We start from the raw sequence: 288,358 nt of genomic DNA on the forward strand, positions 1-288,358 counted from the left end.
AAAGCAGCTAATGATTATGGATGCCTCACTTTTTGGGTTCCCAGTGCATGACTGTTAAAAGGGGCATGAATTTCAGAAAGTCATGTATTAGACTTCCCAGAGACTGCATAATTATACTGCCTTTCCCCTCATCCCTTCTGTCCCCTACCCCTTCCATTTGTTAGACTATAAGCTCTTTGTAATACAGATGTAGACAGATTCCTTGCCCCAAACTGTCTATATCTGTATTACATGTTAATGAGTAGGGCCCTACCAAATTCATGTCCACGAAAAATGCATCATGAACCATGAAATCTGGTCTCTCCAGTGAAATCTGGTCTTTTTTGTGCTTTTACCCTAATGGGAGTTAGGGTGACCAGACAGCAAATGTGAAAAATCAGAACAGGGGGTGGGGGGTAATAGGAGCCTATATAAGAAAACGACCCAAAAATCGGGACTGTCCCTATAAAATCGGGACATCTGATCACCCTAATGGGAGTTGGATTGAGCCCTAGATGCCTCGGAATTCTATACCTGCCTCAATCAGGTTTCTTTTCTATCATCTAAACATAACACTGTTTCTCCTAATGCTTGATCTCCATTATTTTTATTGCCCTCTTTGTGACCTTTCCCCTGTACTATGATCCACCAAAAATTGAGCGTAAGGCTCCAGGTGAGGTTCTGCGGGGCCATAATGATGATCATAATCTGATCTGAAGCTTCAGCCCAGGATTTTATTCCAGGTCACAAAAGCAAAGGAAACAATTCAGCTCTAGCTTTCCTTGCTTCCAATTTTTCTTCTTAGTCACTTTTTTTTTGCATTCAGTGTACACACTCAATAATGTATTCAAATGTAAATGAATAATCACCATTTTTACAGAAGTCATTAATCCCCGGTAAGTACACTCCTGCATGAATCTATTAATTCTCATTTCCCAAGTTTTCAGAGTTAAAATAAATGTTTGATGTAATATGTGCTACCTACTCCATTTTAATTAAACAACCTCCAACTGTCTAAGTTGGTGAAATATTTAATTAGCCAATAGCACATTCAGTCCTCAAGGAGAAAGCTTTTAGACTTGTCTGACACATGCTGAAACAGTGTGAATCATCATCTAAGGTTTTCAGCTGCCACTAAATGTCCCATTTGCAACACAACCAGCTTTTCCTTCTTCGCCGCAGAGTGTAATTCCACCACCACCAGTGAATGAAAGCACCTCCCTTCTGTTTGAAATCTATACACATACAATAAAAGGGAGACTGGATGATTCAGGGGATTTATATATACCCCCTCACAAGCACAAATTTGGTCTGGATCTAAAGTGAAAGAACATTGTTACGGCTGAGTGACAGGTGCTCAGTGGCTTATGTGGAATAGTCGATGACATGTCCACACCACAGAAACCACCACCGCAACTGGCGCTTTTGTTTGCAACTTCAGCAAACCACACAGAGAAGGGGAATGATTTCCCTTTTATCCCATGATTCCATAATTTTAACAGTGCTTATCATTTAAGACAGCTCATTAGAGGCAGAGTTCACATACAGAATCCCTGTGTGATTGGAATACTAGAGCCCAGACACAGAGCTATTGTATGAGTCTTGCACAGTTGGGACTGTATCCAAAAGCCAGCAAGAACCAAAGGAAATTGAAACCCAACAAATCGTGTTTTTGCCTGATCTGAGGCTTGTAGTCCAGAAGAGACTTACTATTCCTTAAAATATTGTTGCTAGCAGAAGGTTGGAGTCCTTTGCCCAGCACAAACGCACCTTGTATTATCTAAGGCCTGGCCTACACTATGGGGGGGGGGTCGAACTACCTTAGTTCGACTGACTTACCCATCCAGACGCGGCGGGGTCGAACTCCGCGGCTCCAAGGTCGACTCCGCCACCGCCGTTCACGGTGGTGGAGTTCCGGAGTCGACCGGAGCGCGCGGGGAGTTCGAACTATCGCGTCTTGATTAGACGCGATGGTTCAAACTCAGAGAAGTCGAACTCACCGCGTCGACCCGCGCGGTGAGTATGGACCTGCCCTAAGACTGAGTCTAGCAAGGCTGCTGGTGAAAATTATAAGTCAAAGAAAAACTTAGAACAAGAGAACTGAATGATTTAATAATTGAATGGTTCTGAAAAGGTCACAGGATTCCTGAATCAGAAAAAAATTGAAAGTTAAACAGCACACAAGCAGTTAATGTCAAAGTAACCATGAAATCGGCTTTAAGATGACCTTCTTCGCAGATTTGTGACCAAAGATCTGTGAATTTTATCATTCCATGAGAGTGTTGAAATACACTTGTGATAGAGTTTGGGAACTGCATATATGCAACTTTTCCAGCAGTTCAGAGGCTTACATTTCCTCTCCTTCCTCTGAAGCTAGGCCTCAAACTCCTAGAGTTAAGTGCCTGAACTTTTTCTGATGTCAAACAAAGGTCATGTGAACACTGAACTGTATTAGGGTCTGATCAAAAGCCCATTGAGGTCAGTGGGAATTTTTCTATTAATTACAGTGTGCTTTGGTTCAGGTCATTAGAAAAAATACAAAATAAATTGTTAATGCTTACTGTGTAATGACTTAAGACTCTTTGTAAAGGCTGTGATAAATTCAGCTCTCCATCCACATCTAAGCCTACTGTCCATTAAATACTGCAATATTAACAAAGTCCAATACAACTGTCAATTAAGGAATATAAACCCATAGTACTAGATGTGTAATACAGCAGTAAGTACAAAGTGGTAGTTACAAGTCTAGCAAGCACATCTTCAAAATATTAAGTAAACTCTTACATGCTAAACTGTATAATGTGTGATAGGAAATACAAAGCATAGTTACAAATGTAACAAACAGATTTATGGTTTAGGAGTTTAGTGTTTTCACTTGCATAATAGTAACAAAAACACATTGCCAGACTTGCACTGCACACATATTTGGAATATGGGTATGTACTAGATACATGCAAACATCTACTGTACATTGTTTACTAGGACAAGGCTTGAGGACAAGTCAGTTTCCTTGGTTTTCAGCTAGTGTGCTGGGGAGGGGAGGAGACATGATGGATTCCTCTGTGGCCCAGACAGGCAAAGTTCTGGGGCAACATTCTGAAAGGATACAGTATTTTCATTCAATGTTCCCATTTTCATTGAGCTCAGTTACATAGTTTGTTAGCCCAGTGAATGACTCTCTAATCATGTAAAACAAGATTGTTATTGCGTCACTTTTAAAAACTTGTTTAAACTTATTGACTTCAGCTGGAACAAACCAGAAGGGTGGGAGGGCATCTCCATTTTTCACTTCCATCCAGAGCAACAGAGTCTGTCACTAGTAAGGCTTCTTAGATGTTGGGAGGTAATGCAGGTTGAAATTTTTGGAAGCACCAGTCCTGATCCTCACTCTTTCCCCTTCCAAGAGTGTGTTACAAGGCTGGAGAGCAGTCACAAACCAGTTCCCCAGGGACAAAAGGCTAGCCAACGCCTCAACCAAGTGTCAACAAAATCAAATGGACCATCACCTGAGTAGGTGGCTATTCTTTGGCAGGAAAGAGGATGTGGGCAAAAATCTACATCTTGTTAAAGGAACAGCTGAGGGTTCCTGTCCACACAGACTTCCCATCTCCTGAAACTCAGTTGGAGATGATGCTCAAAGAAGAGAAAACGCTATAGATGGGGGAGCATACACTCTCTTTTTTTCTTCTCATGGCATTGACAATACTTGAAGAACAAAGAAAGCAGCATTGGAATGGGGGAGGGATCCCAACAAAGGAATTCAGCCAGTAAGACTGCTGTGTAACGTGGTGAGAGAGACCTTTGCTTTGAATTCACTTAGCTTGTTAAGTACTAGTTGCATTTTACTTTTTTTTCTTGTAACCAATTCTGACTTTTATGCCTCATTACTTGTAGTCACTTAAAATCTATCTTTTGTAGTTAATAAATTTGTTTTGTTGTTTTACTTAAACCAGTGTCTTTGAAGTGTTTGGGAAACTCCATTCAGGATAACAGGATTTGTGCATATAATCTTCTATTAATAAAATGACAGACTTCATATGAGCTTATACTGTCCAAGAGAGAGCTGGGCAGTACAAGACATACATTTCTGAGGGAATGTCTGGGACTGGGAATTTGCTGGTGTTGCAGAGTAATTCATGAGTGGCTGGCTACAGCACTCATATAATATAGATGGGAGTAATTTACATGCTGGAGGCTGTATGTGAGTGCACCAGGAGTGGTCATTCTCACAGCAGAGCAGTGTAAAGGCACCTAGTTGGAGAACTGAGGGGGACACAGCTTTTCATCAGTCCATATTGTACTCTGGGCAATGTCACACATACAGATGCTGGTACTGTAGTACATTATAAACTGAACTTTTGAAGATGAGCTGGCCAGCAAGGCCACTACACTGTCCTCATTCAAGTCCCTCCTTAACACACTTTTCTTCAACGAAGACTACAAGAAGTTAGTCAATTAAGCCATTTTTATATATATATATATATATATATATTTTAAAAAACCCTATCCCCTCAGAGAAATTCATCGAGCCTTCCACCATCACCTTCCAAATCCAACAGTCTATCCCCACGATTGGTTCTCCTGGACCCCACTGAGATTGTTCCAGGTAGATTCTTCATAGGCTATTCTTTAGACCAAAAATGGGGGTGATAGGCAGATTCTGCTCTGGCTGTAGAGTGGCTGTTGGGTAGCTCCTGGGTGGCCACTAGGGGTGAGCTGGATGGTCAGTTGGGGTGTGGATGGAAAAAACAGATGCTTTGGTGAGTGTGTGTTGGGGGCTGGCTGGGAAATCCTGTTTTCTGTGGAGATGGGAAGAGCTGATGTGTGGAAAGAAAGGTCCAAGTTCTTTCAAATTGCCAAACCCTTTAAACTTGGAGCTCAGGGTGGGGCATGGCATTCATCAGTGTTGAGAGATGAGCTGCAAGATTACTACTCAGTTCAACAGGACCTCTTTCCTGCTCCTCCATGCACTTCTGGAACAGCTAACAGGGAGCAATATGTAGGGGCTATATGATGCCCCCCAAATGTACTTCTGGTAGCGGAGTAATGTCTCTCTAGAGCAGCTACCATAGCACAGCCACTGTGGCCACAACTGCAACATGGCAGCTACCTGTGTGAGCGGCAGACAGTTCAGAGCTAGCTTCAGAGAGGGCAGGAAATTGCAATAAAGAAAGCCAGCTTTTGCGGTTTGGGGCAGATCTCTGAAAATTTTCAGATGTACATTGGTTCTGTCTACTGTGATTGCACTGTTGTGTGCAGGAGGGGGGCTAAGGATTCTGGGAAGGGTTAGAAAGCTCATTCGGAAATATATCAAAACTTAACTAAATCATTTAAATAAATAAAAAGTATCTGTGTACTGGGGACAGAAAGTCCTTAGGCGTCTCCAGCTTCCTGCTGCAGAAGTGGAGCCGAGCTGCTGCATGCACTTTTCAATTCTACTTCTCTGTATATATCCAGTTTGTGTCCCCACAGCTATCATTGCAAGGAAAAAGGCTAGACTTTTCCAAATGAAATGCACTATTCCCCTCCTTGGACCTCAGAGGCCAGCCCTGTTAACAATGGTTTTGTGCAGTCATTTTTTAACTCCCCTCTGGCTCATCAGCATGACCATAAGTATAACCACATTCAGCTGGGTTGGTACATTACTAAACAGCATATCTGTCACTATCATCCCTTCACTACATTTCATTTCAATGGCTTCTTGGTGGATTCTTTTGTCTGTTCTCCATCAATACTGTAGGGTATATAGTAATTATTTTGTACTCCTCTTTTTGGTTTGCATTGTTCTTTCCTTTTGTATGTGGGTTGATATATTTTTAATTACAGGGTTTTGTTTACAGTTTCAGCCTTCGGAATGGAGGTTTATTTTTTCTGCATTAACAGACACTATAATTATAATAATCCCAATGTACTGTCATTTTACAATACCACAATGGTTTTCAAGTTATTTATATACCAGTACAATGACTACACTTCGGTCAGGCTAACTTTGCATCAATTTGCTTCAAGCAAAACCATGCCGCTTCCTGAAACGGCTACTGCTGAACCCCAACTTTCATGGGGGCTGCTCTTCTGCTTTAGCTGGCTGCCTCCTCAGCAGAAGTTACCACTTGACAATTACAAAGAAAAACTCTCTCTCTCCAAACACATGCAGTCAATTTTCAAACATGGCTCCATTTTTGGGTGCCCAATCTGAGACAATTTGGGTCTGATATTCAGAAGTACTGAGCACCTGCAGTTCCCACTTCCAGCTTCAGTTGGCATTGTGGCTGCTTAGCTCTTCTGAAAATCAGCTCCAAGGTATCGGACATTGACACCCAAATATTGAGGCATCTAAATATTTCCAAAGAGATTACTTGGGTTATGAGAAGTGGGGGGTAGGGACAAAACAGACCTGATGTGTGATACGAGTGTGGATCAATGCTGCTTTCTTACTGTCACATCTGCTGGCTCAGTGCAGTTGCTCAGCTCTCCACTCCTCGCTTTACTTGGAGCAAAGCAGCAGAGTGCCAGGCACAGAAGCCATTCCGGTTCTGCACAATACACATCTGGAGGAGCAGAACATTGATCAAAGGCAGTGAAACAGTAGGGTAAGAATCTAAAGACCATAAGGTTGGAGATCGAAGAAGGGTCAAGATCAAAGGAGAAAGTAAAGGATTGGGTGGGTTTGAGAACCACAGAAGAGAAAAGGAAGAAGTGGGGGCAGGAGAAAAGAAGGTAAGGGACAAAATATAAATGAGAGAAGAGAGAGCAAAAAGGACAAGCAGCCATTAGGGGGGAGTGAAAAAGGACAGAGACACATGGTAAGGAATGGAGTATAGCAGGGGTCAGCAACCTCTGGCACACGGCTCGCCAGGGTAAGCCTTAGAGAAAGAATAGTAGATTTGCCTTAGAGAAAGAATAGTAGATTTCAGTCTCCAGTGCCATCAAATCTAGCACAAAGCATTAAATATGAAAATACGTTGAATGTCTGTGTGAGGTGTGCCCTTGTTTTTCTTCCTATGCTTTTAAATGTTTAAATATCTATATCTACATCTATAGACATAATTACACATTTTGGTTTTAGAAGTTTAGAGACTTCAGAAGTTGTTTTTGTTTTTTAATTGTTAAGGCTGAGGCGTGGTACATATGGCCACTATGGCCTGGTCTACACTGGGAGGGGAGAGGGGAGGAAATTGATCTAAGTTATGCAACTTCAGCTATGTGAATAACGTAGCTGAAATTTGATGTACTTAGATCATTTTACTGCAGTCTCTTCACTGCAGTGAGTCGACAGCTGCCACTTGCCCGTCGACTCTGCCTGCGCCTCTCTCTCGTGGAGTACAGGAATCGACGGGAGAGTGCTCGGGGGGACGATTTATCGCGTCTAGACTAGACGCCATAGCTGGATCATTGCTGCCTGCCGATCCGGGGGGTAGTATAGACATACCTTAGAAATCAGTACTTTCACCTCATCAGAAGTTACTCTACTTCCTGTGTGTTATTAAGAGGATGAACACTGGCTTCCCTACTCTTTTGGAGTTACATGGCTAACATTACTTAAAAAATTATTTGATTTAGTGGCTGGTACAGTTTGCCTTTCTTTGTACTAATGGGATGAACCATAAACATTCATTAGAACAGCAGCAAAGTACTTGTTCTTCCAATAGAGTAACAGAAACTGGAAAAAAACATCTTTGATTTGTATTTTTCAAAATATTGCTCATTAAAGTTGTGAAACTGTCTCAAATAAACTTATCTCCCATTGGGCCTGTATTCAATGAAACCTTCAGCTTTAGGCACACAAAATATCCCAGATTTTCCACAAAATATCAATACAGTTGTGCTAATTTGCAGGAAACTAGTATGCTTGACAGAGGGAGACGTGTGTAGGTGCATTTTGGGGGTGAGACTGAATATACAAATATGCACATTCATTCATGGACACTTAAAACCCAAGGTGCTGTTATAATATTGAAACAAATTTGAGAGGTTACCATGGACTAGATAATCAACATGGTCACAAGACTTGGGTTGGGATTATTAAGCCTAGACACTCTGGATGGTCAGAATCTTCTCCCATTACCACAATAGGATGCCCTAATTTCCATCAAAGGATTAACTAGATTTATAGTATCTGTGCTATACTGCATTAGGAATTTAAGTAAAAACTGGACCACAAATTTCCCTGAAACCGTTATGAATTCCACGGTACAAGGTTTTCAAGGACACATGCTGGAAAAAATTAGCAAGTCCAGCCTATGTTAGCTATTACTGGGAGAAGTGACTCAGTATCTTACCAACTCAAATTCACAGAGTAGCCCAACAGTGGGAATACTGGCACCAGATGCTGATCTAATGGGAACAAAGAGTTGAAAATAACTGATTAATGATCTTCCTACAGCACATAACATTTCTGCTGGAGGCTGATCCAGCAATTTCTATGAACTACTTCTGCCTCTGATGGAGCGAAGTGCTGTCAGCATCATCTTGGATATAAATAGGCTTGGAAGAATTTTATTTTAGTTTTTTTTATAATTTTGACTCATAATATAAATGCTTATTTTAAAACTTTTTTTCAATTTATCAATTTAAATGCTTACAGTTGCACAAAATTAAGGGTTTTAAGCTTTTAAATTGTTTTTATTGATTTTAATTTGCACAGTTGCGGGAAAATATGGGAGGCTCAGACAATGGGGGCAGTCAGACTACTTAATGAAAATGGACACTGAGATCCAGAAAGTTAAGGGTTTATAACTATTAAAACACAAATTGTCAACATCACATATCAAAATATATAAAGTAAATATCCTTAAGTCAAACGCTAATAACTTCTCAAGCAGCATTTTCTTACTTTGCCTAGCTGTATACTTTGATTATCATCGATGGAATTAGCCTTTGTCGGTTTGTGTGCGTATAGTGAAATTGATGTTTACCGACATTTACTGATACAAATCTAATCTTAAATAAATAACAGACAAACTACATTAAAAGAAATGTCAAGGGTGGGATAAAATAAAACAAAGAAACCCTCAGTTAAAGAGGGAAATTGGTAAATTAGTAAATTTAAAGAGGGTAACTTTTTCTGATTAGGTATTATAGAACATATGATAAAATTCCTATTTTAGAGAAAATTATCACTTTTATTCAGTTCACATTTGCTCCCTACTTTGTTGTCTTTGCTCAAGGTAGGGAGCAAATTCCTGTCCACATTAAGGAAATTCATACTACTGGAACTAGATGTGCTGTTGCAGCTCAAACTGGGGCTTACAACAGTGTAGCATCATCTGTTAACATCAAAGCAAACCCCACTTTGTGCTGGAGTGAAGCAGCTGTATTAAGGACTTACAGCAATATGACAACATTGATATTGCTAAAATAGTGTGACTTTTTTTAACATGGCCTGAATGTCTGCTTTCTCTCATGCAGCTCCTATGCGTAGAACCTATTTCTAAGCCCTCCTCTCTCACTTATGCAAGGTTTATAAACTACTTTCGTATATATTTAAATGAAAATAATCAAAACTCTTCTATGAAACCCACAGGATATTTACACCACTCTCCCGAGGGCCCACCTGCTCACATTGTCTTAACCTTTGTATCCCCAGTCCCAACCTACCAGTGTTGCTGTCTCCTATTTTCATCTCAGCTAAGACCCAAATACTGCAAGGATGTGAATAGTTCTCACTATGGGAGGAGGTTTTGAGGTCCTGAGGTCAGGAGAGCCAGACAGCAGGACCAAGGGAGGAGAAACTGAGGTTGGCCTGTAGTTTCTTTTCTCAAGTTGTGAGGTTTCCTGAGCTGATGGTGTCAAATTTGCAGATGAACTGCTTTGAGCAGTTTCTCTTGAAGTCTGTCTGGTCCTGAAGTTTTTTGCTGCAGGATCAGGTTTTTTCTATTGGCCTTTTGGCCAGAGGTTTTGACAGGTTTTTGTACAGTTTGCTTAGTTGCATTCTCTTTTGGCTGTTTTTGTCCATTTTTCCTTTGCTGGCAGTTTGTCCAGTTTTGGGCGTGGAGGTGAATGTGCATGGCATATACTGAGATATATTGGTTGGAATGAGTGGTGGTGGTGAAGTGGTGATGGTGTGGGTGAGTTGTTGTGTGTGGTGATGGTGTTGGTGGTGAGAGCATGTGGGCAGAGGTGCACGAGGGTGTCTGCATGGGGTGGTGCGAGAGTACATGGTGTGGGTGGGTGTGTGGTTGGTGGGGCTGGGATGCCATTGCTGGTGTGTTGTCTGTGGTGGCTGCAGGGTGTGCCTGCCACCCAAGGCCTGGTGGTGGGAGACTGTCTGTCCTGTTGTTGTAGATCCTGGATGTGGGTTTTAGGTGGGTTTTTTTGGACTGGCCAGTGGATGGCCAGTGGTTCCCTTCTCTTTTTCTTGTCTTTGTCTTGGAGTAGGGAGGCTTCTGGGTACACGCCTGGCCTGTTTGATCTGTCTTGGGTCTGGTACTGTGGTTGGTAGAGAATGCTTGAGTTTGGTGGAGAGGTTGTAGGTGTTGTCTGTGGTCTGTGGGTTAGAGCAGATCCGGGTTCTGGTTGCAGTGCTAGGCTGTATGTGGAAGGTGTGTGGGTGTGCCCGGGGGAAAATAGAGGCATTTAAGGGGGTAGGTGGGTCATATAGGTGGTGGTGGCGGATTGTCCAGACTGAGTTTTATTTGCCAGGAAAGTGGACCTCCTGTGGTAGAATGTGTTGGTCCAGGCTGATGTTGGTGGTGTGGATGGGTGATGGTGGATCGTACCTTTTTTCTCAGAGCTCCTTCCCATGGGTCCAGATGATGAAGATGTCATCAATGTAGCGAGGTAGAGAAGAAGGGGTGTGGTGGGAGGCGAGTGGAATGAAGGTCCCCCATAAAATGAAAAATATTTATTGCCAGCAAGTGCGGGGTGCGGTGTGCCTTACTGACCTGAGGATAATATATTGTCATCAAAAATGAAATTGTCTGAGGAGGAGGATACAGGCACAGAGCTCAGCAACCAGTTGTGCTGCATCATCAGGGGAGATACTGAGACACAGCAGCTTGTGTCAGCTCATGGTGATGCTGGTGTAGAGTAGAGCCTCACCCATTGGTGGCCAGATGGTTCTGGAAGGTCAGAAACAATGCATTGTTTCCTCTCAAATCAGTGGTGGTTTCAGGGAGGAGATAGTGCTGGTGGTGGCATAGGGTCTGAGAGAGTCCACATATCCAGACAGTCCTTCAGAGAGAGCCAATGCCATGGAGATGATGGCAGCCTCCAGGATGGCAGTGGTGGATTTTGTTTTATTTATAGTAGCAGTAGATAGAGTAGGCTCTAATGTTATGTTGATTTGTGTTAGTGTAGAGTATGTTGGAGTGTGTAGATGGTTCAGTTCCTTAGTGTATTCCTCAGTGGGATCTGGAGAGGGATCCTGTTTTGAGATTGGAGTGGAGAGTTGTCTGGCGGCCTCCTTGGTAGTCATCACCTGTTCATGATGACAACTCTTTCTCCTCCTTTATCAGCCTCTTATAAATGTCAGGATGGTTTCTGAGGATGTGGATGGCATTGGTGGTCTGCTTAGGCTATGAGGCAAGCGATGAGGTGTTTTGTGCCTTTGTGCCTGCATTCTGAAGTTTCCACAGAATTTCTGATAGCAGACTGTCCTGAGTCACATGTGAGGAGTCCATGGAGTTCTTCTTCTTTGCTGTTGGTGTTCTGGGTGAGGGTGACTTGTGGCTGCTGAGTGTTGTGTCCTGAAAGTATCTTGAAGTAGAGACGGGCGAAGTAGGCTTCAGATCTTGACCAGGAGGTATCATCATGTTGGGGGTGGCAGGCAAAAGAGAAGAGGTGAGATAGGGGGAGACAGAGGTGCAGCTGAGTGTGTGAGATGACAGGATAGATGGACGGATTGTTGGGGGTGGGTTGTGGGGGGTGGGGAGTTTGTTGGGGGTGGCAGGTAGCCTTTTTTACACAGTTTTTTCAGCTTTCCTTTTTGTAGAGGTGTGATGTAGATCTGTATTTGTATGTTGTCTGGTTGTGTTATAAGTTTCTTATTTTTAGTGAAGTCCAGTTTATGAGAGTTCTTTTGAGAGCTTTCTTGTTTGTTGTTTTCCGTTTGCTGTGTTGGGCTTGCTTTAGTTTTTTCAGGTTCTTTGCTTTGATAGAGTACTGCTCTCTAGTATGTGTCTGTGTAGTATGTTTGTAGATTTGGATTTTTTTCCTTTGATGTCCATCCGTGCATGTTGTCCATTGCTGTGTTGGAAAAAAGTTGATCAAGTTTCTTGATGGATGTGCATTGATGGATTTGCAAATTTTGTGAATCCTTGCCTGCAGCAAATGCAGGTGCATGGTGTTAGTGTGTGTCTAGGTGGATCTGTTAGTCTGGATCTGTATCTGTAAAAAAACAAAGAATCCTGTGGCAACTTATAGACTAACAGACGCATGTAGCTTGGGTGAATGAATGATGCTTTTGGAGAAATTTTTGGCAGCAGGTTATATATGCAAGCAGAAGTAAGCTAGAGATAAGTAAAGTTAGTTCAGAGGAGAGTGATGAGGCCAGAGGGAGCAGTTGAGTTGAGAAAACCAGGGAGGAGAAACTGTGTGAGAAACTGGTTCTGTAATTCAGTCTTTTTGTTTAATCCTGAGCTGATGGTGTCTGGTCTGCAGATTGCTGGAGCTCAGCAGTTTCTCAGCAAGTTCTTCTTTGAAGTTTTTTTGAAGTTTTTTTTTGTTTTTGAGAGCTGAATTTGTCTGCTTGTGTGGCCAGGGAGAGGTTGGTGTGTTCTTTTTGTTTTTTGTATATTGCCATTCTGGTTCTGGTTTGTTTGTCCATTTATCCTTTCCTTAGAGACTGTCCAGTTGGCCAATGTACATAGAGGAGGGGGCATTGCTGGGCATGATGGGCATATATATTATATTGGGCAGGTGGAATGAACCGTGATGGTGGTGTGGGGTGGTGTGTTGGGTCTCCTGTGGTGTGTGTGTGTGTGTGTAGATATGGTTGGCAGAGTTGGCATCGTTGTTTGTTGGGCATGGGTTTGAGAGTGAGTTAGGTGTGTGGTGTGCAGTGTGGTTACTGGTGAGAATATTCAGGTTGGGTTGGTGTGTGTGGTGGGACTGGCTCAAATCTCAAGGCCCTGTGAAAGTGTTCTCACTTTCACAGGCCTCACTATTCCACTCAAGGAGTTCTTCACAGCACTAATTACTACTGTGCTGAACTCAACGCTGGAAATTAAAATTTAAAATAAAATCTATTAGTGTGGTCCATTATTCTCCACTACACCTTCAATTACAGTGAGGAGACTTATTCCAGTGGGTGTTACATGAGGACTGGCTAATTTCTAAGAGGATGCTGATCTGATATGCTGTGAAGGAGGGAAAATTCTGGCTGTTCAGAAACAAAAGTGGGTTGCAACTGTTTCCTGGAGTGAGACCTAAATAGCCTATCTTCTCCCCTTCTGAGAACTATCACCATTCCTGTATCTTGACGTGAACACTGACATCACTTCTTCAGGCCTAGAACCCTCACATTCAGTGAATGGAGTTGGTGGTCACTGTCAGAATAGGGGACAAGGGAACAAGATCTACCTTGTAGACAGCAGAATAAATCACTTGAGAGGCAGATCTAATTCTCCACTAAGAGAAGAGTGCATAGGTAACAACCGGTTTAGAATTTGACATATTAATTTCCAGACCACATTGATATGGAAATATTACCACAATATCAGATGTCAAAGTCCACATACAAGACTTGTTCAAGCAAAGAGAAAAAAATATTTCTTACCTGTAGTTTTTTTCTCAGATAACAGAAGCATCCATTGATATGGACGGACATCCACTGCTGGGGGATAATCTGCCTGTCAATGTAAAAATCATACCTTTGTCTACCTTTTTAACCTCTTACTCTTATAGCTAACACTTAATATTATCATAACTGAAAAATTACAGGAACAAAAATCTATTTTTCCAATTTGTTATGAATCATTAATTTTCTGTGGTAAAATCAGCTTCCTCTTCTCTTTGTGTGGATATTTCACACAGCAACGGGAGAGAAAACCCATTTTAATATAAAGAAAAACAATTTTAAAATCACAAAAATTGTCAAGAGGTCTCCGGGGCAAGTGTGGTACCTGAAACTATTACTTAAACAGGAAAAAAAAGACTATATTTCATGTCCTGTCCCTTTCTGTCCACAAACTGCACTCTTTGTTGGATTTTAAATCAGATGTAGTTCTAGATCTGAATGTACACGCTACCTGGTTCTACTAATCAGCAGTGAGGGAATTAACCTACTGTTTTTGTAATATGCTCATTTCACAGGATTCTGCAAGTATCAGACATCATTACTGTACCATGTAGCTCACCTATTAAGTAAATATTGGATTGAGATTTGCTACACAGCAATATACATTTCTGAAGTTCTCAGTGCACAATTGTGTTGTTACCTAAAACACTCCTCTACAGAACAGTAACAAGCAATGAAGCTAGGGTAAACAATTCTGACTCTCCTCTCCCTCCAACAGAGCCTTTAGCCTTTTGTAATGGAACAGGTCAGCTGTAATAGTAATCAGGACTGTGCATGAAGAGGAAAAAAAATCTATTTATATGGAATTTTTCACTTAAGAGACACCAAATAATTTTTAAAGGTATATAAGAATTTACAGTTCCTGCTATAGTTTAAGAGCTTGAGTTACTTCTGCAAATCAATACACCTTTCAGTCATCTTAAATAGTTTTACCAACAATAGTAAGCACTGTGAAATGAGTAGTTTAATTATGAACAACAATTTAGTGTTCACCAGTAGGATCTATGCAGACCAATTAATATGCAACATATTAGTGCACTTTAAAAGTTAAGGAACGTAGGCCATATTTGGATTTACACCTGGGTAACTTTGGTAGGCCAAATGTTCACGTCAGCATTTCTAAAGAATGCTTGAAGAAACTTTTTGTATGTAGGCAAAAGACTATTAGGATAAGGCCACTGACTTGCCCTAAACACTATCCTCAATTCTTAAGACTACTTTGCAAGTGTCATAATTAATCGCCTGTCACAAGAATATGCTGAAATGAGTGAATGCTGACTAGCCATTAATTATTTCATCAATCAAGACATTATATCTAGAACCTAAGTAGAAGTTTGCCTATCAGCTCCTTATCATATGGCATCTTCTTGTGTCCTGTTTTCGGGAGATATCAGTTTGCAGTTAGCAACAAACAGGTTTGACACATACACGCTAGAATGGAATCTTCAATGCAACTCCAAGATTAAGGTGACAGGTCACTGGTCCACAAGGAGATATAACCAACATGCTGGAACTCCTAATTGGACAAGAGTGTCCGCTGGGATGGAGTAGAGGAATCAATGATCCCTACAAAAGATGCCAACTATGCAGACAGAAGGGGGGGCCTCTCTCCCATCAACACAACACCCAAAGTGGTGTCCTGCTCTCCTCTTCCTTGGAAGGGCCACACAAAGGAAGAGAGAACACTGGCTGAGATCAGCCTAAAGTGCAACTAAGAGAGAGGAAAGATCAAGCCCATCACATGTGAAAGCTTAAATGTCATCTTATAATTGATGAAGATAGCAGTAAATATTAACCTGTCCCAAGCTAAAACCAATCATGTGAGACTTTGAGAAAGTGTGAAAAATCTTTCTGTAGAGCAATTCGAGGATCTCAAATTGCTCTAACCCACTAGTGCATGGGTCTCTTTTTGTGTTACTGTTCCCCAAACTAGAGACTAAACCCATAAATCTGTTATTGAGACAGAAAGATCTCTGGATTAAACCAGTATCATTCTAAAACTGCTATAAATCTGGTAATTCAGAAATCACGGTGTCTGTGCCAGACTACCAGAAAGATGCAGGCATTGTGGGAGATAAATACATTAAACAAGACAAGCTTACTGTAATCTTTGTGAACAGTGAAGCTTAATGGGAGAAAAGTAGCCAAAAGGAAGCTATAAAGAAATTATTTTAAGAGTACTTCCCTAAAATCAAGGCAGGCAACAGTCCTTGTCTCTAGCAGACACTGAGATAAACTGCTCAAGCCAAAGGGAAGAACTTCTCCACTTAACCTTCCTATAAAATTTGAAGAGGATTGTTTTCCTCAAATTGCACATTGTAGTTTGATTTAATTGCTAACTGCAGTAATTGGCAAGCCAGATAAATTGAACCATTGACTACTTATTGATTAAATCTCAATTGTAACCTCAACTTGTACCTTTGTAAATTAAGTGAGCAAAACTATAAGCTAACTTAACTAGTAATATATTTCACTTAAATTTACATTTGTGTTATAACTGTTTGTTTAATTAACCCTTGTAGTAAATTTATAAAATATACACTGAATTGGCTTATTATGCAAAAATTCAACCTAAGTAACAAAGTAACCTACGTAGGAGAAAAAGGTAAAATAATTCCAAATAATTCCTGAGTCCATCCTATATTTTTATTACTTAAAACAATGTTCTGTTGTTTCTACAGAAATCATACCCCTGTAGTGTGCATTCCTCCACTGTGTAGACAAGCCCTAAATTTAATTATAAACTAAAATTTACAAACACTGACTTGTACACATTGACAAAGGGGTAAAAACTAGATGGACCAAGGATTGAAAATGACATAGAAATCCTTTCAACTTTAGGTTATTGGTCCAACCTAGACCAGTAGTGAACAGAAATCATAACCAGTAACTATCCAGTTGCTTTTGCCAAGCAAGTTGCTAGTCTAAATTCCAAAAAACCAGTTACTAGGATATCTATTTTTGGGTACACGGACTCATTTTTAGGAGCAGAAACCATTTTTTTCCAAAATTGTTTTTCCTATAATTATACAAAAAGTTAGCCCTTTTTAAAGCCTTTTTGGTACCAATGGAGACGAGTGGGAAGGCACCATTGGTAATTTGATGTAGACGGTGCCATTTTAGAGAAGTGTTTGGACTGCCCGGTCTTTCACAATCAGTACTGAGGGTCTGTTAGAGCTGTGTTTTTCTGACGTGCTCTTGGATCTCCCTGCTCCGACGACACCAGAGGCAGAGTCTTTCACCTCCATGATACTGTCAGGTCGAGGCCTCCCACACCATAGACTTAGGAGATTGGGACCTCTTAGAAACCAGTTCCTTCTTCTGAACCTTCCCTGGGTCCTCCGAGGCCATTCCCCTCTTAAGGGAGACCTTAGCTGAGGTTGAAGGGGCCTCAGATCTGTCCAGAGACAGATGTACTGGGGTGTAGGGAGTGCTCCATCACCAGCAGCTTCAATTTGGTCTCTCGATTCTTCCATGCTCTAGATTTGAGAGCCAGTCAAAAATTACACTTCTGGGAGATATGGGAGTCCCAAGCAGTGGATACACTTAGAGTGGCTGTCCGTGATTTGGATAGCCTCCCGGCAAGAGATGCACTGTTTGAAACCTGGCGAGCCAGGCATGCCCAGCCAGGCCAAATAAGCTCCCCAGAAAAAAAGGATAGGAAAAAAAAATCTCAAACCTCTTACTGCTATGTAATTAATTTTAGACTGACAACACTAAACTAAACTAAAGAAAAACACACCACAGCTCCATCTCAGGCTAATGTAGCAGAGAAAGAACTGAGGGTGGTTTTCCCTCACAGCCCTATATACCCTTGGAGTGAAGCACAAAATTGTATAGAGTGCATGCCTGGGCTGAATGGAGGCTGCTAACAAAAAATCTCCAATCAAGGCTCAAGGTACATGTGAAACTGAAGTAGAGCACCCACAGGGACACTACTTGAAGAATAGGCATTACTGAAACATTGTAGAATGCAAAAAATCAATAGCATATATTGCTATACCAAGTCATAAATTATACAAGATGAACAGCATAAGGCAAAGGGGTGGAGGTGTAGCACTAGATTTAAAAAATTCCACAGAAATTTGTGAAAGAAAATTTCTGAGTGGAAAAGACCATTCAACAGAATATAAAATTCTAAATCATAAGACTACAAATATGCCATACTAGATCATACTAGACCATTGACACTCAAATGTACAAAGGGCAGGATTTGACTATTTTTTATTGTGTTTGTAGAGCACTAGCACAATGGGGTCCTGGTCAATGACCAGGGCTCCCTAGGTGCTATGACAAAACAAATAAATAATAAAAGAAAAGAAGCAGCTAATCAAAAAGATCGTAGTGAGGAAATTAGAATCCTTTAACTATTGCTGCATGTTTAGATACAGCAGTGTATTTTAACGGATTCAGAGAAGATGTGCATATGACTAAATTAAAAAAAAGTGAAAGGCAAGAAAAACATTAAATGGCAGCACCAATAACATTGGCTGAAATAATTAAAAATAGAATAAATGCACTTAGAAAAATCTGATATTATTTGGAAAAGCCAGAATAATTATGTAAAGAAAAATCATGTCTTTCTAATCTACTAAAATTCTTTAAGCCCTGTTAATGAAAAAAAGGAGCTGAAGAACAAGTGGATTAATTTCTGTAATCTTAAAAAACAAAACAAAAACCCAATAACCTCTGACAAGAGGCTGTTATGGAAACTAAGCAGTCATGGAGTGACAGATAAAGGTTATGTCGGGAGTAGAAACTGGCTGAGAAACAGAAATAGTTTCCAATTATTCCTAAAATAGATATTCTAACAGTAGAATATCCCAGCAATCTTTATTAGTACCAGTATTGTTTAGTATAATCATTAAACAACTGTGAAAAAGTGGAATCAGTCAGGTGGAAAAGCTTGCAGAAGACACAAAATTATTTACATCAGTCCAGACTACGAGAGACTGAGGAACTGCAGAGGGACCCAACAAACCAGCATGATTAAATTCAGCACTGACAAAGGCAAGCTAAAACTCATTAGAAAGAATAATATGAATTACTCATATAACATTGCTGGCTTATAAATTAACTGTAACCACTCAGGAAAAAGACCCGTCCTCTCACTGTAGGCAGCTCAATGAACACCTCTGCTCAATACACAGCAGCAGTCAAAACCAAGCAAGGTTAGGATGTATAAAAATCGTGAGAGAAAACAACAACAAGATTGTGATGGCGTTATATAAACTTGTGGTATCCCCTCATTTAAAGTAAAGTATTCAGTTAGATCGCCATATAGAAGGAATCCAGAGAAGGGTGAAGAAAAAAACCTTAGTTTGGTATGGAAATTCCTATGTTCCTAATGTTTGGCCACTGCCTGGAGATGTCAGTACACAAATTAGGACTCTTTATGATAGCAAGGTGACTATACAGATCTGGGTCACTCTTAATCAGTGGTGCCACTACAGAGCTGTCCTATAGAAAGTCAAGCAGATGTCTGATTTTTACTAATAGATTCTATTGAAAAAATGAAGCAACCTAAAAGGGCAGAGAGGAAGGGAGAGAGAGCGTGCGATCGTGCACACACAGGCGTGATAAGAAAACAATAGGCTTGTAAAACTTCCAAAACAGTGTCTGCCCCTCAACATAAGAATGGCCATACTAGGTCAGACCAAAGGTCTATCCTTCCCAGTTTCCTGTCTTCTGACAGTGGCCAATGCCAGGTGCTTCAGAGGGAAAGAACAGAACTGGAAACCATCAAGTGATTCATCCCCTGCTGCTCATTCCCAGCTTCTGGGAAAGCTGCTAGGGACATCATACCTGCTCATCCTGGCTAACGGCCATTGATGGACCTATCCTCCATGAATTTATCTTGTTCTTTTTTTAACCCTCTTTAAAAGCCTTTCTTACACTGGGTTTTCAGTCACCTGTGCAAGTACATAGCAAAGATGATTTAAATAAAAGTAAATCATGCTGCACTGGTATAAATCCTGTTCACGTTACAGAGTCTCAGCCAGTGGCTGAACTCCCAGGGTAAACAAGGAATCATATTTCAATGACAGATAAACAACAAATAAAACAAAAGGTGAAGGCCTTAGGAAACGGCTTCCTTTTGCATTTTCATTAAAGCAATTTATGGTCTTCCTCATCATAGTAATCAATACTGAAAACCTTACAGAGTATATCTCATTACCTATGGTATGTTGCTATTTTTTTTCTTCTTAGATCAAATTCAAAATACACAAATTCCATATTTACACTATTTTACCTTACTAAACCAACACCATGACTACCACTCAAGGATAAATCCAGTACTCCATCTTGACATAATATCTTTTTTATTACAATATCCAAAAAACTGGGTATGCAAGAATTTGAGATCTCAAGATCCCTTCTTCAATCTCAGGAATGTGCCATCTCAAGACTGTATATTTAAACCATAAAGGAGTTTAAATGTAAAGAAAAGAGAAAATGCATTTTCTTCATAAACATTCTGTGTGTCTCCTACTACCAATCCCACCAATCTGTAAACCCTGAAGATTTTCTCTATAAAGCAAATATATATATATCTATATATAGAATAGTGTTGGTAGCCCGCCCACCCTACCCCAAGATCAGTTTTTATTAATCTTCTGTATTAGTGTCAACAATCAGCTACAGATACATATTACTTTGAGAATTAAATACATAATTGTTTAATTCAAACAAGCAGAAGGGCAAGAGGAAAAAGCATTATGTGGATGGCACATTTGGTTGTAGATTACCAAAACATTCAGCCTTTACAATTCAATGATTCTTTCTCTAGCAATCAATGTAAAAAAGAAAATTCCTCTCTGTTGCAATTACAGACCAAAATACACTAGATAGTTTTCTTTTACTACAATCTTACCATAGTAGATTAAGAAGTACTATTACAAAATGCTTTAATTAGTGTACTCTTTACAAAGAGTTAAAGAGGCAATGTAATAGCAGAGTACAGTGTAAAGAGTGCTTCTAGGAACTAGGAATTTTTGTAATATACTACTTGGTAAGCAAAATAGCTACAGAACTCACTGCCACAACTGTTATGTCTACTATATCTCACTTAATTAGCTGCAGCTTCAGTGCATTCAAACTGTGCCCGATGTCTCTCAAAAGAACAGTTCTGTCAGCATGAGCAATTTGAACAGATTAACACTGTTTTGAATTGAAAACACCCCTCGTTTATTGGAACTAACTATGTAAACGTACACAGAAGAGGGGAGTTTAGAACTCAGGCATGAGAGTGAGTGCTTACAACCCCATTTAAGTGAAATTTTCAACCTGAGGGGAGGTCATCTGAGATTAACAGAACCAAAAAGATAAACTAGGCAAACAAAACAAAACCAAACCAAAAAAGGACAATAACAACCAACAGAGCAAACACTTTGGAAAGAGCCCATTCTTTAAGCCTGCTTCAGGGAGTAGATTGCTCTTCTCTATAAAAGTGAATTAGGACCTAAGGCTTGAAAGTTATAAGAGGCCTAGGCGGCATAGTCTATCTTCAACGTCACTGAAGTGCTTTCACAAGATATAACTTTTCCCCGTGTTCACTGGTGAAGATGGGAGCTTTTTTGTAGTGTTCCACCAATTCATCCATTGAAGGAAATCGACGCTGGCCAATACAATAGACATTGTCCACGAGCTGCACCTTGAAATGTTTGTTCTTCCCTGATGCCTTTAGAGATACTGAGAAGTCACTGGGCTGTTGAAAGAGAGAGAGAAAAGAATTATTGCAAAGTGGTCAAAGAGAAAACACAAATTTGTGGTTTAAGGAGCAAACTGAGATATAAAGTAACTACAATATACTCTACTCTTTGTACAATAGTATGGTGCTTTAGCTACTTAAGAAATCCATTATTCAATAAATAAATTCCCCCCATTATTAATATGTGCAGTTAATGGAAAGCTCCCCAGCTACATAGTCTAAAGTAGCAAGTTACATGACTAAATTGCAAATAGTGCAAAACTTACTGGCTCAAACTAGCATCATAAGAATGACAAGACCAGAAAAAGACTTGTGTCATGTATGGTTTTTTCTACTGATAAACTCTCCCTAAAATCAATATTCTATTACAATATTGCTTGGCTGAGGTAAGGCACAGAAGGGAAAATTCCCATGACTTTTAAAAATCATGACCACAAGAGGGCCTTTCTTGCTCTGTGTTACAAATGAAAAAACTTTCCACTCTTAAACTTTGTTAAAAAAATATGAGGAACAGCTCTTGTTTATTTTCATTTTAAGAAAGTAGTATAGGACATAGAATACACATTTACAATACAAATCACCCAAATATAAGACTAACCACATACAGTGAAATGCAATTTTTTTAACAATTATTTGAAAGATAAAACAGAACTATTCCATTTACTATTTTTGACATCTAGCAACTTTTTCCATGTACCAGCACATTGATTGCTTTAGTACATAGCATTAAAGTGAACATAAATAAATGGCTGCAAATGTTCTCCATGTCTACAACATTTCCCCATGCTCACATGTGGCTTGGCCACTCCTTCATCCTACTGCCACTATATTTTAAAAAAGAGTGAACTTCCAATTTGTAGTTTTTATTTCATTGAACGTTCATTAAATTTAATACTAATTCTCACTTTAAATTCTTCCCAGTAGTTTTGGGCCCAACTGTTGAAGTTGGGCTCTTCTGTAGTATAAATATTTAATAATGATAGCAACATTTATATAAATCAAAAGTTACGCAGCGAATGTCCACTTGACTATACCTCTAAGATCTGATCTACGCTACAGAGTTAGGGTACGTCTACACTACGGGATTATTCCGATTTTACATAAACCGGTTTAGCAAAACAGATTGTATAAAATCGAGTGTGAGCGGCCACACTAAACACATTAAATCGGTGGTGTGCATCCACGGTCCGAGGCTAGCGTCGATTTCTGGAGCGTTGCACTGTGGGTAGCTATCCCGTAGCTATCCCATAGTTCCTGCAGCCTACCCCGCCCCTTGGAATTTCCGGGTTGAGATCCCAGTGCCTGATGGGGCAAAAATCATTGTCGCGGGTGGTTCTGGGTAAATGTCGTCAGTCACTCCTTCCTCTGGGAAAGCAACGGCAGACAAGCATTTCACGCCTTTTTTCCCTGGATTGCCCTGGCAGATGCCATAGCATGGCAATCATGGAGCCTGTTTTGCCTTTTGTGACTGTCACCGTATGTGTACTAGATGCCGCTCACAGAGGAGATTCAGCAGCGCTACACAACAGCATGCTTTTGCTTTTGCATGACAGCAGAGATGGTTACCAGCCATACTGTACCATCTACCATACCATAAATTGGTAATAAGATGATCATGGTTACCAGTCCTTTTGCACTGCACCATTTGCTGCTGTCGTAAGTGCCCCTGGCTGATCTCAGCCAGGGGCGCAAAAGCCAAAATTGGGAATGACTCCCTGAGTCATTCCCTCCTTTTTGGTATCTAAAAATAGAATCAGTCCTGCCTAGAATATGGGCAAGTGTACTAGAGAACCACTGTATCATAGAACCAGAGAGCACAGCTGCTCTGTGTCAGATCCTGCAGAAATTATGAGCTGTATGCTATTCACAGGGGGTGCTCCTGCAACAACCCCACCTGTTGATTCCGTTCTTCCCCCAGCCTTCCTGGGCTACCATAGCATTGTCCCCCCACTTGTGTGATGAAGTAATAAAGAATAAGGAAAAAGACATAGTGACTTGTTAGTGAGAAATGAGTGGAAGGCAGCCTCCCGCTGCTATGATAGTCCAGACAGGACATTAAGCAGTGTGGAGAAGAGGAGCCCAGCATCCCACTGCCAGTCCAGGGGCAATTGAATCTTTTCTTTACACATGAAGGGTGGGGGCTGATGGAGCTCAGCCCCCTGTTGCTATGATGAAGACGGTTACCAGCCATACTGCACCATCTACCAGGAAAAATTAGGAGCAGGTGCCCTTGATTGACCTAACTGACGCTAGTCGGCATGGTTACCAGTCCTTTTGCACTGCCCCATGTGCCAATAGGCTGATGATGACGATGGATATCAGTCATACTGCACCATCAGCCACCCATGGTGGGGGGGGGGGGAGCAAGGATGTTGGTGTTGAGTGCTGCAGCATCCCGTCTATCTGCAGCATTCAGTAAAGATAGGGTGACATGTAAAAGAGTCAAGAGAGGATTGTTTTCCCTTTCACTTCTGGGGGTGCGTGGGGGGGGGTGCGTAAATTGCCGAGCTATGCCCTGACCCACCGCGGACACTGTGTTTGACCCTAGAAGCATTTGGAGCTCAGCCAAGAATGCAAATGCTTTTCGGAGACTGCAGGAACTGTGGGATAGCTTGAGTCCTCCAGTCCATGAGCGTCCATTTGATTCTTTGGCTTTCCGTTACACTTGTCACGCAGCAGTGCGCTGAGTCCCTGCTATGGCGTCTGTCTGGAGATTTTTTTAAAATGATTTTGAATTTCGTCTTCTGTAATGGAGCGCTGATAGAACAGATTTGCCTGCCCTTACAGCAATCACATCCGCATGGTCCATGCTGGAGCTCTTTCTTTATTTTGATTTTTAACTGCATCGCCACACGTGCTGATCGGAGCTCCACGCTGGGCAAACAGGAAATATTCAAAAGTTCGCGGGGCTTTTCCTGTCTACTGGCCACTGCATCCGAGTTCAGATTGCTGTCCAGAGCGGTCAGTGGTGCACTGTGGGATACCACCCGGAGGCCAATACCGTCGATCTGCGGCCACACTAACCCTAATCCGATATGTTAATACCGATACTAGCGCTACTTTTCTCGTTAGGTAGGAGTACAGAAATCGATTTAAAGAGCCCTTTATATCGATATAAAGGGCCTCTCAGCGTGGACGGGTGTGGCATTAAATCGGTTTTACGCTCCTAAAACCGGTTTAAACGCTTAGTGTAGACCAGGCCTTAGATCGATGCAAGGCAGTTTACTTCAACATAATTATGGAAGAGTCTACATTTAAATTTTGCTCTCGCTTATGTAACTGCCCCTCTACGCCGACTTAACACCACTTTCATAAGCGGCATAGAGTTAAGGTTGAAGTAATTGGGTCAAAGCAGTATCAGCATAGACACTGCATTACTTACGTCGACTGTTACTGGCTTTCAGGAACTGTCCCACAATGCCCCACACTGACAGTACAATCAATAAAAGCGCTCCTGGTGAGGACATACACTGCTGACACAAGGAGCAAAGTGTGGAAAAGCACAAGAGGTGTAATTACTGCAGCAGCTCTATGCCAATGGAAGGTAGGTTGACTTAATTTTGTAGTGTAGACATGGCCTAAATTTACTTTTCTATCAATGTCTCTGGTACAGAATATAATCACAGCTCTTACGGTAAATCAAACAAACATCACTGTGAATGCATTCTATATTCTAAGTCCTGTGTACTTATTGACACAATTAGACCAGATTCACAACATGTGGCAACAACTCCTAATTTCTGTGGCAACAATCCCTAAATTCCACAATAACATTAATTTATTCCATTGTCACGAAACACCATTTATTCCCATTTACTCCCACACAAAAACAGAACTATGGCTATTTTAACTGAAAATTCGTATTGGCATAACGTTCATGAGAGATTATTTTTGACAGTGACTACTTTCGTGGATGAGTTTTCACTATGCTCTCCAGGCAGCCCAACTCCACTCCCTGGGACTTTGCTCCTGTGATGCTGTCCAAGCAGCCCGGTTCAGGCCATCCCTCTGTCTGCATGTGTCAAAGAAATTTGGAGGACAGGAGTGCAGAGCTTGTAGATGGTTTTACATCTCATTTCCCTGGATCCAAGGGCTTCAGCTACTGCACTATTCCCCAGCCAGCCTAACTTGCCAGTTGAGCTGTGCAGAGAATGGTAATTCAGTTTCATTGAGGATTTTGATATTTCACAATTTAGTTTTGTTCCAATTAGGAATGAAAACCAACATTTTCTAAATTCTCCACTAAAGAGTCCTCCAATGTGGTCTGCTGAGGAGCTGGGCAGGGAAGCTGGCAGGGTTCTGGCGGATCGCTGCCTGGGTTCAACTGGAACTTTGCTGAAACTGAACCATCTCAGTGAAACGTTTAGCTTTTAATGAATCCACAAATTCTGATGAACAATATTTCATTGGAATTTTGCCAACTAGCTCTATTTGCCAGCATAAATTCTTAGATTCCATTCCTCTTCTCTTCCTCCCCCAACCCCCTCCACCACTCCCTGGCTGTAAATTGTATGTTAGCTCTGTCTCTAACCCCCTCCTGCCTGAGCTCAAAGGAACAGTGCAGAGTTTTCACTGTAATCTGATTAACTCCCCCTAGTGAGGAAAACTGGAAGACAAGAGGCAGCTGCAGACCAGTCTTGACCAAAAAGGGAAACTGAATACAAAGTATCAGGAGCTTGCCTGCAAAAGCCAGATGCTGTGGATCTGCAGAGTCCATGGGCCCTAACTGAGATGAACAGGGAAGTACACAGTTTTCAGAGCTATTGTTGCAGGCTCTCTGCACTGCATTGGTTTCAAATCTGTTCATGATTTCAAAGATCATCTTCATAATCATAAGAACTAGAACCATTCACTTAAAAAAAAAGCTGAGACTGGAGCACAATTTTGCAGCAAGGGATGAATTCTGCAGAAAATTCTGTTACTGCCGAATCACAGAACTGTCAAAGGGCACTGGCAATGGATAGCATGCCACCAACTTTACTTTAAATACGAAAGCTAACAGCACAGGCCTGTAGGAAACAATTTAGTAGGGCTAGCATGGAAGGGAGTAATAGAACACCAGCTTGTGAGAGTCTGAGAAAGAAGACCAAACCTTAATATTAAAGTCCTTCTAATTCTTTCTTCTGTAGGGAACACCTAGGGAAAACTCATTTAAAAATACTACCTGAAAAAAATCACTATAATAACTGAAGACACAGGTATAAACAGAATGCCAGAATATGGAACTTGAAAAGCTACATCATGTCTGAAGCAAAACCAACAACTAAGCTAATCCTTTTGAGCCTTGTGGAGATTTAGTACCCTCCTATTGGGTGCAGTGTTGTTATCAGAGCCTCAAAGCTATGATCTCACGTATACATGTCAAAGCTCTTTACAAAGGTGGGTAAGTATTGTTATCTTTATAAAGATGAATAGAGAGGTTATGACAGTGAGTCAGTGGCAGAGCTCAGAACAGAACTTATGCCCTGTGATTGTCAGTCCTGCGCCCGAGCCACTGGCCCACACTTGCTACCATGTCATGTAGCCACACAAACTCCAGTATGTTATTGCACTGTTACCACATTGCTTTGCTTTTTCTGACACTTGAAATACAGTTCTGACTGAATATTCAATATTTCATTTTTTCTCCAGTCCCAAAGTTGCTAATTCGATTTTTGTATAATAGAAGAATTTAGCATTGCTTATTTTTCACCACAGCATGTTGTGAAGTTGCACCCTTTTGATGAACTCATAGTCTTAAAACTGTGGAACAGCCTGTATAACTCTCTTGTGAGAGCCATCATCCAGTACAAAGAGATGGAAGAGCTTGAACAGCTGTTGCAAAAAATTTGAAACCCCTTTATTGGCCTCAAATTAGAGAGTAACAAGAATACAAGAAGAATCTGTGAAAATAATTGGATTTGTATTTATTTTGGTTCCTTCTCACTGCAATATACAAGTTAAATATTCAGAGAACGTTTTAAAAAATACCTATGTAAACTATTGCTCTTTAAACTTAATCTTACCATGCTACAGTGTGGTGGTTGAATGCAGCCTGAACTGGTTCCTTGCTGTCCTTGGATTTGTTCCAAGTTTGTTTATTTTTAAAACTGTTTTTAGGCCATTCTCTTTCAGCTTCTGGCAGATTTTCTCTCTTCTCCCACTTGAATTAACTGCTACATTTAGATGGATTGCATGCAAACTTCTCTTGCATAAAAGCCTCAGAAGTTACATACACTCCCTAAAATCACATTACAAGTAAATCTGAGTCTCTAGAACCTAAAAGGCTGTCTGGTGATTCTGCAGCAGGATTATACAGCATTATATAGCATCATGGCAGGGATTTACCTGAATTTCCCCATCACCCCCACCCCCCACCCAGAGGTGGTCAACAGTACACACTTTAAAAGCATAAACAATAGATGATAAAACATTGGCACCGGAAAAAGCATAAGAGGTTTGAAAAGCATGAACAGAGACTAGCTTCCTCACATAGCTGTTGTTTTTTTATGAGAAGGTTGGTGCATTTGTTTTGGCGATGTTGGCCAACCTAATAATTTCAAATTATGATTTGAGCTCTCCCCTGACAGCTAATGATGAGCTCGAGGGTGGGGTTGCAGGAAGGCTTCAGGACCAGATTATATTTACATGAACACACCTACTCTGCCTAGGTATCTATCAGACAGAGAGCTATCTTGCCCAAATGATCGATTTTGCCTGGTGCCGGGTTACAAATCACTTTAGTATTGAATGTGGGGGTAATGGAATGTTATCCTTGTTATATGAGTAAAGGGCAGAAGGGCTGTATTTAGCCTGTCCTGAATGAGGGGGTCACCCACCTTCAACTGAACTGCACTTGCTAAGCAGTGGGTTTGGATGCCAGATCCCAGTGGGGAGAGAGAGAGAGAGAAGGGGTGGGGACAAGTAATTTACTTGGTGGCGTGGGCTCTGCCTAAGAATCATAAGTACCATTTGACCTATCCTTCTCCCCTGTTTGAAGATAGAGCTGATTAGGCTTGATAGAGAGTTTTTTTTTTTTTTAAAGTGAGCACTAGAGCTGAAATCACAGATAATCAGGTGTAAGTGCTTAGACCTGCTGGGGGACAGTGTTTCGGTGGAAGAGACAGCCCAGCCTCTAGCACTGAGGTTCTCCCACTGAGAGCTGTGTGGAACCTCAAGGGACCGACTTGCAGAGCTCACAGTGGCAGCAGAAGCTGATGGCACAGCACCACTGGTGACTGAGCTAGTGGCGAGTAGCTGGGGGAATGAGCAAAGTGCCTTTTCCCCCACCACTATCCAAGGTGGGAGGTGAAATCACACAAAAGAAGCTCTGAACTCTGGGTCTCCACTGACCAAGGATAATAACTATGAGTGGAATGCAGTGGAGGGAAAAGGGAGAGGCATGTTAAAGGAACATTTGTTTATTGGACTACGTTATCATGATTTTGCTCCAGAATGCCAGCATTGTGACTGGGAAACTTATATAAATATACATTTCCTAATAGGCCAAGATTTTTAAAATGCCTTCTCTTCACATTTTCCAATTCCAATACATCTTTTTTTGAGATGAGGTGACCAGAACTGCACCCAATATTCAAGATGTGGGGGTACCATGGATTTATATAGTAAAAGTGGAGGAGCTTGGTTTGCCAAACTGATCAGCAAAGCCAATGCTGGCAAACTAAGTGAAAAGGCTGCAAAATACCAAGCCTCTGGACTAAATTGACATACAGAAAAAGCCTTATAAGCCAGTCACTGTCAAAGTCAATTTTAGAAGTACTTAATGAGGCCGTTAAGAATGTTGGAGACCCAACACAGTTTATGCGAACAAACATGGTGGTCACATCATACTTTCTATTTAAGCAAGAGATATCACACACTACAAAATGGAGGCCAATGTTAAGTACATCGTCACTTGTTAATCCTGAAGTCGGACAATGGTTCCTAACAAAACTGGCAAATGCTCACCATTTTTCTGCAAGAAACTCAACTGACTGTTTAGAAGCATACTGTGCAACAGTGGAAGACTAAGCAGCTGAAAAAGTAAAGAACTCTCTCACCACATTAAAAAAATGTGCATACATGGCTGATGAACGCACCGATTCAAATAGGATTCATTTGTCCTTACTGAATTTCATCCTATTTACTTCAGAACATTTCTCCAGTTTGTCCAGATCATTTTGAATTTTAGCCCTATCCTATCCAAAGCACTTGAAATCCCTCCCAGCTTGGTATCATCCGCAAACTTTATAAGTGTATTCTCTGTGCCATTATCTAAATGAGTGGTTCTCAAACTTTTGTACTGGTGAACCCTTTCACATATCAAGCCTCTGAGTGCAAACCCCCTTATAAATTAAAAACACATTTTTCTATATTTAACACCATTATAAATGCTGGAGGCAAAGCAAGGTTTGGGGTGGAGGCTGACAGCTCGCAACCCCCATGTGGGATAAGTAATGAGAAACACTGAGGTTGTTTTGCTTCTGAGATAAATTAATTACGCTGGATCTGCGTGTAAAGACCTGGCTCTGGGTTTGTTTTCATTAGTTAATTAACTGTAATTAGGAGAAGGAGCTAGACAGGTGTGTCGGATGTTAATTATCCCAACTAGTTACAGTTGTTTCTGTTACCTTAATTAACCAATTGATCATTACCTGATTGCTGAATGAAACTATGTATAAAAGCATGCTGGGATAGAATAAAGGAGAGCTCTGCTTGTGATCAAACTGGTTGGTCAGACTTTGTTCCTGCTCCCGCGATGCAACAAATGGTGACCCCGATGTGATGATTGAAGATAGTGGTGGTGGCCTGAGTTGATAAAAAGAAAAAGAGGGACGCGCCTGAAGTTTCAGCGTCGGGCGTCCGAGAAGAAGAAGAAAAAAAAAAAGAAGAAAAAAAAAAGGCGGCAGGACGTCCGAAATAGAGAAGCGCGCCTGAGTGTCAAGCAGTGGCTGCAGGGCGTCCAAAGAAGAAGGACGCATCTGAACAGAGTTGTACGGCTGGGAACCATAAAGCGTCCAAACGGAGAGAAGCGCCTGAAGCCCAGTGCCGAGCGGTAAGCTGCAGGGCGTTTAAAAAAAAAAAAAAAAAAAAAAGGGGGAGACACACCTGAATCTAGAGGTGAGCACTAAAAATGGGAGCCGCTGCGTCTGCAGAGGAGAAAATGGTGCATGAAATTCTGACACGCATCACGGAGCGACGGGGAGAAAAGTTCCCCTCTGATGCATTATCCCGCTTACTACAGTGGGGACGTTCAAGGGGACTTTCTGTTTCACCCAATACAATATTTGATAAAACTGTGTGGGAGCGGATGGGCTGTGAACTTTGGAAATCAGTGGCTCAGGGTGACAAGGAAGCCTTCTCCCTGAGTCCAATATGGAAGAAGACAACAGAGATAGTGGAAGCCTTTGCAGCCGAGGCAGGAGTACAGGCGGCTCTCTCAGACCTTTGTCACCCAACGCCCGGAATACCCTCCGTTTTGCCGGTTGGAGCCAGGGATTTTTTTGGTGGTGAGGACACAGTAATACCCTTGGCTTCCGACCCCTTCCCTATGGACGATGTTGCCTCTGCTACGATGCCATTACCCTCCAACGTAGCTATTGGCCCTGATATAATTGATCCTGCTTCGGTCCCGCTACCGCCCGATACACCCGAGCCTATGGAGACAACTTTGCCATATGCACCCCTTTCAAAGCCGTGCCGTATCCACGGGGCCTGGGGGTGTCATGAATGCGGGGAAGTAGAGGAGGCTCGGGTGAAACATGTGCCATCACAACCATGTTCTGATTTTACTCAGTTTACCCGGTCTGATGCTCTTTATGAGGAACTGCAGCGCCAGGGTCGACAACTGCAGGCCATTTTTAACAAATTGGATCAAAAACAAGGTTTTCCAGCTGGATCATCACGGTCAAGTCTTCACGAGTGTTTCCGTCCGACTTGCCCTTCTGCCCCACCTGACCCCGGGGACCCTCCGGACCCAGTACAGCGTTGGCATGGGGTCATAAAGGAAGCCATCCTTGAAGGGCTGACACCTGAGGCCTTTCCAGTAATTACGCCAGACCCTCAACATCCTAATCACCGACAATGGGCCCCTTTGGATTGGAAATTGATCCGTGAGGCACAGAAATCAATTATGGCTTATGGACTAGATAATCTATATGTACAGTCTCTTATCGAACAGGTATTTACGGGCCAGGCGATGTGTCCATATGATGCAATTAAACTAGCTGATCTACTTCTTACACCCACGCAAAAACTGTTGTGGAAAGATGATTGGGCCAAGAGAATCGACTTGGCCCTTGTCCACAATCTGGATCTACCGGACGGTGATCCCCGGCACGTGGCCACTACTGAGATGCTTTTGGGAGCCGGTCGTTTTGCTGACCCACATCTGCAAGCCCGTCTGGACCCCCGAATCCTGCAGCAATCACAGGAACTAGCTTTGGCTGCCTTTAAGGCGGTGCCCCAGATGGGGAAGCCGAACCCGCCCTACGCTAAAATTACTCAAGGCCTATCAGAACCATATTCCACCTTTTTGGATCGTCTCCGAGAAGCTATTGATAGATCCCCTAATCTGACGCCAGAAGCCAGGACTGCAGTTGGCCTTGATCTCGCCACCCAGAATGCGAATCCCACTTGCCGCCGTATCTTAGCTACTTTGCCCAAAACTGCGTCCCTAATGGAAATGATTGAAGCATGTAATAAGGCCACTATGTTTGAGGAGACGGATAAGGCAGCAATTCATGCTGAGGCACAGGCCTCTGCACTAGCCGTGACGTTACGACCTCTGCTCGGGCGACGATGGGGGGCTAAAAGATCAACCCGGCCGGCTGGCCCTTGTTTTGGTTGTGGAAAACCCGGGCACCTCTGGCGGGATTGCCCAATGCAAAATGGGCAGCGAACCTCTGATATGTCATCTAGAGCTGCAACAGGCGCTTGTACACGACGTAATAGGTTTGGGCAGCGAACCTCTGATATGTCTTCTAACTCTGCAACTGGTGCTTGTGCACGATGTAATAAGTTCGGACATCATGCCAATGATTGCTGGGCGCGTTACAAGAAAGATGGAACACCGCTGCCGGGAAACGGATCACGGAGCGCCCCTCGGAGGAGCGCGACGATACAAGTACCTCCACCTACCAACCCGGCTGCCTGGAACACCTCACCGGAGCAACCCGTGGCAGTGCCGGAGTGGACCTGGCCACGGCATCAGATGTAATTCTAGAGACTGATAAAGTTCAAGTTCTTCCTTCTAACACTGATGGCCCATTAGGATTTGGACTAAGTGCTCTTTTGATTGGCCGTTCGTCTACATCAAAACAGGGTATTTTTGTTTTACCTGGCCTTATTGACGCTGATTATACCGGGAACATTGGGATAATGGTACGCGCCCTCTGCCCCCCTGTAACTATAATTGCTGGCACGCGCATTGCTCAACTAATACCCTTCAAGGGATGTGTACCCCGATCGACCCCGATTGATCGTGGGTCCCGAGGATTTGGATCCACTAGCCCTCCCCAAATTGCTTTTGTTATGGACATTACTTCGCGCAAGCCCACCCGTACTGTTCGGCTTCAAGGGTCCGATGGGCGGCAGATTATTCATGACGCCTTGCTGGATACAGGGGCCGATGTGACTATAGTTCCCGCTCGGTTTTGGCCGGAATCTTGGCCCTTGCGGGATGCCGCCACACCGGTGACCGGCATTGGTGGGACTCAATTGACTCGCATTAGTGTAAATTTTATTACCATTTCTGATGTGGAAGATCCGGCCACAAGCGCAAAAGTTCGCCCCTATGTAATGCCGGCTCCGATATGGCTTTTAGGTCGGGACTGTTTAAGTCAGTGGGGCATTGTGTTGCAAAATTCACCTTTTGCTTAGCGGCCACTGAGGGGCGACCGATCCTACAGCTGGAATGGACAACCACCACGCCGGTCTGGGTCGCTCAGTGGCCGCTGCCTAAAGATAAGCTCGCCCGGGTGCATGAACTTGTGCAGGAACAATTGGCTATGGGCCACCTTGAACCTTCTGTTAGCCCTTGGAATACCCCTATTTTTACCATTCCCAAAAAGTCTGGGCATTGGCGTTTGTTACAAGATCTACGCTGTCAATGCTGTTATGAAGGATATGGGTGCCCTCCAGCCTGGGCTGCCCACACCTACTATGCTTCCGCATGGATGGCCTCTGCTTGTTGTTGATTTAAAGGACTGCTTTTTTACCATTGCCTTGCATCCCGCGGACCGCGAGAAATTTGCCTTTTCTGTGCCTTCTATAAATAAGGCTGCACCTGCCCGGCGGTATCAATGGACTGTTCTACCACAAGGTATGAAAAATTCTCCTACCATTTGTCAATCTTATGTTGCTTGGGCTATAGCACCCCTGCGATTGGTGCACCCTGATTGGATTATTTATCATTATATGGATGATCTTTTGTTTACTGGCGCTCATTTTGCTGTGGATGCGGCGATTGCTGAAATTGACTCAGTTTTGCGAAAGGCTGGGCTGGTAATTGCTCCCGAAAAACTTCAGCGGCAAGCCCCATATCGGTATCTTGGTATGGAAATTACGGATTCAATTGTACGCCCGCAGAATTTGACCTTTCGGATGGACATTCATAATTTACATGATGTTCAGCGCTTGGTGGGCGATTTGCAGTGGGTTCGCGGTCTTTGTGGTATAACTAATGAGGATCTTGCACCCTTGGTTCAACTGCTTCAAGGTGGACGTGCTCCGGATGAACCTCGCTCTCTGCAGAATCAGCACCAGGTTGCCTTACGAAATATTGCAGATAAACTTGCAACACGTTATTCGGGGCGTATTTATCCGGACTTGCCCATTTTTTTGGCAATTTTTTCCAAAGATGCCTCTTTGGAAGCTTTACTTTTTCAATGGCATGAGGCCCTTTCCGATCCACTGGTGGGCATTGAATGGCTTTTTCCACCTTCGCACTATACCACAACTGTGACTACGCGGCTTGATGCGATTGCTCACCTCATTTCTATGGCCCGATGCGTTTGCTGGCCATTGCAGGTATTGACCCTCATACCATTTATTTGCCCTTTGATGATGTTACTGTGACTCAGTTGCTTGCTACTCACCTTTCTTTTGTACTTGCCACCATGGATTACGCCGGTTACTTTAGTAGCCATTTTCCCTCACATCGAATTTTTGCTACCACGCTTCCTCTGGAAAAAGCCCTAATGTTGCGATCTAGTCCAGTTGCTGGTCTCACCGTTTTCACCGATGCCAGCGGCAGTGCCCAGCGTGCAGGACTTCTTTGGTTTATTGACGGCCATTGGCATCATGAGTTTGTTCTTGCTGAAGGCTCCCTGCAGGTTCTAGAGCTTCGTGCTATTGTTCGCACTTTTGAAAAATGGCCCGATACCCCTTTGAATATTGTCAGTGACTCTCTGTATGCTGTAGGTGTGCTTCAGCGTTTAGAACGCTCCCTGTTGGGCCGTGTTACGAATTCTGTTTTATGGACTGCTCTTCTTCAGTTATGGCATCTCTTAAATGCTCGACGGTGCCCTTATTTTGTTATGCATATTAGGAGCCACTCTGGATTACAAGATGGTCTTGCCGAGGGCAATGCGCTGATTGATCAGTTAGTTGGCGTTGCCCATGTTCCGAATTCATTTGCCCAGGCACGGATTTCCCATGAATTTTTTCATCAGTCTGCCCGTGCTTTAGCACGTCAGTTTGCGATTTCTATTACTGACGCTCGTGCTATCGTGGCCTCCTGCCCTGATTGTCAACAGCATGTATTGCCCCTTGTATCTGGTGTTAATCCCCGTGGCCTATTGTCACTTCAAGTTTGGCAGTCTGATGTTACTACGTTTGCTGAGTTCGGCACCTTGCGCGATATTCATGTTACCATTGATACCTTTTCTGGCTTTATTTGGGCGACAGCTATGGCCTCTACTAGCTCTCGTGATGTGATTAAGCATTGGCAAGCATGCTTTGCCGTGATGGGGGTTCCTGCCCTCATTAAGACTGATAATGGCGGGGGTTATGTTTCTCATCGCACTGCCCAGTTTCTTTCCCACTGGGGTGTGCAGCATTCTACGGGTGTACCTGGCAATTCTACTGGGCAAGCTATTATTGAGCGTGCTCACGCCTCTTTGAAGGCGCTCCTCTTAAGACAAAAAGGGGGGATTCGTAGTGAACGGGCAGACGCTTTGGACAAGACGCCTGCCGCTCGCTTACTGAAAGCTCTTTATGTACTTAACTGGTTACATGTTGGTAAAAACAACCAGGTGCCCCCTGCAATTAAACATATCAGCGGGATGACTGGGGAAGAGCAGGGTATGGCCCCCCGACCCTTGGTCAAGTGGTTCGATTATCAGCAGCAAATATGGAAAGGACCAGTTGACTTGCTAACATGGGGCAGGGGTTATGCGTGTGTTGCCACTGATGCAGGTCCCAGGTGGATACCAGCGAAGTGGGTCCGGCCTTGGCTGCGTCCTCCGGAGCGACGGCAGGCAGATGCGGAGGAGCCTCACGAGACGCGCTCAGACGTCGCGGATCCAGAGCCCCCGGAGGAGAGCTGTTTGTTAGCTTTGCCAGGACTTTTTCAGTCTGATCCTCCGTGAATCAGTTACTCGCTTGGAATGATATTTGTGTCTGAAAGAAAATTTATGTGGCTATATAGGTATTTAGTGTACCATGATGTTTTGTGTTCTCTGTTATGTTTTGTGTTGTCTGTTTTCTGGCCAGAATCGTTGTCGTGTTGTCATGTGGTTTGATGTGTCTTTCTTAAAGACCCCCCACCCTCAGTGTCAGCTTGATCACCTGACAGCTGAGGGATATTTTCCAAAAAAAAAAAAAAAAAAAAAAAAAAAAAAATAAGAGGGGGGGTTTGCAGAATTTTTCTCATCTTCTGTTTATTGTGTCTTTGTTTTGTTCGTTTAATGTTTTTTGGAATTATGCCAAGGATTGTATGGTCATACAGGTTGATTTTATTAATCCTTAATTTTTTTGTGTGTGATAGGTTATAGCGTTATGTTATTATGAGTTGGGAATGTTTCCTCTCTTTTTTTTTTTTCTTTTTTGATTTTGAATATAGGGGGGAGATGTGGGATAAGTAATGAGAAACACTGAGGTTGTTTTGCTTCTGAGATAAATTAATTACGCTGGATCTGCGTGTAAAGACCTGGCTCTGGGTTTGTTTTCATTAGTTAATTAACTGTAATTAGGAGAAGGAGCTAGACAGGTGTGTCGGATGTTAATTATCCCAACTAGTTACAGTTGTTTCTGTTACCTTAATTAACCAATTGATCATTACCTGATTGCTGAATGAAACTATGTATAAAAGCATGCTGGGATAGAATAAAGGAGAGCTCTGCTTGTGATCAAACTGGTTGGTCAGACTTTGTTCCTGCTCCCGCGATGCAACACCCCCATATAATAACCTTGTGACCCCCTGAGGGAACCCGACCCGCAGTTTGAGAATCCCTGATCTAAATCATTGATGAAGATACTGAACAGAACCAGACCCAGAATGAATTCCTGTGGGACCCCACTCGTTATGCCCTTCCAGCATGACTGTGAACCACTGATAACTACTCTCTGGGAAAGGTTTTCCAACCAGTTTTGCACCCACCTTATAGTAGCTCCGTCTAGGTTGCATTTCCCTAGTTTGTTTATGAGGTCATGCAAGACACTATCAAAAGCTTTACTAAAGTCAAGATATGACTATGTCTACCACCTCCCCCCTATCCATAAGGCTTGTTACCTTGTTAAAGAAAGCTATCAGGTTGGTTTGACAAGATTTATTCTTGACAAATCCATGCTGACTGTTACCTATCACCTTCTTATCTTCTAGATGTTTGCAAATTGATTGCTTAATTTTTTGCTCCATTATCTTTCCGGGTACAGAAATTAAGCTGACTGGTCCATAATTCCCCGGGTTGTCCTTATTTCCATTTTTATAGATTGGCACTATATTTGACCTTTTCCAGTCTTCTGGAATCTCTCCCGTCTTCCATGACTTTTCAAAGATAATTGCTAATGGCTCAGATATCTCCTCAGTTAGCTCTTGAGTATTTTAGGATGCATTTCATCAGGCCCTCTGATTTGAAGACATCTAATTTGTCTAAGTAATTTTTAACTTATTCTTTCCCTATTTTAGCCTCTGATCCTACCTCATTTTCATTGGCATTCACTATGTTAGGGCATGTCATCACTAGCAACGTTAAAGTGCTGCTGTAGCAGTGCTGCAACGTGGCTGTGTAATTGCAGCATAGCACAGGGAGAGAGTTCTCCCAGGGCTATAAAACCCCCACCCCCATGAGGGGAGTAGTTACTGTCTACACTGGCGCTTTACGGTGATAAAACTTGCAGCGCTCAGGGGCGTGTTTTTTCACACACACACACACACACACACACACACCCCGCCGAGCGAGAAAGTTGCAAGACAAGCCCTTAGACATCCAATCGCCACCGAACTTCTTGGTGAAAACCGAAACAACGAAGTCATTAAGCACCTCTACCATTTCCACATTTTCTGTTATTGTTTTTTCCCTGTCATTGAGTAACGGGCCTACCCTGACCTTGGTCTTCCTCTTGCTTCTAATGTATTTGTAGAATGTTTTCTTGTTACCCTTTATCTCTCTAGCTAAATTTGATCTTGTTTTGCGCATTGGCCTTTCTAATTTTGTCCCTACATATCTGTGTTAATTGTTTATATTCATCCTTTGTAATTTGACCGAGTTTCCATTTTTTGTAGGACGCTTTTTTGATTTTTAGATCATTGAAGATATCCTGGTCAAGCCAGGGTGATCTCTTACCATACTTCCTATCTTTCCTATGCAGTGGGATAGTTTGCTCTTGTGCCCTTAATAATGTCTCTTTGAAAAACTGCCAACTGTCTTCAATTGTTTTTTCCCCTTAGACTTGCTTTCCATGGCATCTTACCTATCAACTCCCTGAGTTAGCTAAAGTCTGCCTTCTTGAAATCCATTGTCTTTATTGTTCTGTTCTCCCTCCTACCATTTCTTAGAATCACGAAATCTACCATTTCATGATCACTTTCACCCAAGCTGCCTTCCACTTTCAAATTTTCAACTACTTTCTCCCTATTTGTCAAAATCAAATCTAGAACGCCCTTTCCCCTAGTAGCTTTCTCCACCTTCTAAAATAAAAAATTGTCTCCAATATATTCCAAGAACTTGTTGGATAATTTGTGCCCTGCTGTGTTATTTTCTCAACAGATGTCTGAGTAGTTGAAGTCCTCCATCACCATCAAATCATGTGCTTTGAATGATTTTGTTAGTTGTTTAAAAAAAAAAAGCCAAATCCACCTCTTCTTCCTGGTTAGGTGGCCTGAAGTAGACCTCTACCATGACATAACTCTTGTTTTTTACCCCTATTATCTTCACCCGGAGACTTTTAACAAGTCTGTCTCCTATTTCCATCTCAACCTCAGTCCAATTTATAAAGCAATACCCTCTCCTTTTTCCCTGCCTGTCCTTCCTGAGCAAGCTGTACCCTTCTATACCAATATTCCAGTCATGTGTATTATCCCACCAAGACTCTGTGATGCCAGCTATGTTAGAGTTTATTTCCTAGCATTTTGAGTTCTTCTGGCTTATTCCCCATACTTCTCACATTAGTTGCCTTCTGCCTGATCATGAACATATCATGAAGGACTGGAACCATCGGACACATGAGAAGCCACCAAAGACGAACACTCTGCATTCGAGAAGTTCATTAACAGAGTTGTGGAAAATTACAACAAGAAACCAAGAAGGATGTTGATGTTGTGCTTCATAATAGGCCTGAGTAGCCAACTTTAATTTGTGATGATTTTAAAACATGAGTTAAATCTAATAAAATGGTCATGAAACATTTTTCGGTTTTTACTATGGTGCCATACAGCCCACTTTCACCCTCATGGTCTCACCTCTCTTTGGCCATCTCTCCCTTGTAAATTCGAACATCCTTCCTAATTTCAATTTCTGGGGAAAACACTGGCTCCAGTTATGATGGAAGAGAATTACAGAGTCTAACTGTAAATTACTAAAAGGGAAAATTGAAGATTAAAACCACACATTTATAGATTTTCAGTCCAAAATGCACTATTTCTTAAAACTGTGTTGGATTCCTGTGATTTCAATTGCTGTTTATCTATAGCAGTGCTTAAAGTGGGGAGAGGCGGATCATAACGGGTGGCAGACCCAGCAAAAAATTAAAATTTGAGCCAAGTCAGCAAAGGACGCTAGCACCCTTTCCAAAGCTGCTGCTTCCAACTTATGATAGACCTCCCACTCTTTTCAGACCACCTTTAAGTACTGATCTATGGGATGACAGAGAGGTGGCTGGTGCCCAAAGTAAGTGATGAGACTGAAGTTAGAAAGCTATTTCCCCCATCCCTATTTTTCTCCACTGCAGGTTGATCCTATTTTCAAACGTAAAAATCGGGGACTTTTTTCCAACCCAATGGAATACGATTGTATTTAATGTTAAAAAGCAACCATAGACCTGAGACTAAGGCTTATTCACCAAGATTCTTTTTGAAATATACTGGTCTCCACATAGGCTAATGGGCCTCATGAATGCTGATTACATTACCTTGTTGCTATATTAGCTCATATGTTTTGGGAGTGCTCCTATATCACAAATTTATGGTATGAGTTGGTTCACTGGCCCAATCTGACTCTAGATGCTAAGTTGGAGTTGCACCACCTTCAATTTTGTTCTTGGATATATTCCTGATACCTGAAGGTTACATGGTAACAAGATCGCATCATTCTAACATGCAGCTTTGGTCACTAAAAAATGAATCCTGCAGAAATGTTTGGAAGGCATCAAACACTGATGACTGGCTCACCTCGCAGATAACAAATGACTGGGATTCCGCAGAAGGGGAATGCCCAAAACATACTAAGGAGTTTGGGCTGACTTTTTAGGGGTCTATAATTAATGTAGACTCTGAAGATAGATATGCTGCTTCCCCCTCCCCTCCCTTTACCCTAACCCTCTTTACTTACTTTTTGTATTATAAAGAATATGGTATTTTGGTGGTGTTGGAAACATTCATAAATTATAAACATTAAAAAAAAGCTGGGACTTTTTTGTGGGGATTGCCACAGGAAGCATTTCAGTGGAGTATAAGGGAAGATGTTGGGGAAGTAGGAAGAAAAAGGGATCTCATCTTCCTATTCCCCCTTTCAGAATGAAAGGGAAATGATTACTAACTTTTACATAACTGTTGTTCTTTAAGATGTGTTGCACATGTCCATTCCACATTTGGTGACTCCCATGCAGTACCATAGGAGATGGGAATGAGAGTTCATGGACATGCTGACCACAACATGGCTCGACCAAACCTGGCATCATCTCTAGCTTGCTGGGTGATGGTGTAGTGGGAAGAAAATGTATGTACTGATGACCAAGTCACCTCTCTGCAGATGTTCTGGATCAGCACCTGGACCTCATAGAATGGGCCATCACTATAGCCAGTGGTGGGACCCCTGTCTGCTCGTAGCATGTGTGAATGCATTGTGTGATCCAGGATGAGATCTGCTCAGCCAAAATAGGAAGGCCTTTCATCTTGTCTTCTACTGCCACAAACAGCTACGTAGATCTATGGAACAGTTTTATCCTCTCAATGTATAGTATCAGGGTGCAGCTAACGTTCATTGTGTGGAGACGTTGCTCCTCCCTGTTTGTGGGCAGTTTCGGGGGTGGGGGGGAACGGCAAAAAAATAGCCTGATTACTAGGGCCCTACCTAATTCACAGTCCATTTTGGTCAATTTCACGGTCATAGGATTTTAAAAATAGTAAATTTCATGATTTCAGATATTAACATCTGAAATTTCACGGTGTTGTAACAGTAGGGGGTCCTGACCCATAAGAGGATTGTGGGGGACTCACAAAAGTTATTGTAGGATGGTTGCAGTATTGCCAGTATCGCTGCTGCTTACGGGAGCACTTCCTTCAGAGCTGGGCTGCCAGGGAGCAGGGGTTGCTGGCCAAGAGCCCAGCTTTGAAGGCAACGCCGCTGCCAGCAGCAGGGCAGAAGTAAGGGTGACATGGTATGGTATTGCCCCCTTTACTTTTGCGCTGCTGCCTTCAGAGCTGGGCCTTCAGTCAACAACTGCCGCGCTCTGGCTGCCCAGCTCTGAAAGCAGCAGTGTAGAAGTAAGGGTGGCAATATTGTGACCCCCCTAGAATAACCTTGCAATTCCCCGCCTCTCCTTTTTGGGTCAGGACCCCCAGTTTGGGAAACACTGATCTCCCATGTGAAATCTGTATAGTACAGGGTAAAAGCACACAAAAGACCAGATTTCACGGTCCATGACACGTTTTTCACAGCTGTGAATTTGGTAAGGCCCTACTAATTATTGTGAAACTGCAAAATCACCTATTTTGAGGAATGCAGGGTGCAACTTGTCCTTAAAGAAATCTGTGTACGGGGGTTCTGATGAAAGGGCCCTGATCTTTGAGACTCTCCTGGCCAAAGTGATCGCCATCAGATCCAGGCAAGGTACAACAGGGGGCATGTTGCCAGTGGCTCTAACGGGGGCCCCATGAGTTTTGACAAGACCCGGTTTAGGTCACATGGGCGAATGGGTTCCCGAATCTGAAGGCATAGTCTTTCTAGCCCCTTGAGAAAATGAACAGACATCTCATTTGAGAAAACCGATCAACCATTCGTGGAATACTGAAATCACTGCCAGGTGTACTTTAACTGATGAAATTGCCAGACCTTGCTGTTTCAGATGTAGCAAATAGTCCAAAACAGCTGGCAGAGATGACCGTGAGGGCAAGAGACCTTGCTGGGAAGACCAAATGGAAAAGTGCTACCACTTGGCAAGGTATGTAGAGCTTTGGAAGAGAGCTTCCTGATACCTTGCAGAACCTGGTGGACTTGTTCCGAACAGGCCAATTCTTCAGGATTTAGCCATGGAGCTTCCAAGCTGTCAGGTGGAGGGTGTTGAGGTTTGGGGAGTATTCGACCGTGGTCCTGCGATATCAGGTCCGGGAGGAGAGGTAGTGGCATCAGAGTTGATACTGAAAGCATGGGGAACTAGTGTTGGCGGGGCCAGCCTAGTGCTATGAGAATGACTTGTGTTCTGTCTCGCTTGATCTCCAGTTGGACCTTATGCACTAGAGCAGGGGTTCTCAAAGTGGGGGTCGGGACCCCTCAAGGGGTCATGAGGTTATATGGGGGTTGCAAGCTGTCAGCCTCACCCCAAACCCCGCTTTGCCTCCAGCATTTATAATTGTGTTAAATATATAAAAAGCGTTTTTAATTTATTAGGGGGGTCGCACTCAGAGGCTTGCTATGTGAAAGGGGTCACCAGTACAATAGTTTGAGAACCACTGCACTAGAAGAATGGAGGGGAAGGTGTAGAACAGGAGTCCAGTCCAACGGAGCAGGACAGCGTCTATGAGTAAGCCCGGGCTATGGCCTTCAGGGAGCAGAACTGGTGACATTTCCTGTTCTGCCTGGTGACAAACAGGTCTACCTGTGAAGTTCCCAACCACTGGAAACTGACCTTTACTACATCAGATTGAAGGGACCACTTGTGGGGACTTGTGCTGAGGTGATCTGCCAGCTCATTCCAGGCTCCCCAGAAGGTGAGAAGCTTCTAAGTGGAACGAGTGCAGAACTCCCATAGTGGATAGCTTCCTCACAGGGGGAACAGAGAGCTCCTCCCTGCCTGCTGGGTTAGAACATAACTTGTGACCACTAGAACATTCTTGTTCATGATGTGGGTCAAGAACACCTGACAGGTCAGGCGGACTTCACTTAGCTCCCTGACATTTATATGTAAGGAGAGCGCCTCCTGGGACCACAGGCCCTGCGTGCTGAGATGCTGTAGGTGAGCCCCCCGATCCTAGATCTGAAGCATTCAAACCTAGGGATAATGAGGTCTGGTGTTTTGTGAAAGGGACGCCTGAGCGGACTAAGAGAGGATCCCTCCACCAGTTGAGGGAAGCGAGGACTGGGGCAGAAACTGTGAGCACCGAGTACAGGTGATGGCGACTGGGTGAGTACACTGAGGTCAGCCAAGCTGAAAGAGATCTGAGGTATAGCCTCACATGCTGCACTACTTATGTGAATGCATCCATGTGGCCTAAAAGTCTAAGGTAAGAATGGATTGTTATGACCAGGTGGGCCTTGACTTGGGCTATTAATTACACCATTGTCTGGAAGCAGGCTTCTGGGAAGAAAGCCCTGCCTGTGAGGAATCAAGCACTGCTCCGATAAACTCTACCTTTTGTACAGGGACAAGGGTAGACTTCTGCTCATTTATAAGTGGGTCTAGCACCTGAAAGGTCGACTATATGGTGTTGGATAATGGCCTCCACCTGGGCCTGAGCCTGGACTTTGACCAGCCAGTCATCGAGGTATGGGTAGACTTGTACCCCTTTTTTCTCAGGAAGGCTGCCACTACTGCCATGCATTTTGTGAAAATGCTTGTGGCTGCTGCAAGGCCGAACCCTAAATTGATAGTGAATCTGATTTACAATGAACCTGAGAAACCTCCTGTGGCCTTGGAAAATTGCAATGTGGAAATAAGCATCTCTCAAGTCGAGGGTGGCATACCAGTCTCCTGAAACTAGGGAGGGGATGATGGAGGCCACGGAGACCATGCAGAAGTCAGCTTTTTGAGATAACCATCGAGATGGCGCAAGTCTAAAATGGGTCAGAGATCCAACTTGGCCTTTGGAATTAGGAAATACCGGGAGTAAAATCCCTTCTCCCTCTTAAATCCTGAGGAACCTCCTTCACAGCTCTCACTTGGAGGAGTTGCACCTCCTGCACCAGAAATTGCTCATGAGAAGGGTATCTGAAGAGGGATGGGGACAGAAGGAATGTGTGGGGAGTGGAAATAAACTAGAATGTATAACCCTTTTCTACAGTGTACAGTGCCCAGTACTCCATGGTGATAACAGACCATGTCATGCCAAAGTGGGACAGGCGGTTTGAAAACAAAAGGGGGACAGGATCCAGTGGCATGGGAACTGGTATAATGACCTCTGGCATCCCATCAAAAGTTCCGTTTGGCTGCCCCCATGTATCTGAGCAGGCCAGGTAGAGACACTGAGGTAGACGGAGGCAGCTGCCTGTGTACAAAATACCTGCTTTGTTTCTTTTGAAGGTCCTGACGAGGAAGTGGAGCTGAGAAAGGACTGGAGTGCTGAGGCCTGAAGTGCTTTGTTGAAGGCTTCAGGGTGTAAAGGCTCAGGATTTAAGAGTGGCTCTGGAGTCTTTCAGGCCATGGAGCTTCGCATCTGTTTGCTCTGAGAAGAGTGAAGCGTCTTCAAGTGGAAGGCCCTGAATCGACTGCTGGATCTCTGTTGGCAGTCATGAGGATTGGAATCGAAAGCACCTTGCATGACTACTGCAAAAGCTAGGCATCTAGCCACCGAGTCTGCTGTGTCCACAGCAGCCTGCAGGAAACCCTGGCTACAGACTTCCCCTCCTCTACCAGAGAAGAGAACTACTGCCTGAATTCCTGGGGAAGCGAGTCCTTGAATTTGAACATAATGTCCCACACAATGAAATCGTACCTCCCCAGCAAGGCGTGCTGGTTGCAGATGCTGAGCTGTAGAACCCCTGTAGAATAAATATTTCTACCAAAAAGGTCTAGTCTCTGCGTCTTTTGCCTTGGGGGGTTGCTGCTTGTTGCCCTTGTCTGTCCTTCTTGTTGGCCACTGAGACCACCAGGAACTCAGGAGGGAGAGGGAGTACAAGTACTCATACCCATGAGAGGGATCAAAATACTTCTTTTTTGGCTCTTTTTGAGGTGGAAGGCAAGGAAGATGGGGTTTTCCACAGACCTTTAACTGGCCCATGATGGCCTTATTGAGAGGGAGAGCCACCTTTGACAGGGTTGCTGCAGTCAAAATATTGACCAAGCAGTGGGAGGGCTCTTTAACTACCTCCATTTCCAGCAAGAGGTTTGAAGGCCACTCTTTTCAAGAGCTCCTGATGAGCTCTGAAGTCAGCATGGGGAGGTGACATACCCACCCCTGACACTGCCTCATCTGGAGAAGAGGATGAGGAGTTCTGCACTAGCAGGGGCGATCCGCCTCTTCTTCTGCTCTGATCCAATCCTGAGGATTGGTACCGGGTTTGGTACCGGAGTCCATATCCGATGCTGCTCGATAGGATGGAGGTGCTCTCCTCTCTGAGACCACCGAGTATTAGCGCCTGGAAGGGAGTCCTTGCACTGGGGGAAAAACCCAGAGTTTCCGAATGCCCACTGTGCCAAGCATTCCGGTGTATCCCTGCACATGGATCCACAACTGGATAAGTTGATGTGTGTGTGGGGGGGGTGTACTGAGAACATTCCTCGGCTGGGGATACGATTCCACTTCTGAGTCCGACAATGAGACTTCCTCCAGGGACCACTTGGTCCTGGGGAACGCTGAGAAGTTGGGAAGATCTGTGCTGAAGACAGCAGGGACGGTTTCCCCCTTAACAGTATCAAACGGGAGTTCAGGGCGACATGTTCCATTCTGCTCCCTGGCACCAACGTCGCTGACTCTTGTACCGCCATCGCCACCAGTACCAAAAGCACCCACAAGTCCCTGGCTGCAACAAACACCTCCGAGGTAGACAGCACTCCCCACACTTGACTTTCTTCAGAGTTGGGGAATACCCCTTCTCAGCCAACAGCTTCTTATATTTTTTCTTTGGCACCGATGACAGGTGAATGGTGCAGAGACTCTCATGGTGAGAGGAGCACTCTGCATCGACGCCATCATACTTGGTGCTGAGTCTGACCGAACTGGCTACGATGAGGCATAGGTTTACTGCAGGAGGCACATAGCTTGAAAGCTAGAGACCGAGGCATGTCCGGTACCAAGAGCAGATGAAGACTCCGCTAACATGGTGAAAACGCCAACTATGAACAACAAGTTCACAACTGTCCAAACTAGAAATAAAGAACTGGGACAAAAGAAACAAAGGGAAGGTAGTAAACTAAGACCACAGAGAAGAGTCTTCCACCGAGGAGAGCTTGCTGAAGGAAGAAGAGCAGTTCCAGCGACCATCATGCGCGGAAAAAAGAAACTGAGGTTTGGCTGGACCCCTTATGAGCACACGGCACCAGAGGGTACTAGGGCTGACCTGATGGGTACCACTGAGAGAAAAATTTCTGGTGACTGCTCAAAGTGAGCACACACCTAACGTGAATGGACACTGCAAGCACTCAAAGAAATAAGGTACACTCACTGTAAAGGGCAGGGTGGAAAAAAATTACATCTATATCTCTCTAACCCATTCTACTGGTCTTTCAAACTCCCAATTTCTCCCCATCTAGTCTAGGTCTTAGATCTCGATGGCCAAGACTGTAACAGGGTTCAAAAAAGAAGTAGATAAAATCATAGAGGATAGGTCCATCAATGGCTATTAGCCAGGATGGGCAGAAATGGTGTCCGTAGCCTCTGTTTGCTAGACGCTGGGAATGGACGACAGGGGATGGATCACTTGATGATACCTGTTCTGTTCATTCCCTCTGGGACACCTGGCATTAGCCACTGTCAGAAGACAGGATACTGGGCTAGATGGACCTTTGGTCTGACCCAGTATGGCCATTCTTATGTTCAATCTTCCTTCACTGTCTCATCCCACCCCTCCACTCTGACCTCTCATCCATAACTTCATTCATCAATTTATCTGCCCCATTGATGCACACATGAAACTCTCCATGCATTGAGGCTCCTGCCCCACATCCACGATCACCAGGATCAAAGGCCCCTCTTCCACAGCTCAAAACCCCTCATTACAATATTGCTTCTCCATGTGAAGCAGCAACAATGATAACAGGGAACTATTGTGGCAACAGGCAACATGTGCAAGGAACTGTATATTCTACCTCATTGGCTCTCAACCTTTCCAGACTACTGTATCCCTTTCAAGAGTATGATTTGTGTTCTGTACCTCCAAGTTTTACCCCACTTAAAAACTTACAAAATTTGACATAAAAATACAAAGTATCACAGCATACTATTACTGAAAAATTGCGTACTTTCTCATTTTTACCATATAATTATAAAATAAATCAATTGGAATATAAATATTGTACTTACATTTCAGTGCATAGAATATGGAGCAGTATGAACAGATCATTGTCTATGAAATTTTAGTTTGTATTGACTTCGCTAGTGCTTTTTATGTAGCCTATTGTAAAACTAGGCAAATATCTAGATGAGTTGATGTATCCCCGGAAGATCTCTGAGTACCCCCAGGGATACACATACCCATGGTTTAGAACCACTGTTCTACCTCAGCAGGGGTGGAATTAATCTGATTAGCTCTACAGATCCATATGGTTGCATATGATGGAATTTTTCCCCAATTTTCTTTTTAAAACCACTGACATGTATTTCACATAGTAGGGAAAGTCTGCTTAAAAACAAGTAGCTTGAAAGAGACACTTTACCCATTTCTCTGTCAACAACATTTATGCACCCTTGTTTACTATATGGTTTCTAGAATTTATTAACACAACAGCAGTAGTCAAGAATGTGTTAAAACATATATAAAATAATGATACGGGCAATAAGATGTAAAAAGATTTTTAAAATAATTTTATTATAATAAGATACGGGCAATAAGATAAAAAATTAAGGAAGGTCAAATTTGGAATGAAATAACTAAGGGCTTGTCTACATTGGCAAGTTTCTGCGCAGTAAAGAGCTTTTTGCGCTCAAACTGCAGATGCATACACACTACCAAGCCACTTTGTGCACAGAAACTCCTCAGTTGCAGCACTGCCAAAAAAAACCCCAAAAACCCCAACACACCAAAACACAACCCACCTCGATGAGAGTCGTAAGGCTATTTGCACAGAGTCTCCAGTGCTCTATTGCCAGTGTGAACACTTGATTGCTTTCTGTGCTGTAACTGGCCCCAGAGCTGTCCCATAATGCCTCAAGTGACCACTCTGATCATTGTTTTGAACTCGGCTGCCCTGGAGACATGAGCTCCTCCCCTTTCAAAGCACCATTACTGACAGCCCTTGTGTGCTGTGCTGATCTGCTCCAGGACACAAAGCAAACCATTAATGTGGAATGCTCGTGCTGTTGAACACAGAGGCTCACGCGCGTGTGTGTGTGTGTGTGTGTGTGTGAGAGAGAGAACGCGCTGTGCAGAGAGTCCAAGGAAGAAGGTGGGGGCTGATGTCAGGGTTTCCCCCTCCCCCTGCCTAAGGACTGGTTGTTTCCTGCTGTTGTCTGAACTTACAAGACAGCATGCTGACACACTCTGTCCCCCAAAACACACTGTCTCTCTCCCCCCATCCATACACACACACACACTCCCCCCTCCCCACTTCAGTTGAAAAGCAGCTGGCAACGTAGGATGCCCATGGAACAATGGGATTGGGAAACCTGCATCATGTAACATTGTGTCTGCCCCATGAGGCATTGCAAACCCTTCCCAAAGCACCCTGCGGCCAGTTGCACAGTGGGATAGCTACCACAATGCACTGCTGTCTTTGCTGTTGCAAGAGCTGCTAATGTGGATGTGCTCCAGCGTCACAAGAAGCACAGTGTGCACACACAACAGCTGTTTAATTCCAGCATTTTAATAGAAGTGGTATAACTTCTGGCACATAAACTTACCAGTGTAGACATACCCTAAACCTAATGCATAACAAAAACAATTCCTAAATGAAACTAAACCAAAGGCAGACACACACATCCCAACTACAAAAGTATAGTTTTCTGTTTAGAGAAATGTAGTATCTGCAAAATCAGACTGAAGCATTTTGATTAAAGAGACCAGGATTGAAGAGAGAATGGAAATGTCAGTTCAGAAGAAGCCTGAACCTAAACTTTCTGTGTAGCGTTGTAGCAATCGTGTTTTATTGAACATGTTAGTAAACGTTGCAAAAGTGTTTCTGTTTAGCAATATTTTCAAACTGTTGTAAAATCCATATGAACAGTCAGATCAGCCTGAAAACTAGTATGCTGGTTCAGGGCCTGGGATAGAATTTGTGGTGCACAGTTGGGGCTGGATATTCCCAATATACAGCCCCCAACCCAATTTACATCTTTTTTTAAAAAATTACTTTTCTATAATACTTTGTTGTGTAGAGATAATTTTTACCTTATGGGCAGAATCCACATAAAATAGATAAAGACCTACAAAATATTCATCACCCTAGAGTATTGATCACTGAGGACTGGGAGCCAGAATACTATGAGCCTCAAGTTCTCTTCTTTCAATGACTGCTGTTAATATTTCTGCGCACTTCATAGCTTTTATTAACTAAGGGCTTGGCTACACTTGAGAGTAGCAGCGCTGGGAGTTACAGCGCTGGTCATACAGCTGTGTAGGGAAAGTGCTGGTGTGTGGCCACACTCACAGCTACCAGCGCTGCAGTGTGGCCACATTTGCAGCATTTGCAGCGCTGTTGGGAGTGATGCATTATGGACTGCTATCCCAGCATTCAAGTGGCAGCAATGTGCTTTTCAAAAGAGGGGGGTGGGGTGTAGTGTGACAGGGAGCGGGGGGGAGAGTGTGGATTTTTGGAGCCGACACTGTATCAGCTCCCTGCCTTGCAAAATCAGAAAATTTTCCCGACCCCTTACTCTTAACTGCAAACAGCCTGCAGACCAGATAAGCAGCTGCTCCAACAGACTCCCTTTCTCCCCCCTGCCCCCACTGTTTCTATCCTCAAGCAAACACTCATCCCCCTGCCTGCCTCATTCACAGCAAGGTAGTGGGTTATCTCAGTTGATTGTTCAGTCAGTTACAGATTGATCACAGCAAACAGGAGCTGTGTTTGTTTTTTAGATAAGCAGCTCCCGGAGCCCCGAGTTCACAACAAAACAAAGAGAGGCTGCATAACAAAACAAAGTTAAAAGCATTCTGGGATATCTCCTAATACCCTGGAGGCCAATAACAGCGCTGGTGTGTGGCCACACCTGACGAGCAGCGCTGCAGCACCAGCACTGCACTAGTTATACCCCAAGCAGACCAGGTGTTCAGCCAGCGCTGCAGCCAGGGAGTTGCAGCGCTGGATGTGCCTTGCAGGTGTGGACAGTTACTAAGTTGCAGCGCTGGAAAGCCTCCACCAGCGCTGCAACTCTCAAGTGTAGCCAAGCCCTAAGGCCTCATATCCCCACAACAGCAACAGGCAACTATTATTCCCCCCATTTTGCAAATAAGTTAACGGAGAGGCTGCACAAAGTCATGTCTAGAAAATCTGGGAAAAGAAACAAATGAACAGTCCCAGAGAGGTAGAGTTAAGTTGTGAAGCAGCACATTTCGATGGGTTTCCCCTAGAGAAGGAACTAAAACTCAGTAATCTACCAGGGGAAAACCGTAGGTTGCGAGGCCTGAAACCTACACAGATAATCATTCTGCAAGACATCATCAGTATGTCATTAATATTATTGTTTATGAAATGAGAATTATAGGGCGTGGAAATACATGTCAGTCCCCACTTTTTCTAACCTCAGTAAGAATAAAGCAGCAAGTGTGTTTCAGAAAATAAAACAATATTTTGTGAGAGTTTAATCAAAAAACGAAAGGAAAAAGTTGAAGCAATTTTTAAAAACTATTTTCTTGCCTTTAAATTGTTATTCCCTTGACACCAACAATCTTACTGGCAGAAACAAGGTATGTTAGCAAATCTCAACTTAAAGCACACCACTGAGTTAAAAAAAACAAACTCCAGTAAACTCGAGAATAAATTTATACTTACTATAGGGTATTTCTGCTAATCCTGGAAACACTCCCTCAAAAAAGAACTGAATAACAAGAGCTGTGTTCAGAAGTGACTATGATTACAATCTGGCCATTCTGCATCAACTTTTTTTTTTTGGGGGGGGTGGGAGGCAGACTTTTGACTCCTTTTTAAGAGCTGGATTTAAATTGACCTTTACCTGGCCAGCACTAATTATTGCATGTGAAATACAAAATGTACTTCAACAGAAGCATGAAGAACTAAAATATTCTCAATTTCTACAAGCTACCGAAAAACTTGTTTATAAGCCCAATTTTTTTTAGTAAAAAAGGGAAGCACCAGAGATGGGGGTCGGCTTATGAACGGGTACAGAGTAGGAGAGGTGGGACACAGCCCCTCCCCCCAACAGAGGCAGCAAGGAGAGGCAGCACAGCCAGAAGGAAAGAGGCAAGGCCAGAGTCTCTCCGCTTCTGGCCATGCTACTCTCCCCCAAGCCTCCAAAGTAGCTGTAGCTCTGGGGCTGGCAGGCTGCAGCCGTGCCGCTCAGCCCCGCCCCCCAGAACCAGGCTGTGGCCATGCCACCAGCCCAGCCTGCCGGAACATGCTGCGTCTGCACTACCCGGTCTGGGCCACTGGAGCAGGCTGTGGCCGCGCTGCCCTGCCTGCCGGAGCAGCTCCAGCCAGGTCAGAGACATCCTCCCCTGGCCCTCCTCAGATAAGGTGGGAAGGGATGGGATGGAGAGAGTGTGGGGGTCCCGGGCTAGGGGTGGGGTCATGTGGGTGGTGGTCACAGGGGTTACTCCCCTGACTCCCAGCTTCTCCCCCCTGCCAAAAAAATTTCCCCAACAGTTGCTATCCTGGCCTGTCAGGGTAAGCAGCTGGCGCGCTGGGACACTTTGTTTACTTAGGTTTACTTCTGTGCCTGCCGACGCTCGAGGTAAACAAACCATCTCGGATCACCAGCGGCTTATCCTGAGGGCCCGGGAGCCAAAGTTTGCTGACCCCTGAATTATAGGGTTGGCTTCTGAACAGGTTATAAAATTTTTATCCATCTGAGGGGGCGGGGGGCGTCAGCTTATAAACGAACTAGCTTATGATCGAGTATATACGGTAATTTTAGATTTTTTAATAGTAACTAATGAAAAGCCACAATTTGTCAACTAGTACGTACACTAACATTAGGGTGACCAGATGTCCCGATTGTATAGGGACAGTCCAGATTTTTGGGTCTTTTTCTTATATAGGCTCCTATTACCCTCTACCCCCATCCCAATTTTTCACATTTGCTGTCTGGTCACCCTAACATGTACTATTGTTCTGTGAAGTCATTTTACAGAACCTAAACAACACAGAAACAGTTATCAGATTAACAGGTAATATGAAAAATAATCTTAGTCAGAAATTCTATGTAGAAATGATTACTACAATTGATCTAATGCTCTAATAGCTGGGCCTATTTAAGGTATATATTCTCAGACAAAAAACTATACTAAGCTCTGGCCTCTACACAGTTTTTTATATTGCTTTAACTTTATTACTTTGAAATCAGTATAGTTAAATCAGTATAACTCATAGTGTGGATGCAGTTATACTGGCATAAAGGTGCTTTAATACTGGCACCCTAAATTTATGGGAATATAAGTACTTTTAGAGTGCTATACTGTATCCACCTTGTGGGATTGTATTTATGCTGGTTTCAGATTGATACAGTTACGGCATACATAAATAGTACGTATATAAACCCTAAGACCGAGTTAGGCTGATGCCATGCAATAACCATATGATAATGATTAAGGCTTTTTAGTATTAGTAGTCCCAGATTAGATAACATTTATTTTTAAAAGACACACTAAGGGATTTTAACTACATTTTTTTCTTGTCATGAAGTCACTATAAGGCAGAGTTCATGTTGTTTGAGTGATTTAACTATGTATTTCTATACCTTAGCATATTTGGAACACATTTAAGTGTAACCTTTTTCTGAATTTCCTGCATTTGTAATGCTTAGTTTGACATAATTACAACATCCCGCTGATGTCACTGTGGCTCAACTTAAGAGTTACTTGACTCTGTCTGCAGCTTATTATAATCCTAAAAATTAGATAAAATCTTTAATTACAACCTAATTTCTTTTATTACAACCTAATTTCTTCAAATATAACCTATACATAAGATTTCAAGAAATTTTAACTATATGGAAGGTTTGAAGATGATATTTCATTATTAAGATCACTCAAGACAAAGAAAAGCCTGCTACAGATGCTACATTTATTAAAGGACCCATTTTAAATTAATTTTTATACAGGAACTCCTCACTTAACGTTGTAGTTATGTGCCTGAAAAATGCGACTTTAAGCGAAACAATGTTAAGCAAATCCAATTTCCCCATAAGAATTAATGTAAATGAGGGGGCTAGGTTCCAGGGAATTTTTTTCACCAGACAAAAGATATATATATATATATATATATATACACACATATATATATACACACACATACACACACACACACACGCAGTATAAGTTTTAAACAAACAATTTACAAACAAACTGGTACACAGTGATGATGACTGTGAAGCTTGGTGGAGGTGGAGGAGTCAGAGGGTGGAATATTTCCCAGGGAATGCCTTACTGCTAAATGAACTAGCAATTGACTGAGCCCTCAAGAGTTAACTCTCACAGCACTCTACAAGGCAGCAGGAAAGGAGGGAGGGCAGACAGAGACACACAACCTGTGTGTGAGAGGAAAAAATGCGCATTTCCCCTTTAAGTAGCTGACTCCAGGCTTAAGTACACTGCCTTGTTAATGAAATCAGCTTGCTGAGACCTGCAATCCGCAGCTACTGCCTAGAAGCTCCCTCTGTCATGTGTCCCCCCTGCTCTATGGAAGATGGGGTAAGCGGGATGCAAGAGCAGGGGGGGGAGACACCCTGACATTAGCCCCCCTCTTCCCCCCTCCCCACATACAGCACGCAGGAGTCTCTGGGAGTAGCTCCAAGGCAGAGAGCAGGAGCAGCACATGGCAGTGGGAGGAAGGGACAGCTGCTGCACAGGGAACTTAGGGGAGGGGGGAGCTGATAAGGGGGCTGCTGGTCCACCTGGTTCCAAGCCCCCACCAGCTAACTGCAACGAGCTGCTCTTCCTGCAAGCAGTGGACAAAACAGGCAACGTTAGAAGGGAGCATTTCACAACTTTAAACGAGCATGTTCCCTAATTGATCAGCAACTTAACATCGAAACAACGTTAACCAGGACAACTTTAAGTGAGAAGTTCCTGTACTCAGAGTAAGTGTGGTAAATATATGCTGTATTTTTCATACCTAACAAGAGAATCCCTGCTTTAAGTTCAAAATGGAATTCAATCTTTACTAGGGAATTATGACTCGTGACTCCACAATAGTACACAAACTAGTTCACAACTGTTGTGTTTCATTCCAAAGATGGTTGCACCTCAGTAGTGAATGAAGTGACCCCAGTGTATAGCAAAAATATCACTTTGTAAATTGCTTACTGCTTTTGGATAGACACTCACTGTACTAATGTAAGGTAATTATTCATTACCATCATTGCTACTTCAAACACCATACACCATGTAGCAGTTTTTTTAAATATATAAAGCACATAATAAAAATTAAAGTGTTGACTGTCACTTACCGAAGATTCACTATCTCTAACAAGGAAGTCCCCTTCCACTCCCCTCTCATTTAGGGCACATTCTGCTTGATGCCGGGTAACATTCCCATAATACCACTCTCTTCCAGCAAACCGTCCTGTAGAAGATGGCCCTGTATAGCTTATCGGAGGTGGATGGGAAGTGTTAATGGTAGGACCATCACTTAAGATTACTACATAGTTTTTAGGAACAAGACCAATTTGCCCTCGGGAATTTTTACATTTCCACCATTCTGGGTCATTTTCTGGTTTTTCAATGACTTCCATTGTTTCCCCCTTTTCAAAATTGAGCTCTTCTTCTGTGACGGAGCTGAATGGATACAGTGTCTGAACAACATGAAGTAGTTTCAAGCTCTGGCCATTACTCATGGATGCACCTTTCCTTAAACTTAGAAAACTTGGGGAATCTGCAGTTGCTTCCTCAACTTCCTCCACCACATAGTTCGAAGGAAACCAGCCAATCTGTCCATTGTAGCTACCTCTCCACCAGCCATCACTGCACTTTTCCATAACAATGACTCGGGATCCTTTAACAAGGGATAGCTCATCCTCCCTCTCTGCCACATAGGCAAATTTAACGTAGGCTGGGATGTTAAGGTCATAAATCCGATCTGCACTGCTACCGTTGGATGGATATTCTGCATCTGTACTAGGAGTAGGTGAGGCATCTCGTGCACTTGTCTTCCTTTTTGTTTTACCCAAACCTGTTAAATAAAAAGAGAAATTTCTAGTAGGCATTTAGGATATAAATAGAAAAAATAAAAAAATAAAAAATTTAGTCTCTATAATGCATAACTATGAAATTAGCCAAGTGCTTTCCCGTCATTAACAAAAATGTTAGACGTACAGGTCATAACTATAACATTGGAAACAGACTGTCGGGAAATATCAATGTCTTAATATTTTAAGAAACCGCTGTTTGTCTATTGGTTCAGCTTCTAAATATAAGCTTTAATTTGTCCTTTAATGTGTCTCTCTACAAAGTCACTTAATGGTAAGTGAGAAACAGAGAGTGATGAAAGACACATCATTTACAGAAGCAATTAGTCCTCCAGGGATGTTATGTTTTCTAAAATCCAATCAGTCAATCATATCTTTTAATTATAACTACACCTCTACCTTGATATAACGCGACCCGATATAACACGAATTCGAATATAATGTGGTAAAGCAGTTCTCCGGGGGTGCAGGGCTGTGCACTCAGGTGGATTAAAGCAAGTTCGATATAACGCGCTTTCACCTATAACACGGTAAGATTTTTTGGCTCCCAAGGACAGCATTATATCGAGGTAGAGGTGTATAAGCACTTAAACTGGTCTGGAAAAAAGTAAAAATAAAAAAAAACAAGTTAGCACAGTGAAAAGGATCCTCTGAACAAACTACATTCTGCCCTACTTCATTCTTCAGTCTCCAACAAACTTCAGCTGAAACTATCTAACTGACAAGTTTCCTGTTGAATTGTGCACCTAGAATGTTCCAGATATGAGACTATATAGGTGGAATGACTTCAAGTAACCTTCAGGTTCTATAATTTTCAAGAAATCTACATTTTGAATTACCTTCAATGATATCAGGAAATGGAAAATATTTTTAAAAAGGAATGAAGTTGTGTGTGTATGTTTAACGGGAGATTTTTGGCATTTGTGTGGCTTCTCAGAATGTCAATCAGAAAATTCCAGTTCTGCAGACATTATCATTTTCAAACACCTGTACCAAACACTGCCTAAGTATATATAAACAGACTAGTACAGAAGAGTAGTAGCTTGCTCTTCTGAATTTCAAATGATTAATTAAATTCTGATGTTATTTGTTAAGATGGAACCCCAATACAGCACAAGCCAGCCAGCATTCAGAAATCAAACACAATGGACAGAAAACAAAGGTGATGCAAAATCTAACAATTTTGTACTTTTCTCTATGCTCCAGGATCCTATAATGAACATTATTCAACTAGCAGGGAGCAATTTATCTAAGAGGATATGAATATAAACTATGAAACACGCAATGAAAATCAAAAGTGTGGCAGTATTTAAAAAAAGAAATTGTCTCATCAGATGTAGCCATATATGTAATTTAATTGTGATTACAATACCAATTTTGCTTGACATCATTGCTTAACTGCAAACAGAGCAATTCAGCAAAAGTGCTTGTCTAGTGCAAATGAACCCACCTGGTATATTCTTACAGTTTATTCTTTTGAGCAACATACATAAACGTCTGCTAGACTGTAAGTATATTTAGGCAGCCTCAAAAAGAGAAAGAAATTAACTGGTTAAGCTGATCTAACTAAGATCAAGAACTATAACTTTTGACTGAAGAAAGTTCCAAGGATTTCAAAAGGCTTCTCTGACCTGTTCCAAGTGGTTACCCATTCCCTGATAGAGCCTGCTCATCCAGCTTTCCCATCCTGCTAATCCTTCTGTAACCATATCACTTCAGCTGGAAATGAGTGGCTGTGCTCCTTGGCAAGATGACAGCAGAGAGACCAGTTTATTGCCCTGTGGGATACAACAGGATAACAGCACTTCTACTCTTTGAGCAAACTCCAGTAGGAAGTTGGCTAAGGTCCAATCTCTGATGAAAAATTCCAATCTCAGCTATTTAGCAGTGACTGTCAACCAAAAGAATACAAGAACTAAGTGAAGTTAATTAGGGAGGTTATGTGCAAACAAAACATTTGTTACTATGTAGAAAAGATGGACAAAAATGCAAGTCTGAAGTTAATGACCTCATTACTTCTTCATGCACAAATGTAATGACTGAGATGTGATTAACCCCCCCGCACACCCCCACAAAAACAATCCACACTAGTAGTTGAGATTTCAAAATATTTATCTCTATTAGTTCCAGGAAACCTCAATTTCTGGTACTAATGTATAGGAAAACTTATCTAAAATTTTCCTTTCTTGAATAATAAGGTCCACAGATCCAGGAAAGTGGGAATTCTGCTCTATGCACAGCCTTGGAGGCAGACCAAATCTGTCAATAAGAGGCATTGTGGCTCAACCGCTAGTTGAGACACTTCCATAAGCCTAGGAAAAACTAAGCACTCTAAGGAAAATTAAGCACTTAGACTAAATAGAACAGTCCTTCTGTACAGCAAAGAACTCAGGGAATAGCAAACTGAGTACTAATTAAAAATTCAATATCTTTTTCCAATTAACAACCCAGTCAAAAATAGGTTTGTGAACCTCATTACTCTAAGAAAGGAAAATTTCAGGTAAGACACGGATAAATTTTCCTATTTATATTTGTAATGAGATCCACAGATTCATGACATTGAGATTTTTACAGCAGTATAAACTCATCGGGGAACTATATACAGACGTGTGTAGAGATGCAAATAGGGATAATTCTTTCTAACAGTCACTGGGATGCTACAGGGAGAAGCACCAGTCTATTGATGGCAGCATTGGATGATGAGAACGTCCAACTTATAGAATTCTGAAGGTCATATGAACAGATAACCAGATGGGTGTTTACAGTTTTATTCTATAAGGGAATATCATTTTTTTTATTCTATAAGGGAAAAATCATGTGATTTTTTCCCCATGAAGCTTCCACAGCTTTGACGGAGTGAGCAACAGAATAAAGTAAGATCCCAGAAAAGAACTTCTCATGCACATCAGCAGGATGTAGAAGAGATGTGATTTCTTGTAAGAGCAATGCAAGACAATGCAATTGGATAAAATGAAATTCTCAGTCTTGTCTACTGCACAGAGGATGCTAGACAAAGCAATAACTTGACCTATGAAAGTCGGAACTCACAGGCCTAACCCAAATCCATTTTGAAGAAATTTGAGAATCTGTGGTACCATGAAGATGATTCGGGGGGGGGGGGGGCGGGAGAGAAAGATATACCAGAATTACCAGTGCTGCTTCTGATCATCATCTGCAGCATTCTGCAGAGGAGAGAAAAAGGAAAAAGAAGGCATATAAGAGTCCCCTTTGGCTATCTTTGCAACAAAGCATCTGTTGCCTTGGCTCTGTGATCTCAACTGGTAAGAGAAAAAACACTGAAACTTCATGATTCAGGTGGAAGTTAAACAGACCTGTTGCTGAGACACTAAATTTCTTTACCAGGAGATGTATACCTCTAGGAGTGTAGTTCCCATTCTGGATGATCTGACTTTTGTGTGTTGAGCCAGTCAGCCGTAATATTCAATTTTGCTTTGGCTGGGAAGGGAGTAAAGTGACTGGACATTTTCCTTTTCCCAAGTCATCAGGAGGTGAGCTTCTCTTTGAAGGACTGTAGACTTTGTTTCCTTTGTCAGTTGACATATGACATGGCTGAGGTATTAACTCAAGTGCTGATCATGACAGACAAGTCCAGATATGGGAGCAAAGCCTTGAGACCATATTGGATTGTTCTGAGCTCTCGCCAGTTTATGCTGTGCTTACTCTCATTTGAACATGATTCCTTGAATGGTCATTGACCCCCTGTGAATGACCCAAGAATCCTCCTAGCGTGGGTTGATGGGTGGATAAGGAAGTTTAGGGAGGGATAAGACAAAGCTCTGTGGTGGCCTCATGTGAGCACTGGCCCACTAAGAATATCCACATGGGAGATCAATGATCCCAGAAGAGACAGAAGCATATGAATGGGTACTCTCCTTGACAGGTTGATTGTTTAGTTAAGATTTCTCCGCTTCTGCTTTTTCTGTAACAAACAAATTCGTAGAGGACAGTAACCATTCCCACTCACAGATTGGGAGTAAGATGAGACTGTTAACTGAGACTTTCACAAAATTGTGGCTTTGGAGCATCCTGTTTTGGTAGTATAGTCTATGACTGATTCTGGATGAGGCTTGGATAAGGTCACCCAGGAAGGGGTAGATAATATCACATCAGAAAGGAAGTGGTCTCTAACAGTACCAGCACTTTTCTAAACACAGCAGTGCTGCTGCTAAATCAAAGAGCAAGGGCCCATACTGGTAATGTTGTGCTTCAAGAGCAAAGTTTAAGAAGCATCTGTGAGATTGCTAAATTGAGATATGTAGACTGGCATTGTTCCCATGTATAGATGTCATACAGTCCCCTTGGTCAATGACAGATGGTATGGATTTTAAGGTCTCCATATTGAATTTTGATTTTTTTTAAATGATTTGTTGAGACACTTGATGTTGAGAAGTGCTCTGTAACCTTCTAACTTTGTTTTTTAAAGCTACAAATAATATGGAATAGGGCCTTTTCTCCTCTGAAGAGCAGGGACAGGTTCAATTGCCCCCATTCACAGGAAATCTAGGATAGCTGTCTGCACACCCTGACTCCTTCTCAGGCAAAAGCTCTTAGGCTGTGAGATTTATTTAACAGTCTGAGAGAGACCATACCTGCTATACTGTCCACCCATATTAGCATTGCTTCTGAAAGCACGCAGGAGCACTTAGGGTGTCATATGACCTTAGTTGGGTTTGGTCCTGCTTTGAGCAGGGGGTTGGACTAGATGACCTCCTGAGGTCCCTTCCAACCCTGAGATTCTATGATTCTTTGGTTTATTTACTTATCCTTGTTGGCCTGCTGTCCGAAGGAGAGGGCTGAGATTATGCATGCCTGGACTTAGCTGCCTGTGAAGGACCTATATAGTAAGGAGGTCACTCTTTCAGATAATTTTTTTTCCCCCACTTAGAAATGATGAGCCCTTGACCACAGGGGGAAATGGCACACTTATCTATGGTAATGACACCGGGATAAATTTTGACTGTGAACACCAAGAAACCTTCTAGCCTTGTAAAATGGAGGTCAGGGGACATGTTGGGTAGAAGAAAGTAATGGTGAGCCAAAGGCCCCTCACAGTCTGCTGCTTCTTCCACATCTACACTGCTGTCCCTTTTATCACTCCATAGCCACGTGCTGTAGACAGAGGTGGAGGTGATAGTGAAGACTGGCAACCTGCAATAGAAGCTGAGAGAAATAACCAGGACATTAGGGCCTGGTGACCCACAGCAATGACTGAGAATGAAAGTCTAATAGTTAAGACATGGCAACCTGCAAGACAACAGCCCCGTTGTTGTCCCAGTCTTTAACCATGGCAGGACATCCCCATTTCACTATTACATGCTCACAGGGTATATGAGGAGGGATATCTAGCTAAAGTTTATCTAAGGTATCTCAGAACTGTAGTTCACAATACTCAGTACACTTTTCCTGAAAGTCTATTCTCGGTCCATGTATGTGGTAGGGAGGGGTGTATTTATTTTATTATGTGAGTCTTTAGCTCTGAGTCGGAGTGTTGGGCTTCTTCTCCTAGCAGGGAGACTTTCCCATGTGGGGGTTGTATGTATGTGTGCCTAGAGGAAACAGCACTTCTGTGGCCTGGTCTTTTCTGCATTGATTTGCCATGCTGCACTCTGAGGCCTGATCTATACTGCAGCAGGATGGAGGAGAGGCTCCGCAGTGAGCAGACGCAGCTGTGAACGTGGATTCCAAAGGCTGGGTGGGAAGATTCCCTGGATCTCTGATACTTTGCTTCAACCTACACTCTCCCCGGACTGATAGAAAAGAGGGAGTTGCTGCTTGCTGGTCCTGGACCTGGAGCTGCTGCTGTTGTCTGCACCAGACCTAGTGCATTTTGCTCCTGATGTGTTGCCATTGCTTCCAGGGAAGGAGGCTGCTGGAAATCCTGCCTGTCTGAGCACTTGAGAAAGGCCTAGATCTTTACAGAAAAGGCACAGATAGCCATGCAGGAATTTAATCAGCAGAGAAATGGAGGAGACACATCATCTGGTTTCCCACTCACCATTCTCTGCCATGCTGCTCTCTGAGTGGGTGGGGGGCATGGAGAATTCCAACCATTGAGGAGAAAGGAAATAATCTTTGCCTATAAAGGCAGATTCTGACAGCCTGGAGATTTAAAGCCTTTCCCCCCCCTTACTTTCCCTTCTTCTTTAAATTTGCTCTGCAGCAGAAGGAGCTGGTCTGTCTGCCTGCAATTGGAGAGGCAGACAGAATCTGGCAGCTTCTCTGAGATGGAGCCATAGTTCCCCTGCTTCTGAATGAGAGGTTTGGTCTGCATCCAAAGGCTGCATAGAACAAGCAGAGTGCCCAATGTCATGGGCCTGTGGACCTCATTGTGAATAAGGGCATGTCTACACTACAGAATTAAATCGACCTAAGTTATGTTGACATACAGCCACTGCAGTAATTGAATCAGTTTTACATGTCCACTCTAAGCTCCTTTTGTTCGTGATGCGCATCCTCAACAGGAACGCTTGCACCGATTTAACTGCCAGTGTGGGGCATTGTGGAATGGTTTCTGGAAGGCAGCAACAGTCAGTGTAAGGAAAGCAGTGTCTACACTGACTCTGCGTCAACCTAAGTACATAAACTTAAGTGCTACGCCTCTCGCAGAGGTGGAGTTATTAAGTCAGTATAGTAGGTGAGTTACTTTGGTAGGAGCTACATTTTAGTGTAGATGTTTACAGAGTTAGGCCGATGTAAGCTGACTTACATTGACCTAACTCTGTAGTGTAGACCAGGCCTAAGAATTCACTAATGCCACACTGCTGTAGTGGAATCAACACAAAAAGACAATATGGAGATGTAGACCACTGGAAGGTCAACTATAATTAACCCTGCAGAGTTAAGAGTATGAATTTTAGATACAATTCATAAATAGGAGAAGTAACATGGTTTCTTAGAATCTCTGCACTATGGTAACTAGGGTGATCAGACAGCAAGTGTGAAAAATTGGGACAGAGGGTGGGGGGTAATAGGCGCCTATATAAGAAAAAGCCCCAAATATCGGGACTGTCCCTATAAATCAGGACATCTGGTCACCCTAATAACAACAGAATATGAAAAGCAAACATATCCTCTTTATGCACTAAACTGCAAGAGCCGATTAAATATCAAAAGTTCACAGAAGTTCATGGCTATAACAACACCTAGAAGAAAGTGATCAGGCCTGGATAAAATAATTCATGAAACAAAAAGATCTAGCAGCTAGAGAGCCAGAAGACAATTGTTTCAAAACCAGAGTGAAGAGCTAATTAGAAGGGGTGGAGCTGAACTGAGAGAACAGTTCTGTAAACTGAACTGTGGATAGGTATATCTGTTGTAACAATGTGCGTTAAGAAGAAGCTTGGATTCTGAAGTGTAAAAAAACCCCAACAATCACTTTAAAGTCTTATTAGATATTTTAAAAGATGATCTGAAAGCTTTTTTGCTTGGAAAACAAATTCAGGCTGGAAATCTCACAAGCTATTTTTTTCACAAGATTTCCAGAACTTTCTGGTTAGGCTGGGCTAGAAATACAACAAAAAACAACCTCTTGCATTGTATTTCAGTACTTTTTTTTTTCTGGCTCATGCCACAAACCACAGCAAGGTAGAAAAACTAAAAGAAAACAACAAACAAGTGAAGTCTTTCAAAGCTCAAAGAAAGACTGTTTTACTTTTTGTTTGAACTTATGCACCTATTGATAATCAGCATCTGTGAGCAAGCCAGTCAGTCACTGATTGGTACTTAGATACAGTACCACAGTACAGAAGTTAGATATCACTGCAAGGCAATTTTTTTTTTTTTTTAAACTTGGACGTTACCAGTGGTAGAACTGAACTAACTGTTAAGTCACCTACTGGCAGCAAGCAGAGTGGGAGGGATTAATAACATCTCTAACTTTCATTTGTTTATTATGTGCAACTCTATTGGACAAATGATTCTGTAACTGAAAAAGGGAATTTAGCAGAATGGCCATAATAATGTAAAAGCAAAGTTAAGACAGTACCAGAATTTATGCGTACCTATGATAACGAAGATGTAATCATAGCTCTCTAAAAAAAAATCTATGTATACTCTGTATCGCCAAAACATTAATAGATGCATTTGTATGAAAAAAGCAACTGTGTTTTGGAGATCCCCATTACTTTTGTTTCTTACACCTCACTTGAAGTCATAATCATTGTAACAACAATTAGTTGCTGCGAAGGCAAATATAAAAATCACAAAGGATTAGGTTTCAAGTGAAGAAAAAGCAGCGGAAGCAGATGAATTCCAAAGTAGCAAAGATCCTGTTTTATGTAAATATGTCTAATAACGAAAGTTGTATATAGATCGTTTAATTTGAGAGGCACCATTCAACTAGCTAATTTTCCTCCCTTTAAATTTTCCCCTTAAAGGGTTGGCAGCTCTAGTTTACAGGGACAAATAGGGTTGAGACAAAACATAGGTGGCTGGCACCATTAGAGGAGGAGCTTCAACAGAAAGGCCAGGAGCAGATTCTTGTCTGCTCCAAGACCCTCACAGCACCAAACTAGGCTCTGGAGTTTCTCAGAACCATGGCCACCACAGTACTGAGATACTCTCTTGCACCTGAGGGGACAGCTACTCCAAAGAAAACTTCAACATAATTGAGATCATCAAGCCCACAAAGGAATAATCTCAGTGTCTAGCACTGACAACATTGCTGAATTCTCAGAGCCCCTTTATTAACGCTCTTAATGGGAAACTGTTGGTAATCCAGGGAAAGGGTGGATCAATCCTACAATCCAATGGGCACTTCAGAACAGAGGAGAAAACCAAATGGCCTGGATGCAAGGAGGCCCTTTCTTTGTCAAAAATGGTATGTTCTGAGGAGGCAAACCACAACAAGCCCCAGCAAGTGATTTTTTCCTTGTTACTTCTTTAGACCCACTGGAAGTCAGACCAGAATGTTCCAAAGCTCAAAGGGGTCTGGATCTTGGAGTCTGCAGTATCTTATGAAGTGATCTTTACAGACCACCTTCTTTTGAGATGGACCCCTAGTCTGCCTGCAGAGACTCAGTAGGCTTTGGCACCAAGGTGGGTTTCATAGCCACAACACTTTGTGTTCAGAAACCCTTTTTTAACAAAGGCCTCTAAGGCTGCACTCTTAATGGACCCCAAAGGAGAAGATTTTGGACTCCTGTTTGGTGGCCTTTTGTCTCTTTCAAAAAAGGACTTGGAGAACATGACCATCTGAAGCAGGCTTTCTGACATGGCAAGATATGCATATCTTAAACCTTTGGTTTTTTGTTGAATCTGCCTTAATGGTTAGATTGATAAAGTTGTTCGGTTTATACAAAAAAACTTGAAGTTACTACTAAATGAACCTACAAGAACTATATAGAAATTAGAATTAACAGCTTTCCTCACTACTGCACAACACAACACAAGGGAAACAGAGGTACCTGGCAGACAGAGAGGAGCTGGGGGACCATTAGGATGGGCTATTTCAGGGGTCAGCAACCTTTCAGAAGTGCTGTGCCAAGTCTTCATTTATTCACTCTAATTTAAGGTTTCGCGTGCCAGTAATACATTTTAACGTTTTTAGAAGGTCTCTTTTTATAAGTCTATAATATATAACTAAACTATTGTTGTATATAAAGTAAATAAGGTTTCTAAAATGTTTAAGAAGCTTCATTTAAAATTAAATTAAAATGCAGAGCCCCCAGACCGGTGGCCAGGACCCGGGCAGTGTGAGTGCCACTGAAAATCAGCTCGTGTGCTGCCTTCGGCACACGTGCCATAGGTTGCCTACCCCTGGGCTATTTATATGCTTGAGTTCAGAGTGGGGGTAGCATGTCCTTGATCCCAAGGAAGGTAGAGCTTGATGAACATCACATTCATCAAATGTAACTTCAAAAGAGATTCTATGATTAGGCCTGCAGTATCTGCAGTTGGCCTCTGTGGAGGTAATATCAGGAAGGAGAACCTGTGATTTTCATCACGTATCTGGCAATTCTGTTCTAGCAGCAGAGAAACACATCCTTTTCTTTAGATTTATGTTCCATTTTCTAATTATAGTTTATACTATGTAATATTTTTGCTAGACAAAAGCACATTTACAAACAACCAGCCAGCGCAGGCGCTTAGGCGGGGGCGGGGGGCGGCGGCGGGCTCGGTGGGCGCGCCGCCCGCGCGGCCATGCCTCGGCACGGTCCGGAGCGCGGGATGGCGGACCTGCGATCACTCACGGGCGGCGGGTTCCCGCGCGGCTCGCTTGGTTGAGCTCCGCGCTGAGGCACTCGCGGCAGTCGCCTCGTCCCGGCTCGGTGGACCTGCCGCTGGGCATGCCGCGAGCCGGGCGGCGGGAGGAAGAGAAGACGACCGGGGGGAGAGAAGAGAAGCAGCAGCGCGCGCGCTGGGGGGGCAGCCCGATTTCTAGAGCCGCCCCTGTTTACAAAGCAAGTCTATATTTACTAAGTCTTCTCATACTCCTGAATATTTGTGTTCTTGGTTGTTACTGACGATGAGTTATCACATTTTTGCACTTTGACTATTTCTACTCATTCAGATAAATATAAGAGTAGAAACACTGAAGTGACTACGCAACATATCTCCCTTGTCCTAATCAATACCCCAAATTTGTTTAACCTATAATCTTATTTTCTATTTCAAGTTGAGCTACTTAACATGCATCATAGAAACCAGAGATTGAAGAGACCTTTAGTCATCTTGTCTAAAACCTGAAAACCACAAAATTATTTCCTAAATTATATTCATGAATACTCTGAGAAGTTTAGTTTCAAACATTAAAGTTTCTTTTTCCTCCATAAGCATCCCCATTTTCTGTTTACTGTTGACAAAACTATGCTTCCCACACCACTCATGCTCCCCACACATCCGAAGCTATCATTAAATGCTGAATCCTCTTCTTACTCAAGACACTGAAAATACTATAAACCTTCTTTCCTGTCCTAATTATAAGTGATTTGTCTATGCTCTGGTCAACTCCTAAGTAGTTCAAACTATTTTCTTCAGTGTGAATTACCTGGCATTTGTGAATTTCATCCGCATCTTACAGTCCATTCATCTCACTCTGTTAGATCCCTCTGGAGTGCCTCAGTTTTCTCAGGCCATGACTAATTAAATATTTTTGTGTCTTCTGGAATATTTTAAATAAACCATTACTTTTGTCCAAACATACTAACTTTCACCATACAAAAGTCACAATTCTACATCAAGACACATCAAAAGAAAAAAATTGAATAATGTATAGCTACGGCAAGAAACTTCATTGTTCACCTGCAACCTAAACTCATAGACTGCAATATGCCTGTGCAAAATATGACATGTTTAACGTGTGGAAATCACGTACAAACAGAGTGGGTGAATGATTCAGTTTCTATAGTTCATTTGTGTATCAAATCAATTCCAGGAAAAAGAATAAACCTAAACCAGGACCTCTGGCTGGTGGGAAGGCTGTGGGAGACACGTTTGGTATCTGCAGAAACCAAAAATATAAAAGGGTGGGGTAAAGGAGAGGGGAAAACATAGCTTAGATGATATCCTGAAATGCTAGCCAAAATACTTCCAAAATGTTAATTTCAAAACAGACACTGAACTTGCTTAAAAATGTGTCCATTTAAAAATCACAGTTAGGTCTGAACATTTAAAAAAAACGATTACTGTTACAAGTACTAGAGAGATTAGATATAAAACTATTTTTTTGCATTTGACAGCAATTAATTTCTCTAGTTGTCTGTGTGGCTCTTTCAAAAACAGCAGGAGATAAAAATTTCAATAGTAAACTTTTAAAATAGGAACTCAGGAGTAGCTCTTTTACCTGAAACTACTTTTAACTCTTTGTTTAAAAATTACTAGATTTCAATTTTGTGGTGTCCCTTTCTTTCCCATATCCTATAAAATCAGTTTATCTAAAAGTAATATAATGTGTGCAATGCATATCTGCAAATTTGGTAGCAAAAGATGTTGAGCAAATGCAACCCGTTTCCCCCCCCCCAAGACAAGTTTTTGACAATACTTTGCTATGATTTATGTTTCTTATACATGAATAAGTTCATCTTTCATAGTAGTACAGAGCTAGTTATTCAATTAATAACAGCATTACAGTTTTATCCATTTTCTTGTGAAGGTATTGTACTGTCAAGCATATGATCTTGTACAGTTGTAAACCAACTAAAATTAACCTATGTCTGATAAAGATAATCAAATAGACACCCGTGGCTAAAACAAACATCAAACCAGGGGTAGGCAACCTATGGCACGCGTGCTAAAGGTGGCACGCAAGCTGATTTTCAGTGGCACTCACACTGTCTGGGTCCTGGCCACCGGTCCAGGGGGGCTCTGCATTTTAATTTTATTTTAAATGAAGCTTCTTAAACATTTTAAAAACCTTATTTACTTTACATACAACAATAGTTTAGTTATCATTTATAGAAAGAGACCTTCTAAAAACGTGAAAATGTTTTACTGGCACACAAAACCTTAAATTAGAGTGAATAAATGAAGACTCGGCACATCACTTCTGAAAGATTGCCGACCCTTGCATCAAACAGTAACTACTACTTTGTTTTACATCTGTTCTCTATATTTACATATACTAAAAGTTTTCCCTTACTTCAGAAAATGGACTGCTCCGCATTACTCAGCCTATTCAGGAATTCATATTGTCTGGACTTCTGAATAAGAATACAACTTTCTTTTCACAGTCATAAGTAGAGCTGCACAGAGAATGGCAATTCCGCTTCACAGAGTCTTTTGAGATTTAGAAATTTGGTTTGTTCTGATTTGGAAAGAAAATAAAAAAAATCTATTTTTTCTGAAAAATAGAATTACTGTTCTCTGATTGTCTTTCCTGGGAGCCAAGGACCCTGGGAGCCCAGATTGCCAAAGAGCTGGAAGCCCAAGCTCTCTGGCAAGTCACCAAGCAGGCTGCCAAGGAGCCAGGTAGGCAAACTAGCAGGAAACCAGGCAGGTTTCACTAGGAAATTTGTTTGGCTGGCAGGTTTCCATCAGAAACCTATATGGTTTCTGGCAAATTTAGATGAAATCAACATGGTTATGCAGGATAATTAGATTTTGATGAATCAACAAATTCAGACAAAACACATTTCAATTGAAATTTTTCTAGTCTAGTCATAAGGATTCAATATGAGGGCCTGCATAATTGTATCTTATGTAGTTTAAATTATTTCCTAATTTGGACCCTGCAAGAAGGCCTCCAGAGAAGAGGTTTAACTTCAGCTATTATTCAATATCAGGTAATCTAGACAGATAGACAAGGATTTCTGAAAAGAAAAATGGCTTTACTGAAGGCCCTGAGTAAAACCACAGTCTTCCTATTGTTTAGGCCTGAGATATGACTTCCCACCATGGCCCTGATGTGGGGTAATAAACTACTTAACAAATATAAGAGATTGGCAGGAGATTAACATAGCCATTAGGCAGCACTTAGATGTCTTAAATTTAAATGCAGTATTTCTTGTGGCTTCTAATAGGGAAGGAGACAAGAGAAATGAATAGTAGATGAACATCCTAAAGCCAAATAACTCAATTTCTAGTCAGAAACCAACATTCTCCTTTAAATGAAACAGATATTTTAGCTATTTGGAATATTTTTCATTCATCACCCCTCCCCCACCCCCCTTTGGTGCCCTTCTCTTAGGGACCTTATAGACTAAGGTGCCACAGGACCGTTTGTCACTTTTTACAGATCCAGATTAACATGGCTACCCCTCTGATATTTCTTTTAAGGAAACTCATCTCAATGACACTTTCTGCTTAAAAACTGCTTCAACTGTCAATCACAAGTGGATGTCTAAAAGTTTTTGTTGGTTATAGTTTGGAGACCACATTTTCACTGAAAAAAGTGGTCGGCATTAATAAAAGCAATTAGAATTGATCAGAAAGTGAACAAATGTGAAGGATAGCAGTTATTACACTCATAGAACCCTTTCACATGGGGGGGAGAGGGAGAGAGAGAGTGGAACATATTTTAGCATATCCTCAGGCTGGGAAAAACCCAACAGTTTCCTAATGAGTTTTCAAAGGCTAAATATCTACATACTGTGTTCAATATTTTGACAGTTTACTCTCTCTCACCCCCAAAAACAGCATTCTGTTTGAAGTATGCTGCGGTAAATTCCAGAAATTGCCAACTCTATTTATGATACAGAAATGGAGGCTTACAGTCCTAATAAAGATAATTGTGTATATTCTTCAGGAAGCTCACTGTCAGGTACAGACATGCCATATCAATCAGAAAGCTAGAAGACCTTGTTGAAACCTCAATGTGAAATTATTCAGACATTTCTACAATCAGACTGGTTTAAGTCATGTCACAATCCTACTAAAATATGGCAAGGAATATTGTTTAAAAGATTCCTATGGATCAAACACCACTATAACTAAGTTCTCTAGATGAATTCCACTCAATGAACTTAATAAAAATACTGTGCGAAACCTTGTAACAAACTATGCTGTGCATCCAGATATTATAGTGAAAGATGGCATTTAAATACTTGCAGTCAGTACAAAATAATAATAAACATTCCATCACATTCCACTAAAGATGTTTTAATGCAACATCACCAAAATACAATAAAGGCATAATTTAAATGAAAGCAATGTGGGTCAGGGAATGTGCCTTCTTTTGTAATCTATACAGTGTCTAGCATGCTGTGGGCATGCCAGAAACAGCCAACCAATAAAAATACATGTAGTATCAATGCTTTCAATCGTAAGATTATAAATTAAATGCATATAAAATTAATTTGGGGATAAGATGTTAACTGTTTGAAAGATACAATCAAAATAAACTATTCTCCAAAATAACAAAACAGTACCTCATGACTTTTTCCATTCACCACTATACTCAGGAATTAAACACATAGATACCCCTTTCTCCAGATCATTTATGAATAAATTGAACAGGATTGGTCCTAGGACTGACCCTTGGGGAACACCACTAGTTACCCCTCTCCATTCTGAGAATTTACCATTAATTCTTACCCTTTGTTCCCTGTCTTTTAACCAGTTCTCAGTCCATGAAAGGACCTTCCCTTTTATCACATGACAGCTTGATTTACATAACAGCCTTTGGTGAGGGACCTTGTCAAAGGCTTTCTGGAAATCTATGTCCACATCCAAGGATCCCCCTTGTCTACATGTTTGTTGACCCCTTCAAAGAACTCTAATAGATTAGTAAGACACGATTTCCCTTTACAGAAACCATGTTGACTATTGCTCAAAAGTTTGTGTTTTTCTATGTGTCTGACAATTTTATTCTTAACTATTGTTTCGACTAATTTGCCCAGTACTGACGTTAGACTTACTGGTCTGTAATTGCCGGGATCACCTCTAGGGCACTTTTTAAATATTGGTGTTACATTAGCTAACTTCCAGTCATTGGGTACCGAAGCCGATTTAAAGGACAGGTTACAAACCTTAGTTAACAGTTCTGCAACTTCACATTTGAGTTCTTTCAGAACACTTGGGTGAATGCCATCTGGTCCCGGTGACTTGTTAATGTTGAGTTTATCAATTAATTCCAAAACCTCCTCTAGTGACGCTTCAATCTGTGACAGTTCCTCAGATTTGTCACCTACAAAAACCAGCTCAGGTTTGGGAATCTCCCTAACATCCTCAGCCGTGAAGACTGAAGCAAAGAATCCATTTAGTTTCTCTGCAATGACTATCGTCTTTAAGCGCTCCTTTTGTATCTCCATCACCAAGGGACCCCACTGGTTGTTTAGCAGGCTTCCTGCTTCTGATGTACTTAAAAAACATTTTATTACCACCTTTGGAGTTTTTGGCTAGCCATTCTTCAAACTCCTCTTTGGCTTTTCTTATTACACTCTTGCACTTAATTTGGCAGTGTTTATGCTCCGTTCTATTTGCCTCACTAGGATTTGACTTCCACTTTTTAGAGGAAGTCTTTTTATCTCTCACTGCTTCTTTTACATGGTTGTTAAGCCACGGTGGCTCTTTTTTAGTTCTTTTACTGTGTTTCTTAATTTGGGGTATACACTGAAGTTGGGCCTCTATTATGGTGTCTTTAAAAAGCGCCCATGCAGCTTGCAGGGATTTCACTTTAGACTAATTAAAGATCTACAAGTCTGAGTCTAGCCAACTAATTAGATAATACATGAATTATACAATTACTCAATTCAGTATCAATATTTTTACTTGAAAGACAAGGTCCATAAACGTTGACTAAAAAAGAGGATTTTCTTAGGACCAAAACATACATTTAAAAAACGGATAAGACAGCTGTTCTGTCAAGAGACCAGGTGTGAATCAAGTCTTCAGATATAAAAGACCTCATGCCATACAGTTCGTATCACAACCTGGAGTCACGAGGACTGAAAACTGTGATTTAAAACCCTAGCAATTTCACAGGAAGAGATGTCAGACACCCTAGAGCAGCGGTGGGCAACCTGTGGCCCATCAGGGTAATCCGCTGGCAGGCCACCAGACAGTTTGTTTACGTTTACAAGGCTGCCCGCAGCTCCCATTGGCCAGGAACAGCGAACCGTGGCCACTGGGAATTGCGGGCGGCCGTGCAAATGTAAACAAACTGTCTGGCAGTCTGCCAGCGGATTACCCTGATGGGCTGCAAGCAGCCCACGGCCGCAGGTTGCCCACCACTGCCCTAGAGCCACAAAGCTTTACTACAACTACAACTATTAATCCTCAATACTTTAAAACTGTACATTTTGGAACCACAGCATGCTAACAAAAAAAATCCAGACTATTTAGTTTAGTTATATGGCACTCATCACTATACCATCTGAGCACCACATACATTAATTATTCTCAAAGTCCCCAGGAAGTAGGGAAAATATAAGAAAATTTATCTTGATTTACCAAAAATTTCCTCTTTGAGTTACAAGGTCCATAGATCTGTTAACGAAGACTCAGACTATACACCACTACATGGGCCGAACCAGACGTGTTTGTCACTGACAGGGAAGGACACAACCAGCCACACTCAAGAATCCATCAATTAAAGCAGCTTCTACAGCAAAGAAAATTTCTCCTGGGGATGATGATCCTTATAAATAGTTATAAACTTAATTATTTTCTCTGGTAAGAACAATGAATGAATTTCAAGTGTAAATATATCTCACCAACATATGATATACTCCAATTAGGAAGGCTCAGATCTGTAGACCCCATAACTCAGAGAATGGAAATTTTCAGTTAGGCAATATAAATTTTCCTATTCCCTTTCATTTACAAAGTCCACAGATCCAGCAACTATTGGGATTTTCATAGCAAAATTCCTCGAGTCAAATCAAAATATATATGGTCCTAAACTACTACTCTGCTTCTTGAAAGCTACAGCATAGCCTTCCTACCTACAGAGGCCCATAATGTCTGAATATCCAGCTTATAATATTTTAGGAAAGCATGAATGGACAAAGTGGCTGCCCTTCAGATCTCCTCATATGAAACACAAGTCCTCCTGGACAAGGAGGCTGGTGCTTCTCTGAGTGAGTAAGCTTGATGTTTGTTGTTGGAGAGACTCCTTAACTTGTAGGCCTCATGTAGATGCATCATCTCAGTCATCTGGAAACAGCAGATTTAGATACTTTCTCTCTCTCAGATGCCAGATGGAAGAGAATGGCTAGAGTATTGGATTTAGGGTTAGCTAGGGATGTACATAGATCTTGAATGCTCCATATATATCCAAAGTATGCCAGAGTTTCTCTGTTGAACGAGATACATTTAGGCAAAAGGGGAACACTATCACTTGGACTCCGATGATATGGGAATATTTTTATGAGGACTCTATGTCTCAGTTTCCCCTATGTGCTTCATTGTTACCCAGTGAGTGGAAGGGGACCGTTTGCTTTCAAGTCAGGTGAAGAGACATAGGTGTGGGTATCGCTTAGGAGTCTACGCATTAGTCTCCATATTAATGGAGCACCTGAGAAAACGATGGTGAACCCATTCGCCAGGATGCTGGCACCTGGCACCTAACAGCCAACAACCCAGAGGGACTTCCCTAACTCTTCTTAGGGAAGCTGAACAACAATCCCCCAGTTCGAAATCAAAGGACTGGAGAGGTATGAGGTGAGGGTTAAGATTTGGCTGCTGAAAGGAGCCAGGGCTCTTACCTTGATTCTGACAAAGGAGGTCAGATGGATAGACACCTTGGCTGGGCTCTCAGCTAACCAGAATGGACTATACTTTATCCTTCATTTCTCTATTCTACCCTAAAGACTTCATATACTGTGTTCCAGTTAACGAATAAACACTACTGTTCTGACAATGCTGTGTGAGTGTTGCTGCAAATGCTTGGTGAAGTGCATTAATCCCTGAAGAGTGTACAAGTCTCCATCAGGAGTCTGTCTCAGTTGGACTCGCTAAACAGAGCTCATGGTGTGAAGCAGGAGTGTGGAAGGCCCAGAGATCTGGCATACTGAAGGGGTTCCTCATAGAGACTGTTACAGAGCTGCGGGTGTAGCACCAATTCTGTCAATCTGTGACAGGCTCTCTCTGTGAAACACTGAGTTAATTTTTGGTGTGAAGGCTGGGTCTGTTCAAAGAACCACTTTATCACTGTGCAGTAATGTTCTTCAGTAGAAAAGGCACCAAACTCTGATACCATCTGGGAGGAACAGATGGTGACCAGACAGGCCAAATTAATAACAATGAAATGAATAGTTACCTTCTTGAGGGGCTCACAGGAATGTGACATGTCAGGGCATAAAAGAACCAAGTTAAGGTCCCATGGAAAAGCTCAATTAATCTTATAAGGATGATTTAAGGATGCAGTTCTGAGGAAATGTTTTATATCTGCACGAACAGAAATCCTTTTCCTGCCTACAGAGGTAACAATGCTAGAGAGTGCAGACACTTGATATTTTAAAGTTGAAATTGTGATGTTCTTGTTCAAAAATCCTGGAAGAACTCCAAGATCTACAATATAGAAGACACAGAAAGAGACCACATTTCCTGCACCACTGCTTGAAATTTCAGCCAAGTTCTAAAACAAGACAAATTAGTGGAAGCCTTCCTAAATGCACACAAGTGGAGATGATGCCTTCAGAATAGTGGTGTCCTTCATGTGAGACCACCCAAAAACTAGCCAATTAGCATGACCTGGTCTTTCTTATAAGTTTCCTCTAGAGGCAGATCTAGAATCTAAACCAGTGGTAGGCAATCTGCTGCCCATCAGGATAATCCGCTGGCAGGCTGCCAGTTTGTTTACATTTGCCCAGCCACCCGCAGCTCCTAGGGGCTGCGGTTTACCATTCCCGGCCAATGGGAGCTGCGGGAAGTGGAGCAGGCTGCAGGGATGTGCTGGCCGCCACTTCCATTGGCTGGGAACAGTGAACTGTGGCCACTGGAAGCTGCGGGTGGCCATGCCTGCGGACGGTCAATGTAAACAAACTGTCTCGTGGCCCACCATCGGATTACCCTGACGGACCACGTGCAGCCCACAGGCTGCAGGGTGCCCACCACTGATCCAAACTGATCTAGAATTAAAACTGCTTTCTTAAGAAATCACAGAATTCTCACTGAAAAGGCTTTTCCACCTCCTGGTTCTTGTTTAGACTGAAAATTCTCCGTCTTACCAGGTGGCTACCCAAGGGCTCCTGTGTCTGCAAGAACTTTCTCTTCTCTTAAACCCTCTTAGGACAATGAGTATTGATATACTCTGGACAAAAATGCTGGTGAAGGACTCCTGCGTCAGCACCTTGATCTAGGGGAGGGCACCTTGAGGACCTCTGGCACAAGCTAATTATTCGAAGTTTCTCCTCATTGCTGTAAATGCAGAGACCATCCGGGTACTTTACCAGTGGGGTGGAGCAAGAACACATCTTTTTACCTTCATGTCTTTCTCCTCCTTGTTGCACTCCATAGAGGTAGGCCAGGAGCACCAATGGAGTCCCAGCAGTGGAGAGGAACTGACCCCTTAGATCTCCAGCAAAAGGGAGGGAGAAGTGAAGCTCAGAGGCACAACTGGGTACTACTGAATAAAAATCTATACCTAAGCAAGCTCTTTTTTCGTTTCTTTGGAGGGTGGGTGTGTGTGTGATGTTTCTTCTCTGCAGCAGAAGGTCTGCTTAACGCTTTCTTGCAGCTACAGAAGCAGAATGAAACACTGACAGGATCTTCAGTGTGGCTAGCCATGCCCTCTCTGCCAGTGGCTCAATGGTCTGGTTCTGCCTACATAGGCCGTATGTTGTTCGGGAGACACTGATTAATGGAACTGTGGATGTTGTGGACAAAATGGTCTTAAAAATAATTGAGAAAATTCCACAGAACTTCAGAAAACCTTCACTAAATCAGTCAGCAACAGCTGCATCTAAGGACACGGGGGGAAGTGAGGGATTTCCTGTCCCCACTGTTACACTCACCAAATTGATAGGAATCTACATGGGGGCACTAGGTCCAACAGGCACCCCTCTCCAATAGCTTGGTGGAACCTTCACATCCGGCTCACATAATCACTCAACTTAGAAAGATTGATTTCCCATTCTTCCACTGATTGCTGGTCATCCTTCATTCTGCCAATAATCACAACTCTCCAGCTGTCAATTGTTATTCTCTCTACCTCTGTCTCCCTCAGTTTCTCACCCACTCCAACTTCAAGTGTCCCACCCCAATATGACCCTAAAACTAAGTAATCATAGAATAACACAAATATTTTAAAAAATACATGCCTTCACCCTGATCAGTTTGCTCATGCCATCCCACTGTCTGCTTACATGTTTGCACGTGATACAACAGGGCCCTGATCTTGATTGAGGCCTTTTGCGCTACCTAAATCTATCCTTCTTTTACAGATGAGGAACTGAATTGCAGAGAGATTAAATGTCATGCCGAAGGTGCTAAATAAAATCTCCAAGTGAATTATGATACTAGAAGAAACATGGAAACAGCAATAATAGAAAGATGTTTCTGCATTTTTAGTTCTACTGTCATTACACCAAAGAGGCATGACAGTGCCATCAGCTAATCTTGTCAAAACCTATTTAGGTTATCCTGAATAAGGAGATAATTTATTTAATTTCAAAGGTTGACCAGATCTGAGGTGTACCTGTACACACATTGTAATAAAATTTGAGTCTTCATAGGTACCATGGTGTAGCTTCAGAAACTGAAACAAATGTGAGGAAAAGAAAGAAAGCAATATTTCAAAAAGGGAACTTTTAAAAAGGATTCCTCTACTAAAGGTAATAGATATTTTACTAATTCAAAATACACAGAAAATTCAATTGTCCAATGATGAGTTATTGTTCTAAATTTGAAGACTAAATTCAATCATTAAATTATAAAACAAAAGGATTTATTTCAGCTTTAAGTGCAAATCTCAAAGCAATTTTAACTATGAAGTTGTAACAGAAGTCTTCACAAGAAATCACTAAGAAACGATAAACTGGTCTGTTCCCTGGCCTGGGCAAGTGTCCTTAATCCTAAAAAACAGATCTACACACAGTTTATCTGAGAAAGAGGCATTTCATCTCTGTGGTAGATTTATAGCAACTAACTGTTCCTAAAACCTTGCAGTACAAAGATATTTATATTAAATTAATAGAATTAATATGATTTATTTAGATAACTCTGATCTGGAACTACTTCTCATACATTGTACAGGACCTAGCACATTTTGGTGCTACTGTAACAACAAAAACAGAATTAATTCAGTAGTGTTCTTCCTAAAAACATGGATCAAACAACTTGGACTTCAGTTTATTCAATTTTACAGTATTTTACTGTAATTCTATGTATTCTACAGAAGTCTTTAAAAACGTATAGTAAATTATGATTTATAACAAATTGTTCTGCTCAGACTTACAGTGGCAAATCCTTTAAGTGGTAGGGTATAAGTTAGATTTCACGTATTAATAAGATATACTTCACATAAGGACTAAAATACACTACATGTAATTATAAATTGATAAATGTGAATACATTTTGTTCCATTTGCCACCTAGCACTGAAGTTCACTGGCATGGCACTATACAGCAATTTTGCTTTCAGTACTGCTTTTAACATTTAATATATGATCAGATCAAGGGACTATCATCTGCATCTGGCAAAGCAAGGTAAAGGGAAGGTGTCTCTATGAAGCATTTTAAAAACAAAGATTATTTTTCTCCTCAAATTCCTGAAAATAATTACTAATCTGGAACCTCTTTCTCACCCTTCAACAGCACCCCTACAATGGGAGTTGTGCTAGTACCCACCACAATGCTTTATTATACATTTCTCTACCTTCAAGTTTCCTGCTTCAGGCAATAAATGAGTACCATGATATTTCTTTTTTCATTAACTTGCTCACCACAGTTTCAGAATATTTTCCTTGGCTTTTTGTAGAAACTTTTCTTTAGAAATTGTAATGTCTTCATTTTCTTTGTCAGAAAACGTTCCTTAGCCCAAGGGTTTCATTTCTCAGTAACCTACTATTTTATTGAACACATTTTATTTTTATGAAAATGCAGTTAACTTTATAGGCTTGGATTAGGCCCATAATGCTAGGTTTGTGACTATTTTACAGCCTCAAATATTTCATCTGCTCATATATAAGGCATAAATGAAATGTACTCAATGAAAATAAAACAAGATGTATACACTGAGTTCCCTTTCAAGTTCTTTTATTTTGGATATGGGAGTCAATACCCATACTAAGTAAACAGCAGTTTACCACAAAATCTTGATGACCTGCTTTACGTAGTTGGAGTAACACTACAATAGCACCAATCACGCCTCTCTAATAGAGCTCATAGAGTGGCAACAGCCAGCTGTTGTTCTTCCCCCAAATCCTTCATCTGAGGAGTAAAACAGGGATCAATCCCATCTAGTCTCCTCTTCAGTATATGAGATCACATGGAGAGGTAACAAGACATTGTGGGCTGTCTTTCAACATTATGTCAATGATATCCTGCTGTATTTTCTATAGATACAGCCAATGCTATCAAGATGGCTACAGTCTGCAAGAGAACAACACTTGGAAAAAGAATAGCTAGCTGGAAATAAATCTAGGCAAGACTGATGTGATGTTGATCATGAGGGAGAAAAGTTTCAATGACTGGTGAGGACACTTAAATCCTATCATTGAAGAAATCTGCCCCTATTCAAAGTGGTACACACCCGGGACTCATCCCTAATGCTGCATGGCTGGGCTGTAGTAGTAGTGATAAGAAATGCCTTCTTCCAGCTTTAAATTGCTAGAACACGCGTAGTCAAAGCCCCAGCCCAGCGCTGGGGCGCTGCTGCCAGCGGCTCCCATTCCCCACAGGGATTCCCACAGGAGGTGGGAGACGGCTGGAGGATTTTTTCCCAGCGCTGGGCCTGCTCTACATAGCGCAGCGCTGCTGCGCGCAGCGCTGAAAGTTAAGTGTAGCCATAGCCTAGGAGACTTCACCCCTTCTCTTTGAATTAGAATCTGATGACGATGATCCACTTTCATCACCACCAGACTGGACTATTTTAACTTTTTGTGTTTAGAGCTGAAAGTGGAAGCAATGTAGAGGTTCCAGTTTTTGTAGAATGTAGATGTCTCTTCAGCAGAAAGAGTCAACATGAGCGCATTATCCCTGCTCTCCAATTCCTAAATTGGTTCTCTATCTACTTGTGTTGACAATACAAGGTCTTGAGCCTTGAGTCTGATGATCCCAGATACATTTATGACTGGGACTCTACCAATGAACCACCAAGACAACCATACGTCTTTTGGTTAATGCAGCTACAAAAATCAGGATGAAATGCAAGAGCCAGAGAAAAGTATTCTGGGGGGGGCTGGCTGCAGAATCAGCTACTAAGTAACATTTGACTAGCCTACAGTCTGGTCAATTTTAGTGATAAAAGATGCTCATTTTACTGCTCTCACCACAGCTGTTAACAAAATATGATGGTACGATCTTACATATCTTGGTGGATCAGGGATACAGGTGTGGTTACTGATGCATCTGGAAGTTGACCCACTGACAACATACACACTCTGAGAAAGACAACATATACATATATACCCACCTACATAAAAATCACGCACAGCAAGCAAACTCTCCATAGAATCTGGTAAGGACAAAATCCAGAATACCCGTGACTTCAGTATAACCTTTACTGGATTGATTGGATTTATAGTTTACTTCATTTCCAGTTGTTAATGAGTGAGGGGGTTTTAGTCCATACTATAAAGGAGGTCCAAACTATATAATTGTAATGGTTCACTGTGGCCTTAAAATCTATGCCAAAAATTAATAAAAGCATCATTTCCTTCAGTGATCCTTGGAGGAACATTTAATCTTATTCATAGTTCATCTGAGAAAGAGGCATTTAATCTGTGGGGTAGATTTATAGCAACAAACTGAAACATGAAAAATTGTGTTCTTATGGGGCAGTTCAGTTTGGGCGACATGCTGGAGATCTCATGCAGCTAGTGGTAAAACATCATTAAAGTTTCTGAAAATGATAGATAATTTTATAACACAAAAGATATTGCCCCCAACATGAGGCAAGTCTATTTTCAAATTCATTATAATGGATAAAGATTAATCAATCACTGGAATGGAAGTTGGTGGTTGCCTAGTGACCAGTGATCATGACCTAATTACATTCAATATGGGCAAACAGTAATCTATATAGTTGGTGCTTCAAAAGGGCCAATTTCCCCAAACCAAAGAAAATTATTAGAAAAATTAATTGAGAGGAAAAATGTAGGCAGAAAAATGTGAATGAAAATTAGGAGTTCTTTAACAGCAGTTATTAGATGGCTAAAAAGCCATGCTTCTATAATTCAGAAAGGGGACAACTTTAGCTAAAAGACCATCCTGGTTCAGTGGTGAAGTGCAGGGTGCAATTAGAAATAAAACAGTAATGTATAACATGAAAAATATGTTAATATAAATCAGACATCATGAAGTGCAGAAAATTGATAAGGGAAGCTAAAGACATCAGGGGAACTCCATCAACAATGGAAAATCTGAGAAATTAATAATGAAGAATTACAGGATAGACATGTAATTAATATTAATCAACATGATTTTATGGAAAATAGGTTTTTGTCAAACAAACATGATTTCATTCTTTCATGAGATTATAAATTTGGTTGACAAAGATAACTGCATAGATTTAATATACTGCAGAACTTCACAGTTAAGAACACCAGAGTTATGAACTGACCAGTCAACCACACACCTCATTTGGAACTGGAAGGATACAGTCAGGCAGTAGCAGAGCAACAACAACAGCAACAACAAAGGCAAATACAGTACAGTGTTAAATGTAAACTACTAAAAAAATAAAGGGAAAGCAGCATTTTTCTTCTTCATAGTAAAGTTTCAAAGCTGTATTAAGTCAATGTTCAGTTGTAAACTTTTGAAAGAACAACCCTAATGTTTTGTTCAGAGTTACGAACATTTCAGAGTTATGAACAACCTCCATTCCTGAGGTGTTCGTAACTCTGAAGTTCTACTGTACAGAGACTTCTGTAAGGTATTTAATTTAATACTGCATAACATTCTGACTAAAGTTAGCACTACACAATATCAATAGAGCACACTTTAAATGGATTAAGAACTGGCTAACTGATGGACCTCAAAAAGTAGTCATCAATGGGGAATCCTGGGGGCCTTCCTAGTGGGATTCTGCAGGGACTGGTACGAGGGCTTGACATTACTCAATATTTTAATATATGATCTAGAACAGGGGCTCTCAAACTTCATTGCATCGCGACCCCTTCTGACAACAAAAATTACTACACGACCCCAGGAGAGGGGGACAGAAGCCTGAGTCAACCCAAGCCCCAGTGCCCTCGGGAGGAGGGCAAAGCCCGAGCCCCACTGCTCCAGGCAGAGTGGGGCCAAAGTTGAAGCCCAAGAGCTTCAGCCCCAGGCAGGGGGACTGTAACGTGAGCCCTGCCACCCAGGACTAAAGCCCTTGGGCTTTGGCCCCAGGTGGTGGGGCTTGGGCTTCAGCCCTGGGCCCCAGCAAGTCTAAGCCAGCCCTGGCCACTCCATTAAAATGGGGTCATGACCCACTTTCAGGTCCCGACCCACAGTTTGAGAACCGCGGATCTAGAAGTAAATATTAAAACACTGGTGACAACATTTGCAGATGATACAGAATGCTAGAATGGTAAATGATGAGGACAAGGCAGTCATAAAGAGTAACCTGGATCACTTGGTAGCCTGAGCCCATTAAAACAAAATATGTTTTAATATAGCTGAAAGCAAAGTTATACATCTAGGACCAACAAGTGCAAGCCATAGCTACAGAACTGAACTGTATCCTAGAAAGCAGTGACTTTGAAAAGGATTTGAGGATCATATGAGACGAGCAAAAGGGCTAATGTGAGCCTTGGATGTATAAACAGAATTGTGAAGAGGAAAGAGATAATTTTAGCTCTGATACTGGAAAATTGTGTTCAGTTCTGGCATCCATATTTTAAAGAGGATATTGAAAAATTGGAGAGGATGTGGAAAAGAGAAACAAAAATGTTTGGAGAGCTAGAGACAATGCTTTACAGTGAAACTTAAGGAGCTCAATTTGTTTTGCTTATCAAAAAGACGACACAGGTGACTTGATCACAATGCATAAGTACCTTCACAGGGAGGACATACTGGGTATTAAAGGACATTGCATATATAAGGCCCTGTGTGAGTCGTGTTTAAAAAAACAACACAACAGTGCCTCATTTAAGTGTTTTAATTTCACAGTAAAACCCTTTCAAGATTTACCCTATTGTACTTAATCCAATGCAGAATGCTTCTTATTCAGTATGCAAGAGTATTTTGCAAATGAAAGCAAAGAATTTAGTAGTGAAAAGATTAAACATGTGCATACAATGTATTACCTAATTTCCAAATACACCTCCCCAAAACACAACCTAAGTTCTTAAAAATGTAAGCAGTTATACTTTTCTTTATGTGGCTAATGCATTCTTGTGAGGAATTGATGGGCAGATATAGATAATGGCTGAAATATTCTGATATTCAATTCCATGCTTCCACTTGTACTTTCTTTGAGAATAGAAGAGTTAGAAAATGCTCTTAAGTTAATGAAAAAAATCAAGCACTATCATTATGAACATGTGGCATCTGAATGAAAAGAAAAAAATGTTTCTTGTTTTATTTAACCTTCACACAGATGTGAGAGAAATCTTTACTGATTACATCAAATATTTTTTTCTGAAACACTGAACACTACCCCTCAATATGAGAACAACAAAATCCCCCAGAGCATTATTTTTTCTAAGACAAATTAATTTTTAACACCCTAATTTAAAAGTCACCGGTTCTATCAGACCCCAGCAAAAGTACCATCGGACTTACCCAATGTGTCTTTTAGATTTTTAACCAAGGAGCCTTTCTTCAAGCTGTTCTTTCGTTCCACGTAATTTGATGGCACATATCCCGTTTTGTTGGCTGCGTTTCTTACCCTCCACCATGTTTTGGAATCATCCAGCAGCCAAAGACGCTCATTCTTCTTGATGTCAAGTTCTTGGTCCTGTTGTGCGGTGTAATCCCACTTTGCTATAACAATAACTTCTTCTGTCATCTTTCATGGAGTCCCTCTGCCACAAAACAGTGGAAAAGTTCATTAACACATTACACTTGTACCCCCCTCTATTATTTCAACATGAAAGCATGTAAACGTACACTCCTTTGGGGAAAAACAGGCATATACAGAAGAAATTGAGGAAAATCATCCCTTTTTGGCTTGCCAAACAATACAATAATCAATCTGACCTCTCTTAAAACTAATATCATTATTTTATTTTCTCACTAAATTAGGATATCCTGGGAATAAATTCTAGTCATAGCATGTATTTAACTTTCTTCTTCTGGAATATTATATAATGTTATTAGGCTATAAGAATATCTATAAAAGTTTTTAAACTTAACACACAGTCTCTATAGACACAATTATAAAATTGTTCCTACATTCTTTAAGATCCTGTTCTTAATAAGAAAACTAGTAGTACAGTCCAAATAAGATTTTTCCTTTCCATCCTCATTATCACACTTTCTACATTACATCATTCTAGAATGACCTTCATTGTAACATGTTCCTTACACACATTCAAAATACTTAGGTTTAAAAAGAAGAGTGTGGGCTTTTTTATTTTTCTTCTTCCTAAAGACGAAGATGTGACATTTTGGGTATATTTAATTACATAATGAATTTGTACTTCAGCAGTGAAAATAGTTATGTTCTTCTAGTCTAGTGTTTCTCAAACTGGGGTCGCTGCTTGTGTAGGGAAAGCCCCTGGCGGGCTGGGCCAGTTTGTTTATCTGCCCCGTCTGCAGGTCCAACCAATCGTGGCTCCCACTGGCTGTGGTTTACTGCTCCAGGGCAATGGGAGCTGCTAGAAGCAGCATGGGCCAAGGGATTTACCGGCTGCCGCTTCCAGCAGCCCCCATTGGCCTGCAGCACAGAACCACGGCCAGTGCAAGCTGCGGTCGGACAGACCTGTGGATGGGGAAGGTAAACAAACCGGCCCGGCCCGCCAGAGGCTTTCCCCCTACACAAGCGGCAACCCCAGTTTGAGAAACACTGTTCTAGTCTGTATCATTTTAAAGACTTTACTGCTTTTTGAGCCTTTGTTCAATGACCCGGGTAAGGGATAGAATATAGCTATGCCATCTTAGAATATAGCTATGCCATCTTTTTGTACCCTGGAGTGGCATGGCAGGAGGTGGCAGAGGAGAGAGTCAGCAAGTAGGGGGAACACACAGCCAAGGCTCCTCTCACCCCCCATCATTCTCTGCCCACTTATTCATGAGGTTTGACAAGACTGGGTGAGTAGCTCCTTCTGTCCACCTATGACTGGAGCTGTAATCTGAATAGCTGTCACTCAGTTGAGCAGGAGAAGCCTTACTCCCCTTTACTTACATCATGCTGAGTACGGTCTAGGAACTATTTAGCCCTAAAAAGTAAGGCACTTTCTTTAAAATAATAATAATAATCAAAAAGCCTGCAAAGCATACGTTTCAAGAGATAATAAGTACAGTAACATTCAAATAAATAATAAGAGTCTGCCTTATTTCATCCTCTCAACAACTCTTTGGTGATCTTTGACTGAAAAGTAACACATGAGATTTCTATATTAAACATCATCGAATTATTGCTTTTTGATCTTTCAGGTATAGTACGGTAGCTGTTTTTGAAAGCATGAAGTCAAATGTTTGGACATCTCAAATGTGTTACAATCTGGCAGAAACAGTTTTAAAAATACTTTTCAATTTCTAAACTCTGAGCACATTTTCTTTATATCATTTGCCTTTAGTACCTTGTTTTTACCAGTACACTATTACAATTGTAACATGTTACCAACTATTTTAAGAGCTCTTATATGGCTGTAAGGTAATAAAAGCAATTATTTTGGCATTTTCCACACAGGAAATTATAATATTTGAATTGAGGCTAATTTTGAAATGTGATTGCATAAATAGTATTTTGGGGGTTTCATGTTTATGGTGGTCTTCATTTCCAGATCCAACGTGTGTAGTACCTACCTACAGTACAAGCTATGCAAATTCAGAGCTGTTGTGACAAAATGAAGGGGAAGTATGAAAAGACAAATGTATCTTTAAAAAAAATCAAATAATTGAATTAGGAGACCACAAACACTAAGATGTCCTAATGATGACGGTATGATTATAGCATGCTGCCATTACAGAATTGAGTTACGGTTGCCTAGGTATTGGATGCTGCTGATCCATTCTTCCAACTAAAAAAAGATAAAGTAAACTGACTGTCACCCCAAAATAATGGACAGGACAAAAATTTGTAGCTAACATGGAAGTCATGGCATGAAATTTTTTCTGAAATACTGAGAGTTCAGAGGTTTGTCTACATCCTCATTTCTCAATTGTCGGAGCACAGGATACGGAGTAGGAAGCATGCAGCAGCTAGAGGTGAGATGGTGAGTTTGAACTCGAGTCTATATAGATAATTCTTTTTGATGAATTTAAGAAAGGGTTTTGAAACTTTAAACAATTAGTTACAGACAATAAGTGGGGTCTTTACAATTCACAATAGCTGCAGCCTGCTGGAGGAAGAATAAGGAATAGGTGGTATTAAGATCCTTTGAAAACTGAAATTTTAAAATAAGTTTACCCCTCTGATAATGACATAGTACAGTTTTGAGCTTTTGAACCAAGTTCCTGATAAACTGACATCTCTGCCTTCAGTTCATATAAAATGGACAAACACTTCACAGATCAATAAAATGATGTAGCCATAGGGAGATTGTAGTTGATCCCATTCCAGTTGTTGGTGCTGTCAATACAATTTCTCTCTGGTTTAGATTGGTTTATTTTATTTTCAGCAATTGTGAACTGGGACAGCCAGTTCTCACTACTCCAGTGGATATGCAGAACATAAGGAAAATTTACTAATACGCTACTAGTGAGGTTAATTGACAGTATGGTTGTGCAGAAGAGCAGCAATTACCAGGTTTGGGGGTTTGATAAAGGTTAGCTCAAACCTAAAGGAAGGTTAAAATTGAATTTCTCATGTACTTCAAAGATTACAAGTCTTTATATAAACAAAAAATGTTAAGACAAAGACTCTCTTGACTGACATCTGCCACATTTGACATCAGGTGTCAAGAACTCAGTAGCCTTGTGCTCTCACTGATATAGGAGAGGCAGCTGTGTGAACCTTGCTTTTTTGTGATAAGCCGTAAGTACGAAAACTATTTTCAGCACTGGAAGAAACAGTGGTCTACCATATTTAATGTTAGGGAGCAGATTCCTGGATTTAGACAAGCAGTGCTGAACATAGGACACAGTGTGTAATGTGCACTGGGGAGCCTGGAAGAGAGCAGCTAAGTTTTTTATTCCTCTGATCGTGGGGATGACCAGAGGGCTGAACTGACTCACTGCATAATTTAGAGCAGCCTAGGAACTGATCTACATTCTCTTTAGCTACAAAGGTTCCCTCTTGCCACCTGGCCACACCCAGGAATGCACCTTATGTCTGTGAGAAAAGCAAATGTAAAGACGACACTAACAACTCTAAAACATTACCAAGGGATTCCTCTAAATCAGGGAGTTCCCAGCAGCCTTATTAGGGCAGTTTTGACCTTTTCATGCTATCAGAACAGTGAAAGAGGATGGGAACCATGGTCCAAGATCTGATGTTAGATGTTAAAAAAAGGTAGCTGTCCTAATGTAGAATTGGGCAAAATGTCAAGTTATGTTCAGAATGCGACCACTGCACTATATGATTTTATAGAGATGCAGGGAAGGCAAGCATAAAACCACTATAATGATTTGCCCACATAGGACATGATTCAACACATAGGACATGAAAAAGAAGAGGGAGGGGAAAGGAATACAGCGCAAAAAGATATAAAACTGCATTACTGGGGGGCAGAAAAAAGTGGAAAATTAGTTTTAGAAGAGGAAAGAGGAGCTGCACTTTTCAGAAAGGTTCAAAGAGGACACGTGGCACTTCTACATTCATAAGTTTAATTATTACAAACGTTTGATAGACTGGGATGGGGAACTAAAGTTAACCACAATAACATCCACAGTTTATGCCACTAAACTGGGAATAAGGAAATCTGGATTCTCTTAGGGCTGATCTACACTAGAAAATTAGAATGACCCAAAAAATCCACATCCCTGAGCAACAAGCTAAGTCCCAGTGTAGAAAGCACTCTTGGGGAGGTGGATTACCTATGCTGATGGGAGAACTGTTCCCATTAGCATAGGTACCGGTAGTTTCTACATTGAAGTGATACAATGGTGCAGCTGCAATGCTGCAACTGTGTTGCTGTAGAATTTCTAGCGTAGATAAATACAGTGTGTTGCAGAGATTAAGAGTTTAAGCAAGTCAGTCTCTCTGGGTGAAATCTTGTCCCCACTGAAAACAACAAGATTTTTGCCAATGACTTCAGTAGAGCCAGGTTTTTAGTGTTTGCCTCGATATTCCCATTTGTACCTCACAAGGGGGCTAAGAGAGGGAGGTATCCCAGTAACTGGGATATTCTTTGAATGTATGGTCCCTATCTGTATTCCACTCAGGGTAATGTGAACATGCCATAGGTCCGGAGCCAGAGCTTTTGACAGTAGTAGTGTTCATTAGTTCACTTTGTGCCCTTGCACTAGATCTTGTGGTTTCGCCAGAGGTGATAAAGGCAGGGTGGACCGACCACATCTCCAGTTCCTTCTCTACCACAGACTTATCAGATCTGCAGCAGAGGGGAAGGAGGGTGGGTTTGGTACAGATTGAGACGACAGATCTCAAAGAACTTCCAGTTACTGGTAAGTAACCTCCCCTTCTTCTTCGAGTGATGTATTTCACTGAGGGTGATTGACAAGCAGTACCTATATACGTGGCAGGTGTGAGGAGGATGACTGAACCATGGAACGAAGGACTGCTGTACCAAACAAAGCGTCCTTTGTCGAATCATGCAGCAAGACATAATGAGAAGAGAAGGTATGCACCGAGCTCCACGTGTCTGCTTTACATATATGAGGGACACGTCGTGGAGTGCAATGGGCTCGTTCCCCATCCAGTGGGGATCATCCTGCTAGTTCATAGCAGAGCATAATGCACCCTGACACCTATTTTGAGATCCTCTGTGTGGAAATGGCCTGTCCCTTAATTCTTTCTGCTATGGCCGCAAAGAGTCTTGAAGACTTACGCATTGGCTGTGTCCTCCAAAGGAAGAAGGCCAGCATTCTGTGTACATCCAAAGAGTGAAGGCATCGTTCCTTGTTAGAAGAGCATGGTGTAGGAAAGAAGGGTGGCAAATGTATGGATTGATTGAGGTGGACCATTTGATAGGAATTTGAGATGTATCTGAAGTGAGACCTTGTGTTTATGGAATGTGGGGAAAGGTGGGTTTGCCATCATGGCTTCCAGCTCGCCAACTCTCCTAGCAGAGATAATACACACTAGAAAGACTACTTTCTTAAAGAGAAGAAATAAGGAGCAGGAGACTAGTGGCTCAAAAGGGAGGATTAATTAAAGATGGGAGGACTAGGTTAAGGAGTTAACCACTCCTAAACTGGGAGGAGTGGTTGATACACTGGAGGGTAGGGATAGGATACCGATGGACCTAGACAAATTAGAGGATTGGGCCAAAAGAAATATGATGAGGTTCAACAAGGACAAGTGCAGAGTCCTGCACTTAGGATGGAAGAATCCCATGCACTGTTACAGACTAGGGACCGAATGGCTGGGCAGCAGTTCTGCAGAAAAGGACCTAGGGGTTACGGTGGACGAAAAGCTGAATATGAGTCAACAGTGTGCCCTTGTTGCCAAGAAGACTAATGGCATTTTGGGTTGTATAAGTAGGGGCATTTCCAGCAGATCGAGGGATGTGATCATTCCCCTCTACTCAGCACTGGTGAGGCCTCATTTGGAGTACTGTGTCCAGTTTTGGGCCCCACACTACAAGAAGGATGTGGATAAATTGGAGAGAGTCCAGCGGAGGGCAACAAAAATGATTAGGGGGCTGGAGCACATGACTTATGAGGAGAGGCTGAGGAACTGGGATTGTTTAGTCTGCAGAAGAGAAGAATGAGGGGGGATTTGATAGCTGCTTTCAACTACCTGAAAGGGGGTTCCAAAGAGGATGGATCTAGACTGTTCTCAGTGGTAGAAGATGACAGAACAAGGAGTAATGGTCTCAAGTTGCAGAGGGGGAGGTTTAGGTTGGACATTAGGAAAAACTTTTTCACTAGTAGGGTGGTGAAGAACTGGAATGGGTTACCTAGGGAGGTAGTGGAATCTCCTTCCTTAGAGGTTTTTAAGGTCAGGCTTGACAAAGCCCTGGCTGGGATGATTTAGTTGGGTTTGGTCCTGCTTTGAGCAGGGGGTTGGACTAGATGACCTCCTGAGGTCCCTTCCAACCCTGAGATTCTATGATTCTAAGGTCCCATTGAGGGATGACAGCTTGAACGGGCAGATACTTGCATTTAAAGCCCTCTAGTGGTCAATGGGTGGGTGAAGATAGAGTGCCCTTCAAGAGGTGGGTGAAAGGCACTAATGGCTGCTCTGTGCAACTTGATAAGAGTTGAGGGCGAGTCCCAAAGACTTTAATGAAAGAAGGTAGTCTAGGAACACAGGAGTATCCACCGCTTCGGGGGCAAAGTCTCTGTGGTGTTCCCAAGTGGTGAAACGGGCCCACATGGCCTAAGATCTTGGTGTGGGAACCTTTCTGATGGAGACAATGTTGTAAACCACCAATGAGCATTGCTGCATTAGCAGATGTGTCCATCCAAAAAACAAGCTGTCAGGTGAAGCACCTTTGGATCTGGGTTCTTGAGTCTGTCCTTGCATTGTGTGAGCAGCAGAGGGAACATTGGTAGTGGTATCGGCGGATGTTTCAATATGTGGAGAAGAAGTGTGAACCAGAACTGGCGTGGTCAGAACGATGCTATCATGATTACCATCGCCCTCTCCCATCTGAGTTTGTTCAGAGCAGATGGTACAAGAGGCAGTAGTGGGAAGGCATAGTTAAACTGGTCTGACTAGTTGACTAGTTAGGGTGTCCGCCTGCAAATGGGCGCCTAATCCACCCCACGAGCAATACTGGATGCACTTGGCATTGGTGAGATGCCAAGAGGTCCCCGATCGGGGTTCCTCATCGACTGAAAATGTTCATGACTTCTGAATCGTGCAACTCCCACTCAATGTCTGCTGAGGGTATTGGCAATCACATCCTGAGTTCCTGGGAGTTAGGTTACCAAAATGAGTATGTAATTTGACATGCACCACTTCCAGAGGCATATGGCCTCCACACACGTTGCAGAGGATCGCGTGCCTCCCTGATTGTTTGTGTAAGATACCATAGTGGTGCTGTCCGACATGATGAGGGCATGTTGAGAGCGGATAGTTGTTAGGAAAGCATGGCATGCCCTGCGAACTGCTCGTAGCTCCAGGATGTTGATGTGCATTCTGACTTCTCTGGTCGACTAGTGCCTTGGGTCATGTGTTTTGCCATGTGGGCACCCCAGCCTTTGAAAGATGTGTCCATTATGACTATGATGGTTGGGGAAAATAGGAAGAATGATTACTGGTAAATAACCTCCCCTGCCTGTTAGCAAGCAAGGTGTTGATGCCATGGGCTTGTCCGGGGACAATGATCAGGATCCTTCCAGCTCTGCTGGTACCAATGGGGACAGGCTGATCGAGGCATCATTCAATCCCAGTTCTGAGTGTCTTCTTGGTGAGAGGCAGAGTATCGGCACTGGGGATTCCCCCTGTACCAAACAGGATGGTACTGATGGTGAATACTGGGCCCATGAGTTCCAATACGGCCAACCCTGGCTGATTCTGCTGTTGCACTTGTGGTGCCAAGGAGCCGGATACTAATGTCTTCTCATTTGTGGGAAGAAAGAGTATTGTCACAGTGTTAGCTGGACTTTATGATAGCTTTGCCCCCTGAGAGGGGGTGGCAGCTTAAATAGAATGACCAGTTCCCTCTGCTTCTGAGAAGGAATCAGAGTCCGGCAATGCTGGCAGTGTGGACAGAGAGGGTGGTACCATATGGACACGTCCCAATGGCAGCAAATCCGATGCCGAGGACTGAGACTTCATTGTAGGATGTGGTACCTGTGCCTGTGGAGATTGTCCCAGTTGCAACACAAACCGCTCGAGCAGTTCTGCATTAGTGCTGAGTATACTTGGAGTCCAGGTGACTGAAATTGCAGGTGGTGCTGCAGCCAGTAAAGTCACTTGCATCAGTACCCACAGTGCCCCAGACACTGAGGGTGTTGGTTCCAAGCCCTGTGAACCAAAGCATCTGGAAAACACTGCGATTTCTTATAGCTTTTGTGAACCCTGGAATGATGTGCCCCTTCTTGGTCAGTAGTCCTCTCTTGGGCTTGGAGCAAGACATATTGCCATACTTCCATGCATGCTTCCGTGGCTCATAGCTAGGCCCCAATGTGGGATCCATAGCACTCGTACCAGTGGAGTTGGACTGTGTCTCCGCAGCAAGAGGTGCACTCTTCAATTATTCTGGTTGATGTATGGAGGGATCCTCCAGCCAGAGTCCAACTGTGGCCCCTCATGACCTCCAGCAAGTGCTTTTTTAAACGGAGGACTCTGTCTTCCCATGGACGGGCAGGGAAGGAGAGGCAGAATGTGCACCTGGAAGCAGGGTAGGCTTCCCCCAAACAGAAGAGACAACGTTGGGGCTTGTCATTGAGGGAGAACAAGCAAGGACAGGAAGAGCAGATCTTGAATTCTGGCCTCTTCTGCATAGTCCAGTACCCAGACCAGGGTTCTGGAGGGAGGGAGAGAAGAAAAACGCCGAAGCAGCATCTATTTGCAATTAAAAACAAAAACAAAACAAAAAACAAAAAACAAGAAAGTGTTTAAAATAAACAAGTGTTTAAAATAAAACAAGAAAGTGCTTAGTATAAGGGGAACCGTAGGAGCAATATCCCAAGTCCAGAGAACCTGTAGAACTTTCAGAAACAAGAAATCCCACAAATTCTTTAAGAAACAGTATAAGACTTAAAAATACTGAGCTAAGAGAGAAATAAAATGATTTTTCAGCAAAATATGTCACCGAGGACGAGAAGAAAGCAGGAGCTCCAACTCAGACCATGCATGCAGTGAGAAGAAACTAGAGACATGATCGGTCCACCCTGCCCTTTATCACCTCAGGCAAAACCATGAGGTAGTGCAAGGGCCTATGCGTGGACTGATGGACACTACTACTTTCAAAAGCTCCGGCTTTGAGCAGATGCGCATTACCCTCAGTGGAACACAATAGGAACCATCACTCAAAGAAGAAGGTAATTTTATTAAGGTATGTGAGGTATTCCCATGTTATACTGAGAGATGCTATATAACAGACTATAAATGAAAGAAGTAAGTTGGGGAGGTTGCACATGGGGGAGACCCCAACCAGCAAAGTTTCAAGAGAATTAAACATCCATCCAAAGCATCAGTGTCCTTTGAAGATCTGCTATGTATAGTATATATTTTTAAACAATCCAGTCAAGTGCAAAAGAGTCCAACAGCAATGTTAATGACACTCCCTCACACCAGGAAAATCTTTGACTGGGACCTAAGTTCCCCGTAAGCTGCGCGGCCATGCTCAGGGAGTCCGACAAACTGGGACTGTCTGGGAAAGGGGCGCCTATCCCGCAGCCCCAGTCCCAGAGCTGCCACAGTGTCACACATCATCTCCATACTGGTGCACATAACAAAATTCATTCCGCACACGTGTGGGAAAAATTAGAGGGAACACTGGCTGAGACAACTGCTTTCTGGCCTCTTTATACTGCCAAAGCAACGCAAAGGGGCTGGATCAAAGTAAAGAATCTGGCCCCTGACCCCCTTATGGCTGGGGTCAATTATGTCACTTTCTAAAAGACTTCAGCACACATTTGGAAATGTTTATTTAACTAAAAATATAATTGCAACCACAGCTGTCAATTTATACATGGAACTTAGAAGTTTCTCACCATATGAGTATTAAGGATGCTTTACTTTGCAGTATGGGTTCAGCTTTGTTTTTAGCTTTATTAGTGCAACAGATGGGTGATTATTTGTTTTTCTTACATATGTTACTCCAACTAGAGTTTCCATAAAATATTCCCTATGTTCATAGACATTCCTCATATTAGCTATGAGAGAGATCAGGCTCCGCCACTCTCTACTCCCTCCCCCAGTCCTGGCCAGCTTTCCCTAGAATGTTATATCCTAAGATAATTTTTATTGTATTTGCCACAACTTTATAACTTTCTATTACATTTCATTAAGCTGTAGACTACTTGTAGTCTACTAAGTACATTAAAAAAAAAAAAATCTTGCTCACCAGGGAAGGATTTTTGGAGCTCACTCATCTCTAGTTATAGCTTTTCTAAATAAGTTAAACATTGTAGCACAGGGGTTCTCAAACTGGGGGTTGGGACCCCTCAGGGGGTCGTGAGATTATTACATGGGGCATCGCGAGCTGTCAGGCTCCACCCCAAACCCTGCTTTGCCTCCAGCATTTACAATGGTGTTAAAGCTATAAAAAAGTGTTTTTAATGTATAAGGGGGGGTCGCACTCAGAGGCTTGCTATATGAAAGGGGTCCCCAGTACAAAAGTCGAAGAACTCCTGTATGTAGCAGTTTTAAAAATAAAGCATTTTAATGGCTCTACTAGGCCCCACCTATATCTCATCTGTGACCATATTGGAGATGTTTACCACACTCCTACATTTCAATCAAACTGGAAGTTCAAAGATAGAATCCCTGCAACTAGGTTAAAGACCTGAGTTCAAGGATTCAGCCCAGTTATTGAACATAGTCAGATTCTAATGATCATATAATTTTTAGCAGAGTTTTAATGAGGTCCTGACTCAGTTATAATAGCAGTGTAGACAGGATGTTAGAATCAGTGTTGTAAAGGATAACAAAGACAAGTTACTTGCTGGGAATAGAGGTTATTCAAATATATGTCCTCCACAAAGCCATACTCTGAGATGCAATGTGTGTCTCTGGATATCAACCAGCAGTTGAAGAAGAAATGAAACAAACGCAGTTAGAGAGAATGAGGACTGCCTGACTAAAGAAAGACTTTTCTCATTATCAAACTGAGACGGTAATACTGAAAAGTTGCTCCCAATTGCCACTTTGCAAATTTCACCAATGGAATTATTGATACAAGCTGTGAAAACTTTCAACTCTCTGGTATTGGGAGAAAGACTGAAGTTGACCAGGCTAAAGAGGGTAGTAAAAACAGGGAGTAGGGGTGATCTTTGAAGACCTGCTGAGAAAAAAGTAAGCTTGATTTTTGTTTCTTTTCACAATTATAAAACTAGGGATGCATCCTCATTTGGTAAGAATTGACTGAAAATGGTTTACATTACTGTTTGAAGTTCATCTCCTTGGGAAACAAACTATTAGTAAAAAGTGAAGGATTCAACTAGCAAAAAACATTAAGTGTGTTTAGTAAACTGGATAAATTTCAAGACATCTGGGGTCTTAATTTCAGAACTAACACCACAGGTAATGTACTTAACTGATATGGAGGCTCTTACGTGTTACAAAAATAGGCACATACATTCAGTGAGCACATTACTGCAGTTATTTATAGTTATGCTTGGAAAATAAAACCTGACATTTGAGAGCAATTAGGACTATGCTGATTAGGGCAGCATTTCTCAAACAAGTGAAGCACCCCACTCCAGAAAAATTAAACCAATCATGCCCCCTAGTACTCCACCATGTGTTGTTAAAGGCCTACTCATCATAATATATACATGTCCAGTGCCCACTCAGTTACTCCTTCATGACTTACAGCAGGTGGGTGAAACTTCACGCCTTGGGGAAATGCTGGATGGCAAAATCACTCTCTCCACCACACTTACTGTCATATTAAGCAGCTGTGCTCATGGTGCAGTCTTACTCCCATTAGGAAGAGTATCTAAAGAGCTAATTTATTACATGAATCTAACTCTCTCAAGTATAAAACCACACACACACACACACACACAAAGGGGAAACTCAGCCTGGGTATATTTACAGTTTTTAACATAAAATAAGGAAAATATTGATGTACCTCTTCAGATGATTCTAAGTTTTTCTCAGTTCTAGGGTTCACTTGAACACAAAACTCAAAGGGTGAAACCCCATGTGAACAGAAACTTGAAGAATTCATACAAAAACTTGTTTAAAAATACAATATTTCATGCCGCTCTAGTTATTTAAAAAAAAAAAAAAACTCAGTGTCGGAGGTTCTTGTCAAATACCTCTGGTTACCAATAAAAAAAATTGACATAAAAGGAAAAAGCAGATCTAAAGTCTTCATTTCAGCGAATAAAATCAGTTTTAATCAGTGAGGCCCAAACAAACAAAAAAAGGATACTTCTATAGCAACTTCAACAAAAAGATCTCAGAGTACTTTATTATCCAACACACATCTGCACATTTATCAACTAAGTTTTACATATGTGGAAACAGAGGTTCAGAGATCTTAAGTGACCTGCCTCAGGGAACAAAGCCTCAGTGACAGAGCCCAGACTATCTGACTCTTCATCCGGTGCTTTAAAACTAGACCACTGGTTCCCAGCCCTTGCTGGTGCTCAACAGATAGATGACAGGTTCTGTGATAACCGCCCTTTTTTGGCTGCTTCTAAAGGTTTTAAGGCTCTTCACTACAAAGCACAACCTGTACAAGCCCATTTATCGATAGTCTGAATAAGTAGGTGAACAATTTTCAAACAATACAACAAAATTTGCAGATATCACAAAATTTAGATTAGTCAAGATGAGAAACTACTGAAAGGAACAATTGTGGGACCTGACAAAACTTGATGATTATACAACACAAAGAAAGATGAAATTCAGTGAATACAAGAGCAAGGTAATACACACTGGGAAGAAAGCTCTAAAATGACTCCTGCACATTGAGTTCTACATTAACTGTAACTATTCAGCAAAAGACCCAGATATCACTGTGGTCAACCTAACATCTTCTAAATGGCAAACTGGTCTTCCCTCCCTCCCTCTTCCCCCCCCCCCAAGCACAAAAAAAGTTAAGAAGTGTAAAAACAGGATCAACGCTATTGACAAAAATAGCTTTTTTATACTGATGAAACATACAAAATTGCTCATTATACAAGAAAGATGGTATGTCCTGAACTTGAACACTGTGTACAGTCCTAGTCACCCCATCTCAAAATTGGTACAGCAAAAACAGAAAGAGAGCACTAGCAATGAAAATCATTAGAAGGATGGGCGGAGGGGAGACTTCCATACGAAGAGATATGAAAAGATAGATCAGGATTATTCAGTTTAGAGGACAGACTAATAAAGAGATTTTTTTAAATATGCAAAACAATTGTGAAGGTAAATCAAGCAGTCCTATTTACCTTTTCTCATATTACAAGAATGTTTCTGTGGATAATGGACTCAAACCTGCAAGGTACTGGGCACTGTGACCTTGATTCAATGAAATACTTCAACACATTTAACTTAATGTAATCTGTAGTCTCTTTGAAGTCAATGGATTTAGAGTTAAGCATGTGTTAAAGTACACTGATGAACTATGGCTTGAGTGCTGAGCACTTTGCAAGATGAAGCCCAACAGAGTTATAGTGAATAGGGTAAAAATGTATAATTGATATAAATGCTCATGGCTCTAGGATATAAACCAACTACTTAGAGTCTAGAATTAGGAAGAAGTTTCCCTACTAGCAGGGAATTCTGTAATTGTCCCTTATGAGGGTTTTATATCTTTCTCTGACATATATAGTACTAGTTATTGTTGAGTGCTTGGACTGGCCTGATTCAGTAGGGCAATTTGTGTTTCCATATTCCAACCATGCAATTATAATGAATTACTGTAGTGGCCACAGAGATATACAATTACAAGTGGAAGCACAGGTGGTCGATAAAAGAGTTTCCATGAGTCTACACTATTAATAAGTTTGAGAATTTCTGCAACAAACAATGCCCTAAACCAGGGTGTATTCAACTCTACTGGGTACAATATGTTGTCTAATAAAATGGGCAGAACACTAGCTTACCAAAATAATTGGGAATTCAGATTCTGACACAATGAATGATGATTATTTAGTATAAATATGCAAGTAAGATTATAGACAATACAGTACATTTTTTTCATTTTCCACTTACAATTAAGGAACTTTTGTCCTTTAGGTATTAATTCTTGATGTAACAAAGATATCTTTAAAGGAGGTAAAAACTCTAAGAGGCTAACTAATTAAGATGAGCTATAATCAGCAGGAGGAAAAAAAAACTTTTGTAGTGGTAATCAAGATGTCCCATTTCAGACAGTTGACAAGAGGTGTGAGGATACTTAACATGGGGAAATAGATTCAATCTGTGTAATGACTCAGCCATTCTCAGTCTCTATTCAAGCCTAAGTTAATAGTATCTAGTTTGCATATTAATTCAAGTTCAGCTGTTTCTCGTTGGAGTCTGTTTTTGAAGCTTTTCTGTTGCAAAATTGCCACCTTTAAGTCTGTTACTGAGTGACCAGAGAGGTTGAAGTGTTCGCCTACTGGTTTTTGAATGTTATGATTCCTGATGTCAGATTTGTGTCCATTTATTCTTTTGCGCAGAGATGTCTGGTTTGGCCAATGTACATGGCAGAGGGGCATTGCTGGCATATGATGACATACATCACGTTGGTAGATGTGCAGGTGAACGAGCCCCTGATGGCGTGGCTGATGTGATTATGTCCTATGATGGTGTCACCTGAATAGATATGTGGACAGAGTTGGCATAGGACTGTTGCAAGGATAGGTTCCTGGGTTAGTGTTTTTGTTGTGTGGTTGCTGGTGAGTATTTGCTTCAGGTTGGGAGGCTGTCTGTAAGCGAGGACTGGTCTGTGAGATCTGTGAGAGTGAGGGATCATCTTTCAGGATAGGTTGTAGATCTCTGATGATGCACTGGAGAGGTTTTAGTTGGGGGCTGAAGGTGACAGCTAGTGGCGTTCTGTTATTTTCTTTGTTGGGCCTGTCCTCTAGTAGGTGACTATAGCTCATCTTAATTAATTAGCCTCTTGGAGTTGATATGGCTACTTCCACCTTTTCATGTTCTGTATGTATATGTATCTCCTTATTATATGTTCCATTCTATGCACCTGAAGAAGTGGGCTGTAGCCCACAAAAGCTTATGCTCAAATAAATTTGTTAGTCTCTAAGGTGCCACAAGTACTCCTGTTCTTTTTGTGAATACAGACTAACACGGCTGCTACTCTGAAATCTGTTATTATACAAAATAAGTGGAGAGGTTAAGTTATGGGGACAGGTCAGTGGTACAGGCTGACCCAAGGTGAGCTCATTTGAACAAGATCATACACACATCTATGAACAAAGAATGCATACTCTCACGGTGGGGGACTGATCTTTGAATGCAGTGACACAAATGGGACTGTCAGAAATAAGGTGCAATTTTTTTTTCTTAAACTGTGAGGGTAATTAAACATTGGAAAAGACTTAACTAGGGATGTCATGGATTCTCCATCGTTTTACATCTTTAAATTAAGACAAGATATCTTTCTAAAGTTATGCTATAGCTGAAACAGAAGTCATGGGTTTGACATGGCGATTACTGGATGAAGTTCCATGGCTGTGCAATGCAGAAGGTCAGACTAAATGATCATAGAATCACAGGACTGGAAGGGACCTCGAGAGGTCATCTAGTCAAGTCCCCTGCACTTAAGGCCGGACTAAGTACTATTTAGACCACTCCTGACAGGTGTTTGTCTAACCTGCTCTTAAAAATATCCAATGATGGAGATTCCACAACTTCTCTAGGCAATTTATTCCAGTGCTTAACCACCCTCACAGTTAGGAAGTTTTTCCTAATGTCCAACCTAAACCTCCCTAGCGGCAATTTTAGCCCATTGCTTCTTGTCCTAGTCTCAGAGGTTAAGAGGAACAATTTCCCCCCCTCCTCCTTGTAACAACCTTTTATGTACTTGAAAACTGTTATGTCCCCTCTCAGTCTTCTCTTTTCCAGACTAAACAACCCCAATTTTTTTTTTCAACCTTCCCTCACCGGTCATGTTTTCTAGACCTTTTTGTTGTTCTTCTCTGGACTTTCTCCAATTTATCCACATCTTTCCTGAAACGTAGTGCCCAGAACTGGACACAATACTCCAGTTGAGGGCTAATCAGCACAGAGTAGAGCAGAAGAATTATTTCTTCTGTCTTCCTTACAACACTCCTGTTAATACATCCCAGAATGATGTTCACTTTTTTTGCAACAGTGTTTTTAATTTGTTCTTTCCCTATTTTAGCCTCTGATCCGACCTCATTTTCACTGGCATTCACTATGTTAGATGTCCAATCACCACCAACATTCTTGGTGAAAACCAAAACAAAGAAGTCATTAAGCATCTCTCCCATTTCCACATTTTCTGTTCTCCCCACCCCGGCCAATTGAGTAATGGGCCTACCCTGTCCTTGGTCTTCCTCTTGCTTCTAATGTATCTAGATCTAGATCACCTTTTGGCCTTAAAAATCTATTAATCTATGCTTACCTAATCATTTTCTTATTCATTACAAGACAGTTTACATTACAGAAAGGTGTTTTTTTTTCTTTTTTAAAAACCTACTAGTACTAGCTTGTATGTTTTGAGAGATGTTCCTTCACTTTTTATGTGCTTGGCTTAACAAAAAGCATGAAGATAACTTTTTCTACCACATAACTGATATTAAATAATCACTGACATCTCACTTTTCTCTTCTGGATTTGTCACCAAAATTACTGATCATCTGAGACGCAGGCCATCTCAAGATATTCTATTTAATCTTACCAGAAAAACTATTTCAGACATTGTCTCTTCTTTCATGATTTTCAATTGCTTTTCATAGTATTGTTGTTGGTGGTTTTGTTTTTTAAACGGATGCTTTATGACAACTGTAACCATCGCCTACTTTTCTCTCCAGCATTGCAATATATCTGATACCAAAATCTCTAGTACAACTACAGCCTCCCTACAGTACTCGCATCCTGTGTTGCAAAATAACTGCAAACAGGAAACCTCAGTTCTACTTTTGAGACAACGAATTTCTTTGTAGCTCCATTAGAGCACAGAAATGAAGTTTGTTTTGTACCCTACTAGTGGTTTAACAGTCTAACTGATATAAAATTGGAAGAGCAATAAAAAAAAATTAGCAAACTTGGCTCTGTTCAGCTCATTTAATAAGGTTAGTTTACTTTAATGCAGACCATAGCCCTTCTGCACTCTACAATTAAGAGAGAGAGAGAGAGAGAGTGTTGAAACATATACATAAACTGTCCCTGTGGACATATGCAGTATTGTAGACATATATCTCTCAACTTGTCCCCTGCCTAGGTTGACCAGATGTCCCGATTTTGGTGTCTTTTTCTTATATAGGCTCTTATTACCCCACACCCCGTCTCGATTTTTCGCATTTGCTGTTTGGCACCCTACCGCTGCCCAGCACACTCATTACAATACAATTTATGTTATTAAAATGTATATTAGATTCAATTAATTTACTTTGTCCACAGAGTTTCAGTGTGCCACAGATTTTTGCACTGTAATGTGTAACTACATTGTATAAATTGTCAGCCATGAAACTGGAGGTTTTCACAACTGAGCAATTGGGGTTTTTGATACCCAGAAACAGCTGGACTGCATTTTGTGTGGTTGGGGTTGGTTTTTTTGTTTTGTTTTGTTTTTGGCACCCAGCAGGCAGTGAAGGCTTCTATACTTAAGAGAAGATGTATCTCCCATTTAACTTCCTCTTTCGGGGAGGCGGTGGAGCTGACTTAAATTAAGGGGTGAATTGGGGGGTTGAATTTCTTGTTTTCCACCCAGCACTGTTGACAGCAACTAATTCCGCATTGTATCCCGCCCCAGTATCTGCCATTATTTTAACAATAAATTAGCATATTAACTAGATGTTTCTTCTAAAATGATCAGCAGTATAATAGTTAATGTTGACATTTATATACACTACTACAATCCTGCTTGAGCGCCATCCCTTCCCTCCCCTGGTGGAGTCTCCCCAGGCTGCTGTAATAGACCCAAACTTTGGATCCCACATGCTCTTAAGGCTGCCTGGGTCAGGACAACATCAAGTTACTTCAAGCTCTGGTCTTCTAGACACATTCTTGAGATGAAGATCCTTTATCCAGCATCTCTTCCTGAGATATATGACTCCATAATTCAACTGGCTAGGCCCTGAAAACAGTGCTAGCCCACCCCAGTAGCAACTGCATGCTTTCCAGAGTTCCACCGAAGCTAAAAACCCTATGGATTACTGGTTCACCCTTCAGAGAGTATGTGAAAAATCAAGTGGAACAGAGACTTTGCAAAGAAATATCTAAACACTTTACTCACAGACAAAACACAAAAGATATACAATATATCTACAGAAAAACAACAAAACCCCTGCACACAAAACCTTCTCTCCAGTGTCCTCAGCGTTCTATGAGTCCTCTGGATTCTGATCAGCCCTTTCAAGGTTCCAAAACATTTCCCTCTCCTCCTGCCCTGGTATCTTCTTCAAATGGCCAGTGAGATGACCTCCCTTTTTAAAAAGTTTCAACCCCTTCTGTCATGTGCAAGTAGCTTCAGTGGCTTCAAGTCCCAGTCAAAGCCCACTTACAGACCAGACTAGTTAAACTGGTTTCCCTGGGCAGCAGCCAGCTTGTTGTTCTGGAGTGCTTCCACCTGGATGCAAGATCATCCAAGTTAATGACTTGATTGCTCTCCATTGTTAGCTCTTTAGCAGTGGACACAGTCACTGCTGACACCGCCTTGATAGCTCAGATCAATATGAAGATTAAAAAGCAAAGGGAAGGCATTGTACATGTTACAATCAAAATGGCGTTTGCAGACTGACAGACATACAGAGACATACACTAATCCAAAACGTACATCATTATACTTCAGAGTCAACAACTGAGATGAATGGATGTAACACTTTATTGTTTTAGGATATTACTATTGTTTTAGGATATTACTTTTCAAAAAGTGAACTGAGTGTATCTTTTCCACTGCAGGGACTGGAGTTCACCCCCGCCCCCCCCCCCCTTCACCTCCTGTTGTAAAAAACCTGAAGCTTAGATTATGAAAAAAGGTATGTGAGATGCTTTAAAAATTGGATAATTATTAGACAATTTTGGTGGTGACATAATCACAGTATAAAGAGCCTAGAATATAATTCTAATGTCAGAGATATACAGTTGTTCATGGGTGCCTATTTTAATTAAGGTACACAGAATGTATTGGATCTTTTTCTTGAGTTCACTAATTCCATGGTAGGCTCAGAGATTAGACAGGTGATATCCCAGCAGTGCTCTACCAAGCTCTGCTCCACATCTCAGAATTTCCCACCTCAAAGCAAACATATTTGCATGATTAAGGAATCTAAGCTGTTGCGTTCTTGTCTCCAAAGTCCTAGGAAATTCAAACTGCCCCATAACTACCTCAGAATAAAGCTTCAAATGATATATAAAAATCAAAACATATAGAGTAGACTTAGAAAGGAGATAAAGCATACTGTCTCACATACCCCAGCCCTAGCAGGCTCAACAGCATGTCTACTGGGCCACAAAGGAGGAGGAAGGAGAGGTCAGAGCTGACCAGACAGCAAATATGAAAAATCGGAACAGGGGGTGGGGGGTAATAGAAGGGGTAATAGGAGCCTATATAAGAAAAAGATCCAAAAATCAGGACTGTCCCAATAAAATCGAGACATCTGTTCACCCTAGTCAGAGCTAGCACTATGAGAGGGACAAATTTAAAAATAAATGTCAAGTGAAGACAGAGAGGAATATGGATACTGAGTTCCAGGTAACTACCATTCAGTTTCACACCAGGGCTCTTTAATTGGCCTGTGGTGTCAATGTCAGTGACCAAGAAAGTTGCAGGAAAAAGATATGGCAGTCTGAAGAGCAACCAGAAAAGATGATAATGGCTAGACTGGGAGCTAGAGGAATGAGGTAAGATTGTAATCCAGCAATACAGCACAGAGTCACGTACCACCAAAATTCAATTCTCCAAGCCCTATGTTATTAAACTGCCTATTTCCATTCTCTAAGCCAGTGTTTTTCAAACTGTGGGTCGCAACCCACTAGTGGGTTGCGGCATGTAAGGCGCTGGGTTGCCTTGCTCTGGTCAGCACCGCCAACCAATATGTTAAAAATCGGTGGTGCTGCCGAGCTAAGGCAGGCTAGTGCCTACCTTTTCCAACACTGTGCTGTGCCACGGAAGCAGCCAGCAGCGGTCTGGCCTCTAGGCAGGGGGGCCACGAGGCTCCATGCGCTGCTCCCGCCCCGAGTACTGGCTTCACACTCCCATTGGCCAACAACTGGCCAATGGGAACCAGGGGGCGGGGTGTGTGTGCTTGTACGCCTCTGCCTAGGAGCCGGACCTGCTGCTGGCCGCTACTAGGGAGCAGCACGGTCCGCAGTACACCCCAGCTGCGCTGCTGCCCGGGAGCCACCGGAGGTAAGTCTGCACCCGCACCACAACCCCCTGCCCCAGCCCTGAGCCCCTCCCAAACCCTGAACCCCTCATTCCCAACCCCACCCTGCAGCCCTCACCCGTGCACCCCAACCCTCTGCCCCTCCCACACCCCAAATCCCTCATCCCCAGCTCCGTTGGGTCGCGGACATCAACAATTTTCCTCAACTGGGTCCCCAGAAAAAAAAGTTTGAAAACCACTACTCTAAGCAAGTTCATACTAAGACTGACTCAAAAAGATTATAAACATAGAAATGTAAGGAAAATGTGGCTTACTACACACACAGCTCCAAACCTAACTAAAAGTGCATATTAGTAATAGTGTCATGCACATAACTGAACAGGAATCACTACTAAAGAAAGTTAAATATTTTTAAAAGAAGCACCCCTCACTCCGTGTATATGATCCTGAACGTAGAATGAAGAATATAAGAATGACCACACTGAGTCCAACCAATGGTCCACCTAGCCCAGTAACCCATCTTCCCACTGTGGCCAGCGCCAGATGCTTCAGTAGGAATGACCAGAACAGGACATTCTATCCACTCTCTGTCATCCAGCCTTACCTTCCAGCAGTCAGATGTTTAGGAACACCCAGAGCATGAGGTTGCGTCCCCAATAATAGCCACTGATGGACCTATCCTCCATGAATTTATCTAATTCTTCTTTCACCTCCGTTATACTTTTGGCCTTCACAACATCCCCTGGCAACAAGTTCCACAGGTTAACTGTGCATGAAACCTAAACCTGCTACCTATTAATTTCACTTGGCAGAGGCAATGTGTAACTGTTGATGGGGGGTGGGTGGGGAAGCACAATGTAAAGGTTCTGTTATGAACCCTGGCAGCAGAGGCGAAGTGTGTGAGGTAGGGGGCATGCCATACGGCTTTGTGGACTGCAGCATGGCCTCACAGTCGCTTCTTCAGTGCAGAGCAGCTTCCTAGCATCTCCCAGCTCAGAGCCAGCTCCCGGCCCCGCTGGCTAGCCCCACCTTTGGCCACAGGCTCCTGGCCTTTGGCTGCACGATCCTGGCCCCCCAGGCTCTATTCCTGGCTCTGTGATTGATTCTGTGAGCTTGAACAAGGCAGCTGGGTACAGTTCTCAGGGCTGCAGGTGCAGCCCATGCGCACCCACACACACGCCTGCACAGCTGCATGAGGTTAAATGCATGGCCTCCACCTCTCTATAATGCAGGATCCCCACCTCACTCCCAGTGGTGCACTGCGGCTTGTAAAGCACTTCGAGACCCTTGGAGAAACACTGCACAAGCAAAGCAAGCTAATCCCTGCTCTAGGGAGACATGCCCTGTGAGCCAGCCTTGGAGACCATCCATGCTGCACTGAGACCGCCCAGATTTCTGCCAGCCTGGGGTAGCTCCTCCCTCACCTTCGGCAGATAGCTTGGGCTGTCCAGAGCAGGCTGAGCCCCGTGCCTGCCTGTGCCCCTCAATCCCCACAGCTAGAAGTACATGCAGGAGGCTGCCCTACCTGGCTGCTGCTCTCTGAGCGGAACGGCAGGCGGCACCGCCAGCCCAGGATGGCATTAGTGCCACTGGCAGGAAGGGAAAGGAGCCAGGCTACACTGGACTCCTCATCACACTCTCCACGGGCTGGGGCTCAATATCACCACCTCCTTCTCCTCTCTGCCAGATCCCAGCAAACTCTGCAGGTTCCCCAGGGCCCTAGTGCACAATGCCGCCTTAACCCCATCCAGCCCACTCTGCAGCCAGGAGACAGGAAGCAGCTGGGTTATGTTATTAGCCAGCAGCAGCCTGGAGGCATTAGCTGCCTTTCAGCACTGTGCAGGTGAGGAGGAGAGCTGCTTCCAGCCATGTGTGTATGTGGGGGTGGGGAAGGAGGAGAGAGAGAAGAATGAGCTCTGCAAGACACAGGCTAGAGGCAGCTCCTGAGCAAGGCAAAGGGAATAAGCGCAGCATTCCTCACTAGATGGTTCTGACATTTTGGTGTAAACCCTGGCAGAAATCGGGGGGGGGGGGGGACGACGACGGACACAACACATGACCCCACATCCCATCTCCCTGTGTTGCCTCGGTCATTCAGTGACCCCTGATTTGTGTGTTACATGAAGGGGCAAATAACACTTCCTTGTTCACTTTCTTCACACCATTCATGATTTTATAGACCTCTACCATCTCCCTCCTCCCACATCTTCTCTTTTCCAACCTGAACAGTCCCAGTCTTTTTAATCACTCCTCATATGTAAGCTGTTCCATACCCTTAATCAATTTGTTGCCCTTCTGTTAGTCTATAAGGTGCCACAGGATTCTTTGCTTGCCCTTCTCTGTACTTTTCCCAATTCTTGTGTTTCTTTTTTGAGACAGGGTGACCAAAACTAAATGCATTGTTCAAGGTGGGGTGTACAATGGATTTATATAGTGGCATTATGATATTTTCTGTCCTTTTATCTATCCCTTTTCTAATGGGTCCTAACATCGTGTTAGTTTTTTTGACTGCCATTGCACATTAAGCAGATGTTTTCAGAGAACTAGTCATGATGACTCCAAATTCTTTTTCTTATAACAGCTAATTTAGACCTGATCATTTTGTATGTATAGGTGGGAGCATGTTTTCCAATGTGCATTACTTTGCATTTATCAACACTGAATTTCATCTGCCATTTTGTTAACAAATCACCCAGTTTTTTGAGATCCCCTTGTAACTCTTCACAGTCTCCTTTGGATTTAACTATGTTGAGAAATTTTGTATAATTTTCAAAATTTATCCCTTCTTCCAGATCAGTTAGGAATATGTTGAACAGCAGAGATACCTGTGAGAGCCCACTATTTACCTCTGCACTGTGAAATCTGATCTAGCCTTTGTTTTCTATCTTTTAACCAGTTAACGATCCATGAGAGGACCTTCTCTCTTATCCCATGAATCTTTACTTTGCTAAAGAGCCTTTGGTGAGGGACCTAGTCAAAGTCTTTCTGAATGTCCATGTACACTATATCGAGTGGATCACTCTTATCCACATACTTGTTGACACTCTCAAAGAATTCTAATAAATTGGTGAGGCATGATTTCCCTTTACAAAATAGATGAACACAGTATGTTGGAGAGGAGTCCATTTGTCTGATAATTCTGTTCTTTGTCATTGTTTCAACCAATTTGCCTGGTACTGAAGTTAGGCTTACCAGTCTGTAATTGCCAGGATCACTTCTAGAGCCTTTTTAAAAAAAATCTGCATCAGATTAGCTATATGCCAGTCATCTGGTACAGAGGCTGACTCAAGCGATAGGTTACATACAACACTTAGTAGTTCTTCAATTTCATATTTGAGTTCCTTCTGAAATCTTGGGTGAATACCATCTGGTCCTGGTGATTTATTACTGTTTAATTTAACAATTTGTTTCAAAACCTCCTCTACTGACACCTCAATGTGGGACAATTCCTCAAATCTGTTATCCAAAAGGAATGGCTCAGGTTGTGGGAATATCCCTCACATCCTACGCAGTGAAGACCAATGCAAAGAATTATTTTAGCTCAGTATTTCTCAAACTAAAATATTTCAGAGCCACAGAGAAGGCTGTCATGACTCCCTCGGCTACTCAGTCCCCTTCATTAAATCTCACTCCTGAGAGCCCCTTTTCCAGGATATGTCTGCAGAAGCCTCCAGTCTGGAGCCTATCAATTGTCTGACAAATCCCAAGTGATTTTGCAAGATAGTGGTTTATTGTAGGAGCCTAAGGGGGGAAAAAATTGAGTTACAACTTTCCATTAAACACATGCAATAGTATTCTATTGTTCTGTGTGGAGTTATCTGTGTCAAATTATGTGACCTTCAAATATGCTTACCTCCCCAGAGTCAGATTTAATTTTTATGTCATTAGTGATACTGCTACGACACAAAATTTCCTGCATGGGGGCATTTCAAGATGCTAATGCTTAATCAATGTGATGCCATATCATGATTTTATAGGGACAGTCCTGGTTTTTGGGTCTTTTTCTTATATGGGCCCCTATTTCCCCCCACCCCGTCCCGATTTTTCACACTTGCTGTCTGGTCACCCTATATGTATTCCACATGTGTGTGACTGGCAAGCAGTGTTCAGATGAGAGGAGAGTGTGAGGGAGGTGACAGCAGAAATGCTTGTAGTACTTCCCTTCCTACAACTGCATTTGCAGTCACTGCTTGGACTAGAGCATAGTGTGACGTGAACTTGAGAACAGAACTCCAAGTTGCTGCTCTGCAAACATCTTGCCAGTGGAACATCCAATAGGGATGCCATGGAGACAGCTTGTGCTCGCATGCACTGAGCTGTAACACCATCAGGAGGGGGAATTTTTGCTATTTTGTAGCATTTTAAGATGCATTAACCCACTTAGAAATCCTGTGGGAGGATATGGCTTGTCCACATGATCCTTCTGCTCTGGCAATAAAGAGTGTCAGAAATTTTCTAGGGGGGTTGATTTTTTGAAGGTAGAACACCAGCCTGACGTCGAGAAAGTGAAGTCTCCTGTCTTTGGAAGAAGCATAGAGTTTTGGGGAAAATACAGATAAGCATATTGTCTGATTGATGTGGAACTCATGAATACTCTTGGGAAGAAATCTGAGATGTAACTTGACAGAAAAACTATTTTGAAGTGTTTTATATTACAGTTTAAATATCGAGTGAAGGAGGACATGATTCCGACGCAGGACATGCGGGGTAAGAAAGAACTGGAGAGGTGTTGACCCACACTACCCACTACCTCCTCAGTCGGGAACACAAGGGGAGCATATGCGGTCAACAGACGCTGCTTTGAAGAACTTCTGGACTCCAGCACATGGAATAAACATAGGGACCATCACTTGAACAACAACAATACAGTAACAAGGTAACTGAAATTGGTAAAAACCTATGCCTAAAGATGACCTGAATGATTTTTAAAAGGGGGAAGATGATGTTATGGAGACTGGAGAACTACTGAAATGCCATCACAAGAGTATAGAACAAACACTGAGCAATAGGTGGGTAGGAATTTTTAAAGTCATATGGTTTTATAAACACCTAATCAATCACTTAAATAAGATAACATTTCAGAAAAAATGTCTTTGTTAAAGATTCTACCATCTTTCAGGCCTTTGTACATAAAATAAGAAGGAAAAAAAGGGCAAAATCAAAACTGTTAAAAGCATCTTTTTAAGTCATCTTTAAGATTTAGAGGAACTACATGGCAATTAAAGAGTTACGTTGCAATGAAGAAAACCTTTCATAGGCGGAAGAAGCCCTTGTCTCTACTTGGAAATAGCCCCAGTAGAACAATCAGTGGCCAGCAATCAATGTCGCTATGTAGATACTTCTCCCTAATTATAAATAAGGACAAGCCTTTGTTTTTGCCTGCCAAGTTTCCATTCCTCTCGTCTACTTCGTTCTTCTGAACAGGCAGCATATCGAAATTTATAAAAATAAAATAAGTAGGCAGAATGAAGGGGGAGTGCAGGGAGCGTCTACTACACAAGACAAAGTTGGAGGGTTTAATATTAGACCTACCAGCCTTCATATAACCCCTTAATGAAAAGGCTAAAGAATAAAGTGGAAGGGAATGTGACAATAGAGGAAAAATTATATACATTAAGTCATGCAAAAGGAAACAAAGGAAAATTTAAAGTGTTTATCTGTATGTTATACTGATGTGACATGCTCTGTGGAAGATAAATCCCAATAGACTTATTGCTGATCATAGACTGATGCCACCTATAGTGATTCTGTCAGTTCAAATGGAGAGCAATGTTTCTGTTAATCTTTAAATAAAAAAATAAAAAGGTAAAATAATGAGAAACTACTGCGTAGGCTGGCAATATTGAAGACAATATATGGTAAATTTTATGAAATTTTAAAGAACCCTTCCCTGCCTGGTTAAGATTTCACTAAATCTTTAGCAATCTCAACATTTGAAATAGTTAAAATGATCTGGTCCTAATTTGTTCTTCCTCATGTTTCAGTTCACCAAAGAAAACATCATTGGTCTCTGAATTAAACTTAATTAGAAGCATTAGTACATTCACTGATTTTAGAAACAAAGAACACAGTTCTCAAATATATGAATTTAACCTTGATCTTACATGAAAGGACACAGCTCAGAACCACCATACCCTGCTACATTTTATTGCTAATTCCTTGGAACACTATTAGCCACTTTTCAAGGGATAACTTTATACTGTCTATAAAATGCTGAAAATAAAACTGAACTGCTAACCTTCTGTTCCCCAATTTAAAAAATCATATACTGCATTCACTTTTTGTGTTCTAAGTAGAAAAGATGCAGGTATTTTAGAGTTTGATCAGAAGGATAAAGTGAGCATCTCTGAAAAGAAAAATATTCTGCCCTCTTCTTTTTCTTCAAAGAAACCAACCGGATTAGTGGGATTAAGTAATCTTTATCAAGCTTGCTGTGCTAGGTATATAAATATTTCATAAAATGTACTGAATTCCAGAACTCTACAGCAGCATTACAAATAACCAGTGGAAATTTGCTTTCACACAAATTATACATTTTTTGGTTCACAGATGTATTATTCATCGTTTTAAATCGAGAATGTATGTCTAGATTTGTTAAATTTTTCAACTACTGTTACTTCAAATATTCAGAATATTTCTGTTCCTTTAGAATCTGCAGTTAGTCACTAAAAGCTGAATTCTATACCCTTTTTTGAAGGGGGGATGCGTGGGGAGGCACAAATTCTGCCCAGTTTGTTCATTAAGTTTCAAGGCCAAATTGCACCTCTGACTTACACCTCATTTATACCTGAACTTCACATAGCTGCTTGGGAAATCTCAGACTGGGACACCCCATAGAGAGGCATCAGAGGCTAGCTGAGGTCTGGTGGAATTAGTGCTAATCCAGGTAGGTGGATCTAAGTGGGCCACCACGTGACTAATCTTAATGCAGTCTGAGACATATTTAGGCAGACTGAGAGAAGATAGATTGCCCTTTCATTCTGCTGGCAAACACTAGGAACAGTCTAATGGAACTACCAGAGAGTCCTAAGTGCTTTAAGGAAATCAGGTAGTCAAGGATGGCAGCAAGTAGAGCTTTCTTGATTTTCCAGAGACCAGAGAACTTCTTCCATTTAGCAGCACAAGTGAAGGTAGTGTAATTCTTCCTGCTGCAAGCTAAAATGTTTTGAACTGCCAAGAAGCAGCCAGCCAGCATCCAAGCATGAGACAGAGGGAAGTAAGATCCAGATGCAGGAATTGTATCTCCTATTGTGTGATCATGTCGGGAATATTGGGAGCGTGATCGGAGGCCATATTGATGAGTTCATGAGATCGGAGTACCAGAACTGCCCTGTTTGTTGATATGGTACATCACCATGGTGTTGTCAGTGAGTATTGGTACTATGGTGGACTTGCAGCACCAGCAGCCACAGGTGATAAGAAGGAACTGAAGAGTGGTTATGGCTGTCTTACCCTTTATGTCCTTGGCATGTAGGGTGTAGGTACAGCCCCAACAGATGCTTCTATTCAGAAAGATTCCATTCTCACACATACGAGCAGGGGTGCTGGAACAATTTGAATAGTGGGGATGCTGAGAGCCATTGAACAAACTGTAAACCCTGCATATGATGGAAACAGCTTCAAACCAAGGGGTGTGGTAGCACCCTTAGTTCCAGCACATATGCATATGGGGACATGAACACCAGATGTGGAATGCACAGGGGCAACTGCTCCAAGAACCAATCCTTTTTATTTTACTCTAAATATACTATTGTCTTTAGTAACTTTCATTTAAATTAAATTATATATTAAGCACAGTACATCTTCTCAGCTGGATAGTTTCATATTGCATAAAATTTGTATTACCCACAGGAGATTAAATTAGAAGTTACTCCAGGAACTTAACAAAAATAATTATTTCTTTTTTTATTGATATCTTTAAGACAGTAGATTCTGAACTACTGAATCTATCATAAATAAAATGACACCAGTAAATATTTAAAATGACCTAATTCATCACCTTGCAGAGTGTATATTAATTGTATTTATTTTGCTATAAGATATGTAGTGGACAAAAACATATTTTAACTCCCTAGCCAGCAAGAAGGGAGATTTGCATGAATTATAGTTAGGCATAATATTTGCAGCATACATTTGATGGTGTTGGATCATTTCAATCCATGAATTGCCTGACTTAAACAAGCTTTATGTTATCATACAGACATAATACACATACAATTAACCTGCTCAGTTTTATATACCACCTATATAACATAAAAATGTGTAGCACTGAACAGAGAAAATACTTTGATATTTTAGATAGATTATGTTATAGCAAGTAGCCAAACTACTTTAAACAAAATAAATCTACATGCACAAAAGCAAATAGAATGGTCTGCCATTAAAAAGGCAACATTTACAGTTACCATATCAGAACACCTGAGATACTACAGTACTATACTTTCCTATACTTAGAATAAGAAATTGCTGCAGTATGTCTGCTATTGTGCAGAGGCAACTTGGCTTTTTAATGGTGACCAGGCTAAGCTGGACAACAAAAGGATTTTGAACACTCACTAGAAAAGTGGAATGGGGCAGGGGGGAGATAACTACAAACAGTGCATAGTATATGAAATTATACTAATGGCTGTTAGGCTAAGCCTTATACTTAAAGCGTTAAAGTACAATGGGGAAATAACTATTCTGTAGTAGTATACTAGCAAAGTGGACAAAAGTCAAGTGATATCACTACAACTAATTGTTAATTAAAACACTCACTCAGGGGTGTCCCACTGAAATAATACCTTGTAAGTATTTTCTAAATATATTTAGTCTGATGAGCACTGAATTAATGTACACTCTGTTACAGCCAATGCTTACCATTTTTATTTGCCAGTCAAATCAATTTATCCTGCCTATTTTTGAGGTATGGCAATTTGAAGAGAAGTGCTCACACCACAATCTGCACTAATTAGTATCCTTGTTAACTGGCTCTATGGGGAGCCCAAGGACCAAATGGCCATGGAATCCAAATTACCTTCTCATCCAAGAGATGCTCCCTGATGGAGATGGTCAAAGTACATTGGCAGGGCAGTGTGAAAAAGTTGGGGCTGTCAGTTCTATACTTATGCAGATAATAAATATAAGTGCAGACACTATCTATGCCGATGGGAGGGTTCTCCCGCAGGTATAGTAATCCACCTCCTAGAGAGGCAAGTAGCTAGGTAGACAGAAGAATTATTTCATTGACCTAGTGCTGTCTACATGGGGATTTAGGTCAGATTAACTATGGGGTGTGGATTTTTCATACCCCTGACCAACATAGTTTAACTAACCTAATTTTCTAGTGTAGACCAGGCCCAAGACTTTCGTATCTAGGACTTTCATTTCAGAACTTTTCATGTAAATTCTCACACTCACAAATTAAAAAGAGAGAGCGCAAAGATAACAGACTATGACACTGTCTAGGCCTGTCCCACAGGATGACTAATCTGTTAAGAGGATCAAAAAATCCTTAGGGTTTTTCCAGGTAGAATTTTATAGTTCTACTAACATTCAGGATATGCCAGAGGCCTGAAAGGGAAGAAAAAACTAGACAGACCCCCATCTTCTGATTAAGGTAGAACAGAAGCTATTACACAGTCCTGCTGGTGGAGAACACAAGGAAAGCGTGTGTATGCATGTGCACACGCATATGAGAGAGATAAAAATGGTGTGAAAAAGACAGCCATAGACTCAGTAACCACGTGTTATATTATGGCTTCAAGGCAAAGGTACTTTAATGACACCTAAGTCACAAATAGCTAATGTTTCAGTTTAGGTTCTATGTAGAAATACCATGCTTTAACTGCAGACTTAAAGATGTATGCTGCCCAAAAGAAGTGGAAAGAAAAATTTGCAAATCAACCAGATGTCTTGAATCTCTCTCCTGGATAGGACTACATGTGTAGTCTTAAGCTCAGCAGTCAAAATGACGATGCCTTTGTCAACACATTATTGTGGTTGCATTCTTGATTTTCTGAGGGAACAGGAAATGGCCTTGCACACCACTGAAAGGAAACCTTTTTTACATATTCTGCAACAAATAGTGTTACCTTCTAATCATCTGGATAGTAGAACAGTCCTGAAACTGAGATGTAGAACCATATTTTGGGAAAGACAATTTGTTACACAAAGCATTTTAGCTAGCTCTACAAACAGGACCCATATGAGCCAGAAATGGATGAGATTTATTATCAGAGAATGTGTCTACCTAGATATTGCAAACAAATGTATAAGGCAGAATGTCTAAAAAATATATGGGATGGTGATTATGATTCCACAGGTCACCAGAAGGTCATCGGTTGCAATACTGAGGCTGTCTGGCTTTTAAGGAAGACAAGAACTGGTTTAAGAAGTGCATCACTTTGTGGAAACCACGATCCCCAAACACTATGGGAAGATTGTTCACACTTCCCACTAAGTGATTTGATTTCCTGAAATATAATTGGCCATTGAAACCAGATTTTTTTTCCCCCACATAAAAATATTCTACTTATCTCCATCCTTGCATGCCAACATAAATAAAAACTCCTACACAGTCTTTCCTACCTGACATTAACTTTTGTTTTTAAAGGATTCTTAAAAATTCAGAGTGCTTTCCTCATGGCCCTTGGTTCTAGCATACTGGCATTTTTTTTTCTCTCTTAGTAGCACCATCTCTTGAATATTTTTCTACAATCCAAATGAGCTCCTCAGCCAAGTAGGCGAGCATTTGTGGATACTATGCACCAATTTAGTTAGAACAGAGATCCTTTTTAACTCTCCACTAAACATCACTAACACAGAGAGGCTTTCATGAGGTGATATGAAAAGTCATCTAGATAATTTGCCCTAGCGACCTAAAAAATTCCCTTTTCCTCCACAACCATGATCTTCCACGACATTCCATTGGAACAATAAAATTGTTGACCAAATAGTGGAAGGTTTATGCATGTAGAAGACAGAACTTTTGCTGGAGCAGGACCTGAAATATCAAATTTTCTTCCATAGGAGATATTAACCAAAAATTAATTGAGGTTAAAAATTGAGTCAGTTTCTACAGAAACATAATATCAATGAAAAGACACTTATTCCTTATATAACCTTTGGATGTCTCAACCAGATAATGGGACCTTAAAAAGGTGGTAAGTCAACTCCTCCCTACTAGCACCTTTCAATACATCTGGATCAATACTGACTTTAACCAGTACAGGATAGTCTTTCACAGGAAACTCTCCATAGCATACTTTTCTGAATGTTGAGCCTTACATTTGACAGTGACATGTAGCTGTAATCTTAATCTAGCTATTTGGCATTGGCTGCTGCTTACTTCAACTCCCTTCCACCTAGAAATTATTACATTTTCTCTTTCTCTTAGTTACTGAAGAGATGGCACATTCATTGTTGCACACATACAAGAAGTGTGAATACACTTAAGATTTTGATTACCATCTGTTCGGAGGGAAGAAAATTGTTCACATACTATGGTGTCTAGCATTAATATTAGAATCCTGATAACAAAATGTGAGTAATAAATCAAAGGTCAACTGACATTTTCTCAATCCTTCCAGCTATGAAGAATCCATATGTTCCTACTGATAGCATTCCCAGCAGTGAATCAGTACAAATGGCAACCTCATTGTTCAAATCTGACCTAAATTAAGAATCATGTAAAATAGCTACCTGAGGCCTCAATACTGCTCCTAATAGACAAGTTACATATATATTTGAGGTTCTATTTTGAGTCTCCTGGTTTTGGAAAGTGTATGTATGTACACACACACACACGCTACATCTACATTTCGTACCACTGCTGGTTTACATGAAATGAGTGAGATGATGATAGCTTCACTTCTCCTCCCTCCCCCGCACCACTATATAGTCTAATTATGCAAGTTACTAAAAAAAATGTAGACTGCACGTTCAAAGCACAAATGAAAATGTGGATGTTTATTTTTAATTGCATTTTCACTTTAAAGCCCAGGGATCCAGAGTGGCTAACATCTTCAACTTAGAAACCAATTAATTCTTCCAAAATCCCCAATCACAAAGTTCTGAGCCCAATTCTTACAACCTGTTCGGTCACCCATTCTTTGGATAAAGCAGGGGTCAGCAACCTCTGGCACGCGGCTCGCCAGGGTAAGCACCCCGGCGGGCCGGGCCAGTTTGTTTACCTGCTGCGTCAGCAGGTTCGGTGGACCACAGCTCCCACTGGCACTCCTCCTCCCACTGACACTCCTCCTCTGATGCTACTTAACTGTGTCAGATATCTAGCAGTGATGCAGCATTTAGAGATATCCATCACATTATAAGCCAAATCACTTGTCCCATGATATAAGTGTATCTATAATCAACTCACAAAACCTGTCACAGTTACATGCTTTAAATAGGATTACTGTTTCTACTTAGCATATCACCTTATAAAAATTCCCATCAATTGGTACATTAGGTTGTTAATAATAAGTCTAGACCATGAGTTTAGGTCCAGCTCCCACTTCTGCAACTGGCTCCCTGTGTGACCTTGGTCAAATTTAAGATTTGATTTTTTTAAGGTGCTAAACACTCTGACTCCCATCCAGGAAAGCATTTTAAGCACATGCTTAATTTTTAAGCACATGAATAAAGTTAAGTATATGCTTAAATCTTTGCTGGGTTGGCCAGAGTACTCAGCATTTTACAGGCATAAACCCTTAATTTCTTTGTGTCTCAGAACTAGGAAATCTGGTAAATCAAATTAAGAGGTATAGAGTTCACAAAGGCAACTTTGGCTAGTAAGCTACACACAGGGTGTCCGTATTCACCAAGAAAAAAATGCAATTCCCCTTTTATCTTTTTTTAAATGAACTGAACTCTCAACATTTAATTTAAATTGTATGGTGGTTTTGTGATGATGATGTGGAATCTAATAATTAGAAACTGGATTGAAATCACAACAGTATATCACAGAAACCACTTCAGAGCCATAAGAGAGTACTATCTGTCACAACAGATCAGGGCTGCATTTGATGCTGATATTTAGAGTGAAAAGGCTCCATATCAAATTATAACTATAAATTCTAGACTTGGTTCTGACAATGACAGAAAATGTTATAGTTCTACAAATGTAATGAGGATTGGTCAAATGGGAAAACATTGAATGTACAAACAAGTGCTCTTGAATGATCCATTTCTGATACTACTTAAAAACAAATATGGTTTTGATGTCCAAATAAGGACTTCTCTGATTATGACATTCACACACAAAAAAATCTGTTTAAACTGGATAACTGTTTTGATCAAGAAAAAGAATTAAATTATTTATGTAATGTATAACACACTGTCAACTCTTTTCCCAAGTGTATTTATAGTTTGTTAATAAATTTTCATTGCCTAAAACAATGATTTAAAAATACTGTCAGTGCAAGAGGTTTAGTGCAGTATTCTTAACTTCAATCAATAAAAGAAACTAAATTTCAATAAATCTTTTTCATATAAACCTAGAGCTGCATTTAAGGATTAGATTTACACCAGGTACATCTGTGCTGCTTGACATAATTGACTGAAGATATGTCTACATTTAAACTGCTAGAGCGGCACAGCTGCTGTGCTTCAAATCTATCTCCCTGAGAGGCAGTGGCAGAATTTTTCTGGCAGCCTAGCACTGCCTACACGGGGCGGGTGGGGGAGGAGGGGTGGTTAGGTTGTCCTACACAAGCCCTGGAAAAATACTTATTGAGGATGTTTGATCACAAACCAACGTGACATCATTTTGGTAAGCCAGTTGAGTATTTTGAGGCTGTGACAATTTTCATTTGTACCTGTTTACACTTAATCTTGTCCAATTTAAGCTAAATCTACACTAGAGCATTTACAGCGGCACAGCTGTACCAATGCAGCCATGCCACTGTAAGGATCTCTTGTGTAGCTGCTCTATGCTGACAGGAGAGAGCTCTCCCATTGACATAATTAAAGCACCAGCAATGAGTTGTGGTAGCTATATCGATGGAAGAAGCTCTCTCTCGCCGACATACCGCTGTGCACACGACGACTTATGCCGGTGAAAATTACGTCACTCAGGAGTGTGTTTTTTCACACTCCTGTGCAACTCAAGTTTTGCCAACCTAAGTACTAGTGTAGACATGGCCTTAAACTCTCTCTTCTCCACTCATGTATATCATTAAATGACCTAATTAGCATATAGGGTTATGAGAAAGATGATCTTAAAAAAAAACTACCTATAAAATATACCTCCAAATATCCATTTTCTCTAAGTGTCTATAACCAAATTAATCCTTGCCAGTATACCTATGAATATTATCCAAAATACTTTAGCAAATATCTTCTATTGTAAAACTGTAAAATGTAGCCCTTTTTTTTATTCAAAGAAATTAGTAACAAGTCTCCCCAGTTTAAAACTGCAGAGTAATAGTCTTGACAATACTACATTCTAAAACAGACTATATTTACACCCTCATGCTGGGATAACAAATTATTGCAAATCAGTCTCTCAAAAATCTTAGATTAGAATTTAGTGATGTTCTCATCACAAGATGTTCTTTAATGTGGCATTTAAGAATTTCTCTGAGTAAGACCGAAATAATTCTACAAGTGAAAAACGAAGCCTATTCTACTTCTGGACTTCAAAATGATATTGCCATATATACTCGATCATAAGCCTGTTCGTTTATAAGCTGACCCTCCCAAGATAGATAAGTAAAAATGGAAAATTTTTATAACCCGTTCATAAGATGACCCTATAACTCAGGGGTCAGCAAACTTTGGCTCCTGTGCCATCAGGATAAGCTGCTGGTGGGCCGAGATGGTTTGTTTACCTCGAGCGTCCGCAGGCATGGAGGTAAACCTAAGTAAACAAAGTGTGCCGGCGCACCAGCTGCTTACCCTGACGGGCCAGGATAGCAACTGGTGGAGAAATCTATTTTTGGGGGGGAGAGGGGAGAAGCTGGGAGTCAGGGGAGTAACCCCTGTGGCCACCCCCCACATGACCTCACCCCTGGCCCGGGACCCCCACACTCTTCCCATCCCATCCCTTCCCATCTTATCTGGGGAGGACCACAGGAGGATGTGTCTGACCTGGCTGGAGCTGTTCTGGCAGGCTGGGCAGCACGGCCACAGCCTGCTCTGGCAGCTCAGACCGGGCGGCATGGCCACAGCATGTTCCAGCAGGCTGGGCTGGGCGGCACGGCTGCAACATGCTCCGGCGGTGTGGCCACAGACTGCCCTGAGGGGCGGGGCCGAGCGGCATGGCTGCAGCCTGCCAGCCCCAGAGCTGCAGCTGCTTTGGAGGCTGGGGGGAGAGCAGCGTGGCCAGAAACGGAGAGACTCTGCCCCGCCTCTTCCCTTCTGGCTGTGCTGTCTCTCCTTTTGTGGGGGGGAGGGCTATGTCCCACCTCTCCCTCTCTATACTTGTTCATAAGCCGACCCCCTTCTCTGGTGCTTCCCTTTTTTACTAAAAAAATTTGGCTTATGAACGAGTATATATGGTAATTTAATTTCTTAGACAAACAAGTATCTGTATACAATAAAATTTACTGAAAACCATTATACATTAAACTTTGTGTTCTTCAATGTAACAGACTATTTTGACCATGTATATGTTACAACTTACACTAAGTGTCCTAGTTTAAATGTATTTAAATGTAAATACGAAAGTAGATATTCTCAGAACATGTGCAGTCACTATATTACTTATGAAAAGCATAAAAACCACATAAGGCTACAAAAAATAAACCATGCGTGTCACAGAATAATTTTTTTGCCTATGTGAACCCAAGTTTGAATTAAGTACATATTTTCAACCTGATTCAGCAAAGCACTTAAGCATGTCCTTAACTTTAATTGTGTAAATTATCCCATAAATGGCTACTGTACTAGTCACAGGTTAAGATTAAACATGAGTCAGTGCCTTGTGTATAAAAAGCTTCTAGTGTTGTCTTCTACCAAACTAGTTTAAGTACTTCTACCTCTACTATAAGAAGAAAGTCTAGAGGTATGCCAAAAAAAAAAAAAAGTATACATGTGTACGCACATACACATACCCCTTCTTAATTTCACAAGGACTGTTTTGTGTTTGTTCTTATCTTAAATGGTTCACCTAACATTGACGCACGAGGTCTACCAGGAAATGGCAAAACTCTGAGCTAAGTGATGTGTGAATCCTTGACTATTATGTAACAGTATACTACTACAAATAGTGGCATTTCATCTTTCATATGAAAAACAGCAAGTATTGTTAAAAAAGGTTTGGTAAAGTCAGTGGTATTTTTTTGTTTTCCCTTTTGTTATGATGCATCTTTGCCAATTCACATACAGTAAAATGTCACTAAATTTATGCTAAAAACGCATTACAAATTACTATCTTAAGTTAGCCACTACAAACAAGCAAACATAAAAAAATAAAAATTATGCATTACTAAGTACACTTGTGTATTTATTTAACAAGTGATGTTTAGTTTCTATCATTATACAGGTTCTTAACAGAACTCAAAAATTAAAAGCACATTCAGTACTTCCATCTAAAGATTTCAAATGCTTTATACATTTTCAAGAACTCAGTCTCACATAACATCCCTCTTCATTTTATAGATGAAGAAACTAAGGAGCAGATTAGATGGTTTCTTCTCAACAATTTAAGAAATATATGGCAGAGCCATAAACAGACGAACATAGATCTCATGACTCCCAGCTCTGTACAGCAGCCACAAGACTATTCAGTGTTCTGTGGTATTTTTTTGTAAACCGAGGTCTTAGTAAGATGAAGCCTCTTCACACAGCATTCTGGTAATAAATTTCTGCTAAATCATGGTGACAGAGTACAGTTGCCATGTGCAAATGGTGTGGTGTGTGGATTAGGAAAATAGAAATTAACAAGATTCTTCTGTACAATGAATCTTGTATAAAACACAATTTAATCAGGCAACCTCATGTCTTTGGAGATTGCCCCAAAAATATCCTTAAAATGTACCAAGTACAGTTCTGCTCCTCCTTTATAAGAAGGCCATGTACATTAAGCAAGTGATAAACAAAATTCTATTTGTCTTTAAACATTGTATACAATAGTATTTATTCTACGGAGCTAGTTTTTAGGAAACCATGAGGAATCAATGCTGAGCCTGTTAATAAAACAAAGCTAACAAACTACGGCTGACCACTGTAAAAAAAAAAATCCTGAAGCAAGATAACCGAAAATATAAGATAAGAGCCAAATACAGCTCTCAGCAATATCTAATTCTTAAATCTGACCCTCTTCACTTATGAAAGAGAGAGCTAAAATTTACTTGGCTCAAATTAGTGGAGGAAAAAGCTTTAACATTTATTTTGGTAGCTTACCAATTTATAAGCACTGAAGTACATTAAATAAACAGAGTACCAACTAATTCATCCAATTAGCTTCCTAGCATCTTAAATTATGAGAATGAGGCCAGAGTCAACTCACCTTTGGCACACTGTAAAAGGATCCAGACAGCAAAAGGCAGGATTCTCCAATAAAATTACGTTCACAAGAAGTCACTGAAACAGCAAAGATGCAGACATTTCAATTCTAGCAATAAATTTACCTCAGGATTTTTATCTATGCAATTTGGATTAAGTTGTATGAAATTTTCATACGGAAATCTGTACAGCAGGGCAAGTATAGTGTGGCACAATTTATTTAAGTTAATTTATTTGTTAGACATATTTTGGTATGATCAGATACACCAAAAAATTATTCATTTTCAGCAAGAAGAGCTATATATAGAAGGATTGTGAAGAATTTTAGTCCATCCAAATAATAAAAACAGCATGCTGAGAGAGGCAATCTGTGTATAAACTGAAGTAAAAATACATTAAAGTTAAGATGACCAAATTTGTCAAAGCAACTAACTTCTGCCTTTTCCTTTTTACAATAGTATATTAATTTGCCACCATGTTTAAAAATGCTATATAATAAACAGTAAATATTTTTAGTCATAGAATAATATTTTAGAAGGGACTATGAAGGGCTTGAACAGTCATTGCCATTTTTAATTACATTTCAAACCCTGTAGGATGTCTGACAGTTCACATATTGCAAATCCATTAATTCATGATTAGTAGTACTGTGCTCCCAAAATGCTAACACATACCCACCGAAATAGCTAGCCCAGTTTTAATCAAACAAAAAAAATTCCAATCCAAGGAAGGAACAAAAATGACAGTTTTGTTTGGTTTCTTTTATGGTGTAATTTTTAGCTAATGAAAATTACTTCTCTGGCGGAGTGCCCTTGTTTGGTGGATGTATAGATCGCATCATGGAACAGGCCACTCAAATACCACAAGAAAACCTGCTTCAGTACAGAAATAAATCCCCCTCTGACCGAACACACTTAGTTGTCACCTACTACTCCACACTAGAACTACAACCCAGACTCAAGAGGGACCCCATCCTGAAAGAAATATTTTCTGAACCATCTTTTCTGGCCTTCAAACAAGCCCCAAATCTGTCCAAGCTCATCATCAGATGCAAGCTCCCCACAGACCAGGCCACACTAACTCAAAGGGGCACCAGATCCTGCCAGAACAACAGATCCAAACCTGAAGACATCTCCATTCCTGCAATGATCAACACCACTCATAACACTCCTTTCAAGACCTCTGGGTCCTACATATGCCTATCACACCATGTGGTGTACCTCATCCAGTGCACTAAATGCCCTGGTAACAACTATGCGGGTGAAGCCAGACAATCACCACGCTCTCTAATGAACTGACACAGGAAAATGATAAAAGACAAAAACCCCATGCCACCTGTGGGTGAACACTTTTCACAAAGTGATTCCACTATATCTGACCTATCAGTGCTCATCCTCAAAGGAAACCTGCACAGCCCTTTCAAAAGACAAGCCTGAGAGCTTAAATTCATTACTTTGCTAGACACTGTTCCCACAGAGTAGTTACCAGTAATTCACAATCATGCTCGAAGGGCATAACAAGTGGGGTTCTGCAGAGAACAGTTCTGGGTCTGCTTCTGTTCTATATCTTCATCAATGATTTAGATAATGGCATAGAGAGTACACTTATAAAGTTTGCAGATGACACCAAGCTGGGAGGGGTTGCAAGTGCTTTGGAGGATAGGATTAAAATTCAAAATAATCTGGACAAACTGGAGAAATAGTCTGCACTAAATAGGATGAAATTCAATAAGGACAAATGCAACGTACTCCATTTAGGAAGGAACAATCAGTTGCACACATAGAAAATGGGAAATGACTGCCTTGGAAGGAGTACTGCAGAAAAGGATCTGGGGGGTCATAGTGGACCACAATGTAACACTGTTGCAAAAAAAGCAAATATCATTCTGGGATGTATTAGCAGTTGTAAGCAAGACACAAGTAGTAATTCTTCTGCTCCACTCCATGCTGATTAGGCCTCAACTGGAGCACTGTGTCCAGTTCTGGGTGCCACATTTCAGGAAAAATGTGGACAAATTGGAGAAAGTCCAGAGAAGAGCAACAAAAATGATTAAAGGTCTAGAAAACATGACCTATGAGGGAAGATTGTATAGTCTGGAAAAGAGAAGACTGAGAGGGGACATAACAGTTTTCAAGTACATAAAAGGCTGTTACAAGGAGGAGGGAGAAAAATTGTTGTTCTTTACCTCTTAGGATAGGACAAGAAGCAATGGGCTTAAATTGCAGCAAGGGAGGTTTAGGTTGGACATTAGGAAAAACTTCCTGTCAGGGTGGTTTACGCACTGGAATAAATTGCTTACCGAGGTTGTGGAATCTCCATCACTGGCGATTTTTAAGAACAGGTTAGACAAACATCTGTCAGGAATGGTCTAGATAGTACTTAATCCTGCCATGAGTGCAAGGGAATAGATGACCTCTCGAGGTCCCTTCCAGTCCTATGATTCTATGGTATTAATATTGACATCAGATTTATGGCGTATTACAACAATCTGTAACACACTAACTCCTCTTTCTGTCTTATGAGTACAGGGGTGCTAATGGGCCACTTCACCTTGAATGGTCCCTTAGAATATGTGCTCACTACTTACGCTAAACTATCTCTTTACTCTTGTATTTAGCTGTGACACTGAGTAGCTTTCCCAGACCTGAGGAAGAGCTCTGTGTAGATCAAAAGCAAGTCTCTCTCACCAACAGACGTTGGTCCAATACTACATCACCCACCTTGTCACTCTGAGATTCAGTAGACAAAGGGGAAAAGCAGAGGATTTTTATGCCCTATTTTGGATTTACTGTAATTCTCACTATTCACAATTATAAGATTAAGAGCGATCTTGAAGGGAGGAAATAAATGAAGCAATATTAATTAGTGCTGTGGAGGGGGCAGAAATACCCCACACACACTTACTGATAAAAATTCTGTAACATCCTGTTAGGTCTGTACCAGAAGAATACCCTGGATAACATGGAAAAAAACATGTTTATTTTTATTCAAAGTCTCCCTCCAATCCTAGCCCTTTTCCCCCAGTCCTCCACATACTTTACATCTAAATAGCTATTAGATAATTAATATGTCTCCACAAAATATTGTGCCCATTTGGTACCAACTTTGGTTTCTTTTTTCTTTTGCCAGTTATTGTATCCCAGTTCATTGATAAATCTGTTAGCAGATATAATTTTGTGTGTGTGTGTGAGAGAGAGAGAGTGTGAGTGAGAGAGAGAGAAATTTTGCTTCAAAAACAGTATTATAGACTCAGACTCAAAGGTCAGAAGGGACCATTATGATCATCTAGTCTGACCTCCTGCACAACGCAGGCCACAGAATCCTACCCATCCACTTCTATAACAAACCCCTAACCTATGTCTGAGTTATTGAAGTCTTCAAATTGTGGTTTGAAGACCTCAAGCTGCAGAGAATCATTAGAATAATTATTTTATACATCCCCAGGCCTTTTTTTGTTTCTCACTTTTGATTGCAAAAGAAGTAGTTTAGATCAGAGATGGGACTAGGGTTGCCAATTTTGGTTGGACGTATTCTTGAAGGTTTTTTTGCATGACAATCTTTAATTAAAGATTAATCTTTAATTTCTGGAGACTCCAGGCCAGCCCTAGAGGGTTAGCAACCCTAGAGGGGACTGGGTTAATTTTTGCCAAATATCTAAAAGGAAAATAATCTAGCATTTTTAACTGACAACCGTAGTTCCATTTTCTACACTTCAATCAACCTTCATAAAAACAAGTTAAAATAATAAGACTACTTGATAGTGTAAAAATTTCAAAGAAAAAATACAGCATAAAAACCTCTTTGCTATTACTGATTTGATACAGTGGTGTAGACCAGACCTTACTTAGTAAGTCAATTTATGTCGACAGGAGACGCTCTCCCGCAAACTTACCTTCTGCCTCTCGGGCAGGTAGAGTACAGACACTGATAAGAGTGCGCTCTGCCATTGACTTAGCTTGTCTTCACCAGACCCACTAAATTGACACCGCTGCATCAATTGCAGCAGTGCCGGTTTAGCCAGAAGTATAAACAAGCCCCTAACACTGACACAAAACACAACAGAGGGAGAGGCACACAAGCACAAGATGGAGGCTGGTCACCATCTTCTCTTGGCTCCATTCTGGTTTGGTTTTTGTATCCTGTGAAAATCTTTATCTTGCTGGACATGGGAAGCTACCCTGTTACATATTAAACTGAGAACCACCTCCTTCAAACAACCAATTTTTCCCCCAACCAAAATCTTCACAGGCTAGGATGGGAAATGTGTGAGCTGCAAAACTACTGGTAATTTAAGGATGGGAATTTGGATCTCAAAAAAAGCTGAAGAAACATATAACTTACTAATAAAATACTCATTACAAGAATATTTCAATGACTAGAAAAACATTTTCCCCAGGACTACAGAATATAGAAACAAAGGTTTGGACTGGAGAATACCTACCTCGAAACAAGATTTAATAACACTTACAAAACTCTAAAATATTAATTGTAAATAGGATAAAAAGCCATGATCAAACATGAGCAGCTGGACTTTGAAAACTCAGCATGACTTGGAAAACCTTTTTTCCTCATGAATAAAATGAATTTCTGTTTTGAGAAAATAATATGGGATAAGCTGTGCTCTTATCTGTGAAAAGGATCAAGTCCTAATATTTCAAGAAGTATTCGGGGCTAAGGAGAAAAAGTCTTAAAAATAGTGCAAATTTCTGGGACTTTAAATATCATAATTAACAGTCCATCCTTTGGCTTGGAATAAAAAAAGTATGAAGATCCAAAGAAGGTATTACTTATTCTTTCTTATATCTTGCGTGGTTAAGATATGTTTTGCCAGCCAAACACTTATTGTCCACATAGAAGTAAAGCGGAAGATGCTGACAACGGAAAGCAAGAAAACCTTTCTATGGAACTGATTTAAAACGTTAATAATGTTTCCATTTTATTCTCCTATTCTGGATATAAGCCACATGCAAAATAATGCATTTTGGAAAACATAATCCCAAATATCATACAAATGATGAGGTCTAAATTAGCTGTTATCACTCAAGAAAGATCTTGGAGTCGTGGATAGCGCTCTTAAAACACCCAATCAATATGCAACAGCAGCAGTCAAAAAAGCTAGCCAAATGTTCGGAACCATTAGGAAAGGGATAGATAAGAGAAAAAATATCGTAGTCATGTAAAACCATGGTATAAATAATTAAGGGTATGGGACAGATTCTGTAGGCCTGAGACCTGATCAAACCCCACCATACTAAACCAGCCTTGGTTGAAACTCAGGGAGTTCACCATTAACATTGAAATGAAAAGAGAAAAAAAAGGAATGGTCTGCTGCTGCTAAAACAGCCCCACCTCAGGAATGTCCCTAACGAGAGTTATAACCACCAAGGTTGTAAAGGCACTGGAAAATTAGGGAGAACATAGAAAGATACTCAACAAATGGTAAGATAAGCTCTGACCAGCATTTTATGCTGACCATCTGCACAAATAGAGAAGGTCACAACTAAGTTACAATTTGGGCATGAAAGACAAAATGTAAAGAACTTGGGTAGGAAGTGCATAACTGGTTAAAATTTTTGTTATTTAGGAGTGTGGGATAATGAGATAGGTTTAGTCAATTTAAAGGAGGTAGCTAGTTTTACCTATACAATGTAAATAAAAAATAATGTTCTTTGGGGACCATTTCCAGACTGTAGTTCAACATCAAGCTGCTGGAACTCTGACCCTTCTGCATGACAATGATGTGCAGAGGCATTGGCAGGAACCCCCAGATGAGTCCATCCTGACTGGCCATCGGGTGAAATTTGTCTGTATATTGGGAGTGGTGAGCATAAGAGATTTGTTTAGTATCCGTATTCTGTGTGTGTTACTAATAAATAGATGTTTAGAGCACAGCTGTTTAAAGCTCTTTCACTGGGAAAAGACCCGTAGACCTGTAGAGCTCCGAGTCCCGAGGGAAAGGGCAGGTACTTAAATTCACCAGGTTTCTTCCTGAGCCTTTGGAAGGGAAAGGGTGGGGGGTGCCCTAACTGACCAGGTCACACCTTGACCCCTTGGTAGGGTATAGGCAGGGTGCCCTAGATTTTTGCAGGTAACAATTCCTTATGAGGAGAGATTTAAAAGCCTGGGACTGTTCAGCTTAGAAAAGAGACAACTAACGGGGTATATGATAGAGGTCTTTAAATCATGAATGGTGTGAATAAACTGAATAGGGAAGTTTTATTTATTCTGTCACATAACACAAAGGGGGCACCCAATAAAATCAATAGGTTTACAACAAATCAGAGGAAGTACTTCTTCATACAGTGCACAGTCACCCCGTGGAACTCATTGCCTGGGGATGTTGCGAAGGCCAAAAGTATAACTGGGTTGAAAAAAGAATTAAATAAATTCATGAAGGATAGGTCAGCTAACAGTATCAGACATAAAGTGACTGTTGTACTCCAAGCATCAAGAAATAAATATTCAATAATAAACTTTAGCTAAATTTACACAGTTCATAATGGTTTTAGGAGGTACAGTTTAAGATTGAATTAGTGTTTTTGTAATTATACTTTACTAAGTACATTAAAAAAAGACAGCGAGAAAGGAGATAGATTAACAGATCTAAAATCTGCCCCTTCTTTATCCCCACTGCTAAAAATCTAGGTTCCCTCTTGTAAGGATTGTTTTAAATGACATCCTTTCAGGCCTTCACAATTCTTGATTCTCCCCTGTTCAACCTTTCTGACATGAACTAAAACAATCTCGTTGTAGTGTATTAAGTATCAATAACCTACCCATAAACCTATATTGTGTAGCCTAGGGAATTCAATTCAAAGGATAATTAATTCAAGTGACTCTGATAATTATTGTAAAATTCAGTGCTTGACGTATAACCAGTAGCTTTCTGGGGAGCAACTGTAAAGCAACACTTTACCATGCACTCTTCCTGCAAGGATGATTATGTCGGCAATTCACCAGTTCACTGCACCACTAAAGCCAATTATCTCTATTAAACATTCTCTTCTTTGCAACTGACTGAAATATCCTACTAATCAACTACATTTCTAGTCTAGGGCTATTACAAGCATTCCAATAAAACTTCCCTGCTAGACAGGCATTTCAAATCAGGTTACTATTAGCATACGACATATCTGAATATGGAAGCTATCCATACATTAGTGGCAAATATAATTAGTGTCCATGAAGTAGTACCTAGATAAACACTTGTCAGTCAAAAGGTGACTGAAAGTCTGGAGCCCAATAGATGGAAAGAAAAAATTGTTTTATTTAAATAAAAGTTCACTCAAGACATGATATATGTAGAATATTTTCCCTTTAGAATGAAGAATTTCTATGGAGCTATCCAATGTTTCTTTGCCAATCCTTTATGAAAATGAGGGGGGGAAAGAGATGCAAGTATCTGCTAACTAAAAAAATGTCCCTTCATTCACTGAATACTATTTCTAAAAGTTGGGCAAAGAACATACAACTTAAGGCAGCAAGAGGCAAAAACTTCAATTTACATAATATTTTTGCATCTTATTTTACATTAAAAAGGCAGAAATATCATTAATTGCCATGTTGCTATATCTCCTCTGATATAATCGGAAGAAACAAATTTGGAGTCCATCCATGTACTGTACAGTCTACAAAAGTCAGTTTAATTTTTCCTCTTTTAAAAACATTCATATTATGTAAACAGGAAAAAACAAAAGAGGGGAAGTGAGCTGCAGCACAAAAAAAGAATTCACTACTGAGCAAACAGTTGCTGGTTCCTTAGACTACTGAAAAACGTGAAAAATGTGAATGCTGGCCTAATTAGTAGAGACAAAAAGTGTATTTGGCCTAAACTCTCATTTTACTCCTGCACGTGAACTCACGTTCTCTTCAAACTCTGGCCTGTGCATGATGCCATGCACTTAGAAAAACACAGTAGATTTTTTAAAATCCATTTCACAATATGCCACCCTCCATCCATTACTAAAATATAAGTAGTAACTTCATATATAGTACAAGTAACCTTTTAAATAATTAGGGTCTGAATGAGTTGTTTTAAGTTCATTAAAAATGTGACTTCCTTTACCTTCAAAGGAAATTGACAATTCACTATACTGACAAGCTGAATCAGTTTGATGAGGGCACCCTATATTATGTGTGCTCTTTGGAGTGTTGTTACAAAACTATTCGGAGCGGGAAAACTGGACCAGGTGTAAAGAAACCTAAATGAATTCCTTTATAAATTATACTGATACGGACTGTAATTAAATGTTAACATTTCCACTATAAATTTTGTTTTGTAATTTGCATCAAACTGAAACTTGTCAAAATAACTTAATCCAGACAGAACATTTTTTAAAACAAATTTATTTAAATTGGTTTAGGCATTTTTATATGGAGAAATGGCAACACTCTAAGGTTTCAGAGTGTCACCATCTAACAAAAGATAGACAGAAATAGCCAAGTTCTTTTAGTACTTAAAAGAGGAGATTACTTACTTTTGACCTTGTCTATACTACAGAGTTCTGTCGACAAAAGGCAGCTTTTCTAAACAAAACAGTGGAGATGTACACACTACAATGCGACTTTTGGCAAAAAAAAAAAGCTTCTGTTTTGTCAACAAAATAAAACCACATCAACAAGAGACATAGGACTTTTTGCTGCAAAGTTTTATCAATGAAGTGACAGTATAGACACCGTGCTTGGTTTTGTTGCTATAAATAGCCTCCAGGAGGTGTATCAGAATATCCATCTGGACCACTCTGGTCAGCACTTCAAAGTCGTGGACAAGAAGGTGAACTTGAAGGACAATGAGGAGTCCACAGCAGGGTCATCCGGTGTGGCGGCAAGTCAGGAATTCTTTGCCACTCAGAAGGTGTTCGGCCAGTCCCAGCATTCCCTCTCCGGCAAGCAAGAAGCAGGAGAGGAGATTTGTGTGTTGAGGAGAGGAGTAAGTGATTTATTTGTGTTGATGCTGTTCAGTTAGATGACGTACAGCTGTTCTTTGCTTTGTATACTGTAGGACTGGGTGAAGGGATAGAAATGTGGACAATTAGCTGGGTTTGAGTGTGCTTCAAATCACTCTGTGAAACTAAGCTGTGTGGTGGAAAAGTGTGTTGATGCACACCGAGATTTCACAGGAATCCTCCAGAGAGATCTCTAGGAAGCTTTCCTGGAGGTACTTGCCAATCCTCTACCAAAAGGTTCCTTGGCAGAGCTACCGCCACTGTAGGAAACTTTCCTGCACCACTCTGCAATCACTTGTGCAGGGACCAAACTGGCACACAAGGGAGTAGCATAGGGACTAGATCTGAAGCCGCACACATACAATAGATGCACCCTTGCATACCCTCAGGAGTGAGAAATCTGCTGCAATGAACCTCCCCTCCCCATGGAAAAATGGTGGCAGAATTTACAATAATGTCCTTAGGTGCCTGCACCGCTACCCTGGAATCACCAAAGTCTCTCCTTACCCCAGCTTCAACAACCCCCGCCCACCTGGGCAGAACTCACCATTTTTAGGGTGTTAGCTGAGACGTGCGCTTGCCAAGGGTCAGTGAGAAAGTGCTTGGTATTTTATAAAGAGATGTATTTTTTACAACAATGATTCAACACTATGCATGCACTAACAATCATGCTTCTGTATATTGTTTCTTGTGCTTCTGCAGAGTTGGCCTTCAGGGGAACCCCCTACGCACCAGCGGAGTGCCTCTGCTCGATAAGGAAGCGACCAAGGCAGAGCAAGGAGGACATGTTCCAGGAGGTGCTGCAATTCTCTGAGGCAGAAAAAAGGGAAAGCAGGGAGTGGAGAGAAATGGAAAGATGGGACAGAAAAGAAAATCAGGAGATCGTTCAAAAGGCCACCGAGCAGATGATAAAGATAATGGAGGCGCAAACAGCGATGCTAAAGTCCCTAATCATGTTAGTCAGAACAGATGCATACTTACTCCCCCTCGCCTCCCACAGCCCATACAGCAATGTTTTCCATGCCCTCTCCAAACTCCTCCTACACGTTCCTTTCAACTTTCTGGAACTTCACGGTTTCTTGTTCACTCCACCCCTTTGGACAGCTTCCAAAATGATATCTGGATTTAGGCACAGCTATGAGAGACTTCCCTATACTGGTCCTCCCTTCCAACCAAGACTGTGTGTGTTAATTGGTTTTTAATAAAAACAAAATCTCTGAAAGATAACAAATCTTTGTGTTCTACAAATTGTGATAGCAGCTGCTGGTAAAACATACAGATACAGTTTAATCATTTGCTTATTGAAAACACCGGTCAAGAATCATCACAAGTGTTTACAAACAAAAATTGATCTAATGAAGCATGGAAGATTCCTGCACAGAAATACACTTTGCTGGTTCTGTCTCAAAATGTCACCTCAAAGCCTTCCTGATTCGAATTGCTTCCCATTCTGCACCTCTAAAAGCCCTGGAATCAGGCTGCTCAAAATCAACAGCCAAGCAACCTGCCTCAGCACTCCACTCCTGGGAAAATGCAGTGTACAGCAGGCAGCTATGACCATTGGAATGTTTTCCTCACTGAGATCTAACCTGCCATAAAGGCATCTCCAGTGCGCTTTTAATCTGCCAAATGCACATTCCATGGTCATTCTGCACCTACTCAGACTATTGTTGAAGCCATCCTTGCTGCTGTCCAGGTTTCCCGTGTAAGGCTTCATGGGTCATAGGAATAAGCCACATGTTTCTACACCGAGAGGGCTGCTCTCATTTTGGTGTCCTGGTGCCTCAGGGCTGTGGAAAGCTTTGCACAGTTTCAGGAAGGTGGCTTTCCGCATCCAAAAGTTCTGTAGCCACTGCTCATCAGCCCAGATCTGCATAACAATGTGATCCCACCACTCAGTGCTTTGTTTCCCGAGCCCAAAAGTGGCAGTCCCCAGTGTTCAGTTACTCCATGAATGCCAAAAGTAATCTGGTGTTGTTTCTTTCTATGGCATGCAACAGGTCAGGCAACTCTGATTCCTGTTCAGATAGCAAGCTCATGATATACTGCATGGCCGTCCATGAAGTGTTAATGACAGTTACCATAACAGTAGAGAGCAGTGCAGGATCTCTCCTTTCACACAGACATGGTGGGCACACAGTAAACAGGAGCCATTGAAAAATGTCATGAAATGCAGTCGGAAGCCCACAGAATGCTGGGATGGAAAACAATGCATCATGGGACGTTTTTGTTGAGCTAATATTTGCTCATTAATTTCTTCTACGGTGATTTTATAATGAATTTTTCATGAACTGGCAACAATGTCTTTCTAGAACCTTCACATAGATGAGATTATACCAGCTTCCTCAAATATAGTCTTTTGCATCTGGATTTCTTACATTTGAGGGGGAGAGGGGAAGATTCACAGATAAACAGTCTCTGTGATATAGAATTACAATGTTAGTGAGCCTCAACGTGAAAAAAATAAATAGTTCAGTCAAGTTTGAATTAGATCACTAAGATGCATGGCTCCAAGATGCCCCTCACATCTGATTTATCTGAGCATGTTGGAAGGAGGTACTACAAGGTGGAGCAAGCAAAATTTGTAAGCCATAAGCATCAAGGACAAGGCTAAAAAACCTCTCTTTTCAATTCAACAAGCCACATAAGGGGAGACTGGCATTCCAGAATCCCCAAGGCTGATCACTTTGGGGAGAGGATGTCATGAAAACTACTAACAGGCCACTCCGCCTTTGACCAGCCTCTCCCTGCACCTGAATGAGGTCCACTAACAAGAATCCCTGTGCCAGCAGATCATCACTGTCTGGCTCTGTCTGCAGTTCCACCTCCTACTCTAGGACTTCAAATGACTGAGAGATGAAGCAGCTATGAAATGAAGGCTAGTTACTTGTAACCGAGGTTCTTCAAGATGTACTTTTGGGATATGCAACAACTGATACCGCTGAATGGTGGAAACTTCTGTAAGTAGTGTCTGTTAGAATGTAAGTGCTGACATGCGCACGTGTCGCCTCAGCATTTTAGAGTGTTCTGAAGAGTGTGGCTATAAAAAGAGCATGGCAGCTCAATTCTTTCCATCACTAATGCAAAGTATAGAATAATTAGGACTCCGCAAAAAAGGGGAAGGAGGATGGTGGTGTGTGTGAATATGCAGAGTCCATTTCAAAGAACCTCAAGAAACATTCAATTCTTCTAGTGACCTCTGCATAATCCCACTTTTGGGTCAGTTTGGTCAGCAATGCATATTAAATGGATGGTGGGACAAGGTATCCTAATTAAACAGATTACAGAACAGTCCTGTCAAATTGAGTACAAGACCTAGCAGCTATGCCTAATGTTTAGTAAACATTTATTGAGCTCTGTTGTCATGGGGTGTGGGTGAGTCAAGGCCCTGCACCCCCGGCTTCCTGCGATTCACCATGACTCTCAGCCAGCCAGCAAAACAGAAAGTTTATGTAGACGACAGGAACACAGTCCAAAACAGGTCTTGCCGGTACAGACAACAGGACCCGCCTTTAGTTAAGTCCATCTGGGGGCCCCAGGGAGGCCACAGTCCTGTTGGTAAGTCCAAGCCCCGTCGGGGCACCCTTCTCCATTTCCCAGCCAGCTCCAAACTGAAACTCCCTCCAGCCGACTCACTCAGCCTCCCCGCAGCTCCTCCCACAGCCTTTGTGTCCTTTGTCCAATTTCCCGGGCAGAGGTGTTACCTGGCCTCCAACCCCCTCCTAGGTTCTCATGTTACATGCTCAGGTATCCTCCCTTCCCCAAAGGCAGTCCCAGCAAAAAACTCCCCTGCAACCTTCCCAGGTCAATACACCCCACTCAGTATTCAAATAACACATCAAGAACATTCCCACTTCGTCACATCTGTGTAGCTGCTTTACATATTTAAATTACTGGAACATGTCTAAAGTATGCTGCTGAAGTAGCAACTACACTAGTAAAATGTGTATTAATAGCAGTAAGCGGAGAATGTGAAACATTCTTGTAACTCACTTCTACGCACTGTCTGCCCATCTAGTTAAAGTTTGAGCAGAAACAGCTTTTCCCTTACAATTATCTGCACAGGAAATGAACAGTTTACGTGAAATTCTGAACTCTCTAATTCAGTGGTTCCCAAACTTGTTCTGCCGCTTGTGCAGGGAAAGCCTCTGGTGGTCCAGGCTGGTTTGTGTACCTGTCGTGTCCGCAGGTCCAGCCGATCACGGTTCTCACCATTATAAACGCTGGAGGCAAGGCTGGGTTTGGGGTGGAGGCTGACAGCTTGAGACACCCCATGTAATAACCTCAGGACCCCTGAGGGGTCTCGACCCCAGTTTGAAAACCTGTTTTAGAACATACCATTTCATAGCTGATTTTTTTGTTAAATTATGTAGTACATGCTCAAGAGAAAGAGTTCTCAAAAGTTGTCAGAGTCCCGTCGCCCATGCTGTGAAACATAGCGCTTCAGATTCTGGATTGTACACTCTTCCCTCTTGTTATGATAGGCGATCTGGTGATACTGGTAAGCATTTGAATTTCCCTCTGGAGAGGAGAAACAAGTCTGTGTCCTATTGCTGTCTTAGACATACTGGAGCAACTAGTATCATTTTGGCTGAGTCCTGTCTGATCTTTTTTACCACCAATGGGGGCTGCTGGAAGTCCCTTGGCCCGCACCGCTTCCAGCGGCTCCCATTGGCCTGAAGCAGCAATCAGCTGTACCTGCAGACAGGGCAGGTAAACAAACCGGTCCGGCCTGCCATGGGCTTTCCCTACACAAGTGGCAACCCCAGTTTGAGAAACACTTTAATAAGAATCCGAGGTGCATAGAAAGGTCAAATTGTGTATTGGAAATAGTTCTGTCCTAGGACAAAATGAAGGTAATTTCCATGAGATGATTGAATGGAACTATGGAAGTAAGCATCTTTGAGATTGGTACGCCGCTCTCAATCTAGAGAAAAGAGAGAATGGATGACTAAACTGAGACTCAGCATCCTGAAGTGAAACTTACTGGTGTATTTGTTTAGTTTTCTCAGACCTAGGATTGGTTGGAAGCCTCCGTCCTTTTTTGGAATTAGAAAATTAGAATTAAAACCTTGATTCCTGAGACCTTCCAGAACCTCCTTTATCACTTCCTGTAATAACAGAGAATGGACTTCTGCCCTCAGAAAACTGGCATGACAGGGGTCCCTGAAAAGGGAAAGGAAGAGAAGGTGGAATGGAGGAATGGTCTTGACCTGGAACACTGTAATCCTCTTCTATAACATCCAATACCCCTCTGTCCATATTGATGTTTTGCAATTTGTTGGGTTTTTTTTGTTTGTTTGTTTTTAAAAACACTCTCCAAAGGGTGGAGAATAAAAGTCTAAACTCGGTTTGCTGCTCTCGGCTGTAATGTCAAACTTGAGGTCTAAAATTAGGCAAAGAAGGAGTCACAGAACAATTCTTTGGACTCACCTTGGGTTTGGAGGATCTTTTCATATATTGACACTCAGAAATTAGGAGGATGCTGTTATTGATACTGAGGTCTTCTTTGAGAGTAGCAAGATGACAAAAAAGGTGAGCAATATTGCCTCTGGTAACTGAATGAGGGTGCAGGAGTATCCTGGACTGCAACATGCCTTAATTTGAGGCAAGAGAGGCTTCTCAGACAGCTTTAAAGGGTTATTAAGACTACATTTTAGTCACAGGTATTTTTAGTAAAAATCATGGACAGATCACGGATGTAAACAAAAATTCATGGGCCCGTGACCTGTCCATGACTTTTACTAAAAATATCCACTATGACTGAAACTTGGGCATGGGGTTGGGGGTGCTCTGGGGGGGGAGATCCAGGGCACTGTAGGTGCTGTGGGGGGGGGGGTGACCCAGGACCCCTGCTGGTGCTGGGAGAGGAGGGGACCAGGCTGCGACACGCAGCCCGGGACCCCCGATGATACAGGGGGGGGAAGAGGGCAGCTTCCTACCGGCTCCGTCCCTGCAGCTCCTAGGCAGCAGAGGCAGGGGATCCTCCGCTGCTTCCACCAAAGCACCAGCTGCTGCAGTTCCCATTGGCCAGAACCGCAGCCAATAGGAGCAGCAGGGGTGGGGCCTATGGGGGCAGGCAGCAGAAGCCCCCCCCCGCCACCTAGGAGCTGCAGGGGGGGGGTCTTCCACCCCAGGTACACGCCCCTCCCCCCAGCCCTTTGTCCCCTCCCACTCACCCAAACTGCTGCTGCTGCTGCAGAAATCACGGAATCCGTTACTTCCGTGATAGTCTCACAACTTTAGTTATTGTACCAATGCTGCCTTGACCATGCTGGAAAGATGACCTTTGTCCTATCCCAGCATGTATTCGGAACCCACCCAACAAATGAAGGGGATGGAAGAAAATGCATCCAGCAGATCCTTGCTCAACACTAGGAGGATTGCATCTGTCAAAGAACACTTGGTCCTTACTGGCTCACAAGCAGTAGAGGGGATACATGGCATTCTCTGGAGGCAAAGGGATCTGGTTTTGACACTTTCCTGTCTGCTGAAAAAGTAGTTTACCAATGAGAGCTGCAGAGACTGCTTATTCTGGTCTGAATTACCCTGGTTTTGCATTCTCCTCTCCTATCAGATACAGACTAACTGGATATATGGGATGTTCCAGGCACTACTAACAAAATTTCATGGTTTCTTTGCAGACTGTTTAGAGTTAGCTCTAACTCGCTTGTTCAGGTAGTATATAGTTATGGTGTTTTGGCAAATACCTGAACCAGCTGGCCTTAAAGGGATGATAGAAAAGACTTCATCATCTAGCCTAGTTTATGTGCTAGCACCATGAGCATGAGACCATGAGCTTCTAACCTCTACAAGCATGCCTCTGACACCCAGCCTGGATCACAGTGAGGCAGCTGCAGGCTGAAGGAAATTGTCTCAGGATTCCCATCACCTGAGTTACCCTAAGAGCATTTTGGGAAATTATGTGTAATTTGCTCAAGCTCTCCACATACAGGATGTGACACAGACACACAGTGCTGCAGAGGATTCATGCATAGATGGGCACATATCACAGGTGATGTAACACTTTTTTTTTTCTGGTGGCCATTTGGTTGGAGTTTACAATACAGAGTACAAGAAATATGCACAGATCTCTGTCCTATCATGGAATCCAGTACTGCTCCTATAAATATTATCTTTTGTGAGGGGACAAGGATAGATTTGTTCCAATTTGTCTGTAGACCAAGGGTCTGAAACCGCTGACATGTCAGGTTAATGGGTTCTATGAGTTCCTGGCTAGATCTTGTTTGATGAGCCAGTTGTACAGGTAGGGGACAACATACCTCCCTTGATTTTTAGGAGTGCAGCCATGACACCTAGGTCTTTTGTAAGTACCCTCAGAGCCATGGATAGAGTGAAGGGCAGCACCTTGTACGGAAAGATGTCTTCTTCACTCAGAACTTGAGATACTGTGGCATGACTGTCTAATGAATAGGCATCATTGATGTCTCATGATATAGACCAGTCTCCTTTGGACATGGAAGGATGATGGCTCCCAAGATCAGCATCCTGAACTTGAAGGTTTTGATGAACATGTTCAGGTTTCTCAGATCCAGAATAAAGCGTGAAGCTTCTACTGCTTTCAAAAGGGTTCCAACAAGCTTGTGGTACCAGGACACTAGTTCAGCGGAAACACACAGAGGCGCTAGAAGATCTACCTATTTTTCCCCAACTCACTACCAGAAATGACAGAATTGTTTTTGCCTAAACATTCCCCAAAATAGTCAACCTGAGGCTGAGAGCAAGCATGGAAAAGTTTAGCATGATTTGAGTTATAATGGAAAGACAACCTTTGCTACAGGCATTGCTATCAGCACTGACTGTAACACCACCAAATATTCCATGACCCATAAAATACACAAATAAAAATATAGAGACTGGATGATAATGATGAATAAATCACAACTGTCACTACAACTTAATCTCCTTGATTTGGCTTGTATAAATTTGACTCAGTGCACTTTGGTGATATTTTATCTATAAATCTTATCATACCAATCTTTATCATACCAAGTCAGTGGCAAGAAATGGCGAGAGAAATACTGCAAGCCTAAAATAATGCAATGAAACACTATTTCCTATAGCAGCTGTCAAATTAATGACATCTCCAAAGCTATTTGAATACCGTGCCTGGGCACAAATCCAATTATGTCATTTTTGTTTGAATATCCCCAGAGTCCTGCCGAAGTTAGAAGTGGAAATAATTGTAAGTGCAGATTAGATATATAACCAGTTCCAAAACTGAAACCAGAACTAGAGCGCTAAAATCTACATGCATGGCCTTTTATCTGGAAGTGAAGGGGGAGGTGAGAAGCATTTTGGCATTCAGCTGGCAAAAAGTCAAAACCGTTACCTTGTCCAAATTTGTCCCTCTAGTTAGCTCTTATCAGGTGGACCTCTCAAAGTAAAATGTCTTGATTATAAAAATTTACATTCTCATTCTAAAATTAGTATCTGCACCACAAACCTCTTTTCTTTCTTTAGGGTTCTACGTTCACCAATTTTTGTTTGTTCAACACTAACCTCTAATAGGAAATAGCAGCATTGAACTACATGGTCACACAACATAGCTCAATTTATTTCAAATTATAGTCATTTCACAATATTGTCAATACACAAACCCCAACTTTTAGAAAGCTGTTCTAGTGACAAGCACAAATGAAATAATACTATTAGTAGAAAATTAGGAGGACACGGTATATGCCAGCAATATAAATAAAAAGGGAAAACCGATTTCTAATTAGTACTATTGATATTATTAGAGAAAATAATATTCTGCAACACCTAAAAATTTCCCCAAGTATGAGGGAACAGTGACATAATATTTAGTGCTTATATCAGCTACTGTTTTACATAAACCTTCTCCCCATAAACTAATAATTTTTTAAACCACTGATCTCAGAGTTAAAAAAAACAAAACCCACAACTTTCTCCTCTTAAACGTTTCTGTATTAGCGCTCAATTATATGGCAATCTCAGCTTGCAAACTTTGCTGCAGGATTCTCACTTTACTTGCTGTTTTAAAACACACAACAGTGCAAAAACCAGCTATTAAACTCTGCACAACAAAACCATTGTGATCTCAGAGGATTGCTGTTTCGTTTAAGGACCTATAAGAAAACATGAATTTACCATTTTTAAAAGTCTATTTAAAGTACTTATTTTCAAAGGGTAATTTTAAACATTTTTATGTTCCATTCATCTCAGCCACTGTGAGTAGGAAAGAAAAAAAATCTCATCCAACTGCCTCACAAACGTAAAGGGCAGATTCTAACTTGCTGAAGCCATATAAACGGTTTATATTTTAAATAGAGTTAGAAAATCTCATACCACTTACAAACATATAAATAAATTATGAAGTAAGTTAAAAATGACCTGAATGCTAATGAAAATAATATCAGATTGACAGCTCAGGAGGCTTGAACGTTCTTTAGCCAGTCTGTGAATTAACGTACAGACTACATCAGTAAAAGCTTCCAACCTTGCTTCAACCATGTCTTGGAGGGCCCACCTCTAGAGACCCATGGATAGTTCACTCTATATATTCTTGGTACTTCTACAAACTATCAACAGGGAATCCATTCAGGCCTGGATTAAGCATAGGTTATGGACCTATTCCATGGGGCCTAGGGCCCAGGCTACTGTGATGTGATTATTATAAATAGAATCTTTGCTTTCATTTACAAAAGTGGCTAGGAGCCTAATGTGTATGAAAACAGAAGTTTAACACATGAACTGAGTGTTTAAGTCAGGGGTCGGCAACCTTTGGCACATAGGCCAGGACGGTTTGTTTACCTGCCGTGTCCGCAGGTTCGGCCGATCACGGTTCCCACTGGCCGTGGTTCGCCACTTGAGGTCAATGGGGGCGGCGCTATGTGGCGCAGGCCGAGGGATGTTGCTTACCCTGGTGATCCATGTGCCAAAGGTTGACAGCCCCTAGTATAAGTGATGCCTGAGTCTATGGACAACCTGAAACAGTACTGCTAAATAGTAAGAACTGTCAAATACTTCTTAATTGTGAAAGCTGCTAATACCTCAAGGAGTAGAAAGGCCACAGCAGGAAGGCAGGGTATCATTGCCCCCATAAGGGCTGTGCTTAGAGTCCCAGCCTGCCTTAATAGCCTTACTTCTGAATTGTGATGATGGCTCTATTGAGGTGAGCACACTTGTCCAAGAACCACCAGAATGGCACCAACAACTCACACACAGGTCATTAGACAGCTTACAACTGATGGATACCGCCAACATCGACCAGATTTGAACCAGGACAGACAAAAGTTTCTTATTTCATTTCATATCATAACTAGGGCTACCAAAAATCAATGTCAACAAATAAAATTCTGCCAAAATTAAAGTAAATTTACCAGTAAACATTTATTTGCCATGACAAAAATTGCACAAACAAAAACATCTTCCCTGAAAGTAGCTTGCAAAATTAAATTTTAAAAGGACAACTAATGAGCTTTTTTAAAAAAAAAAACCTGCAAGCAGGAAGGTTGAACCACAAACACAAACGTCTTCTGAAAGCTTCAGATTTTTAAATGAGAAATAATACAGTTAAGGAATTTTATTTGTTACAGTTGTTCATTGTTATGAAAGATTTCATTTTTGCATCTGGTCACAATACACACACACACACCCCGCAAGACAGCAGCAGCATGAATTTTGTTTTGTGTCACAAATGCACTGCAAATCCAACTACTTCTCTATTAGGTTTCACTTGCATATGGTGTGACAATAAACTGAAAAAAATTAGTATCAACATTTTTTATCCATCTTCATAGCATGATATAGTTAGTAATTGTAACCTAATAAAACCTTCCTTTGTTGCCAAGGCAGTACTGAATTCTGTTTCGGAAGACAAACTCATGAGAGATTTAAGAGTTTTTTCCACCTCTCCTTATAAATCAATTTATTGTCACTACCTCATGATGGCTTTCTTAAAGACGAACATTTCTACCCCTAACAGAAATTTGTATTACACTGCCAAACATGTTTCTGCATTTCCAAAAACCAAAGAGTTCAGCACTTTCGCTCTCAAAAAATGGCACTGTTTCTTTTTTGGATTGCATGGATAAGGACTAATATACTGCTTTGATATAGGGCAGCTTCAGAAGATATCTGCATTTCCCTCCCTTAAAAAACATGGTATGCTTATATAAAGATTTACTTTAAAAACACCCACAAATCAAACTGCAATAAGCAAAGTGATTTTCAGTAAGTTTTCCTTTTAATTGCAAGATATCAGACACCATCAAGTTAGCAGAATACTGCGTTGCTCTGAACTCAACATTTTACCTCATCTCTGGATTGAGTTTATAGATATATAAAGAGAGTAATCATGTGTTTCCCACTACTTTTACTACCTTATTCCCCAAATTGTCCTACTCCTTAGTTTCCCCTAGACTACTTCAACTTCTAAATTTTCAAAAAGTATTCCTTAGTTTTCTGCAGCTCTGCCCCTCCCCTCAGAAGATGTAACAAAAAACTCTCTCAATAGCATTTACCAGTAACTGCTACAGTTACTGAAAATGTTTAAATTCAAACTCTCTTTTTGGAACATGAGGGTCTTGCTTACTAGTGGCTTCCCTATGCCTGACCTGCCTAAATCATCTGCTTGCATGAGCTGGGAAGCAGGACGGCACGTTGACACTTATCCACAGATAATGTGTGCATCTGAGTCACAAACAACAGTACAGGAAAACATCTGTCAACGTTTTTAAAAGAAAATATGGGTAATCTAAATACTCGATAGCCCAGCTTTAAGTTTTCTGTGTCTAGAAATTGATTTCAAGAACTATCAACTGTATCAGTTACAGTCTAAAGAACACTTTTCAAATGACCATTTTAAAAAGTTTTGTCCCCTCCATGCTGACTGCCAACAACCCAGTACAACCGTACAACATGTGTTTTTGTTTGTTTGTTTTAAAAGTTTGGTTCTTAAGTCACTTCAAGATTTATGCCCTGATCCTTCACTCAGAATTGCAGGAATGGGGGCCTTAGTAGTTGCCTTGTGTACAAGGGACGACAAGCAGCTGGGGGTCTCAACCTTCCTGAAATAGTCAAAACAATAAAAAATTTACTTTGTCTTTTCCCCTCATTTATCATCCACTTTTCTTGCTCTCTACATACATCTTTTCCAACATATTCTCCCTCTAATTTCTCTCTTTTTCCCATGCTCTATGAAGTGTTTAATTTGTCCTCTTCCTCTTGCCCCCTGCACCTATATCACTTTCTTCCTGGTTGATTTTGAATCCCCTTTGTTTTCTCTTACATTTCCATGCCCTGTCTTCTTTCCCCTTTTTCAAACCCCGTAAGTAATCTTATGACAGTTGAATTCAACATCCAAATTCTCACCCGGCTCAACCTCCAAACGCATGCAACATGATAGCCCATAGGATGACTTAAATCATATTTACAAAGATATTTTAAAAAATGTAATAACCAAGTTTATTTGCTTTTTAAATCTACATAGTAGGCCTAAAAAATAAAACTGGATAATATTACTTTTAATTTTATTTAACTTAACAAAGGACTGAAAGCACTGAATTTAAGGTACAAAGCGCTAAATAAGGAAGGAGCATCTCTCAAGAAAATAAAAGTAATTTTGAAAAATAAGTTCCCTTTTTTAAAAAAAGATGAGAGTTGTCATCCTTTTAGCACAGCTTGTAGTTGTGTTTGCTTTTCTTCTCTATAGCACCATACAGTTCTGCAACCTGTCATAGGCCACGATGTCAACGCAAGTTACAGCCGCCAATGTTTATGGCTCAGGCGCATGCATACTTGTCTGCTTGTGTCAGTGCTGTGCATACTCATCAGGAGTGCTTGTGTCAAAGTAAATTGCAGTGCAGCCCGGGTATACATCCAAGTGTACCACATGCACCATCTGGCTCAATGCCTTTTCAGACATTTTAGCAACGTTTTGTGGGATAACATCTTGTCCACGGACCTCTGGGAGCCAGGGGTCAAGGTCCCAGCCTTCAATGTTCTCCATTCCATAATGCCATCCCTATCCCATAATTTTCATGTCCTTTTAAAAATATCCCACAAATCTGCATGGCACTTTTCAGTGTCTGCCATCTCTGACCAAAGCATGGAGCCCACAGATATATGCACTAGTCTCATAGTACAAATAAATCACATCATTCTCCTCTATTCCACAAAGGAAGTACTGCAACAACCAGGGACAGGAGGATGTCCTCGAAGATGGTTTGCTGAGGGACACCAGGAAAAACAATTCAAGGTTGTTGATGGAGTTCATGGAGCAGCTGCAGACGGCAGAGCACCACTTCTGAGTAGGGGGATCACAATGTAATGCCGTTTTAGCACAATGGGGGCAGCAGAACTTTTGGATGTGAAAGCCTGCATTCCTGGATCTATGCAAAAAATCAATGTGCAAAAACCAGCAGTCAATGTTATATAAATGTTTGACAAACAGAGTGAAAATTTAACATTAGGAAGGTAGTAAACATTTATGTCCATTTGAGTACACAAATGTAGTTGGTTGTGGCTACATGTACACCAACCACAGTCCTCACAGGTCAGTAAAGCTTGTCCCCTGGTATGGAGTGGTAGGGTAATTATGCCCCATAATGCTGTGTAGTATGTTGGAGGGTGGGTATATGTAGCAGAGACCATGGAGTTCTCTAAGGACCGTAAAGGGTGGGAAGTTTAGGATCTTTGCACCTGTTCGTCCATATCAGGGTATGCAGTATTTGGGTTTGCTGCCTGAGAAGACCCATCATGTCCTGATGCACTTCCAGCTTTCTGTCCTGCTGGGACTGCTGGGCTTTTTTCCTGTCCTCTCTGTCTTTATGCTGTCAGTCATATTGGCCCTCTAAGCCCTTTGTTCATAGTCCAATGCAGCACTGGCTTGCAGGATCTCACAGTACATGTCCTCCCTTGTCCTCGTCTTTCTTTCCCCATCAGGGTCAGGTGTTTCTGCAGGCAAAGAGGGGGCACCAGAAGCTGCTGCTGATAAAAAATGTACCACTGGATTTACAGACACAAGGGGAAGATGAAGACAAGTTTCAAAACCCCCTTCCCTTATTCCCATAAACACTTTTAGTAAGAAATGCTTATTAACACTTCAGCTTTGAAGTGCTTTGGCCATGGAGAGTATGGACTGCTAGGAGTGGGGTGGGGGAAGGAGAGAAGGATTTTTTATTGCTTGAAGCTATAACATTTTGGTCCTTATTTCATGGGTGTGAGTATGGGCAATAGCACTGAATAGTGACACTATTTTCCACAGGCAGTGGTGTTTTTTGCTAATTTCTCTCTCCTGAGGATCACAAAGGCACAGAGAACACAGCTGCTACTGGTATCCTAAAGCCACCCCAGCTTGTACACTGCTAGCTCATTGATTGTCATGGTGCCAGAGTAGTGTGGGAAAATGTCCTACAGCAGAGGTCCTACAGCCACTCATAGAAACCTTTAAAAGGGGATTGTGGGGTATCCTCCATTAAAGTTTCATTGAGATGTCTCAGAAGGATAAAAAGGACATCCCTATGCATGTAAACAAAGTTCTCTGCATATACCCCGCTCCCCATGCCTAGCCCAACAGGAAATGAAAAGCAGATGCTAACTCTTCCTCTGTTTATTCTACCTCTACCTTTCTCATATAAGTAGAATAATGAAAAGGCAATACTTTTATCTTGTTAATTTGGGGATCTGCCGCACACTATCGTTAAATCTGAACATTTTAGAGAAAAACGCATCCACATACTTACCCAAATTCCCTTCCCCTTCACCAGGCTCATCCATCCTTGCCTGATAGGACTACAAGGGGTCCCCGGTACACATCCCCCCCTTATCTGTTGTTTCGGATATCCGTCGCTGATCAATAGGGGAACATGTTACAATTTATTTTGGTACTGATCCACATATCCGTCGTTTGCACAGATCGAGATCAATGTGAATTGGAACACATTCCCCTATTGTACAGTACAGTACTGTACTTGCACCCGCCGGCCATGTTCAAGGCTTATTACCTATGGGGGATGTTCTCCATGCTGATTAAGGAGACGGCAGGTGAAGGAAAGACCAGTGTAAAGAAATTTTGGAAGTCCTGTAACAACTTAAACAGCATGGAAAACATTGATGCGTCGTGGGAAGAGGTCACTTCACAATGTATGAACGGCTTTTGGTGCCAGGCATGGCCAGATGCTGTCCACAGCTTCATGGGATTTGATGCTGTTCCTGCTCTCAAGCAAGAAATTGTCAAGTTGGAAAAGGATGTCGGCTTCGAGGAGGTGGAGGAGGAGGAGGAGGATGTATAGGAGTTGTTGGAGTCTCATGCTGAGCAACTGACAAATGAGGAATTGATTGAGCTGGACCAACAACAGATATCTGAAGAAAGCAAGGACAATGACGACGATGACATTGGCAGACTCCTGGCTTCCTGCCCTAAGTTTCCAGAGCTCTCAGTGATGCAGTGGCTTGCTACAAGGGAGATCTATCATTCAAAGATTCATGCAGGAGAGCAGACGTCAATAAAATCCTTTTTTTAAGACTAATGCAACCAAAGAGCCAGCCACCAAAAAGCCAGCCGCCACCCTTACCTAAGTTTAGTATAATTGACACTGTTATCCTGTATTACTGTACTGTATTTACTGTATTAAAATGTTGTGTGTTTGAACGGTGTTAGTAGGGTTCACCATTATTTTATTCAATGTTTTATGTATAAAATGTGTACTGTAGAACCTGTCATTGTAAATTCCAGTTCTGCCTCCGTCTGAGCTCCAATAAGCTACCTTTCATTATCATTCACCCATGGCCACCAATTCAATAGAGTCCTATAGAAAGAAAGAAAGCCTTGAAACATCACAAAGTCTACATAAAAGATTGTGCGTTTAAGTATATGAACTACCATTTGTTCAACTAAAATATCTTATCTTCCTTGCTCATCAACCGAATTAACAACAGATCCTGAAATGTAAATCAATGTTCAGTATTTCAAGTTTTCTGGAACAGTGATGAAGAAACAGATATCTTCAGCAGACAGTATTCATCCATATTAGGTTCCCATTTGAAATGAAAAAAAGGAGATCTTAACCCTTCATATTTTGTCTCAATTATCCATTAAAAAATTCCAACACAAAATTATCTTGGTGATGAATTTTATGCACCTAATGTTGACAATTAGTATCATTTTATGAAGACAGAGCTACATAGCTACAATGCAAAGCTAAAAGTCAGAAACTTTAAAAAACAAAAGCTAAGCTTCTCATATTGATTACAGTTTTGCAGTTTAATAGCTGATTGTGTCTGCTTTTAAAAGAAAAATTAACACCTTAACATGAGGTCTCTATTCTGCAAATTAATAGGGTAGAATTACAGATCCAAATAATATACTAACAGATCCAAATAAGCATCTACAGTTCAAGGGCAAAATTCAATACAGTTGATACAATAAGGTGCAAATTTCTTCTGCTTGAACAAGCAAAGCTTTTTGGCATCTCCAGGGAGGGAGAATCACCTCAACAGAGGACAAGTACTGTTTCTTCATCTGCCCTTTGAGAGTATTCTGCCAAGGGATATTTTAATTCACATAGTGGGAGGACTTTCTGGAAAGCTGTTGAAATAGCACAATCCTTTGCCAGCATCCAAGTATGCAACATGAGTGATTTAAAGTATCTGAATAAGTACTTACATAACTCAACTGTTATGAGCTAGAGTAACTGTTAGTTTATTATGCCAAATTATAAAGTAAATAATACGTCTTTTGTAAGTATACACATGTATTGAAGGAGCAGATAGAGTAATAAGTACAAGACAGACTGCATGTACATTTATATAAAACAACAACTTCTTTGAAGTAACTACAGAGAGGGCAAAATTCTGACCCACTAAAGTCAATGGCAAAACTTTTACACTAACACTTGAAAGACCCTCTCTCACTTGTGACAGGTTCCTGAACAAGTGTCACTGGCTTCTACTGAATAATCTTTCATTACCAAAACAGCTTCAAATCCTTATAGGTGCAAAGAAAACCTTTTAAACCAAGTGTAACCCAATAAAGTATTGGAAGACAGACATTTCACTGCCTCTATTTGTAACCCTGTGTGCAGCAGTAAAAATGACAAACAAAACCACAGTCTTTTTCACTCTGAGCAGCACTGGAGCTATAAAACGGAGGGAAGGTGAGAGGTAAAGGGAGAGAATACATTCTTCTTTGGACTAGCCACAAAGTTAAAAGGTATTAAAACAGCAGAAAAACACACCTGACCATCTAGCACCTGGGAGTGGTGAAGTAACAGATGAACACTGACAACATCCAAAAAGCTGCAGGGTTACAGATTCATGATAAACAGAAAGAGAAAGCTCCTTCCTCTTTCCAGAAGGACATGCGTCTCAGTGTGTAAAATTGGTCAGAAAACTATAGTACTATCCAGAAGCCAACATGAAAGATGAACACTGTTTGGGAGGAATCTAAGAACAGCACCTTAGCAGGAACTTCAGCACCTCTCCGTGAGAGGAGTTGAGGCTTTGGCTACACTTGCATTTCAAAGCGCTGCCGCGGCAGCGCTTTGAAGCGCTAAGTGTAGTCAAAGCGCCAGCGCTGGGAGAAAACTCTCCCAGCGCTGTCCGTACTCCACCTCCCTGTGGGGAATAACGGACAGCGCTGGGAGCGCGGCTCCCAGCGCTGGGGCTTTGACTACACTGGCGCTTTGTAGCGCCACAATTTGCAGCGCTGCAGAGGGTGTGTTTTCACACCCTGCTGCAGCGCTGCAAATGTGTAAGTGTAGCCAAGCCCTCAGTTTCTCAATAGAGTATTGCTTCTAAAAGCACTTACCCATCCCCACCTTTCATATCAATGTTTGCTCAGATAGCAGGTTTAGTCATCTGGCTATTAGATATCTTGTAATATTTTCAAATCCTTTGTGCTAAAGGGAATGGTAGGTGGAGAAATGAATGTGATAACCCAAAGGAGACAGATTTTGGTAGGAGAAGTAGGAAAGGAGAAACAAAACATAGGGAAAGAGGTACCACACAATGTAGGGGAGAGATAAACAACAGGGTATATGGAGATAGACGGAAGGGAGGAGAAAATGGACACTGCAGAAGTAGCATGAAGAGAGAGACTATAAACTTGAGCAGGAAGAAAAGGCACAGAGCAGACAGGAAAAGATGTATAAGAAAAGAACGATACAAAAGTTACATTTTGATAATTTAATTAAAGTTGATTGACAGTAAATAACCATTAAATATATTACAGAAGAAATAGTCCACCAATCTTTTATTCTTCTAAATTGTAGAGGGCTGGCAGCACAGGTACATTCTATGCTGGCTAATGGACCAATGTCTCAGGACAGTAAATTTTTCTGTTAATTTTTTCAATCCTAGATTACACTATTAAAAAAAGTAAACTATTTAAATGAGTTTTTTACACCAAGAGTTCTAAATGAGTTTTGACCCCAAGTGGTCAGATGTTTTTAATGGACTCCATTTGTGTTTAGCAACTTTTAAAATAAGTTCCTGAAATACCTGGCCTGAAATACTTGTGAGGTACTCAGTTCAGTGAATTTAAACCATCCAACATAATCAAAGAATGTTTTAATCACATGGTCGGAAGGTCCAGCATCCATGAATCCTGAAAATGTTGGAACTAGCCATGGAGTTAGCAAGCTGCTACTCAAAGTATTTATTACCCATTTAAGAAGATTTTCCAAAAATATTTCGGTTTATTTCATTCTGAGTTTGGAGGCAGATTTTTAGAAGGATAGGTATGAATGAAAATAGCAGTTGTATCCATGAATTGGGAGGTGAGACGGACATATGACTAGTTTGTTTCCTTGGTATATTTACTGTACAACATATTGTAACTATGTGAGGTTCTTGTACTGAAGGAAACATAAGACAGGATAATGAGTAAGACATTCTTAGTCACCAACCCTTCTCGTCATTTTCCACATCAAAGGAGGGTGAGCTCTCAGACTTCAACCCTAGGGGAAAAAGCCCATTCATCCAAGTTGCTCTGAGCCCAGGATCGGCAAGGCTAAGACTTCCTGGGATATTCATATGGCACCCTCCTTCACCCAGTTAAGAAGAATGTTAAGTCACAGTGAGAGCAATTTAATAAATGAGAGATTCCAAGCATTGATAATATTTCTATTATCTAAACTTAAATTGCTCTCCATCATGCTTCCTGTGTTTGATGTGACCATTGCCAACCTGGTAAATCTACCTACCTTTCTAGCTCTTTACCTGGACATAAAACCATTATGTGGAAGGGAAGTATTATCCCCATTTCTTAGATGGGGAACTGAAGCACAGAGGGTTTGAGAGTATTCCATGGTCATACAGGAATCCTATGGCAGAACTGGACATTTAACTCAGCTTTCCTGAGTCCCACTCCAATGCCTTAACCACACTACCATCCTTAAGTGAATTAGGGATTCCCTCAGGAGACCTGAGAGACCCTGCTGACTGCAGGATGGAGTCAATTTTATAGCACAACTATGAGGTGGTAATATATGGTATGAAAATGTGGTAGTCAACAAGAATGATGAAAACGGTATTTATTTTTAAATGTTACTGTTAGAGGGCTTTCCTTTCACCCTCTCCCTTGGTTCTTGTCATGTAGGCAGAAAGCAGAAGACCAGAAGTCCGAAGTGCAAACAATGAGATGTTTATTGGGGTTAGTTTCCAAGCAAACATATTCCAAAGCCTTTCACACCAGTCGGGCTTATCTCTATATGCCAATAGAGTCTGTTCCCTTGTGTTCTATTCCCAGCTCTGATGCCGCAGATCATTTACTCCGTGTACCCCTTCCCAGCTATGATGCCGCAGAGCCTTGCCTGTGTCCCTAATCTCCGATCCCGTTCCCCGCCCCTTAGCAAACAAGATTCCAATTTCCCTCCCCTCACCACTTCCTGTTTGACCAGTTTATATAGTAGTATTCTCAGCTAGACCTTAACCAATCATTTTCCTGAAATTTAACTAACCAATCCTAACATATGGTAACATAATTCTCTAACCAATCTTATCCCACTACACTAATTAACTTACATGTAGCAAAATTAATTATACAGCAGACAGAAACAATTAGAGAACCAGACAGATTAACAATAGAAAAGTGGGGTCCATAAAGATAAAACAATACAGAAATGAGGGTTTCACAACCACCACCATTCGTACGTGATTTCTTGCCAGACAGGATGCTATCAAACTAAGTTTTCTTTAACCATCTTAAGATCTGTTTCTTTATCTGGTGGTGATGGGCACTATCAGGACAGGATCGTCTTCCTAACAGCCCAATACCACCTTATTTCATTGTGACTGGTTTGGAATGTGAGGATGTGACCGTATGCTTCCCAGCTTATGGCTTCCCCCGCTGCTTAGCCAAAGGCCTTGGCCTAAGAACAAGGCCTCAGACTACCCTAGTGAGAGAAGGCCTCTACATAGGCGGACTGTGATTTTGATTCTTTGTTTTTATACTCCTGTAACTAGCTAAGTGATAAAAATACACCTAAGTTCCTAAAGTACAGGCCTTTACAGGCAGGCCTGAATTTTTATATTCTAACAGTTACCATTGTACCAAACAGTAAAATTAAATAAGAAATTACTAATCAATAGTTTAACAATATTTGACAAACCTTACACATGTAAAAATATTCTAAATTCCATATATTTTATGGTAGTATATAGGCTTGCCTTTTCCTGTTCAACTTGCATCATGAGTGGCAATTAATCAAACTGCTTACTGTTCTTCGTACTTATTTTATATTTTTGCAAAAGCTGTAATTAGAACATGAACTTCGTGGTATTCTTATTTTTTTCTCCTGGCTTTAGTCATTGCTATATCATGCAACTCTATATATTTATTTTACTGGGTGATGTGGTGAGGCATTTTCCCCCTCAACATTTCTGCATGGGAGAAGTGGGATCCCAGCTATATTGAACCATTATAATCTCACTACCTGGACCATATTTAATTTTCCTGTTGATGAAACAACCGAGGAACATTTGTAAAAGCAGCGAAGAGTCCTGTGGCAACTTATAGACTAACAGATGTATTGGAGCATGAGCTTTCGTGGGTGAATACCCACTTCGTCGGATGCATGATGAGAAACATTTGATGCTCAGCTAAATTATCTGTTTATAATCTGTTTATAATGCAATAAATCGCTTAGGACACTTCAGTTTGGAAAAGCCATATCCAAGCCCTGTGCAGTGAAAGATGTTCCTTTTACACTATTTATTAAACTACTTCATTTATTTCTGTCATTCTGTTTTCCAAAATAGCTTGTTTGCATAATCTAGTTGCCACCCACTCCTCATGTCTATCACATAGCTGGCCATCAACCATGTATACACTACTGCTTACAATTATCAGTTTTTCCTGTTTGGAAGAAAAGAGAATCATGTTATTAATTATCTTTTTTTATATAAACTAAATTGTGAGATGATTATGAATATAAAACATCTACAGCTCCAAATAGTACAATTAGGAACCAATTTAGTAGTTGAAAGTGAACCTTCCTTCCATAAATATACTTTGCTAATCAGAATAATTGGAGCTCTGAGGTATAGAATTTGATGGACAATGTGATATGTGGAAATCGTTCCCTTTCCCCCCCAATATCTGTTATTCAGATATTTTCAAATATCCGTACATGATGTGCTTTCTGGGAATTTTCTGACTCCAGAAAGTGCTTTTCAATGGTATTTCTCTTAATGGACTGTAATTTGCCATTTTATCGACCTGCATCATGCAGAAAATCTAAACTTTATAGAAAGGATCATTTCACTTTATCATAAATCACTTGATACTTGTATTTGAAAGGTTGCTTACAAGCAGAAATTCTTGTGGGAGGATGAAGTGGCTGCTCTCTAGCTGGTCTTCCATTAAAGTAGAACTGTAGATCAAATGCCTGAGCTGAGAGACTATGGACGATTATTTCAGCCAGCAAAAGAGCTCACTTTCTTTCCATTTTAAATATCTGTATGGCAGTCTCCCTTTCTTTTAAATATTGCTATATAACATTATCATGAAATCATCTATGCAAGTATGGTTAGAAGTAATTACCCCTCCTAAAATTTCTCATGGAAGTAAACAAAACTTTTGAGCCTGATTTTCCACTACCTTATAGTCACTTATCTTATGCTCAAAGCTGCAAAGTGCATGTAAAATGCTAACACTTTGACAGGACAACAATTTCACCGATTTCACATTCACTTGGCACAGGTGTAAATGACTTCACAAGGTGCACAGCAGTGGTGAATAAAGTCCCTCTGGCTTTAGGCCTGGCCTACACTCAAAAGCTGCACCAGTAAAATTTGACATTTCTGACTTGTTTCCAATAGAAGCGCACCCTGAGTTATCATGAAATAGCTATTCCCTTTTCCAAGGGATAAAAGCTTCCTACCAGTGGAGTTCTACTGGCCCCCTGATAGTGTGGACACACAACGTACAGCTATAACAAGTTCACACACAGCACCACTCTCTTCAGCAGTGACCTACCTCCTGCCTATCTAGCCAGAGTGGGTTAACAACCCTCTTTTTCTTGCCATCTCTTTGCTGCTCCATGATTGTAATAAATAAAACTTATTTGAAAGAAAATACTCTAACAGCCTACATGGAGGAGCTTTCTCCTAGGTTTCTCCCTCTTCAGGGTTGGAACTGGAGAATTCACCCTTATCTGAGATGGAAGATTAAGAAAAATTTGTGACTACTAGATTTCTCTCTTTGGAGAAAGAGACCTGGAAAGGAGGCTTTTAAAAAAAACACAAGGCTCTTTAGAGTTATTTGGCTAGCTCACTATGAAGCAAGATGCTACAGAATTAGAAACCCTGTTAGATCCTCAAGCAAGTCTTCTCCCTATTCTCCTTAGGCTGTTTCTTTGGACTGAGCTGGGAACAGTCTTAGCACCCTAAGAACAGAGTCTGGCAGTGAGCGATAACTCTCCTGACAGGGACTCCTCTGGGTGAGATGCTTAGTTTTCGCATAGGTTTTTGGGAAAGGCCAATCTAAGGAGAGACAGAGAGGTGCTACTTGACACACTTTGGGCCCTCAGCTTTCAAAGGAAAACTAATCAAGGCAATGGTCTGATTCCAACTGGGCAGGTTCTGTGAGGCTGCTTGTTTGAAAACAGGTTATATCTGCATCATTTCCAAGACAGAAGATGGCTGGGAAGCCTGAGATGGAAAGCCACAGACAAATGTATTGTGGTCTCCTAGGGTATGTTTATGCAGCCTGCAGCAGCAAGTGTCTGAACCCAGGTTGAGCAACTGGGGCTCAGGCTATCATGCTAAAAATAGCTGTGTAGACACTGCAGCTCAGAGTGGAGCTCAGACTCTGAAATCCACCCCCTCCCTAGGCTTCAAAGCCTAGGTTCCAGTCGGAGCTGCAATGACTACATGGTTGTTTTTAGAGCAGTAGTCCAAGCCCCTAAACCCAAATTTGTCGACCTGGGCTCAGCGATTCACTGCTGCTCACTGTACTACCATATCCTTAGAGGCCACCATGAGCTATTGTAGGGCTTCCATGGATGGGGCTGCTAGGTAGGGAAAGGGAAGTGTACCAGTGAGGAAAAGCACTTCATATCCAGCAGAAATGAAACATTGGTGAGTAGCTGAAGAACAAACTTTTGTCAGCAGCAATTGAGGTGGGTGCCAAAAGGCAGCACACCAACTGATCCATTGGAACGGTTATGGTGCTTGTCCAGATTCCACAAAAGGTGATAGTGCCAGTGTCTACTGCAAAGCTGAGAGCCAGCCACTTAAGCTGCTGAGTCTTCCAGTCAACCCACCAGAGTGAAGCTGCTGCCTGAATCTCCCTGGGTGATGCCAGAGTGTCAGTTCATTTTTGTACTGCTGTCAAAGCCACCAGGAGACAGCCAGTGCTCTTGTCCCCAGGCATGATATGCACTGTGCTACCAGTGCAGATGCTAAAATCCAGGGGAGCTGAATCTAGAAGTTGAAACAGTCAGGAAGAGGCTTCCAAGAGTAAAGAATACAGAACACTCCCCTGCCTGGTAAGGTTTGGGGAGAAGAGCAGAGCAAGAACCTTTTTCATTCTTACTGGGCCTTTCAGGCATGCTGAGCTTGGGGATGAGGTAAGTGGGAAAGGACGAAAGGCTATTGTACTCTGTAAAGCAAAATTCCACTGGAGTCAGAATGTAAGCTAAAACCCCTGTAAGTCTGACACATTTAAGCTTCCTAGCAAGGGGGAACAAAAGGAAGAAAATTTTGAGTCAAATTAGCAGTTTTTAAGGTTTTCTATATACTCTAGTTTGAGAAGGACCATGTCCAGACACCACTTGTTGTTGCTGCTGCCAGGAGGCCCGTAGAACTGGAGACTTTTCATATAGTGTTTAGTGTTCGACAGGTCTAGACTCGCTCGAGAGAGATAAAATCCACTGTAGGAATGGCAAGCCTAGATAAGACAAAGCTCTCTAATCTTGTCATGCAAGAGCATTATAGTCTGCACAGAAGTAGATACTCATAAGAATCTCTTCCCTCTTCACCCGCCATTGCACGGAGTCAATGTTTTGGAATCTTTAATTTGTACTTCAGCTCAAGTTCACATCTGCAAAAGGAAAAAACCTGTGGATATTAAAGCTATGTCTACCCTTGTGTTTTTCAGGAAATCTCTCACCACTGCATTACCATTGGCACAGCTCCACTGGTAGTAGCAACTCAGGGAGCAGAAGTGTAGATAGAACACAAGTGCTTTTACTACTGTGTTATCTAACCTTGCTCAGGACAAGTCTAGAAGTCACAATGGCAAAAATGTGTGTGCCTTATCTACACTAAGGCTCTCATGGATGTAATTGCATCAGTGTCAGCAAAACAGACTTCCAGAGATATAAAAGAATGTTTTTAAGAAACAAAAAAGAGTTTGGAAGGGACTTAAAGCGTCACACTACAGGACATTAACCAACCTCTAGCTAATGGGAGTTAGGAACTAGCTTTCCCTGGGGGCAGATTATTTCATATATGCCTATTGCAGGGTTTCTTCCACCTTTCTCTGAAGTCAAAAGTGGTAGCCACTTTAGAGACTGAATACTGGATTGGATGGACAACTGGGCTGATCTAATGTAAGCAGGTTCTGAATGTGCTCTCCCCTGGCATATAATGATGAGCTGGGAAAAAAGACTTCAGGAACTGACCTTGTTTGCACAGACATGCTTACTCTGCCTAGGTGCACAGCATGATGGAGTTGCTTTGCCCAAGTGATCACTTTTGGCTGTTGCTGGATTGCCAATCATTTTGGTGTTTGGTGTAGGGGTGATGAAAGATTGTTGCCTGTTGCGTGAGAGTGGCAGGGCTGTGCTTGACCTGCCCTGGGTGAGGGGGCCACCTGTTGATATGGGCTCCACCTAAGAGTGCTAGACACCATCTGACCCTCCCCCTTCTCCTGTTTAATGACAAAGCTGGTTAGACTCAACTGAGAGTCTTTTGTTTTGTTACAGATCACTAGAGCTGAAATCACTGATAACTAAGTCTAGGTAATAAGCCTGCTATGGGACAGTGTCTACAGTGAAAGACTACCCAAGCCTGCACTAGCAGTGATGCTCTCCCACTGAGAGCTGAAATCACTGAGAGCTGTGTTAAGTGGTAGGACTTCAAGGCACAGCAAAAGTTGCAACGGAAAGACCAGTGGCAGCGTGAATGACAACACAGCAGCCAGTGGCAGAACGGATGATGACGACACAACAGCTCACGGCACACTGACACAGCGGAGGAATGACGGCAGGCAGCAATGCAGATTCTTGGAGTGAGTTTTTTGCTCATGGTTGTGTTTTCAAATCATGCTTGTGGTGTTTTCCCAAATGAACGTCGGGTACCTTTCCCCTTTTTATTAAAAGTTTTCTTTTCTATACACAGACTCCATGTTTGCAAGAGGGAAAGTACTGCCTCGCAGAGGCACCCAGAGGTAGTGTGCAATCGTCCCAGACTACTGGTTGGGCTTGAGCCGGTTCTGTGTTGTATTAATAAAAAGAGCCCCCTGGATATTGAACCCGGCCCTCGCTGCTGCCGACTCCACCTGGCAGAAAGGAATTGCCATCCTAGTGTAACCTATGTTAGGATTCGTAGGAATCTTGATTCTCAGCTATAACTGCTTTTACTTTAACCAAGATTTTCTTTATTCCCATCCATAGAGAAGTACTTTTCTTACTGTAGCATTAAATCCAATTCTAAGAAGAGTAGTTCAAATGAATTTGCGCACACACGCTTTTCTTGATTCACATTTTAATTCAGTTCACAGAATGGTTGAAGAATTCCACTGGTGACTTTGAGCTGAAGCAAAACCAAAATCAGTCCCATAAATGGAGACTAATGGAAATACACTCAATCCTTAAGCACCTAACATCAGTTTGGTAGCAATCCTCTAATAAGAGATTCAAGCTAGATATGGATAGAAAGATAAGCAATGCTGTCTAAGTAGAAGATAAACATCTTGTATCCAGTGGAAAAGATGCAGGAAATTTCATTTAAAGCCATATATTAAATTTTTAAAATTATTGTCAATGTTATAATTAGACACAGTACACAACTATTTTATTTCTTTAAATCTCAAAGTATGTGGTGACAAAACTATTTTGCACTCTTAAGAGGTTTAGCCTCAAGCTACTAGTGTTCTCGAAACTTATGTCTCACAAACCCCTTACTTGTAATGTAATCTGTCCACCACCACACCATCTCCACCCCTCCAGGAGCTGCAGTCAGGAGCAAGGGCCAGGAGTGGGGCCATGGTCAGGGGCCGGGATCCAGGGACCCAGGCGGGGGCTGCACCTGTGGGTGGGGGTGTGGCAGGGCCGAGTAGTGCTCCCTCCCCACCCTCCATGGGAGCTGGCCCAGGCTCCACCACTCCCCCTCCCCCAAACATTCCTCTGTGCCCCCCTGGGGGGGCATGCCCCACAGTTTGGGGGCCACTGAGCTACATTTTTTTCAAGCCTCTGTACATATATTTTATATTTAAAGATAATTCTTCCCATATTCCAAGGCTATTGCTATCTTGTTTTGCTGCTTTTTCTTGAACATTTTCCAGATAAAGCTTTGGATTAAGTTAAGCAAGGTGATCAAGAGCACTAAATTTCAATAACAGGGAATAGAAAATGTGGCCTTCAGCGTATTAAACTCACTGCTGGGCGCTATACATGAAAATATATTACTCACCTCAGAAAACTCTCCATTGCTATAATTGTCATTTCACACATCAGTGATCAATCTTAGCTGAGCACATTCTGTAAGTCCACATAATTATAAAAAAATACACACCAATGGAAAATTAAAGCCCTTTCTCCATGAGCAAGTTTACTCACCCTGTGAATTTATGTGAAAATGACTTTTCTGCTGCTTTTTGATACAAGGACAAACTGAAGAAATGTAAATAGCTGATGGGAGGGGATAATGAATCAGCAATCTACATTGTGCATATTTCTAATCAGAAACACATACAAAGACAGAAAGATTACTTTAAAAACAAAATCTTCAAAGTAGATCCAATCTGTAGTCTTAATAACCATTCTCTCTCACACACACACACACACACCCTCCCTTATATATCCCTGTCTCTGATCAGGATTCTTGATCTCCAACTTGTCCTCCTTTTTCCACTCAGCCAACTGCAGCGTGAAACTTCCAATCTTACACATGAGCCTCACACTCAGAAGCTGTAGCTAAAGATACTGAAGAACATCTGGGAGGTAAAAATTCCAGGCTACCTTTAAGTGACTGCCAAAAGATTAAAGATAGTTCTTAATAATAGGAGGAAGGGTTTGGGTAAGGAAAATAACTAAAGAGTGACACTAAACTGAGAGGGATGTAGATAGAAGAACACAAACAGAACTGGACAGGTATTTACTGATTTTGATATGAAATGAAATTTCTGCAAAATATAAATTTTCAATGGGAAAATTTTGATTTTGCTGAAATTATTTGTTTAGATTTTCTTGATTCAGCCCAAATCAAGAACAATTCGGCTTGTTGAACTGAACCAATGCATTTTGTTTGGAGTCAGTCTGACAACTACATTTATAGTTCGGTGATTCACGCCACCATTCTATCCTCTGGGCAGGGCTCCCTGGTCAGCCTATATCTCCCAAGGTAGACTGCAGCTTCACTTACTAACAATGTGATGCCTCATGGTAGATGCTGTCAGGCCAGGTAGCCAAGCCACAGGCAACAGTGACAGCATGAGGCATTGGAATTACACCACATGCGAGGCACTGCAGTACCATTAAGTAGATGCAGTTTAACGTCAAACCAACACAAAACAAAACATCTCAGTTCTGTTAAACACACCATAACATTTCATTTTAGGAATGTCAAAACATTTTGTTCTGATCAAAAATGGAAATGCCAAAATTAATTTTTTTTTTACAAATTAAAATTTTACAGAACTTGTCATTCACCCAAAAAAATGGCAACATTTTGATTTTTTGCCCTGATTGAGAAGAAAAACAAAATGTGAAAAAAACCTGTTACTAACCTTTCGATAACCTATTGTTCTTCAAGACGTGTTGTGCACGTCTAGTCCACTGTAGGTGTTTGTGCACTCCAGTGCATTGTTGTCAGAGTGTTTTTCTCTTGGTGGTACCTGTCAGGGCAGCGCTAGCGCCTTCTGCTACTTCATGCACAGGCATAAAGGGCCAAGCTACCCGTCATCCGCCTGCCCTCCCACTTCCTTCTTACTGGAAAAACTCCAACAGAGAGGTAAAGAGGGTGGGTCATGAAATGGACATGTGCAACACATCTTCATGAACAACAGATACAGAAAAGTTAGTAATCATTTTTGATTCTTCAAATGATTGCACATCCATTCCACTGTAAGAGACTCACAAGCAGTACCAACTAGAGCTGGGTTTGGACCAGGGACTTAAGGACCACTCATTAAAATTTAGCATCATCTCTAGATTGTTGAGCGATTGTGCAGTGAGAGGCAAACGTGTGACATCGTAACCCGGTTGCCACATTGCAAATGTCTAATATTGGCATGTTAGCCAGAAATTCTGCAGAGGTTGCTTGGAATCTAGCCAAATACTCAATCTGGTGGCTTCATGCTAGCCAACTGGTAACACAGGCAAATACAACCAGATATCCATGATGAAATCCTTTGCATGGAAACAGGACTGCCCTTCATTTTGTCCACAAAAGCAATGAACAATTGAGACAAACCTGAAAAGTGTAATCATTCCAGATAAAAACTGCTAAAGCTCTTCTAACATCTAGAGTATGTATTCTCTCCTCCCATTTATTACCATGAGGCTTTGGGAAGAAGGTTGGTAAGAAAATTGCTTGGTTGATATGAAAAGAGGAAGCCATTTTTGTAAGAAAGCTTTTTTACTGATTTTATCTGCGTAAAAAAAACGGTATGTGGAGGATCTGATACTAGCATCCTCAACTCTACCTGTCTTCTGACTGATGTAATGGCTACTAAAAGCTCTACCTTCACTGAAAGATGCAACAGAGCAGGTCAACAGAGTCTTGAGAGGGGGAACTAATCAGCTTTGTTAAGACTAGATTCAGGCTTCACGGTGCAATAGAGCAGTGGTCTTCAAACTTATTTGATCACGCACCCCTGTTAGTAAAAAAATTTTGAGCACATACCCTCCCCCCGCCGCGCTGCAGGGCCGGCTCTACCATTTTTGCCATCCCAAGCAAAAAAAAAAACTCCTCCTGCCGCACACCCCACTTTGGAGACCCCTGCAATGTGGAAACAGTCTGTCCAACTCCTTACAGTGAGATTGGGTTGGAAAAAAGGGAACAGTTATCCACAGAAGGGTAGAATACTGACACAGCCACTATGCATACCCTTAGGGGGCTAACTGAGCGATCAGTATAAGACAGGCCTTGTCCTGTATAACCTTGCACAGAACTTCAGATAGAAGACAATTAAGGGGAAAAGCATACAGCAGACCAGTAGAAAAGCCTCTGTCCATGAACCCAGGCTGTGTCCCGCTCCAGAGAAGAACTAGTAACATTTTGCATTGTCCTTTGTTGCAAACAAACAGCTTTCCCCAAAGCTGGAAAATGGATTTTTCTCTGTCTCACGAAGGTGATTGATAAATATCCTGCTCAGGCGATCTGTCAGCATATTTCTGAACCCCTAAGTAGTAGGCCACTTTCAGAAACAGAGCTGCCATTGCAGAAGTCCCAGAATAGTACTGTTTCCTGACAAAGTAGAGAAAACCTGTCTCCCTACTGCTTGTTTATATAAAACACAGCAGTCATATTGTTGGTCAGCACCAATACACCCTCCCACTGATGCAAGGAAGGAACACTATTCAAGCTAATTGGATAGCCCACAACTTCCTGATGTTTGTGTGTAGACTGAGATCTTGGGGAGACCAGCCACCTTGCGTCTGTAGCGGCCCCAAGTGAGCTCCCACAAACCAGGCATCCATGACTAAGGTAAGAGATTGTCGAGGGTGAAAGGAACTCCCTTGGAGATACTGGTTGGGTCTATCCACAAATCTACAGAAGACAGGATGTAACTTGGTATGTACACTAATATATCTATGTGGTACCTTTTTGGAGAATACACATCTGCCAACCAGCCTTGAGACACAATCTGGTGTACTGTACCACATAAGTGCATGCTGCCATGTGCCGGAGCAGCCTTAAACAGTTTCTCACTGGGAAGACAATCTGTAGAACTATGGCACAAGGAGATGCTGACAAAGGTGCTTTAGGAGCCAATCTTGACCAGCCTGTAGTGAGCTGAAGAATCAACAAACTCCTCTATTTAGACGTGTAATCTGGGGAGTGCTTCCCCCTTAGATGCACTCCCGAATCTTTAGAGAGGTCAATCTCTTCATGTCTTTTGATGAGTCTGGCACCAAATTGTATTTCTGATGCCTCTTCTTTGGTATCAGCAATGTCAAGCTGCGTCTTGGTACCAGCAGCTGCTGGCGAGGTGCTCAGTACCCTGACCAAGGTAGATCACTCAGATGGAGGACACAGTGCTGATTTGAGCAGCAGGTGTTTTAGTCTGGCTGCCCTATCTTTTTTAGAATGGGGCCTAAAGCCCTTATAAATGGCACACTTGTCACTCAGGCTATGTCGACTTAGGTTGAGTTACTGCAGGGTCTACACCACTGGGGTCGACAGGAGAAAATAGCCCATTGACTTACCTTACTCTTCTCGTCGGGGGTGGAGTACAGGTGTCAATTGGAGCGCGATCTACAGTCGATTTGACGGGTCTTTACTAGACCCGCTAAATTGACCGCCAGTGGATCAATCTCAGAACGTCGATCCCGGCTGTAGTGTAGACCTGCCCTCAGTGAGCCTTTCCCCAAGCACTTAAGGCAGCTGGGGAGAGTGTGTCACTATTAGGCACTGCCTTACCACCAGAGTGGCAGGGCTTGAAATCCAGAGAGCACAGAACATCTCCAGTACCAAGGCCACTACCCAGACCGGGTGCCAGAACCACACAAAACAACAATTATTTTATGAACAACTAATATTACAACATGTAATATTTACAGGACTTCCCTAAAGACTTGCAGAAGAAGCAAGAACAGGAAGCTCCAGCAACCGTCATGGGCAATAAGAAGGAAGGAAGAGGGGTCAGAGGCAAGTCTTCCCTTTATGCATGCACAAGGCAGCAGAGGACACTAGGGCCACTCCAATGGGTATCACTAAAGGGAAAAAAAACTCTCTGACAACTGTGCACTGGAGCACACAAACACCTATAATGGAATGGACATGTGCAATCACTTGAAGAAAAAGAATGAAATTTCCAATGAAATGCAAATCTAAATTTTGGCTCAGCTCTAAGAAACCAACAAGTCTTTTGAATGGAAGAAAGGAGGGGCCACCACAGAAAGCTGTTGCTCACCATCGCTCCTGTTCTTTGTAAGTGAAATTCACCCCAGGGCAGAGGGCCACCACCAGATTTATATGTCACATAAGTGGTTTTATAGGTCTGACCTTAGTCCTCTGAACAGGTAAATTTCATGCAATGGCAACTTCCATCCTTGTGTTTACTGATGTCTCCCCTCCCACAGACACAAACTCCATTCGTTATCCCTATTTATTCACCATGCAGTTATTTCTGTGTAGTGGTCTAGTTCAGGCTCCTATCCCGCAAGCTATTCCATAAAATGGAACTCCACAGTGGTGCAGATTTGCCTGATATAAGGTCCATTTCAGATGCAAGGCTCCACTCAGAGTACAGATTGAAAGATGAAGCCCATAAAACGTGATTGCTAAAGAACAAAGGCCTTTAGTTCTATTGGCTTCAGCGCACCATGAGCAGCCATAGCTTAAATTAATAAAACAAACAATCATCTAAAGATCACTAGAGCACTATCCCACATAGAAAAATGAGAAACTAAAACCAGGGTAAAATAAACATACCTTCATCCCAACATTCTGTGCCATTCACAGTTATTTTAATGGAATGGCTCTTTCCAGATTAAGGATCCACGTAGAACAGCCGCTTCAGTGACCCTACAATGCACATTTTAACAGGGGACTCCATAGCAGCACCAGGCAGGACTTACTCAACTGCCTATAGACCTCAACGTAACTTCAGAAGGGGCTTAATGAGAGCACATGTAGTTCTAAGGCAATTTACAGTGGCAACCTAATACTGGTCACCACTCTAAGGCAGAAGGGAGATTACATGGGGCTGAGAAAATGAAAGAGGAAACCAAGCTTCAAAAGAGGTTTGCGTAACAGGCTGTACAGTGTAATAAGTAAAGGAGAAAGGACAAAGTGTGAGAACAATGGGATTAGAGAATAAAAATTAGTTGTGGAAGCATAGAAAATTCTCCACAGGAATGTTATAAAACATGACATTCATTTTAGATTCTCTAAAGTTAGATGTTTTAAAACCACTTGCAGTAAACCCAAAATGTATTACTAAATACAGAACAGTATAAAACATTTATGATTTTTCTAAATCGGAAAATGTTACTATATGTAATGGAAAGTATTTTGGTAAGGTTTAATAACTGGAAATATTTGGGAAACTAGTCTCTAGCTGAGCCCAACCTAACACCTTGATGCCAGGACAGAATACATGTTACTGAAAAAAGAAAACAAGTTTTACATCTGTATAATTGTTTTTGTACCTCTGCTTCATAGAGGAGCTAAATGTATCCTCATCTCAATACTCTCAGACACCTCTGAGCATTCTGACCATTTAATTGTATAGAACAGAGTTCTCCTCTTCGGCCCGAGAACCTCCCCACTGCGGCCTGCGGAGGAGAGACACATGCAGACACGCTGCTGGCAATGTCTGCTGCAGGCGCTGCCCCCCGCAGCTCCCATTGGTTGGGGGAGAGGGACAGAAACACCATCACTAGACAGAGTCAGCCATGGAGGCAGCATCTCTAGTCACCAGGCAGAGTCAGCCATGGGGGCAGTGTCATTTTTTTCCCCACAATGAATATAAACAAGTCAAAATACCGAACACAACTATCTGATACACACCTTGCTGCAATCCTGAAGGTTTCAACTGTTCTATCACTGAGGCCAAACATCAACAAACTGACAGAACTGAAGCGTTGCCAGGTGTCTGGCAAACACTAAAAACTCTCTGGCAGGCGTAGAATTGTATAAAGTTGTATGACAGTTTTATTATTTCTAAGAAATTAGAAATAAAAAAATACAATATAAACATTTTCTTTTCTGAACACCATCTTCAGTGACATTATTGGCCCACTGGGAAGATTTGAGGACTGGCACTGGCCCTAAGATAAACTGAGTTCGACACCCCTGGTATAGAAAGTACACTTAGTGAGCATTCATCTGTAGGGTCAAGTCATGCTCACATTATTCTTATTTAAGTCAATGGAACTAACTTCTCAAATAAGATAAATAGGTTTTGGACCAAAGTTTACAATTTAATGTTTTCTTCTTTTAACTGGTGATGTACTCCTCCCTATCTTGTATGTCAATGGAGTTAGAGGTGATCCCAAAATATGTCATTCAGAGTCAAGGCATTCAGTGGTCTTCACCAGACTGACACTATTCCTAGTTATATCTATGCAAAAAATGCTGCAGAAGAAAAACAGTGGTGGGAAAAGACTGACCAATGACCAGAATCTAAGGCCAAGTAGTATTTTTTCAATTTTCTCTAAATAAATAAATGACATGCCTACTAAAATTCTACCATAAATAAAAGCAAATCCTTCTAGAATCAATTACAGAATATTTATAATATTGGCACAAGTCAATATATATGAAGTGTTTTTATCTATGTAGACATGTTGTAGTTATCACTAAGATATAACCTTAGCCAATCTCCACATTTCAAAGATTAAACTGCTAAGGAAACTGACCCATTCTCTACTACAAGAATTCCATGTAGAAGGATAGTGAGGAGACAATAAGAGAGAGAGAAGAAAAAGGGATCTGCATTACCAGTAGTTATGGAGTTGGTGGTAGAATCTCCTTCCCCACCCCACTAATCATTTAAGTGATTATTTACAACACATCCATCTCCAAAAGAATTTTTAATCTATTTAACTGGGTTTGCAATGGCTGAAAGTTTAGGTTTAGAGCATAATTTTTCAGTGCTGTTAAAATAAAATGTTATTTGCCAAAAACAACTCTAAGGGTGCATCTACATGAGAGAAATGTGCCTTAAGACAGGTGTCTGCCAGGGCTCCCAGTGTCTGTTTTCACTCTCTTTTTTTTTTTTAAACATTGTAAGGGTGGACTGGACTATAACCCGGTTATAGAATAGTATTATACAACCATATTGCTCCCAATCTATGTAAACAAAAAACGCTGTTAGAGCATGGATGCCTTAAACTGTCACAGACACATACGCTACAGAACAGTAATGCTTGTAGGGCAGAAACTTCCTAGAAGTGGCACTGTGGGGTTCTATATTTATCCACTCACAACAGCTTACTTGTCAAACTCACTCCAACTGCCAGAACTGTAAACTCCACTTGGCATCTGAAATATCAAGCTGTGTTCTTGGTATCTTATATATTCAGTAGCAAGAAAGATTTTGCAATCAGATATTAGTTGACAATTGTGTTGATGTAAGAAGCAAAAACACATCTAACATAGATGTAACGGGATGCTCTCTTTTTATAGTAAGCAAGTAATTCAGATACATAGGAAATACATATGCCTTCTTAGGGTATGTCTACACTACAAGAGTAGTTCGATTTAACTTAGGTCGAATTTGTGGATTCGACCTTATGAATTCGAATTTGTGTATCCACACTAAGGACACTAATTCGACTTTGTGAGTCCACACTAACGGGGCAAGCGTCAACATTGGAAGCGGTGCATTCTGGGCAGCTATCCCACAGTTCCCGCAGTCCCCGCTTCCCATTGGAATGCTGGGTAGAGCCCCCAATGCCTGCTGGGGGAAAAATGTGTCGAGGGTGGTTTTGGGTAACTGTCGTCATTCAGCCGTCACTCCCGCCCTCTCTCCCTGAAAGCGCCGGCGGGAAATCTGTTCGCGCCCTTCTCTGGTCGGTTACAGCGCGGACGCCACAGCACTGCGAGCATGGAGCCCGCTGCGATCATCGCTGCACTTATGGCCGTTGTCAACTCCTCGCACCTTATCGTCCACCTCTTCCACAGTCAGCTGCTGAGAAATCGGGCGAGGAGGCTCCGGCAGCACGGTGAGGACATGAAGTGTCAGAGTGGCACAGACCTCTCACAAAGCACGGGATCCCGCGCCGCGGAGATCATGGTGGCAATGGGTCACGTTCATGCTATGGGATGGCGATTCTGGGCCCGGGAAACAAGCACGGACTGGTGGGACCGCATAGTGCTGCAGGTCTGGGATGAATCACAGTGGCTGCGAAACTTCAGGATGCGTAAGGGCACTTTCCTTGAACTGTGTGACTTGCTGGCCCCTGCCCTGAAGCGCCAGGACACCCGGATGCGAGCAGCCCTGACTGTGCAGAAGCGAGTGGCCATAGCCCTCTGGAAACTTGCCACGCCAGCTACCGGTCAGTAGCGAACCACTTTGGTGTGGGCAAATCTACCGTGGGAGTTGCTGTGATGCAAGTAGCCCACGCAATCGTTGACCTACTGCTCTCAAAGGTAGTGACCCTGGGAAACGTCCAGGTCGTCATAGATGGCTTCGCCGCGATGGGATTCCCAAACTGCGGTGGGGCTATAGATGGCACTCACATCCCTATCCTGGGACCGGCCCACCAGGCCAGCCAGTATATTAACCGAAAGGGCTACTTTACAATGGTGCTGCAAGCACTGGTGGACCATAGGGGACGTTTTACCAACATCTACGTCGGGTGGCCGGGCAAGGTTCATGACGCGCATGTTTTCAGGAACTCTGGTCTGTTTAGACGCCTGCAGGAAGGTAGTTTCTTCCCGGACCACAAAATAAGTGTTGGGGATGTGGAGATGCCTACAGTGATCCTCGGGGACCCAGCCTACCCGCTAATGCCCTGGCTCATGAAGCCCTATACAGGCGCCCTGGACAGTGACAAGGAGCTCTTCAACTACCGGCTGAGCAAGTGCAGAATGGTGGTGGAGTGTGCTTTTGGACGTCTCAAGGGGAGATGGAGGAGCTTACTGACTCGCTCGGATCTCAGCGAAACCAATATCCCGATTGTTATTGCAGCTTGCTGTGTGCTCCACAATCTCTGTGAGAGCAAGGGGGAGACCTTTATGGCGGGATGGGAGGTTGAGGCAAATTGCCTGGCTGCTGATTACGCTCAGCCAGACACCCGTGCCATTAGAAGAGCCCAGCGGGAAGCGCTGTGCATCCGGGAGGCTTTGAAAGCTAGGTTCCTCAGAGAGCAGGGTAACCTATGATTGTCCAGTCTCTTTACAGAGAAGCTGAACCTGCCCGTTTCAGTTACTATTCACTTTTTTCAGCGGTTACATACCCCGTTCACCAGGTTTCCCCCCTTCCAACAGACGTTTAAAAATAAAGTTATTGGAACATTTTTAATTAACAAAGTTTTCTTTACTAACGAATTCGCGTTAAAGGGTTCAAACAGGGACGCAGACTGTGGTGGGTATGGTGTGCAGTGATGTACAGACCGCTTCTACACTCGAGGACTGACAGGCTCCTGCTCCTACAGCGGTCTCTGGGGGGAGGACGGTTACAGGAGGGTGTGCAGGAAGGGGTGGGTTTGCAGGAAGGGGTGAGGGGTGTGTGGGAAGGGTGAGTAGGTGTAGGGGGATGATGGCTCTGGCTGGGGCTCAGGGCATCGGAGAGGTTCATGGCTAGGGTGGAAGGGCATGGTAAGGGCAGCCTGCCTTGCCATTTGTGGATGCCAGGCGCTCGGACCCTGGGGCAGCATACACCTCCCAGACTGACCTGGGGCAGCAGACACCTCCCAGAATGACCCGGGTGCCTAGTGACTGCACTCTGTGTGTGACCTGCTGTTGATCCTGCCCCCATGTCTGTACCCTGGTAATGGTGGCTGTCCTATGCAATTAACAAACCCCTATCTCCCCTTCACACAAAGTCTTCTGCAAAGAAACATGACAGAAACAGTAATGAACAGCAAACTATTTTTAATACTCAACTACACAGTTGGGGGATGAAACTGGGATTTGGGATCGGGTGAGCCAGGAAGGGAAGCAATTCTCATACTTTAGGGAATGAGAGCTGTTTGGTACATGAGCGCTCTGCTGGGGTGGAGTGACAGTTTTCATGGCCCCTAGCGCCCCTCCTTCTTGTGATTTTGGGTGAGGGGGGGACAGGACTTTGTGGCGGGGGAGGGCGGTTGCAGATACAGTTCAGGGGGGCTCTCTACTCCTGCCTGCGGTCCTGCAGAACATCCACAAGGCGCCGGAGCGTGTCCGTTTGCTCCCTCATTAGTCAAAGCAGCGTTTGAGTCGCCCGCTGGTCTTCCTGCCGCCACCTGTCCTCCCGTTCGCTGTGTGAGCACTGCTGCTGAGAGAGGGTCTCCCTCCACTGGCTCTGCTGGGCCGCCTCGGCTCTGGAACAGGCCATCAGTTCAGCGAACATCTCGTCCCGAGTCTTTTTCTTTCACCGCCTAATCTGCGCCAGCCTCTGTGAGGGGGATGCCGGGGCAGTTCGGGAAAGAGCCGCAGCTGTGTGATGGGAAAAAGGAAGTGATTTCCTTGCAAAGATACATGTTTGCGAACAGTGAACACAGTCTACTCAGTTTCTGTGAACAAGACCACACAGGGCACCTAATCTCATGTGCTCTCAGGACAAGTTCGAATTTTCGGCATTCGCTTTCATTGCCTGGGGTCTTGCACTGGAGATCGGACAAGCGGGGCAGGACAGCAGAATCCGTGTAGCAGCCAGGCCTGGTAAGCCGTAAACTTTAGGCTGCTTAACAGTTAATGGATAGCAGTGCCCTCCTGCTGCAGGCAATCTGGAAAGCATAAAGTCTGACCCTGTTCCAGCCCCTCGCGGCTGTCCCCGGGAAAGATCCCTGTATGCTTTTCCTCTGCAGCCTCCACCACGTGGCTGTTAAACGACGGTCATTGTTATGCAAAGGAAAAGTCAAGCATTCACAATAGTAACATTACAGTAATTCCCCTAATTAGATGCAGCAGTCGCCGAGCGAGATCACCCTGAGGCGGGTCACTAGGAGAGACAGAGAGCGCATGCTGCGTGAATCCCTGCACAGACCAGGGCCCTATGCTGCCATGCTGGTCGAGGCAATGCTCCCACTGTACCTCAGGATGGCCTGGCGCGGAAGAGTGTGCTTCCACGGAGCACCCAATAAGGCACCTCTCCCCAGGAACCTCCTGCGGAGGCTTTTCGAGTACCTCTACGAGAGCTTCGTGGAACTGTCCCAAGAGGATTTCTGTTCGATCCCTATATGTATTGACCTTCTTTTCATATAGTTTTTATTCCTGTTTTTTAAAAAATAAATGTTTACATGTTTATAGCACTTACCGACTGATCCTTCCCCTGATTCAGAGTCCGGGTTAACGGCCGGGGAGGGTTGGTAGGGGATCTCTGTGAGGGTGATGATCCTGGCTGTCAGGGAAATCAGTATTGTAAGCGCTGTCGCCTGCCTCGTCCTCCACAAACCCTTCCTCATCTTCCCCATCGGCGAACATCGCCGAGAAACTGCCCGTCGACACTATCCCATCCTCAGAGTCCACGGTCACTGGTGGGGCAGTGGTGGCAGACCCACCGAGAATGGCATGCAGTGCCTCGTAGAAGCGGCATGTCTGGGGCTGGGCTCCGGAGCGTCCATTTGCCGCTTTGATTTTTTGGTAGCCTTGTCTCAGGTCCTTGATTTTCACGCGGCACTGCGTTGCATCCCGGCTGTATCCTCTGAGTGCCATGGCTTTGGAGACCTTCTCGTAGGTCTTTGCATTCCATTTTTTGGAGCGCAGCTCCGAAAGCACAGACTCATCACCCCACACAGCGATCAGATCCAAGACTTCCCAGTCAGTCCATGCTGGGGCCCTCTTTCTACTCTGAGATTGCATGGACTCCTCTGCTGGAGAGCTCTGCATCGCTGCCAGTGCTGCTGAGCTCGCCCCGATGTCCAACCAGGAATTGAGATTCAAACTGGCCAGACAGGAAAAGGAATTCAAATTTTCCTGGGGCTTTTCCTGTATGGCTGATCAGAACATCTGAGCTCGGACTGCTGTCCAGAGCGTCAACACAGTGGTGCACTGTGGGATAGCTCCCGGAGCTACTAAGTTCGATTTGCATCCACACCTAGCCTAATTCGACATAGCCATGTCGAATTTAGCGCTACTCCCCTCGTCGGGGTGGAGTACCGAATTCGAACTAAAGAGCCCTCTAGGTCGAATTAAATGGCTTCCTGGTGTGGACGGGTGCGCGGTTAATTCGAATTAACGCTGCTAAATTCGAATTAAAGTCCTAGTGTAGACCAGGCCTTACTCAACAATGTTTTTATATAGATTTAGAACTATACACTTTAGCTGAACAACAATGTGTAAAACAGTGTGCTGATCAACTTCTAAAAATCTGATAAATCTTTAACATTATGATGTCTTAAAACAAAATATTCTTGAAGGTTGTGGAATAGTTTTAAGACTATTTTTAACTGGATAGCTTTTGAAAAGATGTTTAAATTGTAAATTCCAGAAATATCATATAATACAGAAACAGTGCCACTAATAACTTATATAAATATGTTGCACTATTTTAATAGTACTTAAAAGTTAAGCATTTTAAAATTAAGAAAGTTACATCTATAAAAATTAGTCATATATAAATCTATATGAACCAGGCTAAGTTTAGCCTTAATGGAAGAACTGCCACAGCTAAATCTACACCTAGTACCATCCTTAATCAAAGTATGGTGTTTAGATAATATGTCAGTAGTACCTTAGATAAATCATTAAAATAATCAGTTTCTGTTGAGTGCAGTTTTTTCACAGCCCTCACCACACACCATCCCTCATGTCAAGCTTTCATTTGTTTCTACCTCTGTGGGGGGGAGTCAGCCTTTTGACAAATATTTACCTTTATACAAAATTTTTTATGCTATTATTTCTTTTATATTTACTGTTAAAAAACCCTTTAAAATAAAGTTTATATGAATCCTCAGAATCACACAAAAATTACCTCAATCTTTGTGTGTATATAGCTATGTAAATACTAGTTTTGGCATCTGGAAAAGTTATGAAATATCCTTCAATTTGAGTAAGATATCAAATCTATTTTCACTATGCAACCCGAAGCAATATCCCAAAATGGTTTATTCCAATCAGTTCTGTACTAATAATTTAAAAAACTCACAATCTATTGCGCAAAAAAGGTGTGTATATATATCATGTGATTTGCCAATTGTTTCTCCCAAACTGTAAGCAATCTACAAGTTCAGTGTAGTGGAAGTAGTATGAATTACCCAAGTCTTGTAATTTTAGAGTTAATAGCTTCCCAAAAAAGCCACATTTGAAAATGGGTACGAAAACCTGCACTTTCCTTCCTCCAAAATGTCTTACTTATGCTGTTATGTAGGGGAGCAACAGATCTTACGATTAAGTCTATAAACTAAATCTCTCCTCCTGTGACAGCATATTGAGAGCTCCCCCATCTTCAGATAAGCTTCAAGCGACAATTTGTAAGGCACAGCCACATTACAAGAAACACTGTCAGCTTGAAAAATCATACCGCAACCTGAAAATTTTGAACCAATAGCAGATTAATACTTAACATTGCTGAAACTGAAAGACTGGAGGGAGAAAAAACTTCAGCTTGTTTATTTTGGTATTTGATAGCACTCTATAGAATCAGTTTTGATGATGGGCCATGTACACTTCCCATGTCATGCACTAAAATGGCACTATCACTCTTAGGCACTACTCTGAAACAGCTCATATGGATACACTCCCCCAAAGTCCTTCAATAAGGTGTTAAGTAGGAACAATGCACTGATGAAACTAAAAATGCAGCAGGCAGGTGCATGCACAAAGAGAAGAGCTGGACCTGAGAAAGTCTGAACTTAATTATCTAAAGTTTACCAAAGGCTCTTTGTAAATATCAGGGAAGCAGAAAAAACATTTTTTTTTAAAAAAAAGTCTCAAGCACTAATTTCAGGACAAACTCTGTAAAATGGTGCTCTATCAGAAAAAGTTTTGTTTTTTTTTTAAATCCGTTTTTAAAAATGCATAGTTGTCAGTGTCCCTTTAGTTCATATGATGAATCTATTGAAACGTATGTATATTCAGTGATTGCTCAATTTCAGTTCAGGGGCACAGGGTTGAAGATTCAGAAACAAACAGGGCATAGTCCCTGGGAAGGGCAGGGAGGAAAAACAACAGTATCTTTCATCCCAGTGGCTCTCAGGTTCTTCCACACTACTAACCTCATTTTATAAAACCAAAACGGTTTGAGTCTTTTCCCATCTAGTAATAAAGAAAGAGAAGGTGGTCATGATACCCCTAGATTTTATGCAACCCTCAGGCCGAAAAGCAATTTTACCTGAAAGTAAAAATAAAAAACAGAGTCTAGGAAACTGGCCTAACACTGTCATTAAGACTTTTGCAATCCTCTCTGTAATATAATTCAAACAATTGTAACACAACCCTGAGTGCCTTACATTTAAAATCATTATCTATGACCAATGGAACAGTTCAGATTATATACTAGTAGAATAAATGGAAACTGGCCCAAACGATGTACTCCTCCCACATCCAGATCGAATGTGCATAAACAGAATGCATAAAAAGTATTAAGTTGCAAAAATATGATTATGCAACAAAGAAAGAGAACCCCCATCCCTAGATGTTTTTCATTAAGCTACTTCCTCGTGTGGGAAACTATGCTAAACTGAGGCTCTGCTGTAGTCAGATAATTTCAAGTGAAGGTATACCAGATTTTCACTCTTACTTGCAACAACAATATAGCCTATTGAATTCTAGACTGCTTCTAATGTTATCTATTAAGCATATTAATGATTGAATGCAATTCTGCAAAAGGTAAAATTATATAATACATATAAAAATTAGACTATATCCATTTTAATTAATCCTTCCCAGCCATGACATTAAAAGCGACAACCATTTTTCATCATCTGCTTTACATTGTGCTATGACAGACTTGTTTGTTTTTTTCCTTAAACCAAAGTAAATTTCAGGAGAATCCAAATTCCCAACTATCTAAACCCCATTTCAGTAGTCAAAAAAAGGAAATCAAATAACAAAAATAAATCATGACCAGACCTATTCTGAAAGGCAAATTAAAGGAATTTAACAATTGTTGGAGATCGGAAAGAAGTCTTTGTAATCTACTTAAAATATCTATTGTGATTTTTTTTAATATATCTCATTTAGAAAATAAAAAGATTTGGGTACTCTTTGGAAGATCAGTGTTCAAGACCATAAAATTTCTTCAGCCCTGAGCCCGCTAAGATTTACACACTTATATCTTTATACTGTACATTCTGAACAATCCCAAAGACTTAAGCGGACCACTAAATGGGTCAACTTAAATGGGGTTTTTTTTTTTTGCTCTGTTTTATTTTAATTTATCTTTTTCAATTTTTAAAACCCAATAACTATTTTCACATTAATTTTTCTGCTTTTTAATCTATTGCCTATGTTTTGCCCTTGCCTAGTTTTCCTTTTTTTTTAAAAAAAAAATCATCCATATAGTACAGAAAATGTTCCTTTTCCTATTTCCCCCCCCCCCAATTATCAATCCTTCTCTTTCTCTATTGACTTCAGCAGGCATTGGATTAAGCCCTCTTTGATCAATTCACGTTCTTTAATGGATTCTGAAAGTACTTAATGAGTAAGGGTATTCTCACTCCACAAGCAATCCCATTAAATCAATTGCAAGGTACTATGCAGGGGTACAGAATCTGGCTGTAAATATAAGTTGATTACTTAAATTGCATGGCTACCAAAAGTTCATCATACAACTTAGCATATGCACTTTGACAAGTTAAAGAATGCCTGACTAGAGAACATCTGATCTACGATGCAACTTAGGCTCTGATCCTGCGAAGATTTTCAAAAGTTCTTAACCTTACACACTAAGTAGGCCCATTCACTTCAATAGGACTACTCACCAGGCATAAAGTGCCTAAGTTTTCGCAGATCACTGTCACAATGTGCTAATTAGGATGCAAATGATAAAGAAAAATTAAGAATGTTTTGACACTGCTTTTAAATCATAGTAAGACTATCTTTCTGATTCCCCAATTCTGTGAGGGGAAAGAAAAAAGTTTAAAAATTTAGTTAAATGAATATCCACATCTTTAAAACAGAAAGAGAGCAAAAGGTTATAAAAGAGCTATGAACAATGATATTACAAGAAAGTAAAGGTAGAAAAATGCACATCAGCCATGCAAACAACTTTACCCATCACAGCTTAATGGACAGGCTAGTGTTCTTTTAAAGTAAGACTATATAATTTCCGACGAAGTGGGTATTCACCCACGAAAGCTCATGCTCCAATACGTTTGTTTGTCTATAAGGTGCCACAGGACTCTCTGCTGCTTTTACAGATCCAGACTAATACAGCTACCTTTCTGATACTATATAATTTCAGATCATTAAGATTCCACATGCATCCCTTAATAGCCTGAGTGCTTATTAAGATGGGTCATCTTCTGATACTTGTGCTAAACACAAGCTTGATTACAACCCAATTTTAAAACAAATACAAATTACATAACCCTTACACAGATATCTGATTAAACTCCTAATATTCTCAAATTAGGTCATCCAGAATCCTCAATATTATAAAACAAAGTCTTTTGATGTAAGAAAAGGTTAATCATTCAGTGTCAAGCGGAGGGCAGATCCCTTATTATAATGTTTATTATTTGAGATAGTAGTGTTAATTTTCCTCTTTACAGATGTTAAATGGAATTCAAAATTTAATGTAAAAGTAAGTCCACAATAGAAATATTTTATACAATTGCAGCACTGTATCAGAGTGACTACAAAACCCGACAGAGCTAAGCAGTGACAAGTCATCAAAAAATTAAAAACTGGAAAAAAGGGAGCACTTGGTAAATTTAGATTCTTAATGATTCACATTCCTTTTAAAGAAAATATTTAACATTAAGCGCTTACTTAAATATTTTTGTATTCAACCTTTATGCTTGAAATTCTCACTGTTTTCCTTTGGTAGCCATAATATTGTATCCATTTTGTCATTTTTAATTTAAAAACACAAGCCTGTTGAAAAGAGACAAGAAAAGAAAAAAAATCATTGACTTCAACATATTTTATTTGACAAAGTAAGTCTTAAACAAGATTATGGGGGAATCTGTGTAAGGCTGTCTAACAAAGGATATGGTATCATAAAACAGAACAAATGGGAAGAGGGTAACTGCAACAACTAGATGCCACCAATTTCTAATTCTTTAATGCTACAGAAGGTGCATAGATGACATTTTTCACTGATAAGAGAATACACAACTGTACCATAAAACCTGTATACTACTGTCAGTTTCATCTTATTTAAACTGAGTTGCCATGCAATAGTACGTACTGAAGTACTATACCTTCAAGTTACGCTGTCATTATGTATAGATTCTTTTCTAGGTTTACAAAACTGAGTTTTGGTTTAAGCCAAAAGAGATGTCCAGCTGAAGCTGTAAGTTTGCTGATAAATGTTAGTCAAAGCTAAACAACAAAAAATAGGAACTTTTGTATCACTGCTGGGTTTCTTCTCCTCTCCTTCCCATGACCTCCACGTGTCAGCTTCTTGCTCCTCCCTCAATTGCAAAACTGAAGAGTGAGGTTGATACATTGACTAGTTGTTGCCAATGCTTCAAAAATTTTAAATAAAGCAAATAAATGCTTTCTTCTGACACAATATGCTCAAATTTTTGCTGCTTCATACTTTTTCTAAAAGGGAGTTAAGTAAATATTGTACACATTTGCAACAGCTTATAAATTTTTAAACTGATTACAAGGGAGTCTTAAAATGAAACAAAATGTGGTTTTAATTGGCAAAAGTAAATGTTCAATGCCAATTTTATTGAATTTAGCATTTTTTCCAGCCAATACAATTTTATACGTTAGTTGTTGGACAAATGCAAACTTTAAATTACAATAGGATCTTGTATTTCTGCTCCACTGAAGAGATGAAAGAATTCTACAATAAATTTTACTAAGTCGTGGGGCAACATTAACTTATAGACGTCTGTATTTCCACTCCATAGAATCCAGAATCCTTGCCACTTCATCATGCAATAGTTGTGAAATTTAATAACCCTTTTAGTATGTTTGGAAGTACATCATACGGCCAGGAAATGAACATGTGGTTTGTCATTATGACAGATTAACAAAATGCAGCCCCAAAATGTTGTCTACAAATACGTGTACTGTTTTTTGCACTGAAAGGTTGAAAAATCCTTCCCTGGTCACTATACAAAATGGCACCAGCTTTTCAACTAAGCACTGAATTTCTTTCGAACAGCATTCATTTAGGTTGACACTGGATGTCAACCAAGATGTATAATGAAGATGAGAAACAGAAAACACCAAATCAACACACACTGCAATTTGAAGGAAGGGGAAGACCCTACATGTATACTACATTGGGTTGTCATCTCACCAGAACTAAAAGCTAAGGAGGATACATTCTGCTCTGTACTCAGTTTTCCTCTAAGAAGCGGTGCTATTGATTCAGCAAGTGGCAGTCTTAATTCATTAATGTCTCTAAGATACTTTCATAGTCTTAGATAGAAGTTCAAAATAAATTATTATTAAAATGGTTAATTAAACTCTGCCTTCCTAAATTACTCCTGTAATGTCAACTGGATTTAGCGGTCTTTGTTTTCTGCCCTATATTCCTAGTGTAGTGTAGCTGAGGGCGGTTAGACTGATATATTTTACCACAGAGGTGGCTAAAACTTCAGTGATGACTGAAGTAATGTTGTATAGTTTTTAAAGTACTTTGGGAATCATATGGAATGAAAGCCTTTAAAACATGGTATTTCTTTGCTGTTCAGATCTTTATAACAATATATATAATTTGATATATTTAATATAATTTTTAAAAAATGTTTTCTTCTCAAAATTATCTAAGCCAATTATGAACAGCCAGCTGCTCTTCAACATTTAATGACCTCTTTTAAAAATAAATAAAAGACACTATAGCTGATAGATGCAATCATTCCAAAAACAAGTTCAGTCCTTTTCTATGGAGATCAGTGTTGGTAACTTTCAGCACTAAGCAGCTAGCAACCTCCAGTGCTAGTAGAATCTAGCTTCTTGCCGCAGCATAAGAAGCAGTACACTTCCCTTTATCAAACCCCGCCCCCCATCCATCTTCCCATTGATGGCTCCAAGTTGGACTGAATACCCATATTTGTGTCAGCCTGACCTACAGCTACTGCAAGAAGACTGCTGCCATTACTAAGGAAAGCAGCCAACTCCTGCATAAAGCAGAAGCTGTTAGCAGCTGAGAAAATGAAAAGCACCTTCCCACATACCACAAAGTCACAGGACCTCCTGGTCAACCTCCTCCTCGCCCTGGCTAAAATGGCCATCTATGCGACCAGGGAGAGGCGGTTGGCCAATGGAGACTCCTGTGACTGTGGGGCTTGTTTCCGGTCCTTAGTCCGTTCACGTATCCGGGCGGAGTTCCTCTGGGCAGCGTCCACTGGCTCCCTTGACGCCTTCGAGGAGCAGTGGGCGCTGTCCGGTTTCTCTGCTCGGTGTCCCCGTCAGGCTCCCTTCTTATGACCCTTTGACCACACTCCTGTCCCTGTTCTTTTATTAGTTGTCCCCCAAAATTAGTGGGTTTCTGAGATCCCGTAGATCCTCCCCTTAGGCTGGGGGGGGGGGATCCTTTAGCATTGTTTCATAGAAACCCGATACTATAAAAAAGGATGGGATTTAGTGCACTTGCTTTACTGAACACAGTCCTCAATCTCTGTCCCTTAAAAAAGCTTCTAAATCCACCTGTATCCCTTTTTCTATTAACATAAAAATCAGCCACAAATAATCTGGACCTTTCAGCATCCCCAAAATATTAACCCACATCAGGAAAAATGCTATCACTCTCCCCTTCTTAAAAAAACACAGTAAAATAAATTTGTAAAACAAAATGTCCCTTTAGGTCTGCCAGTGCTTTTTCTTTTATTGTTGATCAGTTCAAACGAAGATATTTGAGATAGGAACCAAGTCTTGTACAGCATCCAACCCATTATGAGCACTTAAAAAATAATCCAAGTAGAATCCTTTGACAAGGTGGCAAAAAGGAGAAGGTGTGCTGCCCACCACAGTATCCAAGCTGTTCGCTAGGAGACTTACTGCACTACTGACAGATTATAGACCATATCCTAGCTCCCAACCTGCCTTTCAATCAGGAGTAAAGACATTTATTTAAAAATAAAAGCATTCACTTCAAAGGGCACTCCCTGATTTGAAAAGCAGACCTATACTATGTTTCCTAGATCAATGGATCTTGACCATACTCGACATACTGTATACCTCAATATCTGCATTGCATGTCATAAAGAGTTACCTAAAATACTTCACAGGTGCAACAATGCTGAGGTTAAAGTTGCTGAAGAAACACTTTTCTGATTTCTATGTATTTAATATAGTGTCTAAGTTTGAAAATTTAATGTAATGTATATTTGTATCTACATTCCTTAGAAGACTTTGAAAGTTGTCCTTCCTAGACCATTACATGGTCATCTTGAGTTTTACCTACTTCAACTTGTATGTATTTATACTATGAATATCACCACATTGAAACCTATGTCAGTTTTGACGCTGACCTCATCCACCAGGCAGGAAAGAAAATCACATTGCCATATAAAGCTTATTTCTGACATTCACAAAACACTCTGTTACAGCCTACCTAATAGAGTGGACACTTAGGTAACTAACCAAGAATTTTTCATAACATTCAGTATTTTTCAAATTCAACACTTTCAGTAAAGTGGCTGGTACACTCTTCTTGGTTCTATGCATATTTAGAACAGTTTTAAATTAATAATGTTGATAATTGCTAATCAAAAAAAATTTATCCACAATTGAGCTTATACACTTAATAAAGCATACTAAATCTTAAAAATGCACTCCGTTGAACCAACTCGCTATACAAGAAGTGTTTTTTCTCATGTGTTCAAAATTTAGGATGCATTCTTTTGTTAACAATGGAAACAAATTCATCTACTATGTAGAAGATGAATACTTTACACAGATCTGTTCTTGTAATTCAACTTTCTATTCCATTTCATGCACTATAAATGAATTCGTTTCATTTGTATTAATTAAAAATAACAAATCATACATTTATGTAGCCCCTTCAGCATGAGAAATTTCAAATCACTTTAAAAAACTAAACACCATAAAGAATTGCTTCACCCACTATTAAAGTGAAATATATCATCAGTTTACCTATACAGACCTCCACTACAGAATAATTTATGATAAACTGGCTAATGTATCTAATAGCAACTGCAGGCAGATTTTGGTAGATAAAATGGAATTATCTAAAATGGAAATTGGCTTGGAACACTTGGGTCAACAGTCAGAGTCTTGCAAAAAGTGCTATGGGTTGTTTAATGACCACAAGTCATCAGGACCTTGTTTAATATCTCTTCCAGAAGATGGTATCTCATAACAGTGCCATACCAGCACGGGAAATTGATTTAGCTGACTGGCTTTTCTATACATCAAGTTACCGCACAGCAAGCCAGGTTGTGAATAGCACATCAACTTCCCACGCAGTAACATCCTGTGCGGACACTGCTACTGTGCACTGAAAGTTCTGGAGTGCAACTTGGCCTGAAAGCATAGTTAGCCAAGCAAAAATCCTGAAGTATGAGACTTGGCAAACTATAGTTTCAAGCCAAGCTGAACTCCAAGACTTCAACTGTGCTGCAATAATGTCCACACAGGACACATTACTGAACAGCAAGCTGGTGTGCTATAGTCTCACCCTGGTTTGCCACATAGCAACTCACCGTGTAGGTCAGCACTTAGAGGAAATAATGCTACCTACTAAATAACCAAGAACAGCTGAGTTTTCCATGGAGAGATTCCATCCAAATATTAATAGAGGTACCACCCCACATAACTTGTGAGTGTTTTTACAACATCTCACCCTATGGAAACTGAAGGAATTGTGGTATTTATGCATACCTTAAATATGATAAAAAGAAAATTCACTTTCTTTAGGTATTTTCCTTTAAGGGAAGTGAAAAAGCAGCTCTCCTCCACAGCAACTTCGCCCATCCCCAGAGGCTAGCCCTCCAAAAACGAACTGAGCTATTTTGATGGAGCACTGTGTCCAATGAGGTCTATCCAGGATCTTTCACTACTACTAAATTCATTTTGAACTCAAACTAAAAACACTAGAGAAACTAAATTTATAGCAAACCACTGGGAAATTACTTCAAATCTTTTGACTAGTTCCACAAATAAAATTCCTAACATAGAAAAAGTAATTATTACAACCATGCCTTGAAAAATCCATTTATCAGGTTAAGTGGAAAGTTTTCCCTGATAAGTGGGCCTAAAGACAGCCTTTCAACCCTGAGCCAAATGTACACTAATACAGTATTGTCTCCATGAGTCTGTAGGCAGCTCTGATGCCGCTGCAGCTCACAACTTGCCAAGCAGCAGCACCCTGAGTAACTCTACCAAGAAGCAGCTGTGTTAAGAAATAGACAACTCTAGTCAGTTTCACGATTGCTGTTCAGAACTGTAGCCAAAAAGGAAGCTGCTGGAATCTCAAATTTTAGGCTGCTGCTGAGGAAAGCCATGGATATCAGCAAAGGAATATACAACAGTTATCAACAGTGGAAGAGAACGCAATAAGAATAAATTATAGGGAAGAAAAGAATAGCAGACCTTTGTCCTGCTCTCTCCCCTTGCAGCAGCCAGGAGATGCTGGGAGAGGTGTAGACTGCCAGGGACCTTTCCTCACCCAACTCCAGAGAGCTATCAGGAGGCTTTCAAGGGAAATGAAGGGGGGGGGAGGGGGGGGGAAGAAGAAGAGATAGTAAGTTCCCTATGTTACAGGAGCCAGTGAGATGCTGGAGTTTCAAATTTATCAGACACCTACTACCCAGAGGTCAATATAAGGAACCATGCAGAAGGTAGACGACTAATTACAACCTCTGTTTCTTTTGCAGGAGAGCAAGGGGAAGAAGATTTGGAAGATTATTATCTGGCTCAAGAAGCTGGAATATGCCTTTCACCTCTGGGCAATGATTCAAATACAGCTGACACAGGCAGTGTCAAAATGTTTACCATCTTAAGGCTGTTCACTGACCTATAAACAATTATTTGCAAATTTTAGTCCGGATGATCGTAGGCAAGAGTGCCTCCAATCTCCACCCCTACTCACAAATATCTTCTGCACAACTGGCCTCCTTGTTGAAAGTCGCAGCAAAGAAAACAAGGAATAGTTATGAAGACTGAAACGCTCTCCATTGGGAAAATAGTGGTGGGATAGCAAAACTTGAAATATAAACTTAAAAACCTGACTGCTTGGGTCAGACAGAAGATTTCAGTTTTCAGAGTTGTAAAGACAATATCTTTCAGAAGCACTAAAATCACTAAGCTACCTAAATCTTATTTTGTAGTTACAGTTATGTCTACAATCCAAATATAAGATGTATTGGCATCACAGTTCCTAAGCGGTGATGACAGGCTAAGATTGCTTAAGAGCAGTTGCAACAAACAGCAGGGTAATGACACTTCCCAGAGGATATATTGTTAAGCTAAAAAGAGACCCTTTCTAAGAAGCTCTCATCTGGTAAGCACTTAAAAACCTAGACTTCTCCTCCATTCTAAGCTCCTGGCCCAAGTTCTGGAGAACAGAAGCCAAACATGGCAGAGCTAACTTGTATATATGGCATTAGGACAACACTCCTGTGCCATCACTGAAAAGAAGTCTGATTTCCTATTGTTCAGTAAGCTGCTACAGCAATAGTATGGCCTTCAGAGACAACTACCACTCCAGCCCCAAATAAGAAAGTAGAAACAGAAATGGAATCTAGATACACAAAGGGCAAAATTAAATAAAAAAAATGTAGATGGCACTCAAATTTTTAAACCAACACAGGAAAAAAAGAACAATTTTAAGTTAAATTCAATATTTAGTTCACAATTTCTTTCAATAGACACAGCTATTTACAGTGCAATGGTCCCCTAACAGGAGACATGAAATACCATACAAACTACATTACCTGAAGATTAATCAAAGTTGTAATTCTAACCTGAATTACTAACCTATTCTGCCCACACAGAGTCTCACAGAAGGATATCTGTAGGTTTGTTTTTGGATTGTTTTTTATTAACCTAAATCAAATCTTTAATTGAGGTATTATTTTGATCCCCTGTCCCCAGCAACTGTAGACTGCTCAGTATTACTGATTATTAGTCTAGCTACCATAACACTAACATAAATGGGAAGTATCAGCCTACTACAATGTACTGACTTTAATGGCATTAAATGTAACACCGTTTCTACAAAAGTGAAATACAGTTTTAGATATATATGCAAAGTTTAAAATCACCAAATATAAACATCAGAATATTCCTATGTTGTAGCATCTGAAGGTTGTTTTGGCTTTGTTTGTTTTAATTGTGTCATGTGCTGGGTTTGACTTATTAAATAGGTACAAAGGATCTAACATTCTCTAAACATGTTTTATAAACATGTATTACCATATATAAAAATGGAGTTCCTAGTAAACAAATGATAGCTAATTTTTTAATACTAATGCTTGTCAATGTTTCAAATACCACATTAAACTCTTCTGAAAACTTTACACGATACCAACTTTCCATTAGAATGTAAACTTTAACATTTAAGATGAAATAAGTACTAGGTGCTACTTGACCTAGGCTAAATATTCCTACTAAATTGCAGATGCTGAAATTATTAAAAACAGAAATGCAAATAATCAGTTTTGCCTTTGCCGATTTGCTTTTATTATACTCATACAATCTTTATTCGGGATTTATCATCACATCAGGAACTGGCCATATTAAGACTGGTTATTTGACTGACGGGGTTATCATTGGAGTCCTAGCTGAGCATTGTTTTCTGCCCCTTTGCTTGTCAGGCTCTGAGCTACACAGCGAGACCTGGGCTGCACTTAATTTAAGCCACGTTAGAAGCAGCGCGGCTCCGGGGTCAGCCCGCAGAGCAGGGTGAGGCGGCGAGCCCGGCGGAGCCCCAGAGCCCGGCTAGAGACGCAGCCGCCGCGCGGCTCTGCCCTGCCCCGTCCCCAGCACGGACCCGGCTACAAAGCAGCAGCAGCAGCAGCTGTCAGACACACACACGAACTCCGCGAGGACGAGGCGCTTGTGCGGCGGCTCCATCGGCCGGACCGGGCGGCCTCCCCGCAGACACAGCGACCGAACGTGGCAGCGAAACACCCCCCCCCCCCGCCGCCTTCCGGCGGCCCCGGGCTCGCCGCCCCCGCCCCCGCGAGTCCCGCCCCCTGGGGCTCCCCGCGCGGGGCTGCGGGCCCGGTAACCGAGCGGGGAAGGGGGCGCTAGGCCCGGCAGCGCCCCGGGGCCGCCCAACTCCCCCGCAGCGGCCGCCACAAGTGTGCGGCGGGCGCCGGCCCCTCCCGGCGGGCCCCGCTCTCACCTCGGGCCGGGCAGCGCTGGCTCGTTGCGGGGCGGGGGCCCGGCGCTCTCCGGCCGCGGGGCGGGAGCGGAGCAGTAATGGCAGCAGCAGCGGAGCGGGGGGGGGGGGGGGGTCTCCCAGGCGGGCTCCGCTCTTTGTCTCGGCGGCGGCGGCTGGCTCCCCCGCGCGCTCTGCCCCCTCCCCGGCGGATGCGGGCGGCTGCGTCCTCGTGAGGGGCCGAGTTCCCCCTTCCTCTTCCTCACCCCTCCCCCGGGCCGGCTGGACGTGCCCAAGGCCCCGGCGCTCCTGCCTCTCCTCAGCCCGGCGGCGGCGGTGGCGGCAGCAACGGCCCCTCCCCCCGCTACACACACCCCTCCCCTTCCCTTCCCTTCCCTTCCTGCCAGCCGCGGCCGGGAGGGGCGGGACCCTGGACTCCCCCTCGCTCCGGCCGGGAGCGGAGCTGGGCTGGCGCGGGGCGGCTCCTTCCCTCCCCCCGCCCGCAAAGTTTGGGGGGGGGGTCCGGGCCCCGCTCCTAAGGGCGGAGCCGCTAAAGCTTTCGGACGGCCAGGATCGAGCCCCCGGCTGGGCCCGGACCCGGACCCGGACTCGCCGGCGCACACCTGAGCGCTGTGAGCCGGGGCGGGCCAAGGCCCAGGAGGAGCTGGGTCGCCCGGGCTGTGCTGCCCCAGGCGTAGGGGGCCGAGCCTCGCCGAGCCCAGGCTGCGTGTGCCCGCGTGAGGGGAGCCAAAGCAGGTCGCTCTGCCTGTAAACTGAGCAAAACTGACCTGGAGCGACTGAGAGAGACGGTGTGAGAGAGAAAAGATGGAGCCGCACAAAGCCGTTCCCCCACCCACCCTCTTTTTGACTCTAGCAGCGCTACGGAGTTGGCAGCGTGATAGGTGCCTAAGGCGTCCTTCGCGAGGGACGCTCTGCCTAACACATCCTTTGTCAGGGATTCACTCGAGAGGATTTCAGTCATTTCTCCTGCTGAACTGCACATGTTTCCCTCTCCTTCCCGACAAGTTGAATTGGGGTTAGCAGGCAGGGCTGGGGACAAAGCGCTTGGCCTGCCCACTAAAAATAGAAAGCATTCAATGTTATTCCCCGAAGTGCCACCCTAGGGAAGGGAACTTTCAGGAATAGCATCACAGCGTCTAATCGAGCGGATTGGCCAAGTCTGTGAGGTCACTTGCAGAAGCTCTGCCTCCTGGAGGCAGGACTGGAGCGGAGGGAATACACTAGCTCCCTAGTTAAAAGGTAATGGGAGTGCTGCCTCTGTGCAAGAAATTAAATGCAAAATATGGTTACTGCAATAGCACAGTTATGACTTTAAGAGCACAAAAATAGGAAATGCCTGAGTTAAATCCTCATAACTTTAATGTGTCCATATTATTACACATCTAGTATTTTGAATTATGTTGGGATGCTACAGTAAAATAATAAAGTTTAAAACGTGTAGTATGAGAAAATTAGCATTGCTGCTTCCCATGAGAACCATAAATTTTGCATTTCCTGGCTTTTTTGCCATTGTAAACATTCAACTTCTATATTTTGTTAACATATTTTTGTATTTAAATTTTCCTAGGTTCTCCTATGCTCTTCCCCTCTCCAAAACAAAAAACTGTGTGCAAGACAGGAAAACTTCTGAAATCACTGAGACATTTTCCACAAAAGACATACTACTGCATAAGTATGCAACACACCGGTCCTGTTATGACTGCATCTCTATCTGAGTAAAGTGTGCCAGGTAGAAATGCTCATGCCAGATACACCTTAAATGAGTCAAGCAACCCCTTTGTCAATGCATGCACTGACTGTAGGTTCAGTGACTGTTCTCACTCAGCCCTATTAAAGTAAGTGGGGCTCCACCCAGATAGAGGCATTGGCAGGATTTAGCTCCTAATTGTTTGACACTAACAATTATATATATTGTAATAAAACAAATGTCTTTGCCCACATCATTAACACTACCATATCAATTTCATTTTGCTTTAGAGTCATTTTCACTTTAATGTTCTTAATAAAGCAATGTTGGGGTTTCAAATATGTTTGTCTGGAGAACGTTTTTAAACAAACAATGTTATAGACACTTTTAAATGGAAAAAAAAGTCTGTTGGTCTTATTTTATAAATGTTTAAAATAATTGAAAATGTAGGCCAAATCTTAAGTGCATGCTGCAACATATCATGAAAATGTTTATTGCCCATGCTCAGATCAGCATTTTTTAATGTTAATAACTATGGGCAAATCCTCCTTCAATAGAAGTCAATGGGTGTTTGGTACTAACACCAGAGGAGTCAGAATGAACTCATTGTTACATATGAGAGGCAGCATGGTCTAATACAGTGGTCTTCACCTTTTGGGGTCTGCAGTTCTCAAAATACCAGCAAATCATCAGTGCCCCACCCTATGCAGGAATAACCAGGGGCTATTTTGTAGGGGTAGGTGATAACAGGGTAGGAGCTGCTGGTTGGAGTCCTGTAGGGGAGGCTGGCTCTACTGGAAGGAGGGTGGGGGTTGATAATGCCTGGGTGCTGTGGGTTGAGGCTGCTAATACTGCTAGGTAGGGGGTTTATGGGATAGGTAAGAGGGACTGGTGCTGTTGTGTTCTTCCCTCATTCTCTCCTCATATCCCCCTCATTTTCAATGAACATCACTCATTTTTGTCCCAAAGTTATTTACATTGCACAAAACTTTGGTGTCCCCTCACTTTTACTGCTGAAAATTATTTGAATCAAAATTAAAGAATTCTGAAACTGAAGTTATAGCAAGGTTATTTACACTAAAGAAGGGAATCCCACAGCATTTGGACCTTGGGAAGTTGAAAGGTACAAATGTGCCTTCTCCCCATTAAATAGCACTCAGGTTCCAGGGCAGCACTGCTCTGGCTGCACACACTGTTAATTCAGCTCCTTTTCTTTGCCTTAGAGCTGTGCATTGTGGGGTGGGAGGGAGATGGAATAATTCCAGTGTTAGTTTTAGAAGTGGACCAGCAAGCGATGGGAAGGAAGTAAAGGAACTGCACCTTTCTCTATCCTCCTCAAACTATGCCTGAGTCCTACTACCCAAAAATTTTTTGGCCTTATCTGGTGGGGTATGCACCATTTCCTGGTGGTGGAACCCAAGGGGTTGGCAGGACTCATAATATTGCCAACCCCAAGTGTTCAAAAAAAAATGAGAGTGGCTTTAAAATCATGCGATTATATAAAAACAATAGATTTGGTGTTCTTTTTATTTGCCTTCTGCTTTTTGAGCCTTTAGGGTCTACTGAGGTCACATTTTGAAGCTATCTCCACAGCCACAAGGGCTACAAAATTACTTTTTCTTTAAGAGTGAAGGCTGAATTCATCACATATCTACTTGACTCCAGGAGCTGAGGCTTTAAAAAAAAAAAATTATCATGAGACTCATGACAAAATCACAAGAGTTGGCAACACTGCATCTATATACAATGATCATACAGGATTAGAAGCTGGGAACCCCTGAGTTCTAATCTTAGGTATTGATCACTCCTGGGCTATGGGTAGGGCCATACCAAATTCATAGCCCTGAAAAACACATCATGGAATGTGAATTCTAATCCCCCGCATGAAATCTAGTGCCCAGCAGGGGGCTCCAACCTTGCTGCTAGTCCCAGTCAGGGATGGGGAGGGACAAGACTTCCTCTTCCCTTGCAGGGGCTACTCCCGGGGTGGGTCAGACCCACATCCGGGATCTCCTCTGGCTCCAGCTGTCAGCCCCCACAGCTGACAGCTTCAGCTGCTAACCCACCCTCCACCACAGGGAGGGCACGGCTTAACCTTCCCACCCTTTGACACACACCCTCACCCTGACTGCCTTTTGGATTGGGACTCCCCACAGTTAAAGCACTGTGAAATTACAGATAAAAACATCTGAAAATGTGAAATTGACTAATTTTAAAACCCCTGGCCATGAAATTGACCAAAATGGACTGTTAATTTGGTAGGGCCCTAGCTATGAGCAAGTCACAATCTTTTTGTGTCTCAATGTTCTCATCTGAAAAATAGGGATGATACAACCTTATTCATTAGGGCACTGTGGTGATTAGTTAGTTAATATTTATGCAGTAAGAAGTAGAGAACTGTGTAAGTGATAGATGCTACTATTAATTTTAAAATGAAAGTTTGTAAACTTAGCAAAACCTGCATTCTTCAGTAATGACTACTTACACATAAGCTGGAAGTTTAAAATAAAAGTTCTGTCATTTTCTGCATACAACCTGTATTAAGGTAGGGGGATGCAGTCATAACAAATAGCACGCGGGTATGTTGCATACATATTCAGTGGCACATTTTTGTAAACAAATGTATCAGGATAAATTTTTTGTTAAGCTTTGATAAGTCAGAAATGGCTAAAGGGATTTTCCACAAATGAAAAATAAAATAAAATAAAATAAAATAAAATGAAAAAAAACCACCATATTTGGGCAGAAGCAAAACATGGAAAATTTCACCCTAGAAGATTTGTTTCGAAAAGGTATGATTTGGGACCTGATCCTGGAACTGTTTCTGTGGGGGCAGACCCCTCTGCCTGTTTGGTAAGTCATTGGGGCTCTATGCAGTGGAAGGATCTGGCCTTGTGGAGTAACTTGCAGGACTGGGTGCTTAGCAAGTAAAAACCAAGTTATAATAAAGTCATTTTGCAACTATGCAGTAATACTCCTATGAATGCTACAAACTTAATAACTACACTATTTTAACTAAATTTACATTTTGCTATGAGGAAAGAGGGCTTGTGCACTTACCAATACTGGCTCAGTCACTCTCTCACCAGTTCATTTTTCCTGGCTCTTGAAACAATAATACATAATCCTGTCACAGGCAGCTCCAAACTAAACTCATGGGATAATGAAAAACCTCCACGGATTCTTCCCTAATCATTTGTGGGCAAGGCCCATATATATGCTGTGTTCTGTGAGGAACATAGAGATCAATAAAGAACAATCAGTAACATTACATATTCTGCCTACCTACATTTCCTTCTGCAGTTTCAATTGGATTCTATGTTCTTCACTTCTTGTACTAAACTCTTGTGTACTGTTGCTGTGTGCTAGACAATTATAGTGTTCCATCTATGAGGTGGCTGCACTTCTGTGTTGGGAGTTGTGATTCTTGAATCTTTATAGTTAACCCAGTGATACTCAGACTGAGCCTCAAGAGATGCAAGTGACTTTTTAATGTGTTTCCTGTAGCTCATTGCAGCACATGACATTAAAATGGTGTCATTTAATTATTAACCAATATAAGTTGTTAACCAATCAGGATGCTTTTACTATGTTATTAACTAATTGTAGTTGATAAAATAATAATACTTGGTCAGTCATTTTGCTGTGAGAATTATATATAAAAATAGTAAATGAAACAATGAATGCACACTACTGTGGCTCTTTTTGGTAATGTTGGTTGTTAATTTGGCTCCTGAACCACTGAACTATGAGTATCACTTAGTTAACCAGAAGGATCCTAATGTGCTTGGCAGAAAGGCGCTATAAGTGTAAGATCATACTATATTATTATACCAGTCTGAGTCATGTCATTTAGCAATGGTATCTTGAATTCCAAAACAATGGGAAAGATTAGTTATGAGCTTTGAACAAGGTTCAAAAGGCATACTTCGCGGGGCTGTCACCTTCAGATAAACGAATGAGTCAAGGGTCTTGACATTTCTGAAGCCCAAAAGACAAGAATGTTTTGCTTACAGAAACACATTGAATTTTAGCACCTGTCTGAAAAAGATAGTGATATAAATTATCATAATAAAATATCATCTGCTGATAAATTTAACTCACAGAATTATAGCATCTTTGGGTTGTTTGGTAAACTGAATACAAAAATTTGGAAATATTTCCAGCTCTATGGACACTCTCCTCCCCAGTGGTTTTTGTAAATGTCATTGAAGATACAATAGTCATGCAGCAAGTGAAAAAAGCAGCTCTGTGACTGTCAGGCTGAATTAGAATCATTGTACAAGTATACTTAAGTGACTCAGCAGTAACTAATTGAGTATTACAGATATGTTCTACCCATGTAGTGCCTACTTAATTCCCTGTAGTGTTAGTGGGAGTTAAGCATATGTATTAAGCAGGAATTATGTACCATTGCAATTAATATTTGGTAACATATTTCATCTAAGGTCCAGATTTTTTTTTGGAGAAAAAAGAATAGGCTTTCAAAGTTTTAGTTAATTTCATTGACAATTATGATGTTTCTGAAAAGGAGTTTCTTTTTTAGATTAGACAAATTAAAATTTACTCCTCTGAATTTTGTTCCAAGTGTCTGGTGTTTCTTTGTGTCCCTCTCTCTGGTTAATGAAATTATACCGTAACAATTTAAAGATAGATCAGTATATAACATTGGCTTGTATAAGGGGCAGTTCTGAAGGACAGGAATAGTGAATTGTTTAAGAGGTTGCCATTATTTGAAACCTATATGTGATTTATTTTTTTGTCAGTGATGCCAATAGACTAAAACCCAGACAGAATATTTTTGTTGTCCATCTGTGAATTGGACCAGGATGCTTTTCAAAACTGAAAAGAACAGGGCCACCCAGAGGATTCAGGGGGCCTGGGGCAAAGCAATTTCAGGGGCCCCTTCCATAAAAAAGTTGCAAAACTATAGAATATAATATTCTCGTGGGGGCCCTTGCAGGGCCCGGGGCCTGGGGCAAATTGTCCCATTTGCCCCCACCTCTGGGCGGCCCTGGAAAAGAAAGTTTGGGGTCTGGTAAAATGACTTCTTCCTGAAGTCCACACCAAAACCTCCTGTTGGCCTATGGGGAGCATGCACTAGGTCATTTTCCAGATGGAATGGTGTAAGTGACTCAACAAAGGTAAAACAGGCAATTAGTGGCAGAGCTTGGAAAAGATCCAGATCTCTGAGGTGGTTGCCATGTCTTATCTATTATCAAATATAAATAAATTAATATGTCTTAGATCTTAAAATAGAATCTCTACATGGCAGGGACCATATCTATGCTGTTTTCTGTGGAAAAAAACCTAGCACAGAACAATGAAGAGCAATAAGTAACATTAGCTATGAAATAGAAAACAGTTAAAAGAAAGAAACCTCTATAAAGAAAGACAAGGAGGGAGAAAAAAGAAGTGAAAGGAAAAAAGATAAAAATATGAAGACAATTAAAAATAACTGTACTGTGCAACTCACAAATTTGAAAATGGGTTTACTGTTTTCATGTAGGCCAGGAAGATGTCCATATGTTGTGCAACCTCAGCCTGTTTGGAAGTAGCCATGTCCAGTAGTTCATTCTTTTAACAAAGTTGAAGATAGAGCTTTCTAACGCCTAGTGGGTTTTCTCTTTTATTCTTACTGTACAGTTATAACCAGACACTATTTATATATTTATACTCTTTTCTCTTTTGTATATATTATTTCATAATGATTGCACCATTTTTATATACAGTATGTGCAAAGATTTTTTTTTTTTTTGCATTTTTACTTTTTTTATTCACAATAATGTGTGTTCACTATGGTGAGTATTCGTTTTATGCTTAAGCAGGGTTTCTCATACTTTCTGAGCTGTTGACTGCCTTCTACACTAAATTCTAATTCTAACAGTGAGCAGGCGAAATTTTTAACAATAGCCATTTCAGAAATAACAGCTAATTATAATGTTTCAGAAAGTAAACTTCAATTTTCAAGATGAAACATTTTAAATATAATTAAACATGGTGGTTTAGCCTGCCTTGCTAATGAAACACGGACCATTGAATTTGGAGATATTTTCAGCAGACAGGCAATTGAAATACTTCATTGTTATTGCCCCCATCAAAAGAGAAACTTGATTTGTAGAGATATCAGGATGAAATGGGTTGAGAACTTTCAAACTTCTGCAACTACAGCTGACTACCTCTCCTTCAGAGGAAGCCAAAGAAAATAAGTTTACATTTATTGATTTTTTTTTAAACTAAATTTTACATTTTTACTTATCCCACACCCCTTCCATGACCCGTTGTGGGTCATAATAACCCACAGTTTGGAAAACCTACCTTAAAGATTTATTTCTTAATAGAATTAAATATACCTTAATTTTGTCTTTTGCATTAAGACAATATATTCATTTCAATCCCTCCTTAAAACACTTTCCCTCCACAAATCATATGAATATTAATTCACCAAAACTAAATGTGCTTTTCAAAACTGTACTTTAAAATATCTATGATATCTATTTAAATATCTAAGATATGTATGCCACTTTGAACCATTATTTGGTGTATTGTATAGCTGAACTGTATAGTCTGTTTAATTTAGCTTGGAAAAGATCCAGATCTCTGAGGTGGTTGCCATGTCTTATCTATTATCAAATATAAATAAATTAATATGTCTTAGATCTTAAAATAGAATCTCTACATGGCAGGGACCATATCTATGCTGTTTTCTGTGGAAAAAAACCTAGCACAGAACAATGAAGAGCAATAAGTAACATTAGCTATGAAATAGAAAACAGTTAAAAGAAAGAAACCTCTATAAAGAAAGACAAGGAGGGAGAAAAAAGAAGTGAAAGGAAAAAAGATAAAAATATGAAGACAATTAAAAATAACTGTACTGTGCAACTCACAAATTTGAAAATGGGTTTACTGTTTTCATGTAGGCCAGGAAGATGTCCATATGTTGTGCAACCTCAGCCTGTTTGGAAGTAGCCATGTCCAGTAGTTCATTCTTTTAACAAAGTTGAAGATAGAGCTTTCTAATGCCTAGTGGGTTTTCTCTTTTATTCTTACTGTACAGTTATAACCAGACACTATTTATATATTTATACTCTTTTCTCTTTTGTATATATTATTTCATAATGATTGCACCATTTTTATATACAGTATGTGCAAAGATTTATTTTTTTGCATTTTACTTTTTTTATTCACAATAATGTGTGTTCACTATGGTGAGTATTCGTTTTATGCTTAAGCAGGGTTTCTCATACTTTCTGAGCTGTTGACTGCCTTCTACACTAAATTCTAATTCTAACAGTGAGCAGGCGAAATTTTTAACAATAGCCATTTCAGAAATAACAGCTAATTATAATGTTTCAGAAAGTAAACTTCAATTTTCAAGATGAAACATTTTAAATATAATTAAACATGGTGGTTTAGCCTGCCTTGCTAATGAAACACGGACCATTGAATTTGGAGATATTTTCAGCAGACAGGCAATTGAAATACTTCATTGTTATTGCCCCCATCAAAAGAGAAACTTGATTTGTAGAGATATCAGGATGAAATGGGTTGAGAACTTTCAAACTTCTGCAACTACAGCTGACTACCTCTCCTTCAGAGGCAGCCAAAGAAAATAAGTTTACATTTATTGATTTTTTTTAAACTAAATTTTACATTTTTACTTATCCCACACCCCTTCCATGACCCTTTGGGGGTCATAATAACCCACAGTTTGGAAAACCTACCTTAAAGATTTATTTCTTAATAGAATTAAATATACCTTAATTTTGTCTTTTGCATTAAGACAATATATTCATTTCAATCCCTCCTTAAAACACTTTCCCTCCACAAATCATATGAATATTAATTCACCAAAACTAAATGTGCTTTTCAAAACTGTACTTTAAAATATCTATGATATCTATTTAAATATCTAAGATATGTATGCCACTTTGAACCATTATTTGGTGTATTGTATAGCTGAACTGTATAGTCTGTTTAATTTAGATTATAAATTCCTTGGTGCAGGTATTATATTCCTCTGTACAGCACCTAACACACTACAGCACTCAAAAATAATAATATGAAGGATTGGGTGTGGTGGGAAGGGTCAAAATTGAGTTTATAATAGGCAGTTTAGCTTCAACCTTAACTACAGCAGAAATTATCCATCTCTCTGTAATTACACCTGCAGTACATTTTGTACTGATAAAACAAAAGCCCTTACAAACTGATTCCATTGAAATTGTAAGGGTGTGCAGGATCAGTCCCTAAGAAGGAATGCTGTCCCAGGTCATTATTGGTCTAAAGGGTAACTACTCATTACTCTTTTCCATTTCCTGGAACCTTAAGCATTGTCTCAGGCGAGGGATCTGCACACTGACTGATACTTAGAAGGCAGGCAGATGGGCTAATCAAATTCCAGTGTGAGGGCAGAGAATACATTCAGGTAGGAAAAGGGTCTTTTTGCTGCTTCCTGGTTCATGTCTGAGCTCAGGATCTTTTCCAGGCTAGGTAGGCAAAATTGGAATTTACTCAGGACTCCAAGCTAACATCCCTACTAGTAGAAAAACAGTTATATGAGATCTTTACCCATGACAACAGAATACAACAGGTCTCTTAAAGTAATTTAAAGAGGTCAGTAACATTTTGTTTGACCACATAGAGTTAGTGCCCTCAACTGAGTTACAGATCACATATGCTCAGGAAAATAAGGGGCCAGCTACATTTCACTCATGAATAAAGCTGTATCACTTCTTAAGCCATGATACAGGCTTCATGGGGGACTTAATGGGGAGCTGACAGAGCAGCTGCACAAGGGTGCCTATCCAGCCCCTGAATGCCACGGAAAGGATTTCTGCTCTGGCCTGTGACAGGTTGGTGTAGAAAGCCATAATAAAAGTGGGGCTGGAGAGGAACCACAGATCCACATTGATATGAATCCAGTAGCCAGAGGATCCTATGCTAATAGCATGGAGGTGCCACTATTCCAGTCTATATGTTTGCTTGATGTGGCAACAGAGGGCTACACAGCAGCCCTGCACAATGAGCTTGGGTTGGATTTCATCTCCCCACCTGTTTTGCATGAACTATATTTTAAAAAGGCACCACTAATCAACTTTATGCATTGGCAGTGGATTTCAGCCTGAATAACACTAGTCAATATTAATAGGAAATACACAGATTTAGAGGGGAACATATACTCCTTTATTAGCCTTTACAACTCCCATACAAAAAGTGATGACTAATCATAGAAATGGCCTCTGCCCATATTTCCTGTAAGGTTCTGCATTGCCAGGTCACAGTTTTATCAAGAATCTCATGATATTTGGTATGTATTGTAAAGCATCAGCTCCAGAGCATCTAAGTTCTTCTTTGGGTAAATTTAGTATGCCTGGTGAATGGGCCTAGTGGCCCTCATGGATTGCATGATCAACTAATTATTCCAGTGCACTAACTGCATCTCATTTACTTTATATTAATATTGGTTATTCTTGATAGTTCTCTCTGAGATCATTCCATCAGGGGAAAGAGGGGGATTTGCCCTTCTCCTCAGCAGGTTTGACTACCATAAGCCATAGATTCCTTGAGAAAAATGTGGATCACAGGGAATTTGCTGGGGGGGTCCAGGCTGTCAGTGTAGAGGTCCTATGTCTCTGCAGTTCTCCATCAGTCTCCTATCAGGACAGAACCAAGACTCTGATCCACAAAAATACAGAGGCACCTAAACCCCCAGATTTATGTGCCACTGCAATCCACAAAACTCCTACTCAAAGGGAGTGGTGACCACCTTGTAACTTTCTTCCCACTAGTCAGGGCACTTACCTGCATGGGGAATGCAGGTTTGATTCCCCGCCCTACCTGAGGGGGAGCAAAGATCTGAAAAGGGTTTTCCCACCTCTGCGGAGAGTGAGTTATGGTGGGCTATTCTGATATGGTGCTCTCTCAAACTCTTTTGTGGAAGCTGTTCCACTTTGTATAAATCTGTAAAGAGTCATTGGGCCAGAGAGAGAGAGAAAAAGTGAGAATGACTCTAGAGCCAGGTGGTTTGAGCACCCACCGGGGAGGTAGCATACCAAAGGCCCCTTCTCCTCAGGGGCGGCTCTAGGAATTTCGCCGCCCCAAGCAGGGCGGCACGCCACGGGGGGTGCTCTGGCAGTCGCCAGTCTGGCGGCTCCGGTGGACCTACTGCAGACGTGCCTGCGGAGGGTCCGCTGGTCCCACGGCTCTGGTGGAGCATCCGCAGGCACGCCTGCGGGAGGTCCACCGGAGCCACCTGCCGCCCTCCCGGCGACAGGCAGAGCGTCCCCCGCGGCATGCCGCCCCAAGCACGCGCTTGGCGCGCTGGGGTCTGGAGCCGGCCCTGCTTCTCCTATCATTCTTTCATTATTGATACACAGTGGAACAGCTTCACCAGGAGAGACAGAGGAAACCCCACATCACTGAGTGGTCAAAGACCCCTATTCAAATCTTCTCTCCCACTCAGGGATTGGGGGGAATTGAAGCTGACTCTCACTCCTCAGGTGAGTGCTCTAACCTTTGGGCTAAAAGTTATAAGATCACCATTTTGTATGGAGTGAGGTAAGCCTCTAACTCTTTCTTACTAGAAATGACGTAGGTGTCTAAATCGTCTGACTCCAGGAGAGGGGTTCCCGTTCATGGATCGCTAGCAGAGATAGCTGTCTATCTCTGTGAGGGGGGTGGGGCTTAGGACACATGTATTCTAATGCACCTATCTCTCCCCATGCATTGTAGGGGGAGCCTAGGTGCCAAGCTCAGGCTTTGTAGGTCTCAGTGTTCCTGTGATTTCCTAGGTGCCTAAGTCGCAAAGGCTAAGTCCCTTTCTGGATCTGGGCCCAAGCTGAAAGGGCTTCCGTAGACAGCTGCTGACACTGGAACTCTTTCTAAAGCAGAGGGGAGGGAAGAGGTTCCACTCCATGAAGGGGCATTCTTGGTGGGAAGGACAGGGGGAAGAATGATGGTGGGAGTGGTTGCATTCTCCCTATTCTTTCCCCAATCCTGCAGTCCAGGGGCACCTCATCCACAAGAATACTCCTGGAAGAAGTATCCATAGGGGAAGTGACCAGCATGATGCCGTACATTTAGATTTACATGACAACCAGAGGTGTGATCTGGTCTTATTTCACTGATTTGCTCCATGTACTGCCAAGCACTAATCCACTAATCTTGGGTAACTAACCTGGGATACTTAGGCCTAATTTTCAAAAGAACTGGACATTCACAGCACTCACTGGAATTGTAGGTGGTCAGTGTTAACAACTCTCTCCATTTTATTGTGTCTTGCAATACTGTGTGGGGTTTTTTTAAATCCCCAACAGCTAGAATTGGGCTATTACCCAACGAAGTCAACTTTCATTAAAGAAATCAAGTTTCTAGCCCTCAAAGCTGTGGAGAAAAGTTTTAAAATGTGAACCTTAAACCTTCCAGTACTAGAAAGCAAATAAAAATAACCCAACATTTGTTGTTATTTAAATCTGATGGTATTTGGGAATGTCATTTAAGATTTTTTAATGCCTTAGGTTGAAAATCCCAAATGTCTCAATTTGGGGATCCAAAATTTGAGTTACCCAGAATCAGTGGGCACTTCTGAAAATGTGAGCCTTAATCTTTGTGCCTCAGTTTATCAACTTGGAAAACAGACATTATAATAATACCTACCTCATAAGAATATTGTGAGACTTAATTAATGTTTGTAAAGCACTTTAAAGTCCTTAGATGGAAAGCACTATAGAAGTGCAAAATATTATTCCCATAAATTGTAGCTAATTATTCCGGGGTGTTCCAGGTGCTGCTAGCCAGCATAAATTTGCTTCTCAGCTGTATTAAAAGTTTACTTTTTTAACCAGTGTTGCACTAAATTACTCTGGGAGTGAATCTTTACAACAGTTATCACGTGATCACGAATAACAACAGAGCAGGGTCTGTTTATTCTCCAGGCCTCAAAACTCACACAATAATTTCAGAGGCTATTGGTGAATAGAATACACACCACATGGTGCCAGAAAGGACTCCGGTGGGAACCTTTTCAGAACATAACAACTGTCTGATTACCTTCCATCCCATAGTTTCACACTCTGCCTCTAACCTGTTGGACAGAAATCAAGGCAATGTATCTCACTAGCCCACCAAAGTTGAGCCTACTAAGAGCATGAAGTGAAAAGCCTTAAACTGAGTTTGCAGTGGGAGAGCCCTTTAACCTTTTTTTTTTTTTCATTCGCTAATGCCAGGAAGTTAAGAAACTGTGAGACAGCCCTGTCTGAATGGAGATGCTTATGAAAAACAAAATCAGTTCTGGTTTTAAGGATAAAATTTACACACAGGTGTATTGGCCAGGTTAACTGAATAGTAGGTATTTTCCCCCCAGTTCAGCGAATAGAAGTATAATTATAGAAGAGCACTTTATCAAAATTGTTACCTTTGCAGTTGTAAACAAGAAAGCCGTGCCAATTTTCCACTCAATGGAAAATTTCTGTGGGCTTTGATAGCAGTATACCAGAAACGGCACATAATGGAAATGCTATTATGGTTAGTGCCAGCACAAGAGGAGGGGAAAAGGTAGTAGAATTAACTCTTGTCAGGACCTTTTCTCTTTTAACATTACAACATCTTTATATCGACAACAGGCCCATATGTCTTTTCAATTGTAATTTAAGATTATATCTACAAGCAGGGCTGTCCCTAACTATTTTGGTGCCCTATGCAGGAGGGTTGTGTGGGGCCACACCCCAGGCTTCCACGGGGGGAGCAAGGTGGGCTGGCCCCAGTCTCCGGGGGGGCTGTGTGGGGCCTCGCCCCAGGCCTCTGCGGGAGGAGGCTGGCCCCAGACTTCCATGGAGGAGGGGGGGAAGGGGGACTGGCCACTTCCTATAGGAAGTGGAGTGACCCGGCCCCAGCCTCCTCCACTCCCCTGGCTCCCAGGCTTTGGGGGAGGTGGGAACTGCTCCCCAGCACTTGCTGACAGTGCGGCTGAGAGCCAGGGGAACGGAGCAGGCTGGGGCCGGGTCTCTCTGCTTACCGGTGATTGCAAGCCCGACCACTTCTGGAGTCCTCAGGGAAGTGGGGACGGGGCGGAGGCAGGGCTGGGGCGGGGAAGAGGTGGGGCGGAGCAGGGCTGGGGACTCTGGGGAAGAGCCAGAGCAGGGGCTGGAGCAGCAAATTTGGGGTACCAAATTTCCTGGTGTCCTACGCAGCTGAGTACTTTGCGCATGGGTAAGGATGGCCTTGTCTATAAGAGGCCCATCTGCCTTTTCAGCTGTAATTTCCAAGTTATTTCCCACTTATGTCTTTTAGTGATGCTACTTGAATAATGAAAGAGCAGGCTGAAGGGCACTCAGATATCATGGTGTGGAGTATGGCATAAAATTCTTAACAGAAGAGAACAAAACAGATTAGTGAATATATTCAAAGAAATTATTCACATTTGATAACTGCTGCTATTTGCAGAAATATGTATCTATGGGCCAGACGAGAGCTGCTTTATGTGCCTTCCCAAGGAGCCCTCCATATCATGGGATACTGCGTAATGAGGGGAGGAGCATCCATGGGGTGCTGCTCTCCCTCCTGAGCTTTGCCCTCCAAATGTGCCAGCAAACTCAGCTGAACCAACATGGAGGAGGAAATAATGTGTGCCAGGGATAGGGAGCTAGGAGACCTCTGAGTCATATGCTAGTCCCTGGTCTGCTCCTGGGGCAGTGCAACTCTATGGTTTGTCTAGATTGGAGTCTGGGGTCCTTTTTAAATTCACATTAGTTGATTACCAACTATGTCAATTCACATGCCTGTAAGTTCTAGTCTAGACATTTGCGGTTTACCTGAGGCCAAGTCCTAGGGTAAATCACAAATGTTTGTGCCCTGGGACAACAGTTAACTCAAGTTAAAAGAGTACTTCAAACTCTAGTGTAGACAAATCCTCCCTCAGGGCTTGTGGAAAAGCTACAGTCTAGGCCTGTATGTGAATATTTGGACAACTGCCTGTACTCAGGAAAATATTTGTGAATCCTAAAATGTGGGCCAGAGAAAGAGGGGGGAATGACTCTGTAGTCCAGTGGTTAAGACACCCACCTGGGAGGTTAGAGACCCATACTCCAGTCCTACTGCTCCAATCGCTCTTTATTTATCCGTAGTGGAACCACTGCAAAAGGAGAGATTAAGGGAGCCCCACATCACACTATGTCCCTCCACTCAGTGGTTAGAGCACTCCCCTGAGAGGCGTCATTCAAACTCTTTCTCCCCCTCTGCCAAAGAGGGGGGAATTGAACTTGTGTCTTCCACATCCCAGGTGAGTGCTTTAATCATTGAGCTAAAAGTTAAAAGGTGAGTACCACCTCTTCTTTCTCCTCAATTCTGAATGGGACTCAATACAGTAGGCATATTCAGAGGCCGCTTACTGGATTGAGCTCTGCACACAAGTCAGGTAGTCAAATACTTATCTTCCCCCAGGTTTGTGGATCACTCTGCCGCTTAGGTAGGAGATAGGCACCTAGACACAGAAGAAGCAAAAACCTGCACACTGAAGGAACTTGTACTCTGGAAACTGATACTGAGTCAGTTTAGGCACCTATAGAGTTTGTCAGGAGTTTTGTGAATCATAGTGGAGCCAAATCTGGGACTTAGGTGCCTAAGTCTGGGATTTAGATACTTAAGTATCTTTTGTGTATCCCACATTAAGTACTTAAAATCAGGGGTGGCCAACTGGCGGCTCCGGAGCTGCATGCGGCTCTTCAGAAGTTAATATGTGTCTCCTTGCATAGGCGTTGACTCCTGGGCTGGAGCCACAGGAGCCAACTTTCCAATGTGCCAGGGGGGTGCTCAACTTGCAGCTCTGCCTCAGGCCCCATTCCCACTCCACCACTTCCCCCAAAGAGTGGGGGGGGGCCTGGGGCAGAGCAGGGAGCTGAGCAGCCCCCCGGTGCCTGTGTCTCCTTGAATCTTTGCACAAGTACACAGTGACTAGCTTCCATAGCTGTTATGTCATGTTACGCCTGTGGTAAGGCCATGTGTCTTCTTTGCCAGACGTGTATCTCTCAGTTCAAATCTTCAAACTTGCAGCGTCATTTCGCTTCGAGTCATGCACGTATGGATCAAGAATTCCCACAAGGTTCTGAAGTCTGCACTTTAAAACTGAAAACTTTGAAAAAACAAATGGATGTAGAAGCCCAATTCTTCACCGGATTTGCCAACCGATCGCAAACTGTAACGTTAGTCTCCTATTATGTGGCCTGGCACATAGCCCGTGCGAAAAAGCCCTACTCTGAAGGCGAGTTTGTAAAACCATACCTCACTGATGTGATTTCAATCCTGTCACCTGAGAATCTACAGAAGAAAATTTCTGGTCTGCAGCTTTCACCCCACACAATCGAACGCAGAATCTCCAACTTAAACAATGACATCGAATCATAACTGCACTCACAACTTTAGCAGTGGGAGTATTTGAGCATCGCTTTGGATGAGTCATGTGATGCATAGGATAAACCTCAATTATCGGTATTTTTGGCTGCACTGTGTCTTATGACTGTGTTGTAGGGGAAGAACTCCTCAATATTGTGTCACTAAGGGACAGAACTGGTGGATGAGATCTAAAGGAGGCGTTGATGTTGGTAGTTGCGAAAAGCCACTTGCCTTTACAGAAAAGCCACTGCCATTGCAACGGATGGGGCTTTGTCCACGTAGGGATCTGCGAATGGATTAGTAGGGCTTTGTAAGTCTGATGAAAGCTTTCCCAAATTTTGGACATTCACTGTATTATTCATTGGGAGCAACTGGTATCTAAGAATCTCAAATTTGATCACGTCATGAAGCTTGTCTTGCACATTGTGAATTTCATTTGCTCAAATGCACTCAATCACAGGCAATTTCAAAATCTAACTAAAGAACTGGATGAAGACAACTCCATTGTCGATTTGCCATTTCACTGCGCAGTTCGATGGTTCTCGAGAGGTAAAGTTATTTCCTGTTTTTTCAAGTTCCTGGAACCAGTAAAATAGTTTATGGAGGAGAAGCACAGAATACACCCCAGGCTTACAGATCCTGGGTGGGTTCTAGATTTGGCATTTCTTGCAGACATGCTGCTGCATTTGGATAAACCAAATGTGGACTTACAAGGAAAATTCTGGTTGCTGTCTGATCTAGTGCAAAGCGTATTTGCATTCATGAACAAACTGCAGTTGTTTCTCAGAAAAATGGTTGAGGGAGAGCTGACACACTTTCCCTCAATGTCACAACTTCAAGCCAGATCAAAAGAGAAAGGAGCAGAACCCTGAAGATGGAGCACAACTAGATATGTGAGCGTAATTAAAGATCTTAGGGACAGTTTTGAGGAAAGATTCCAAGATTTGCAGCAGAAAAGACCTCATATCAGATTTCTGATTGACCCTTTTAGTGCTGAAGCCGACTGTCTGAAGCTCACTGCCGTTAGTCACTGACAAAGCAACATCCCAGATGAAAATAATAGAACTTTTGGAAGATGACAGATTGAAATCTGTTCAGAAGACAGAGGGGACCCTTACTTTCGGGAAATCTGTACCAAAGGATAAATACCCCAACATCAGAGGTGCAGCCCTAAAATTAATCTCTATGTTTGCCTCAACCTGTCTCTGTGAGTCTGTTTTCTCAACACTCAAACATGTGAACTCCAAGCACCGATCCATTTTGACAGACAGCCACTTAAGAGAATTGCTGCATGTGAGCACAACTGAACAAAAAACAAATTGCAAGGGAACTGTTGAAAGCAAGGATTGCCAGAAGTCCCACTAAGTAAAAGGATAAGTTTTTTATTATTATCGTTAACTATTCATTATAAATATATAAAATATACATTACCAAATTATATAATTATGTGTGTGCATATATATACACATACACATATATAATCATTGCCTATTACTGTGGCTCTTTGGCAATATACATTGGTAAAGTCTGGCTCCTTCTCAGACTCAGGTTGGCCACCCCGGCTGAAATGGTTATTCACTAAGTTTCAGCCACACTACCAGGGAGCAGAATCAATATCATCTGACTAATCCCACACCACAGACTGCAAATATTGACTAGCTGTAGGGACCATTTGGTGGGCCACCCAGAATAGTATAAAAATGATTCAGATAAACTATTGGGTGAATACTTGAGAATAAGGGATACATTTGTTATGAATGGCTCACAAGTGATTTGTGACTAAAACAAAAAAGGCCTACATTTCTGGACTGTTTGGTTCACTGAATACTACTTGACTAGCTCTGACTTTTATTTACTTCAATCTAAAATTGGCAACTGTGTTTAGAATAAAAATGATATACAATGCCAGCGGTTTGTCAGATTCCTAAATTGGGAGAGAGGATATCTTGTAGGGAGGCAAAGGTCTAAAATCTGCAGCCTTAGGCAATTAGTATTTTGATACTTAAAAATGAGAATACTAGCTGTAGAGGAGGGGGAAATTCCTGGCAGCAAAATTATTAAAAGTTTACAGTCAGAGAACAGTTTATGAGGGTTGAGAGGAATTGAATTTCTCTAGTTCCTCTTCTTCACATAAATCACTAGAACACAGCTGACCATAATAGTGAGAAAGAAAGGAAGCATGCAGTACACCCACAGCTTGCTTCAACTCAATAATTTCATTGACCCAGAGATCTTGAAATCTGTGGCTTGTTCTGACCTGCAGGCCTTTGCTTGTTCAGACAGCTCTTGAATAACTTGGATAGTATCCTATCTTTAAAGATTTAACTTTTTTACATGACAGCTTATGCATTTCTTCCTATTCTTGCTAAGCTGCTCTTCCTAACATTCATTTTTTCAGATAACTGGATGTATTCAAATACCAGTGCTCAGATATAACAAAATGAGTTTAATAAAACTTCCATTCATTTAGCACTTGTGAGAATTCTTCCTTACTGATTAGATTGTTCATTTTGCATGTCCAATAAAGGGAAATGTTCAAGGGAGATTTTCACACTAGGACAAACTTAGAAGAAAAATCATTTATACAAGAAGCAATTTACCGTGCTAGTTTTTTTTTATATTTCACCTTCTATTGTGAATGATTCAGTGCTGCCTCTTAAAGTGTAAATGATCAATAAAAGACAGACTTCCAAGCACTGAATTCAGAGAAACAAAATACATTTGGTATTAAATGGAACCAGGAGCCAGCGGTGGAAATTTGAGGAAAGAAAGTAAGAAGACATCTATGCATATAATTAAATTCTTAGAGAAAATATGTAGCAGTGACTATTTGGCCTGAGTTTCAATTAAGAGTAATACCTAGATTTATCTAGAAAGCAACATATGTATTGGGGGCTAGATTCAAATTTGTTTTATTCATGCAAAAGCAGGATTTGGCTCAGACTTGATGTCCAAATACTCAGATATAATGGTGATGACTAATGAGTGTGGTATGAAAACCTTGACATATTAGTATAGATAAAGATCTCTTAATAACCTAGGCACATGGTAAAAACCGGAGGCCAGCTCCTCAGTTGGAGTAAATTAACATAATTCCACTAGGGTCTAACATGGAGTCCCGTTTTCACAACTCAATGGGGGCACCAAGACACTCTTGGGAAGCTGCTCTGCCTCCAGTCCCTCTACACAGCACTATTTTGGGCTGAAGTATTGTACAGATCTTGTGTTGGCCCTCTGCACCATGGATGAATTTCACTCTGTATGAACAATACTATTACTCCAGTACACAATGAATTAAATGTACACGTCCTAGCATAAAGTGAGAATAAACCGGGAACGCCTGCGACCTACGCGTAAGTTATGGAATGGAATCTGTCCCTCAGGCTCACACATGCAGAATGCTACTTTGCTGTCTGTGCTCTCTATGTACAGGTTCCTACTCCCTTCCCCCATCTCAATCCCTAACATTTCCCTCTGCACCAGATTTTTCAGGGCTCCTACAGAACTCATTTCTGCAGCATATAAAAAGGGGAGACAGGTGCTTCTGCTGAGTTACTCCATGGTACCCCCACCCCTGTGCAGAACTATGGTGCCCATATTAATGAGGATGCAATCTAAAAAACACAAATACAAAGAGCAAAATAAACAATCTATAACAGTGGTTCGCAAGCTGTGGGTCAGGACCCCAAAGTGGGTCGCAACCCTGTTTTAATGGAGTTGCCAGGGCTGGCTTAAACTTGCTGGGGCCTGAGGGCTTCAGCCCTGGGCGGCAGGGCTCAGGTACAGGCCCCCTGCCTGGGGCTGAAACCTTTGGGCTTGGGATTTGGCTCCCCGGCCTGGGGAGGTGGGGCTTTGGCTTCACCCCTGTTCCTCCATGCCCAGGGTCGGGGGGCTTGGGTGTGCTCAGGATCCAGTCCCCCATCCATGGATCCTGTAGTAATTTTTGTTGTCAGAAGGAAGTCGCGGTGCAATGAAGTTTGAGAACGCCTGATCTATAATGACACTGTCATGCAGTGTAACGCTTTGGGTTATTCTACAGCACTCCAGCCAAACCACAACATTTTGAGAGAGAGAGAGAAGACTTAAATGCCCATGTTCTTAGAGCCCGCACAATGGTAGAAGAACAAAATCAAATAAAAGCAGCGCACTCTTGTGCAACAGGCATGATTGTAATGGACAAACACTCCATTCTGGAATCATTTCCCAAACCAACTATTAAATGAAATACATTTTTCTGTTTATGCTTTGGACTCCTGAAGAAAGGGTAGACCTTGTGAGTTGAGATGGTAACTGAGGAAATGAAATAGAAAAGCTACAGAAATTGAATTTCCCCACAAAGTAATTCCTCCATAAGCTACGTAAACTTTCCTTACTTAAACAAATACTCTAAGGCACAAAGGTGTTTACATTTTCAATGAAACTCTCAGAGTAACCTTTGCCTATGTTGTGACAGCCCAAGAACCTTAGCAAATAACTCGCACTTTTACATCCTGCCTACTATCTTGAATTAGACAAGGGTTGGGAGCTACAACATCGTGCCAAACGTTCCCAAAATGTTGGGGTGTTTAAAATGATCCTATGACTGACTGCAAATAAACTTAAATAAGCATACAGAATAAAAGCAGGAGGGAACCTAAGCAGGAAAGATTTTAAGCCATACATTTCTTCCATAGACACCCCTCTCTATTCTCTCTTTCTCACTGGCTGTGCTTAACCACTTCTGTGTGTAATAATAAAGCCACCTATATGCAGAAAAAATAACACTTAGAAAAATGTTAAGTGCTGAGCACCTCGGAATATAAACAAATACAATTAGTTAAATAATACATGCAATAATATAATACTTTGAATGTATATAGTTCCCTTCATTCTCACAATATCCCAAGAGGCAGGAAGGCATTATTTATCCCTGTTTTACAAATAGAGAAACTATGGCACAAAGAGGTTAGGTGACTTGCCCATGGCAAAAAGCAAGTCATTGGGTAAAGCTAGGAACAGAACCCAGACCTCCTGATGCCTAGTACCAAGCGCTAACTAGCAGACAATATTTTCTCTTATATGGTCCATCTCTCTAACTCATTTTCTGTCTCTTTGTTCCTGGCCAGCGTCTCAGTATTTATTTAAATATCATATTCTCTATTTACATTTATTAATTCTTGTTTAAAAGTACTTTGCTCAAGGTACCTTTGACAATATTTTAAGAACAAAAATCAATACAAAACAACAAATCCAGCACCTAACTTCCTCATCTAGCCAAGATTAGCCAACCAAAATTTATCTTAAAAATCTGTAATATCTCCCCTCCCGAAATACCAACCTTCATGTCCATCTCCTCCATAGTGGCATTGTTGTACTCAAAGTACTATACAGGATCTTTTCAGGGGGATTAAGGCAAAATGCCACATTTATTAGTAATACAGGTATCAATTAATACTCTATTAGTAATACAGCTATCAATCAATTAATATATGAGATATATATCACAGCCATGCATTCACACACACACACACACAGACACAAACACACTCCGTCTTGCTGTTGTTACCAACTAGTTGCTCCCCTTAACTGCACTGGCCAGGTGAGTTAGATGGGGGAGGGGTGAAGCCGGGCTTCTGCCGATCCGGATCGATGCTCCGATGGTGACAAGACGAGACCCGGGGTCCTTCTGCAAGGTACCTCACATTTATAGCAGCTTCCCTCTTATGCAAATCTAGGCCAGATTCAAAATCTGGGTCTGTGTCCGTTGGTCTTTGTGCTGCTTTTCTCTGGGTGTTGTCCCAATGCTGCTCAAAAGGAGGGTGTTTTCTAAAGAAGGTGCTTGCTTCTAATCCCTGAGGCCGTCAATATGTCTGCTCTTCTTTATTGGGCCCACTTGACAAGTTGTATTGTCCTTTGCTTTGGCTCCCATTCCCTCTCCAACTGTTGTAGCTGTCTGGAGATGGGTGTCTTTCCAAGCCTCACTCATTCACACCTCATTCAGTCAATAGGGCAATTGATTACAGAGTGGGGGGTGTGGAAGCAGGGAAAGAATTAATAAGGATTTGAAGGGGATCTTAATGCATGTCAGTCAGTTAGCAAGAGTTAGCCCAGCTGTAACCCTAATGATGTGAGACTTCTAGAAGCAAGGATAGTGTGAGGCAGAGGGAAAGAACTGTGTAAAAAGTTATTACGACCTTGTAACTGATAAACCAAATATGCAGACTGGTGTCTTTTAGGAGTGAGAAAAATAAGATAGCAGGATGGCTTATGTATAAACAAAATGCAGTTGTTGCTCATTATCGTCTGTATTATTGCTAGTTGTTGTTTGTAACAAAGGTATAAATGCTTGCTGTAATTGTTTACCAGTTGAGAGACCTGTCCGGGACTGGGGCGACCCTGTGTCCTAGGGCACTCTCTCCCTCCATTGTAATTACTGGAGAAATAATAAAGTATTTGATTTTGCTGCACCCATAAAGATAAAGCGAGAACTGAGTTTTTCTCCGACAATTTGGGGGCTCGTCCGGGATGGCAACGCCCACGGACCCACAGACGGCTACTATGGATCATTCCCCTTCGAACCTCATGGCGCCACATGAGAGGTATGAGACCTTTTGAAATCTCTATTGGGGTATAGGAGGAGGACTGTCCGTGAGGACGTCTGTCTCTGTTGGGCTCACGCCATCTGAACTTATTGACTGTGCAGCAAGATCAGATGCAGAGTGGTATTGGGGAAAGGCCCGAACAAGGTTAGTTTATAGCAGTATTGGGAACTGCTGAGTTGGCCAACAAGGTAAATGCATAGGTAATGCATAGGTAAATGCATTAGAATGCACCGGTGCTGAGGGGTTTTTACCGCCTCAAGAGGGGTTGTCATACCGCCTCATGGTATTGGGTCCGGACCAGGTAAAGATGCATCGTGGTTAAAAAAAAAAAAAGAGAGAGAGAGAAAAAAGAGGCCTTGGTGTGTGTGTGTGTACACCAGTGTGAGTGACTGTTACCGGAAGACGCCCAGAGTACCCTGTGAAGCAAAAGCTCGTGACCAGGACTACTCTAACGCAAGCCCGGTAACTAGTGGATCTTTAGGAGATCCGACCCACGGTGGGCTGACTCGGCCTGGCATAGTCCGGTGAGGAAGCTACCTGGGTCTAGGAGCGTGTGAACTCATCTTCCCTCCCCTTTCCTTTCCATGTGGGCTACTGACAATCTGATCATCTCACTGGATGCAATCAGAGTAAGCGGCGCCGTCTCCCAGAGACTAGCCGACACTCTTTGCTGAAGGGAGGTGTAGGAGAGTCGTGGTCATCCTCGTTAGTCTCTCCCGTGTGAGTACCCTGTAGGGAGAGGTCCTTAGTTTCTGAGCCGCTAGAGCGGACAGGGCACCCTCTCTGTGTGTGTGTAAGTGGAAAATGGGGGAGGGACAGTCTAAACATTCCACCTTACCCCCTAAGGGTACCCCAGCATATTACATGTACGTACATTATGGTCCTAAAACCTGCAGGTATTTAGAGAATTGGAATCTTTACACACGTGAAGATCTTATTCTACTTCTAGCAAAAAGGCACATGTTTCTTTTACTTTAACTATACTATCCTTAGGGGCTATAACATTTGATACAAAGTTTTCTACCAATTTTCTATATAGGGATCTAATACAAAGTTGTATGAAAATAGAGAGGCACAATGCCAAGTAAAATAGAGAGGCACAATGCCAAGTCATATGAAATACAAAATAACATCATGCAAGATGCAATGTCATAAAGATACTTAATATAGAAAGATACTTAATACAAAATAACACAATGCAACGTCAGAGATTTATAGAGATAGTTAATACAGAGATTTCTCTACAGCATAGCTACTAAGAGTATCAGCCATTCGTGAATAAATAGTGTTAGGAAAAAAAAATCTTAGTTTCTTCTTTCCCTAGAACCAGTTTTTTGGGGCTCTGTGTTTTTAATTTTATATTTCTCTTTATTAAAAGCTCACCTCAAATCCGGCAGGTTGTTTCAAATAAATTAATTTTGTTTTTCTCCACTGACACTGTGTTGTTGAGATGGACTTTGGAAAAACAAACAATCAATAGTATGAGCTCCTATGCCACACAGGCTACTATAAAAGCTTTATTGAATCCAACACTTTATGTTTGCAGGATTCAAACTTTAACAACATTCTGGCTACAGCATCTCAAAATCTGATCTTGGCTACTGAAAACTGAGTCATAACCTCTCTCTTAGGCAAGGAAAGGCAATGAATCATGACTTGTTTACAAAAGGGCTTTCCTGCTGTACTTCCTGCACAGTAGGTGTAGAACTCCACATGACCTCCTCTCATTCAAATTTAATTAGAAATTGTCCTTGTCATCATGTGATTAATGTGCCCAATGAAATGACAATCTGAGACACTTAAAATAGTATTTTATAGTATTTAGAGTTTACCGATGTTCTTTAATTAAACAAAGGACATTTCTTAAATGAAAACATACACAAAACAGAAAGATACAAAAAGGCAATAAACTGTAGTGTCATGTCTCTATACTTCTCAACTGTCCTTCATTTGGGGGAATTTGCTCATTTTTAGTCAGAAAGTTCAGTCAATAGAGATTTGGCATCCCTCACTTCTATTGTTGAAAATTTTTTACATCAGAAACAAAGAATTATGAAACTGAGGTTTACTGAAAGAATTATTTAACCTAAAGGAACAAAACACAGCATTTTAAATTTCCCGCATGAATAATTTTTATGTCCCTCATTTTGAGTCTTCACTACACGTTCTGCCCTATATTTGAGCCTTGGTAGGTTGATATGTAAGTATATCTTAATCTTACTGTGCTCTAAAAGTGTCTCTGTAAGGAAAGGGAATTATATATCAAGGGGCAAATTCAGTGGAACATGCACACATGTAACTGAAAGGAGAATTTGGCCTGGTAACTTCAAAATTAATACAAAATTATATGAGGACTATATTATTGATGCTAACTGCATCCATATTTCTGTGGTCTTCATTACCAGGAAATCATCTTCATAGCTTGGAGTAGCGTCAGATAAATTATAAAATTAGAAGTGGTACATACAGCAATATCAAAATGCAGACTAGATGTTAAATTCAGATAAGAAGAAAGGTTTTATAAGAAAGCTTTTGATAGTCCATTTTAAATAAGGTGTTTCCTTTATTTCAAACAATTAAGCCGAGTATGCAAGAAAAATGTGTGTGAACCATCTACACCATTTTCCTAAAAATCTTCCTCTGTAAAACATTCTACATAAAGAGAAGAAAAAAAATGATGGGATATTTATTGGGAAATTGTATAAATAAGAGTAATATTTGAATAATTTCATTATTTGGGGTAGATCTCTGCATCCCTTCTTCCATGTTAGGGAAAAGTTTAATATCCGGAGGAAGCAGCGCTGGCATTGCCTATAGATTCAAACTGTACTAACACAGCTTTAATTTAAATCAGAATGCGATGCCAACAATTTCCTAGTTTCCTCAGTACATTTGGTGTCCATCTGGCCTGGAGTGAAGTTAAAGGGGTTGAAACAGATGTAAAGAGTCAGAAGAGCATTTGTCATTTTTTAGGAAAGTCACTAGATGTTAAGGTGAAGTTACTACATCAAAATGTTATTTTCCGAAAGAATAGAATGAAAAAAGGAGAGATCCTATGAGATTTGGACATGGGCAAGAAACGTGGAAAATACGAAGAGTATTTTTCACTTACTGTGGCACTATTCTAAAATGTAGAATTGCTGGAAAGGAATTAGAAGAACAGATCTGTTTTTAAATAGTTAAATCCTTAGAGAGCCATGGTTCTCCATATTGCAAGTTTTGGAGGCTGTACTTAGGGGGCTGAGTAAATCTCAGAAGTAATTATTGTTGAAGGTATCTGTACTGTCAAAAGAATTAAGACAGAGTCTTCAAATATAGCCTAGAAATGTCCATCATGTTTTGAAAAATCTGTATTTCTGCATAAACTCTCTAAGAATTCCTTTTTCCTAAAGTATAAGGGCAATAATGTGTGAATAGATGGACACTGAATGAAACATATGCTGAGTTGGGTGGAAACAGTGAGTCATTGTCCTGACTAAAGGCAGTTAATTTATTTACTTATAAATTCTTTGTAATCTCATTTTCCCTCACGGTCAATGAGTCACTGTTTGTTTACCAATGGAAGAAGAACAGACACTTTCTCCATAATATTGGCCCAGCTCATCCTACTGAGATTTGTAAATGGAGGGGATCTTCTGAGCATGGATCTCATTCCTCTCGCGCAGAATGGGGGCTCAAACTCAAAAAGCACTACCTACCACCTCTGTGCTCCACAGAGGGTGTTCGGTGGATCCCAGGTCTATGCTGGGGGGCAATGGGTGGACCAGGGGTATCCAGAGGCAGACTGAGGTGGAACATAAATCAGACCCTTCATCCCCACAGGGAATACCTACAAAAGATAACACACAGTCTGGGATTGCAGTATCTTTCTGTGGCAGGTGGGGCTGCTCTATAGCACCCTCTGTAGGGCCAAGTATGGGGGTACTTCAGGGGCTCCCTGCCCCAATCCACTGGATATGGCCGTAAGCTTGACATCAGTCTACGCCAAGTTCAATAACAAACTCAAACTTTGTCAGTCTATGCCTTTAACTACACAAAACACTAAGGCAAACACCTATCTGCAGTGCTTGAGGACAAGGCCTTGGCCTAGCCATCACTGAGCAGCTCCCCTTTTGTCCCACTCTCACCCTGCTGCACTGCCTGAAAAGAAACAGGCAAGCCTTCTTAACTAGTCTGCTGCCTCTTGTTTGGTCAGTATTTCCTCCTGGCCCTTCTAGACCTCTGGAGGACTGTCTTGTTGGTAACCAAGTCTGAGTGGATTTTCCTTGAGCAGTGGGTGTCAGGGTGCCAATGTCTCCAGCAAGGGGCAGAAAAGGCCAGATAGACCCCATCATAAACCTCCTCCCAAAGAATAAGCAGAAGGGGCTGATCTCCCCTCTCTGCAATAACCTCACTGTCCCGGAAACAGAAGTCCACATTTCGGTGCTGTGAATCCGGTTGGTGTAGCACATAAAAGGCATATGTTTGCAGTGCCAAATACCACTAAGTAATGTGAGGATTCATAACCTTCATCACCTGTAATCATTTAAGGGGTGCATGGTCCATTATTAAATCCAAGGGAGCCCCTAAAAGATAATAAGTAATGCCACTACAACCCATTTGAGGACCAGGCATTTTCTCGGTTGTGGAGTATCTAGTCTCACATGGCTGCAGTTTCTGACCTAGATATAGTATTGAATGCTCTACACCCTGAAAGTTTTGTGATAGCACAGCTCCCAAACCAAGTGTGGAAGTGTCAGTTGGGAGTACAAGTCTGTCGCATCTTAGGCGCATTTAACATGCGCGATTTCAGCTTTAAGCGGTCGGCAAAACAAGAAAAAAAAACAACAAAAAAGAAAAAAATAATTTAAATACTGTTTCTGTAGTGCGGGCGATTCCGCCCGCCATTACACTCAATGTAATTTTGACTATACGTGATTTTCGCTTTATGCGCTGACTGCAGAATGTAACCCCAGCGTAAGATGAGACAGACCTGTACAAATGGGAATGAGAAGTCTGGACACCAAAATACAGGCTGTTGACATAGGATCTCCATTATCTAAATGACAGGTTTCAGAGTAGCAGCCGTGTTAGTCTGTATCCGCAAAAAGAACAGGAGTACTTGTGGCACCTTAGAGACTAACAAATTTATCTGAGCATAAGCTTTCGTGGGCTACAGCCCACTTCATCGGATGCATGCAGTGGAAATACAGTAGGAAGATATATATACACACACAGAGAACATGAAACAATGGGTGCTACCATACACACTATAAGGAGAGTGATCAGTTAAGGTGAGCTATTATCAGCAGGAGAGAAAAAGAACTGTTTGTAGTGGTAATGAAAATGGCCCATTTCCAGCAATTGACAAGAAGATGTGAGGAACTGTGGTGGGGTGGGTGGAGGGAATAAGCATGGGGAAATAGTTTTACTTTGCATCCGATGAAGTGGGCTGTAGCCCACGAAAGCTCATGCTCAAATAAATTTGTTAGTTTCTAAGGTGCCACAAGTACTCCTGTTCTTTTTCTAAATGCCTCATCACATTCAGTTGTTCAATGGACCGCTTTGAGTGCAATGGCCTTTGTGAAGTCCATCAGTGATTCTGAGATCGTGAAGTGGGGCACAAATGTTGGTTTTATCTGGCCAGTCAGGAAAGCCATTACCTGTTTCTTGGTGGTGGGAACTGGGTCCCCGTTTGAGCTTCCATCTTATCTTGCAGGGATTGAATCCAGCCGTTCACTGTGAGATACTTCAGGTACCAGATTTCCTGCTTCTCAAACTTACTTTTTTTGGATTAGTAGTGAGTCCAGCCTCTTTCAAAGATTGCAACACAGAGACCACATAAAGCAGATGAGACTGCCAATTTGCATTGAAAATTAACCATATCGTCCAAATAGGCCAACACAGACTGGCTGTGGTGGCATAAGATGTGATTCATAAGCCTCTGAAAAGTAGCGAGGGGCCCATGCAGCCCAAAAGGTCCATGGCAATACACTGAAAAAGCCCTAGAAGTGTGGCAAAATCTTTTGACTCTCAAGCAAGGGGTATTTGCCAGCATCCTTTTGTGGAGTGTAGTTAAAATATTTAGCCTTCTCCAGGTGGCCAAAAAGTCTGTCAACTGTGGCATGTGGTTGGCATCAAATTGTGGCACTACATCAAGCCTCTTGAAGTCTACGTAAAAATGAGGAGTGCAGGGGTTCCTCATCGGGCTTAGGAATCCCAAACCACTGGGCTACACAGCAGTTTTTTGGAATCTTCAATGACACCAATGTCTAACATCGTCCATACCTCCCACTCCATTGGTTCCACAGTCACATGTGCTAAGTCACATATTCTGGTTTTACCTCTAGGTTGTTGTGTATTGGTGTTCCATGAGATGTGTGATCTGGCTGAGCAGAGAACACTGTGTCATAGAGCAGTGGTTCTCAAACTAGGGCCACCACTTGTTCAGGGAAAGCCCCTAGCGGGCCGGGCCGGTTTGTTTACCTGCTGCGTCCAAGTTTACATGGAAGATCCGGTTTGAACCCCAAAGAATAAGCAATTGAATTAACTGATTGTATATGTTATTGTGCTACAAAAACATGTCAGTTAAGGTCTTTTATGAAAGCTTGTAGTGCTCTAAACTTAATAATCATTATGATATATGTATACAGGCTACGGTTATGAATTTATGCATTTATGCATATAGAGAACTGGGCTCATAAAACTTCAGCATCATCACAGAAGGACAATGAGTGATTAGACAGGGAGGCATCCCCAAGTCAGTTGTTTACACAAAACCAACTTTACAGACCTATCCATTGTCCAGCCCAGGAAAGGACAATGCTGGACCACTAAAGTTAATGGAAAGACACTGAGATATCTCAGCCCTTGAATCAAGAGGGGTTTCCACACTGAAATAACATGAGTCACCATATATTAAGAGGGAAAAAATGAGAGAAAAGCCTTTTAAAAACAGGCTTGCGTCTGAGGTTTGGCATCCAGCAATTGAGGGCCAGCCTGTAGGTGGGAGGCTGTCTGTGAAACACTAGATCCTCCTACAGTCAAGGGATTTGCTGGGAACAAAGGCAATAGGTTACTATTGCAAAATGAATTTTATCTATATTGAAGTGTAAAGCCTGAAGTTGCATCTTTATGTTTATTTACTGTATAACTTGTGTATGTTTCCTTCCTCTGATATTTCATCTTTGAATCTGGTTTTCGATTAAATACATTTTTGGTTTATTTTTACCCCAAGTTATTCAAACAGGGTGGGTTGTGTGTGCAAAGTGAGATGATAACTGGTCGACTGGTTTCACACCCACAGGGGTGATAAACCACAGGAGGAAAGTCCGATGGTATGTAAGAACTCAGAGAGAACAGATCTGAGGAGACCTGGGAGGTTGGTGTCACCCTGTGAGGAGTAACTAGGCTGGTGGAAGCCAGGGTGAGATCTTGTGCTTGTGGGCAAGCTACTGGCATCAGGGATCTGAGCTTTGCATGATCCCCAAAACATCACAGATACCTCTTCAAGTTATCTGACAAAATAAGAAAAATTGTGCATAATTTTGAGTGAAGAGAAAGAGCCTGTCTGAACATGGTAATATGCCACGATGGTATAAAAACTCATTATTACTTGACTTCATTTAGCTTTGTTCCCCTTGTCTTTCCAACAAGTTTCTTGAACTGATTTATAACAGACAGTTGTCATCTAGCTATATACAGGGCACATAGCATGGAAGAACAGAATTCACAGCCTTCTTTCCCCAAACCAGAGACCTCTTATGCTACAGGACAGCCCCACTTCTCTGTTGTAGTACTGGTTGCATCACCTTTTCAGTCCTCCAGCCATTAAAGGAAGCACATTGCAAACTGATATGAGATCATTAGACAAATTCCATTAATTAGAAGGGAACATTCCACATATAGGGCTAATGATCATAGATTTAGTAGCTGTAAAAGAATATCTGGTAATAGTAACAGAGTAGATTACAACATGAAAGCTTTTAAGGCCAAAATGGAATATAATTCACCTGAGAAATCCTAGTAAAACCTTTAAAGGCCAGGCTATGCCACCTGTCTGCAGCTAGACAAGAGAAGAAAATAAAATAAAAGTATATTTAAGGAGTCATCGTAATTCACAGGACAGAGCACTAGGCTGTGAGTCAGGACTCATAGGTCCACACCTGAGCCACTGATCCATTATGTGACCTATGGCAGTTCATTTAATTACTCCATGCCTCAGTTTCCCACCTGTAAAATGGGGCAAATATACTTACCCTCTTTTGTAAGGCCTTTAATAGCTATAGTTGAAAAGTGATATATAAGTACTAAGTATTATTCATATTATTATTAGCCTTTGAGATAAAGGAATAGTTTTACTACTTCAGTAATTTTAGTACCTCAGTATGGTATATTTTGAGGTAATCACATTTAATATTGACTGATTACGGACTCTAATAGTTATCTTGCTGGATTATTCTTTATATTTCATGTAAATGAATAATTTCCTAGACTGATCTCTAAGATCTGCCTAGTGTCTAAAAGTTTACGGGCAGGAAAAAAACACTTCAGGTGAAATAAAATGGGTGAAAGAATCTTTCAAAATGAGAATATTGTAAACCCTCATAGCCTAGTAGAATCAGAACTGAAATATATTATGCATATTCATTTTGGAACCGTTGTCTAAATAAATATTCAAAAAGGGACAAACAACCTAGCTGTAAATAACCAAAAATACTCCAAGGTCATTGTTCATCTAAAACATAGACACGCACACACACCAATTTTAAAAACTAGGTTTGTGTAGTTGTACATCTAATTTGTTAGTGCAACCACTGTGACTGAGTGCTCAGTTCTAGCAATCAATCATTCCAATACCCAAATTAATATCTAATCAAGCTTGCTATATTTGTATGTAAAAAAAATGAAAAATTGAAAGCACCCCTTCACAAATCAACAAAAATGATACAAATATATACAGTGCACTGCAGAGGTCTTTACAAAGAAAATGTGCACAAGAAGAAAAATTCCAGTTACAACACTACTAAGTGCATTAGGTCCAAAATAAGAAGTTCTAAAAATATGTGTGCTGCAGCTGTAAGTGGGAGCTATCCATAGCTGATGGTCACATTCTTAACACTAGTCTATGCTGGTTATAACTATAAGCACTCCCAACTGTTATTTTACAAAGTACTACCCTGTATTGCAAGAGCACTTGAAAATAAAGTTGTGCTTACTCTAAAGTGGCAGCCATGCATTTGATTTACAGGATGAAGCACAGAATTAGATTGATGCTCTCCTCAAGCTCTATTTAAGTCTGAACTTTACAGCAATTTCACTAATGTCTAATGTCACTCCTAAGGCACTAACATCAGTTGAGTGCAGATTTAAACCTGTATTAAAGGAACATGAACAAACCAGGTCACAAGCAGAGGATTTCTATAAAGAGGTAACTGACAGATATTGCAACAATATGCAGTATTTTGATGAACCATATTGTATTAAGTGTATGAATGGTTTATGTATCACCATGGGCCAGGGATTGTATGCAACTCCAGGGTGGGAAGCATTGCCACATCTTCTCCAGAAACTAAGGACAGTGGTGAGTGATTAAGGTAAAACACTCTGGTTTTAAATAACTCCAGAGAGGTACCACCCCATGGAGAGCTTTGTATATGCTGTGTTTTCTAGAGACTAGGAAACAAAGAAAAGGGTTTTGGTATAAATGGAACTGACTAATGAATCAAAATGAAGGCCATGAAACAGACAGAACTTTCTAAGGGAAGATCCCCAATCCTTGCAAAAGGGTTGGAAAGATTTTGGCCTACTAGGGCCCCGTAAGACTGGTGGTAAGCTTTTAGCATGTATGTAGGAACTTCTATGGCCTTTAATATGTTTTCTCTTTAATGCTTTTACCTTGAGAATAAATGTGCTTGCTGAGAAGGAGCTTGTGGTAGCCTGTAACTGCTGGCAATACACTGTTCTTAGCCCTTGAATAGGAAGCAATGCACAGATGCTAGCATTAAAGCAGACTGGCTTGCTGGAGATATCCATGTGTGGCCTGAAAATCCCTGGGCAGGAGATAGAAAGATGAAGGTCTCCACCCAAGAGAGGTGACAAGTAGGAGCTGGAAACCTTAAGTGAGTGCCCTCGAGGGACCATGGAGGTGGAAATACAGGTGCAATGACTCTTAAACTATGATGGTAACTATCTTATCTGTGCAAAAAACGTATGCTATATATATGTATCTTTGTCAATGAGCGTTCTGTCCCGTATAAGACCATATGGAGAATACCAAGTCATTGAAACAAAGAAATTACCTACTAACTAGGCCACTTATCTCAGAATGAGCCATTCTAGTCTTCAGTGCTTTGTGCAATTTAATTGTAAATAACTCAAGCAGTGGGTCTTCCCAGATTCCTTTTTATAATTCTGTAGATGTCATCTGTTTGGAATTTTTTCCGTAATGTTCAGTCTAAAAATTCTGAGTTTTGTTTAATTTCATCCCATTACACTGAGCTATACCCCTTAGGATCACACTGAAGAATTCTCTTCTCGATGTTTTATTTACCCTTCAGACTGGTGTAAATGTCCAAGAGGCAGTGTTGTCTTATTATTGGGTGGGATCACCCCCTCCACCCCCAGATCCACATGCAGAAGGTACCCTCCATGCACTGAGCCCCCCACCCCCTTCCATATGAAAAGGGAGTAGCCATCTGTGCAGCATCATTTTCTCTTCAGGTTCCCCTAGAGGTCACCACAGACATTCAGGGTCCATGCAAGGAGAAGGGGTGGAGATTGGGTAGACTGAAGTTATGGGTGAGCGGGATGAGGGGGGATGAACATTGCACTTCCTCCTCTCTTTTGGCCTCTATGAAGATTCCTATGATTTGATAGTACAGTCTAGAACTCTATTATCTTTCCCACAGAATCCCCCCATCACCACCTCGCCTGCAGCCAAGGACACAACTGTGGCCAATGGAGTCCCTAGGAGCATAGCTGGAGCTATGCTGATGGCATTAGGAGAATAGCAGCTGTGGAGGCACCAGGCCTCTGAGGAATGGCCCTCATTTCCTATGGAGCTTTGGAGAGCTTCCTGGTTTGGGAGCAGGCTCCATGGCCTATTCTGTGACGGCACAAACTTCATCCTTCCCAGTGCAACACAGATCTCACAGACATTTCCCACCCACCCCAGCCCCCTTCTGTAAGTTTTGCCATGCGAGGGTACAATCTAGCCCCAAATTATTATTTTTACACCCCCCAAAAATGTGCTAGATAAATTGCACATGGTTCTTGAGCTAAAGACCTTACCATCTAACTTCACACAAAGAGACAACAAAACTGTGAATTGGGAATAGGAAGGAGAAACAGGGAGCACAGCAATAAAAGTCAGTGGTTACTAAGGGCTGTCTACACACTGTTTTTGCACTCTTTAACTAGATCAGTTAGGGGTGTGATTTTTAGCTGAAGTAATTATATTGGCACAACCCCTAGTGTGGACACAGTTATATTACTATAAGGCGGATGCAAAACTGGCTGAAAGACTGTACTCAAAGAGTGTCAATGGTTTGCTGTCAAATTGGGGGCACATATCTAGTGGTGTCCCACGGGGTCAATCCTGAATCTGGTACTATTCAATATTTTCATTAATGACTTGGATAATGGAGTGGAGAGTATGCTTATAAAATGTGCAGATGACCCCAAACTGGGAGGGGCTGGAGGATAGGATTAGAATTCAAAATGAATTTGATAAGTTGTAGAATAGTTCTGAACTCAACAAGATGAAATTCAATAAAGACAAGTGCAAAGTACTGTACTTAGGAAGGGAAAATCAAATGCACAACTAAAATGGGGAATAACTGACAGGTAGTAGTACTGCTGAAAAGGATTGAGGGGTTGGATCACAAATTGAATATGAGCCAACAACGTGAGGCAATTGCTAAAAAGGCTAATATTCTGGTATGTATTAAGAGGTGTGTCATATGTAAGACATGGGAAATAATTGTTCAGCTCTACTCTGCGCTTGTGAGGCCCTCAACAGGAGTACCGTGTCCAGTTCTGGGCCCCACATTTTAAGAAAGATATGGACAAAAAACCTGACCTCTGTAGAAAGGTTAAAAAAAAACTGGGCAAGTTTAGTGTTGAGAAAAGAAGATTGAGGAGGACCTGACAACAGTCTTCAAATACGTTAAGGGCTGTTATAAAGAGGACTGTGATCAATTGTCCTCCACTGTCCACTGGAGGCAGGACAAGAAATAATTGGCTTAATCTGCAGCCAGGGAGATTTAGATTGGACATTAGGAAAACTTTCTAACTATAAGGATAATTAAGCACTGAAATAGGCTTCCAAGGGAGGCTGTTGAACCTCATCATTGGAGATTTTTAAGAACATGTGAAACAAAAGCCTGTCAGAGATATTCTAGTTGGTACTTGCTCCTGCCTCAGTGCCAGGGCCGGCTCTACAGTTTTTGCTGCCCCAAGCAGCGCACCGAATTGCCGCCGCGGGCGGCAGGGGCAGTCCGTGTGCCGTTAGGGCGGCAGGCACGTTTCCCCGGCGGCGGCAATTAGGCGGCAGCTTCTATGTTTAGCTGAAGCCGCCACAGACAGCTAAACATAGAAGCTGCTGCCGAATTGCAGCCACCGCGGAAACGTGCCTGCCGCCCTAAAGGCACACGGACTGCCCCCGCCGCCCTGGGTGGCAATTCGGTGCGCTGCTTGGGGACAAAACAACAGGGACTGCTGCCCCTTGCAGAATGCCGCCCCAAGCACCAGCTTGGAATGCTGGTGCCTGGAGCCGGCCCTGCTCAGTGCAGGGGGCTGAACTAGATGACCTCTCAAAGTCACTTCCAGCCCTACATTTCTACAGGGCCGCCCAGAGGATTCAGGGGGCCTGGGGCAAAGCAATTTTGGGGGCTCCTTCCATAAAAAAATTGCAATACTATATTCTCATGGGGGCCCCTGTGGGGCCTGGGCAAATTGCCCCACTTGCTCCCCCCCACGGACGGCCCTGGGAAAAATAAACCTTCTGCATCTCGGCACAAACCCAGTTTTGAGAAAACTTCTTTACAAGGTATCACTGGTTCTCAGCATCAGCTAGTGCTAAAAGGCACTAAAGCTCATTAAAAGGGTTGGACAAATATTTTCCCTCAGCTTTTTTTAGATTGAAAACTAGGGGTTTTTAAAAGCAGAAAAAAATCACGGACAATGTCTGCTTTCCTTCAAAATTTGTTGTGTTTTTTATAATTGAAAAGCTGAAATTAGTCTGCCATAATCTGAATATGGTTTGGGGTTTCAGAAGTATGTGGCCAAATATTTGCTGCTTGCTGTGTTTGATTGTTTAAAGAAGCAATAAAAAAATTCTGCTTAACAAAAATCCAAAACTTTTGAACCACCTCAGCTTGTGACCAAACGCCTGAGCCCATCCAGTCAGAGATTTTTCCAGATTTCTGATACTCTGCTGGCTTCCTTGACTCATATCTGTCTCCATAACTTTGGGTTCATTTAGGTTAGAACATAAGAACAGCCATACTGGGTCAAACCAAAGGCTATCCTGCCCAGTATCCTGTCTACCGACAAAGGCCAATGCCAAGTGCCCCAGACGGAGTGAACCTAACAGGTAATGATCAAGTGATCTCTCCCTTGCCATCCATCTCCACCCTCTGACAAACAGAGGCTAGGGACACCATTCCTTACCCATCCTGGCTAATAGCCATTAACGGACTTAACCTCCATGCATTTATCTGTTTCCTAGAGACTGGCTCCATGGGGTCCCTCACAAACTGGAGACAGTTACTGTGGGTTTGTCTTTAGTATATCTTATGTACATACTCCACGAACTAAGCATTTAAGCTTGTTCCAGAATCTGGGATGAGCCTATGTTGTGAAAACTGACATGCTCAAAATAGCACATGCATGTGAATGGACACAGGGTGCTAAAATTAAATTAACCCAGGGGTTTGCAAACTGGGGGTCGGGACCCCTCAGGGGGTCACAAGGTTATTACCGGGGGTCACAAGCTGTCAGCCTCCACCTCAAACCTCGCTTTGCCTCCAGCATTTATGATAGTGTTAAATATATAAAAAAGTGTTTTCAATTTATAAAGGGGCGGGGGGGTCGCACTCAGAGGTTTGCTATGTGAAAGGGGTCACCAGGACAAAAGTTTGAGAACCACTGAATTAACACCTCTGAAGCCTCAGGGAATGTGGGGCGGGGGGAGTGTCTCTCTTGGTAGCGTCGGGAAGGAGGTAGGTGGTGTCGGATATTGCTCTTCTCATGTGATCCTTCCCCCAGTGGCTAATTTTAAATGAAGCTACTCTCCCTTGACATGAGTCTCCCTATGGCACTGAAATTAAATATAGACTATAATTTGGCATTTGAGAAGTGAAAGGGATGGTAGCCCTAATGGAAAAGCTAACAGCTTGGCTCTTCTGCAAGCCTCAAACTGCTGAATGAGCTTTAGGGTAGGGAAGGCTGTGCCTCCCAAACAGCCTGGCCCTGCCCCCTATCTGACCTCACCTACTTCCTGCCCCCAACTGCCTGCCCCCCCCTCAGCATCCCCGACCCATCCTGCTCCTTGCCCCCTCACCGTCCCCCAGAGACCCCACCTCCCAGGACCCCACCCCTGCTCCCTGTCCCCTGCCTGCCCCACCCCTATCCACCTCCACAGAGTCCTGACAGATCCCCAGAACGCCCATGATCCAACCCCCCCATTCCCTGTCCCCTGACCCCCCCCAACCTCTGCTCCCTCCCTGTCCCCTGACTGTCCCCAGAACTCCCTGCCCTTATCCAACCCACCCCCGGCCCCTTACCCCCGGCTCCCCCTTCACCCGGAGCCTCAGCGCGTCATATCCAGGAGCATCCCTGAACAGCTGTGCAGCGTGGTTCTGGCGAGGCCTGAGCTTCTCCCTGCTCAGAGCCGTGTGGTAAGGGGGCGGGGCTGCAAGCTCCAGTGGGGAGGTGCTCGCAGCCCCGCCCCCTTACCACGCGGCTCTGAGCGGGGCGGAGCTCAGGCCCCGCCGGAGCCATGCTGCTGCTGTTCAGGGACGTTCCTGGATGCGCTGAGGCTCCAGGAGAGGGGCGCAGGCGGGGTTGGGCCAGGGCCAGAGCCTCACCCGTTCTCTTGAGGCCCTTGTGGAGCCCGGGGCCTGGGGCAAATTTCCCCACTTGCCCCCTCCCGGGCAGCCCTGCATTTCTATGATATCAGACTAAAGATACCTTATATTAATATAGCTTATTCCCCTTCCCAAAAAGGAATAGCTATACCAGTATAAAGCACCTTTATACTGATATAACTGTGTTGAACTAGGGAGGTTATATCACTTTAGCTATACTGGTATAGTTAAAAAGATACAACTTTTGTGTGCAGACAAGTCTTATGCAAAGGCATGTGCATATATGTAAGTTTTTAATAAATGTATCTATGTACAATAAACCAAATTAATGTCCCCTATAATAAGAATGACTTGGCTGACTCATTTCCTGTGAGTGTTGCAGCAGGAGTAAATCTTAAAGGGAGATTTGAATGATGGGAGAGTTGAACCAATTCAGGGAGGGGAACAATTAGAGCATTGAAATGCAAGTCAGGATTCCTGGGTTGGGTGCTGTTCGTGACTTGGAAACTGACTTGCCGTGTCACCTTGGGTGGTCACTTAACCACTCTGTGGTACAGTTTCCCCCTCTGTAAAATAGACTTATTTATAGTCCCTTACCACACAGGGTATCATGAGAATTAATTCGTGTTTGAAGAGTATTTCATGTTTCTCAAAATGAAAGGCGTTAAGTACTGTTATCCTTATATTCTCTCTTAATTATGGGAGTTGTACTCCTTCCTCTGAAGCACGGGGTACTTGCCAATTTATAGAGATAGGCTATCATTGGTCAGATCCAGTATGGCAGTTCTTGTCTTTCTAACTTTTGCTTCGCTATGTCATATTTATTTAGCAATTCTAGTACTTCTCCGTAAGAAATACTCCCCAACCTCTTAATTCCTTTAACACTCTGGGAAGTATGTCGCCAGGGCCTGCTGATTTACATACACTCAGGTTTGCCAAGTATTTTATGTGCTTATTCTCAACAGCTACAATATTTCCATTCTCCTAATTGCCCATATCCCTTTTCCTCATTTTTCTTGCTAAAACCCAATTAAAAAACCAATTCAGTATCGCCGCCATTTTATAATCATTAACTTTATCTCCTTCCTCTTTAAATTATGGGTCAACTTTCTCCAGCACTGTATTTCTTATTCTTCTTAACCCCTTTGATGAGCATTAACTCATTCTGCTTTTTTGCTGTCCTGATCTTTTTTCCCCGTGGGCCTTGACTGAGTCTGACAAGCAGTCTTTGGGAAGCCATATTGGCCATTTCCTTTGCTATGTAATTTTCTCTCATGGGGAACTGTAGTGAGGTATGCTGTAACTGTGGTTCTTTCAATATGCTCCAGCCTTCTTCCAAACACATGAATTTAAAAAAAAAACATTTCTTTCCATGGCACCACACTCACTAATTTTCTTATAATGTAAAATGTGGCACATATTATCAACTCATTTTCTTTAATATGGGCCTGAGCCAAAGCTCAGTGCAGTTAATTGGAATCTTTCCATTTACTGTACCAGGGTTTTGATCAGGCGCTTTGTTCGCATAGCTTACTTGGTTTAAGTCAAGCAGCTGTAGTCACTCGCATCAAGCTTTCCTATTACAGAACTCTCACATATCTGCTCTGACTGAATACCTGTTGTGCTAAACCGGAGCATTCAAAAATCATGAATCAGGCCCCCCCAAAACATGAGATGTTAATAAAATAATGAATTGTAGGGTCTTTTTATTTGCCTTCTGGCTTTTGAGCCTGTTGTTTCAAGCTCAAAGGGTATGTCTACACATGCAGCGTGTGTAGAGAATGGACCCTGTATGGCTAGCTAGCTCAGGTATAAACGGCAGTGTAGACAGTGAGGCATGGTTTAGGCTATGTCTACACTTACTGGGGATCGACGCTGCTGCGATCGAGGCAGCGGGGATAGACCTGCTAAATCGATGGTAAGTTGACGGGAGAGCGACTCCCGTCGACGCTGAGCGATGTAGACACCACAGTAAGTTGACCTAAGCTACATCGATTCCAGCTACGTTATTCGTGTAGCTGGAGTAGTGCAACTTAGGTCGACTTACCCTGGCAGTGTAGACAAGGCCTTAGATGAGTAGAGTATAGTACCCTGCATGCCTGAACCCACAGGGTATATTCCCTACATAGGCTCCCTGCACGCCCAAGAAGGGCCTCCCATTTCCTACTGCCTCCTCACTGCTGGAGCCTTTCTTTGCCGCAGTGAAAGGCTCCGGCAGTGGGGGAAGCAGGGAAAGTCAGTCCAGGAATTCTTCAGATTCACTCTCTGCCGGTCTTTTGTCTCTGTAACAAATGCCCGCAGCAGTTTCTCCTTTGTCTATCATATATAAAATGTCCTTACACCATGTATTTGGGTGCCAGTCTTTTCGTTATCCAATTGTATCTCCTTGGTTTTGTACACAGCGTTTTTTACCCCATCTTATACCTACCAAAGTTAACATTGTCTTTGTGCCAGAAGCACTGGAAGATTATATGCCACCAAAGCTTCTAATAACTAAAAATTATACAAAATCAAGATTTCCCCCAGTAAATCAAACCTGTCCTTTAATATTTCTAAGATTGTCACAAAAGGCAGGGGCCAAATCACCAACAAGAATTGGCATCAGAACCGGTAGTCTCTACTGTTCCCTCTTAAAAATTGTACTTTTTAACTGTCATCAGGGCTACAGAGATCAATAATCTCATCGGTGAGGAGAGATACTGGAGCTCTTTGTAGCCCCTAATAGGGTGGCCAGAGCAGAACCTCCTCCACATCCCCCACCCCCATCCTGTGGTATTTATTATATTGTTCAACTTGATTAGATAACTGTTTGGGCATGACCCAAAGCAAAACAATTACACTTCCCATATGTTGTGCAGACTGGAGGTAGGGAGATGAATAATCACAGTTCACTCTACCTAATTACTCAGCTATGATAAAAGCTTGATGAAGCAACATTTGGACTAATGGAAACTTTTAAAAATAGATTAGGTAATAACCTGCCTATTTTCAGTTCAGTCTATACGCACATTATCCACCCACATACAAACCGTACATGTATGCACAGAGAGATGTATAGAATGTGTTTGTGTAGTTATACACACACACACACACACACACACACACACACACACACGTGGGGGAGGGGCACCTGTGGCTGTCCAAGCTGATTCTATGTCATTTGGGAGAGTCTCAAGTGCTTCGAATTCATTATGCACTCTGACAGAGTACAGCAACTGCTGAATTTTCACAGATGCACTATAAATGTGTATTTGTATAGATGTATATATACATTATAAATATATATTAATAGTTAAGTGGATGTGTGTACAGTGTATCTATAAATGATTTATCACATAGATAGAGGTGATAGCCATGTGGTAAACTGCATAGCTATGTCATTAAAACTATATGAAAAATTCACTTTAAAATATCTGTACTGCTAGTGAAAGATATAATACCCAGGTTCAAAGATAAATGTGTTACAAACGACAATTCAAAAGGGTTTTGTCTCCATGAATAAGCCCAAACAATACAGAAAAAGGTTTTGTCTTTTTTTTTTAACAGTCATTTTTTTCTCTACTTATTAGTCCAATAAATTTAGAGAGAATGGAAAGAAATGAGAGCGAGGAGGAAGCAAAGCAAAGCAAATAAAATAAAAATCAGGGACCTAAAGGGGAGTGTGAGAAGCTTCACCCTTTTTATCTGAGGCTCTCTCTGCAACACAGATTGCAATGTACATGATCTTTTTTTTTTGCCAAAGTCATTTGCAATATATACTTATACAGACACATGCTCAAATTTCTCTCTACATCTAAATAAATTCTTACGAAATACAAATCCACCTCAAAGAACTGGTTTGCAGGGAGAGAAGAATATTTAATCAGGCTCCTTCCAATCTTAGAAAAACTGGGCATTTGGATCACATAACCTGTATCTCCATACAACCTTAAGTATAAAAGACTCAGCTCTGCTTTACATGTAGTCTTTAAAAGCAGTGCCTTACAGGCAGATTTGCAACAAACAACAACAACAAATGAGTGGGTGTAAAGTCACTGAAATGCTGACACAACTCTTCAGCTAGCTCCCAAAAAGATCAGCCAATTTCTTTCCTCAACACGTCCTAAAACATATTGCTGTCATACCTTGGAAGAAATTCAGGGTTTTCTACTGCAGGAAATAACAAAAAGGAGGATAAATTTCTACATCTCTGGCAAAAGTAGAGTGGATTTTCTATAATATTGCCAAAGCTGCTGCAAGCAGTGGGTTTCTTCATATGTATTCAGGCAATTATTTCATTCTGAAATGAGGGACAGAAATATTTCCACTTCTGAGTCTTGAACTTCTTCAAAGACCTTTGTCAGGAATGAACATTCCAGAATTTGCAATCCCTGATATGTTGCTTTTAGGGGTACTACAGTTCCGTCAACCCTTTTCTTGACCAGGGTGTTGTGCCTCGGTTCGTTTTTGTGTACAGTTTCCTTTCTCTCCATGAAAATGCAGCAATTATCCCTCATCTAGATTCAAGATTTCAAATAGATGGAAACTACGATACAAACACCTATCATTCTGGTTGCAAACGTAGCCAAGTCACCTCTCTCTCTGCTGGACTCAAAAGATTTGCCAGTTTCCTAAACGAATAATTGAAGTCTTCTCTCAAAGCATAAACATGTGAACAGAGTGTCTGTATTAGAGCTCTTTTCCCCTGACATCTAAACCCTTTACAAACTCCAATTGTGATAGCATGATGATAAAATAATTTGGAATGCTAGATCTGATAAGCATTGACTCCTAGTTCTGCCTTTCTAATTAATATCGGTTAACAATATTTTATCTGACAAATAAAAAACATTTATTTTTATAAATAAAAAATGTCTACCCCCTAGAAGTTGTGGAGGCTAAAAAAGCTTTTCCCAGTTCCTTCTTGCAAAGCACAGCAAAAAACTCAGGATAAGCACATCAAAACTTTTTGGTTTATTCCTAGCCAGAGATGAAACATGTACACTCCTCAGAAATAGACATAATCTTTTAGAGCAGTTGAGTTAATGGCACTGTTGTGTGTTCATGTAAATAACAAACTGACAGAGGAAAGTACTGGATGTTAAGCTTCCTGTCTTTCAACCACAAAGGACTACCAAACAGAAATAGTAAATTAAAGATACAGTTCAAAATCACGGCCATCTAGTGGCCAAAATATTAATGTTGGCTATTTCTGAACAAAACGTTATGCATACAAATGAGATAAATTCCATGAAATTATTTGTATGTCAGAATGCTCTTCTAGTTCTCTTTTAATTCTGGAAGTGCTCATGCGTGTGAACCTCATGAGTAAACCAAGATGTGAAAATGAGGTGTAGACATTTTAGTAGCCTGTATTTGTAATAACTCCTTTTATTATTTAAGTGCTTTGGGGTAGCACCTATAGTCCTCAATCATGGATCAATCACAATCACTTTGTGCTAGGCACTGTACAAACACATCACCCAAAGAACTTACACCCATTTAAAGGTTTGATAGAGACCATCTATTCTGCATTTCCTATTGTCTTGTTTCAACCTCGTTCATTTTTTAAAGAATAAGTTTTTTCTTCTTCTATACAAAATAATTAACAACAATGCTTTGTACTTCAATGAAAAGTCTTTCTAAGGCAAATATTGTAATCAATGGCCAAGGGTATTCCTTTGTATGAATTATGGTAATTTCATTAAAGGAAGAGATCAGACAATTGAACTTTTGCACCAAGCACATATAGTACTTGCTTTCTATAGTATTTGATCAGATTTATTATTCAGAGAATTTTAAATTAACTGTAGCACACCAGGTTTATATATTAATTTCTAAATCCTTAATTATCCTGGTGAATGAATCATAATGTTGTAAATATGAAAAACAAAACTGGACAAATGAACTTTAAGTATTGAATTGATTTTTCTATTGGAATAAGTATTCATCTGATTCTATACCGATCAATTGGAAATAAAATTAATTGTGAGGGTCACAGATTAAATTTCTCAATCTTTAGCTTGTCAGAATATTTATGATCTTCACCTGAGCTTTCTCATGAATTCCTAGCTCTGAAGAAGGGGGATAAGTTTTAATTCTCAACATGCCCTTAAGTAGTGGCTGAATTTCAAGATGTATTTTTAACTACATGACAACATTCTTAATACCAAATTACTTTTAAGTTTAGTAATTGGCTTCATAGTATATTGTAGGAGAACAGGATGTAACGCACTGTTTTTATTAACAATTTCTTTGCTAAGGAGAAACCTACTTAAAATCATAGACATGATGTTTGGTGATCTGTGCAAAGTTACAGGGTTAGCTATATTACATCAAGTATTTGTGCATACAATAATCCTGCTAGTACTTACACGGCACTTGACATTTTCCAAGTGCAGTACATACATTAACTAATTAAGCCCACCACTAAGGGTATGTCTACATTACGGTACATTATGGGATTTTTTTTTTTTAAAAACAGTTTGGGGTATATTTTCCTTACATTTCATGGACAGGAATCTATTGATCATTCATCACAAAAGGAATCATTTTATTTCAATGCATTAATGGTATGCAATTCCATCTCAGTGTACTAACTGAAAACACATATGTACAGCTGCTCTTTCAAATCAGAGTAAGCAAGGCAGCGGTTATGCACCACTGAGAACACCACAGACTATTCACGTTTGCAGAAATTAACTGAATAGCACAAGTCGCAGAGTGTGTAATATAGATAGAGAAAAGTCTGCAAGTTTGAAAACAAGTTTGGGTGAGAATCTCAGCAGAAAATATGGCTCATACAATTCATAAAAAGAGAGCAGAGAAAGGTTTGTGCTGCTCTTGCTTACTATAGTGTTCCCACTCACACTTGCAGATATGCTCTCGCCTTTGTTTAAACTCAACCTTCCAGTGCTTGATGTTGCTACTTCCTGCTCCACAGTGAGGCCCAAAATGACCTGAATCCCAAAGGGGATCATCAAGCAGTACTTCCCTGCTTAACTGATTAAGACCTGTTGTCACTTTTTCCCTGGCAATTGATAGATCTAGTAGTCTGAAATACACACACACACACACACAATGGATCAGTTGACAAGAAAACTATTTAATGACAAAGCTTCTAAATGGGTCTAAGTTCTTCTCTGCATGTTAATGCCAGAGACAGGGCCGGCTCCAGCTTTTTTACCGCCCCAAGTGGCGAAGCAAAAAAAAAAAGATAAAGCCGCGATTGGCAGCAATTTGGCAGCAACTCTACTGCGCCACTTCATTCTTTGGCAGCAATTTGGGACTGAGAGACCCACCGCTAAATTGCTGCCGAAGACCCCGACGTGCCATTTGCCGCCCCAAGCACCTGCTTTCTTCGCTAGTGCCTGGAGCCGGCCCTGGCCAGAGACAACTTATTCAGTGGGATGAATGTCATTGATGCTGCACTGCGCAGTTGAACTGTAGCAGCTTCTCTGTAGAGAATGCATCAGGGCATATGTTATACAGAATTTTTCTGACAAATGGTAACACGACAGGATTCAGTGCTCGAGAGCTATGTGTCTGGGGCAAAAACAGGCTTTTGGAAATATTTTAACATGATTTAGTTGATCTCAGATTGCTAGCACCTGATCATTTTCTGTTTGTTTCATCCCTAAAGGGAACTGTTCAAACTTCAGACTGGTGTTGAGGTGCAGGTTAGTATTTCATGCCTGTAATAACCATTTATGTGCTTCTCTGACTTTCATTGGCTTTAAGCCCAAAGCTTTGCTTCTGAGCTACTCAAGAACTTTCTAGGGCCAGAGGAGTTTGATCACGTTTTTGCAGGACATGCTTTCTCTCTAAGTTTGTAGTTTTTCCCTAGGTTTATCAACTCAAACCTCACTGGATTACACCCTCAAATCAATAATTTAATTTATCTCTCCATCATTGATATTAGACAATTGTGAATCAAAGTCTGATATAAAATGCTCTTAATTTCATGAGGGCTCAGAAGTAGCACTCTAGGAGATATTACATTATAAATAATGGCAAATTTTCACCCTGGGACAAATTTCTTTCTATTAATAATCCTGCTCAGGTTGGAATTTCAGTAATTCCACTATTACAGAAATTCTGGTTGTCTATCAAGTTTTCAAGCATTCACTAAAAGCAGTGCAAACAGGGATTCTGCTGCCCTTAGTCACACTGAGTAGCCCCTCTGACTCCACAAGGAGGCCCTTTGACTTCAGTAGGATGCCTCATTGAGTAAGTCACTACTCACTGTGAGAAAAGGGGCCAGAATCTGGCTCACATTCAAACATTCCCAAAAGGAACAAGAAGCAAAGGGATTTTGGGATAAGGCAGCTACTCACTGTAGGCCAGATTCTGACACCCTTGTTCAGATGAAATAGTCCCTTACTCCAAAAGTAGTTCTAGTCGAGACAATGGGGCTGCTCACAAAACTATTCAGCACAAATAAAGTGGCAGAACACGGCCCTGTGTGAGTTTGATTATGTTGCTTGATTCATGTCAGTAAAAGCAGAACCACACTAAAGTATGCATGCTGCTCTGTATCTGAGAAGTGGCAGAATAAAAGCAACCCAAGAGCAAGAATCTGACTCACTCTCAGAATTTTGCCTTTTTTAATCGTACTTTTTTTTTTTTCAAAGGCAGGCCATGTCTGTTAGTCATTAATGCTTCCATTGTTCCGTCTGAGAAGGAAAGAAGCAAAATGTATAATCTATTCCAATGCTGTGAACTGTCAAAGAGTAAAATCTAGTCCCCTGAGGTGGAAACATAGAATTCTGTTTTGCTTTTCTCCAGTTCAATTGCTCTCTCTATATAGTCTCCTTCCCATCCATGTTTGCTAAGGGAGTTGTCTTTTTAAGCACTGATGTAAAGGCTCTTACGTAAATTAAGCTGTCATGGGATAAAAGGGAAGGTCCTTTCATGGATTGAGAACTGGTTAAAAGACAGGGAACAAAGGGTAGGAATTAAAGGTAAATTCTCAGAATGGAGAGGGGTAACTAGTGGTGTTCCCCAAGGGTCAGTCCTAGGACCAATCCTATTCAATTTATTCATAAATGATCTGGAGAAAGGGGTAAACAGTGAGGTGGCAAAGTTTGCAGATGATACTAAACTACTCAAGATAGTTAAGACCAAAGCAGATTGTGAAGAACTTCAAAAAGATCTCACAAAACTAAGTGATTGGGCAACAAAATGGCAAATGAAATGTAATGTGGATAAATGTAAAGTAATGCACATTGGAAAAAATAACCCCAACTATACATACAATATAATGGGGGCTAAGTTAGCTACAATGAATCAGGAAAAAGATCTTGGCGTCATCGTGGATAGTTCTCTGAAGATGTCCACGCAGTGTGCAGAGGCGGTCAAAAAAGCAAACAGGATGTTAGGAATCATTAAAAAGGGGATAGAGAATAAGACTGAGAATATATTATTGCCCTTATATAAATCCATGGTACGCCCACATCTCGAATACTGTGTACAGATGTGGTCTCCTCACCTCAAAAAAGATATTCTAGCACTAGAAAAGGTTCAGAAAAGGGCAACTAAAATGATTAGGGGTTTGGAGAGGGTCCCATACGAGGAAAGACTAAAGAGGCTAGGACTCTTCAGCTTGGAAAAGAGGAGACTAAGGGGGGATATGATAGAGGTATATAAAATCATGAGTGGTGTTGAGAAAGTGGATAAGGAAAAGTTATTTACTTATTCCCATAATACAAGAACTAGGGGTCACCAAATGAAATTAATAGGCAGCAGGTTTAAAACAAATAAAAGGAAGTTCTTCTTCACGCAGTGCACAGTCAACTTGTGGAACTCCTTCCTGAGGAGGTTGTGAAGGCTAGGACTATAACAATGTTTAAAAGGGAACTGGATAAATTCATGGTGGCTAAGTCCATAAATGGCTATTAGCCAGGATGGGTAAAGAATGGTGTCCCTAGCCTCTGTTCGTCAGAGGATGGAGATGGATGGCAGAAGAGAGATCACTTATGTTCTTATGTTCATTTGCTTGAAAGATAGGATGAGATTAGGTCACGTCTTATATCATATTCTTTCCTAATCATCATCCTTATTTAGTGCATATAATTAAAAATGACCTCATGATTTCATTTCCAATTTATCATAGCAGGATAGTCTGACAGGTCCCTTTGTGATTCCCCATTTACACTACTAGCCAAATGCAAGGAAAAAAAAACAATAAACCTCAAAAATGCTCTTCCATTGACCCTGTCCACATATTGCCCTAAAGTGGTGTCCATTGCTGCTAGGATTCAACCACTACCAAAGCCAGAGCTGCTAACCCTATCACTACTGCTAAGTGCTCCTGACAGCACCTCCACCCCACAACAGAGTTTTGGCAATCACAGATACCTGTAAAACTTCACTTACTACAGTGTTCACTTACAAATGAATGCTATAGGTAAGTCTGCAAAAGAGTTTCCATTCTAAACTTCATTTTCACGTGCACACCATTTTCAGAAGCACCTTTTGGGCCTGAAATTTAACCTAAAGAAGAAGTTTGATTTTTAAAATTTGAACAAAAACTGTTCCACTATTTCTGAGTTACGATGAGATGAAAACAAACCAAAACCAAAACAAACCACTTTCCCAGCATTACAAAAATATGTGTTCATATTTCCGGGTGGTGTGATGGGGTGTCCACCCCACACAAGTCCCGAGTGGGTTAATGTGGGCTAAGAGGAGCCAATTAACCTTACATGCTGCACCTGGAGGGGAACAAGGGATAGATAAGGCCTAATGATGGATGAAGCCTTACTGGGGGAGAAGCTGGGTTAGGATGATAAGGCCATGAAGTGAAAGCAGGAAGGGGGCTGCAGAGATGAGGTTGGCAGTCACTTCCTAGAGGGAAAGGGAGCTGGCTAGGGAGATCCCTGGCAAGAGAAAACCCTGAGATCCTGCCCTGGACTAGGGAGTCTTATAGGAGACCTATAGAGGTGAAGTAGCCAGAGGAAGTGAAGGATGCTTTGCTGGTAAACCCAGAGATAGGAAAGGAGATAAAGAAGAGAGGTAGGAAGCATCCCAGGAAAAGAGCAACAGGGTCTGAGACTGAGCAGACCTAGGCTGCTAGCCATAGTGTCCCTGAGCTGGTACCAAATTAGTGGCCAGGCCTGCATTCCCCTGCCAGACACCAGGAAAGTGACACAGGACTTGGAGTCAGAACAGAAGACTGCCTGAAATGGCAGACAGGCAGCTTGTCTGGTTGGACTTTGTTATCCCAGAAGGGGAAAACTATATAGTGATCTGGTTGGAGGGTTGAGCCCAGTGATGAGCTGCCAAAATCTTAACAACTGGTTCCCTCCTCACCCCACAAGGGGGTCGTGGCCCGCCCTCGCTCCCCGGGACTCCTGCCCCCTCCACCCCCCCTCCGTGTTCTTTGACACACACCCCAGAACTCCTGCCCCATCCACACCCCTTCCCTGTTCCCTGACTGCCCCCCACCACCCCATCCAACCCCTCCTCTCATTCCTGATGGCCCCCCCGGACCCTTGCCCCATCCAATCACCCCTTCTCCCTGTCCCCTGACTGCCCCTGTACAGTGATCTAAACCAGCCTAAAGTCCTGATACAATTATTAGTTTAAGCTAAACCACCAGCAGCTGCTGCTGTTCCAAAGATATAATAAGGTCTAATAGTGGCTTAATATCTGGGTTAGGCACCAGGAGGTCCTGAGTTTTGTCCCACCAAATGACACTAGCTGGACTTAAAAATTATTTGCACATATATGGTACTTCACAAAAAAAACCCACATTTTTTAGACATTGTGACACTTCTGTGGAACAGGCAAATATTATTAATCCTAGTTTGCAGATGGGTAACTGAGGTTCAGTGAGCGAAGGCTAGGTTCTGCCTTTATGAACAGTCCTGAGTAAGATGCCATGCATAAGACACACCACTGCAGGAGTAGCCCCAGGAGGCAATGTGCCCTGGAGACACCTTTTAGACACACAATGCTTCCAATAGTCTCCTGTTGTGCTAGAGAGGCATTAGATTCCTACATTCTTTTTACAAGATGAAGCATACTTTCCCCACTGCCCCCTTACATCCAGCCACCTCTGCTGGCTGGAGTGTGTGCCTATGGGTAGGTGCGTGAAACATGCCCCCTACTGCTCATTCCTACAACCATGATCCAACAGGTCCAACATGACTAGAGAGAGAGAGAAATGGGTGGGAGGGCCGGAAGTGTGTGTGTGTGTGTTCCTTCCTTCCCCCTTCCTTTCTGCACAGCCCCATTGCTGTCACAACACAATCTATCCCTAAGTCCAACTTTACACAGTAAGTAGACTCAGAAGCAGTAGTCCAGAGGGTCACAAACCTGGTAATGCCCACATGTTATCCACTCAACCTCACCTCTCCCCAGGCAAATCACTGAGCACTCACAAATCACACTGAAGTCAACAGGAGCTGAAGCAGCTCAGCACCTTTGAAAACCAGGCAATGAAATAAAGCCTCTCTGTGCTTTATTACCTGGTGGTCTGCAAACTGAGCCTAGTAATGCTGACTCAGCTTTCTAAAGCATTGTGTGCTCCACATGTGAAAAAGCCCTGTGGAAGTATGTTGTCCTACTTTTCCTGATGGGTGACCTGAGACAAAGAAAAAATAAGTAACATGTATGGGAGACACTGGCCTTGTTTTCACTAGGAAATTAAAATGTGTTCTTAACCCGAGGGAAAATCCTAGTGAAGACAAGGCATTCTGTAGTTTTTCACATGAGTTAGCAGATTAAGTTAAAGACTCGGGGGGGCCTTGGGTGCATCTAAAGGCCCACGTCTACCGTCTAAAGGCCCATCCCTCAGCCTAAGGGGAGAAGCCACTGAGCCCAGGACTCAAGTAAAGTCGGGGGACAACAAATAATAAAACAGGGATGGGAGTGAGGGCTACAGGGCCAAAAGCAGGGATCTAGAGGGAGAAACCGAGCAGAGAACCCTGGCCAGTGCACACTGCTCCTCGAAGGTGCTAGGGAGCCAGTGGTCATGGCCCAGAGGCACACAGCCGCTGCAGTTGATTAGATTCACCATTCCTCTTAGTAGTCAGGAGTCCTGAGTTCTTATCTGGCTATTGATCGGAATCTGCTGCGTGATCTTGGGCAAGTCATTTAAATGGCTGGTGCCTCAATTACTCCTAATATGTAATAGGGATGTTGTGTCTTTTGCTCTTTACACAACAAAAATAATATGAATGAAGCACATATAGAACACACCAGGCTACTTTCATGTCTCAAACACTGTGAGGCCCACTAGAGAGCTCACGAACTATGTAAAGGGATACTACCCAATTCCTATACACTACAAGGGGTGAAAATACTTATTTACCTGCTCTGTGTGGGGGAGGGGCACTTTGAAGATTAATTAGTTCATATTTGCAAAGTGCTTTGAAAACTGAAAATCACTAGGTAAGTATTATTATTACAGCAGCACTATGCAGAGGAGAACAAACATCTATGGCTGTAACCAGGGCTGGCTCCAGGCACCAGCGAAGGAAGCAGGTGCCTGGGGCAGCGAATAGAAAGGGGCGGCACTCCGTCCGTTAGCGAGGTGGCACGGCCAGGTCCATGGCGGCAGTTCGGTAGCAGATCCTTCAGTCCCTCTCGTCCTCCTCGGCGGCGGCTCAATCGCTGCACTTCAGTCTTCAGCGGCAATTCGGCGGCGGGTCCTTCCATCGGGTTTCTTTTTCTTTTTTTTTTTTCCTTCATCTCTTGGGGTGGCAAAAAAGCTGGAGTCGGCCCTGGCTGTAACCTAGCTCTGCCATGTTACACAAAGCCTGTGAAAGCGGGGAGATTCTCAGGGTTTATAGGAACAATAGAGGTTTTGGGTCAGTGGATGCTTGGCAGATGCAATTAAAAGAAAGAAGAAAAGAGGGAAGATACAGAGTAGAAAGGATTTTCTTGTGGTTAAAGCTTTGAACTGGGACTAAAGTGATTTGTTTTTACTTCCTGGCTCTGCTACAAACTTCTGATGTAATTTTGAGCAAACTCATTTACTCTCTCTGTGTCAGAGTTCTTCATCTATAAAATGGGATTGATCATACTTTCCTTCGTTCTATCCTTTGCCTGTCTTGTCTACTTAGACCATAAACTCTTCAAGGCACAGACTGTGTCTTATGTGTTTGTACCATCTCAGTCAGGGCCTATAACTGCTACCATAACACAAATAAACAACAACAGAACAGCAACTGAGCTGGTAGGATCTCCTGGCGGGGATGGCTTAATGGGCTGAACAGCAATTCTGAATATTTCTTTCCCTTGAGCAGGGTGGGCTATCCCCTTTATCCTAAAGGGAGGTTACTATGTGGCTTTTGTAAACAATATTTGTAATACTGTATCTCCATTTGCTGCATTTGGATGTTTTGAATGTAGTCCTCTGAGCAATAATTTTAATTCCTGCTATAGCAGTCTCAATTTGGCTAGCAATAAGTAAACTTAATTCTGGTGCAAGCATTAATTACCGACATATGGCTGTTTTCTCCATGAGTTGGTCTCAGATTGTCTCATTAGTGATATTACTGTACTGGCGATTAGCAAGTTTCCGTGAAGTAACAACAGATCAGTCAATAGATATGGCCACTTTCTGGGCACATTGGTGATAGCGATCTAAAGATATCTCTGCCATTCATTTTAGGAGTGACCAGAAATTAATGCTGAAATTACTGTAGCATATTGGTCATCCAGGAAGAAATATATTAAAATACACCGATTTTTTTGAGTATCTAGGTAGTGTACTAGAAAAGTTTGATTCCTAGTATCTGAGAGCTGATCCAAATGAATAATATAATTAATATTTTTAAATGCTCATCAAGGCGAGAGAGAAATGTGAAGTGTAAAGGGGAAGAGTAGCTAAACCTGTTGCATAGTTATATGCTATTATTAGGGAACGCACTAGCACCTTACATGTAATAATTTCTTTGTTTCAAGAAATTCTAACCAGAAGAGTCACATCTGCATAGCAATTTAGGGGTATGCCACACCTGACCAGGTAACTCACAGTCACAGACAGTTTTCCCCAGTACTCCTCCAAATATAGACATCAGCGAGGATATGTCTACACTGCAATGTAAGCCCAGAGTTGGTAAAACTCAAGTTAGCAGACCCTAGATTTGTTAACCTAGGGCTCGAGCATCTACTGTCATTTGTAACCCCTGGTTAGGAATTGTTGAACGCTGGGTTCCAGCCTGAGGCTCCAGCACCTAAACTGCAGGCCTGAGTCCAACTGCCCATATCCCAGACTTACCAGGCCTCCCCAAACATGGCTGCTCTAGCCCTTTGTTTGCGGTGCAGTGTGGGAAAACGTGACTGTCTAGAGGACAAAGAATGTCAGCCTGTGGGATACTGCAGAGCAATAGGGCTCGAAACCTGGCTCCCGGCTTGATTCAGGCTTAGACCCTCCACCCCCGGGGGTCTTGGGACCCTGGGTGAGCGCGATCTATGTGTAGATGGAAGGGGGATCAAGCTGGAGCCTGAGTTTGAAGCCTGAGTTTACACTACTGTCTAAACATACCCTTAGTGGCCCTCCTTAGAAGTAGCATTGAATTAAGCAAACGCTGGACTCTAGGTATAATTCAAATGGTGCCCTCATGGCTCCACCTGCACACCATGGTCCTGCCTTATGTCATAGCCCCACCCTGTAGGCATGGTAGCTAATCTAATTTAAAAAGAGTGGGCCAGTTCACACCTCCTGGAGCTATTGTTTCAGGCTGACTACAGACTCTCACAAGCACCAGTTACATGTGGGTCACATTTTCAAAAGTTTCAGCTATTTTACATCCAGGAGAAATAGAAACTTTTATTTTTAAATGAAAGCTGAAATTTAGATTTCACGTGACTCCTGGAACTGGGGCCCTAGGCACGGGCCTATAATTTTTACACCTTAATCTGTTCCTGTTTAGAACCTTTCCCGCTTCCCTTGGGTCTTTGAAGGGATGGTGGGGAAATCTATAGAAAAGCTCTACATCTGTGATTTCTTTATATTTCCACCTGCCCATTTTTAGGACAATTTCAGGAAAAGCAGTGCACAGACCCAGAGGGTAAGATGGGGTCCCTGAAGCTTGGGAGAGGGAACAGTACCTATGTGTGAATGCCTCTGGCTTCCTATGGATCTCATCACCAAGATCTCTGGGGACCAAACTCTTTGCTTATTCTGCAGGGGCTGGGGGCCAGCAAAGTCCTTGACGGAATGATCTGAGGGAAATGCCATAAGGGGAAATTGACAGATTTTTCTGACCATGTGCACCCCCCTCCCCTCCCACACACATTGGAGGGGAGATTGTGACTCACTAATTTGTAATGTTTTAATATTTTGTCAAGGGACGCAATGATCTGGTTGGTGTCGGGAACTTTATAGTTCTGATACAGTCATTTATTGGGGGATAACGAAACTATTTCTAAACCTCTTTCAACCAATCACATTGGAGCCTTCATCCAAGCCATTCTATAGTACTTGTTGTTAGTTTTGCAAACCTTATATTAATATTTAAAACTATTCCTTTTTTGTGTTTTATTTATCTATAGATCCAAGATAAGTTTTCATCTGAGACAAATCTCATGGGGCGCAGATTCTCTGTCCCAAAACACAAACATGTGAGAATTTACTAACCACTAACATTAGAGACTCGTTGCCAGACTCCTCATTAAATATAGATATACAGCAGATGAAAGCAGGCAGTATTGCTGAGACAGTTTGCTACCATGGCACTGAGAAATGAGAAGCAGCTAGTGCAAAGACAACTATAAGAAGGAGTTAGTGAAGCTCATTTGCAAGGGAAATGCAACGCCAACACAGAGCTGACTGCATTCCCTTAAATGCAAAAGCATGTTAAATCTGATAACAGCCTTCTGTCTTTCAAAAGTGTGGGCTTCTTCTATCATTGCTATTGACTGCTCTTCAGTGGGGGAAGGAAAGAATGTGCACAGGTGAGAGAAAGAGCTGGCAGAGCTAGCAAAGATGTTACACTCAACTTGATGGTATTTCTGTGTCTGTCTGTAAGGTGATAACTTTGAAATGCCACATCTGACAAATTCCAAAATTTCAGGGAATGTTCTAGGCATTGATGGGCAGAACCCTACTGATTTTGGGCAAAATTGGAAAACCAAAATGGGGGATGGGGGTGGATGGGGCCCACAGGGAGCTTCTGCCAGCTCTTTAGCACAGCTGCAGCATCAAGCACCTTTGCAATTGTCTATTGCAGGGATTTGGCATGCGATCCGCCAGGATAAGCACTCTGGTGGGCCAGGCCAGTTTGTTTATCTGCCACGTCCACAGGTTCAGCCAATTGCGGCTCCCACTGGCCAATGTGGGCTGTGGGAAGTGGTGGCCAGCACATCCCTCGGCCTGTGCCTCTTCCCGCAGTCCCCATTGGCCGGGGACAGTGAACTGCGGCCAGCAGGAGCCGCAAACAGCCGAACCTACGGAAGCAGCAAGTAAACAAACCGGCCTGGCCTGCCAGGGTGCTTACCCTAGCGGGCCACGTGCCAAAGGTTGCCGATCCCTGGCCTATAGATCAAGCACATGGTTGCTAGCCCCTGTTAAAACCTTCCAGCATAACAACATCCCTAACTCATTTCTGCATCTTCTCTCAATAGAATTTAACATGTTGATGCCCTGAATGACTTATTCTTCTGTCTGGGAGGTAAAAGGTGAGGGAGAAGAAAGGAGTTGGGGGATACACACAGGCCCTGGCATAGGGGCTCAGATAGGGTACACAGAACTCCTGGCAGGGGGGAGATTGGAGGGAGTTTCAGGAGATCCCTGAAAAAGAGAAGAATGAAAGGGTGGCACAGAGAGCTTGTGGGGAGAATGGAGGAATGCAAGAAGCCCGGGTGGGTGCAATAAACTCTGCCTACACAAGTTATGAAATGTGAAAAACTCTAGTTTATGCAGGTACTGGGAGAAGGTAAAGGTAAATAGAATTTAACACCTATATATCCTTAATATCCCTTTATATCTTTAAAGCACTTCACATATACACTCAGGCTATGACACAGTAGACAGTTTCCAACAGCACAGCTTTAAGCTCTCTAATGTAGCCACCCTAAGCCGACAAGAGAGCTCTCCCGTTGGCTTAATTAATCCACTCCCAATGAGCAGCGGTAGCTATGTTGGCAGGAGAAGCTCTCCCACTGACACAGCACTGTCCACACCGGCACTTAGGTCAGTGTAACTTACATTGCTCGGGGGGTGCACATCTCTGAGCAACATAAGTTATACTGACATAAGCAGTAGTGTAGATGTAGCTTCACTGACACTCACAGCCACATTCTGTTGAGAGGTAAGAACATATTATCCCTATTTTAAAGGAAGATTGAGGGCCTGGGGCCCAATCCAGCAAAGGAGTTCAGACACTGAAGTCAAATGGACTTAAAAATAAAGCATATGCTTAACCACTTTGGTGGATGGGGACCTAGTCCTGTAAAGTGCTGAGCACCTTGCAGGATCAGCCTCTAAGGCAGGGGTGGCCAACCTGTGGCTCCAGACTGCATGCGGCTCTTCTGGGACTGGAGCTACAGATGCCAACTTTCCACGGCTCAACCCCAGGCCATGCACCCATTCCACCCCTTACTCCAAGGCCCCCAACCCTTCCCACCGCCTCCCCTGAGCCTGCTGCACCCTTGCTCCTCCCCCCCTCTATCCCAGAGCCTCCTGTACACTGCAAAACAGCTGATCGCAGTGGGCAGGAGGAGGGAGTGCTGATTGGCAGGGCTGCCGGCGGGCAGGAGGTGCTGGGCATGGGGGCTGATGGGGACCGCTGTTGTATTACTGTGGCTCTTTGGCAAAGTACATTGGTAAATTCTGGCTCCTTCTCAGGCTCAGGCTGGCCACCCCTCCTCTAAGGATATGTCTTCACTGCTCGGCCTAGTCTAGCCTGGGTGGAGCATCCTCACTGCAAAGCTCTATCCGAGTCAGAACTGTGTGGCTGTGTCCCCGGTGGCGCTGTACTAGCCCCTGTGCTGGGATGGAGTTCTGATAGGGTCACCAGATGTCCCGATTTTATAGGGACAGTCCCAATTTTTGGGTCTTTTTCTTATTTCCTATTACCCCCCACCCCCATCCCGATTTTTCACACTTGCTGTCTGGTCACCCTAAGTTCTGATGGCCTGTCGCATGGTTCTTCGCAGTATAAACGGGGCCACTCCATGAGTTCACTTGCAAGGTGCTCTCCCTCTTGCCTCGTGTGGAACTGCTGTCTGGCAGTGACATGAAAACAATTCTATATGGCAGGGGTAGGCAACCTATGGCACGCGTGCCAAAGGCGGCACGCAAGCTGATTATCAGTGGCACTCACACTGCCCGGGTCCTGGCCACCAGTCTGGGAGGCTCTGCATTTTAATTTCATTTTAAATGAAGCTTCTTAAACATTTTAAAAACCTTATTTCCTCTACATACAACAATAGTTTAGTTATATATTATAGACTTATAGAAAGAGACTTTCTAAAAACGTTAAAATGTATTACTGGCACGCGACACCATAAATTAGAGTGAATAAATGAAGACTCGGCACACCACTTCTGAAAGGCTGCCGACCCCTGCTATATGGTAATAACTTCCAAGTGGAGCTCCTCCTTATTAATGCAGACAGCTCTGAAGGCAAAAGCAAACTGCATTTGACAGCAAACACTTTTAATGAGAATTGTCATTAAGGAATTCAGTCTGCACACCACAAAGTGATTCGTAGCGCACTAGGCTGCTTCTCTGCCTCTCCATTTCTTTCCTGTCCACAGACCATAAAAGTGTGGTGCTGGGTACATTTCCCCAGATTATGTGTTTTACTCGCACACAGCATTACCAGAAGGCTGGCGTCAGCTTTTGGCCAAATGGCAGCTTGGGAGGAGGATTTCTTGGACAGCATCTCTGTTCAAATGCAGTGGAAGCAGTGCAGAAATGGAACAAGCAAATGGGGTTAAACACTGAGCCAGTGCAGGTGATTTACAGTGCAGAAGAAAGGAGGAGATAGACAAGAAGTATAGTTCAGGTGGAACCCTGGAATAGCATTGGAGGACTAACCGCACCCACACTTGATTAGCCTACATTCTCATTGCAAAGTGAGTGGGTTGCCAGCCCAGGCTAACGTGAAACACAAGCTCAAGTGTACACCCTCAGCTGTGCCTGCTAGCCCAGGCTTAATGCACCTTCAACCCTAGATTAGAGTTTTTTCTGTGTAGACAAAGGGAAGGTTAGGGGCAACACCTGGACTAGAGCCGCAGTGCACTCTGCAGTGAAGACATACCCCAAGGCCAGAAGGCACAAAAGAAGTTAACGTGCCTAGAAAATCACTGTGATTCACAAAGCCTGAGTTAGGCGCCTATACAATGAATGGGGAGAGAGAGGCGCCTTAGACTGTGATTCACAACAGCCAGCATCATGCTAGGCAGGGGGCCCCCTAAGCTAGCAAATGGGAGATGCTGACAAGAGGGCTTGGTCTGAAGATAAGTGCCAGGCTGAAGGGAGGTAATATGGAGATATACCAATCTCCTAGAAGTGGAAGGAACCTTGAAAGGACATTGAGTCCAGCCCCCTGCCTTCACTAGCAGGACCAAGTACTGATTTTGCCCCAGATTGCCCCCTCAAGGATTGAACTCACAACCCTGGGTTTAGCAGACCAATGCGCAAACCACTGAGCTATCCCTTCTCCCTCCCCATGCTTGGGATTCTCAGTTGCAAATCCTCTGTTAGAGTTAGGGGGCCTGTGCTGTTAGCAGGAAGCTGAGAAGAGGAGAAAAATCTTCTTCATAACTTTTAGTCTAGGGTTAGTGTACTCACCTGGGATGTAGGAGACCCTAGATTCAAGTCCCCTGCCTTTTCCAACCACTCTAAGCATATATCCTCCTCCTGGGCTGTGGGGCCAATCCAGTAAGCACCCTCTGAGCATGCCTACCACATTGGGCCCTGCACATAACTTAGTTGGAGGAATGCCTATCTTCCCCTGGTTTGTGAATTGCTCTGGAGCTTAGGCAGGAGGTAGGTGCCCGGATGCCTAGAGGGAGGCAGCAGTGCACATACTCAGAGGCAGAAACAGGCTCCTAGGGAACTTTTATTTCAGAAACTTAGGCACTAAGTTTAGGTGCCTATAGGGCTCAGCAGGAGTTTTGTTGCATCTTAGTGGTCCCCAAACTGGGACTTAGGTGTCACAATGGCCTTTATCTCAGAGCAACTAACACGTGTGAGTTATCTGGAGGTGAAATCACAGTGAAGCCACTTTTAGTTTTACCATGAGGCAAACTCACCAAGGTCAGCTGCTGAAGGGGGTGTAGAGCTGTTCACCTCATGGTAAAACTGAAGTGCCTGGTCTTCACTCTGTTTTTTATCTCATGCACACTAGCTCCCTGAGGTAACAAAACATACCTTTTTTAGCAGTGAAGACAAGGCCAAAGGGAGTAATTGGGAGAACCTGAGTTAAGATAAGAACTCAGGAGGTCTTGGCTTTCAGTTTGATACATTAGACTATAACTGTCCCTCAAAATGAACCCAATAATGTTGAGGTACTTAGCAAAATAAGTAAATAAGTAAATAAATGAAAAGGCTCTCACAGGAAATACAAGCCAATACTGGGAAGCGAAGGGAACAGGTACCTCAGGCAAAAGGTACCTAAAGTCTGCCCCATGTGACCTGTACAGCCCTGCTGCAGTACTGAGTGCCCAAGAATGCATTGTAGGAGTTTGGCGTCACAAAACAGCGCTATACTTTAACACCACATGTAGTGGCTGTGGCAGAGAACACTAGCCAGCAGTAAATTAAGTACATAAAGTGTATAAAGACCTGAGTAAACACACCATACCTTACCACTTTTCTATAAAGAAAAGGTCCCTTTCCCCAAGATTGTTGGAATTGTTACCTGGTCTAAATCCAGAAAAACATGAGCTACCTGCTGCTTTGACAATCCTCTTTTGAATAAAATTCAAATTGAACAAAGAATTTATCTCTGTTAACTAGTGGGTTGACTGACTTATTTTACATATATGCAAAAAGACTGTTCAGTGTCGGAGGGGGAAATCTACACCTGAAGCTTTAGCAAGCTGCTAAAGAGTTTAATGTCTCGTTTATCAAGTGCAGTACTGGTTCCATATCAGATGCCCAGCAAGACTTACATACAGCATTGCTCTAGTTACTTCAATATTCCTTCTCTCCAATTTTTATCTTGATAAATAAATATCTCCAATTTTTTTACATGATAATCCACTAGACTGTGATTTACTTTTTGCAAACTGAAACCTGAGCTACGTTCAGAGATTGATGATAATCACTGTGAATTGTCTTTGTGGTGGACAATATTTGGGTATAAATATTAATCATTACCAGAATACGTTGAGTGTGGCACTTTCTTTTCTAAGGAAATGGCTCTTTTGTTGACATTAAAAATAAATGTTAGAGACTTGAACAGACTAGTTATTGTAATAGTTCAAAAAATTAGGCTGTCTGGTGACTCATTGGTAGGATATTAACAGAGCAAGATAAATGTTCCTTGCTTTGCAATACATGGTTTATCTAATTGGATTATTGATTGATTTGGAATTAATTTCAAGAAGGAGACAGGTGTTGATGGGGTGAGCGCAGTCATAGAAACTGAAGAGGGCTCGGCTCAGCAAGCAGTAGCCGGTGTTGATAAGCTAAAGAAAAAGGATTTTTTAAAAACAAACAAACACGAGCAAAGCAATTGGGCAGGGCAGCTTGGGAAAGCCTTGTACTAGTAGGTGAAGGAGGAAGACTTGGTTCTGCAACAAATGAAACCAAGTGAATCAGATGTAGTGAATCAGAATCTACATGCAGCTCCATTCTGTTCTAATAACAATGTTGAGATCAACAGATGGGCCTAACGTACGGAATGGCGCAGGAACAGAACTGGAGTGCAATGGGAAGGCAATAACAGGTGTCTACTTGCCAATGATAGTAGCAGTAGGAGTAAAGTAACGGAAAGGTTTGTTCCATGGGGGTGTTGGTGACACACCAGAATTAATGTCAGCAGTCTTAGTGGGGCTTAGATACTATGGTGATGGGCACTGTAGGCAGGGCTGGCTCCAGGCACCAGCGAAGTAAGCAGGTGCTTGGGGCGGCCGATGGAAAGGGGTAGTACGTCTGGGTCTTCAGCGGCAATTCGGCGGTGGGTCCCTCAGTCCCGCCGCTCAATTTGCCGCCGAAGAAAGAAGCGGCACAGTAGAGCTGCCACTGAAGTGCTGCCGATCGCAGCTTTATCTTTTTTTTTTTTTTCCGCTTCTCAGCTTGGGGCAGAAAAATACACTGGAGCCGGCCCTGACTGTAGGAAACACTAAAAAGATAGCTAGTACCCTTCAACATCTCATTCACTATGAGATGAGGCATCAGAGTGTACAGCTGACATAACAAGTCTACTCCCAAATATGGTAGTTACTGACAGATTGGTTTACCTGGCTATTTTTGGTGTTTTTAATTTTCTTTGCGCAATAAAAAATACAATAGGTATGTATGAGGTGAAGGTAATCTTTGTTATTTAGCACATCACCCTGGTATCATAGTTCTCACTCTCTGAACTATGTAGCTCTTGTTTTTTTGTAATAGTAAACTAGCTTTAATACCGGCTAAATAAATATACTGAGTATATGCATTTCGTTCTGTTCCTGTTATACTGTATGCATCTCTGTCCTGGATCTTTGTTTTTTCACATGAGTAATCTATCTCTAATATTGATTTGGAACATAAAAGGATAGAAATCCATATTGTGTATTTTCAATCTCTGTACAATCTCTGCTGGTTTGGACTGTAGAAATTCATAAGGATGAATTTCTCATGAACTATCTTTCCGTGTGTATAGAAAAAAATTACCTAGTGCAGTGGTTCCCAAACTTATTCCACCACTTGTGCAGGGAAAGCCCCTGGCGGGCCGGGCCGGTTTGTGAACCTGCCGCGTCCGCAGGTCTGGCCGATCGCGGCTCCCACTGGCCGTGGTTCACTGCTCCAGGCCAACGGGAGCTGCTGGAAGCAGTGTGGGCCGAGGGACGTACTGGCCGCCGCTTCCAGCAGCTCCCATTGGCCTGGAGCAGCGAACCGCAGCCACTGGGAGCCGCAATCAGCCGAACCTGCAGACGTGGCAGGTAAACAAACCGTCCCGGCCCGCCAGGGGCTTTCCCTGCACAAGCGGCGGAACACGTTTGGGAACCACTAACCTAGTACATTGAAAGTGACCTATTGTAATATTTGTTTTTCAATCTCCCTATCACTATTTTAACATCTCCCCTACTTAAACTCCTCCTTCTTAGCATCACAGCTCAGTTACTTACACTCCCAGTAAATTGACATAGCAGGGCACTTTTGTAATGAGACATACCATCTGTCTTCCTTTCCTACAGTATTTCAAATGGTCTCTTGCTTAAATATACATTTCTGAGTCTGCCTTTCACATAATGCTGCATGCTCATGGTGGAAGCACTGCAAAAATGTCAATCTCCCAGTTTTTCTGATGGCTAGATTGTACCTTTTTATTTTAAATCTACCTCTCAATTGGCCATGGCCCACATGTGGGACACAATATGTGACAAACACTCAAAATGAGGGACACACAACATTATTCAAGCAGGAAACTGAAAATGTTGTGGAATCCATTCCTTTGGTCTGAATAATCCTTTTTAGAATCTGAATATCATGATTCTTTATTTCTTTATTGCTGATTTTTATTAGTGAAAGTGAGGGGACACCAAACTTGTTCAGAATGTAGGGGACATCTTAGGCATGATTCCAATTTACTCAGGTTCAAACATAAATTGAGCCTGGATTCATTTTCCTGCCTTTCATGACTATATGTTTTCAGATTCTCTATATAAATCCCAACTTTTCTGCAGACAATAAGTTAAAGTATAATGAATTCAAATTAACATAACATTACGATACAATAGATGAGTGGCAGGTTATATAACCATCCTTTTCTCCTGTTCTCTCGTCTAATATTATAGTTGATCTCCTGGCTCCATCAACCCACCCTGTTCTTGTGCTGGATTCATTAGTGTTCCAAATTCCTATAACTTTACCACCCTCTTTTATTATAATTTTTAGTTATTTAATACAGATTCCCAGTAGTATTCTAGGCACTTTATAGACATGTAAGAACACTAAGTCTCTTCCCCACATAGAGCTTATGAGAAACATACAAAGGATAATTACTTTATCAGGCATTTCATTTCCACAGACTTGTGTGGGTACATATGCAATTGTACCCATATTTTATAACTATATGTTTAAAAAGCCCTTAACTCGTTCTGCAGAGTTTCAGTCTACTCAACATTTTTCCCTTCCCTTTCTGGTATCGACTGTGCTGTTTGTAATCCACCTGGTTACATTAATAGGATTTATTTTCCTAATAGGCTTCCTTTTAATTTTATTAATCACTGTTAGTTTCCTTATCAGATCATCCTTTTGCTGTTCCTTATTACTTCCTCTGCGTCAGAATTAGTCTTAGTGTTTTGAACGTTCTCTTATTCTCTCCTTGGATATTAGCCCCATAGCTCACCGCCACTCCACCCTCTCACATTAGTCAGCCTCTTAAAATTATGCTCCAACTTTATAAGTAAACACCAAGATATATATTTAGTGGTTGCTCTCATGATCAACTCTCAGAATCTCCCCCTGGCTGTGCAGGAAGGAAGTAGCACCACCTTAGCATGCCATCATCCCTCTCATGCTGCTTATGGATGTCCTTATGCTAGAGCTCCATGTGGCTGGAGCTCTATGGGGAATTCAGGAGCAGGATTGGGGCAAGAGGAGGTAGAATAAAGAAGGTGCTGTGCTCCACAGCACTGTTCTATGCAGGGCTCAGGATTTCTTTGTAGAAGTGCAAAAGGCAGTTAATACAGCCTGGAGCTGTTACCTCTCTCTAGATCCCCTCCGTGGATCCCTCGGCACACGGTCAAGGGAAGATCCAAGTCCAGCCAATCTTGCTGGATCTGTTATGCCAGGGCAAGTGAGCCAACAGCAGAGCAGCTGTCCCACCAGACAGCTGTTGTCTTCTCATGGATGGATACTCCTTTTACTAGGAATCCCAAGGAGCCATGGGGCTGGGTCAGGGTACAGCTGCCAAAATTCATAGCCCTCCAACCATCTTCTACTGGAGAGAAAAGTTCCAGGAAATCTGATGTTCGTCTTCTGTAATTTTCAACCACAAGCCCTTCTAGCAGGTGGGGGGGAGGGGCAGGGGCAAATAGGTGGGAAAAGGAGAGGGATTTCAATTGGCAGGGGTAAGAGGCTTTTCCTCTGATGGTACAATACCAAACTCAGCATGTGGCTCTTATACATCTGTTAAGACCCAGAGAGGCCTAGATGATGTAGGTCCCTGATTATAGTTCTATCCATTCCTTTTTGGGCTAACATTTTCCATGCCCTTTGACTTCTCTCAGCCCTAAAGGTTTGTTTGATAGTTGAAGCAAAAAAATCCCTTAAGCAAAACTCAGTAGTGGCTGCACTGGCTGAACCTATTTTGTTTGGACAGATATCTTTGAGAGCTAAGGAACAAGACAAGTTTGAAGGAAATTGCTTCAGTAGTTTTGAATGATAAGCACTGTAAATTTGTGCGGTAGGGTTAGCTGTAGATACCAGTAATAGGTTTAACAGCTCAAACTCACCTAGCTCTGAACGTTGAAAGCACTGTTATGTTCTTTAGCTTAATCTTACAAGGACTTTTGAAGTCTGATAAACCTTACAAAGGCTTCAGGAAGTTAACAGCAGACAGGGCAGAAAGAAGAGAAATCAGTGATGATGTTGTCGGAAAACCAAATGATCCAGAGAATGGGTACAAGGTTGGAAGTGTGGCACTTCTGAATTGTGTTCCACTTCTGCCATCGACTGTCTTTCATCATCTTTGGCATCTGAAGCCAATATTATTTAATTAGACCTCAAAACATATATTATGAGACAAATATTTTTACCCTACTTATACAGAGGTGAAAACAAAAGTACCAGAGAAGTTAAGTGAGTCAGCCAAGGCCATGCTGTCAGAATTAGAATTAGCATTAGAAGTCACTACCAGTCTTACGCTTACATTTACTAGACTGTCATGTCTATAGATTCTAAGAACAAATGAGAAAGATATTCCACCTCCCAACAGACAAGTGGGCCAGTGTCAGAACGCTGACACAATATGTCTGAGTGAACCCACTCGATCTGCTTTGCAGAGGAAACTTGCTCAAAGAGAAGGGCAAACAGTGCTGCAACACCATCCAGCAGGATGCCTTACAGTTTCCATACTGCTATAAGGTGATAGACAAATGGCAGACCAGCTCCTTCCTCTCTTCTGGGACTGGGTTTGTTGCCTTCAGCAATGGGGACATTGTGGCACATGCAATGTAAGACTGGCACAGCAAAACAGACTCAGAAATGGTATGTAACTTGCTCAGAGGGCATTTTGACATACTACATTTGTCATGGGTCTGGGAAGTCGGTACTAATCCTTACTCTGAAACTGACTTTCTGTGTGACCCTATTAAAAAAAAAAAAGTTTTCTTCAGAGGAGCACTGGAACTTGCAGGCTGCGGTGGTGAAAAATGACGTGGTGGTATAAACACCAGGTTTGAAATATTTGGTATCCGTAGAGCCAATCTAGGCAAAGTTGGCTCAGTCAGGCTTTACATAGTTTTCTGTGTAGCTTCGGGATGCTTCACCGTCAGGATTCAGACCAGAACACAGCACAACTCCTGGAGCACCGAGAGATTATACCCTCCAGTCTACGGATGAAGGTCACATCTTCATATTCATATCACTTCACCTCTCTGCAGCTTTCAACACAGCCAGCCGCAATGTGCTACTGTGACCCACTTACATGACACAGCTGGGGTAGATGGCGCAGCAATACATTCGCTTCAGTGAATTGGCTTGGACCAGACCCAGCAAGTAGTGAATGTTCCCCTTCCCAATAGCAAGCAACTAGTATTCATCCCAAACCCTTTCCTCTATAATATATATATATATGAAATCACTTGGCGAGTTTGCCATTGACTCTGCTGCCAACAGTATGCCAATGACACTCAGCTAGATAGCTGATTTTCTGTAGACGCAGCCAAGACCATCACAAACATGTTCTAATACTTACAGGAGATCAATGCTAGATGAAGAGCAGCTGGGGCATGCTGAATCAACATAGCCACTTGGACTGTGACTTAATTAGAACATTATCAGTGTAAATTCTGCTTAATAAGGATGAATTTAGCTTGTGCTAATGACTAAGTAGTCTTTAATGAGATGTAATAGGTTGAAACAGAGTTCAGATATGGACAAACTTAGATGACAAAATATAACTCCCAATGGAGAAAAAGACTCTCACAGACATGGAGTCAATGAAAAGATGATTACTGTCTTCAGAGGAGCCCGATCCAGAACTACTGAAGTCAATAGGATTTTTGCAATCAACTTCAATGGGAGCAGAAGTGGACTCTGTCTTTACTCAGGCAAATCACACATTGACATCAGTGGAACTGTTTCTCTGAATTAAAATAATGAAGAATTGGGGCGTTCATTGAGATACATATGGCACTAAGTAGTTTAAGTGATGCAGTGAACATTCCTATTGTAGTGTCAATTTTCTAGGTCATTGTCGACACCCTCTGCGGCAATGAGATATGGGATTACTGCTAGGAAAGGGCATACAGAACAAAATGGAATCATTCTGCTAATGGCCTGTGAGACTGCAAAAGCAATTTTTTACCTTATTAAAGAAAGCCAAGTATTATTCAACACTTCTGGACTTCACTCAAGATCTGTCACCAAGAGCAGATGCTAATGATTATTAAATATAGAAGCATTTCCAAAAATGCAGCATGTACCAACGAGCTCTTTCTGGTTTGCATATCAATTATATTTTAGAACAAGATGCATTATAACCCAGAGGAAAGAAATTATTATAGCATTTTATAAGGGCCAAACCTATAATACCACCTCCAGTTTTAAGTACATTATCCCTATAGGGATATACAAATTTTGGACCGAGAACCACAGAGCAAGTGAACAATTTGGAGGTTTTGAGGGTCTTAGCTATGAATCATGCTTATGATGGTTTTCTTTCACTTCTCTCTGGAGCACTGAAAGGGGATCACCTATTAGAATGAAATGGGTGTAATCTCAGATAATTCAGATACCTTTGTTTTTTTAGGGAGCAGACATTGGTATTCCTAAATTCTTCTGTCTTCATATTGAGCAGCTCTGGTTTAATTCTTCTTTCCAGAAAGGATGTGATGATTACCTATAATGGTCTAAGAGGATATTACACAGCAGGATCCAGGTTGGGAAGGCAGGGCTCTTCTGTTGAGTCATCCTGGTGTCAGGTGCTTGAAACCTGTTTATAGGTGAAGCATAATTACTGCTGAGTCACAGTAGCAGGTGCCTCTTGCTAACTCCATCAGGGATATAAGAGGGGCTGGAGTCTCTTTCAGAGACAGAAAGAAATAGTGTCTAGGACAGAGAGGATCCCTAATAATAACCAACCTTACTAAGAACGTTTAGACAGATTTGTGTGTGGTGGTTGTTACTAGAGTTACTATTAACGTCAACCCTCTGGACGGGGTAAGATTTTCCTATATACGTTATATGTATATCCTGTTGTTCTCTGTCAGCAAAAAAGAGCCTGTTGTGGGCTCAACTCCTGTTGCATGATTTTAAGAAACCTTGAAGATTTAAAGCTACCATGGGAACCTGAAAGAAGACCACACACACTTAGTTTATGCAGATTGACTCCAGAAAGCTTAGAAACAATACTCTAGTCATTAGTGCAGAAAAAAAGCATTAGTTTACTTTTGATGTATCTTGAAAACTGTACACCTCCTTTGTAGTTTCAAAGTGGTTTTATCAGTGAATACTACAGAATGCTGATACTTGCTTTAAAATGTCACGTTAAATAAGAGGCCTTGTACCAAGTGGTGAAAAAATGATTGTTGGATCAGCAAAAAGCATTAAAATATTGTGAAAGGTCTGATCTGAACTGCTAGAAACCTGGGATGAAAGATGAAAATTCTTCCCAGATCACCTTTTTATGTGAGCTGTACTACAGGGCTAGGGAGCTAGCATTATAGTAGGTGAAATAGTCATCCTACCAACTAAGGCAAGTACCAGTTATATTAGTCAGGTATTTGATGGATGTTAGCTATCTCTCAATGCAATTTAGCAGCTTTCAGTATGGAAGAGAAACAAAAACACATGACTAACCAGCTCTTTACAGACTACCAACAAGTGATACACATGCCACAATTTGAGTTGCTGACCTAATCTCTATATAAATAAATAAATAAAATTCAACTTCTGCAGATCACTTAAGTTTTGTGGGAGTGCAGGGAGATCCAATGGACAAATTTATGAGAAAAAAAAAACAAAAAACAAACTTATGCTTCTGTGAAAGAGACCAAATTCAAGTTACCAAAGTCTCAAATAATCTACTGAGTGTAGTAGACATCACTTTGATAACATCATTTGGATCAGAGATATTCTAACATATGTGATAAATGCAAGAGGAATTGGAAGTAGGAAACATGGACCTGTGAATTCATATATGAGCATTGGGAAAAAATCATCAGTGCTAAAGAAGAAATGATATGTCTAGATTTACAACTTGTATTAAATGGCATCAAAGGCATACCTGTTACTTCCTCTGCAAACCACATCTGGATTAAATCATCATACTAGTGCTTATATATGTATAAAACAAATCTAATAATGTTCTGCATTTCTTATTTTATTTATTTTGGTTTCATGCTCATATTTATAATTTATAAATTTTGTTCAGATATTTTATATAGATATACTCTTATGATTTGTTTGTGATTAATGATTTGAAGTAGTATATTGAGATAGTATAGATACGAAAGCTATTTACCATCTTTATGTATAAAAAAGTTAATGTAAAGTACTTTTAAAGGTTGGTTGTAAATAGATGTCGATTTCCAGAGACAAAGTGTAATTAAAAAGTAAATACATAAGTAAAGCCATATTACTGTATTTATATAGCCTTATAAAAACACTAAAAACTAATATTTGAAAGCCAACCAAATAAAAGTATAGATTCCACACACAGCCTTAGCTTTTGCCCTCTCACGCCACTCTATCAGAAAACTCCTGTATGGCAACCCACTGTACCACTAAAACATCACTTTCACATCACCAGTATCCACCACAAACCATCAACTTAAATAAAGATCCCCAAAGTATCTCACATCCTAGAGATATGGGACACTAACCCAAACACACACACACACACACACACTCTTCTGCCACCCACCTGCAAAGAACAATGACATCTCCTCTCTTACTCATCATATATACTCCAGGAATAACTCTGCTTCAGAGCCATCATTTTGCAATGTGTTGTGCAGGCTAATTAACTCATCTGCAATCACTCTTCCGAGTATATATTAGCATAATACCACACCTAAACCTCCCTTATTCACTTCCTGAAATAGTTTAAAAAAAACACCTAGGCGTGTGCACCCTAACATTATGTTTGGGTTACTCATTCACACAAATCAAATGCAGTATTAAATATATGCTAGGCGGGGATACAGGATGGAATTGAAGTTGGTTTTTGCAAGCTGAATTTCCAGACTTCCAAACTTTTTAAAAAAACTTTAACACATTGAGTAGGAAAGGTACTACATGAAAATTATTCTACCTTCTTATTTTAAAAATGGATACACATAGGAGATATACGATATATTACTTTGTAAACTTTTATTGAAGAATTTAGCAACACAAGCAATTTAATTCTGTCTCAACTTAATTATGACCATATCAGAGGTGAATCCCATCTGATTGTGGTGATTTATTGGTGTTCATCCTTCCCAATGTGAATTGAATGTTTTTGGCAGTGACTTAAGTCTCATCTGTTTCATCCTGGTACACATCTGCTCATAAGTGTCACATGTAGGTCAGAAACAGCCAGAGCCACAAACAAATCGTATGAAGCCAGATGGTTACTGATTGCATTCTGGGAAAGATTTTGGCCGAACAAACTAATCATTTGCTCTGCTCTCATCAAAAATATTTCCCGTTTCTAGATATTTTCACCATATTTTTTAAATAGTATTCAAATTTGGACGATGTAATCTCTCTTAAATGCTGCAGCTTGCTATCGTCAATGGTCTTTGTTATTTGTCAATTTCTCTTGCATCTCATGTTATTCACTGTAGTAGATGGTTTTCATTTTCATCAAATTAAAGAGGACAAAAGGTGGCCACTTTGTGACAAACCAGACCCGAACTAAATTCTTCCACACTGAACTCCAAACTAAACCTAAAACTCATCACATTCTGATTCCTAATCCATGGGTTGCTTCGTATTCCTGACCATAAAGTCAACCTGATAAATTATGTATTTGACTTTTCCAGCGGAGCTAATAATATCCATGTTCCAGCACTAGTGGCTACCAGAGTTCACATCTCTGTTCCTTCATAAGTTTATTATCTATTGAAAGTATCTGTTCATAATAGTATAATAATATTTTATTAAATAATATTGGATAACACATTTGTTTTATAGGCAGACAGATCTTTTTTGCTGTATGGACTAATCTACAAAATACTCGATCAGTTGAGTAGATGCTCCTGTTTTATTTTAACTGGGATTACCCCTTATTTTAATCAGGACTACTACTACTTGTGGTTTTGGTATTTTGGATTTATTTCTCATGTCTAAATGGTACACTTGACGGTACTAATTATTATCTAAGAATTATGTCTCAAACCATCATGTGATTTAAAATGTGCCATTTCTAGATACTGTAATATTTTTAATCAACTGGTAAATTCCAGTTGTGTTAATCACAATTTGCTGTGAAGTAATAAGTCATGTGCGCTCAAAGTCTGATGACAATTTCAAGACAGCCATATATACAGAGTAAGCTGGTAGGAAAATGATATTTTTTCCCCATGAAAAATTTCACAAAAACCAATTTTTTCATAAATTTCTTTTTAGCTGAAAAGCTATTTTCCACTGAAATAATGTTTCAATGCAAAATGTATTACCAGCTTTATTTTACCCACATACATATACAGTGTTCTTCTGCATTGTTGCGGGTAAATGTTACACACATTGTTTAATTCAGCAGGTTTTAAATTGTTTGGTTTCCTAGATATATTTTAAAAAACCCAATGATTAACCATTTGTGAGTGTATCTACTATAATTTTAAGCATCTAAGACATTTTATAGAGGATGCTTTATCTAGCCATAAATGATACAGATCAAACTGTCAAAAGCTTGCTGGTTAATTAGGTGTTTATAACTTTGAATAAAAGCTATAGGGACACTATCCTGAGGGGCAAATGGGCAGAATTAACAGAATTTTATAGTAATACAAACAAATAATCATATGGGTTCCTGGATCTCTGGAGTCAACAGCAGTGTAAAGACAAGGATGGATAGATACACACACAGATAACGTATGTACCACAAACAAAATACTACAAAGGCAAATACAAATGAGTACATCAATACAGCTGGGTCTGCAATAAGAGTAATTGTGTTGGGGGTGGGAGTCCAGTGCTTAGTTTGTGACAGGGCTTGCCAGAGCTGAGCCCCAGCACCTTTAGCCTTGGCAATTCATAGCCCTGGCACCTCTGGGCCTGCTGCATTAGTCATAGGCACCAACTTCTGGTGCCGGTGGGTGCTCGCGCCCCTCTGTTCCCCGACTCCACCCCTGCCCAGCTCCCATTCCAACCCCTTCCCCAAAGTCCCCATCCCAACTCCACCCCCTCCCTGTCCCAGTGGACTCCTTCCCGAAATCCCCACCTTGCCTCTTCCCCGCGGCCTCTCCTGAGTGTGTCGCGTTCCCGCTCCTCCCCCCTCCCTCCTACAGCTTGTTACACCGTGAAACAGCTGTTTTGCGGTAGCAAGCACTGGGAAGAGAAGCGGGGAAGGCGCACTCAGGGCAGGAGGCGGAGGTGAGCTGGGGCAGGGGAGTGGAGCTGCCGGTGGGTGCAGAGCACCCACCAATTTTTCCCTGTAGGTGCTCCAGCCCCAGCGCACCCACGGAGTTGGCGCCTATGGCATCATTTATTAATGTAAACAAATTTCTTCAGCCCCAGCACCTAATTGCTTGAGCCCTGGCACCTTTTTCCATTACAAATTAAGCATCTGGTGGGGGTCCATTGAACTCCACAGTCTCCGAACCCTCAGAGCCAGGTTTTATGGTTTCTTTTACATCTGCTTAGATATTCCTAGCCACTGGAGCCACATAGGTCTCCAAACGCTCCTTTGGCTCACCACCAGTGGCCTCTCCTTATCAGCTTTTCTGGAATTATCAGATAGTTCCCATTCAGCAGTTCTGTTCTGTGCAGCCATACATGGGATGTAAATGCCTTGGGTGGCTTTACAATGGCCCCCACACTTGGATGTATTTCAGCCTACGTGAATAATTCAAGAAAGAATCCCCAGCAATCTTTCAGTTAATGTTTCTCCCCAATAATCCGCCCCCTCCACCCCGCAGGGTATATTGTTGCACAGTTAGATCTTCTTCTGGCACATAAACAGGGTGTGCGAAACACAAAGTACTAAGAAAGGGAGAAAAAAAAATCTGGTTGAGATGAACAAATTACATTGATTGGTTTTTAAATGCAAAACATAATTTGGAAAATTCTTAGTCATCTCCTGCACAAATGTTTGTCTTTTCAATACAGCTGTCTCTCACATTGGGTTAGGCCAGGGAGAGATAGAGGGCTCAATGACATCAGTTGAAAGGAATGCAGACCTTATCTCATGCTTACATTGCCAGGCTTCAGAAGGGTGTGAAGATAGCCTTTTTACATGATGGGCCCAATCCTGCTGTGTTCATTAATCCAAAATTCCCATTGACTTCAGTGGGAGTTTTGCCTGAGTAATCGGTGCAGGATCAGGCCCCCACATTAGGAAACCAGCTGCTTCCTATGCACTGCATACTAACTGTGGCTCCTGCCTTGTCACTAGAAACCAGGTGAAGTGTTCATTCATTTTCAAGGTTAGAACTGCCTTCCCCTGTGTTGTCTGGAAAAAGACTCCTTTTTTCCATGTGTAACCCCCAGCTTACACTCATCTGTGCAATTGGATAGATCACCTTCTTGCTGAAAACCTCTTGGCCAATAAAGCATCCAGAAGTGGTCAGCTCAGATTTTTACAATTTTGCCCACCTTAAGCATTTCTATAGTGTTCAGTATAGTGTCCATCAGGCAATCCCATTATCAATTATACATAATCAGATCAAAGGCAAAATCCTGGCAGAATAAATTCTGGAAGGTTTGTGTATAATTCTAGATTTGGAGGCCCTATCCCATGGAAATAAAACAACAAAAGAAAGTGTTCCATCTTCTCTAGCTTTTTGAAACCTGACAGGTGATTTGGTACATTCAATATTCAGTGCCAAATGGCTTTCACTTAGTTTAATGGTTGCAAAGACATGGGGTGGAGGCCTGGCCCCACTGAAGCCTATGGGAGTTTTGCCTCTGACTTCACTGGGACCAGGATTCCATCCGTGATCATTAAGGTATATATAGGATGAGGAGCAATAGAGAGGGACAGGAATTTAGATCTTAGTGGATCATTTTCAGAGTAAATGTATGGTTTAGAGCATGACAAACTCCACTGAGTTGTGGGTAAACATTTTTCTATTAAGAATAAGGAGAAATAGAGAAGTAAAGTACAAAATACTTTAAAGGGCAAAATACATTACATACAATTGATGGGCAAAATGACCCATCCAGCACATGTGAAAGTTTAGCCCAGCGGTTCTCAAACTTCATTGCACCTTGATCCGCTGCTGACAACAAAAATTACTACATGACCCCAAGAAGGGGGACTGAAGCCTGAGCCCAAGCAGGGGAGGTCTGAAGCCAAAGCCTGAGGACTTCAGCCTCAGATGGGGGGGGCTGTAACTTGAGCCCTGCTGCCCATGGCTGAAGCCAAAGCCTGAGCCCTGCCGCTCAGGGCTGAAACCCTCAGGCTTCGGCTTCAGTCCCGGGCAACGAGGCTCCGGATTCAGCTTCAGCCCTGGGTCCCAACAACGCCAGCCCTGGCAACCCCATTCAAACAGGGTCCTGACTCACTTTGGGTCCCAACCCATGGTTTGAGAACTGCTGAGCCCAATGAAGTCCAGTGTTCCGAATATACTTTACTATTAGTGAAAAAGTTTGATCCATTGCAAAGAAATTAAATATATAGGATACTTTGGACTGGAGGCCTAATCTCTTTAAGCAGCTGGCCAGTGAACTAGGGTAGTGCTTAGACAGACTAACAGTGCAATCCCCATTCACTAAATTCAGACTAATTCACTAAGAGCACATACTGTTCCCATTTTTCTGCAAACAAATAGATTATCAGATGATTTAGGTCATGTGTGTGATATTAGAAGTCTGAAGACACCCAAATGTGGTCAGTTGGAGATGGTGTGGGAGATTCCATTCACAGCACAGTCAAGAATTTCCAGCATGATCTTGAGCAAGTCACTTGACTTTCCAGTGCTGTGTAATAAGATTAATGATACTCACCTTTGTGAAGTGCTTTGAGATCTATAGATGAAAAGCACTACATAGAAAGATCTAATATTATTTAAGTATGAAGTGCCAATTACTATCTTGTTAGCTTCTTCTGAAATTGCAACAATCAATACAATTTCAATCCACTCTCAAGTGTAACTGAATAAAGCAAATAAGTCTTATCCACAACTAACTTTTTATTCTCATATTTCTCAACTTGCTACTTTACCTGATGTGATCTATGAATAGTTCTTACACTTCACTGATCAAATGTGTTTTCTAGCCCATCAATCCTCTTATAACATAATGAAATGTAAATATTTTCTGCATCAATCATTCATGTAAACCATAATTTGAACTTCAAAAGATGGCATGCAAGCCACTTTTAAGATTTAATCACTTCCATGCTGACTGACAGGCTAGCTGCCTGCCACAGATGTATTTGTCCATTGCTACTGATATACCTGATATGTCCAGAAATTCCTTTTCATTTGTGGTTTACTAGAATTTTTCAACAAAAAGTAATACATGTTCTAGCATGACAAAGGATGGCTCTAAATTACTATGAAATGTCTAGGCTGCTACTTATTAGAGAGTACTAGGGAGAGTATGAGATAGTGGCTCTATACAATACAGAATGAGAGACATAACTGGTGAATTCATTTTACTTAGCTTTACTGTAAGTGTGAAGTGATGGGAAATTTATTATTGCACTACCATTCTCACGAAGATAGTTAATGATCCATCAGGATCGCCTTAATAAATCTCTCTTTCAGGGGTTGATTATTGTAACAATGATTCACTCCAGAATGAAACTTGCATATTCAATCATTGCCTGGAAACATAAATGCTTTGCCAATTTTGAAAAATAAAATTGTTTTTACTTTGAACTTTTATCTCTTTGTAAAGACCCATCATGCTCTTTACTCTCTGATCAAAAGATTTCTCTATATCTGATTTTAATTACTCCTTTGTACGTCTATTGAAACTAGGTGGGTACACTTATGATTTTATGTAGCATCGGAAAAGTGCATTGCTGATGGAAGAGAGATAGCTCAGTAGTTTGAGCATGAGCCTACTAAGTCCACGGTTGTGAGCTCAATCCTTGAGGGGGCCACTTAGGGATCTGGGGCAAAATCAGTACTTAGTCCTGCTAGTGAAAGCAGAGGGCTGGACTTGATGACCTTTTGGGGTCCCTTCCAGTTCTATTAGATAGGTATATCTCCATATATAATTCTGGTTCACTGATGTTTCTCTCTCTCTCTCTCTCCATATGTGCTCCTTGAAAGGAGAATATTATTCCTGGTCAATAATCAGTAATACTGCAGAATTCTGACCTGAGTCTGATGGTATCATACAACATATATATGATAATGTCTCTGCAGGGGGTTGGATTTTTGAGTCAGTCCCCCCCCCACTTCGCCTCCTGCAATCGTCTCCACTTTTTTTAAACCATATCTACTCAAACCAAACTACTTTGGTTTCAGAGTATAACAGGTAGAGATGACACTATTAGTTGTGAATTGTATGTCTGATAAAGTAAGCACTTTTTCTTTTGCAAATTATGTTTTGGAAGTAATTTGTGAGAATATATTTGAGCCTATGTTTTCTTCACAAACTGGCCAGAGTATTCAGACTGTCTGATTGGTCACTTAAGCCACAGGGCATTGTTTCTTTTCCCTGCTTAGATGACTCAAGCTTTATGGCCAGAAAAAAATATTTTTATACATTTTCTGATTATTAGCAAATATTCTTTACTGTTCCATAAATTAGCTTTCAGAGACTACAGAAGTTTTCAAAAAGACAATGAAAGCACTTGAGGTGCAAATACTTTTGTGATTATTTATTTATGTAGTATTGACAATGCTTTTAGATTCTGCAAACATTCTTGCAAAAAAATTGCTCTAAGTGTTCATTAATAAGTAATTAAAGAAGGGTGTCAAATACCAACAGAACTATGTGCTTTATTTATTAGAATATTATGTTAGTTTTTTGCTCCATTCCCCCTTTTATAATGTGTTATCAGTACAACCAGTAAGCTTGCCACCTCCTCCAAAAAGTCTTGGGAAGCCTTTGTATCACAGCCATCATTTTACTTATGATATTGTGAATGGAACATTGTTTTACTGTTACTTTGTTGTCTCTCTCCTATGAATAGTTATTTAAAGAGATCACAAAACCTATATGGAGTTATAGAGAAATGTTTTGCTTATGACCTCTAGTGGCAGGAGAGGAGCTGTGCATTAAATTACTTGATATACATACATTTGAAAAAAGAAAGTTATAAAATCTTGCCACAACAATTTCAACATAGTCCAAGTTAGAATAAAGTTTAGCCATGAATGGATTTTAACCATCCATTGCATTTACCCTAAGATAGATAATTACATCAGATTAAGTCTATTACATTAAGATAGCTATCACATTACGTGAATGGCTATAGACATATGTAGGAACATGCTGTTAATTCATGCGTGTCAGCAATGTGGTGATGGTGCTGCCTAAAACAGTTGCATATTGCCTGGGAAAAAGCCCCTTCAACACTTCAACTTGTTTTAAAAAAAAAATCAAAAAAAGTTTGTTATTTCTACTTGTACAAATAAACTAAATTCCGAGGCGGATCTGATGTTTTATTCTCTGTACAAGAGTGTTGAGTCTCACACCATTGCTCAGACATGATAGAAGGGAGTTTGAAATGTCAGGACCCTAACCAGTCACAAAGAGCTTTCAAAGCTGTTAGTGACTGGAACCACAGATGTTCTACAAGTCTCCTGGGCTCCACAACTGCCAAGAGTGGCTTATGTATTCTGTGGGAGAGAAGCTCCCCTTCTCAAACAGCCTAACACACTCTACCCACACAGATCTGCATATGAGAAGTAGGGTCATTGAAATGACATCAGGAAGCTGTATCACAATTAAAAATACTATATGCACTACACCAGCACATTCCTATGACAAAACCTATCAGCTCAAGTAGGACCTCGAGCCTCCAGAGCACTTAAGCACATGCTTAACTTTAAACACATAAGGAATCCCATTGACTCCAATGGAACTATTCATGCACTTAAAGTAAAGCGTGTGTTTTAAGTGCTTGCTAGTCCCAATCCAGACTATTAGTATTAAAGTAATGAGGCTAGAAAGTTTTTTTTTTAAAACCTTTGTATTTTATTTTCCCTATTCTAAAAAAAGACAGTACTATCAATACAATTTTATAATGTTATATTTGTAGTAATAGGATTTTTATATATTTTTCTGGTCTGTGAATTTAGAGAATATGATATTTATTCTGAGGCTAAGTACCTAACATTCATAAAGGGGGGGAGGGGGAAAAAATTTCTTCACAAGTGAGTTGAAGTAAGATCTGCATCACATTTAATATGATTTGTTGCAGATCGTTCATCTCTTCAATCACTTTTACTGTTGTCCTTTTATTATGGTGTAGGCCCTACCTGAGATCACGCCCCATTGTGCGAAGCGGGGTATGTTACATGCTTACATAGTAAAAGACAAAGCTTTCAATACACCTAGGACAGAAAGGGCAGGAAAAAGGAAATAATATCCCTAATTTACAGATAAGGAACTGAGGCACAACAAAATTAAAATTATTTGCTCAAGCACACAGAGAGCTAGGAATTGAGTATGTAGTTCCTGAGGTTCAGTTTAGTGTCTTAAACACGAGACCATCCTTCCCTGTTGTCGCTGTCACATTCTCACTCTATTTTTTAGTTACCTGTTTTCCAGTAGCTCTTCCTGACACTGAATGAGGTAAGGGAGGAGGAGAAAGGAATCAGAAGACACAAGCCTACTAGTGCATCTCCCTCCCTTACTAATGTTCTAAGATCTTTAGGATAATTATGCAGAAAAATGAACGAGGCGTACTTGTGGCACCTTAGAGACTAACACATTTATTTGAGCATAAGCTTTCATGGGCTAAAAAGCCCACTTCATCGGATGCGTGCTGTGGAAAATACAGTAGGAAGATATATATACACAGGGAACATGAAAAAAATGGGTTTTGCCTTACCAACTATAATGAGACTAACCAATTAATGTGGGCTATTATCAGCAGGAGAAAAAAAAAACTTTTGTAGTGATAATCAGGCTGGCCCACTTCCAACTGTGAACAAGGTTTGTGTTACAGTAGGGGAAAAATTAGCATGGGGAAATAGTTTTTACTTTGTGTAATGACCCATCCACTCCCAGTCTTTATTCAAGACTAATTTAATGGTGTCCAGTTTGCAAATTAATTCTAATTCTGTAGTTTCTTCTTGGAGTCTGTTTTTGAAGGTTTTGTTGTTGGTTTTCCATGTTCCCCCAGAGCATGTGTCTGGTCTCTGCTTATCATTATTTTGCCACAGTTCTCTCTCAGATGCTCTATAAATACATATTCCATGCTTGTACATTTAAATTATCCACTGGTGCTCAGTACAGAGACATTCATTTGAAAGGCAGGTTCTTCTTCCTATTAGACAGATGTCACAATATCCAGTAAAGTGAAAAAACAGAGTGTGTCACTTCAGGTACATCGGCACATTGCCATGGTAACCGGTTTATGTTGCAATACCGGCAAGAGCCCTTTGGGGGATCTCTGTTGAACCAAGCAACACACATTAGTGCTTTCATACACCACAGGTGACACGTACAAGTCATTTTGACTTGAATAGGGGACATTTCTGAAGCTTGAAAACGGGCCCAAGGCTTGGCAATGCTGAATGGCTAACATCATTGGGGAACATCAGGCTTTGCAGACATAGCAGATGACAAGAGGCCAGTCTCTAAGCTACACCAGCAGAAGTTCAGAGTAAATTCACCGACTCCTGCCTCTTCTCTAGTACTGAGAACATAAACACTGTTGATATGATGCCAGGAGGCCAGACTTGCTATTCTGCCATGCCTTCTCACTGCTCTCTGCATAGCAACAGCTGCTGTGTGCATGGTGCACAGAGTAATAAGGACCCTGGCAGGACAGGTTCAGTGACACCAGAGGAGCTCCAAATGTGCTGTTAGATCACTGCCATGACTAAATTATATCACTAAGGAGGTGTCTACACTGCATCCTTCTTTTGGCGGCGTGTGGTGTGCATACCTATATAGTCCCACTAGTACATGTTAAAATAGCCATGTAGACAATGAGGCCTGGCTTAGGTGAGGAAAGACAGGCCTGAAGGGAGTGGGCACTCAAGTACATACCCTACAGGGCTGTCTCTGTGCACAAGCCGTGTGTTTCCATCTCCACTGCTAGTTTTAAACAGTGTAGTGTCCCACTGCCTCCCCTGCTGGAGCCCTTCCCTGCCACAGGGAAAGGCTTCAGAGTGGGGGAAAGCTCAGCCTTTCCCTGCTGTCTCCCCCGCCAGAGTCTTTCTTTGCCATAGTGAAAGGGTCTCTCAGCAGTGAGCTGCTGAAGCTTTTCTCCATTGTTTCCCCTCTGCCAGAGCCTTTCACTGACATGCGTAGCTATGCACCAGTGTGGATTCAGCCTGCTTTTCACTGCAGCACATAGCTACGCCCCTGGTGTGTAGTGTAATATATAGCCTAATGGGGCTGGTTGTTTGTGTTGTGTTTGGTTTTAATTTCCTCTTGACTTGCACAAGGAGGGGGCAACAAGCCATGAGATATACAGGACAGGTGGAGGTAGCAAAAACCTAAAGACCATTCAAATGTTAGGTGTGCAACAGACAGAAACACGAGAAAGACAAGACTGGACAAAATGGAGGAAGAGAGTGCCAAAACAGGAGAACACGAAGAGGCGGGTGCTTCACCCAATACAAAGCTATTGCATAGTTTTGACAAGTATTTTTATTATTATAATTTATTAGGTGTATCGCTCTATTTGTTGTTTTAATTTAGAGGCAATATATGGGCCCAAAGAGTCAAAAGTGTTAATGTGACCCTGTAACTGTCCAACACTAAACAGTTGGAAACATGGTTTGGGAGATTGGTATACAGATACCTCAGACTGCTAATGCCCTGGCAAACACCACTAAACATCTTTTTAACCTTTTATTAAAGAAAAAGGAAACAGTTAAAAACATTTGAAATGTAAGCTTTACTAAGTAAGGCTCTTTTTAACTCTTCTCTTTTCCTCTAACTGGAGAGAGTTATTTAAAAGACCTTCCTCCCCCTTGTCTGACAGTCTTTTAGATGGTATTTGTGACAGATATGGCAATTTCCCCACAATATCTATGGAAGATCTTCTTGAATTAAGTTTAAGTATCTTTGAGGTCCACTGTATTAAATGAATGGTGTAAGTATTATTGTGGGCCGGGATTGTATATAACCTCTTGAAGGGGGAGATGTGAGACATATAATCCTTTGCACCCTGAGATCTCATAACTCAACTATATGCCAGACAAGAACAGACTTTTGGAACAAAACATGTTCAGTGGTTTTCCTGGGGAATCTCTAGAGGGAGGTGAATGCAAATTCCCCAACTTTTTATGCAAAAAAACAACCCTTAGAAGCTATGCCCTGTGGAGAGGGTCTTTGCCTGCTGATTACCTGTTACAGAAAGCCAAGATCAAAGGCCCAATCTCAAGAAAGAAATGACTGCTCTGCTCAGCCATTGTTCTGGTTCTGAATCTGAGGATTCATGGAGGATAGGTCCATCAATGGCTATTAGCCAGGATGGCCAGGGATAGTGTCCTTAGCTTCTGTTTGCCAGAAGCTGGGGATGGATCACTTGATTATTTGTTCTGTTCATTCCCTCTGGGGCACCTGGCCAGGGCAGCCCAGAGGATTCAAGGAGCCTGGGGTCTTCTGCGGCGGGGGGCCCCCACTTCAGCGGTAATTTGGAGGCAAGGGGCCCTTCCGCTCCGGGACCTGCTGCCGAAGTGCCCCGAAGACCCGCGGTGGGCACCCCCCGCCGCCGAATTACCGCCGAAGACCTGGCACTTCGGTGGTGGGTCCTGCTTCGGTGGTAATTCGACGGTGGGAGGTCCTTCTGCCCTGGAGCGAGAGGACCCCCCGCAGCCGAAGACCCGGAGCAGAAGAAACTCCAGGGGCCCAGGCTCCGCGAGAGTTTTCCAGGGCCGCTGGAGCGAGTGAAGGACCCTGTTCCAGGGGTCCCGAATAACTCTCGTGGGGGCCCCTACAGGGCCCGGGGCAAATTGCCCCACTTGCCCCCCCCCTCTGGGCAGCTCTGCACCTGGCATTGGCCCCTGTTGGAAGACAAATACTGGGCTAGATGGACCATTGGTCTGACCCAGTATGGCTGTTCTTATGTTCTAGACAGTTATGAGCTTGTAACTGTCTCTTGTAACCACTTTTCTTATTTTATAAACTCTTCAGGGCAGGGAGCATATCTCCATGTATATTTTAACAGCACTTAGCACCTCTGGAATATAAATATTAAAAATAATTAGCAAGAAGTCTGTAGAGAGAGGAAATAATGCAGCAAATGGATGTTTTTGTGAACAATGAAAAAGTAACACTGATAGCATCTGAATATATTACGTGCAACTGTCTGAGTTTATTGGAAATCAGATGCCTTCCCTGCTCTTATTATTTCCACCCACCTCTTCCTCTGACCTCCCTAACCCTGCAAGGCTAAATATGATGCCCTTTTATTGGAAATAAGCCCTGCCCTTGTCAGTTTTGGGAAAGATCACTGCAATGTGTGCTCTAGGGGAAGAGAAGAGGAAAATTAGTGCCTGACATGCTAGCAGAAAGCGAAACTTGAGGGTCATGGGCAGCAGCGAATCTGTCAGATCTGATTAATTCAGAGAAGAAAGTGGAGGTCTAAAAGTTTCTGTGTTACTGTGTGCCAATGCCAGATCTTCGTAGCAGCATGGAGTAAAAAAGGTATATTAAAGCTGAGTGGCACTTGGGTCCTCCAAAATTTTGAGCTCACCTCTCAGAGCTTTCAACCCTCGTCCAGCCTAAAACTACTTTAGTCTTGTGACCCAAACAGCTTTTTCTTATCTTGTCTCCTCAGAACAGCCTTGACTCCCCCAATCCTTTACCTACGTTACACATTGTCAGTGAATACCTTTACAGACTACAAACTGCATTTTGTTATACCATCTTACATACAGTAACCTAAAATGCAGTGCATACAGGCTTCAGACTTGGTGTGGTTTTTTACATCTGAGGCAGGAGTGCTGGAACTAGGGGTGCTGAAGGTGGCAGCACCCCCTGGCTTGAAGTGGTTTCCATCATATATAGGGTTTATAGTTGTGTTCAAGGGCTCACAGCAGCCCCATTATTAAAAACTGTTCCACATTTGAGTTGCTTTTTGTAGATCTCAGAGCAGTGATCTGAGATCTACAAAGCAACTCAAATGTGAAGAAATAAAAGCACTGTATAAGTCAGTTATTCTTAATTCGGAGGAAGAATGGTCCGGTGATTTAGACCTCCTAGCCTAGGATTTAGAAGACCCAGATTCAATTCCCTACTCTACCACCAACTTCCTGTGTGACCTTGGGAAAGTCACTTACCTTTCTGCACCTCAGTTTCCCATCTGTAAAATTGTGACAATATTGCCTTAAGTCAGACATGTGTTAAAGACAGTGAAGCACTTTGTGATCTATGGACAAAAGCACTATGTAAGACCTTGGTATTATATTGTTTTCAAAGAATTTGCAAATTTGCATATTAACTAATCTTCACAACCCAACAGTAATCCCCTTTTACAGATAGGGAATAAAGCACGGAGAAGTTAAGTGACTGGCCCAGGTGTCACACATGAAGTCTGTTGAAAAGCTGGGAACACAACCCATGATTCTTAGACTGATATCTAATCCACTAGACTGCAGTTCTCCTGCCAATTATGTGAATCTCTTGGTGTCAGTTTTCTCTTGACAGCCCTACAGAACATTCACCATGCTGAGGGCACGTATCTAAAGGAGAGAGTAGAGGAGGTCTGTCTGTCGCCCACCAATCACCTCTCACTTTGTTCAAATTATGCAGTATGTGTGATATTTTGGGAAGTAGACCTGCACAAAGTGGCATCCTGCTGGGTACTGCTACAACACCAGCCTTCTCACCACCTTCTCTCTGTTCAAGTTTTCTCCTCCCAAACTGACTCAGATGGTGTGCTCATACACAGGGCCAATTTTTCAGAGAGCCTTCAACCCAGCCTCCATTTGGGAGCAATGTGCTATGCACACACAATGCTTTTGAACACCATTATTTGTGCATTCCATTGTTTGCATAGCTGTGCATGCAAAAGCAGAAGGCACTTTCTGAAGATTTCACCCACAGGTAAGTAGTACTCTGACTGCTGAATCACTTTTTTTTTTTTTTAAATGCAGTGGGGACCAATTTTCCCCACACCTTCCCAAGCATGACTGCTGGGAAATCAAATGCCAGTCATAGAGTGGGTCTGGTACAGTAATACAAACAATACTACTTCCTGACTATTTTTTAAAAGCAACTTTATAGCTAACGTTAACAGTAACTTTAGAAGAAAAAACAAAACAAGATTGCTAGTGACTTTATATTTTGGAACGAACTTGAGGAAAAAAAAATCTAATCCTTCCCCCCCAAACTTTGTCCATGAGTGGGTGAAATGGGATTGAGGATCTGAATGTAGATTTGGCTATGATTACAGGTGGTCACTACCTCTATGATGGGCTGAATCAAAACCCAGCTCCAAATACTGCTTTGAAATTCAAATTTGGTGGCTTGGGCTGGTGCCTAGTGATACTATTTCATAGAATCATAGAACTGGAAGGGATCTCAAAAGGTCATCTAGTCCAGTCCCCTGCACCCAAGGCAGGGCTAAGTATTATCTAGACCATCCCTGACAGGTGTTTGTCCAACCTGCTCTTAAAAATCCCCAGTGATGGAGATTCCACCACCTCCCTAGGCAATGTATTCCAGTGCTTAACCACCCTGACAGTTAGGAAGTTTTTCCGAATGTCCAACCTAAACTGCCCTTGCTGCAATTTAAGCCCATTGCATCTTGTCCTATCCTCAGAGGTTAGAGAGAACATTTTTTCTCCCTCCTCCTTGTAACAACTTTTTATGTACTTGAAAACTGTTATGTCCCCACTCCGTCTTTTCTTTTCCAGACTAAACAAACCCAATCTTCCCTCATAGGTCATGTTTTCTAGACCTTTGATAATTTTTGTTGCTGTTCTTTGGACTTTCTCCAATTTGTCCACATCTTTTCTGAAATGTGGCACCCAGAACTGGACACAATACTCCAGTTGAGAGGCCTAATCAGCGTGGAGTAGAGTGGAAGAATTACTGATCGTGTCTTGCTTACAATACTCCTGCTAATGTATCCCAGAATGATATTAGCTTTTTTTGCAACAGCGTTACACTGTTGACTCATATTTAGCTTGTGGTCCACTATGATCTCCAGATCCCTTTCTGCAGTACTCCTTCCTAGGCAGGAATTTCCCATTTTGTATGTGTGTAACTGATTACTCCACTTAGGAAGGAACAGTTTCCATTTGTCCTTATTGAATCTTCTATTTACTTCAGACCATTTCTCCAGTTTGTCCAGATCATTTTGAATTTTAATCCTATCCTCCAAAGTACTTGAAACCCCTCCCAGCTTGGTATCATCTGCAAAATTTATAAGTGTACTCTCTGTGCCATTATCTAAATCATTGATGAAAATATTGATCAGAACCAGACCCAGAACTGATCCCTGCAGCACCCCACTAGTTATGTCCTTCCAGCAAGACTGAACCACTGAGAACTACTCTCTGGGAATGATTTTCCAACCAGTTATGCACCCACCTTATAATAGGTCCATCTAGATTGTATTTCCCATTTGTTTATGAAAAGGTCATGCGAGATAGTATCAAAAGCCTCACTAAAGTCAAGATATATCACATCTACTGCTTCCCTCCTATCCGCAAGGCTTGTTACCCAGTCAAAGAAAGCTATCAAGTTGGTTTGACACTATTTGTTCTTGACAAATCCATGCTGACTTGTATTTATCACCTTATTATCCTCTAGGTGTTTGCAAATTAATTGCTTATTTGCTCCACTATCTTTTGGGATACAGAAATTAAGCTGACAGATCTGTAATTCCCTGGGTTGTCCTTATTTCCATTTTTATAGATAGGCACTATATTTGCCCTTTTCCACTCTTCTGGAATCTCTCCCGTCTTCCATGACTTTTCAAAGACAATTGCTAATGGCTCAGATATCTCCTCAGTGAGCTCCTTTAGTATTCTAGGATGCATTCCATCAGGCCCTGGTGATTTGAAGACATCTAATTTATCTAAGTAGTTTTTGATTTGTTCTTTCCCTATTTTAGAGACTGGTCCTACCTCATTTTCACTGGCACTCACTATGTTAGATGTCCCATCGCCACCAACCTTCTTAGTGAAAACCAAAACAGAAGTCATTAAGCACCTCTGCCATTTCCACATTTTCTGTTATTGTCTTTCCCCCCTCATTGAGTAACGGGCCTACCCTGTCCTTGGTCTCTCTCTTGCTTCTAATGTATCTGCTGTATTGATTCCTCAGTATGACAGATTCATGGATTCTAAGTCAGAAGGGGCTACTTGTGATCCTCATGTCTGACCTTCTGCATAACAGGCTATACAGTGTCACCCAGTGACTCCTGCAGTGGAGAGAATTACAATACCTTACTGCATAAGTATCTGAGTAAAGAATACCTGCTGGGACATATTTTTCCCCACATAGTTTTAGAGGACATGGAATGAATGTGGCACATTGTGTCTACAAAATGTAGAGGTGAACTATCATGCCTGAGAGTTCACAAGAAGAGCAACAACAATTAAACTAATTCCTATAATTTCAATTTTATTCATTTTCTCCTTTCCATAATTAACACTCCTGGGGTTATTTTGTTCAGCTTCCCAGTCATGTGAAAATAACTGAACTTAAGTTGAGAGCCAAGAAGGGTGAGGTAATACCTTTTATTGAACCAGCTTCTGTTGGTGAAAGAAACAAGTTTTCAAGCGTACACAGAGCTCTTTTTGAGGCCTGGGAAACTAACTCAGAGTGCCACCACTAAATACAAGGTGGAACAGATTATTTAGCCTAAGCAATTAACACATTTCAAGGGCCACTTCACCTTGAATCATCCCTTGAAATATGTGTTAATTGCTTAGGCTAAACAATCTGTTCCACCTTGTATTTAGTGGTGGCACTCTGAGTTAGGGCAGGTCTACGCTTAAAACACTGCCTTGCCCTAGCTGCATTGGTGCAGCTGTAGTGCTTTAATGAAGATGCTCTATGCTGATGGGAGAGGACTCTGTCATCGTAGTTAATCCGCCTCCCCGAGAGGTGGTAGCTGTGCTGGTGGGAGAAGCTCTCCCGCTAACATAGCGCTATCTACACCAGCACTTAGGTTGGTATAATATTTTGCTCAGGGGTGTGGACTTTTCAGAACCCTGAGCAACTTCATTATACTGAAGTAATTCTGTAGAATAGACCTGCCCTTAGTTTCCCAGACCTGAAGAAGAGCTCTGTGTAAGCTCAAAAGCTTGTCTCTCTCACCCGCAGAAGTTTGTCCAACAAAAGATATTTCCTCATCCACTTTGTCTCGCTAATATCCTGGTACCAAGCCAGCTTCAACACTGCATAGGCTTAAATTGATTATTTGCCGCCTCTGTACATTACCTAATATTTAAGAAACAGCTTTAACACTATTAATGAAATTTAATGTGCATTAACTTTCTCTTATTAATGTAAACAATCAAAATACATAGTTTTGGATTTTAACTGCTAAGGCTGTCTGGGAAAAAAAGAAGATACAATGCTCCATTTATGGAAATGGAAGTCTTGGAATTAATGTTGCTAATTTCATGAAAACAATTAAGCAATAGTGACCAAGGCACAGGTTATTTCCAGCCATTAATGATCTGCTGTGGAGTTGATCTGTGATGAAGCTAAGGGATATTAACCTCAGCTGCTTCTTAATTAATCAGATATTGCCTTGTGCAGACACTATTGCAATCTCTCTCCATTTCTTAATGAAACAACAAAGGACACCATGTGTGACAGGGTGGGGGTCCCAGTCCAGTGTGGGACATCTGCACCCCATCCCTCAAGCTGTTCTTTACCTTGAGGCTGTGAGACCTAAGGAGTAAAGTTGATGGGAATAGTCTGTTTCACAGGGCAGTGAGGCCTACTGGCCAGAGTCAATGGGGTTTACCTGGATCCGCAGGGAAGTGAGGCCTCACGGCCAGAGTCAGTGGAGTTTACCCAGATGCACAGGGCAGCATGGCCTAGCAGCCAGAGTCCATAGAGTTACCCCAAGCCACAGGGTGGGAAGGCTTCATGGCTGAAGTCAATGGGCCTCCACCTGAGGGTGGGCGGGAAAGAGGTGGCAGCCGGGGTAGAGGACCCAGGCCCACCTAGCTCCACCAGGTCCCAGCCTAGGGCCCTAACAGTGGCAGAGTGTTTCACCACTGAGTCAGCATGGCTCCTACAGAAACACACCAACTTCCCACTGGACTATAATTAGTCCCCGCCGGGTCACTTCCTACCATGTCTCTTGGAGCTGTAGTTGAAGCATCATCCAGGACTCCAGGCTTTTCAGCATGTACGGTCCCCGGTGACTCTGATCCCACAGGCTCTTGGGCATTGGTCTGGGTCTTTGTGGCTCCAGCTTCCACAGTCAGGGGTTCCAGCTGCTCCCAGGTTGGAGCCAGCCAGGAGCATCCTTCCTCCCCAGCAGTCAGTCCAGACTGAGCTGGGCTGCTCCCTTTTATACCAGTGTGGTACCTGGAGCATGCCTAGTAGGGTCATGGCTTCCTCAGCCCATAGTGAGAAGTTAACCCTTCCCCATCCAATGTGGGGGTGAGTTTACCCCGTCACACCATGTAATGTGGCTCTCAGAGAACTAGTCATTGCTAGAAAAGAAGCATATAGAGGGGCCAATCTGGTCAGGCTCCAAGGTCCTCTTGTGAATTCCTTAGCATCCTGAACTCCCACTGAGCTCAAATAATTTGCTTAAAATGAACTACTATTGATAGCTGACTGAAAATGCAGGCAAGCAAACATCTAAATTTCCAACCCACCAGAATTAAAGGGTGTTCCAGTCTAGGGTTTTGCTTGGACCATTTTTCCCATTGTCACCACAGTGCGAGTGAATCTGATGAAGAGATTTGGAGGAGGACAGAACAGTACCTTCACACACTAGTTCATGGGGAGCTTTCTATTAACATGGGCTGGCACAGAAGAAAGCACAAAGATGGTTGTGGATTGAGTAGATTAAGTGGATTAAGTATTGTTGGCTAATGTTGAAGGGAAAGGAGAAGTTTTTATGCATATTTGGCAAGAATGCACAAAGATAAGGTAGTTCCTCGAAGAGATGGCTCAGAAAATGGGTACCATTATTAATTTTTTATTTTTTAGATAGGAACATAGAGTAGGTATCTCTTCTGCTGAATGCTGGAGGTCTGAGACTGGATGAACAATATTACTCCAATTGAAGTCAATGGGCAGGTTCAGTTCTGTTCAGTATCAGCCTAGGAAAGGTATTCCAAAAAAATGACACGTTCCTTTCCGAAAAGGCTTATGTTCTGGCTACATAAGCTGGTACTGTACAGAATGAACATTATTTAGTGCTGAAAGGCTGCTCAGTACTGTACAGGGACAAAGAATCCCTGCCTTGAAGAATTTATCGTCTAAGGCCCTGATTCAGGAAAGTACTTAAACACATACTTAAAATTAAGCAAATGCTTCAATGGGACTTAAGCACATAGAATATCAGGATTGGAAGGGACCTCAGGAGGTCATCTAGTCCAACCCCCTGCTCAAAACAGGACCACTTCCCAGACAGATTTTTGCCCCAGATCCCTAAATGGCCCCCCCTCAAAGATTGAACTCACAATCCTGGGTTTAGCAGGCCAATGTGCAAACCACTGAGCTATCCCTCCCCCATCCCTTAAACTACCTCTCCAACAGGGATGCATTCCTGAATTGAGGGTTAAAATGGAATCTACAGATGAGGAGAAGTGTGTTCACTGTAACTACCATGTGTTACTAGTGGGTTCACGACTAACTAGCTCCAATTATTAAACCTGCTTGTTTCTCATTTTGGATTCCTGATACAGGGCTTAAATACATGGCTTAAAAGTCACCAAATATCTCATTCTGCATATTAGCTCCTCCAAATGGAAACAGAAGAGTTTTGGCCTTGGAAACATTGAAGAAAAATAAAAAAGGAAAATACTAGGTAATCGGGCTTCATTTGTCAGGTTTATAGAAGGAGTTACCAGTGACCAGAACACCAAAATATTCGAACACTTATTTGTTGCAAACCATTTATTCAATGAATTCATCCCTTTTATTATATGTGATCTATCTATGTAATAGCAAACCCTGGATCTTTCCCCTCTCCCAGCCTGCCCAGGGCTCTGCAACAAAAGAGATCAAATTAATGCCTGCCCAGACAACATATCTGAATCAAGAATATTTGGAACTCCAAAAAGTGTTTGAGTAGTTTTCCCTCCAATACACTACTCATCCAGCTCTTGAGAACTGCAAGCCACGCAGGGGCGGCTCTAGCCATTTCGCCGCCCCAAGCACGGTGGCACGCCACGGGGGGCACTCTGCTGGTCGCTGGTCCCGCGGCTCCGATGGACCTCCCGCAGGCATGCCTGCGGATGCTCCACCGAAGCCGCGGGACCAGCGGACCCTCTGCAGGCACGTCTGCGGGAGGTCCACCGGAACCGCCTGCCGCCCTCCTGGCGACCGGCAGAGCGCCCCCCGCGGCATGCCGCCCCAAGCACGCGCTTGACGTGCTGGGGTCTGGAGCTGCCCCTGAAGCCACGTTATGGAAATATGCTGAATAGATCAACACCAAAACCAAATTAACAAAATTCCAGAGACCCCCCAAAACAGACCAAAATAAGAGAAAGAATTGATCTCTTGATGCTTGACTCCATAAACCTCCCACATAAAAGTGTAAACCAAAAGAGCGATTGGACTCATTTATGTGCTTTATTTACTTATTTTGATTTTATTTTTGATTCTGTAGCTACCAAGCTACAGAATACTGAGCCCAATTAATTGCTGATGTAACTCTAGTGAAGATGAATTTGACCCACTCTGCACAAGATCATGCCCTATGGATGAGAGGCCCACTGGACTAATTGCAAAAGTAAATTGAGCAGATACTGTAGAAGAACAATACTAGTTCTGGTTTGCAATTGTTTTCTGCTTTTGGAAACTATAAGGAAACAGAGGGAAAGATACAATCAGACGTTGTTACTTCAGCAATGCTGATACACTGGAGATGTGAAATCACGTCTTTCACTGTGGTCAAAGTTTGAAACGTAACTGATAATCTAACATTGAAATGGCAGGGTGTGGTTCAGTGGTCTATTAACAAAAATCATCCACTCCCAGAAAGCCAGTCCATAACAAACACTGCATCTCAGCTTATTTCCCCTCCTTCTCTGATTAGGGGCTTCTAAATATCTTAGCAAGCTAACAAGAAGCTGGATTTTATGTATGCACATGGCATCTTGGCCTGATCTGTTTAGGTAGCTGAAGAAGTGCAATTCCTGGCCTGACATGACAAACCAGGCTATGTTCTACCTAGTCTCTGTTCTGGATGAACTTCTTTCTTTCTACAAGATTCTGATCTAGTTTGACTGATGTCCAGATTAGTTTTCTAGGGCTTTTCTTTTTTGAAGGCCTGTTTCCCCACTGTCAGGGATTTGGGAAAGAGGAAGTGAGAGAAACAGATTGGAGATTTTACAGGTACATATATTGTTTTGAACCTGCAGAACAGCTGGATGGGAGGAGGAGAAGGAAGCTCCTAGAAAGACTGACCTTCCCACTGTTCTTTGTGGTTTAATTAAGGCTTGCAAAATGTTCATGGGTTTTATGCCTAAGCACATTCTTTACTAATATAATGATTGTAAGGAAAAATACTGTCAATATTTTACTCACTCACCAAAAAATATGTATTTTCTCTAGGTGAGTAGAATTTTGCAGGGCTGGTTATATTATCTGTACAGGAAATAGATTTCCTCCCCTTAGGTAATTTTTTGTATTACTAATTTTTGTCTTGGTCCAGCTGGGGAGTACTTGTTTTTGTCAGTTTCCCCCTCAGATGTATTAATCTAGTTCTGCTACATGTATATTTATTAATGAATTGTACTTTTAATGGAAGAGCCTTCCCCCACACTAACTATGAACATCATTAAATTTTCACCTTGCCTTCCCCGCCCCCCCATTGCTCATGGGAACTGAGTTAACGTATGCAAATATTAATAAGTTGTATTTTGCTATGTAGAACAAATGCAATTAATTTTAGAAAAGAAATTGTAGTAGCCAGATTGTACACAAGATGGCAGATCTGTTTCTCCTTTTCTCTTCATTAATCCTTTAATCTGTTTGATACACTGATGAGGTCTATGCTTGCACCTGTGGCTTTTGGCACAGAAAATAAAAGTGGGGCAATAAACAACAGACAGACACCAATTTAACACCAGATAATGAACAAATGCATGAAATTCGGAGTATTAGTTCACCAGAATCAAGCACCTTGCCTGTTGAGTTCATGTAAAATTATTTTCTGCCTATGTACGTAACACCCTTCATCTTCCTACTAGTATGCCAAGAGTTAGTTAGCAAATAACTATTGCTACTGTGGTTGTAGTCACAGAGTCTTAATTTTTAGATGTTTGTTTAAAAAGTTTAGAGACAGTGCTGTCTTCTGCAAGGCTTCTTAACTGTTATCAGGTTCAGAAATAATTAAGCCATCATGATCTTTTGATATGAAAGTGGTTTTCAAGAGTTGCAGGGAGGGGGAGCAGGGCAATGGAAGACTGGATTAATAACTGAAGGGAGAAGGACTACAGGTCATTTTAATCCTACTCTTTCAAAAGAGTTCTGTTTTAAGGCCTTGTCTACACTAGAAAAATTGTACTGGAATAGTTAAAGCAATACAACCCCAGCAGTATAAAATACATGTCTTATACTGGTATAGCTATTCCTGTACGGGAAGGAATAAATATACAAATATAAGGCACCTTTACTGATATATCTGCATCCACAGAGTTTTGTCTTGCAACCCTAAAGGTGGTTCAGACCTATATCCTGTTTATCCAGCCTCCCTTACACAAACTCTACCTCCACCCCTAATGCAGTACAGGGAGCTCAGATAATTGGTACCACATTTAGCCCATCACTGCTAATAGATACAACAAGAAGCCAAATTTTATCTTGGTTTTGGTCACCACTCCCAAAGCCTACTTAGAAGCTCAGAAACAGAAGTGGGTCAACCCATGAATCTCAGATCTGGGACCAGAACCAGACCCAAGCTTTTCCCACAGTGCTAGGCTGTTTAGACGCCATACAAAGGTAGGCTTAAGTCACAATGTTTAGCTCTTTATCCAGATACACCCAGAATTCTGGGGAAGGATCCAACTCCATGGTTCTGATTCAAGGTCATTTCTCAAGAAAGATTTTGCTGCTTCTGGACAGGCACACATTTGAGACAACGTTGCACTTTCAGTTTGGTTTTATTACAGAATTTTGAGACATCTGATCACTCATAGAACCATAGGATGGGAAGGGACCTCGAAAAGTCATCTAGTCCAGTCCCCTGCACCCAAGGCAGGGCTAAGTATTACCCAGACCATCCCTGACAGGCGTTTGTCCAACCTGCTCTTAAAAATCTCCAATGATGGAGATTCCACAATCTCCCTAAGCAATTAATTTCAGTGCTTAACCACCTTGACAGTTAAGAAATTTTTCCGAATGTCCGACCTAAACCGCTGCAATTTAAGCCCATTGCTTCTTGTCTTATCCTGAGAGGTTAAGAAAAACAATTTTTCTCCCTCCTTCTTGTAACAACTTTTTATGTACTTAAAACTGTTATGTCCCCACTCTGTCTTCTCTTTTCCACATTAAACAAACTCAATTTTTTCAATCTTCCCTCATAGGTCATGTTTTCTAGATCTTTAATCATTTTTGTTGCTCTTCTCTGGACTTTCTCCAATTTGTCCACATCTGTCCTGAAATGTAGCACCCAGAACTGGACACAATGCTCCAGTTAAGAGGCCTAATCAGCGTGGAGTAGAGTGGAAGAGTTACTTCTTGTGTCTTGCTTACAACACTTCTGCTAATACATCCAAGAAGGATGTTCACTTTTTTTGCAACAGTTGACTCATATTTAGCTTGTGATCCACTATGACCCCCAGATCCCTTTCTGCAGTACTGCTTCCTAGGCAGTCATTTCCCATTTCGTATGTGTGCAACTGATTGTTCCTTCCTAAGTGGAGTACTTTGCATTTGTCCTTATTGAATTTCATTGTATTTACTTCAGACCATTTCTCTAGTTTGTCCAGATCATTTTGAATTTTAATCCTATCCTCTAAAGCACTTGCAACCCCTCCCAGCTTGGTACCAGCCGCAAATTTTATAAGTGTACTCTGTGCCATTATCCAAATCATTGATGAAAATATTGAACAGAACCAGACCCAGAACTGATCCCTGCGGGTCCCCACTTGTTATGTCCTTCCAGCATGACTGAACCACTGAGAACTACTCTCTAGGAATGGTTCTCCAACCAGTTTTGCATCCACTGTACAGTAGCTCCATCTAGGCTGTATTTCCCTAGTTTGTTTATGAGAAGGTCATGCGAGACAGTATCAAAAGCTTTAGTAAAGTCAAGATATACCATGTCTACCCCTTCCCCCCCACCCCGCTCCATCTACAAGGCTTGTTACCTTGTTAAAGAAAGCTATCAGGTTGGTTTGACACTATTTGTTCTTGACAAATCCATGCTGACTCTTATCACCTTAATTTTTTTAGGTGTTTGCAAATTGATTGCTTAGTTATTTGCTCCATTATCTTTCTGGGTACAGAAATTAAGCTGACAAATCTGTAATTCCCTGGGTTGTCCTTATTTCCCTTTTTATAGATGGGCACTATATTTGCCCTTTTCTAGTCATCTGGAATCTCTCCCATCTTTCATGACTTTTCAGAGATAATTGCTAATGCCTCAGATATCTCCTCAGTGAGCTCTTTGAGTATTCTAGAATGCATTTCCATCAGGCCCTGGTGATTTGAAGACATCTAATTTGTCTAAGTAATTTCTGAGTTGTTCTTTCCCTATTTTAGCCTCTTCTGATCTTACCTCATTTTCACTGGTATTCACTATTTTAGATGTCCCATCGCCATCAACCTTCTTGGTGAAAACCGAAACAAAGAAGTCATTAAGCACCTCTGCCATTTCCACATTTTCTGCTATTATTCTCCCCCACCACACACATTGAATAAATGGTCTACCCTGTCCTTGGTTTTCCTCTTGCTTCTAATGTATTTGTAGAATGTTTTCTTGTTACCCTTTATGTTTCTAGCTAGTTTGATCACATTTTGTGCGTTGGCCTTTTTAATTTTGTCCCTAGATACTTGCATTATTTGTTAATATTCATCCTTTGTAAATTTGACCTTGTTTCCACTTTTTGTAGGATTCTTATTTTTAGATCATTGAAGATCTCCTGATTAAGCCAGGGTAGTCTCTTCCCATACTTTCTATCTTTCCTATGCAGTGGGATAGTTTGCTCTTGTGCCGTTAGTAATGTCTCTTTGAAAAACTGCCAACTGTCTTCAATTGTTTTTCCCCTTACATTTGCTTCGCCTGGGATCTTACCTACCAATTCCCTGAAATTGCTAAACTCTTGCTAAATCCATTGTCTTTATTGTGCTGTGATTTTTGTAATGTGTTTGAGGTAGTCCTGCATGGCAATCTGATTAAAAATTAGCATTCTACAATAACAAAGCACATGTAAAATGGATTAAGAACTGTTTAACTGACAGATCTCAAAAAGTAGTCATCAATGGAGATTAATCATGGGTGATTCCATTGGGGTTCTAGATGGATCATTTCTATTCAAGGGATCAGCTATTCAACATTTGTATCATGATTTTATATTTCCAGATCATTGCTGATAAAATTTACAGATTACACAAATGGTAAGTAAGGAATGGGACAGGGCAGTCCTACAGAGTTGGTAAGCTGTGACCATTCAAACAAATGTGTTTTAATACAGCCAAATGCAAAGTTCTACAACTAGGAACAAGAAATGCCGGCCATGCATACAGAATGGGGGACTTTATGCTGGAAAGCAGAACTCAGAAAAGGATTTAGAGATCCTAGTGGACAAGCACCTGAACATGGACTCCCAGTGCAATGCTGTGGCAAGAAGGGCTAAGGTGCTCCTTGATATCTAAATGGGGGAGAAGTGAGTAGGAGAGGAAGGGGATTTTTACTTCTATATGAGACACTGGATGCAGTCTTCCAGTATCAGTTCTGATGTCCACATTTTTAAAAGGATATTTAGAACCTGCAGAGGATGCAGAGAAGAGCCACAAAAGTGATTCAAAATCTGGACAAGATGTCCAACAATGAGACTTCAGGAGTTCAAGCTGCTTAGTTTATCAAAAAGTAGATCCAGGGGTGAGTTGATTAAGGTGTATAAGTACTTTCATTGGGAGAAAATTGTGGTATCACCCTGTCCATAAACTGCCTGCATCTGGGCCTGGCCAGCACAGACAAAGCGCTGTGACATGCCTAATAAAGTAAACTGAGTGACGAGCTGGAGTTAAACTGATTTTTTTTTGGATCCCAGAGTACTGGATGAAGTGTTCTCTCAGAACTAGATGATGTGTTCTGGATGAGCCGTGTAGCCAATGATTTTAGTTTATTGTTCATTTATTGTGTGATGTTATAATTAGCTAACATGTTATGTCATATAATCTTTGTATGCTAAATAGGGTTAAATTGTAGGATTATAGAAGTATAAGACTGATTAATAGTTAGAAGGAATAATTATGTATTAGGTGTCTAAGTAAGTAGGGTTGAAATGCAAGGCCTACAGGCTGAGGCCTGTAAAATTTTAGCTTAGCCATACTAGGCTATCCGCTTAAGAAATGCTTGACCAAGTAAGTAAGTGACCAAAGAATGACCATAGGCCAAAAAATTATGGGTGATGTTGTAAAAATTTGAGTACATTTTTGCTTACAATATACCCAGTAGTCACATTTTTCTAACATGCCCTAACTGCAAGGTGCACTATGTGCACAAATGCTATTGAAGTATAGCAAGAATCAAGTTAAAAAAAAAAAAAAAGGGTGCCCAGATTAGGAAAATTGAGCTCCTTATGGGAAACTTCATCAGGAACCATCCCTCTACTGATGATCAATCCATGAGAGATCCATCGAACCCTAACACTATCTAGGAGGATGCGAGTATAACCATATTGGTAACTTGTGCATAGATCTGTATAGAATTTCTATATGCTTGGATAATCATAACTTTCATAAAACTTGCAAAACAGACTTGAACTTGTACTTGTGAATGTGTGTGTGGTCACTACTCTTGGTCTTTATGTGTCCCTAGAGACTCTAAATTTGAAGCAAGTAGTAGAGGTGACTTTCACTCTGTTTAATTTGAAATTGGAGCCACCAGATCCGAACCCACGGTGGTGTAATGCCACATTACAAAATTCTCTGAATAAAATAAAAGCCTACAGCTGAGTGGAAAGGTCTCAGAGGGAATCCCAAGAGACAGAAGCATCTTTTTGTTGACCTACTTGCATCTACACCAGGGGTTAGATGGGCATAGCTACAGTGCTCAGCAGTGTGGATTTTTCACATCCCTGAGCAACATATTTATGTTGACCTAAGTTTTAAGCCTAGGCCAGGCCTTACCGCTCTCAGTTTATCTCGTCTCTCTCGTCTAGAAGTGTTGCTGGAGGAGATATTGCTGTATCTTCTAGAACCAATAGTACCAAGTATAAAGTTGTTGCTTACATTTTAAAAAAAGGTATGTCTTTGTTTTGATGATTTTAGCAGCTGGAATGATGTTGATTATAACTGGACTATGATTGGGAAGGGATATAGGAGAATATGGACAATGGATGGTATCTATGCTTTTTTGGACCATTTTTGACTGAAAGTGCTTTCTTCTACCAAATACTGAACTCTAAATGACTAAGTAGGTTATTTTGGAAATGGCAAAATTGCTTAACAGGTACAATTTTTCTGAGTAATTTAACCTCTAGTTTGCAAATGTCATTTGACACTAATGAAATAAATTAGAATTTGTACGGTGGATCGCATGACAAATAAAAAGGACTTCAGATGTGGAGTAGTCGGCTAGTGGGATTTGCCGTTCTGTTTGTGAATTCCAATTTTCCTGTTTGTTTAACTGAGCTGAGAGTTTACACATAGTGAAAAATTAGGAATAAGCAATAACTGTGGGTGGCTAAACAGAAAATTTCTAGACTACTCTACATATTTTCTCTCTTTTGGAAGGGGACAAATAAGGTAGAAATGTGTGTTGGAATTTGTTACTTTTTGGTAGTTCAACTTTCTTTCCATATAAAATACCCCAAACAAATCAAGTATAATTAGTGTGGTGCAGATGGTGAATAAAGAGGAGGTATTAAATTGAGCTGCTAAATTAAGTTGGAAACTGGAGTAGCTCATTGGATGTGTTGTCACAACTGCAATATATAGAAGTAATAGGAACAGATGAACAAGGTATAACAGCCTGAACTTGCTAAAGTATTGCTAAAACTGTTCTCAGAATGTCTTCTGCAGATTATAAATAAATCCATAGATTTTGAAGGGACATGGTCAAGATAAAAGTAATATTCCTCACGTGTTATTTGAGCTGAAAGAATGTTTAAAATCTCACTATCCATCCTTGATGTTGTTTACTTCATCTTGCATTTCTTTCAAGTTGGGTGTTGGAATTACACTGTAGTTTTATTTCAGTTTCTAGCCAGATTCACTTCCTAGTTCTTACGTACCGCACAATGCTTGTGTGTTAGGGTTTGCAGCACAAGAGGGGAACACTTAAATTCAAAAAATAAAAAAGTTCTTATTGCATTTTAATTGCTCCAATCCTGGAGCTCAAAACTCCCATTGGCTTGAAGCCTGTAGGACTGGTACCAACATTAATAAACTCACATTTCTTTTCATATTAGTGATTTTAATGTTTTCTAAGTATTTGTTTTTCTAAGTATTTGTTTTTATAAAATGCTTGGGCCAGTGGTGCTTGAGCTGTGAAGCTGGCAGGAGTTGCCTGAGCTGTCTGGACTTTGCAGCTGCCAAATTTAATGCCAAACCTGAGGAGAAAAGCTTCAAAAACTTTCCCATGAGGTAGTCACAATGCATGTGCAGTCATCCAGTTCCTCTTTCTGAAGATACTGCCCAGCCTATTTGCCATATATGATAAATATAGGGTGCTGTAAAGTAGTGTCAGGAGAAATGCTTGCTTAGTGACTCAAAGGGGCATGGGTCAAAGTCTTTTCTCTTTAGAGGCCGGACAGTCCATTGGAAAGAGACAGAGTGAATAGGACCATGGAGCGCTGGCTGACAGCTCTGAAATGGAACTCAGCCAAGAACCATTTGGGGAAGGTGAAGAAGAGTAAGTCTCACAGAAACCATGTCCCCCCCAAACACCCCAAGGAACTCAACTCTTATCCTCTGGTTAGAGACAAGGCCTTCTAATTATATAGGGCTTGAATAACTCCTTATCCTACTGGGCCTGAATAGATAAGATTATAAGTAGGACAGCTTGTCAATATGAGCTCTCAACTCTGGAACTATGCCACATCTTGTGTCTGCAGAGAGGTGGTATAGCTCTCCTCTCCCCACCTCCCCCACTTGTTCCTGGTATGTTGGCAACCGAATAGTATGGTCCAGTGAATAATCAGTGTACAATTCAGAATAGTATGGTCCAGTGTACAATTCAGAATACTGTAGTATGGTCCAGTGAATAATCAGTGTACAAGGCTGGCTGGGGCTCAGGTGTCCACTATACTAGGGTCATGATTGGAGGTGTAAATGATCTAAATGTCATTTTATTAAATCAAAATTCAAAAATGCATGAAGCCATCTGTATAAGTAGATAAGCCTGCAACTACAAACCACCTTATAGCTGATCATTTGCTAAGCAAGCGAGTCTGTCTTCCACTGAACAGTCATCCCTTAGCTATAAAAAAAGCTAATTCTGTTTGTTTGGACTGATCACACAGAGAGGTCTTTTTCTATGTTTGTTTGCAACATTTTTTCTTGTGATTCATAATTTAGTTAAAACAAATCCTGTTCAAAGTCAAAACAAAGGCATTAGTTTGTTCAGTCATTCAAATTACAGTCAGCTTCCCCAAGACACTAGTTCACATGAGCACAAAAATTCATAAAAAGCCCCAAAACAAAAGCAGCCCTGATTATTTTTTGGCAAGACGACACTATTCATTTTTTTTTAAAGACTTGCTTCAGGAAAACTGTATTTCTACCTTATTTCTGAGAAACCCAGGGGAAACACGTGGCATATAGGACTGGAAGCGACTTTCTAGGTCATCAAGTCCAGTCCCCTGCTTTGCAGGCAATCATGTCAGATAATACTGTCCATAAACCCTGGTATGTACCCCACTGAAACTTACTTTTCCTCTCATCATCAAGGAATCTTTTTACAAGCACATATTAAAGCAGCCACATTTAGAGATGTACCAAAGCACAAATGCCTGTCAAGAGGCCTGCTTCTGCCCTTCAGTTCTCAAAAATATCCTTCATCTCATGAGTTGTCTAAGGATCCAAGAGTAATGTTGGCTACATGAAATGTCATTCTGTTCTGCCCAAAGCTGGTTCGTTTCAGAGTTTAGGGAGTCAGGGAAATTGTTCAAAAACAGTAGTCTAGGAATGAGTTAGGGAGACTGTTCAAAGAGCTCATTTGTATTAGATTAGCTATGCAGATGTTTTAAACTGTTGAAAGAATCAGAAACAAGCTTAAAAAGAAGAGAATGCAGCATTGAAAAAGAAACAATTTTGGCTGAAGATTTAGTTGTTGCCAGGGGGAGAAGACCTGTGTTGGGCTTGAACCAGTGAGCTAGAGAAGAAATCTATTAATCCATTATCACTCCTCTATCTGAACTAATAGATTGCCCTATTCAAGATCAGTTTTAAGCACCATTTGATGTGTTATGGAAAAACTTTGAAAAATGTGTTCAGATTACTATGCTTCTGGATTATTTGTGTATGTATCTTCTCTATTTTTGTTACTCAGCATGTATGAAGGCAGTTTAGGAGTTTATCTGCTCATGTTTATTCCTCACCTGAAGTCATAAGACTTTGTGATATCATAATTAGCTGATGTGGTGGGGATGATTACACTACTATAAACTGATTATGACCAAGGAAGGAATAAACAGCAGGAACAGAAAAATTACTAGGGCTGTAAAAGCAACAAAGATTCCATTTTTCATGCAAGTAAGAACAACTAGGATAGAAGAAAAATTGTATGATCCAGTAGATCAAGGAAACAGTCTCTAAATAAAATGTTTTTTTCAGTATCCCATCCCCTTCAGATTACTGAATTGGGAAGTACTAGCAGTGAACCCAATCAGGGTATTTTGGTGTACTTCAATGGACTAAAAATATTCTTCAGAATTATCTTCATTACATCTGAGTAGTGGTAGTTTCCCTAGGGCCTAGTTTACTAAATATTTAATCAAATAGACCCCCAAACCAGAGGAAGGCTTTAGTGAATCATCCAAAGAGGAAAGGGCCATGACCCAGGCTTGAACTTATCTCTTGCCAAAGCCAGTCACACTAGGAACAACAGTTGCACTGTGGAGTGCAAATTCAAGAAAGATCTTAACCTGAGAGATTAAGTGGGTATTTAATTGTGATCAGAGTAAGAGGATTGGATTTGGCAATGGCCAATGATGAATTTCTGACTAGTACTAGTCATACTGCCTCCTGGTATGTTGGCAACTGAATCAAGTCATGTCAACTCTTACTGAAAGTTATTCGGCTGTGAACAACCAGAACTACCCTGGAATTTGTTTTAAATCAATGATCTCTTGGCTGATTTGGTGAAGACATTAAATCAGAGACAGTTAGGGTCAGAGATAAAAGTCCTCTCTGGAAGGTATGATTTAACACTAGCAAGAGAAAGATTAGCTGCAGAGAAAGAAATCCTTTTCTCTACCCATTCTATTTCCCTTCAATCTGAACACTGCTTTTGTCTGTCCGTCCCTACATATTTTCCATGAAGTATCAGCCTCTCTTTAAATACAGCAAGAGATGGCTAACCCATTTAAAGAGAAGACACTCTGTTTAGTAGGTCAGTATCAGACTACTATATCTTTAAGGCCTTGGCAGCGATATGGTATGATCTGCCTGATGTCCATCCCCTCAGCTTGGTGTTTTGTTTTTTGTGCTTACAGTAACTGGGTCAGTGAACAGTCTGGGGTCTGGAGAGAAAGCAGCAGATCAGAAGGCTGCAGTCATCCAAGCAGAATTAGGCAGGAGGAGCTATAGAGCTGATCAATCTATAGGTAGGGCACTACAAATGTGTCATGTACTGTGAAATCAGCCCTCCTCTGTGAAATCTGGTCTCCCCTGCTGCTGGGAGCCAGGGCTCCTAGCTTCTATTCCAGCTACGCTGGAGAGGGACAGGAGTAGTCCTTCCCTTGTACAGCCTCTTTTCGTGGATAGATCAGACCCACATACAGAGGCAGTGCAGAAATGAGTGTGGTACACCCTCACTTCTGTACTGCAGCAGCCCAAGAGCTGGGCTCCAGGCTTCTGTTCTCCTCCGCCCCACCCCCCCATGGCTCCTTCCACAGCACCAGGCAGGTGCTGAGTTTGGGGCTCCCTCCTGCAATGGCTCCTGCCTGGCTGGGGGCACACGGCTGCATCTGGGGCAGCCTGGGCTCCTGCCTTCTCCCCCACTCCCCCGGCTCCTGCCATGGCTCCAGGTGCCAAGCCGAGGGCTTCCGCTCTGCAGCTGCAGCCAGGGCTCAGGGCAGCCTGGGTCGAGGAAATTTATGGTCTGTTTTTGGGGGTGGGGGAGAATGAAAGTGGAGATTCTCGAGTAGCCTCTTGTTTCTGGGTGTGCAAGAGAGGGTGCAAGACTCTTCCCCCATATGCCTACACAGCAGCCAGTGTAGTTGTAGCTAGGTAGACAAGTGGAAGAGCTCTGTGTGACTTGAAAGCTTGTCTCTCTCCCGACAACAGAAGTGAATCCAATGAAAGATATCACCTCACCCACCTTGTCTCTGCAAAGCAGCCAGCTGTGGTTACAGTCCCCTGCTCCCTAAATGCAAGAACTATTTTGCCCTACTGCAGTGATGGGGAAAAAGGTATCCTAAGAGTCATAGGAGGGTACAAGTCACTGCTGCTAACACCCAAGCCATCACAGTGTATGACTGGATACTTGGAGGCAGCATTCATTCCCCTAAGGGCCCTGCAACCAGCATGACCCCGCTGTGCCCTTGGAACAGTGCGGCTTAGAATTTTCCCCACCAAAGGCATGCAGCTATGAGGCTCAATTTAGCCCAAAAGTTTGACTTGATCTTTCCCCATGATACCCTGGGGCAGGTTCTCACCTGTGACTGAGGTTGGCTTGGTGCAGAGAGGGTGTTTCATGCACCATGTGCTGGGTAAATACATGAGAAGATTCCATCTTCCTAAAACTAACTCAGCTTTTTGTTAAGAGAATGACGAGTGCTGGATTAAGGTATAAGATAACTAAGCTACAGTTTAGGGTCTCACAATATGAGGCCTCTAAGGCCTGGTCTACACTAGGACTTTAAGTCGAATTTAGCAGCGTTAATTCGAACTAACCGCTCAACCGTCCACACCAGGAAGCCATTTAATTCGAACTAGAGGGCTCTTTAGTTCGAATTTGGTACTCCACCCCGACAGGTGGAGTAGCGCTAAATTCGACATGGCTAGCTCGAATTAGGCTAGGTGTGGATGCTAATCGAACTTAGTAGCTCCGGGAGCTATCCCACACTGCACCACTCTGTTGACGCTCTGGACAGCAGTCCGAGCTTGGATGCTCTGACCAGCCACACAGGAAACGACCCGGGAAAATTTGAATTCCTTTTCCTGTCTGGGCACTTTGAATCTGACGTACTGGTTGGACATCGGGGCGAGCTCCGCAGCACCTGCAACGATGCAGAGCTCTCCAGCAGAGGAGTCCAGGCAATCCAAGAATAGAAAGAGGGCCCCAGCATGGACTGACCGGGAAGTCATGGATCTGATCGCTGTGTGGGGCGAGGAGTCTGTGCTCTCGGAGCTGCGCTCCAACAAGCGGAATGCAAAGACCTTCGAGAAGGTCTCCAAAGCCATGATAGACAAAGGATACAGCCGGGATGCGATGCAGTGCCGCGTGAAAGTCAAGGACCTGAGACAAGGTTACCAAAAAGTCAGAGCGGCAAACGGACGCTCCGGAGCACAGCCCCAGACATGCCGCTTCTACGAGGCACTGCATGCCATTCTCGGTGGGTCTGCCACCACTGCCCCACCAGTGACCGTGGACTCTGAGGATGGCATAGTGTACCTGGACAGTTCCTCGGCGATGTTCGCCAATGGGGAAGATGAGGAAGGGTTTGTGGAGGACGGCGCAGGTGACAGCGAACACAATACCGCTTGCCCTGACAGCCAGGATCTCTTCATCACCCTCACAGAGATCCCCTACCAACCGTCCCTGCCCGTTAACCCGGACTCAGAATCAGGGGAAGGATCAGGCGGTAAGTGCTATAAACATGGAAACATTTATTTTTAAAAAAACAGGTATAGAAAAAATAGAAATACTATATAAAAGATTTTCAATGTCAAACTATATAAATAGTAGGTCCACAGATATAGGGATTGAACAATAATCCTCTTGGGACAGTTCAACAAAGCTCTCAGAGAGATGCTCGAAAAGCCTCCGCAGGAGGTTCCTGGGGAGAGGTGCCTTATTGGGTGCTCCGTGGAAGCACACTCTTCCGCGCCAGGACATCCTAATGTAGAGAGGAATCATCGCCTCCACCAGCATTGCTGCATATGGTCCTGGTCTGTGCAGGGCTTCCCTTAGCATCCGCTCTTTCTGACTACGAGTGACCCGCCTCAGGGTGATGTCGTTCTGGATAGGCTGCATCTAAGTAGGGCAATTAGTGTATTGTTACTATTGTTAATGGTTTAAAATTAGGTTGCATAACAACGACTCTCGCTTAACAGCCACGTGCTGGAGGCCACAGAGAACAAGCATACATTGATCTTTCCCGTGCACTGGTGGGAGGGGCTGGAAAAGGCTCAGCCTTTCTGCTTTCCAGATTGCCTTTAGCAGGAGAGCACAGCTATCCACTAACTGATAAGCATTATCTACTTTAAGGCTTACCAGGACTGTCTGCAAGACGGATTCAGCTGTCTCTCCCCGCTTGTCCGCTCTCCTGTGCAATGGCGCCGCCAATGAGAGTGTATTCCGAAATCTCGAACTTGTCCTGAGATCTCGTGGAACTTGGTGCCCTGTTTGGTCTTGTTCAGAGAAACTGACTAGACTGTGTTCACTGTTCGCAAACATGTATCTGTTCAAGGAAATCACTTATTGTTTCCCATCACACAGCTTCTGCTCTTTCCCGGACTGCCCCGGCATCCCCCTCGCAGAGGCTGGCTCAGATTAGGCGGCGAAAGAGAAAGACTAGGGACGAGATGTTCGCGGAACTGATGGCCTGCTCCAGAGCCGAGGCGGCCCAGCAGAGCCAGTGGAGGGAGACCCTCTCTCAGCAGCAGCGCTCACACAGCGAACGGGAGGACAGGTGGCGGCAGGAAGACCAGCAGGCGACTCAAACGCTGCTTGGGCTAATGAGGGAGCAAACGGACATGCTCCGGCGCCTTGTTGATGTTCTGCAGGACCGCAGGCAGGAGCAGAGAGCCCCCCTGAACTG

The 288,358-nt window shown here is 41.8% G+C and overlaps 1 protein-coding gene across 5 annotated transcripts; it reads right to left on the bottom strand.

Annotated features, from left to right (window-relative positions):
* Window positions 1-20,023: 20,023 nt before the first annotated feature.
* Window positions 20,024-183,409, bottom strand: NCK2 (NCK adaptor protein 2). 5 transcript variants are annotated; one of them, XM_039500423.1, is made up of 6 exons: window positions 179,840-179,907; window positions 174,089-174,193; window positions 120,742-120,815; window positions 82,731-82,972; window positions 54,721-55,442; window positions 20,024-21,425 (listed from the first exon to the last, which is right to left on the bottom strand). In XM_039500423.1, the coding sequence occupies exons 4-6, from the start codon at window positions 82,954-82,956 to the stop codon at window positions 21,231-21,233; spliced, it is 1,143 nt and encodes a 380-aa protein (XP_039356357.1). In that variant the 5' UTR covers window positions 82,957-82,972; window positions 120,742-120,815; window positions 174,089-174,193; window positions 179,840-179,907; the 3' UTR covers window positions 20,024-21,230. The 5 variants fall into 5 exon arrangements, with proteins under 5 accessions (XP_039356357.1, XP_039356354.1, XP_039356342.1 ...); XM_039500420.1 differs by lacking the exons at window positions 174,089-174,193; window positions 179,840-179,907 and adding an exon at window positions 183,362-183,409; XM_039500408.1 differs by lacking the exons at window positions 174,089-174,193; window positions 179,840-179,907 and adding an exon at window positions 182,598-182,901.
* Window positions 183,410-288,358: the final 104,949 nt, after the last annotated feature.

The sequence above is a fragment of the Mauremys reevesii genome, linkage group 1, assembly GCF_016161935.1.
Source record: "Mauremys reevesii isolate NIE-2019 linkage group 1, ASM1616193v1, whole genome shotgun sequence".
Lineage (NCBI taxonomy): Eukaryota > Metazoa > Chordata > Testudines > Geoemydidae > Mauremys > Mauremys reevesii.

Bases quoted from the DNA above. Each gene is read 5' to 3' on its own strand.
- NCK2 (XM_039500420.1), bottom strand. From the start codon at position 82,956: ATGACAGAAGAAGTTATTGTTATAGCAAAGTGGGATTACACCGCACAA. The intron at 55,443-82,730 runs GTAAGTCCGATG...TTTATTTAACAG, and splicing joins AAATCTAAAAGACACATTGG to GTTTGGGTAAAACAAAAAGG. The intron at 21,426-54,720 runs GTAAGTGACAGT...CTCTTTCAACAG, and splicing joins TTAGAGATAGTGAATCTTCG to CCCAGTGACTTCTCAGTATC.